Source organism: Dermacentor albipictus, chromosome 9 (assembly GCF_038994185.2).
Source record: "Dermacentor albipictus isolate Rhodes 1998 colony chromosome 9, USDA_Dalb.pri_finalv2, whole genome shotgun sequence".
NCBI lineage: Eukaryota > Metazoa > Arthropoda > Arachnida > Ixodida > Ixodidae > Dermacentor > Dermacentor albipictus.
In genome coordinates, this window is record NC_091829.1 from 88,045,866 (window position 1) to 88,265,133 (window position 219,268).

General features: G+C 47.5%; 2 protein-coding genes and 2 pseudogenes across 20 annotated transcripts; 3 read left to right on the forward strand and 1 right to left on the reverse strand.

The window, feature by feature from the left end:
* Window positions 1-9,075: 9,075 nt before the first annotated feature.
* On the reverse strand, window positions 9,076-102,689 carry Atg10 (Autophagy-related 10). Of its 4 annotated transcripts, none has more exons than XM_065440794.2 (7): window positions 102,564-102,689; window positions 102,059-102,320; window positions 33,053-33,172; window positions 25,419-25,548; window positions 23,340-23,437; window positions 15,432-15,523; window positions 9,076-9,420 (listed from the first exon to the last, which is right to left on the reverse strand). In XM_065440794.2, the coding sequence occupies exons 2-7, from the start codon at window positions 102,149-102,151 to the stop codon at window positions 9,315-9,317; spliced, it is 639 nt and encodes a 212-aa protein (XP_065296866.1). In that variant the 5' UTR covers window positions 102,152-102,320; window positions 102,564-102,689; the 3' UTR covers window positions 9,076-9,314. The 4 variants fall into 4 exon arrangements, with proteins under 4 accessions (XP_065296866.1, XP_065296867.1, XP_065296868.1 ...); XM_065440795.2 differs by having other exon boundaries at window positions 102,545-102,683; XM_065440796.2 differs by lacking the exon at window positions 102,564-102,689 and adding an exon at window positions 102,412-102,537.
* Window positions 17,657-20,124, forward strand: LOC139049785 (uncharacterized; annotated as a pseudogene).
* A 257-nt stretch (window positions 102,690-102,946) lies between the features above and the next one.
* Window positions 102,947-205,423, forward strand: Ssdp (Sequence-specific single-stranded DNA-binding protein). 16 transcript variants are annotated; one of them, XM_065440786.2, is made up of 21 exons: window positions 102,947-103,144; window positions 103,596-103,668; window positions 128,226-128,287; window positions 143,242-143,326; window positions 152,477-152,521; window positions 162,013-162,099; window positions 163,854-163,955; window positions 168,193-168,282; window positions 170,130-170,190; window positions 171,275-171,304; window positions 172,374-172,450; window positions 172,940-173,013; window positions 174,479-174,521; window positions 176,028-176,066; window positions 177,627-177,690; window positions 182,501-182,560; window positions 185,713-185,783; window positions 187,350-187,443; window positions 189,609-189,718; window positions 193,303-193,363; window positions 201,645-205,423. In XM_065440786.2, exons 1-20 carry the CDS (start codon window positions 103,089-103,091, stop codon window positions 193,351-193,353), a joined length of 1,374 nt encoding a protein of 457 aa, XP_065296858.1. In that variant the 5' UTR covers window positions 102,947-103,088; the 3' UTR covers window positions 193,354-193,363; window positions 201,645-205,423. The 16 variants fall into 16 exon arrangements, with proteins under 16 accessions (XP_065296858.1, XP_065296852.1, XP_065296849.1 ...); XM_065440780.1 differs by lacking the exon at window positions 193,303-193,363 and having other exon boundaries at window positions 102,948-103,144; window positions 201,651-205,423; XM_065440777.1 differs by lacking the exon at window positions 193,303-193,363 and having other exon boundaries at window positions 102,949-103,144.
* Window positions 107,721-107,900, forward strand: LOC135908960 (U2 spliceosomal RNA; annotated as a pseudogene).
* Window positions 205,424-219,268: the final 13,845 nt, after the last annotated feature.

Consider the following 219,268-nt stretch of genomic DNA (forward strand, 5'->3'; position numbering starts at 1 on the left):
ACGTTGTAAAGACATTCCATGACCGGGCCAAAACCATCGTGCAATCACCCCCCACACAATTTCAAAGGGTCATGAGCTGATGAAACAAGAACGGAGCATAAGCATCGATGAACTGGCAGACCATCTAAACATCAGTCACGGTTCGGTTCACGCCATAATTCATGAGCTTCTCGGTTATCGGCTCTTTGGTGCGCAATGTATCCCCAAGATTTTGATCCATCGCGAGAAGACGGAGAAGTTTCGCGCTGCCTTGACTCATCTGATCGGGTATCACAATGAGGATGACGACTTCTTGTTTGCATTTGTGATTGGGGACGAACCTTGATGTCACTACTACGAGCCTGAAACACGACGCCAAAGCTTACAGTGGAAACATACGAATTTACCACGCCCAAAGAACGCAAAGGCCATAATTTCCGCTGGAAAGGTGTTGTTGACTCTTTTTGTTCGGTCGTCAGGGTCCATTACTGATAGAATTTGCTAAATCTTGAGAGGCTATCAATTGTTTCCGATATTGTAAAACGCCAGAACGGCAGTGTGTCGCAATCAAGAACGAACAACGTGGAAAATTGACGAATGGGGTCATCTTGTTCCACGACAATGCCTGTCCCCACGTCGCTTATGTGGTTAATACAAAACTGGCAAAATTCATGTGGGAAACGCCGCAACATCCGCCATACAGCTCAGACCTGTCACCTTGCGACTTCTACATTTTGGGGCAGCCGAAAAAACAGCTCAAGGGAACCAGATACAGACTTTTTGAAGCAGCAACCCAAGGAGTTTTATAAGACGGGAATCACACGACTCGTTAGTCAATGGGACAACTGTCTAAATTCTCATGAAGACTACTTTTAAATAAAGTACCCCGTTGGTGGCTCACATTCATTTGACTTGCCCTCGTATATCCTGCAGAATTCCTGCTTTTTATACGTGCCCTCTGTTGCGACTATGATTTCGGTGCAATTACTCACGATACACGACCGGTGACAGCTGCTCCTGCGTAATACATTAAAACAAATTACAGCTTCATTGAGATTTTTCACTGGCCATTGCATATATACAAGAATGTAAGCACGGTTCTTGAATGACAAAGTTTCGTTAACATATTTGTCCTCAACTTGTTCAGTTCATTGCCTTTTAATTTTTCATATCAGTGGCATGCACTGCTTTCCTGGTTTCGAACTGATATAGTTCTAAAGTTCGTGTGATATTTTCTTTACTTAAACAGACAAAAATATGGAAGCATTGATACCAGTTATTTTGGGCAAAATTTTTGCCACATACGAGTATATTCTTTTGTGAAAAAATACGTATTTTATTGTTTTGACTGTGCGTAGCGTTCAAGAATTCGTTTGCAGCATCTTTGGCAATGATAATGCAGTTATTATTCATTGATTTGATCCCTTGAGAAATTGTTTAAGAGGAAGCTTTAGCTCGGGCCCAATCCGACGCGGCCTATTCAAATACTTTTAAAACGCAGAAACGCTTTTCTTAGATAATCCTGCTAATCGCTTTTCTTGAAATTAGTTGCATTTGAGTGAGAAAGTTAAATCCTAGTTCTGTTGGAAACACAACTTCGATTTAGGGCCTGAATTTTGTTTAAAATATTTTGAAAAATTCGAAAATTTGAAAAAATAGAAGCACGACGTTTACAAACTAATAGCTATGCATGAAGAACAGACATTGTGGTTCTGTAAACGGCATCTATTATAACAGTCAAAGCGGACAAGTTTTCTATGTCAATTTGTATCTTACATGAATTGGTTACGTTGTGTACAAGGGTTCTGCACAAGCCGTATTTCCATAATACTAAATTTTTTTTAGATTCATGTGTAACATATCCATTTTGTCCGCTGTAGATGTACTATTAGGTGCAATTCACAGAATTGTGATATCATTTTTCATTGTTGAGTCACGGAGTTTTAAACTTGATAGTTTCGTTTTCTGAAAATTTTCGATTTGGCCAATTTTTAATAAATATTTGACCACCTAAATGAAAAATTCTAAACCAGTAGTCACTAGAATTAAACTTCTTCTTTTAAATGCAACAAAACTCCTCAAATTTGGTGAAGTGCTTGCAGGGAAAAACGAATTCCCCTTCTACATGTAAATAGGAGCACCCGAGCTAAAGCTTCCTCGAACAAAATTTCTGGCTACGCCACTGGCCCCATCTCTCTCTCTCTCTCTCTCTCTCTCTCTCTCTCTATATATATATATATATATATATATATATATATATATATATATATATATATATATATATATATATATATATATATATATATATGTGGATGGGGCCAGTGGCGTAGCCCCCCCCCCCCGAACAAAATTTCTGGCTACGCCACTGATGGTGGTATATAGTTATCGGCATCTCCTGGAGTGTGCAGGTCAGTTTCCTCATCCATTCGGTGCTCACGCGATTAACTCGGGATGCATTCAGTTGTCCCCGTCTTTTTGACGGTCACGCGCATCGCTGTTGCTTCGTTAGTTCGACGTTTGTTTAGTCTTATCCATGGAGGGGCCAGGAAAGGGATTCGGTTCGCGGTCAGCTGGCTTGTATGCACGTGGAACGAGTTGCGGCGAGAGAAAACGCCAATTGCGTTTAACTTTTCCTTTTGCTTCATTATTTCCTCGAGTAACGGCTCGCCGCGACGCTGACAGGTTCTCGGAACCATGCCACCCATGGGTTAGATAAGGTGCCGGAAAATAAAATAATACGAGACAGCGTCCATCATCAAACCCTGCAATAACCCTTAAACTCATAGGCAATATGACTGTCACCCGTTAACTCGTCTGGATTTTCCATAATTGTAAGCTCTTTTCGTGCAAAATTGCCAACTGGAAACAAGAGTCGCAAGGAGTTGAGAAATGAGGAGATCTGCTAAGGAAGACAGCCGAGGCAACAGCCGAACAGGTAGGGAAAGCGAAAATTACCAGATTTAACCGTTGTTTATGAAAATATTTATGGATCAACATCTTTTCATTTAAAAAGGAAGTCTGCTCCCTCCCCCTTCACCTTACTAGGGCGGAGGAAGTTGTGCTTAGGAGGCTTCGGGCCGGGGTGGCCCTTACACCGGCTGTTGTCTCAAGGTGGAACTGGTCGCATTTACCACTGGGTGCTACGTGTCCATACTGCTCCGTTCCTGTGGTGGAATCAGATGCATACCACCTAATATAGACATGTACGGGTTTACAATCGGAACGCTCGCGTCTCCTACTGCAAGCCGGCGTCCGCTACAGTGTGACAACCAGCTATGACCGCTGGATACATGACAACAAATTTCACAAAACACTCCTTCAATTCATACACAACACAGGCCTCACAACACACATATAATACACATATACGCTTCAAGAATTATGCCTTAAGGGCAAGCCTTCATCGCAATAAAAAAAAAAGGAAGTAGAACAGAAAAAGGAAGTGGAGAACAGTTCCGTGGGTTCTGAATGATGCTTCTACAGTTATCATTCGAGCCGCCTAATGTAGTCACTTCTCTGCTGAGCTTATGTAGGTCTATTTCTAACCTTCCACGGTGGACGTAGCACATTTAGAATCACAGCGTCCTGCGCCCTACACGGTTATACGGGTCTTGCAGCCATGCATAGTCGGCTGTGGCACTTCACTTCGTAGTGCATAAACAAGGGATCCAAAAGAACTGCGATTGTTCCCCAAATATGTATTTCTCTATAATTCTTCCAGAGCTAATTCAAGAAACGCTACTATAGTCGGAAACAAATTAAGTCTGCAGTGAAGCCCCGCCCACGCCCTCGTAACCGCCAGCCGCCGTTCCTCCGCGAGGCCGCAAATAATTCGTACTTCAAACTTTTCCTATTCCCAAAATAAGGCGCTAACCACAAAAATAAAATTATTAGGTGTAATTTTATACCTTTTGCCTCATCTGTTATAGTGGAACGGCCAAAGCCTAATTCTTTATTTAACTGAAATAACATGCTTGCTTTGCTGCAACTATTTATTGACAAATTTCAGTTCAGTTGGCAGTGAAGTTTCATGACTAAAACGGGTTCAGCAGTGAAATGAACGGCACCGCAGACTTTTTCAGAGTGAAATGCTCAGACTCCATACACTTTGTCCATGTCTGTTGTACACCTCATTGCTTCCGCCGATGAAAAGACTCTTCAAGAATAGCAGACGCTCAAGAGGTATGAAGTACGACGCCATTTTGAAAGGGCCGCATGACGACGATTTTGTTTGCTTCTGTGATTAGCTGGCGAAATAACACTACTCCGCGTGAATTGTGCGCTTTGGTTGCCAACTGCTGTTATTTTGAAGTTGTAGACTACTAAAATAATCTTTATTTTACACTTTGGTTTCTTTACTTGTTCTTGGCAGTGTTCTTTCTGCGCTTCTTTCCTGCGCAAGTCCATTTGACGTAATTCCTTGTTTGCCAAGTAAAGGAGAGGTGTATCGCACAGGCGTTACCTGTGCAGTGCACCTTATTTCATTTCCCTTTTGTGGGTTTGCGCGTTTTTATAGCGAATGGGGGACGTTATGCACATTTGTACTAGTAAAGTACCCCCCCCCCTCATTTTCATAAAAGTAATTTGCATAGATCCTTGGGTTGGGCCCCTCTCCCCCGAAAAAAAAAATACTGGGTACGTGCCCGCATCCGGTCCTCGGCAGTTACACTTTCCCTGCGTGTATGGCTCCAAAAAGCAGTGACCCTGACATTGGCGTATACCTATGCCCCAGCATTCCGACGGAGAAGTGTACCTTAGTCCCTTTTACCCACGAGCCCATGACCTGGTGCCCCGTTTCTGTTGACCACCAAACAAATCCATATTCAGGCGTTATTATTGACAGAGCCCTCTCATGGAGCCCCCACATTCGACGCTTCAAGAATAGGCTTACCTCGCCGATAAGTTTCTCGCCGCTAAAACGTAGGGCACATCTGTGGCCTCTGTTCTTCAACTATACAGGACGCTGTGTCTAAGATACTTGCGATATAGCACAACAGTGCTGTCCAATGCTAACAAAACTAACACCTGTGTCCCACAGAGCATTCAAGGCCAAGCCCTTCGAACATGTCTGGGGGCTACCTCGATGTGCTTCAACCGTAGCAACAGTTGCTATCGTGAGAACCCACCAACTAACTACTTATACATAGCTGTCGACGCACTCCGGGTGCATGTTCGCCACATATCCAGAGTCCCTGACCCCGATCTCGCCCGCTTGCCTGAGAAAAGACCCAAGGCAGCGTTTTCCAAATACATACTAACCACTACTCTTTGCCATCGGGATACTCGCAGCGCAGGCAACAAGAACGCCATCTCCTCTGTGGTGCCTGAAAAAAGCCTCTTGTGTACATTGCTGTTCCTGGAATTGCGAAGAAGGCTAGCCTGACCTCCGCTGCTCTCGAGCAGATCACATTGGAGCTTTTGCATAGTTCGTATACGCTAACCGAATCCGTGTTTCCACGGACGGCTCAGTCTCGGAAAGTTCGACGGGCGCCACTGTTATACCGTCTCGATCGGTCGTCATCAAGTTTTAAGACTTCACGCGTCACGACATCTACATGTTCCGAACTCGCCGCTCTTCATGGTGCTGTGGGACACAGTGAAAAATAATCATCTAACACATGGGCAATATTCTGCGACTCGAAAGCAGCCCTCCAAAGCGCGCGAAATTTACGACGTGGAAAGTACGACCAACCCGTGCCCCAAATGAACGAAATTTGCCATTGCGTTTCTGAACGAGGACGTAATTTCTTAGTGGCTGTATCGTTGGTAATCGTTGCATCGTGGCATCGTCGGTAATCACCTCGCCGATGACGCTTCCCAACGTGCCTGAAGGTTGGAGCACCGACACTCCTTATACCTTTTATCGAGAGTAGGCTGCAGGATAGCTTCGGAATCTCACGTGTACCATCATATTGAGTTACCGGCATGCTGCGCAGAACTCTAACCTTCTATTTCACAGACTCGACATTTCACGACGTGACGCAGCACTGCTGTGTCGGCTGTGGGAGGGATCCAGCATTCACTAACTACTACAGCTATCGCATTGGAATGGCGGACTCACCCATGTGCGCAATTAACGCCCAAGTGCGATGAGACCATCGATCATCTTCGGCGCCACTATTCTCGCTTCGATAAACAACGCCAGAATCTCCAGTATGCCTGGAATAGACTGGACGATAGGCCATTTACAGAAGCAAAGGTCTTGGGAATCTGTTCTCAAAGCTAATCAGCCCGGAAAGCCATTCGAGCTCTTCTATAGTACCTGAAGGCGTCAGATTTGAGTTCAGGTATGTTGCATGCACCTGGCTTAAAGCATGTGAAAGTGCGATCAAGACTCGCATCTTCTCTCTTTCTTTCACTTCCCCACGTGTAGGATAGCAAACTGGACAAAGTTTGGCTTAGCTCCCTACCTTTCCGACCTCCCTCCTCCCTATGCGTCGGAGCTGGGCAAAGGCTGTGCACTCACATATGAGGTGGAAGACGTCGGCTCGCATTCCGATGTTGCACCTCAAACGGCAATTTGTAGGTGTGTCTCTTACGCAATAACACGCCCTTTGGAAGTGAGTGCCAGCCTCCCAGGTGTCAGAGCCGCGCCCGTATTTACTTCCCTGAAGCAAACTTCGGCCGTTCGTCAGCACTAAAATCATACAGTCCATGCCGCATCAATTAAAACCACGCTACGACAAATAATCGACGCCCTGCAGCTGGTATACTCTCTGGTTTAAATACGTCATTGGCGCTAACAGCTGCAATAAATTATGCAAGCTACAGACAGTCTCACTGCAGTAACTGCTGCCTCTGCATGCCCGCGAATCTGTCTGTGCTGTTAAGTGTGCACGTAGGCTTTGCATGCACAGAAACAGTATGCTGTGCAACTCTAATCATCATCTTTACCTTCCCACCCCCATGCACCCTCCTTCCTCTTCACGTCCTATCTCTTCCCCCAAGTTCCTTTCCCGGCGTGAACTAGAAGGCCAGAGGGACTTCACTCAGGCCGACCTCTCCACCTTTCTGCCGTTAAAAATTACTTCTCTTTCTCTCCCTTAGCCGTTCGTCTACGTTCCTGCAAAATAGGATCGGGAGCCGAATTCACAAAGCGTTTCGTTTGTAAGTGCTCTATGTCATTGGTTGGTCGCCTTCGCTAATATGTTCAGCATAACGATTGACTGAATTTTTTTTACGCCTCTGATGACCTGGACGACCAACGCAGTCTCGTCGCCCGGGCCAAGGAGGCAGCCCAACCCAGAGGGTTCTCGGAATGATGAATCCTCCCACATATAGGGTGAACCGGGTCCTGACTCGGATTACCGTTTCAGGAAATAAAATTTTAGTTCTCTCTCTCTCACGAACACTGCTATAGCTTAAGAACTTTCCGTGGATGCGGGCCTAAGACCCGTATGCACAAAGCCTCTTCGTAGCGCCAGTTAACAACAGGCAGTTGAGGAGGAGGAGGAGGAGGAGGAGGAGGAGGAGGAGGAGGAGGAATGTACGTCTATTGCGAGAAACAGCGAGAAAGTGTTCTTTCTCCGCCCTTGGTTGGCGGCTCTTAGTCCAGAAAGCCGTTGGCTAATGCAGCAGCCCGTGCCCGGTCCACCAGACTGCGCTGATCCTCCAGGCTCGATGCTGCTGCTAAGCTGCATGGTAATTTAACACATGTTGTTCTTCAGGAAACGCGTACTCAATAGCTTAAAAAGAAATTAAGCAGTGCCAACAGCATTGTTGCAATCTATGTGAAGTGAAGCCTTAGTGAGCTTAGGTTCAAGGCGGTGAATGGGCCATTTGTACAAGAACGCGAATGTAGTCATATCCCATACAGCCCAACTTCACCACCACTGCTCATTAGACCTAACTCTCTCTTATTTTCCTCCCCACTGCAGAGCAAAGTAGCAGGCTAGAGGACCTCTCCGCGTTTCCTAATTATCTCTCTGTCTCTTTCTCTCACTAAGGCCTCCCACGTTTCTTCGATCGCTTGTAAGGGTTCTGAGGCATCATCTTGACTGTTTTTTCTCGCGGTGTGGGCACACCAACACTATGTGTTGGAGGGTGTCTGGTACACCACAATATCGGCACAGGTATGAGAATTTGGTGGGGCGCAACTAGTGCATGATAATTCCATCGACGTACGTATTTGTTTGTAGTCCGTGGAGGGCAGTGGCTTCTTCCTTGCTTAATCAACAGGCAGTCCAGCAAAAAAGTAAATGTTACGGGGCCCTTGGCCAGCGATAATATTAACGCTGCCAGCCATCAAGGCTCTCAGAATTTTTAGTTAACGCCGGCTTAGATTCAAAGCGCTGAATGGGCCATTTGTACAAGAACGCGAATGCGGTCGTATCCCATAAAGCCCAACTTCGCCACCACTACTCATTAGACCTAACTCTCTTATTTTCCTCCCCACTGCAGAGCAAAGTAGCATGCTAGAGGACCTCTCCGCGTTTCCTAACTAAATTCTCCTCTCTCTCTCTTTGTCTCTTTCTCTCACTAAGGCTTTGCTTCACATAGATTGCAACAATGGTGTCGGCAATGCTTAATTTCTTTTTAAACTATTGAGTACGCGCTTCCTGAAGAACAACACGTGTTAACTTACCGTGCAGCTTAAAAAAATTATGGTGTTTCACGTGCCGAAACCACTTTCTGATTATGAGGCACGCCGTAGTGGAGGACTCCGGAAATTTCGACCACTTGGGGTTCTTTAACGTGCACCTAAATCTAAGTACACGGGTGTTTTCGCCCCCATCGAAATGCGGCCGCCATGGCCGGGATTCGATCCCGCGACCTTGTGCTCAGCAGCCTAACACCATAGCCACTGAGCAACCACGGTGGGTGACCGTGCAGCTTAGCAGCAGCATCGAGCCCTTCTTTTTTTTACAAAATAAATATGCTGTTCTAGCGTAATTATTCTTCGGTTATGCAAATGAACTTGAACTTGTTCGAACCGGTTAGAACCGTTATTTCATTTCGCTCCATGGTTGAACGGGAAGCGAACCGTTTTCGCTGAACCGGAACGACAAAAAAAAAAAAAGGTTTCGGTTCGACAGTCTGCTCGGGCATCTTTTCCATCTACCCGAACAAAGAATTCCACCGGCGTTATCTGGCTCCCTTTTATTGTTCATCCAGACGTAACGGCAAAGGAAACAGCCCCAAAGTACAGAAAGAAGTCATCATCACTATCATCTCAGTGGTGCACAGTCGCTCTTGATGTGGCATGGCGCATTACGCATGCGTACAGCAGTAACACCGCACTACAGTACAGAGAAGCTGCGCTTGGGGGGGGGGGGGGGGGCGGGGGGTGCTAACAGCACCGAGTGAAGTCGTATACAAGACGTCGCTAGACTACGTCAGGAGGACGCCGGTGCCACGATGGCCGAGTACTGGACAGGAAACTCCAGGCCAACCACGGGAGCTACCGAGCTGAGCCACGTCACCAGGTAATTGCTGTGCTTCCTGCAAAAAAGAAATATTAAAAAAATATACATGTATATGCGCAGAAAGCATCAGACCACAAGGTAACGGATAGCAATAATCCAGGACAAAAGTTACAGAGGCACATTAAGTCTCCTAACGCGCATTGAATGCGACAGCAGTAGGACTCTTCCGCGCGATACGCTTTTCACTTGGTCATGTGCTAGAATCGGGCAAAGTATATTTTGGCGGTGGCCCGGTGCACCCAAATTTTGGGGGTGGGCCAAGTCAGTTACGCGAGTGCGCCAGAACGGTTTCGAACGTGGGCCAACTCAATTTTCGAATTGGGCAGTCATTATTCTTAAAATTTTATTTTTTTTATATGGGGGGGAGGGGGGGCACGGCGTCATTCCGACGCCATGCCTGTTCACCGTGGGATTTCGCAGTGCCAGCCAAAGCAGGTCCAGCGCCTGGAACGTGACGTAATCACGTGGGTTTTGGTACCATCGGATGTTAACGCTGGACGGCGGATTTTTCTTTTTTCCGCCGCTTCGTGGGGCATACGATGCCTTCGCATTAAAACATTAAGACTTGACAACGGAGACGCGCAGATAACTTCGGCGAAGTGCGCGCCTGCACACGTCAGCCAAGACGGCAGAGCGTCATCGCCGACCACATGTTGCATCCAAATTCTAAGACGTCACGGAGCTCTCGCACGAGAGCATGCACGTGTCAAAATACCTTTTTAAAGCGCAGCTCTTTGGCGTCCGTTCCTGGGTTTCGCGTCGTCGTCGGCGTTGTCGTCGGCCTCGTAACCAGCTCCGCCCCCCTTTCATCCCCTCAGCGCTAGCAGCGACCGACTGATACCGCTGGATGCCGCTGACGCCGCTAGAGAGTCAAGATAACGTGACTGCATAGAACACCGTCGCCGCCATGCAGAAAGAGGAGGAAAGGGTCCCCCCCCCCCTGTTCTTGTGTGGCGGATAGGGTGCTCTTCAGTTGCCGACGCGCCGGTTATTTCACGTAGGCCCCGGCACGTCGACGAATACGTGACCACCTTCCCACGGCTAGACCTGGTTCTTAGCGCTGCGGAAGCGAGGGTATCATATTGTTTGTGTCGGCATCGGCGGCGTTGTCCCTGAAACCAACTCCGCAGCTGGGGTTGACTCACTATCGGCGTCAGCGGCATCAGTCAGTCGCTGCTATCTCTTCCCTCCTCCCTTTATCGTGTTGTCCGCTTGCTGCGCGCGCTTCTGCCCCCATCGTTTGCCGCTGGGTGTACACGCCGCCCCCCTCCCCCCTCTTCCTGCGTGTCTCCGGTTGTCAAAGCGCCGGCTCGAACTTAATTCCTTTCTTCGCTCCTCCTCCAATGCAACCCCTGTGCGGTGGCAATCAGAGAGCCAGATCGGTGGCGGCGGGTCTGTATATGTGCACCGCCCGAGCCGAAATTGCCGCTGCCGTTCGCCCTGTGCGGTGGCAATCAGAGAGCCAGATCGGTGGCGGCGGATCTGTATATGTGCACCGCCCGAGCCGAAATTGCCGCTGCCGTTCGCCACTGCGAAATTATCTGCCAGTTCTTTCTGAGCCATGAGCGAGACGACCGATGGAAGTCCTCCGTCTGCTGCTGCTGCTGCTGCTGCTAAACGAGCTGCCAGAGCAGAGGCCCAGCGCCGTCGCCGTCAGAATCCAGAGGTGCGTGCCGCCGAAGCAGAAGCTTACCGTCGCCGCCGTCGAGATGATCCAGGAGTACGCGTCGCCGAAGCAGAGGCTAAGCGCCGCCGCCGAGAAGACCCTGCCGTTAGCGCCGCCGAAGCGGAGGCTCATCGCAGCCGTCGAGAGCAACCAGCAGTAAGCGAGGCTGAAGCAGAAGCTCATAAAAGCTCAATAAAAAAAAATTCTGTGATAGCGCATACATGTGTTGCTCGATTTCTTTGCCTCAATCTATCGAAAAGGTGAAACAGCTTATTTGCTGCGCTCAAATTTCGCATTAGGAAGTAACGTAATCGTCGGTAATTTTTCATCCGCGATGTGGCAGCACTGCGTTCATGACCCCAGAGAAGTTCCGGTCAGCCATTTACGAGTCATGTTAGCCAAGAAAAAAGTAGTATTTTGCCGCATACTACACTGCATGCTCATATTCTTGATGTTTTCAGATAAAAGAACGTGCGCAATGTGTCGAACTCAGGTGCGGGCTTTTTTTTGTTGTTGTTGCACTTAACAATACAATTCATTGTCAAATACTCCAACTCCCCAACAAAGCTGGTGCCAGCTGGAGGGTCCTGTAAGTTTATAGGCCAATGTAACTTCTGTTGATCCTGACGGCTTAACCAGAAGTCTTCTGGGGATTCTGTTTGTAAGCAGATAGTTGACATTTGCCGACGAACGCGTCCTGCTATGCTTTCCCTCTCCACGATGATGGTTTATCCGGGCCACTTGAAACGGAACGGCGACAAATAATCACGTGTACTGCTTGATCTAATCAGGTACGCAAGGCATATGCTTTAAAAAAAATTATGGGGTTTTACGTGCCAAAACCACCTTCTGTTTATGAGGCGCGCCGTAGTGCAGGACTCCAGAAATTTCGACCACCTGGGGTTCTTTAACGTGCACCTAAATATAAGTACACGAGTGTTTTCGCAGTTCGCCCCCCATCGAAATGCGGCCGCCGTGGCTGGGATTCGATCCCGCGACCTCGTGCCAATACATGCTTTTCACTCTAGCATTTCGTCGGCATCTGCTTAATCTTTTTCCTCTTCCTTAAATCTTCTATATCTACCATGTACCGCTGTACCTACGTCTGTAACGGATCCGGTCCTGTCAGTCTCTTCCCTGCATTTTTTCCACAAGTACTCTAAACGTCTCTTGCTTATGTCTCGACTGCTGAGCAGTTAATGCTTCCATCCACTTTAAATCAGAGCGCTTCTAGAAGATGTACGTTACCTGCGAGTCTCACCCGCCGTGGTTGCTTAGCGGCTATGATGTTGCTCTGCTAAGCAGGAGGTCGCGGGATCGAATCCAAGCCACGGCGACCGCATTTCGATGGGAGCGAAAACACCCGTGTACTTAGAATTAGGCGCATGTTAAAGAACCCCAGGTGGTCGAAATTTCCGGAGTCCCTCACTACGGCGTGCCTCATAATCATATCCTGGTTTTGGCATGTAAAACCCCATAATTAATTTTTTTAACCTACGCGTCTCGCTGCTTGAGTACATTCGCATACAGTTAGGATGCGCTGAGTTAATTGTCTCCGGAATTGTGCTTCAGCAGACACACGCCCCATCTTGACGCGAATATTAGAGACGTTTAGCGTGTCCGCTATTCCGGCAAACCGGGGCGGTTTGGGCGGATTACCGGATGGTCAGGGGCGTAAACGTGAGCGGTCAGATTGGTGGCTCCAGCTGGTGGTGCAAGGCTCAACCATCTAAACTCAGAGCCAATTACTGTATTCTTCTTAGCTGGGGTGTAAGTTTTCGACAGCGGCGTAATTGTGAACACGATTACGCCGCTGCCGAAAATTTGCACCAGCAGCGAAGCAGAATAAAGTAGGTTACTGCAATTTTAGCTCTGTGTTTGTCTGATTGAGCACTACAACACCAGGCGGCTGCACCGCTCCGGTTGCTCACGTTCACGCCTCCGACCATCCGGTAATACGCCCATGCCGCCCCGGTTTGCCGGAATAGCGGACACGCTAAATGTCTCTATTTCCTCCTCTCCTCCCTCCACTGCCCTCTACCGTCTCCGACGCCCACTGTTTTCGGAGAGTGACGTCAGTCGTGACGGTGACGCTGGAGCGGGCCAATCGGCGCGCGTGCATTCGCGGGCTTCTCTCACGCTTCTAACCACACTTTTGTGTAGCACGTATATTGAGGAACAGAAAGCTGTATAGGGTGTTTTTCATGTCGCTCTACAATTTTCTCATAGACACCTTTCGCCTAATTATAATACTTAAGAAGTTAATTAATTAAGGCAGATTATGTCATTAGGCAGGATGAAAAAAATCGGAGTGTCTCGAAACGACGGCAAACGACATTACCTTGGTTCTGTCCAGCTACGTGGCTTTTGCACATTTTTAACGTTTCGCTCGAGTTAGGTGGGACACCTGGTATACAGTCAGTTTCATCCGCACAAGACGCGTCGCTTAAGTAAATAAATAAACATTCTGGAGTTCACCGGGTGTCTACGATTGTCAGCTTCGTAACCTGGACCCCTGGTCACGGGTACAAGTGACGCAACGATAATTTTATCCTTGCACAGACCTAACTATAGCAGCATAGCAGACGGAATATAGCGAGCCGGAGCGAGTGCCAAACCTCATCTCATATCTCCTTTTATTTACTTAAAGACTCCGTAGTAGGGGTATTACATAAGGGGTATTAGGGAGTTTTAGAATAGGGGCCCCAATACTTTGGGGCCCCAAAGAGCTTTGCGGGTGTTAGCGTTGGGGCACGTAGGACTGAAGAGTTTTAGAATAGGGTTTTACGTTTGCGGATACCGTCTTGCGCTGACAGCGCCACTACGGCGTCAAAGAAAAGCTATTAGAAATAATTAAATAAAATGTACCATTTTGTGATAGGAATAATAACTTTGACTTGCATGTATTCGCGTTTAATTACAATTTAGAGGTTATTCTATAAGCAGCAAGCAATTAGTTGCGCTTAGTTTTGAGCAAACCAACTTTACTAGCCTTCACCAGCCAAGCTGAGCCGTGTTAGGCCTACGAGCCATAAAATCCACAATCGAATTCAAAATCAGCGGCGTCTAATGAGTCAATCTTCACAACACACGCTCGTTGAGAGAAAGCGATAACCGCAGTCACTTCTCCTAGCTTGCGAACTTCACGCGTTACCGCGAATCGAACCCAGTTTTGTGCTAGGTTAGAGCCGTCGCTTCGATGGGTGCCGCCATGTTTGCCGACGCAAAGTTTTTGGGGCCGCTATTTGGGCTCGCGCTAAATCGGTGAAATAGCGTTCCCAACGCAAAACCCAAACGGAGTTTGCGTCTTGCGCATGCGCAGTGGCTTCGACGCTATTTCTTTGGGGCCCCAAAACGTTTGGGGCCCCTATTCTAAAACTCTCTATTATTACATAACGTAACAATATTTTCTGTTACCACGTGACTACCCTCTGCGCTGCGACAAATACACTACCCGGGAAACGAAACCCGAAATTTGTTTGTGTATACAAGCTACTGCAGCAAATTATTTAGGGTGCTATGAGCCCTACCAGTGCTCCGCGGTTTCGTTGTGTTACATTCAAAATCTCTCTCTCTCTCTCAGGACTTTTCCATCCCTCCTAGCCCCTCCCCCCTCCCTGCAGACAAGCTTGTACCCGACCGTACGCACGCTGTCAGAAATCTATACATTTCATGAAATATATTTCTCTCTCTCTTCTAGGAGGTTTCCAAGTCCCCGACGTTCATTTAACGCAAGAAAGAAAGAAAGAAAGAAAGAAAGAAAGAAAGAAAGAAAGAAAGAAAGAAAGAAAGAAAGAAAGAAAGAAAGAAAGAAAGAAAGAAAGGTAAATGCCCCGTCAGTACGCCGTTAAAAAGTGTGCATAGCATGACTCACCAACTAGCTCAAAACAAGATTGTGCTTCTGGACAAGATCTCGAATGTATAGCGGAGAGGAATACACTGGACATGGTCAAATGTTTCAATACACCTCGTGCACAGCGGAAGCGTTGCAGAAGATCTAACGGGAAGGTTAGAAGCACTATAAGCTCGGATATAGTACAGCGTATGAAAGGGCCTCGGCTACGGCGAAGTACTTCCACCAGACACAAAGAAACATTTGCAAAGACTTAAGTATAAACTTCGCATAGTTAGACCATTAACTTTGAAAGGGTGTGACAACTCCATTATACCGCTCTGCAACATTTGATGCATCAGATGTTCGAAGTTACATGCATCTGAAAATGTGTGTGTGTTTTTAAATAAGGGCTCTAATAATTTTGGTCGGTTAAAACGACGTCCGTGGAAAGCTGATTGGCGAGATAGCTTCAACGCAGTTATACAGTCAGCGCGACGGCAGTACAAAGGAGCCTAGGAGGTCTCACCCGTCTTGGTGCTTTGGCCGCGTCTGCTCCATGAGCTGGGCCGTCTTGCATGGGTGCAGCTGGAAGTAGGGGACCCCGTGGATCGGGTGCTCCTGCGCCACGTAGAACTCATTCAGAGCATGGCCTCCAAGACCTGGCGGCCCGCGCTGGCTCCTCGCGCCGCCCCCATCTCGGAGGCCATGTTCATATCATACTTTACTACGGTTAGAAGACGGGAAATCTGGCGCTATAGTGTATACGGGAGCTTCAAGCACGTGGCTGCATGCAGGCATGGCGGTCTAGTCAGCACTGGGAACACGGAGGAAGGAAACTAAGGAGAGGCCCTGACGTCACTCTTTGTGAAGCAAAAGTGAAGCCGGAAATTGGCGTTGCTCATGGCGATGCTCCGCCTTTTGTGCCACCCTCCTCTCTTGTTTACATCGTTCGCGAAACCACGCCGCGCTGCGCGTGGTTTCGCGCGCGGAGCGCGCGCGCACGCGCAACATCCGGCAGAGCACGGTGCAGGTAACACAGCGCAACAAGACATGGTGACTAACGCAAACCCGCCACCACAGCGCCTTTGCCACGGCACGAAACCTACCAGAGCAACACGTGTGAGCGCTCATAAAATCAGAGCAACGCCGCCATTGTGGCCCAAAAGGCGTGACCATGCAGCAAAAAAAATAAAAAAGTAGCAAAAGAAATGAGAACCTATACGTCATTTCCGCCACACTTTTCTCCTAGCGCGCGGAGGGGGTAGGGCCTCTCCTTAGTTTCCTTCCTCCGTGACTGGGAATGACAGGTACGTAATACGCGGATTTGCCTCACCTTCGCGCCTCTGGATTTAAATACGGCCTCTGTGAGTCTGCAATATTCATCATTTTCAGCTAAATATTATTGCGACAGCAATTATACGGACCTCCAGGCGCATTTATACCGTCGCCGTGACTTCCGCATAAAGTTCAAAGGCGATTACATCGTCGCCGCGCGCCGTATCAACACCCTCTAGATGACTTAAGGCCTTCTGGCTGTTCCTTCCTCCCTCCTAAACTACGTCACGCAGAAAAGGCCCACATATAAGTTCCATGCAGCGCGCTGCGAAGCCGCTAGCGGCGCACATGTGCTGAAAATGAAGCGCGGAAGACATACGATGGTGAAGAAATTGCGGTCGCTGACCAAGTCAAGGTGAAAATAAGACAGAGACGTTTCGGGACCCGTACGGGTTCCTTCATCACACTAAAAGTGGGCAAGAGCCGCAATGTTTCGACGTCTTGCCCATAGTTCTGTAGGAAATGTAGTCAAGCGTTCGACAAAAGTTCGTCTCCAAGGTGAAAATAACACAGAGACGCTTCGGGACCCGTACAGGTTTTTTGATCACACTAGAAGCGGGCCTTGACTTGACTTGTTTAGGGACCGGAACTTGAACCATGACTTGGTCGGTGACCGCAATTTCTTCATCATCATGTTGTTACCTGACCAGACGAACTTTCGTCGAACTCTTGACTATAGGATACACAAGGGTTAATCCCGGCTATTCGGAGAAGACCAAGGGGGCAACGGCGGTGACAACAATTCGATTAGTTCCAGGAGCCCATGCCGCTCCTTGAATAGCTTTGGGGTTAAACAAGTCCGCTGCATGCTTCCTAACGCACATTTTCCCTGGACGTGAACAGTTCATGCAGTCTCTGCACTCGTGCTGTGCTTGCGATTGTGTGGCCCGCGAGTCTTCATTGCCCCGGAATGTGGATATCGCTCGTGCCAGGATATGCCTAATGAGTGCTGCGAGCCCAATTACCGGAGCAATTACAAATCGGGGTCGAAAAATCATGTCTTCAAGTTTCCGCAACATGAAGAAGCCCAGAGTGCCTGGATTAGGGCGATACCACGTGCAAACTTCATTGTATCACCGCACTCCAGGCTAAGATGTTCGAAACTTTTTAAATAGTTACTTTTGAAAAAATGTGTGAACGTTAATTGCTCAACTACAGAAAGTGCCTTTAAATCAGGAATGTTGTTAGAACCAAATTTAGAACAAATTTTAACTTGCTTCTAGGTTTGTGAACTCCCCTTCATTGAGGCCGACATCGTGCGGGAGGTCTCTCACCTCGACGACCTTACAGGGCGCACCGTCACTGCACCACTCTCACACCTGCGTCTTCGCGCAGGCGCAATCCCATCAAAGTTTCCTCAATGTCCACCTTATCTTTACCTTATCTCAATGTCCACCTTACCTTATCCTCAAGCGCATGCGTCTCGAGGCTGCTTCCTTGAAAAAGGCATGTGAAGCGTCTGCTGAAGCATTCCGCAAAGCGAAGGAAGCGGGTGAGATTCTCAAACTAGAAGACCTGAAGCGATTTATCACAAGCAAAAAGCCCACGTTCTGGCACGCTGTTGAACGGAAGGAACAACTAATTTTACTGCACATCACTGAAGATGACGCTCCATGTATCAAACATTCAATTGCAGTAAACGCCGACCGACCTCGGCATGACAGTTTACTTCGCAAAGACGCCGATAACGATAACGTTCCAACTGTAGCAAACAGCAAGAAAGCGGTGATGGAGCTACTCGAGAGCATTGAGAATAGCAGTGCCAGTCAAAGTCCTGAATCCTCAAATGAAGACATATGCAAGCACATTCTTCTGCTGCTTGAAAAGTTATCTTCCTCGCCCACAGATGGCAGTTCCTATGTCATACAGTTTCTTAGCGAGCCGTTAAAGCTACTCTCAATGAAGAAAGTTTGGAGGCGTTACTCAGCCGACTTCACGAAATTTTGCTGTCTATACTATTCACAGTATCACCTCACGCATACAAATATATACGCCCGTATCCGGACGCATGACTCTCCCGCAGCCAGCGACCATTCGTTCAATATGCTCATCGTACGGCATGAACCCTCAAATCGAACATCAGAGTCAATCATTCCTCCGGTACATGGCGGGAAGAATCATCGACCTGAATGACCGCCAACGTTTTGTGACTGATGGTGGATGAAATTCACATCAAGCCCTATTTCGACTACAAGGGAGGCAATATTACCGGCGCTGCTCTGAACACCTCAAGTGCAGCAACCGGCGCACTTGTCTTTATCGTGCAGAGCATCTTGTGCCAATTTAAGGAAGTCGCTCACATCGTCCGTGCCCAAAGAGCCGACGCAGATGATCTGCACAACTTGCTAAGGAAAGTAATATGCAGACTGGAAGAGCTTGGGTACAGGGTGGCTTGTGTCGTAAGGTGACAACAATGCCATCAACACGAAGACTATGTCTCACTTCTCGTCACCTCCTTCTAAACAATTTGTTTACGCTCACCCATCGAACCCAAAAAGACCACTATTTTTTGTACTAGACCCGGTAGACATACTCAAGTGTATACGCAATAACTGGCTTAACCAGAAAAACGACCAACAGTGCTTCTACAACTAATGAGTTGAAACCAGAATTCACTGGCACACAGCAAATGCTCTCTGCATCATTTGTTACAATCAGAAATCTGTACAACTTTGAGTCCGAGAGGCTGTTAAGCTACGGCTACAGCCTGTCAAGAAAGGCTCTCTGTCCATCGAACATTAAAAGACAGAACGTGAAGTTGGCATTGCAGGTCTTCAATGACTGCATTCCTCAGGCCCTTCGAGCCCTTGGGATGAAGCACAGCCGTCTGTTTTTTGACGGTATTGCCACGTTCATTGATTTAATGGTAAAATGGTGGAAGATTGTGAACGTGAAAACCCCTTGGAGAGGAAAGAAGGCTACTGGACAAGTTCCAAGAATCAGTGCTTCCTTCCACAAATGACATCAAGGTTGATTTCCTGTGCAATCTTTTGGCCCGGTTGGAAGAGTGGAAAAGCAACAATTTGTACAGTGGCACGTTAAGAAGAGACCCATGCCGCTATCGATCACATAACATATGCTTTAGTGGAGTTCACAAAGTACTGCTTCGAAGAGCTCAAGTTCTCGTACGTCCTTCTAGGAAAGATCCAAAGCGAGAGTCTGAGGGAGCGCTTCGGGAAGTACAGGATGCTAGCTGGATCCCAGTATCACGTGTCGATAAGGCAAGTGCACGAATGTGAGAACTAGCTGAGGATGCAAAGCACTGTACCAGCCATCAGTAAGGATGGGCGATGACATGAATTTCACACACAAACAGACCACCCACGTCCTGCATGGCCTAAATGTGGTAGTAACGAAGGATGCACTGTCTGAAATAAAAGACATCGTCCCTGTACTGGTCTACGTGGCGAGCTATGCCGTGTACGCTACATTGAGAAAGCTCAACTGTTCGAAATGCAGGGACGCACTGACCGAGAAGGACGACATCGATCTCAGACCCGGATGGACGGTACGACTTCGTGAAACAACTTGACAGGGGAGGACTTGTCTATCCAGCTATACTTGTCGCCAACGCTGTCGCACACAACTACGTGGTTGTTAAGCAACTATCGGCGAATGAGGAATTTATTAATCTGCCTAACCAACGGCGTTCAGTCACTAACCTCGTGCTTGAACTGCTCGCCAGTGATGATTCCTCAGGGTTTGACGCCTGAGAGGATGGACACACGTGTGAATTTGTGTTAAAGCACCTTTTGTGGTGTAGCACGAATATTTCATTGAAGAACTACTGCTGCAAGATGAATGACAAAATATTGGATACCAATGCTAAGGCAAAGAAGAGAAAAGTTGAAACTCTGCGCAATAAGAAAGCTGTTTCCTTGTAAATAGCTGCACGAATGTTCTATATGCCGCTTCTAAATTTATTTGAGTAGTTACAAATAAGTGGGCTGCAATAATTAGTGCGTCGAAAGCGGAATTATTCGTTTAAGCATAATCTAGACTGGGATAAGTACATGTGTCCCCAATAAAATTATTCATACACAACTGTGAAGCTATTCGAGTGCGTTATATTCATCACAGCCACCGCCATAAAACCATAAGTACAAAAATACGGAAGGAAAAGATTTTATGGGTTCAATTTATTTCAAGTAATAGGTATGAATAATAATAATAATAATAATAATAATAATAATAATAATAATAATAATACACAAGAAACGTACATTGCAAAGACGACAAAGCGCGACGCTATAAAAAGCTGCCAGCATCAATACCTCCACAAGCCTTACAAAGCTGCTTTGTATGTGTGCCTCTAAATAAATGCTATGTAAGGTGTCTGCTGCTCATTCCGCAGCTTCGACTGAAGAAAAAGTGTGGAGTGGTCAATGGAAGGCATACTACTGCTAGGTGAACCTAGCCGCGATTCCTTCAACGCCACAGTCAGTGGTGACGACTGTGGGCCTCTTCGCGCTACGTCACAGAAGGAGTGCTGAGGCCTTAGTAGTCCAGAGGGTGTTGGCCGTATGCTGTATGTGCGGGTGAAAGCTTGCAAGGGTGAGGCGACGATGGCGGCTCACAATCTCTCGCACGCGAGGGAGGAATGCGGGGAGGAAGCGCACTGTCTTCCGTCGCGCACAAGGCACCGAACTGCGATGAGCCCAGAGTATAGGTGCGCGGAGGGGTCAAAGCTTTATGCGCACTGTGTTCTCGATGCTTAGTTCGCGTTGAAGCGATATAGGCAGCGAGAATGCCAATTCGCTCGCAGCTGCTGCCGCACTTCTTCACTCCAGCGTTTTGACAGCGAGTGTCCGCGGTCATCGAGTGAGATGTGTTGATGTTTGCTAGCGCGCGCGTGACACCATGCTTGTTAGTTTAGTTCGTAAGCCAATACGTTTACAAGTTAATACGACCGATAAAACTACTATCTTTACTTCGCATAGCTGTCTACTAATTTGCCATCGCAATTTATTATTCACCTGTAGGGCGAAACTGCGACATTTTTAGTAAATGACATGCCACTCTTTAAAGGTGTAAACAAAATGCACTTATCAGGATAAAAACCACGGAAGGAAAAAAAAACTCGCTACCCCCTTATTACAAGACGAACTTCCATCAACTAGCCCAACTTGCCGCTCTACTGAAATAAACTAGGATGGAGCATTACATCACACTGTCAGCCTTGGCAAGCGAACTTTCCGTGAATCCGTTCCCATCGTCTTTTTCCCACCTCGAAAAGCCAGAACAGTACGTGACCTTTGAAACTTAGCGTAGTGGTCGATAACGTCTAGTTCTATATAGGCAGTTTTTATTCGATGCGTAGTTTTTCAGCTGCTCGGCCTGCCAGAGCAGAAACACTATAAGCCCTACCGCACCCTCGGACGAGATGATCACGTGTTGGGCCGGATCATTCGGCTTGAGTCGTTTTGCGCAGCGCCTCCTGGTTATTGCGATAGCAATCATGTGGACAATCCAGGCGAAATTCTGCCGTCGGCTTCGCCGTGATGTTCTGCATATAGTCCAAGTGCGGCAACATCGCGGTCGCGCGCCGTACACTGTATAGGTGCGAGCGAAAGCCTGCGTGGGTGCACCGAGAAAGATGGTTGCTTGATGCGGCGGTGTCTTCTCGCGCTGAAGGCAAGGGGCGTGGGGAGGAGGAGAGATGTGCGAGCTAGGAGGAGGAGGGGGTGGAGGCGGGTTAGTGCCCATCTCCTCTTCTACTCCAGCTGCGGCGACTGAGCGCGTCCTAACTTGGAGACAATCTGCGGTGGGTCCAAAGGCTAGCGTGGCTAAGATAGCTGATGGCTTCGTGCGCGCTGTGTTCTCGTGCGCCTATAGTTCGCGTTGAAACGGGAGGCAGCACGAAGGCCATTTCGCTCGCTGCTGCTGCCGCACTTCCTCACTCCAGCATTTTGACAGCGAGTGTCCGCGGTCATTGAGTGACATGCGTTCGTGTTTGCCATGTGCGCGTGTAACAACGTGCTTGTTAGTTTGCTTAGTAAGCAAGCGTTTACAGCAGTTTGTGCAGCCGACAAAACGACTAACCTTACTTCGTATAGCTGCTTAATGATTTGCAATCGTAATTAGCCGACTTTTGTTACCGTCATCCACGACGAAAGCGAACCAAATTTTGTGCTTTCTCGAACACTCCGCGCATGCGCATTCGTCTGCCCACAGTATCTGAGGTCAGGCGACTATAAAGTCTAATACCACAGCGGCCATTATATGCTATTTCTGCCGCAAAGAAAAAGACAAAAAAAGAGAACACGCAGGGCACGTGTGTTGTAACGATGCCATTTCACCTTCCATTTTTCGTATCCGTATAGAGGCCAGTGGCCGATGCCGGCGACAAACATCGGCTCGGCGACCTCCGAGTACACAGTGACGAAGGTCGAAAACAATGAGGAACGAAATGCATCGCTACAAACGGAGAGAGCGGCAGATGGGGGCTGCGGCTTCATTGTTTACAACCCAGTAAAGACTGCATCGGATGCACTTTCATACAGATAGCGTTCTAGAGAACACACGCTAGCACTTGCGACACAAAAATTGTCTCGAGGAAATAATAGGCACCATATTATTTACGGTTCCCAGAAACTAACCTACCAAATCCCGCACCCTCTTGACACACCATACAGTAGTTGCATTAAATTATTACTATGATTGTTGAAAATATGCGAACATTCATACTTTCAAAAATAATATCGCCATGTGTCTTCTGCATGTCCCTCTCTAATGAGCCGTTCGTATGAGCCGTTCCTGCTAATGCTAAGCGTTTAATATTTGAATGTATACTGAAATGCATGGACAGTATTGCTTCTATGCTTACTACCTTGTGCTTATTTGCTTAGGTTTTTCGTATACAATATGCAGATTTCTGAAACGCACATGTAGCGCATTCTACGACGCGTCTTTTTTTTTCCTTTCTTCCTCTCAGTTTTCTTCCTTTACTTTTCCGCGATGAGTGATGAGTCACGCGGAGAGAGGGGCTTTGACCCTTTGTCAGGCGTTTCATTGCCTTTACGTCAATCCCCCTGACAACCGTACGCATTTGCTGTCGAAACAAACCTTTGCTGCGAGGGTCCACGGTTTACATACGCACCTGCTGCGTCACGGTAGACCACCGCAGCTGCTTCAGCTGCTCCTGCAGGCATTCGGGCATCAGGGACCAGACGTCGCTCAGCGGAAGCAGGCTGCCGTCTGCGACACAAAGGGCCGGGGCAATTTCATTGTCAGCGAAGGAGAGAATTCGGGAAAGAGGAGCGACAAAAAGGAGAAGTGTTATTTATTTTTTTTTACGAGTAATTAGCTTCCAAAGCTCATCAGATTTATTGGCCAATCCCCTGTTGTGGGCAGAAACCGATCATAGAGGAAACCGATCAGCCAGCCTTAATACTACACTGCTAAAGATAGTGCAGCAATCGGAATGCAACATTTTGGCGCAGCAGCAAAGTCGCGGACAGCGCAGGTGTCGTTCGCCATTGTCAGACGGGAAGCGGGCAACGTACTCGTCAAGAAATGCCAAGAGAACAACGTGACGTCACCGTCGACCTTCCAGAAGAGGTCAGCAAACGGAAATGCCTGGCGCTGCTACGGCCGACAAGCCTGACATATTAGAAGGAGGAGGAGGAAAAACATTTATTTAGGGGGGAAAAAGACAAGCAGGTGCCTTTCTGCTTGTGCGGGGAGGCGCCCCGAGTCCCTGCACTGCGGCTCTTGCTGTCTCCCGGGCTCGCCGCACCAGTTGCTGCTGGTCACGGGGGTCCGAGCTAGTGAGCACGGCGCCCCACTGCCCGGGTGTGGAGCTGGGTATATGCGGGGCGGCCTTTATGTTGGGGCACGCCCATGCGGCGTGACATAGGAAGGCGTATACTCGTTACAAAGGGGACCTTTGTACGAGTGTGGTGCATTGCGTGTTGTCTGCTTAATTGGGGTGCTACGTGTTGGTTTGTAGTTGTGGCCATGCTACGGCATCTTCGCGTGAGAGGGTCTTGTGTGGAGCTGGCTACTGTCGTCCGTTTAACCTGCGGTGTTGTAGTATGGCGTTGTATTGTAAAGGTACGGGCTCCACGGATACGGCCGTTATCCCTCTCTTGTGGCGCCCGGGAGGCATGAACTCGGGCTACAGAGTGCGCATGCTGATTTCCACGGAGGGGCTCCTGTCCTGGAGTCCGTACTATTTGAACGTATGGGAATTGGGAGGCTTGTTTGAGGAGGACGGTGAAAGATGTTCTGCCTTTCGCGTAGCTACGGCAAGATGATTGGGAGACAGTAATAATTCTGACGTGCACGTTGGCAAGACTAGAGTCGATGGCCAAGGCGATGGCTGTCTCCTCCGCTTCGAGGGTGTTGACAGTGCGGGCCGTGATCGAGACCACCTCTTGAAGGTTATGGTCGACGACGCTAGCCGTCATGGCTGCTTTTTGGGGGCACTGCGCAGCATCTGTGTGTATATTGTAGTAGGGGAGGCTGCCATATTTTGTCTGAAGGGTGTTTGCGCCAGCTTGGCGACGACCGGTATATGTTCCGGGTGCATGCTTCTGGGCATGGGGGCTACCTTGATGTGTTCCCGGATGTTGGGAGCCGGATAGATTGCTCGTTCGTGTCCTTTGCACCATGAGGGGTAGCCTATATATAGGCGCGCTATAGGACCGTTGTCCCTGTTGGTGTGAGGGCTAACCGTTCTCGTTGGCTTGTGAGGCGGGCGCCTACGATTTCTCCTGCTGCGTTACGAACTCCTAGGGCTTCCAAGTCTAACATACCGCCCTTGGAGAAGTGAGCTCCAAGGGTTCGATCAGAGTTAATCTACAGGCGGACGGACGAGAGCGAACAGTGGGTAAGATTTTGTAAGTATAACAACAGCGAAGTGACAATCGAGAACCAAGCAATTGTTCCAATTGTGCAACACGTTCTGCGTACGCAGGGCCAGCAAGTTTAAAAAAGAAGAAAAGGAAAAGAAACAATTGAAAAGTTTTTTAACGTCAGCGCTTCAACGCCTCCAATGCATGCAGCACAGGAGGCCGTCGTGCGCGATTCCTTCGAGCTTGTCTATACGCAATCGAGATTTCCAGTCAGGCTTCAGTATATATTTTTTTTCGAATGTAAGCATGATAAGCAATATAACTATAGGACGGGCGATGACTGCTTACAACGTCGACGCGAGTGTAGGCGTCCCACTCACCGCGTTTCCAAACGTTGAAGTACATGACGGGCACCCCGTAACTGGCGCTGTAGACCACGTGGTACACGAACTGCAGGACTTCCTCCTCGCGGTCGCCGACGTCGGCGCAGCCCGGGTCTGGCGCCGCCTCCTTCGAACGAGATAGTACCGCATTTACCAGCACATTAGGATCCACACTTTTTTTTAAAGCAGGCACAGGTAATCGCTGCGCTGCAAATCGCGTTGTGGAAGACTAACAGTTTTACATTTATCTACATTTACATTTAGATTTATTTTACGTTTACCAGCAACCGCATCGCGAAACATTCGCTTCACGTAGACTCCGAATTGTACGTCGGACTTGTATATATATATATATATATATATATATATATATATATATATATATATATATATATATATATATATATAACGAGGGTCTCGAATCCGGCAACATTTATGCTTTCAGGTAGCATGTGCGGGATTATTGACCAATTGCCTTCACCTAGAGAGATCACGTGCTCGTGAGGCCTGCGGCAGAAAGGATGTTCCACATCCGCCGCCACGGTCTGTGAGTGGTGGCGCTGGCTAACACTCCCAGGGTTAGATCTAGTTGTAAAACATAAATACCCAACAAAGTGCATGGGAGAACGGCGCCGGCAGTAGCTCAATTCGTTAGAGCATCGCACGCGTAATGCGAACACGTGGGATCGTTCTCCATCTGCTGCGAGTAGAAGCAAGCATGCAAGCCACCAGCAACTACCAACGGCAGCAAGATCAGGGAAGCCGAACCAACGGCAAACCACCGCCGCGACGCGTGACGCCGCCGCTGCCAGAGAATGATTACAAGGTGGTATACCGACCAAGAACCGGCATGAAACTGTCAAGCTGGCCGGACGAGAAGATCACCGAAGGACTTGCAAGGGCAAGTGGTTCCCCTTTCAAAGAATTTTGCGCGAACGTAACCATCCAAACGCAGTGGAAGCAGAACCTGATAATTGCCAGCACCGCAGACGAGGACTACGCACTGAAACTCGGTTCCATCAACGGCATCGAACTTGGGGCGGCCACATACGAGATGACGCCGTACATCAAACCGCTCCCAGGAACAGTACGTGGAGTCGTGCACGGCATCACTGCGTGTACGACGGAGAAACGACTTGCGGAACTGCTGGCAGCCAACAACTGTGGCATCCTGCATGCGAGGATGCTCGGCAAATCCACCTCAGCAGTTATCACCTTCGAAGGTCCGCACATCCCTTTCTATGTGAAGGTGGCCGGCTCGTACACACGTTGCCGCCCATACCGCAGATCGGTACAGTATTGCAAGGCCTGCGGAGAAATCGGCCACCGGCAGGACGTATGCCCCAACCCAGACAAACACATTTGCAACAGGTGCGGGGTGCAGAACCCACAAACAGATCATGATTGCCAGTTGCAATGCAAACTATGTGGGCTACCTCACGAGACGGCAAGCAAGGAGTGCGAGAAAAGGCTCAAGCCAAGACCCCCACCCCTGTACGTGAGGGAGAGAAGTAAACCAAGAGGCCGACAACCACCTATAACAAGGGAGACAAGTTCAAGCTCTTCGGAATATCGAACAAGTAAGCTACAGCAAGAACAGCAGAAGATCAGCTGGGCGGAAGTGATAGCCAGTTCCAAGTCGAAAACCGACCAATTTCCCTCACTGCCGACACAAGAGCGAAATTCGAGATACGAGGAAACCATCGCCTCCCTCAGAAGGCAAAACGCCGACCTGATAAAGCGGAATGAAGTGCTCATGAAGCGTCTAGAAGAGCAAGAAGGACGTCAGGAGGAACGGGACAAAAGAGCTCAGGCCAGGGAACAAGCCCTGGAGAGGAAGCTCCAACATCTCATTGAGCAATTGAAAAAACAGCAGACACCGACCATAACGCCAACGCCGCCGAGGGAACATACTCCCCCGATAGAGGACCTAGAATCGGGAATAGAGTACAAGGTGAACAAGGCCCGAACCGAAGACAAGACCGAACTGAGAAATGAATTCCGAGCCGAACTGGCTCAGGCCGTCGACACCATGAGCAAGTCTGTGGCAGCCACCGTCCAAGCAGTCTTACAAACGCTCCGCCAGGAGATCACCCAGATGGGCAACGAGCTCAACCAACGCATCTCCATCCTAGAAAGGGAAAAAGAGCAGGCAAGGAAAAAGCCAAAATACCCCATCAGAGAAGCCCAGATGAACGAGACTCTGGGAAGCCAAGATGGCGAATAAAATAGCAAAGAAGAAAGAGGCGACCGAAACCCTCAAAATTTGGCAGTGGAATTGCAGAGGAATAAATCGGAAACGGCAAAATTTACTTCACCTATGCACCCTACACCAACCTGACGTCATCGCGTTACAGGAAACAGAGGCAAATAATATTACTATGCGTGGCTACAAAACGCACATTGCCCAAGGAAGGACCAGGACCGCCGTCCTCATCAAGAAGCACTACACGACGCAGCACCACGAAATCAACCACAGAATCGAGCACACTCTGATTGAGCTGGTTCCTCCCAAGAAAACCCTGCAGAGCCTCTACATCCTGAATGTATACAGTCCTCCGCGCGACACGCTAAAGGACTTGGACAAGTTACTGAGAGAAGTGAAGAAAGTCACCGACGGTCAGAAACTTCTCGTGGTGGGCGACTTTAACGCTCCACACGTGGCTTGGAGCTACCGATCAACCAACAAGAAGGGTATGGACGTGCACAACGCGGCACAACACCACCAGCTGACGTTGTGGACCGATCCTCTAATACCAACTAGAATCGGCAACAGTGTCTCCAGAGACACCAGCCCAGACCTGACCTTCTCCACTGGCTTCAGGCAAGTCGAGTGGTCGAGACTGGACGAGACTCTGGGCAGCGACCATCATATCATCCAGACCGAAATCATGCACTACAAAACCCCTGTGAGATTAGGTCAAGCCAAAATTACAGACTGGCCTGCTTTCCGCAAATATGAATACCCCAGCAGCCTAGAGAACATCGAGGAGTGGACCAAGAACGTGATGGACTTGGTTACCAAGCACACAAAGACCATCCAACTCACTGCGGACAATCCCGAAGTCGACCCACACCTACTTCACCTCTGGGAGGCCAGGCGAGGACTTTTGAAGAGATGGAAGAAGCAGAAGAGAAACCGCAAACTCAAGATCCGCATTGCCGCAATCTCGCGGCAGGCGGAGGAGTATGCTGAAAAACTCGGACGTCAGAACTGGAATCAAGTGTGCGACCAGTTACAGGGAACCCTCAGCAACCGAAAGACCTGGGCCATTTTAAAGACCCTTCTGGCGAAGACGGAATCAAAAACTGTCACGGGGCAACACATACAAAGACTTATACACAACTTCCAGGGAACTGAAGAAGAAGCGCTCGAAGCCATCACTGCGAAATACATCGGAGACGAGCAACAAGTCGAGGACCAAGGACCAAGTCGAGTCGAGGACAACGAGGACCAAGTCGGAGATCGTGGCAGCCATAAGAAATCTCACAAGAAACAGGACGCCCGGCCAGGATAAAATTAACAACAAGACCCTCCGTAACCTGGACGACGGGGCGACGGAGAGTTTGCTAAAGTATATCAATGAAAGCTGGGAGACGGGCAGTATACCGGCTTCCTGGAAGCACGCGGACGTAACGATAATCCCGAAACCCGGCAAGCCCATCAACCTACAGAACCTGCGTCCGATCTCTCTTACGTCATGCGCGGGAAAACTCTTCGAGCACATGGTCCACAATCGTCTCTCGCCCTACCTGGAAGAAGGTGGGCACCTGCCGAACACTATGTTCGGTTTCCGGCCTAACCTCTCCACCCAGGACATTCTACTTCAGCTTAAAGAAGTCATCGACGGCCTCAGCACATGCCACAAGAGTGCCATCCTGGCACTCGACGTGAAGGGAGCCTTCGACAACGTCTCACACGAAGCAGTGCTAAACAGCCTACAACATACCAACTGCGGACGGCGGACATACAACTACGTCCGGGACTTCCTGACGGGTAGAACGGCGACCATAGGCCTGGGGAATCTCAGGACCAAGAAGTTCCCAGTACCGCAGAAAGGAATCCCCCAGGGGTCGGTGATCTCCCCGTTGCTGTTCAATATAGCGATGAGGGGATTGCCGAACCTCTTGGAGAACATCAGGGGCATCCGTCACGCAATGTATGCAGACGACCTGACCATGTGGACGTGCACGGGATCGGCGGGCGAACAACAAGACGCCCTGCAGGAAGCCATCGACAGGACCGAGCATTATCTACACCACTGCGGTCTTTCATGCGCGCCGGAAAAGTCGGAGCTCCTGATCCTCAAAAAGAGGACAAGAGGGCGGCCTCCGCAGGACACACCTGACCCAACGTTGACAATAAATGGAGTCAACATACCCAAGGTGGACACACTTTGTATTCTGGGCCTCACTTTCCAGAAGGACGGTGCCGGTCTCGCCGCCATTAAAAAACTGCGCAAGCGACAGTTATCCACGTCGCGCACTTGGTGCGAAGAGTGACAAACAAAAAGCACGGCCTGAAAGAGCAGGACACAATCAGATTAATACAAGCCCTGATAATCAGCAGAGTCACTTACGGCACCCCGTACCTGGGTCTCAAGAACAGCGAGAGAGACAAATTGAACACCCTAATACGAAAAACCTACAAGCTGGCACTGGGGCTTCCACCGACGACGTCGACGGAGAAGCTGCTCAGCCTGGGCATACACAATACTTGGGAGGAACTTGTAGAGGCCCACAAGACCAGCCAGATAGAGCGACTCAAGCTCACCAGCACGGGTAGGGACATGCTAATAAGACTGGGCTACGCAGTCGAATATGAGTCTACAAAACAGCGGGTTCCTCTACCCCTGAGGGAGAAGATCACGGTGGCCAGCATCCCGAGAAACATGCACCCTGAATACCACAGAGAAAGGAGGCGAGCGAGAGTGAAAGCTCTACGTAAGGCCTACGAAGGACCAAAACAAGGAGAAGTCCGATACACCGACGCGGCAAAGTACAAGAACAGAGCGGCCCACGCTATCAGCGTGATCAACGGCCAAGGACAAGAGGTAGCTGCGGCCTCGGTAAACACTACAGACATCGACTGCGCGGAAGAAACGGCGATAGCCCTGGCGGCCACTACGGGCCAGCGAGAGGAAGATCTAATCACAATCATCACCGACTCGCAAACAGCATGTAGAAATTACCAAAAAGGCCGCATTTCCAAACAAACCCTGAGCATCCTCGAAAAACGAGACAATTTTCCTGAACTGTACATTGTCTGGGCCCCGGGACACGAATCCCTGGCGGGTAATGTAGCGGCTAATGCCGCTGCCCGAGATCACATTCTCCGGGCTATCCCGCCAGGTTCACGAGCACCGGTAGACCAACAAGATAGCGTCCCGAAAAGATACGCCGATATCCTGAGCCACTACAGGCTGAGTAGGAGGATCTATCCACCCCCGCATCCCCAGCTGACAAGAGAAGAGGCGGTGATGTTCCGAAAACTACAGACCGGCACATTCCCGTACGGCACCCTGCTACACGCGATGTACCCTACGAGCTATACCCACAAATGCGCTTTCTGCTCTAGGCCCAATACCCTCTACCACATGGTATGGGAATGTCAACAAAACGCATCGACACCGCCCATCACCGGACCAACCGTCGAGCAGTGGGAGGCCCAGCTGACAAGCTCGAGCCCTGAAGACCAGCATCGCCTGGTGAGCAGGGCCAAGCTATCAGCTCAGGCCCACGGCATCCTGGACTAGGGACGCCGCCCACCTCGGACGATTTTACCGTCGGCTCATTTCTACTAATAAAGTTTACTCCTCCTCCTCTTTAATTCAATGATTAAGTACAAGTAACTTCCCCTATGTTGTCCTCGGTATCATAGTTATATATATATATATATATATATATATATATATATATATATCAGAACTACAGATCATTTCTACAGAACTACAGTTTCGTTTAACTGCCTCACTCTCGTTATCGACGTCTCTCCCAACGTCACCGGAGCTTATAACTGCCTCATCAGCTCAATCCCGCAGGATGTATTTTTCTTCATCTTCTTTAAAGCTGCACCAGATTTTTCAGCAGGATGGCAAATCGGGCATGTTGCTAAAGCTTAGTGGTTGCAACAGCACGACTGGACAGGGGACTCCGTGTGGTGTCCCCTCCTTTTACTCAGTCCGTGTCCAGCCGCGCTGTTGCAACCGCGAACCAATTTCCTTTAGGAATTCATCTGCGGTAGACAGCACAATTACAGTCACTGAACAAATTACTCGACGAGGTGGACATTACCTGCACGAGCAATGAAACGCTAATTGACTAATTAACGAAATGTACTAGTCAAGTTTCTTTACTAATTAATTTTAGCGCACGTATTGTAATTTACGAATTGTGTACAGCTACAGTGGATTTGCTAGGCACACCAACTCGGAAAGGATTCCGAGGATGGCACTCCATTCGAGATGTGGGCCGTCAGACATGCGGTAAAAATGCACTGTTCCACTCGCTTTCTTGTTAAAAGGAAACCGCTGTTAAGGGACTGGAATATCAATGTATTTCGTCGCACGCTTTGAAAGTTAAAATATCTCGAAACTGGCGCAGTCCTGAGAATTCATTCCAAGTGGGCACGCCTGGCGAACTTGGTGGCTACAATTCGTTATTTGGATATGTGCCTTAAAGTAATTATTTTTTGAAAAGGGTAGTGTAACTATGGTAATTGTTAAATTAAGCATTTTTATTCTCAGGTCATCGAGGAATTTGGTTCAAGGCTTAAAATCATGCTATCTGCCATAGGCGATGTTTAAAAATTTGGTGCGTTAAAAAAAAAAAAGAACCTGGTTTCGTCGCCCTTGATGCCTTTGACACGTGGCTGTTGGACATTCCAGCAACCAGAGAAAACTTATCAGCAGTATTATATAATGCCGAACGCAGAGGGTCCGAAAATGTAATTTTCAGTGAAACTCTGTTTCTATTTTTATTGATTGACCTAGAAAATGGGGAGCTGCGTGTCTTACACGAATATACACGCTACAGGGAACAGCAGATGACGTTCCTCCTTTCTCTGCTTTCCTGTCCAACAGTGTTTAAAGGAACACCACACAGAAGACTGAGGTGAGCTAGCTGAATTAATAAATTACGTTTCTGCAATGTCAAACGGAGCCATTTTTTACCGCGAGACGAATCTCGGTTTAAGCCAGACAACATGCAAAAGCGAAATACAGGTGGCGCCACAGCGTCTCGAAGTTCCCGCGCCGGCTCGTCGACGTCACAGATTTTCGTGGGACGTACTGCCTCGCAAATGTTTGTCGATAAACATTAACCGTGTTATATGCCAAAGCAGCCAAGATAGAGAGAACGAACTTGCTATAGGAAAGGCAGAGAGTAGTCGACCTGATCTACACTGTTATCTGGTCTGCTCTTGTAGACTGAATGCAGAGAGTTTGGAGAACTTGTTACTGCCAACACAGCGGCGCCCTAATTGCGATGAAATACTTCGAAATCCCCCCTCCCCCCGACGTCACGCTGACGTCATTGGGACCTCGGAACCACTGCCTCGTAACTCCCTGGCTCTGCCGCTGGCAGCATCCCTGGCAAACGTATAACCGCGATTGTGGTACATGTATACGTACTTCGAGGCACTGTTCGGCTTCCGCGCCCAGCGAGTCTCCAGACCAAGAAGCGCGCTGACCGGAAGTCTTGTGGAGCGAGGTGCACCGCTTCTCCAGGTACGTGGATCCCAGCTCACCTCCCTGCGGGCGCATCAGACCGGACGTGTAGTACGCAGTAAGGCACACCGTCATATGTACAGCCATTCTATAGACAGGCCGCATTAGAAGTTCTGAAAACGTTGTATTAACATTCTTCTATAGAATGTTGTACATATGATGACAATAAACCCTCTACATACCGGTTATAGAGGGTGAATGGAAAGTCAGTCTATAGACAAGCCGCATTGCAAGTGTTGAAAACTTTCTATAGACATTATTTTATAAAATTTAGTACATATGATATCAATACACCCTCTATAGAATGTTTATGGAGGAGGGCAAAAGGAGAGCCATTCTATATACACAGGTCGCGTTAGAAGTTTTAAAGGCATTCAATAAAAAATACTTTATAGAATTCAGTACATATGACGTCAATACACCTTCTATTGCATATCTACTGTGTGTGAAATGACTCGTTTCTATAGAGATGTTTCTTTAGACTTCTTATAGAGATTCTGTGCAGACGACTTTATAGATCGCGAATTCCTATAGAGTCCCTTTTGACTCCATAGGAACTCATTAGGAGTTCTAAAGTAACTCTAAATCCATTGTCATAAGGGTAACGAACCCGGGTACAGCGAATTCCGCTCTATCGAACACTCAACGAGTCTTTAGCGATGTCCACGCTAGAAATAGATATCTTATAAAACAAATCGGGACATTGGATATACTGTAACATCACAGTGAAGGCGAAGAACCAAACACTGTACCCGCCACGGTAGCTAAGTGGCTATTACTTTGCGCTGCTGAGGGAGAACGAGGTCGCGGATCCAATTGCAATTGCGGTGGCCGCATTACGAAAGGGGGCGGAATGCCGACAGGTACGTGCCCCAGTCAAGAAAAAAAAAAAGCAGGAGTCTAATGCGTTTCTTAGAGGGCCCTAATCAGACCGAATTGTGCTTGCCCGAACCTTAATGTGTAGAATTGGCTCCAATTCGAACATTACTGCGTGTCCAATCGGTATTCAAACAAGATCGATTGGTTTCGTTTGGACGTGCCTGTGGGTCTAATTGGTATTTAGACAGTTCCAATTATACATCACTGAAGCTCGATATGTGGCTGTTGGTCCCAAGTGGAGCCTGCTGGAGATCGCTAGACGAGTAACCCCATGAAACGACAAAATAGTTGATAACAATACTAATATCATAATTATAACGTTAGTCCTTAAATAAAACATCTTTGTGGTTTGGTGTGATCAAAGGAGAGAAGTACCTACCGTTTTGTAAGGTTAAAGACCTGCCATAAAACTTCACCGATTTGTCTTGAACCACTGGCATCACCACTTGGTCGGCCAAATTTTGTTCATATATATATCGCACCTGACAGTTTTCTCATAGTGAAAGAGTGAATGGCGGGTATGTCATCTAAGTGAATTGCCAAAGTGACTTAATGCGTGAGTAATCTTCGTGAATTGAGTTTCAAGTATATCTGTGTTCTAGGACACAATGTTATGGCTCGTCCAGGTTTTCTTTTCTAGTTTTTTTTCCAAGTGGTCCCAACGAGTCCAACTGAAAGGCCGACCGACCGACTGAGAAAAAAGAATGGTCCGTTTAGAAATCCCTCCCCCCCCTTTTTTTTAACTGGAGTGCCGTGCGTTGGTTGCATGTTACAGATCCCCAGGTGATTGAAATCACTATTTTAGTCCAAATTAATCTAGAGGCCTCCACTACGACGTGCCTCGTATAACGTTCTCTACACGCTGTTTCTGGACGTCGAACCCCAAAGTTTGTTTATTTATAGAGCCAAACCCTGCCAAAAACTACACGTGAGTCACGCATCTAACTCTTTATTGTGCGAATAAATACATAAAACAAGCACAAGAACGAGCCGTATAAACCCAAATCGCCCCAGCACGCGTCACCAGACACACGTGCATAGTGTATTAGTTCGAGAGAAGTGTGATTACTATATACAGCATGCATCGCAAACTTATTTATTTATTTATTTATTTATTTATTTATTTATTTATTCGGTATACCTACATCGCCTGTACGGCGTTATCGTAGGAAGGGGGGGGGTTAAAATACAGGTGGTCACAATGGAAACATATTCAGCAAACATCAAAAGAATACATCAGTAAATACAACATTGTTTAAGCACTGAAATTCGCAAAAACGGAAGACAAACTAACGAAGTACCAAACGAAGTAAGTAACAAAGTAACTAACTAACAACTTTGTCAACTAACATTGTTTTAAACGCATGGAAACATGTGCGTAGTGCGAATGGCCAAAAAAATCAATTTGTTTTCCTAAATCCGGGAGCACACAGCTGTCGAATCTGACGTCACGGTTCACGTGGGTCCGCTATTTGTATGCGTGCATCATCGCACGTTCCAGAATAACCGCTGCGATGCATGCTCGGGTGTACAGTCGATAACGTACCACACTGTTAGCGTCGTGCTCGCAGTCTCATTACAGAGGAGAGCACGGACAAGACTCTCACGCTATTAGGACCGGCAACATCCGAGTAATTTAACCCGTCGTGGTTGCTCAGTGGCTGTAGGGTTGGGCTGCTGAGCACGAGGTTGCGAGATCGAATCCCGGCCGCGGCGGCGGCATTTCGGTGGGGGCGAAAACACCCGTGTGCTTAGATTTAGGTGCACGTTAAAGAACCCCAGGTGGTCGAAATTTCCGGAGTCCTCCACTACGGCGTGCCTCATAATCAGAAAGTGGTTTTGGCACGTAAAACCCCATAATTTTAATCCGAGTAATTTCGGATATACAGTGCATGCCGCGTCGAGCGATATCTTAACAGTGACCGATAACACGGTCATAAGCACTCACCCCGCGAAACGTGTAACAATGCGTGCGGGACAATCATATCTTACAGATATCAAACGGATGTTGCGCGTTTGATAACGTTACAGAAGCGTGCGGTCCCATACGATTAAATTTTCTTTTTTTTTCAATTCTGGGGTATTGCGTGACAGAACCAGGGAGATTTGATTACGAGGCACGCCGTATAGTTGGAGAACTCCGGAATGATGTTTTGACCAGCTGCAGGGGGTTCTTTAACGTGCACCTTTAGCTGAAATGAGCACACTAGCGTTTTTTCTTTCTTTCTCTTTTTTTTTTTGCATTTCGTCCCTATTAAAATCCGGACGCTGCGGCCGGAATCGAACCCGGGAGCTTGAAATCGATTGGCAGCGCAACACATATATTTTAGAAATTGTAGAAACTCAAAAATTAAAAAATTAAATTATGGGGTTTTACGTGCCAAAACCACTTTCTGATTATGAGGCACGCCGTAGTGGAGGACTCCGGAAATTTTTGACAACCTGGGGTTCTTTAACGTGCACCTAAATCTAAGCACACGGGTGTTTTCGCATTTCGCCCCCATCGAAATGCGGCCGCCGTGGCCGGGATTCGATCCCGCGACCTCGTGCTTAGCAGCCCAACACCATAGCCACTGAGCAACCACGGCGGGTTGTAGAAACTCCATCACACGCAATTTACGCACGTAAAAGGACGGCACTCAGCGAGCACACTGTAAATTGTGCTACGCCCTTAAAATTGAATAAAGCTGTGAATCGGTTCGTATTTCGCACCCTCACACACAAATAATTTTAAAAAATTAGATTATGGGGTTTTACGTGCCAAAACCACTCTCTGATTACACCCTTATGAATGAATAACGGTGTAAATCGGTTAATAATTCATACCCTTACACCCAAACAATTTAACCCTTAAAATAGAATAAAGGTTTAAATGGGTTAATAATTCCCATCCTTACACCCAAATAATTTAACCCTTGAATGTGAATAAGGGTGTCAATCGGTTCATAATTCACAGCCTTATACTCAAATAATTTACACCTTTATAACTGAATAAGGATGTAAATCGGTTCACAATTCACATCCTTGCACCCGAATAATTTACGCCCTTAAAAGTGAATAAGTGTGTAAATCGGTCCACAATTCACACCCTTCCACCCAAATAATGTACTCCCTTAAAAAAGAACAGGGGTGTAAATCGCTTACACTCTTACACCCAAATAATTTACCCTCTTAAAAGAGAATAACGATGTAAATGATCTTACAGCGCGTTACAAACGTTAGGAAACACTTGTCACATATTTTAATGTCATGCTGAAGTTGGTCTCGAAAACGTCGGACATAACGTCATTGACGACCTTATCGAAACGTCATGACGCAGAACAAAATCCGCTGACGTCCGCTTTGGCACTAACGACGCGTGTGATAAATAAGGTTCGCCTGAGCATCGTTCATCTTTGTCCGTCGTGATCCTTCTCGTGCGTTCGAACCCATTACATGTACACCCGGCCACAAAATATTACGGACCATGAAATTTTAGAAAAAGCTGAATATCTCCACAATCTTATAACGCAACCTGGTATTTGCATTTCGGGCATCGGCTGGAATATGTTAAGAACATTTTCGCATACAGTTCTACTGACTACTGCTACAGGCTGCTTGTAAATTAAACGTTTTCTGCGATCCCGTGGTCCGTAAACTTTTGTGGCCGGGTGTGCATATATTATAAGGGCGTTCGAATAACGAAATTTTCGAAATGAACGAATACGAATATTCGAGAAAGGAACGACCTCCGAATATACGATCGAAAATTTCATTTCTAAACGCAATTGAATATAAGAAGTGCGTGTAGCGCTCCCAGTATAATATTAATGATAACGGTAGAAAGGAGGCCTATTGACGTTATTTACATGCATTATTTACACGTGCATTTTCGAGCCAACGGATGTCCATCTTTCCTATAAACAGGTGCTTTTGGTCATCTGCTGCACAATGACAGTAACGAAAAAAAAAAGTGTGTGTGGGGGGGGGGGGCACAGCACGCGTCACGTGGCGCGCGTGCATCGTGGGAGAAGTGTATATACGAGATGCACCGCACATTGTTTTAAGCGGATAGAAACATGTGCATGGCGCGAATGGCCAAATAATGAATTTGTTTACCTAAATTGAAACAAACAGTCCGCATATAGGATGCCTAAAAGTGAGGCATATTCGTAATGAATGGCTTAGTATCGTTGAGCAGTATAGTTAGCTGACCCGCGCATTCGGCTCAGCACAACTGTTACCCGGCCATGCAGCCCTGCCCCGCTCGCTTGCGCCAGAAGCGTTGGGGAACAGTTCTCACAGTTCATGCGGCTTCTCGCTTGAGAGTGCAATATGACTTGTCATTCCTAACGTACACGAAAGAAACGAACATTCGGCTTTCGATATAGAATCGAATACGAATCGGATAGTACACTCGAATTACCGGATATTCGTACGCGCGTATAATTTTCTTTGCATGCTTGCACTTCCATGTCCTCGGCATCAAGATATTAAAAGCGCAATAGTAAAAAAAAAGGAGAAAGAAAAAAGGTGCAGATCCCACGCGCTGCATGTGGGGATTCGATGTTATGCGAATCATTTTTGCGGGTGGCTGGCTACATCGAGCATCATTTGGGTTTCTGCAAAGCGCTCAGTACCAGATGGACCAATGTGGTCGTAAACGCGAGCAACTGTGTGTGTCACGTGAGAGAGAGAGTGTGTGTGTGTGTGAAGACCTACTCGCTGATCTATTGCGCTCCGGTTAATTAACTTGAGAACCTGGCCAGATCCCGCACATGTGCGATATATAACACATGGAAGGAAACTGGCGCGCTCTAGCTCTTCAGCAACTTGTTGCTACGCGACGTAGGCGAGTACAGTGGGAAGGTTGAGATTTGCGCGTTCCATCCCTTCCTCTGTGGTGCGCGCCCACGTGGTTTCTATGTGCAACGTTACCCGGACTCGTCTCAAAACGCTAGTTGCCGTTGTCACGGCAGATGTCGCACGCCTGTGTAGACCAATGGTCAGAGCATCGGGCTTCTATAGCGGGGGGTTGTTGTTGTTGTTGTTGAAAAGACACCCTAAAACGAGGTGAGACAGGAACCCACCTACTGCTAAGTGCCTGCTATGAAGCGAAGAATGTTTCGCACTGAACAGCAGTTGAAGCTTTCTTATATGGCGCTTGACTATACCGTTTCAATATAACTTTTTCCGTACGCGAGGAGGAATATGGGACTTAGAACTAAGGCCCAAACAATGAAACGTTCCTTTCCTTCGAGCGCTTCCTAACCTTACGTGAGGCCTCCTTACAGCGAAGGAGCGATGGAGGAAGCAAGCATACTCTGAAAGCTCCCTTCACCCGTCCTCACGTAAGGAGCGGTTGCCGCCATGCCTGGGTTCGAGATTATCTCTTAAAAGCTTTAGGCGAACACCAGAACACCACTATTCAATAAAAAACGTTGTATCGTCGCACAATCTCTAAGTTGATGAGCTAATATAGAGAAGCGTGGACGCTATATTTTAGTTTTGTTTACTAAATCTAAAGAAGCAGTGCATTACAGTGCGAAACTTGATGTGCTCCAGCAACGCTGGCACGCCGGCGTCGTGCAACGCCTAGCAACGCCTAGCAACGCTTCCATGCCGCACGCGTGACTGAAACGAACATGCCTGGCAAAACGTACCGTGCTCGCGCTTCTCCGAAGGTGGGCGACAGCACGCACGCGCAAGCAAACGTCACGTGGTTAAGCAGTGAGGCGAAGCGCTTGTTCAGGGCCAGGATCGGCGTAAGGACGCATGAAGGTAGCTTGGCCCAAACAATGAAACGTTCCTTTTAGGGGTGTGCGAATATTGAAATTTTCGATTACGAATCGAATACGAATAAGGCGAAGAACTCTCTTCGAATATCGAATCGAATATCGAATACATGTGTAGTATTAAAAAATTGCAAGAGAGGTAACAATAGCTTTATTACCCTTTTAAAAATAACATTGCATTTTACAAGGTTGCTTCAAATTAAAGAGGTACTCAATTATAGATAATGGACTCAGGTAATGCCCTCAGTCAGGTAAAACGCTTGTTACAGATTGTCGTGAAGGAAAATTAACTGCTCAATATGGCCAGAAAGTGAACGCTCTCTATGCACTGTCACATTTCTACCGGTAGAAAAGACTCTTTCACTAGGAACTGAAGTGGCAGGGATCGCCAAGTACTTCCGGGCGAGTGCACTTAAAAGCGGGTACCTGAAGCGGCCAATGGACTGCCACCACTCACAAGGATTCATGCCCCTTTCCAGAAGAGGCTTTTGCGCGTAGTCTGTGACTTCCCTGTCAGGGGCAGATGCCAAATGTGTCTTCTCTTTGTTCATCACTAGATCGTCAAAAGCATTCCATACATTCGATGCCACCAATGGACACGAAGTCGACGCTGGCACGGCGGTGTCCCCACGGTGTTCCACGATAGCTTCCTGGAGCTCCCTTGTCACAAGGTTTTTCAGCCAGACCATCTGACCAGATGCCTGATGAACTGTGGCCATAAAGCGCGGATCAAGAAACATGCCTAGGCTGGCCACTTCATCAAATTTCCACTCCGCACAAAGAGCCTTGATACATTTTGAATCAATGTTAGCAAACCCTGAGTTGCCTTTGCAACCTTCAAGGCAATGGGGCATTCCAAAAATAATTGGAATTATAAAGCTTGGTGAAAAAGAAACCGAAACTGATCATGTCTCAAATGCCTGAAGCAGATAGACTGAAACAGAGCATACAGATAATGAGCGGATCATGCGAAGTTCTCAGTTAATAAACATGTTCTTAGGAGAATGCGGAACAAGCATACAATTGGTTAATTGCTCAATTATTCGCAGTCTATCCGAATATTCGCCGTTTCCACCGTTATTCGGCCGTCCTCGGATATTCGTGAATTTCCGAACATGCATTTCTCGAATCGAATACGCTTCGAATATGGAAAATATTCGATTCGTATTCGAAATTCCGAATATTCGCACACCCCTAGTTCCTTTCCTTCGAGCGCTTCCTAACCTTACGTGAGGCTTCCTTACAGCGCAGGACCGATGGAGGAAGCAAGCATACTCTGAAAGCTCCCTTCACCCGTCCTCACCTAAGGAGCGGTTGCCGCGTGCCTGGGTTCGAGATTATCTCTTCAAATCTTTCCGCGAACACCATTATTCTATTAAAAAATGTTGTATCGTCGCACAATCTTTAAATTGAATAGCTAATATAGAGAACCGTGGACGCTTTCTTCTAGTTTCGTTTACTAAAGTTAAAAAAAAGTTGCGCATTACAGTGCAAAACTTGATGTGCTCCAGCAACGCTGGCACGCCGGCGTCTTGCAACGCCTAGCAACGCCTAGCAATGCTTGCATGCCGCACGCGTGACTGAAACGAACATGCCTGGCAAGACGTACCGTGCTCGCGCTTCTCCGCAGGTGGGCGACAGTGCGCATGCGCAAGCGAATGCCACGTGGTTAAGCAGTGAGGTGAAGCGCTCGTTCAGGGCCAGGAGCGGCGTAAGGACGCATGAAGGTAGCTTTGGAGCTACCTTATGCTGAGGAAGCACCAAGGAAGCCTTCAACGAGGGCCCCTCAGTAAGGAAGCTTTCAGAGTGACATAAGGTAGCCTCACCCCAATGAAGGCTTCCTTAGTGAGGTAGGGAAGATTTCATTGTTTGGCTTCTTATGCTGAGGAAGTACCAAGGAAGCACCAAGGAAGCCTTCACCGAGGGCGCCTCAGTAAGGAACCTTTCAGAGTGACATAAGGTAGCCTCACTGCAATGAAGGCTTCCTTACTGAGGTAAGGAAGATTTCATTGTCTGGCCCTAACACTCGATCGGCAAATTTGACAGTCGAAAGTGCGGTAACTGGTGCGCCGACAGCATTACTAGCAGCATAACTGTGTAATTCACCATTCACAGAAAGCATCGCACAACCACGCAGAGTATCCTTACATTTGCTTTTTTGCGCAAATCCCCAAGTGTGTTGGCTCAGTTTACGATGCGCCGATCCCATGGAGACGAGCGAAAGAGAGCGTCGTCTGCTACCCGGTTTCACATTCGAACTGAGCGTGCACTCCACAGAGGGCGCAAGCGTGCCGACACCTGGCCAATGTTCCTGACCCCGTATACGGGAATACGGGAATACTAGAACCGCGGCGGTGACTACAACTCGAAAATCGGTACACTTTACCGGCGGTTGCAGGAATGAGCAGAAAGTTCCATTAGACAAAAGAAAAAAATGAAAACGGTAATTTTGTTGCCATCGGGTGGAGTACGAAGGAAAGTACGATTGGTTCGCCATAGATGGCGCCACCAAGCAATAGCCTCCTTGCGCTGTAAATCGTTGTGTTCTATCCTGCCAATGCCTGCCAAGAGCAGGGTGCAAGGGAGCGCAACAGTCAGTTGCGAATCGCTCTTTCCTATCTTGTTACCCTCTTGCCCACTCTCTTCTTTTCGCCACGGAAAGCGGACGGAGTTTTGGGGGAAGGAGAACTACTACATGACTGCCAAGCCACCCCGAAGAAAAACAACGCGCCCCCAAGAAGACCGCGAAAGAAAGCATACGGAACGTAAAACGAGCACCCTACGCAGTGAAGCCGGACCGATCAAAACAGGCGGGAAAGAAAATGCAGCCCAGCAGACGAAAACAACCACAGAACCAGCACACACACACACACACACACACACACACACACACACACACACACACACACACACACACACACACACACACACACACCACCACCACAACAACAAAAAAAAAGGCCAAGCAGACGCCGAACAAGGGCAACGCCGAAACAGCGCACGGGATCAGGAAATAACTCGCTCCTAAGTGTGTGCGCGTAGACACACACGCACGCGCGCAGCGAACACACACAAACGCACTCGTACGCGCAAACAGACACGCACACGCACACACGGGTGTAATAAACTCCGTGAGGCCGCCAGAGAGGGCGAAAACGCGGCTACGCACGACAGATATAAAGCACACACACAAGGCGTTTATCCGGCGAGGAGGAAACAACTGTAGCCTCGCCCAGGGAGGAGGAGGAGGAGGACTTGTCCGCGCCAGATACGAACGCACGCAGAACGGCCAACGCCAAGTCGCGCGTGGCCACTCTCTCTCTCTCTCTCTCTCTCTCTTCGTACGTACGTTTTTACGCTCGGCGCATGCGCACTGCGCCTCTCGCGTATGCTGGGCGCACGTTCTTGTTTTTCATTCCGAACGCGCGACCTCGCTCTCACCATTTCTCCCGTTTTCTTTCCTTTTTTTCTCCCAGCATTTCATTTTTTTACCTGGCGAACCGCTTTCCCTCTTTGCCGTCAACCGGTGCTCCTTGGCGCTTCCTGGACACACATTCTTTCAGCACATGCGCAGCGGGCACACGCTGTGCATCAGCGGCGGCCTTTCCTTGTTACGGGTGTCGGCGCACGGCGACGGTAGCGCTCCGGGGTCGGTGGCGTCGGGAAACGGAGTCCGCCTTTTTTGACACTTCAGTCTATCATCCCGCGGGTTTCGGGCAAAATAACAGACGGGGCAGAAACTTGGGGGTTAACGAAGGAGCTTCTGTGAGTTGAGGACCACGTAACGAGTGATGGAACGATAGCGATAGGCCAATATACGTAAAGTGACAGGAAGACAGCGGCGTGCATTATGGAGGGATCAAATGGGGGCAGCCGAAATTCCACAGTTGAGTTCAAGAGGAAGAAACGAAGTTCAAGAGGCCACGCAAAGCATGGGGCAGACGATTCGGTGTTCTATCGGAGTCACAGAATGCGCGACAACGCAAGGGAAACGCAGTCGAGGACGGCATAGAGCTATGTGGTGTGATAAAATTAGAACATTTGCGGGGGGGGGGGGAGGGGGGGAGCTGGAAGGGGCTCAACTGGCGCAAGGCTGGGTTGACTGGAGATCACTAGGTCGTCGTCCTGTAGCGGTCATAAATGAGGCTGATGATTACGATGATGCACCTATCAGTGGCGGACGAAATTCGGATCCCTCGTTAGACCTCTGTGGGCTTGTTTGCTTCACGTGTGGTATACACCAGAGGGTAATTCGGATCCCTCGTTAGACCTCTGCGGGCTTGTTTGCTTCACGTGTGGTATACACCAGAGGGTATTCTGTGTCCACCTGGCGGACTGTCCGTTTCGGCCGCCGCTGATTGGCTGAAGCTGTACCAGGTAGAAGGAGACTGCGCCACCTTCGCAGTGGTATCCCAGCCCAGCCAATCAGCGCTTCATAAGCAGTCGAAATGGACAGTACATTAGGTGGAAACTTACGGAATTACCACACCTCCCTCTGCCCACAGACACAGATACAAAATTTGACTCTCTGGTGCGAGTAGCGCTGCCTGGGAGGCGGCGCTAGGGAGCCTACATACGCGGAAGTCCCGTACGTAGGCTCTCTATTGGTGCTAGAGTTATTGTATAATATACCACCAAAGTAGTCGGAGGAGAAAGTGAAAAATAGCTTTACTTGCACTAGTTGCGACGTAATTTATATGCTTCAATGTTTCTTCTGTAAGTAACAACATATCGGTGAAACGGGGCAATCAATGAACATCAGGTTAAACGGACATCGCGCGGACACAGCTAAACTTCCCAAAGCTGTCACCGAGTATTTCAATCAACCTGGTCATAACTTTGATTAACTTAATATCTACATCCTGCAGTCAAATGTCCGTTCTGCGCGAAACAGAAAATACAGAGAACCATACCTCATCCATGAGTTCATGACATTGCAACCAATAGGCATAAACGTTGCAAAGCGAGCTTCAGAATCTATTCGCTATGCTAAATTTCAGTCTATAGGCAACAACGCTTAGGCATTTTTCGTTGGACTGCTTAACTTTTTTTATTGGGTTGTCAATAATATTCTGTTACGATCGACCTGCGGGAGCTGGCGATCGACGGAGAAGCTACCTCCGAACCCTCCCAGTCCGTTGCGGCGACTCGCTTTGTAAGGACGACAATGCGCCTCGTCAACAGCCCGTCGGCGCCAGCATGTCTAGACGCGGTCGGCGGACCAAGTATTGTTAGCGGATTCGCCGTCGCCATCACGGTTTGTTCGGAGCGGGGGAACTCCTGGAAAAAGATGTTTTGCGGTGCGGTCTCACGGGCCCCAGAAGCCGTCACAGTCAATGGACAGACGCTGCGGCCACTGACTGCGGGGTCAACACTGGGCACAAGAGGCGCCTGCTCGGGGCAAGACCCCTGCCTGCGAAAACCCTCTCATCTCGGTGTGTTCAGTGAAACCTGTGCGGAAGTGAGTTGTAAACGCTCCCCCTCAAAGGCGGGTCGGCTACGATGACTTCGGACGCTCCCATAGGTCGAAGGTTGAACGGTCGCTTTCACTCGCCTAGGGATCTAGGGAGGACAGAGTGTCTATAAGCAGCCGTTGTCGACTCTTCGGTGTGCATTCTCTTTCAGTCATGCTAGACTGATGAACTGCAATGTACTCATGTAGATACTGTAAATAAATCCCTTATTCCTCGTTCTCGATGAGAACAAGTCCTTCCCTTCAACAACGTCTTCAGCGTGGATGAGTTGGGCCAACTACCATCTATTTCATGCCCGACCCTAACCCTTATAATTCCAACCTCCCCACCTCCATTTTCTTTCATTCAATCCTTTCGTTCCTTTTTATTCCTTTATTCCTTTTTATTCACTTTTTCCCACTAGCACCATTTTCTGCCGCTATACTTTTATTCGCTCAGAGAGACTTTCGCTCACTGACATCCAGTGGAGCCAGCCCATGTCCAACGGTAGTTGCTGGGTCCAAACGCGCCCAGCAGCTAGCATGTCGCTGGCTGCCTCTGGAGCGCCCCAGAGGCCGCCGTTCGCGCGCGCTCTACACAGGAGTGACGCCGACTGTACATGGAAACCAGCGCGGCACCCAACGACTGGACCCAGCAGACGATGTGGCCTTCAGCTCGGCGACCGACTCAAAAGCGCGGGAAGCGTTGCCTTACTTGCTCACTGTACAGCGCATGCGCTGCTTCAGCAGCGGGGCGGTTCCGAATTCGGAACCGCCCCAACTTGCACCCAACACTTGCACCGGTGTCGCAAACCGCGTGTGAATCGAATATGCGTTTTACGATTTTTGCGCGTTTGCCTGAAATGAGACGATTTCAGTGCACGTGATAAACGCAGATTTACGCACTGGCGCGACATTTCTCACGGACGGACAATTAGTATTGTCCCAAAACTTAGGTAGGGGCATGCGAATATTCGAAATTTCGAATGCGAATCGAACAGTCCCTGTTGTTCGGTTCGTATGCGATTAGAGATTTCGTTATTGTAAATTGTCGAATATTCGTTTCGTTCGAACATACACTAAGGGAGTCTTGAGGGAGACGGAACAATAGCTCTTCGATCCTGGCCGCATTTCTATTGGGGCGAAATGCAAGAATGCTCGTGTCCTTGCATTCAGGCGCACGTTAAAGAACCCCCGGCTGTCAAAATTAATCTGTACTCCCGCACTATACGGCGTGACTCATAATCTGATCGCGAATTACGGCACGTAAAATCCCAACATCATTATTATTATTATTATTATTATTATTATTATTATTATTATTATTATTATTATTACTATCATCACCATAATCATCATCATCATCAACAGCAGCAGCAGCAGCTTCCCAGTACGGATTTGTTCAAGGCAGCGGTACGCAGAAACACTTTGAAACTTTGTCAGATTTCTTACGCGAATCTTTTGAACGAAACCAAGCGGCCTGTGGACTCTTTTCGTATATATCAAAGGCAGTTGACTCAGTTAACCATCGTATTCTATGCAACAAACCTTACAACTATGGCTTTCGGGGAAAATTTCTAGATTTTCTTAGTAGTTATTTTTCGAATCGGTCTCAAATTGTTTGTCTGAATGATGCACACAGCACTCTGCGGTACCTCACAGCAGCAGTGCCGCAAGGTTCCAGTTCTGTCGCCGCTTTTCTTGAACTTGTACGCGTGTGGCATGGGATAGGTAATTGGCACAAGCACCGTTTTTTCAATATGCGGACGACACGCTGCATGCTTGTTTCAAGACACGTGGAATATGATACGGCGGTGTTGCTCTGCTTCAAATTGATGCAGTTAAAGTCATAGAGTGGTCTAAAAGTAATCAAAGAAAAGTTAATGCCCGAAAAACGCATTTAGTCTGTTTTAGGAACCGGCTAAAAGTTCTTGATGCCACACTGCGTGTCCTATTGCATGGCTCTGATTGTTTGAATTGCGGCTGCGCACCGATTGAATATGTAGGCAGTGTTAAATATCTAGGAGTGCACTTTGACAATGATTTATCATGGAACTTTCATATGGCTTCCATTTATGCTAAACTTCGACGAGCTGCGTGCTTACTCTACCGCGTTCGGAGTTATGCTCTTATAAATAAAGAAAATGATCGTGCATGCGTTAGCATAGTCGCATACAAGAAACAGCATCTGCTGTTCTTTTTTTTTATTATTGCAGCCGCTTATGGAAATCCAAAGTAAGCAGTTTATTAGAGAACATTTTAAAAAGTGTAGCCTACAACACAAACATTGATATAATAGCCCATTCAGGTCTCTCTGAAAATGCCAAACTTCGATTCAGTGCTTCTCTCTGTTGTTGTGCCGCGATGATTATGGAACGAAGATTTTCGCGTACCCGCATTGGAAGCACGTGAATCTACGCAATCCCTCCAGATATGCTGTTCCTCGAACAAGAACTGATTATGGCAAAGGGCAAAGACAATATCATATTCCTAATTTGTCCCACCTCAATAATCCCCACCTCAATACTTGAACAACGAAGTTTATTCGGCTTAAAGAATGCCTCAAAAAATGTCACTTGTATGAAGCTAACTGTAATTTGTGTATGTGAGCATTGCGAATGGTTTGAACATCGTATACCTGTATCCATTTGGCGGGTTTCCTTTAGCAGTGCACATTGGCCAATTCAGTGCATATTCTTGTAATAGTGTGACCAGTCTTGTTTGAAGATAGCGTGTATATAGCACCTTTGTCGCTCTGACTTTTGGAGTTCTTGGTAATCAGTTTTATATGTGCTCCTCAAAATGAAGAGGTTTAGTTTATATTTTGGAGCATTAGTTATACTTGAGACCCTGCCAATGTGATTTTGCCGTGACTGTCAGGTCCCTGCAATACAAGCCCTCCGAAGGCTTCGGCAGACCCGGCAAGAAACACATGAACATAATATCTCGCAATAATAATAATAATAATAATAATAATAATAATAATAATAATAATAATAATAATAATAATAATAATAATAATAAACATCAGCATCAACATAGAAAATATGAACTCCTGATATCAACGATGGCGCCTGTCAGCAGCAAGCTTCAGTTACGATGCCTATGGTATACAGTCTCGTTTGATGAGAAGCATATATTTACGAATGCACCCGACGTTTGAAATCATCATTGTCTTGTGGTTCAGATGACATTCCCTCGGCGGCAATTTAAAAGCTTGCGGCAATATATCTGCGCCGGTATTTACATCTATTTTTTTTTTTTTTAATAACCGCCTACGTTCTTCAACTTTTACGCGCATTTGGAAAACTGCTCGTGTTTTCCCTGTATTTAAGTCCGGTTCCGCAACAGATGTCTCGAACTACCGGCCGATTTCACTCCTCACTGCCGCACGCAAGATTCTTGAGCTTTCCCTTCGTACCACAGCGTCTTCTAGCGTAAACCGCTTGTTAACTACAAGCCGACAGGAACTTCTCTGTGGTCGCTCAACAGTCGCCAATCCTGCGAACTTCGCGATAGATAGATAGATAGATAGATAGATAGATAGATAGATAGATAGATAGATAGATAGATAGATAGATAGATAGATAGATAGATAGATAGATAGATAGATAGATAGATAGATAGACAGACAGACAGACAGACAGACAGACAGACAGACAGACAGACAGACAGACAGACAGACAGACAGACAGATAGATAGATAGATAGATAGATAGATAGATAGATAGATAGATAGATAGATAGATAGATAGATAGATAGATAGATAGATAGACAGACAGACAGACAGACAGACAGACAGACAGACAGACAGACAGACAGACAGACAGACAGACAGACAGACAGACAGACAGACAGATAGATAGATAGATAGATAGATAGATAGATAGATAGATAGATAGATAGATAGATAGATAGATAGATAGATAGATAGATAGATAGATAGATAGATAGATAGATAGATAGATAGATAGATAGATAGATAGATAGATAGATAGATAGATAGAACAACTTTATTGAAGAATAAAACGCTCAATGGTTGGAGCCCCTAGACAAGGGTCCCACTGGCTTCCGCACGCCGTCTTGCTTGTTGGATGATGGCCCTTTGGACCTCTTCCTGTGAGCTGGACAGCAGGAAGAGGCCCAGCGCCGTGAATACCGTGAATACCAGGAAGGACAGCGCCGTGAATACCGTGTACTGCGACCTCAGCTAATCTTTTGATGTGGTCAGCTATCTGATGCTACTCGTAAAGATTACGCGTCGTGGCGTGTCGTTGTTCTCCTTCGCAGCTATCTTCTGCACACGTCCCGCTATGTTAGCGCCAATGAACAATCATCTATTGTGTACAGGGCCACTAGCGGTGTCCTTCGAGGCTCTGTATTATAGGACCACTCCTGTTCTTGGTATTTGTCAGCGATGTTGCTTCCGTTGTCCCGAACTCGTCCTTCAGCGTGCCGATGATATCAAGATTGTCAGAGATATTTGCAGTATACTGATCACTGTCGATTTCTTCAGTCTGACCTGTTGTCGTTTGCAGAAAGGTGCAAAAAATAATGGACTCAGCCTCAACGTTTCCAAGACCTAAATTATGACTTTACTCGTAAAACTGAAATTATTCTGTCTTCTTATTTTATGAATTCGTTTCCGCTGAGTATTTTGCTGAGATCAATGATCTCGGGGTGATATTTAATGCCTCGTTAAGCTTTTCATCTCATACTGAACGCATTAATATGTGTTTGCTGCGCTCTCTAGGTTCAGTTTGTTACAAAAATTGACTAATTAAGTTTTTAACTGATTACCTTATGGCACGTATTGCAATTTACAAATTCTAGCGGCTGAGACTGCAATAAGGCATATCCACTTGAAAATAATTGTGCGGGTGACACCATTCACGAGATATGCGCCGTCAAACTTGCAGTAAGCATTCACTGACGCTCCCCTTAACTTCTTTTAAAGAAACGTTGTTTTATGCATTGAAGCACAAAGGTAGCTGGAACGCCAATGCATTTTCCCCCTAAGTTCGGGAATTATTATCTCGAAACTCTCGTCATACTGAGAATTCGTTCCAAGTGGATCCGCTTTTCGAACTCCCCGGCTTGAATTTGTGAATTACAATATGTGCCATAAGGTAATTAGCTAAACACTTAAATGGTGAAATTTCGTTAATTAGCCGATTATGCATTTCAATTTCTTATGCAAGTAATGTGCGTCTCTTTGAGTCGACCAGCACATGGACTAGAATTGTAGTGTCTGCCTCAGGCAATGATTTAGAAATTTTCTTGTAAGTGTTCGCTGAAACGTCCAGTACATGTTTTCCCCAACTGGAATGGAACTTCCAAATGCCACAGTGTTAAGACTAGAAATAGTTCAGGAAACGTTTGCAGCAGTTTACCGCCATCGTTCTTACGCTGGCAGTGGACACCGCCTCTTACCTTCCGACGTATGAGCGCAAATCTGTTTCTGTGTAAGCTTCTTCACGAAATTAACACAGTGTGCTGGGGAATCGGTGACTGAACGTATTCCCAGGGGTGGGCGGCGCAACCCGGACGAAGGAAAAAAAAAGGAAGTATAGGATACGAGCGCAGTAGTGTATGCGCAGTAGTCTATGCGTTCGTATCATGTATTTCCTTTTGTCCTTCGTCCAGGTTGCGCTGCCCACCCCTAGGAATATCTTCACGGAAAGCTGAACTTCGCTAAGCTACTTAAAGGGACACTGAAGAGAAAAACGATTTCTTCTGCATCAGTAAATTACCTTTCTGTGACACCAACAACACCACTATTACCACGATAAGACGCTTGGTAAGCCAGAAAAAGCGCGAGAACGAAAGACGGGTGGCGACGCCTCCTTGAAGTTCCCGCACCTGGTCGCTGTGACGTCACGGATTTTGATGGCATCTTCTAGGACCTACCTAATTATATAGCGGTACAGATTGACTACATTGTGTTGTAAAGGAACCGAATATTAGACATGGCAGGTTTCGGGAAGCCTTCACTCAGCTAACGCGGCCCTAATGCGAAAACATACGTTGGAATCCCCTGACGTCACACTGACGTACCGGCGTCGGGGTTTCGGCGCGAAATTCAAACACTGACACTCCGACCTTCATTTTCTCAGCGAATAATCAAACTATTATTTTGAAATGACTGCTAGCAGGGTCCTCAAGCAATGCTTTGTTACTCTCAACTGATTTATTGTTTCGCTTTAGCGTCCATTTAATTATGTCACGCTCCGGATCCCGCAGAAAGCCATCAGGGATGCGCCGACCGCTCTTCGCTCCTGCTTGTCGCAGCAAACACTCTGCTGTGTATAAAATTCAAAATCTGTATAATACCTATTTCGCGGGTTTTGATGTTTCAGCGGTCGCTTTCGTCGTTCAATTCACAGCTTCGCATTGTCGTGTGCTAGTTTTTCTTGGTATACGTGTTCCCTTTCGCCATGTGATTTAGTACGCTTCCAGCTTGCCTGGCGATATGTCTAATGTTTCAGCGGCTTTATTTTCGTGCACTTAATGTTCTTGGTGCATTGAACTCGCATGTACTTTACACGCATTGTTTCGCCTTTCTTTTGTGGGGATGCGCGACCCTCGCGCCTCCCCTGATGTTTTTCCCGCATAGCGCGTCTCCTGTAGTGCGGCTTCGCCGCACACGCGGCGGACCGGGTGGTACAGGCGCAGTGCGAGAGATGGCGCTAGTGTTGCGCGCCGCGAGGTTACTTGGGCACCGAAAGGAAGGCGCTTGCTCTCTTGGGTTCGAGACAGGAAGCGGGACGGTCGTGCTGCACGTGCGGCAGCAACGCTTCCCCGGCGGGTCGCCGAACAGCGCGGACATTCCGTGCGCGCGGCGACCGATGCATCTGCGAGACCGCCTCGCGTGGCCGCCTTCGAACGCGCCACGATTCGCGTGTCTATACACGCGAACGACCAGTCGTTGGGATCCAGCATGGGGCGAACATATTCGCTCGCTTCCGGTCGCGGTGAGTCGGACTTCTAGATTTGTCGCGCGCCCATCGGCATGTTTTGTGGATAGCAACTCGGCTAGCAGGCATCGATGTATGAAAGGTGCAATAAATGACCTTGGGATTGTTTGCACTACTGTGTTGTCGTTCCTTTGTCCCAAGAGTACGGTGTGAGATATCCCACATCAGACCCCACATCTGGCTGCCCAACGTGGGGCTCTTGGGGCATAATTTTAACGGTGTTGCTTCGTTCGAGGCCTTTGTTTGAACCGAAGCGTAGGCCTAGCGTGAATTTTGATCGCTAGCGTCTGCGGCATGCTTTCTTGAGCGAGGTGATGGTGGCTGTAGTGTGTTTGAACATGTCAACATGCTAAGCCTTTTCGCAAGTGTTTTTTTTTAATGGCATTCGTTGGTACGAGAGCCACGTGGTCTGCATCCTGGGAGAGCGAGGCTGAGCGCCCGCGGAGCAGTGGCAAGCCTGAAGCGAGTGAGTACGGAAGCCTCGTGGGTGGTCCGAATTTCTTATGTAAATGGCTTCTTCTATCTCTTTGACTCGGATGAAGTCGCGGCTCTGGGAGCCGGGTGGCCGCGGGCCACGGGTGCCACGACGGGCTGACTGGTATTGTGGCCTGGCACCGGGCGCTCCGACACCGTCTGGGACGGTGGACGCCGTCAACTCGGATGCTGTGTGCACCGAGCGGAGTAGGACCACCTCACAGAGCTGACGACTCCTCGCGGCTGCCTGTTTTGCGCTCATTTTGGGTGTTGTTGTTTTTGGATGCCGGTTGTTGTCAGGGTAGCGACGCTTAAGGCCTAAGGCTTTACGAAGCTGCCTGTCGCACGTGGAAGGACACAACCTGGTGGACCGTGGCGTTGAGGCGTTGCACTTTGCTTACCTCATTATAGTTAGCCTCGCACGAATTGAAATTACTCGTTCGACTCAAGGAAGCGAGCTTCGTTCACGTGAACTTAGCATCTGAGTAGCTGCCTGATCTTTTGCTAGCCGAGTTGAACATCGTACCACGTGGGCGATACGCATGCAGAATTCCTCTCCCTTGCACTACTTTAGTGTTTGCCGAGTGTGTTGAGTTTACGCAGCGTGATTGGAATCACCCCTGGTTTGCCGTCACCTGCACATCGTCTGCGCTGCTGCCCCGGACTACGATCGAGCCACCCCGGGCGATGGTGATGCTGTGGCCAGTTCGGCGCGGCGACTTCGGCGGCCTCCTGTATCCAGCTCACAACCCTCGGCGGCGGACAAAAGAGCCGGCGGTCACCGACAGCTACTGCGGCTCCCGCCAGCAGGGCGAGTCGGCGCGAGCGACGCTTGCTCGTACCGACTACTGCGTCGTCGTCTCCGGAGTCCTGGCCTGGGATCGTGCCGTCGAGGCTGCAAAGCCGCTGCTGTGACCGGCGGACGCCAGCAGTGTACCCAGGGACAATGTCGGCTCGCAGGCTATGGACGGCGTGTGGACATTTCTTCGGCGCGGCCTCTGTTGCATGTGCTACCTTGTTCGCGAAGCACGCATTGATGTTAGACCGTGTCACATGTTTCGCCGGAATAAGAAGTGATTTAAGGTTGGGGGGATGTGGGGATGCGCGACCCTCGCGCCTCCCCTGATGTTTTTCCCGCATAGCGCGTCTCCTGTAGTGCGGCGGACCGGGTGGTACAGGCGCAGTGCGAGAGATGGCGCTAGTGTTGCGCGCCGCGAGGTTACTTGGGCGCCGAAAGGAAGGCGCTTGCTCTCTTGGGTTCGAGACAGGAAGCGGGACGGTCGTGCTGCACGTGCGGCAGCAACGCTTCCCCGGCGGGTCGCCGAACAGCGCGGACATTCCGCGAGCGCGCGGCGACCGATGCATCTGCGAGACCGCCTCCCGTGGCCGCCTTCGAACGCGCCACGATTCGCGTGTCTATACACGCGAACGACCAGGCGTTAAGATCCAGCATAATTTAATTAATATTTGGGGTTTTACGTGCCAAAACCACTTTCTGATTATGAGGCACGCCGTAGTGGAGGACTCCGGAAATTTCGACCACCTGGGGTTCTTTAACGTGCACCTAAATCTAAGCACACGGGTGTTTTCGCATTTCGCCCCCATCGAAATGCGGCCGCCGTGGCCGGGATTCGATCCCGCGACCTCGTGCTCAGCAGCCCAACACCATAGCCACTGAGCAACCACGGCGGGTTAAGATCCAGCATGGGGCGAACATATTCGCTCGCTTCCGGTCGCGGCGAGTCGGACTTCTAGATTTGTCGCGCGCCCATCGGCATGTTTTAACGCGATAGCGTTAAGGAGCTCGTGTCGCAGAAAAGCCGGTGTCGTCGGCGTCGGCGGCGTTGACCGTGAGCGATAAATCACGGCAGGCGCTTCATAAATAAAAAGCAACTTCCAAGATTGGCCCGGTGGGAATCGAACCAGGGTCTCCGGAGTGTGAGACGGAGACGCTACCACTCAGCCACGAGTTCGATGCTTTCAAGCGGTGCAAACGCGCCTCTAGTGAATGCGGTGTTGCCTTCGAAACGAGCCGTGGAAAGTTATACTGCGGTGTATATCGGTAATTATGAACATGTAACGTACAGAAGTCACAATTACACGAGTTGCGAAGTGCGTTTCCGCTGCATTTTGTGGATAGCAACTCGGCTAGCAGGCATTGATGTATGAAAGGTGCAATAAATGCCCTTGTGATTGTTTGCACTACTGTGTTGTCGTTCCTTTGTCCCAAGAGTACGGTGTGAGAATCCCACATCAGACCCCACACTTTATACACAGTCACTTGCGTTTGTATGTTTAGCTGTGCAGTATTTTTTTTTCATTGTACTTGCTCATTAATCTTCTGTTCATTTTCGGCTTACCTAGTATACCGGTGTCGACAGATAAGAGCTTGTTTTAGCAACTTTCCTGGTCCTTTGTGTGTCAGTATTTTGCCCAAATGGCTTTTCTGGACATGCAACTTTTCCTTCTTCTCTTACCTCACATTCGCATGCCTTTGTATGCTTTTGTTTAAGTTGTACATTATGTTTTCTTTAGATTATTTGTGCGCCAGTATTAAAACCTCGCGACTTTTCTTGGATGCATAATCTAAAGGCTGGATCGATTAATTTTAGGGGTGTGCGAATATTGAAATTTTCGAACACGAATCGAATACGAATAAGGCGAAAAACTGTCTTCGAATATCGAATCGAATATCGAATATATGTGTAGTATTAAAAAATTGCAAAACGAGGTAACAATAGCTTCATTACTCTTTTAAAAATAATATTGCATTTTACGAGGCTGCTTCAGGTTAAAGAGGCACTTATTATAGGTAATGCAATCAGGTAATGTCAGGTAATGCTCTGTCAGGTAAACGCTTGTTACAGATTATCGCGAAGGAAAATATACTGCTCAACATGTTCAGAAAGTAAGGGCTCTCTATGCACTGTGACATTTGTCCAGGTAACATTTTCTAGGTGCATATTTTATTGCGCATACTTACAAAGCCCGAAAGTACATCATATATTGTTATGAAAGAGCCCTGGAATAAAGCTTGGTAAAAAGAAATCGAAACTGATCATGTCTCACGGGCCTGATGCAGATAGACTGGAACAGAGCGTACACATTCATAGTAAGGTTCGTTACAGCACTTAAGATCTCAGTGCTGTAACGCTGTGTCGTCGTTTTGTACCTTCTTTTGTCCCTGTTTTGTGTTGCGCTGTAACGAACCTAACTATGAGTCCCAACAAACTGGCCCAACTTGCCATCTTGATGTAGAGCATACAGATAATGAGCGGATCATGTGAAGCTCTCAGTGAATAAACATGTTTTAGGAGAATGTGGAGCAAGCATATAATTCGTTCATTGCTAAATTATTCACAGCCTGTCCGAATATTAGCCGTTTCGACCATTATTCGGCCGTCCTCGAATATTTGTGAATTTACGAATATGCATTTCTCGAATCGAATACGCTTCGAATAAGGAAAATATTCGATTCGTATTCGAAATTTCGAATATTCGCACACCCCTAATTAATTTATTTTGATTGACTCTCACGCATTCTACGTGTTTGTTTGTTTTTTCTATCTCCGTCTTTCTGTTGTGAATTCACCTTCGAGTTTGTTGAGTGTAAACTGTTTCTTCTGACAATTGCCGTTTTCTATTTCATTTTTTCCCGTCTTTGTAGTTGTGCTTCTAATTTTTTTTTCTTTTTTACCCGCCGTGGTTGCTCAGTGGCTATGGTGTTGGGCTGCTGAGCACGAGGTCGCGGGATCGAATCCCGGCCACGGCGGCCACATTTCGATGGGGGCGAAATGCGAAAACACCCGTGTGCTTAGATTTAGGTGCACGTTAAAGAACCCCAGGTAGTCGAAATTTCCGGAGTCCCCCACTACGGCGTGCCTCATAATCAGAAAGTGGTTTTGGCACGTAAAACCCCATAAAAAAAATTAGAAAATATTCCACATTCCATTCAATATTCGGGGGCTCACGTTCCTTAGAATAATCGCACTCGATTTGGTTCGGAAATTTCACACGTTCGAAGATCCCAACCTGAAACCCTCATTTTAAATTTCCGATACGAGCATTGACTTCTAGCCGCACCGAAACTAATAATTAGAAAAAAAATAATGAGAAAAATGAGCGCTATATTGATTCACAGATGGGTCAGACACAAGGGAACACACGTACACATAACCACCCTTTCGGGCCAACGGTCGAGACAGCTACAGGTTGCCCGGTATAGGAGCGCGGCGGGAGTCCACGCAACACTCCCAGCTCTCAGCACCTCTGTGAGAACCGGGCGCCGGGTCCGGGGGGGGGGGGGGGGAGGGGGTGGACCACCTGTACCCATGTCTGTCGAAGAGGTGCGGTGTTCCGCGGCAGTGGGTTTCGAGCCGGCGACCTCCCGTAGCCGCGGCGGACGCACAGAATGCGATAGCAAGGCTGAGCGTTGCGGTCGAGCCCCTCTGACGGCATTACGATACCCAGAGGGGGGAGGGGACAACGTTCTTAGACATACTTCAGTTTCGCAGCTCCCTATGCGAGCCCATTGGCCGACGTGGCCGAAACGGGTGTCACTGAAACTACCGGCGCTGCAGTCGCGTCTTTCGTCATGCGCCGCGCGTCGTCTGCTCCTGCTGCGACGCGTCGTTTGCACCAACAGGCCTGTGAACGCTTATCCGTCGGTAAATGTAGTTTAGATACGCAGTCTGAGTTTTGTGACAAACCTGCCGCGCGTATGTAACGGGGACTTCACGGTGTCTGTGCACTATCGGCGCTGCAGTGACATATCTCTCACGCAGCGCGCATCGTCTACTCCTGCGATGTCATCTCTGCGGTGGGTCGTTTTCCCCAACTTGCCTGTGCCGTTTGCTCTTTGACGACTGTGTTTCGACTGCCCGAACAATATTTTATGCCAAGGATCTTTGAATGACATGTCTAGCTAGTCTTTAGAAGCTGCAACTACACCGCAAATGAGAGGTCGTGCACTGCGATTCCGCTTTTCAACCAATTTTTTCCTTATAAAAGCGCCACGGTGCTCCCTTCAGCGGGGGATTTGTTTTTTGCTGCTTATTCTTAAGATGTGTATTGACGGCGAGCGCCTGTGCAGACGTAGGGACATTAACGCATCACGCCCAGCAGTCGCTTGAGACAACGCTGTGGTGAATTGATCCACCCCCGTCAACGCTTCTTCGCCTAATAAATTTAATTGACACATGTATTTTTTATAGTTGTCCGCGGATATTATGGGACGTGCAAATGAGTTGGAAGTGATCTGTGAGCAGGGACAAGGACGAAGTTATAAATACTATGAACATATTTATGTCAAAGCTCAATTCATTTTCTTTTTGACGAACAAAACAAACAACAAACACAGTGACACTTTTTATTTACTTTGTGCACAAAAAAGTAATCTTGAGCTACTTTTGCTTAAAGCAATTTTGCCCTCTTTCTGGCTGCTTGCACCTGCTCTGTCAGCGAGTTATCGGTGCCAATCAGCACAGGTTATATATGAAATAAACTACGCTAGCTCACCTGTCCATATCTGTGCTTGAGCAAATGGTTGCATACACACTTCAGGGCATGTGGCACATCACACAGGAAATAAACGTACGCGCGCTCAGGCAGGCCTGTATGTGGAATCTTGTGAGAAGGTGAGGTTACGCTGCCGCTGATTCCCATCTGCTGCCACACCGAGCGCTTGTTCCCAGCTCCGTCACTGACTACGGCGATCACCATAGCACCATGTTTATGCAATTGCATTACATCTTGCAACACCAGCTCTGCTAAAATCCTGCCAGGCGCAGCACCTTTCGTGGCAAAGCTAGGTGGCAATCGGTTGCACCCAGCTCTCCAGAAGTGGTACGAACATCAGCACGAGCGCATGATCTGCAAGTTGGTCAGTTCCTTCATTTGAAATACCATCGTAGTCCACAAAACCATCAAGTTTGAAGGTTGACTTGTTGAAATTGTACGCCTGGTGCAACTTAATTTCATCCAAAATCAGTGTGCTGAATTTCTTCCCATCTGCTCTGTTGCCCAGCTGTTTTCCAACAGCTTCCATGCAGATAGGATTGAAACCATACTTGCATGGTATTCCTTTCAGAATTTGTGTGAGACGGCTCACGGAGGGCAAGGGCAGCATATTCATGTCTGAAGCTTATATGATCGAGGGCTCAGAGGCCAGTCCGTATTGTACCGCGCGCCACACGGAGGAAGTTCGGCCAACGCTTCCTCGATTCTGTTATCGGGCATTTCAGAAAGCCTTCTTCAGAGGCAAAATTTCATTCTTTTGCTTTTGATGCGCGGCAGCCGCCCTAAGCAGCCTCTTCTTCTCATTGCGTAGTTTCTGATATTGCTTGAGCGTTGCGCTCGGAGCCTCAATGCTCAGTCGAAGTTTCCTCTGTAGACGGAGAAAACGCGCGCAGACTAGTTGCTTTGTAAGTACATTGCACTGCTTGTGGTACATATCCGATGTCACCGTGTCACGCTGGCCTGCTTTCACGCCCGCACACATGTTCAAGCTCTCTGCTTCTCTCAGGATTCTTTCCACATTTGCAATGCTAGTCGCAGCTCGAAATAGCCTCTTGTGAATTTTGCTGTCGCCGTTTATGCAGCAAGTTCCACCCTCTTCAAGTACAACAGTTTTCATTACTCGCAGATGCCTGGCTACCAGTTGCCTCATATAAAATATTCTGCATCGCTTCTGTGTTGCGTCGTCCTCAACAATTTCGAACTTCCAGAGCGTAGAAGGCAGTGTCACGTTCGTGAGCTCGTTGAGCACCAAGTGTGTAGCGCATATTTCTCAAGTTCATTCTTCCAAGCCCAACAGCAGGTTTGGATTAAGTTGAAGCGCTATCACTACAAGCTTCGCCCGATGTACTTGCCGGCACTTGCGCTCGTTCTTTTGGTGGAAGTCGCTTTCGCTTCACATTTTTTGGCTTTGAGATGTGCTCAGGCAGCCCAGGAAAGAGCCGAGGAAGTGCGCCGGGAGCAAGCATCCATTTCCCGCGAGGAATCATTATTTCTTAAATTTGTTACCCACAACATGCTTGTAGTATTTCAAAATGTCGTCGTCCTCAAAGTGGAGTTCACACACTTCTGATTTGTTTGTGAGGCGTTTGTCTTTTCGCTGTAGCATGCGTTCCCAACTTTTAAACACTCCAGCGTCTTGCGGCGGGTCGAAAACATGGTGACCAGCGACATCGTGTCTTAGGCTGCTGGTGCAGCCGAGGGCAAAACAGCACGGCATAGGGAACTTCTTGCTGTCATGAGACGCGGAAACGCTTCTTCAAGAAGCTTTTCGAGAGAGCAAATCACGACGCATCACACAACATCTACAAAACGGAGAAGGATAACGACAGACGATGCAGCGCAACCAACATGAAACCAGAAGTGAAAGCAGAAGTCATGTTTCAAGTTCATTACCAGAAACGCATTTACAATACCTAGCTCAGATATGACAAATTTTCACAAAGAGGTTCAAAATTAAGAACTGTGAAATAACTACTTCTCAAAATTGAAACCGGAAATCTACCAGAAATGGAGCAACTTCTATCAAAAACGAAACAAAAAGTGACGAAAGACGCGATCGCAGCGTCGCTAGTTCGCGTGACCACCACTTCGGCCATCTCCCAAGCGGAGCTGCGAAACTGAAGTATGTCTAAGAACGTTGGGAGGGGAGGGGGGGCGACGCAGCACGAGAGGCAACAGCTGCCGCGCAGCAGGGACATCGCCCCGGCAGTTACCAGGCGTCTCACAATGCCAGCAGCTGGCGTGAAAAAAAACATCGCACCTCGGTGGTGCACGAGACAATACCGGCGGGAAAGTAATCAATCAATCAATCAATCAATCAATCAATCAATCAATCAATCAATCAATCAATCAATCAATCAATCAATCAATCAATCAATCAATCAATCATTTTATTACCTTAAAAAGGAGGAGTGCGGTATTAAAAGCTCGGACGGCTTGACGAGGTCCCGACCCCTTACAAGTGGACATAACAGCAAGATGACGGCCAGTCATACAAAACAAATGAAAAAAGCATCACAAAGCAGCGGGTAATACAGAGTGAAACAAGACGGCAAGAAATAATCAACACACATAAACAACAGCGGGGAACTAAAATAGGAGAAATGAGAAGGCATGGTCTACTCTTGCAAATAAATAAGTTGACGAAAACGTTTAATGCGAGAGTTTCCGTTTCTGGAGAGATAAAAATTTTGTCGGTCTAATAAGTTTAACAGCGAAGGTAATGTATAAGATAAAGATTGCTCATCGTAGGGGGTTCTCGGGGTGGGTACGAACCACATTTGTTTATGTCGGATCTGACGAATATTTGTATTCCCTCGAAGTTTTGCCAGATGAATTGTATCATCAGTGCCAAATTTTACAGAACCTTTGTAGCGCAACAGCAACCTATAATTGTAAAAACAAAACACAGGAAGAATTTCATATTTAGAAAAAAGTGGTTCTGCGGAGTACGTATAATGGACATCAGCTATGTAACGCACAACTCTTTTTTGTAGCAAATGTAGTTTCTGCAAGTTTGTCACACCAGTTGCGCCCCACAACATGATGCAGTACTGCGTGCAGTACTATTAACATGAACGTTAACAGAGAGCTTTAAGAGTAGGGGGCTCCGACAGTTTGGCGCCACAAATAGCTTTGCGGGTGGTAGCGTTCCGGACACGCCGGAGTGAAAGAGTTTTTAGAATGGAGCTTTGCGTTTGCAGATAGCGTCCTGCGCTTTCAGCGCCACTACGGCGTCAAAGAAGAGCCATTAGAAATAATTAAACAGAACATACCGTTTTTCGAACATACCTTCCGTGTTCAGTTATAATTAAGAGGTGAAATAGCGTGCCCGATACAAAAAAAGCAAAAAAAAACCCAAAAAGAAACGTAGTTTGCGTCTCGTGCATGCGCAGTGGCTTCGACGCTATTTCAAACTCTCTAATCTGCGTACTCAACGCTCACGCCAGCAGCGGTGGGAGGCAGAACGCTGCCCTATAGCTAGCTAGTCTCCGCTGCAGAGCCGATCGAACGGAGCGGGAGGCCGGCATGCGTCCAACCATGGTTTCCGCCATTTTCTTTTTTCCTGCAGCCAAAGGCAGTCCTAGGCTGTCTCTCTCTGTCCCTCTGTGTGTCTGTCTCGCATACGACATAACTCGCTGAATGCCCGGGCCCACCCGGCCGTTGTCCACACTGGCCGAAGCAGGCCCCTCCATATTACGCACGTGCCCCCAGGCTGCACGCGCAAGAAGCGTGCCACACCGCAAAGCCTTTCGACAGCGAACCGTGAGCACACATCCCCAATCCCTCGAGAAAGAGGACCTGTGGCTCCGTTCAAAGGAGGGAGCATGCCGCCCGCATCAATGCACCCTAGCGCAAAACGAGTTAAAACGAGTGTTACAAAGGCGACACCTGGGGACTTACCCGCCGAGGCCCGGACCGCTGATCCCGGGAGAGGGGGCGGCGATGAACAACGTTTTCTCTCTTTGGAGATCTTCTAGCGCTTCAGAGAGAAGTGGTTCTTGAAGGGATAAGGAAAGGTTGACGCTGTTTTCTGCAGCCCTTGCGGGAGCACGGCTCAGCGTAGCGCTTCACTCGCGGTCAACGCGGCGTGCGCCGTCGATATGACACGACGGGGCACGACGGCTCCAGTGTTCCTCGAGCGGTTCGCGTGGCCGAACACACTTGATCTTACAGCTTACACGATCACTGTATACCCTGCGTACCACGGAAAGAGCCCGTTGTTATACGATCGGCCAGCGGCGGGGGGAAGCGATCCTGCAGCCTCCTCCTGCCCTACTGCGAGGACGAATCGGTTCCCGAAGCTAAAGGAATGCGTACCCCCCCCCCCCCCCCACCCCTCGGACAGATCAGCGGCGAACGCCAAAGCGAGACACGCTGCCGCCGTCCGTCTTCGACAATGGGAGCAAAACGGGTGAAACCGACACCTCCTATACTAGGAGGTGTTGGTGAAACTCCCGGAAAACGGGGGCGTTCTACGCGGCCTCATCGCGGCCGACCGTCATCCCAGGAACCAAGATGAGCCAGCTTGAGTCAAGCCTGACAGTGCCCGTACCGTAGTGCCCGTCTACGAAACCCCCCACTCCCCCTCCACACACACACACACACACACCTCCTTTCTGTGTGTTCAGGGAACAAAGCTGCCGGAGTGACACGCGTGCACCCTCTCCCTCAAACGCGGTTCCTTCGCCGACTTCGGACGCTCCCGATTGGACGAACGTGTCACGGCAGGTTTCCATGGCCCGGTGGACTTTTTCGGCTCCTCGGCGGTCGTGCTACGCTGTTGGGACGTGAAGTTCTCTACTCCTCGTGATGTAGATATTGTAAATTAAACCTAGCATACTCTTCGCTCTCGGCGAGGACGAGTTCCTCCCTTCAACGACGTCCCATGTTTGGATTAATTGGGCGACGACGTGGGCCAGCTACCCGTTTTGACGTGCCCGACCCCCCAACCCTTGCAACGCGGTCCACGAGCCGCTTCGACTCCCCGTTGTGAGCCACAAAGGGTATGTGATTGCGACCTTTCACTTTATGCGCTCATTTGAAAAGTTGCCGATTTGAACGGATTCCAATACGCGGTGTTGCATTGACTGAACGAAGTGAATCAGAATTTCCGCTACCGCCTTTGCTAAGAAGTTTCACGTGCCTGTTTTCGGAGCACGAGCGCGCACAATGAGAGAACATTTCATAATCGATCCGGTGTTGAAAGCTTGCATTTTTTCGAAAATTTCTCTCCGATGCTACGCTGCCGTATATGAACTTGCAAAGCGCGATTTGGTGCATCACTCTCAACAGTACTGTAACATCACGAAGGCACTGCATTATACTTGCTCAAAGCTTCGGTTATATACTTCTTTTTCGTACGCAATACAGGGTGTTGCACGTAACTTGAACTAAGGATTTTAAAAAATGTTAACCGCAGCTGAATGAAACCAACGACATATGGTCTGTCGTCATGTGGCGCTCTTTAGAGTATTTTTTTTTTCATTTTCCGCTGAATTAGTTAACTAAGATAAATTATGCAACATCTTTAATATTCACTTGAAGGCCAAATGCATTTCATTGCGTTGCAGAGGGGGTTCAGAAACGCCCTATCCATTTTTTTTCTTTTTTTATGGCGACGTACATGCTGCGTGACGATTTTTTGTTTCGGCGTTTAACGAAAGCCCGCGAAATATGAAATAAAACCACGTGACTGCACTCGTGCGCAGTCAAGTATACTATCGTATATGGGGTATGCACTGACGTCATCGAGGTCGCCATATTGTAACAGCAAGCACGGTGAAAGCCTGCGAGTTCTCTAAATCCGCTTATCTCCAGCAGCACAGTGGAAGCTGTGAATAGGACTACAGTATGGCGTACGTGACGTCACTTGAATACTCCCTATTGCAGCGCCCTCAATCGCGCGTCGAGCCTATCGCTTATCAGGGGCGACGGCGCTTCCCTTCCGTTGTGCCATCGCCCATACAGCTTCCTACAATAATCACTAGAGGCAACTCTGGCGCTGCAATCGTTGGAAAAAAAATTGGCTGAAGGCTTAGCTTGGTTAAGCCTGGAAGATTGTGAAAGCAATACCGTTGCCTGCGCCTTGGTTCGGCTGATGGTGTGGACATGTGGACACCAGCGAGTGCCCCCTCTCTCGGTAGTACCCGCCGTGGTTGCTCAGTGGCTATGGTGTTGGGCTGCTGAGCACGAGGTCGCGGGATCGAATCCCGGCCACGGCGGCCGCATTTCGATGGGGGCGAAATGCGAAAACACCCGTGTACTTAGATTTAGGTGCACGTTAAAGAACCCCAGGTGGTCAAAATTTCCGGAGTCCCCCCACTACGGCGTGCCTCGTAATCAGAAAGTGGTTTTGGCACGTAAAACCCCATATATTATTATTATATTATCTCTCGGTAGCGCCGCAGCAGCGGCGCGCAGGGCTTCGCCACCACCATCGATACCGCGAGCTGGGGCCCCGTCTCTCGGTCTGGCGTGACGTCACGCGGTCACGTGACGCGCAGCTGTGTAAGGAGGCGCCACGACCACCGATGGGCCGAAAGTACGAGCAGTATTGCTTTCGCAATAAAACTTTAAAAGATAGACGAACACCAGACAGTTGACGACAAAGTAGAATTAATTTAATTTATAAAGGCAAGGGGGAGAAAGACAGATTTCACTCGTATAGACCGTTGACCATTACGTCGGTAATATACAGGTACAACAATGCAGGCAATCAAATTAAACCTGCAAGCATGGGTAGAGAGTATTTGGAGAACTTCAGAATGGCTTCAGAATAGGTAGGCGTTTGGATGAGAACTTATTTGTCCTCACTCAGTGTATTGGAATATCAAAAGTAGAAAGGATACCGTTATGTGTGACCTTTTTTAGACATTACAGGAGCGTATGACAAGGTAGACCGCAACATATTGTGGGATATTCTGGAAGGGCCGGGAAGGCTTAGGCGACGATTGTCTACAGCTTTTGAGAGGTTTACCTAGAAAATACCGTTTTTGTTGAATGGGAAGCGATGAGGAGCGAGTAGAAAGTTGACATTAACAAGGGACTGAGGCAGGGGTGCCCTTTATCCCCACTGTTGTTTATGATGTACATGGTGAGGATAGAGAGGGCGCTAGAAGGAAGTAATATCGGGTTCAATCTCATACAAACATGCGGGTAAAGTAGTAGAACAACTGCTTCCAGGTTTATCTTATGCGGACGACATTGTGTTGCTAGCTAATACGCAAAGTGATTTGCAACGTCTGGCTAGTATCTGTGGACAGGAAGGCGAGAATTTGGGTTTGAAATTTAGCGTTAGAAAATCAGGTGTTACGGTATTCAGTGAAAACAGTGAACAGACAGTGGTAAAACTGGGCCAGGAAATACCTCGGGTAAAATAATATAAATATCTTGGTATAAGGATAACCGAAGGAAATAGATATATCTGCCCAGCGGTCGATTTAGGCACCAATGGCCTCCTGGAAGCCCTTGGGTTAAGCGAGAGCAGGGAAAAAGTAAATGTGTCCGCAATAGAGATTAGTAAGAGGGGATTGGAAGATTGGTGGAAGAAAAGTGGGGAAACGACAAAAAACGGAGACGTACAAAAACAAAGTTCACAATAGGGGGTCAGAGAATGTGGTTATGGGAATTCATCGTGTTTTTTTTTTCTTTTTTAACCTAGGTAGGACATTAGGCAGTATAATAGCTAGAGCTTGCTGGCGCAACTCACCGCCAAAGGGGACGCTCATAACAACCATCCATCGTTGAGCCACCATTGGGAATGGTGGGAAGTACATGGATTTATCCGATCTTCGTGCTTGTGGATTCAGACGTTCTTGTAAATTCGTTCATTACGCTTTGTGTGCCTTCATTATCGCAAATTTCGCAGCAATTTATATTTTTCTAAGTGCAGAAGACGCTGCGCACACGTACACTCTCTACTAATTGCAACGGTTCAGCTTGTCGAAGTGGCCAAATCGAAACGCGCCAAGCTCTCAATAAATTCATGCCCACGATAAATTCATGAGGGCGTTTTATGTCGCTTGTAGATGTGTGCGTCCGTGGCGTGATGGTCTCAATATAGGGCGTCTGTGCAAAGAGGTTCTGTTTTCGAATCATGACCTCGGAAAATTTTAATTATGTTTATTTAACTATTTATTACGCACTACATTGTCGAAAATGACGAGCTTACAAAGTCACGAAGCCGTTTGAAGCCAGAAGGACGACGAAGTTTAGCCAAATCCATGTGCTTCCCATAATTCCCATGATGGCTCATTGCGGCCCCGTTGCAGCTCTCGTCGATGCTGTAGTCAGATGCAACTCGAAGTCTGTAGTGAAGCCCCGCCCACGCCCTCATAACAGCCAGCCACTGTTCCTCCGCGAGACTGCAAATAGTTCGTACTTCAAACTTTCCGTGTTACCTAAATAAGGCGGTAAAGCCAAAAATAAAGTTATAAGCGCGTCATTTTATACATTTTAATTCGTTTATTATAATGGAACGGTGAAAGCTTAATTCTTTATTTAACTGAAATAAAACGCTTGCTTCGCTGCAACTATTTAATGCCAAGTTTCACTTCAGTCGGCAGTCAAGTTTCATGAATAAAACGGGGTCAGCAGTGAAATGAGGCGTACCGCGCACTTTTGAAGAGTGAAATGCTTCAGAGTCCATGAACTCTGTCCATGTGTATTGCACACCTCATCCCTTCCGCCGATGAAAAGACTACGAGAACAGCAGACGCTCCGGAGGCATCTAGTACGGCGCCATTTTGAAATGGTCGCACGACGACGATTTTGCTTGCGTCCCTGACTGGCTGGCGGGGTAACAACCCTGCGCGGTCCGTGTGCCTTGGTTGCCAACTGCTGTTTTTTTTTTATAGTCGTATCCCACTATAGCGCCACAGTTATCTCTAGTAATTATTGTACGAAAGTCTTTGTCATCGCCAAAGATGCTGACGCACTGCGAAGCCGATGCCTAGAGTCGCGGCTGCTCACTTCGCCACGGTCCGCGCCCACGGTTCTTTCGCACGAAGCGCGATTGAGAGCGCTGCAATACGATAGCGCGTGAGCGCAGTCACGTGGTTTTATTCCATATTTCGCGGGCTTTCTTTAAACGCCGAAAGAAAATCGCCACGCAGCATGCAGTCAACCGCAAAAGTTTACGGGACGCAGGGTCTGCCAAGAAGCTCAATTCTCGCGAAGCGTGGTCACACAGCCTCGAATTAAATGTTCCAGCATGTAGTAGCCTTCGCCACCTACGCAGTGATTCATTAAATGCGAAGTGTCATGCCTTAACAGTGCAGGAATTCACATTTGAAGGGGAAACCGCATCCCGTAAACTTTTGCTGTTGACTGTAGGTTGCCACAAAAGGTTGGATCGGTCGTTTCTGGATCCACTCTACAACGCAACGAAACGCACTTCGCCCTAAAGTAAATATTAAAAAAAAATCATAATTCGCCTTATTTAATTTACTAATTAAGCGGAATGTAAAATGCTCTAAGGAGCGCCACATGACGACGAACCGTACGCCGTTGCTTTCGTTCAGCTGCGGCTAACCACTTAAAAAAAAAAAAAAATCCTTGGTTCAAGTTGCGTGAAACACTCTGTATATAGGGTACGTGTTTCAGCTAACGTTAACCAAGCTGTTCAACAACAACAACAACAACAACAAAGATAAAAAAGCAAGGGGCAAGTTACGATCTTAGGACCTTTATGTTCGATTATCACACCTCTGACGATCGAACAACTTTGGTTTTATAATTGTATTTTGCACCGTCTATCTTAAATTATCTTTTTTTCGTTTAAAGTTTAGCCAACGTTACCCGAGACACACGGTATACAATTACATGTAAAGTCTTTTTTTTTGTTAACGAGTTAATTATTACATGTTGTGTTCTAATCGTCTCTGTAGGCTTCCTCGAGCCGCCTCTATATGCATTTTAAGGACCAGGAAATCATCGACGTTTTCTGGTATTCGCTAACAAGAAAACATCCCCGCTAATTTCCAAGCATTTAAAGTGAACTAAATTTATTTCTAGGATACTATTGATCGAGCACTGCTGCCACGTAGCCTTTCAGAAGGGCCTAGAAACACCCCGCGTGGAGTCAAGAAAACTGAATCAAGTCGTCGAACTCGTTGCGTCTTCACACATATATGTGGGCGGTTTGACGCGGGCATTGACACCGCTCGCAGACAAGACAGGTCGTCTGGATTCATCAATAATTCAGCAACGAATGTTTATAGGGGTATGCAAGGCGAAGGCCCGGAATCCTGTCATGGACGGGTTCACTTAGTAACCAAGTTGACGCGTTAGCATGTTCCAGCCTTCTATATATATATATATATATATATATATATATATATATATATATATATATATATATATATATATATATATATATATATATATATATATATATATATATATATATATATATATATATATATATATATATATATATATTGTTACGTCCAAGCGCGTCAAAGGGACGCGGGGATCAAGAAGAGAGGGGAAGAGGAGAACGAAGACTGTGCAGCGGCCATTCCTGTTCTTCGTAGCCTGCCGTTCCTGTTCTCGCACGCCTAAATAAACCCCTTTTCCCCGTGCTTGTAACAAATTGGTGGACGGTGCGGGGTACACCTCGTAACCACGGAGCCTACGCTGCTACAACTTCGCCGAAGCCGTCGACTTGCCGGACTTCCGCCACCATCGCCTGACATGACTGAATACGCCTGCCAGATTCCCGAAGGTTCTGACGCCGCTTCAAGGCCAGCACCTGGCGTTCCGTGGCAATACTACCGGGTGCCACTCACTTTCGGAGGAAAAGCCGGAGAAGATGTCGACGAGTGGCTCACAAACTACCGAAGGGTGAGCCGATCTAACGGTTGGAACTCGACCGCACAGTTGTCAAATGTTGTGTTTTCTCTTACCGACACAGCACTCGTCTGGTATGAGAATCACGAAGACACGCTCACTTCATGGGAGCTTTTCGTAGAGGAGCTCAGAGCGTGTTTTGGAGACTCCAGCGCAAAAAAGAAACGCGCCGAACAGACGCTTTCGCAAAGAGCTCAGATTCCCGGCGAGACCTGTACGACGTATATCGAAGAAGTGCTGAAACTGTGCAAAATAGTGAACTCTCAAATGTCTGAAGAGGACAAAGTTGGACATTTGTTGAAAGGGATAGCCGAAGACGTCTACAATTTTTTGATCGGCAAAGAAAGCTTGGATTCCGTGTCTGACGTCATTCGCCACTGCAGGACCTTTGAGACGCTGAAAATGCGACGGATAATACCGAAGTTTGGTCGCCTGGCTAATGTCACAACGGTGGCAAGTGTAGACCCGAGTTCGTGTGTTGACCTTCCATCAACAATACGGCAGATTGTTCGCGAAGAGTTGCTCCATCGGGAAGAGATGTACCGTTGCACACCCGGCATCGCTGGTGCGTACTTACCACACGAGATGCGAAACACAGCCGTTTCGACCGCATGGCAACCCACGGTTCACTCAGCGACCGTCGAGTATAGGTCTACCCCACAAACGAGAGGGACCCTAAGCTATCAAGATCATGACTACGACCAACGCCCTCGCCGCACGCACGCCTCCGGGCGGCAGATGCCTAGCCACGATGAATGGGACCCATCTGCTGGCTATGCAGTCGACAGCAACATGCGTGACTACGTGCAGGAACATCGAAATTTCCGGCATCTGCCGGTGTGTTTCCAATGCGGTGTCGTGGGCCACATAGCGAGATTTTGCAATCGTCGCCCAACAACGTGGAATCGTCGATCGGGGCCTTCAACAAGGACCACACCTCCTGCGAGGACAACTCAACAGTCATGCACCACCCCTTGGTCAGCTGGCGTCCCTCCTGGCAACGACTACTGGCAGAGAAGCTTCCGGAGCCGCTCGCCGGCATCTGACAGGAGTTTGACGCCACCGCCAACTTCTCGTGCACCGCGTTTACGTCAATCTCCATCGCCAGTGCGCCGCTCAGCCTCACCTTCACAACCGGAAAACTAGCTAGCGCGGCCGATGGGGGTGAGGTCGCTCGACACGTGCTATCGACAGAAATGCCCCCTGCAGTTGCTATGATTAAGAACAAAGTGCATGTACTAGTTGATGGTGTTGCTACAATGGCTTTAGTGGATACCGGGGCAACTGTATCCGTAATGAGTCTCGGTTTTAAAGGTCGGTTGGGGCGCAAAGTTGTATTTCCGTGGGACCAGGCTGCAACGTTTTGTGGAGTGAGCGGCGAGTCCTTACGCCCTGTTTGTGTGTGCACTGCTGAAGTGTCCCTGGCTGGTGGAGTTTTCGCGACGGAGTTTGTAGTTATTCCCCGATCGACGCACGAAGTGATTTTGGGCATCGACTTTTTGCGGCAGTGTGGTGCGACCGTTGATTGTCGCACGGGGGAAGTTTGCGTCGATGGTCATGTTTCGTCCGGGCTCTTAGAGGAGACTTGCAGTCAAGGTGAACTTTGTGTGTGTGCAGATACTGTTGTGCCTGCGTCCAGCTCGGTGTGCGTGCCGGTTGTATGTCGCGGTGAAGTTCGAGACAGTTTCGATGCCTCCGTAGAGCCAATGCATCTAAATTGTGTGAAGAAGAACGTTTTTGTCCCTCATTGTGTGGTATCCATCGGCAACGGGCGTGCAGGCTTGTGGACGGCCAACTGCTCGGCAGAACCCGTCCTGCTTCCAGACGGCTTGAAACTCGCCTACTTTACAGAATACACGCCTTCGTCCGTAGCCGTACTAACAGACTCGCCGTGTGAACCTGCTGACCTTCGCCAAGTCTCAGACAAAAAGCTTCTGTCTATGATAAACAAGTCGCTCAGCACAAGGGAGCGCCATACCTTGGTGGATACGCTTTCTAAGCATCTGTCAGTGTTTGACTTTGCGCAGCCGGACAAAGCGTTCTCGATTCCCGAGTCACGAACGCGCCATACCATAGATACGGGATCTGCGCGCCCGATCAGGCAAAAGCCCTATCGCGTGTCGCCTAACGAGCGCAAGATAATCGGGGAACAAGTGAGTGACATGATGAAAAATGGGATAATACAAGAATCCTCGAGTCCTTGGGCAGCTCCGGTCATACTCGTCAGAAAGAAAGACGGTAACTGGAGATTTTGCGTCGATTATCGAAGATTAAACGCCGTGACTAAGAAGGATGTCTACCCGCTGCCCCGGATTGATGATGCAATTGATTGCCTTCATTCGGCCTCTTATTTTTCTTCAGTGGACCTGCGCTCAGGATATTGGCAAATCCCGATACACCCGACAGACAGAGAGAAAACAGCCTTCATAACCCCGGATGGATTATTCGAATTCAATGTGATGCCATTTGGGTTGTGCAACGCTCCAGCAACCTTTGAAAGGTTCATGGACACCATTCTGCGTGGGTTAAAATGGAACATCTGTATGTGCTATCTTGACGACGTTGTTATATTCGGGCGCACATTCAATGAGCACAATACGCGCCTGAATATTGTCCTCGACTACATCAAAAACGCCGGCCTGGTTCTGAACTCCAAGAAATGTAAATTTGGTGACCGTCAAACCCTTGTGCTGGGTCATCTTGTTGACAAAGACGGTATCCGGCCTGATCCCCTCAAGACGGCAGCTGTCGAAGCATTCAGTGCACCGCAGTCAGTGAAGCAACTTCGTAGTTTTCTGGGTCTTTGTTCTTACTTTCGCCGATTTATTCCTGGTTTTGCTGACGTCGCTTATCCTCTGACAAATCTGCTACATAAAGACGCACGGTTTGAGTGGACACCCGAGTGCGATTCTGCATTTCGTCAGCTGAAGTTCCTGTTAACCTCTCGACCTATCCTTCGCCACTTCAATCCTACTGCGCCGACAGAAATCCACACAGATGCTAGTGGCGTTGGTCTGGGTGCCGTATTGGTCCAACGCTATGATGACCGTCAGCACGTGATTGCTTATGCAAGCCGCTCATTAAGCAAACCTGAACGGAATTACACGGTGACAGAGCAAGAATGCCTCGCTGTAATCTTTGCGGTTCAGCGATTTCGCTCGTACTTGTACGGACGCCCATTCCAAGTCGTCACAGACCACCATTCCCTGTGCTGGCTCGTGAACCTTCGCGACCCTTGTGGTCGCCTTGCGCGCTGGGCTTTGAGGTTGCAGGAATATAACTTCACTGTGGCCTACAAGAGTGGCCGAAAACATGCTGACGCAGACTGCCTTTCCCGTATGCCGCTTACTACGACGGACTGCGACGCAGACGATTTTGATCATCTCGTCGCTTCTGTGACATCCGCTTTTCCAGAAATCGATGCGTTCAAAGCAGAACAACGGACAGACACCAAATTGGAGCCACTCTTCACTTCTGCCCATTCAAGTGCAACAAGCAGCTACTGTGTACGTGACGGGCTGCTGTACAAAAGGAACTACTCAAGCACGGGTGCACGCTTCCTTCTAGTGGTGCCGAAGTGTCTCCGGCCAGCAATCCTTCAGGCTATGCACGATGACCCTACCTCCGGTCACTTAGGCACTGTGCGCACCCTTTATCGCATTCAAGAACGCTTTTACTGGCCCCGGATGCGACATTCGGTTGAGTTGTATGTCGCCAGCTGCATACAGTGCCAACGTCGGAAACGCCCAACCACTGCCCCATCTGGTCTCCTTCAACCTGTGCCGCCTCCCAGCTCACCCTTTCGGCAAGTTGGAATTGATCTGTTAGGACCTTTTCCAAAGTCATCTAAGGGGAACCGCTGGATAATTGTCTGCGCCGACTATTTCACGCGCTATTGCGAGACGGCGGCTATACCATCAGCCACCGCCACCGAAGTATCGCTCTTCTTACTTCACGCTATTGTTCTGCGACATGGACCGCCTGGTGTTATTATAAGCGACCGGGGACGTCAATTCACGGCAGATATAGTGGAAGAGCTTGTGCGTTTGTGTAACTCGCACCTCAGGCACTCGACGCCATATCATCCGCAAACGAATGGCCTCACTGAGCGCACTAATCGAACTATCACAAATATGCTTTCCATGTATGTTGCGTCCGATCACAAGAATTGGGATGAAGTTCTACCGTTTATTACTTACGCATACAACACAGCCAAGCACGAGACAACCGGCTACAGCCCCTTCTTCCTTCTATATGCTCGGCCACCCCGGTATACGCTCGACACTGTCCTCCCTTTTTACCACCACGACAATCCTACGGTCGCCGATACGCTGTGCCTCGCTGAAGAGGCTCGGAGACTTGCGCGTCTTCGGACTTTGGCATCACAAGAAAACTCCAAAGCCCGCTACGACGCACGACATCGGCCAGTTACATATAACCCTGGTGATCTCGTTTGGCTTTGGACACCCACAAGGAAGCGCGGTTTGTGTCAAAAGCTGCTGGCAAACTACGACGGACCGTATGTTGTCATCGACAAAGTCAGCGAAGTGAACTATACTCTCGCGCGCCTCACGAACACTGGTAGACGTTCTGCTAGGACACAAGTCGCGCATGTCGCACGGTTGAAATCATGCACGCCACGGCAAGCTAGTTGACTCGCCCAGGGGGCTTTGTCTGCGAGGGGAGGTATGTTACGTCCAAGCGCGTCAAAGGGACGCGGGGATCAAGAAGAGAGGGGAAGAGGAGAACGAAGACTGTGCAGCGGCCATTCCTGTTCTTCGTAGCCTGCCGTTCCTGTTCTCGCACGCCTAAATAAACCCCTTTTCCCCGTGCTTGTAACAATATATATATATATATATATATATATATATATATATATATATATATATATATATATATATATATATATATATATATATATATATACGAAGCGAAATTTCTCACGATGCAAATCTACAGAGGTTTCTCAGTGGCGAAATTTTCGAATCGTTTACAAAAATATTCGAAAATAAAAACGGAGAAATAGCTTGGACTGTGGCATAACATACTGAATGTTTCTTACTTTCAGTTCAAAAGTGCGTATAAGGCATGGAAAATATGGAGGCCACTATTGGCAAAAAGAAAATCCTATTATATTTGTTTAATCTTGTAACGCCCCATTCTGAGGCTCAAGAGTTCGAGACCTGAAAGTGAAGGCTGCGATCTGGTTTGATCATGACAACGCAAGCAAGGAAACTATAGATGGGCACATACAGTTAGGTACGTTGTAGAATATCACTGGAATATAGCAAATGGCTGCCAGTATACTATTCATAAGGAGGCATAAGTAGTACATCAGCATTCTGCTCGTCAATTATGGAAGCACGGGGAGACATGAGAAAGCAAGAAGTCCATGAAACAAACCGCCCGAATGCCAGATATCGCCGAAAGGAATCAACATTTCCAGGTACTCGCTCAGTAACTGGTGCCAGCCGAGCCTACAGCAACCAGTGTCTCTTCGCACAATGTTACTCAGAATACGTGCTAAAGGTACGACAAGCTATAAAACGAAGCTGAACGTCGGCTGTCGACGTCCGGCTACATGTAGGGGTCGACCACAAGAATGGTCTCGCTGATGCTCAAAGGGGTTACTGAAATGACATTTCAGAACGATTAGCATTCTTAGCCTACTTCAGACGATTTCTGTCTGTCTGTCTACCAGCCTCTTCACACCGCTCTTAAATAAAAGAAACCCTTTAAAATTTGTCCGGTGCCGGATGGAATCGTACCCGCGTCACACTGGTTCCTCAGACAGAGCATCCCGACGCTTCAGCGTTGCGCGCCACAAATGCCCGCATTAGAACGCACCGGCGCACCACCAGTGCAACTTCGGAGGCCACTCGATCTCAGACGGAGACTTCGGGCGCGCGCCTCTAGATGGCGAAGCGTGTCCGGGGGAAAGCGCGACAGCGCAGCCCGGCTGCTGTATACACGGATCACACATGACGCGTTCTGCCAGATTAGTGATATAGTAGATGCATTAGATCGAACTGCGCGAGTTCGCAGTGGCTACTGCTGAATTGCTTAGACTTTCTTTTTGCGATAGCACTTATATGGACACTAATAATAATAATATTTGGGGTTTTACGTGCCAAAGCCACTTTCTGATTATGAGGCACGCCGTAGTGGAGGGCTCCGGAAATTTTGACCACCTGGGGTTCTTTAACGTGCACCTAAATCTAAGCACACGGGTGTTTTCGCATTTCGCCCCCATCGAAATCTGGCGGCCGTGTCCGGGATTCGATCCCGCGACCTCGTGCTCAGCAGCCCAACACCATAGCCACTGAGCAACCACGGCGGGTTATATGGACACTCTAGGCACATTTCTGCCATCGGCGTCGCCGTCGCCGTGAGGTTCTGTACCAAAACGTCGGCGCGCGCCGAATGCTGTACGTGCGAGTGAAAGGGTGCGCGGGTGAGCCGGCGATCTCGCGCAGGAAAGGGAGGGAGGAAAGCGGGGAGGAAGCGCGCCGTCTTCCGTCGCGTGCAAGTCTCCGGGGTGAGGGTAGAGAGAGCAAGGGGGGGGGGGGCGTCCCGCGCGCTTCCGCCCGCGCTGCTGCATCTTGAAGGCCATCTGCGACGGGGGACAGAGTCCGCTGTGCGCTGTGGTTTCGCGGCTTAGTTCGCGTAGATGCGAGACGCAGCAATAATGTCAATTCGCTCACTTCTGCTGCCGCACTTCCTCACTCCAGCGTTCTGATAGTGAGTTTCCGCGGTCATCGAGCGAGATGAGTTCATGTTTGCTTGTGCGCGCGTGACACCATGCTTGTTAGGTTATTTAGTATGCCTATATGTACAAGTTTATGCGGCCGATAAAACTACTGTCTTTACATAGTATATCTGTCCACTAATTTGTTACCGCAATCGATGCTTCGCCTTTCGGGAGAAACTGCAACTTTTTTGCTTTGGATGAAGGTCGATCCTCGACATCGAAACCCTAGAAAATATGCTAACAAGCCTCAGAGAACTATAAAACATTGCTCGCTGTCCCGTAATCGAGAGTAGATGCAAGCATGAAATGGCAGCCGGAAAAGCATGATGGTTGGATACGATGCTAGCCACAATCTTAAAATGGCTGTAGTGCACGTTCGCAACGGCGCACCCCACCAGGCCACCCCGCGCCACGCCATACTGTGCACTGGTCCATATGGACGCTGCCCAGCTAGAAGAAGAAAACCGGCTGCAGGAGGCGCGACCTTGGAAAATCTCGATTCTTGCTTCGTGATCTAGACGTGACGCAAGACACGTGACGCAACACGTGACGCAAGAGGTCACGTGTTGGGCCGCCACTGAGCAAAGGGGGGCTGGTTTCACGGCGCGTTCGCTTGCCAAGGCTGGCTGCGTGACGTCATGCTCTCTCGTAACTTTTTGCTAATTCCACGAGGGTAAAGCAGCGCTTCCAGACGCGTCCGACGCCACACCTCAGAGAGCAGCAGCTCGGCGAGCGCAGTAGATCCGCAGCCAATTCCATTTCCCAGAATTGAAGGTTGCTATTGGAAATGACAAATAAAACTTCAGCGTACCAGAAGTTACAACTTGGGTGATATTGCTAACAAACATTAGGAAGAACTCGGAAGCAATATTTTTCGTAACGTCTTTGGGAAGTACGTAGCGGATGTAATGCGGTCCTCTACGAAGTGTGTGGGGGATCTCGTTTTGTTCTCGCAAAACCTGCCCGGATGTTCTCGTTTGAGTGCCCGCATAACGGATCTGGCTTTTGGCGCAAGGTCATTTGAAGGTCGCCGAGAACGCGAGCTCAAAGCATTTCGTGCTTAATAATTTACTTTATTGAGCTTTTCTACGACACTGTTTCGAGTTCGTTTCCAAGTGTAGCTCTGTCGCAGCAAAACATTGCAATTCGAAACCTCATATAGTAGAGCGTGCGTCCGAACTAAGTGCCTGACGCATTGCCCGATTAAGTGACCCCCCACTTCTCTCCTCACCATTATACCACTGCGGTGCAAGCTGCGGCTGTATTTTGATTTAGTCTTCTCACATATAAATTACTGCTATAGCTAGTATGTGGTTCAACAAAGTTAACAAACCTTCCAAAAATAAGAGAAATGTGAAAGCAATCGATAACCTTTCGTTCCGAAGTTCAAGTGAACATGCTTTTTCTAGACATGCCTTACTTAGAATCACTGAAGTCTCCAACATGAAACTTGCTACCTAGCTGTGTAAAGATAATTGAATATAAGCGCACATTTATAACTCGCTACCTCACAACCACTTCAGGGTATCATTTGAAGTGTTCACAAAATCAAGTATCTAGATCACTTAACACCAAATCAACCAGCTGCTACCAAGACCAACCAGCCGCTACCAAGACCAGCTAGCTACCAAACCAAGACAGCTGTTCAATTCTCAATGAGGAAAGTTAAAATCAGTGCCAGATGGATTGAAGCAAACAAATATATTTCAGTAAGAAAAGAATCGCTTACGTTTACATACCTTTGTAAAGGAAATTGTAGGATTCCTTTAGTACTAATAAGCCAACGAAGTTACGACGCAGCGATACAACAGGTATTATTGACGAACACAATATCGTCGATGCATCATGCGCTAACAAAAAAAAAGAAAGATTCCTTTAGTGAGCCGGGTTCTTATTCCTTTGTAAAATAATCGCGTGGAAGAGTAGAAATAGTACGGAATAATGTTCATTTGGTCAACGAACTGTAGGTGCGTGACCTTTGTAAAACTTGTGAAACCAGTAACATAGAAGGCTCATCTTTGTGCAGCTTTTTGGGGATTTTGAGAATGCGCCACTTACTGGTCAGAATAACCTTGTATATATATGCCGAAAAGGACGTGATCGACGTCGACAGAGGTAAATGGAGCATACTCGTAGTTCGGTACGTTTGATGGTTCTACGCCCTCTGAGATTCTTGAGCAAGAATTTACGACGTATATCAAGATGGCAAGTTGCACGTATACAATGAATATTGAGGTTAAATACTGAAACATTAAACTATTATAGAAATATTTCGAAGTGAAAGAGCACGCGCACAGATAGATGAGGCAGCAGCGCGTCACAACAGTTTTCGCGCTGCTGTATACTTTGTATAGTGGTTAGTTAATTAAATTATGCTGGTTAGCTCTTTACCGACAAATATCGGACTTGTGTTGCGAGAACCGCACGCTGCGTCACCTGCGTGAGCAACAAATATATATATATATATATATATATATATATATTTTCTATATATATATATATATATATATATAGAAAAGTTGACACCCTCAAGGGTGTTTTCTTGTCGCGCTGGTAACACCCTTGTAGCTATAGGGCCTCACAAAAATTTATAGAGGACGACAACTAGACGTGCGATGACGAAAGATGCAGTTGAAAACTACGTAATCGTTCTGACAGCCTTGGGTGCAAAGAAATGTCCGACAGGAGAGTTTCATCGGGTGCTATTTTTCAAACTGATAATCGGGGAGGAATCGGTTTTATTTTTGTGAAACCATTCCGAGATACGGGTTTGTTAGCATTAAATGTAAAGATTTACAGAGTAATACGCTCAGTTTATTTTATTAGAAGGTATCACGGGCTTCTTAACTCTAGCGAGTTAAAATTGGTGTTTGTTTCAAGCTTGTAAACGGGGGGAGGGGTTGCGACATCAGGGTTTTCTAGCAAATACTCTCCGAAATTTGGCGTTTGTTTGGAAATGAATCAGTAATGATGACAGTAAACAGCATTGAAAACTAAGAAATGAAACACTTTATTCACGGAAAGCTGGTCACCGATTCCTTACACACCCTCGTTTACGTACATTATCATCTGCATGCGAAACATGTCGGTCTCCATTTGAGACCTGTCCGGCCGTTGAACGTATCTCAGCTGGGAGAAAGTTCTCTCGACATAACCGTTTCCATTAGATAGGCACAACAATGACAGTGCAGCATTTTCCTGCAGCCTGGGGTAGCGAATGGTAGAGTGATGCCAATACCCAATGAGTTAGACAGCTGTGTTTGTGGGGCTTGCTTCCAGCAAGTACTGGTTGAACTTGCCGTGAAGTGAATCTACATAGGTGGTTACGGAAATGAACATAAGTCGGTAGTCAACAAATGACTGTCCCAACAGACGCTTCTGATGCGGATCCAGGACGGCTCCCAAATTCCACAAAGTTAGCTGGTTTTCGTCTTTGTCTGAGACGTTCCGTTCAACAGTGCCGTGTCACATTGTGGCGTGTTTCGTGCACAACTCTTCACAACATGTTTTTGCTGATGTGGCGCTGGTCTTTGGTAACATAGGCAAAACAGCTATGGCCTGATCGCTTTTACCGATCATCGTTGAAAGCTCGCTGACAGTCTGCTGCAGCTTGACATCTACCACACGATCAAGGCTGGGCATCAGAAGTCTTCCGCTTTCAAGACTTTTCTGGGCGTCTAAAAGGGGGCCGAGTGTGTCTCTCATCAGGATTGCCTTCGCATAAACAAACTTCTTGTTTAGAAAGTATCACTCGAATAACTTCTGCTTTGCTGCTATCATGCGAGCTTTCAGCAAGTTCCGTTAGCGAGATCCACAATTCTATGACAGCCACAAGCGCTTTGTAGAAGCTTTGCCATCTATTCGGGAGAACAGAAGGTGGCTTCTTACCATCAGGTCCAAAGAGGCCATTAGAAGCACAAATTTAGGTGTCCTTTTGCAGAGCTTGTTAGCGTGCTTAAATAATGCTCCAAACTTGATCACTACGGATCGAACTGTTGACATGCATGGTAAAGAAACAGCATGGTCAACACTCGCACGAATCAGGTGTGCTAAAGCTTTCACATGCAACATTTGGATCCATTCGGCTTGACGTATTTCTCGTACCATTTTTTCGAATGTACTCCTCTGAGTCTGTGGCTACAGCCACACCGTCTTTCCACGTCTCGCCTACAGTCAGGAGAGCCTTGCTGACTCCGCTGGCCACCGTGTTCGAAGCATTCACTCTGTTGACGTCGACCAAAACAACCTGCTTCTTCACGATTTCTTGGCTATAGTAGCACAAGAGTGTGTTGATGGTAGGAATTCCAGTGATTTCTTGGGATTCGTCGACGATGACACCACTTTCAAAGCTCGAATATTATCGCGCATTTTCACCGTGTCCTTGTCGAAGGCTTCTTTCACGTATTTCAGCCGAAGTCTTTGTCCTGTTGGCAAGGTCTTCGCGGTCTTGCAGCATTTGCGTGCCCAGTCCCCCAGAGGTCCGTCTGCCAGGTGCATGCCGATTCCATGTATACGCTAGGGCACAAACGAAGTCATGGATTCCACCGTCCGCTTCAGTTTCTTTCGCACGTTGTCTGCAGGACATAATCAAAGAGCGTCTGCTGATATGTTCCCGCCTTCTCAGGTTCCTGGGTCGATATCTTGAACTTCTTATGACGAGATGAGGCTAGATGCTCGTGAATTCGGTCGTAGGGCGTCTTCGCTGAATCGGTGACCATCTCGGTGTTGCAATATTTGTACACTAACTCGCGGCTGCCTTCACTGTCTTTCGTTGTGATCTGGAGATCTTCATGCTCTTTACGCCAGTCATGCAGTGTCTTTCGTGTTTTTCCCATCTCCACGCTGAATTTTCCCGTTCCGCGTACCTTGCGAGCCTTGTGTTTGCGACGGTGGCTTTGGGCTCACCAGTCGCCCCTGGTAATGACAAGTGACGATGGCGATCATGCGTCTCATTGCTTAGATGCGTCTCATTGCTCATTGCACTCTAAACCGATGAGATGCATGATTCACTTCATCACTAGTTCCTTCTCTCCAGGTGTCTGGTGAGTTCCATGTTAGCAGTGCTTCGAATATGTAGGAAAGCCTGAGAGATCAACCTCCTGTCGCTTTCTGGTCACATTCTCTCGTTTGTCCTTCTCTCCCCCCCCCCCCCTCACTAAAATATGACTCTTTTTTGAAGTCCTTCGAGTCGGAACGATGCCACCATTCTCGGAATCTTGCTGTTCGTGTCAGAACAGAATTTTGTGTGCAGTGGCTTCTTTCCCTTCTTTTGTGGGCAGTCGAAAGCGGATATCAAGAGCTGCGTGAAGCGCGCGGGATGCAGAACGCTACATGGCTCTCAACAAGGCCGACCGACGAGTGCGTCTACCTAAACCGTGACGGAGGCTGGCTGAAGAAAAGTCATAATAGGCGTTGGCGTCCTCGCTGGTAACACACCCCGTGCACGAAACATCTTCGTCGCTCAATCCTTCCTCCACCGACTCGTCACCCGTTCCTTTCGCGTGAAAGCCATTGAAGCAGGTGCACATGACCGACAGTAATCTGCAGTAGGCGAAGCGCCGTTTCCTTTGCTTCATTTTTTTTGTACCAAATTTGTTACTCCCTGACTGGCAACCATGTGCTCGCAGCGTGGTCAGCCCCAAACGTGTCATCCCCTTTCCTCTGCAAGCCTTTTTTTTTTGGGTGTGTGCGCGTACGAACTCACGGCGACCTGTCGAGAAAGCGGGGATAAAAAATGGCTGTGGCTTAGCTAAGGTTACGCCCAGGAGGCGAAGCATACTAGCCTTTGTTTTAGTTGTTGAACCACTGTTTAGCCTGGTGAACTGCTGTTGCTTGGCTATATTTGGTTCGGCTAGACGAAGAAAGAACTCATGCAGGCGAGCGCACGAGCTGAGACCCGGCTATGTAGCTACGCGGCCGCAAGCGAGCGCACGAGTTGAGCCTCCGCTTTTGCAGCTGCTATGACGTCATATGGTAGCTACGCGGCCGCGCGCGGCGCAGCAAGGAAGAGCGTGGTTGTGCGGCTAGTATGCTTCGCATCAAAAGTGCAGCGCTAGAAAGCAACAACTGCACTCCAAGCAACAGGGCGAGAATGCGCCCGTTTGTTTGCGGCCGAAGAAGAACGGCGGACCGTCAGCGCACGATTGTGCAGGTCGCTACTGGGAAGGTCCATTCGGGGAGAAATCGGGTTTAAACCGGTTCTCCGGAACCATGTTCGGGGCGTGAAAATCGGGTTTTACCCGGAGACGAACAACCCTATGTGCACAGCATGTACAACAGAACAGGAAGTTGAACAACATTGTTCCGGTTCTTTTGTTGCAGCAAGACGTGTGACCGCGCGTAGAGCGGCCGCATTTTACATCGCACGAAGGGCGGCTGCCTCGGTTGCGCAAAAAATTAACAATACAATTAATGAGCGTCGCGACCGAGTTGAGATTGCGTAAAGCTATTGGAGTCTTGCCTGTAGCTGTAGCGTGGGGAATCGTTTGCCGTCTTAGCCAGGCTTTGAGCCTCTTTTTTTTTCCAGCGTTCCCTAGCAGTCGTTCCCTAGGGAACTCCCTCTCTAAGGTTCCCTGGCAAACGGCCCACGGGATCTTCTGAATCGTTTCTCTATCCGGTTCGGAACAGTTGTTCCAAGAAGTTCCGGTTCAGGTGGGGTTTCGCGATGGCAGAAAAATAATGGTGCAGTTCCGCTGGTCAGCTGAAAAAAACACCCCTACTGAAATAAACCCGTATTCGTGATAACTTCCGTATCCAATTACATTATATGACACATGAGAAAAAAAAGGGTCAATTCATATGATATGCTATGTTTCATATTGGTTAATTGGATATGAGAATTATGGGGCACATATTTCCTTTTCTTTTTTTGCTGTAGGGACGATTGAGCTCTGCTTTAGATTCAACTCCGCGGTTCGGTTCGATCATCAGGGTGTCGACACCCTGATGACACGTATAAAAAATGTAAAGAAGTCTTTCTGTTGCCAAACGGACTCCAAGCAACAAATTGAATGATCCATTTTGTTTAGAAATAAAAAAAAACGTACTCAATATTCGAAGGTCATTTCTTTCTCGAATAACCGACACGATTCGAAAAAATTCGCTATTCGAACAGCAATAGTAATAACCTTCCTGTGCGACGATTATGCACAGGTGTCGGAGCATGCCGTGTGCAGGCCACATTCCTCTGCAGTTACACTGCGACGCGGCCCGACCGTTTGACACGGTGTCACCTTTCTTTTAATGGTACACCCAAAAAAACGAATATAGTGTCAAACTATATTAGTGACTAACGTATCTATAAATAATGCCGAAGATCTCGCTGTTACCGTAAGCGAAGGCGTGGTAAAAGCCAAGAAACTACGCAAAAAAAAATTCATAAAGAAATTGGCAGTTTCGCCCGAAGGTGAAGTATTGGAAGAAATGGCAATGCTAAGCGCAAGTTGCGCTAAACTTTTATGCGAAGCATATTACTAGAGCTCAACCCAGCTCCTCAGGCGCGGCGGTGTCGCCTTCAATACCACGTGACATCGTGACGTCACGACAGAGGAGAAACGGGGCTCCAACTCGCGCCGTCGCTCGCGGCGTCGCCTTCAAGGCTGACCACGTGACACCGTGACGTCACGACAGAGGAGAAACGGGGCTCCACCTCGCGCCGTCGCTCGCGGCGTCGCGGCGGTATATAAACAGCTTCGCTTGCCTCTGCTAGACACTCACGAGGTGAGATGCCTCCTGGAGACAGAGCTGCTCGTTGGAATGAGAAGCGAAGGTTGCGGCGTGCTACAGAGACTGTTTCTAGGTGGCTTTGCTACGGCGCAGCGACTACGCGCCCCGCATCGGACGCGGTGAGCGTCGAGCAACGCAGCGTTCGGCGCGACAACGAAATGTGCGCCTGAGCAAGCGCCGCACGCCTGCGCCGACGCCGACGACACCGGCTTTTCTGCGACACGAGCTCCTTAAAGCTGTCGCGTTAAAATAAAGGCTAGTATGCTTCGCATCCTGGGCTTAACCTTAGCTAAGCCACAGCCAGTTTTTCTCCTCACGAGGTGTTCGAGTAATACACGGAGGCGGCTTGGCCAACTTCCTGGCGCGACGCAGTATAACGCGAGACCGCTGTTGCTGCGCGCAGCAGAAACAGCCCCCATGGCAGGTACCAGGCGTCTCACAACGCTGGTCCGACGTTAGGAACGTCGGCACAGGCGTCGCATCTCGATGGTGCGCGAGACCGACGGGAAAGCGGCGGCGTCAGTCCAGTCGAAATGATTAGACAGATTTAGCTTGACGTTTCCCAGCCGTTACGTTGAACCCGGTGAATGCACCGTGGCGTTCTCTCGGCTGCTCAGCAAGAGCGATATGGTCGCGCACAACACTCATACCAGCAGCAGAAGAGAGAATCCTGCCCCGACTCCAGCATCACTATAAAATAACTTACACTCTTATAAGAAAAAAAAAGGATGTAAATCTGTCTATAACTCACACCCTTATAACCTTCTTGAGTGTAAGCGTCTGGGTTTTAGACATATTTAAACCTTTTTTTCGCTTTTAATGGCGTAAATTACTTTATACCGCAGAGCGTTACGGTGCGTCATTTCGCATCGCCGTTTCTTCAGCCAACCGCACCGCGCGCCTCTTGGAGCCTTCTGTAACCCGCCGGCAGGGATCGAATCAACCGGAGTGGTATGCTTTCGTGTTCGAACTAAACGAGTTTTTTTTTTTTTTGCATAGCACTAGTAAATAGCTTCTCGTCAGTATACTTTTCAGGGCGTTTGAATTAGGAAAAAAGTCGAATTAAACAAGCTCGAATTAATTGGAGTCGACTTTATTTATATCTGCGGACAAGTTTTTTTTTTTTGTCCACAGTTACAATGCGTGAGCAATAGAGCCTATGGAACACGTTTACTTTTACGCAACAAGGGCGCGTGTGCAAAGATAGTAGTGGCGGTTTAGAATCGGTGAGCCTCCACCTCTGGCCCGCGCGTACGTCTTCAATGTCAGGACAGCACGGCGACGGCACGAACGTGCCTCAAGCGTCCGCATAATTGCTCGCGCAAAGAAACTGACCGTCACTTAAGTATCCTTACGCGATTTGAATGCGAAAGCATTATGACTTCACTAATTAATTGGCTACGTCCATGATACGTGACGTCATACGCTGTCATGTGTCCTTCACAACTCTACCTTATAACGCACCTTAATCCTCCTCGCTCTAGTTTGTATCAACTTTAATCCACTTTAAGTTCTCTTTATACTGCCTTGCTCTAATCTGTACCAGTATAAATCCACCTTAATCCACTATAATTCACCTTCATTCCCTTTACTCCACCTTAAATCACCTATACTCTAACTTGTTCTAACTTTTATTCTGTGTTACTACAGACGTCACAGAAGACGCTGATGACGTCACTGACGATGATGATCTTTGTTACCACTAGTTGCGGTAAACGTCGGCTTTTCTGCCTCATGGAACGTATAATGCTTTCGCATTGATAAAATGAATCTCGGGCTCTCAGAGACCGTGCCGGCGATAAGTGCGACCCCCCGTATGACTATGAGCATGCGCTGTTTCGGGTACCATAGTAACGGATCGTAAGGCTTCCCGTGAGGAGACGCCACGAACTACTAATTGACTGAAGTGTCCGTGCATTGTGCACGCAGCGTTTATGCTGCTTCAACTGCAGCATCTACGTTCCTGTATTAGAGAGATTAAATTATGGATTGAGGTATAGGACAGACACAATGTGATATCTTTTGAACACCCGGTCCTGTGCATACATTAAGTTAAATGTTATTTGAAAGTTTGATGAAGACGTTGTGCTACGTCTGTTGCTTGAAAGGGCCGCATTAGCGACTCTGTTCGATCTTTCGATCTTTATACTTCGTATTTTGTGGTATCACAAACGTAACTTACGTGAAACATCCTTGGGAGTGAAGGTCTGGGTTAAGGCAGTGCGGCGAGTAGCCATTGCGACACGTAGGTTGAAATTATTCACGTGGCGACATTCACATGCGCTTTACATAATTATCACCCTAAGACGTTTGGACGGTTTGCAACTTGGCTTGCGCCGCTACTTTCTGCACCTACAAGGAGTGGAAAAAGAGGGCAATTCGCCGCGTCTCGTCTGCACGCTGCTCTTCAGGAGTCCTCACTATACGTGGCCGTCCCATAGCACTGTCAGAACACAAATCAGTTTCTAGGCGGGTTATTCTTTCTGCGTACGAAAGTGTAGTTACGTCACTTCCCGCTTCGCGTGCTGCAGCCAAGCTGCTATCGCCGCGGCAGCTTGCGCTACAGTGTAATCTTTACCGGGAGGCGCATGCGGGGAGTGCTATACGTGCATCGCATTGCGCATGCAGGTGCAGGAGCACCTTATCAATTATATACAACTTGCGGTTCGGATATGCGGTTCGGATGCTTGTTTCGAGCTCGTTTTTTTTTTATTATTGGAACGTACACGCTGTTCTGTGTGTTGTATGCGTGATTCCAAAGAATTTGCGCACTGTTCGATTCACTTTGCCGAGTGCTTAATTGTAGCCTCTGCCTTACGGGAAGGGAGGGGGGGGGGAGGTGTACGAGAGTCATTGCATTTCGGGGTACGAGCCGTTGAAGATGATACTTTTTCTGTCGACGTTACGCCGCGAAGAAATCCGGGGATCGTAGCCATAGACAGCTTCGCTGTGAAAGCGCATCGCTCAGCGATTTGAGAGCGATGCTCACAGCGTGTGGCTGCCGGTGCTTCTTGCGCCACCAGCGGAAAACGAGCTGATGCATTTTTGCTGTACCTTGGCCTCCGAGATCACCTCCGCGCGCGTTTCGGTGATCTCGGAGGCCATGGCTGTACGCTTAAACCGGGACCCCCCCCCCCTTTTTTTTTTTATGGCGGATCGTGACTGCATTTGGTCCCGCCAGCGATTACCCATCGCCGACCACCCATATGGGGTCCGATATCATCGTGTTTGAATCGCTGAGCGCTGAGCATAGAAAGGAGGCTAGAGCAATATGACGGCTGAGTAATATGACTGAATATAGGTGGGCGGCTAAGCCATTTAGGCAACTACATATAGGAAATGCTTCCACTGACAGTGGAGGCAGAGAAAAAGGAAACTAACTAGCAAGTATTACATTAACGATGGGGACAGTGGCAAGAAAAACAGGAGTCAAACGTAAGATTAAAGATAGAGAAACAGCGCATTGGGCATGGGCGCGATGGAGAAGAAGCGAACGATGCAAATGCCTCAAGCGGCGAAGAATTGAATGAAAAGAGAAAAAAGTTTTGCGAAGATTCAAAGGGTGTAGCGTAGCGTGTTCGTGGTCATTTCAGAATATCTGATGAAAAATAAAAGGTGTGAAAAGAGAAAAATTTGCTGATGACGACAATGCTTGCGTAGCGTACGTGCGGAGATAGTGCGGAAACCGCACAGAGCGCATTTTGTTAGAGTGTCGCAGTGTCCAGCTAGACATCAGTGAGGAAACGGGAACCCCCGCCGAATCCTAATCAATGGGTTTTTAGCGATAGAAAAAAGAAAACTTAGTGAATCTGAAACGAAAATTGATCTGACAGAATATATCTTAGGACGATGGATTTCTTTCTTGCAGGATCCATGGATTGTTAACACGAAGCGTGGATCCTAAATACTGAAAAATAGACCCAGAAAAAATGTAAAGGTGATGAGCTTGGTGGAATACGTCGCGCCACCACGTTTCAAAAGGGCACGCTCATACTATCCCTCCACCCGTCTATCCGTTCATCCCTCTATCCACATCCACACGTTGATTCCCACAGCAGTTCCAAAACATCGCCACCTGAGTGACGTGCGTAGTACTTTTTGTACCTTCGCATTTGGCATTGCTGAATCATGGTATATACTGAGGCTACGGCTGAATTTGCGTGTTGCGATTGTATAAGACAAACGGATGGAAGTTGAAAGAATTTAGTGCATAAGCAAGAAGGGATTGAAAGAGGCGCAGGTCATCAGATCGTGGAGGAAGGAAAAGAAAGAAACACTATACGAGGAAGCATGACATCAGGCAAGCTATAGCCTCGGCAAACGAATGTCCTCTGACCTCGCCCTTTCTCTGGCTCTTGGGAAATAAGCATTCCCTGGTTGCGGGACCTCTCAAATATTGTTTGCTTAGTGACAGCTTTTAGTTATGCCCTCGCCACCAGCTCTGCTCTCCCCCGAATTACTCTCCGCGTGCTTGGCGGCTAGAAAATTACTCTAAATTTGGCTGTCACGTGCTCAGGGCCTATTTCTCACTATAGTCCTCTTAAATTTTTTTTTACCTGTGCACGCTTCAAAACTGTTCAGTGGCGTTCCCTCCGGGTCTTTTTACTCAATTCATGCGTTAAATGAAATTGGGGACACGAAAAACACAAAAGAGGGTGGTAGGAGTAGTTTCCGTTTGTTCGCAAACTTCTCACCGTTTAGGTAAGGTCCCTCCATACACGTTTCCGCCGACCAGGTTAAGTACCGCCAACCTGCCCTCCTCCTCCGCGCTCCTCTCCCACTCACCCCCTTAGCTTCCGGCGGCAAGCGGAACTTACGTAGCTGCAGCTTCCTGTTACGAGTGGAAGTGACGCTTTGTTTTTTAGCGTTGTTTACTTTCGCGTCGCTGGAAAGGCTTTAATTGCACGAGCTGCGGTTGAAACTGTGAATGCGATTCGATCCAAGAACCACCGCCTACTGCAACCAGCGATCTGCTCGTGTTCGCTGCTTGGCGTCAACCTGCAACTGGTTGTGGCACGAGCGACAACGTACAGTGGAATGTAGTGCCTAGGCGCTTGGAGACCACTGCCGTTTTTCGTGCATTTGGGAAACAGCGACCGCGGCCTACTACTTCAGCGGAATACACAGCGTGTCCCCTTTGCATTCTTCTTATGGTGACTGCCACAGCTCTGCTAAGCACGCGCGGGCGTCTCACCATCGTCCAACGGCAGTCAACGCGGAAATTCCCGCAGCGCAACTCCAGGAAGCGGAAACGCCGGAACCGGAAATTTTTAAACCGGAAATGCCGGAACCGGATTTGGTGTGAGGGAAAAAGGCGGCGCACAACAAAGGTTGTCGCTACTTAAGAAAGCTGCGGTGGCGCGTGGATGTAGGGGCCTTACGTTTAGGGATCACGCGTGGTTCACCAGATGCGTAAACGTGAGCGGTCGGGTTGGTGGCGCCATCTGGTAGCGCAGGGCTGCACCACGCGTTCACGTCCCCGTGCACCATGGACTAGCAATAATAATTTCATCTGGTTGCTATCGCCGCGTTATTATGCAAAACCGCATAAATAAGAAAGATTAGTGAGGCTGAACGCGCCCCTTCGACGACGCTTTACACGTCAACCGTGTACGCAATCTTTTTCGTTTCATTCTTTCGAGAGTGGTGTGGTGTTTAAAATGTAAATAAATAAATTGTGGGCATTTTTTACGTGCCAAAAAAGCACGATATCATTCTGAGGCAAGTCGTAGTGGGAAGCGCGGGGGGGGGGGGGAGGAGCTATGGATTAATTTTTACCACCTAGGATTCTTTAACGTGCGCGCAAAACAATTGAAGTACACGAGAGCTTTTTTCTTTTTTTGCCATTTTACCTCCAACGGAATGCGGACGGAATTGAACCCGCGACCTCGAGCTCTGCAGCGCAAGGCAAAAAGCCACGCGGAAACTTCAAGGTGGCCGCTCGTGCTGCCCACATGTTTTGCCGTTTCCTTGGCCCACGAATTGTCTCCTACGTTTCAGCAAAATTGAAATGCTTCCTATCCTAGGGGTGTAAGTGAGCTGCTTATCTGCATTCAACTTAATAATAGAGACGCCTACGGACAAATAAAAGAAAAGATATTCCACATATTCAATAACCCCGCACGAACATTTGAGGATCATATATGGAAAGCAGTAGGAACGTATAGATTATGTATATCTTAGTATGCTGATACGGAGGTTATTTATTTATTTATTTATTTATTTATTTATTTATTTATTTATTTATTTATTCACACGTCAAGGAAACAAACGGATGTCCATATGGTGTATGGGGACATACGGGTCTTTGTATGGGTTCACCATATATGGTATAACTGCACATGAGGCATATGAATTTTTTTTTGTTGTTTCGATTGGTGGGGGGAGGGGGAGGTGCTGCTTTTACAAACAACGAACGCCACGCGCCCTGCGTGTACAGGACACTTTCAGCTCTGTATGCGCGCAGTGTGGCTGACCCCATACGCTCAGGTCACGCTCGCGTGCGAAATTTCTTAAACCAGGGAAATTTTTTGTTGCTGTTGCACAGAAGTACGGAAAAGCTGAGTGACAGCCACGCGCGGTGAAGGAAAAAAAATCAAATGGAAAGAAAGATACATTTTTCTCTTTCTTTTTTTTGTTAGTCTCGGAATGACTGCGCGTGGACGAAAAAAAAAAAAAGATAGGACGAGGAAAGCGCGACACCCAGACAGGTTACGCGTCGACGGGGTAAACGGCTAAACAGGAGAGGAAACGGAGCCAGCCGGCGAACGACCGACAGCTGTAACGGGAAGAAGGACGCCTGCCATGACTCGGCGGTTTAAAGGAGAGAAGCAAACCGTTGGCCCCGGTATACATACCCTTCCACGACTATACCTGCATGCACAATAAATATATTGCCCCATAAAAGTCCCATCATTAAAGTTATGGGGCTTTACGTGCCAAAACCACTTTCCGATTATGAGGCACGCCGTAGTGGGGGACTCCGGAGGTTTGGACAACCTGGGGTTCTTTGACGTGCACCTAAATCTAAGTACCACGGGTGTTTTCGCATTTCGCCCCCATCGAAATGCGGCCGCCGTGGCCGGGATTCGATCCCGCGACCTCGTTTTTTCATCATTATCTAGGAAGTGGGTACAGTTACGGTATTCGTCACTAGCTTCTAATGCTGTCAGCATTCTCTGTGAACACCTACCTTCGGGAACAAGGACTTCAAATATCGCGTGAAAAGTGTGCAGTCGTGGCATTTACCAGGAAACCGATTTCTCCATACGTGATATCCGTCGACGGACAGCTGATCTCGTATAGCACGAGTCACAGATTATCCTTGCGGGTTGGTTATTGACAGAAACCTCTCCTAGACCCCCCATGTGAATTATGTGAAAAAAAAAAGGAACGTCTGATGGGAATACGCCATATGTTTAGGTTCCTAGCAAGAAGGACCTGGGGAGTGTCGATACACTTTATGCTGCAACTGTACAGGGTCCTCTTTATTGGATTCATGCGGTACAGCCTGCCGGTCATCTCCAACACCGGCAGAGTTAACCTGAATACAATCCAAAGCATCCAAGCCCTCAAGATATGTCTTGGTGTACCGCTGAGTGCGCCAACGACTGAAGCTATTGCAGTCGCTCTAGATTATACGCTATTAGAAAGCACATTACCATGGAAACAATGCGTGTGCACATAAGACACTTCGCCTGGACCCCTATCCACCACCTCGCAAGTATTGAAAGGCTCAGCACGACACACAGTGCAATTGTTTTAACGCACTGTGCCTCTCTTACGTCAGGGTTACACACCTGCGGCCAGACTTTCGATTCCTCCATGGTATGTGCAGCCGTATATATACTCAAGCAAACCTCGCAATCCCAGGACTTCGGGTAAGGTCGGACTTACCGTCATCTGCACTCAAGCAACTTCGTTTACTCCTCTTGCGCGAGGAATACGGCATCTGCACACACGTCTATACTGATGGTTCAACAACGTCAACCAGTATCGGTGGCGCTGTAGTTACACCAACAAGGGGAATAACCCGTCGGTTCAAGACTTCCCATGTCACAGCGTCTACAGCCGCAGAGCTCGCAGCTCTCCACGGTGCGAATCATGCGATCAATACAGAGAGTCCTGGAAAATGGAGTCTTTTGCGATTCAAGGCCGGCCTTACGATTTGTATGCAGTCGTTTCTCCGGCATGGAACTCACGCTCAATCGAAGCGCAAAATCGTGGAACTTATCCATCACTTGAGAGAAAAAGGTCACGATATATCCCCCTGCAATGGATACCACGTGACTGCGGTGTCACTGGAAATGATGACGCAGATAAGGCAGCTCGGACGTCAAACCAAGAAGACCGCTGCGTCCACATTCCCCTCTCAAAGGCGGACGCTGTGAGACAGTTTAGCATTCTTGCATGCACTCTCGTTAGCTGAGTGGAATACCGCACATACAAGGTGCACGCAGCAGAAACCCTTCGCTGTAACTGGGACTTCCGGCCGGACTGCACCGACGCGAAGAGTCTCCTTTTTTGTCGGTTGTGGCGAGTCGTCTTCACGAAAGCTTACTCAGCAATAACTGGAATGGCCGACAGTCCTGCATATGATGTCCGCGGCTGCGAAGGGAACGTTGACCACCTATTGTGCCACTGTCCTCGGTTCGAAGCACCAAGACAATCCTAAGTCCAACGCATTCAGGAAACTACGCGACCGCCTTCTGAGCAAACGGACAATGCTAGAACACCACCCCCACCGACCATCGGATCAGCAATGAAGGCACATTTGTTATTTCTGAGAACGTCTCGCTTGTGCGAGCGCCTTTGGCTCGATCTGCAGTGCTGTCAATGCACATCTCGCTACCCCCCTCTCTCTTCTCTATTTTCCTTTTCCTTTCCTCCAGCGTAGGGTAGCCAACCGGACTCTTGACTGATTGATATTCCGGCCTTCCTTTTATCTCTCTCTCTTCACCCAGTTTGCGGTGTGTATCTACGTATGAATTTTCGTGCCTAACCTGTTTCCCGCCAAGGGCCACAGGGTATCATCATCTTCTTCTACTTCAGCCTATTTTTTATGTCCACTGCAGGACGAAGGCCTCTCCCTTCGATCTCGAATTACCCCTATCCTGCGCCAACCGATTCCAAGTCGCGCCTGCAAATTTCCTAATTCCACTGTTTGTGCCGCCCTTAAACATGATGATTGCATAATTGCAATAATTGCACAGACGTTTAGGTACGCATGCATGTAAACGCACATATGCGCGTTAAACGATGTGTGTATCTCTATTATAGCCTTCTAAGTTTTTTAACATATTTCTCATGTGGTTATTTTCTTGCAATTTTATGCACTGCAATACTTACGAACGTGTCGCTCCTCCTGTGAGCTCACATGAGATCGACAGTATAACGAAAAAAATTCGGGAGAACCCATCTCACGATGTCTGTCGACGGTGATACGCTTAGCGCTGAGTCAATACAGCGACACAAGACATCGCCACCGTCGAAACGAGTTATGTGTGAGGCGTCTAGTGCAGCGGGACACCTATCGCGCTTACCTAAGAACACGCGGCGCCGTCTAGCGCCGCCGCCGCGAACCTTGAGCACGGCCTCCGAAATCCACGGTGCGCCGGTGCGCGCGAACGCTGAGCAACGCGTCGTGCGGCAACCAGGCTCCTCGCGTGCAAATGATGAGAATCGTTCCCTCGCTTGCCGCGCACCCAGCGGCACGTACACAGTGACGCAAGTTGGCGAGGCGTTCGTTAAAAAGCAGCGCATGCTCAGTGCATTTGTGGCGCAGCTTGCTGAAGCCTCGGGAATCCGTGTGACGTGTGTTCGATCCCGCCCAGCATCGGAGAAATTGAAGGGATATTTTATCAATGCAGAACGCACACACCTACTGGCACATAACCAGTGACAGAAGTTGGCATCGAAGAGGTTCACTGAAGACCATGCCAAGACCGAATGGCGCATACTCAGTGCTCCCAGTCGACGTCAGAGTTCCTTGAAGAGTGGTACTGTTGCGCAAAGTTGGGGTCCGAGTGGCCATGAAGCCTACTGTGCCGCGCCGGGTGAACGAGAGGTCCAGAGCGATGCCCGGCGAGCGATGAGGAAACAAGTTTTTGTGCAAGTTTACACGATGATGGCTTACAAGAACGGCTCCATGATTCTAGGACACACTACATGTCAAATTCTTTACATGCCCGAGCACTCCAGCTCCGCCTTTTTAAGCAGTTCATTGATCCCCCCTTTCGAGCATCGAGGGAATTCAATGTCCTTATCCTCGGTCAATTGGATACGTCGCGCAGTCTGCGAAATCCCACCCATGGTGCAGCACCACTCCGCCGGACTCCGCCTCTGGTGCCCAACCTTCGACCCACCCTCGATGCACATGAAGATGCAATTTCATGTGAAACGGGGTCGACGCTGTTCCCACGAAGTCATCAGTGTAGGCTCTTTGTAGCAATTAGGAGGTTGCATATGACCGATGACCCATTACAGTTCGGGGTCCCAGAACTTATCTCGTTCGTCAGCTCCGCGGGTCGTTGAACAGGCACCTTATCGATTTGTCTATTATCTTGACGTGACGATTTTCCTCGCCAGCTCTTTGGCGTCGAAAAGTCGACGAAGCGTGAATGATATTCCGTAGCTGCACGCTCGCCGGTGTGCATCCCTTGTCCAGAAGAACCGCCGTCACACAACAGTATAGATATCCAATCCCGAATCTACAGCGACTCATGTCGGCGTGAAAGAGGTTCGTCGAACAGCGTCACACATGTACACAATGCCCCATACTCAGTGACTCAAGTTGGTCCAACGATTGGTCTCGAACCTTGTTCCTTCAGCGCAGCAGCCCGAACTCTATAACCATTCGAACATACACTGCACAGTGACTCAGATGGCCGATAAAACGGTGCCCTCCGAGATGTGTTCATCCGCGCCCCGTCATCTCTTCACCGCCACAGTAATTTGCGGTATACGGCGTACCATGTATGTCGTAACATGCATGTCACGTATCGCTGTAGCGCATCACGTACCGAGCTAGAACAAAACGATCTTATCCGCTAATAATGAGACATTTACACCAGAACTATATTTCACTGCGCAAGGATATTATCTCTGTACGCCTCGTACCTTCGGCAGTTCTCTGCAGACGACTTGTGAGATGGAATATGACATCTGTATAAGCTGAAGCAGCCTATGTCGAAATTCGTGACGTCATAGCGAGTAGGTGCGGGAACTCCAAGACGGTGTCGCCATCCGTCTTTTGTTTCTGAACCTTCTCTGGTTTATTAAGCCTCTTCTCACGGCAGGAGTGGCTTTTTTGGCATCGTATAAAGGTAATTTACTAATACAGCTCTAAGTACTTTTTTTCTTTAGTGTCCCTTTGAGAAAAAAGAAAGGAGTTTTTCAGTGCAAAAACCTGACAGTTGGCAATAAGACTAGACTTGAAAAGTAATTACGTCCCTACTAGCCCCGAGCGCGGCCCACAGAGGCGCTGCGAGCGCCGCTCGCGTGACGTCAAGGCGTCTGTCGTCTGCTACATCTGTCGTCTACAGACGACATCTGTAGATGTCTCCATGCACATCTGTCTGTCGTCTGACTCGCTTCTGTCGTCTGCTAGAGTCCGGACAGCGTACGCGTGCCCCAGACAGTGTTTCCGTTTGTTCGCTCTAGTTCCCCATACCATTGCACTTCTGACAGTCGTTCCAAATAACTCTCTCGTTTTTTTTTGTCTGTAAAAAAAAGAAAGAAAAGAAAACCCATAGAAACGGCTAATTCTCAAAGGCAGCGTTTTACAATGCCGGCCAATGGAGCTCGCTTCAGCGCGTTTCAAACCTGTCATGCGCGGTTCTGAACCCTGGAGTGGCAGTTCAGGTGGATGATCAAAGCGCAAACGTGAAAAATAGGATTGAACGTCTGATTAAAAGACCAGAGGAATATTTGCTGCGGTGCAACAAGCAGGTAACAAGTGCTTGCTACACTACTACAACTTTTACCTTTACTTTAACCCGTTAAAACTTGCTTTGTCACGACCAGTATAGTGTATAGTAAAACACCAAATTTCCGGCAGTAGCATGAGAATTAACGCTCAAATCGACGCTTTGATGGCGCCGTTTGCTACGTTGTTTGACGCTGCTTATAAGAGGCAGTAAATTAAAGTGAAACGGGTTGGCAGTGGCCAGCCCTCGTTGCCTCTTAATGCTACACATTCGACTCGGGTCAGTGATTCACAGATTTACGTTGCTTTAGGAGCAGTTATGACAACTTCGTTTCGCATAGCTGACTCACTTGCTTTGCTTGGCACATCCTTTTCAGCTGAATATTCCTCTTAAAAGGCCGCACGCTTGCAGGCAACAAGAAGTGGAGACCTCATATATAGTTTTGCGGGACATACACTGAAATTATATAGATTCATTGAGGTTTTTCAATACCATGCGCACTCGTAAGACGCTTATATGGCGTCTTCTTTGCGTGGAGGACATACTTCGTGGACTGACGAAATGAACAGTTGCATTTGTACGTAAACCAAGATGGGTCGAAACATTGCCTTCCACAAGGTGCTTTAGTGCCTTTATTTAGGGCAGCTCAAGCTAGGCTATATACTGAATAGCGTATAACGTAGACACTCCTACTGGCAAAGGTAAACCGGACGCCGACCAAGAACATTAAAAGAAAAGGAAACCAATACGTTTCGTCTCCCATACGGGGGCCTGTTCCAAGTAATAGACCAATGAAGCTCTATTGAAGGTTTTACAGGTAGTATTCGTCTTACGGGCGCACTTACAATCTTCACACCAAATGGCAAGGTTGCTGTTCCGTGCAAAATGCAGTGTCAGCCGTAGCTAAGATATAAAGGAAATATCCGCGTTTATATAGCGAAGTATCGCACAAAATTTACACGCTAAATTTGTGGACATTGTTCTTCAACAAAATGTATCGACACACACGGGGCACCTCTGCCTCGCAAGAGCACGTACACCACTTTCCACTATATAAACGTAGCTTCCAATATCCAAACCTGAAATTTTCACCAGTCATGACGTTTCGAGAAAAAAAAAAAAAAGATCAGACAGTTGCAATAGTAGCGAGTAGCCGAAACGTCTGTCAAGAAGCACGGCTTCCGCGTATTGGCGGCGAGGAGTTACGGAGTCGCCATCTATCGGAAGCGCCTCGCTGGCGTAGTATGAGGGATCACGTGGCGCGCTCCTCATAGGTTTTGCTGTCAGCGCTCACTGAAAACACTATGCGCGAGCTCTCCCAGACATTACTGTAAGTACTTTCGAAACGAGAGAAGTTTGTTACTGTCTAAATAATAATCTTGGGCAAACTGAAAGCACACAATCGTTTACAGACGCTATCTCTTTACCGAATACGTACAGTGAACGCCACTGCGCGCGGTCGCCGCGATGGAGTCTCCCCAACCCGCTTCTTGCGTGAAAGGTAGGTAAACGCTGGGAGCAAACTATGTGAAATATGTTCTTATAGTGTTTGTATAACTAAATGGAGTGTAATAGAACGAAGCCTCAATGCAGCGATCGCGCAGATTCGCAGCGACCGACTGCGCGTCTGTATGCTTGTCCGCGCACTGTTTCGATTTCTCCGCGCGCGCGTTTTCTCACCGTGCCATGAGCTTTAGGCCGCAGAATATGAGCATTTGAACAGTATACAAGCAACCATTGTTGCGTGGGCGCTATCAGAGCTGTTCAAAAATAATTTCATTGTAGAGACTTCGACGCCTACGGGGACTGTGATGTGATGTCGCGACGATTCAATCTTTTTTTTTCTTCTAAATTCTTTGATCTTTCAATACTATTTCTCGAGTTGCGTCGCACTGTATGTTTATCGGTGTTCTCAGCGTGCCATTTCCCGCTGCTCCTTTTTTGTAATCCAGTGCATTAATTCATAACACAAACATGACCATATGCCATGCTTCTTTTTAAATGTGCTTCTTACCGCTGCCTTTCTACTCCACTGAACTTGCCAGTATCTATAGCATCGACAAGTTCATAGACCAAACCGTCATGACATTAGTCGGGCAGCGGACTCGGGCGAGCGTCTCAGTGCGCGTTTTCAGAACATCGCATACCGGGCGCCGTAGCAGAAATCTTCCTCGCGTCTGTGCTTGCTGCATACCCGAGTTGTAGCCGATGACTGTTTGCCGGTTTTATGTTTCGCGAGCCAAGCTTCACGCAGCTTCTTGTCCTGCGGCTACGCGTGAATAAGGCTGACACCGGCCTCCGTCACGTGCGTCCGGCCCTGCGGCACCGAGCAGTAGCCTACCATGTTGCGCGCCTTCAAAGGCAGCCACTACCTATTTTAGTGCTTTTAAGCGTTGTAAAGGAGACACTCGAAGCGGGAAAATTTCGCCACTAAATGAGGACCGCAGCGTTCGATGGAATTTAAACTCGTTTTCAGCTCGCTTCCGCGCGCCCGAAGCAGCCGACGCGGCCGCTATGTCCACGTGATCCCTCCTAGCACGTCACGCCGACGGTGGCGCCAGCTTTTCCAGTGGTGGAGCTCGAGGCCAATACTGTTTCCTAGCATGCACGAAGTGAAGGAGCGTGCGCGGCAGCCGAGCGAGCGGCGTCCTGGCAGTGACGTCACAGGCAGAGCGGCGCTCTGACCAATGACGAGGAGCGAAGAGAAATACCAGTCGAACCAATCAACATAATCGTATCCCGTTACCTCGGTCTGGAATACCTCACCGTGTGCAACAGATGGATCGGAGCCGAAACAAGTAGGTGCACGGTGTCCAAATGCACTGACAGCTCCCGCCGAGTGAACGAAAACCGACCTCGAAGGATACATATGGTATCGCGGGCTCCATGTGCCGAAGCGATTGCGAGAGCCGCGGAGACACGTCATGGCAGCCATGTTTTGGACAATGCCTATTGCTATAGGCGAACTTACACGTTCGCGTAAGGACGTTCTCGCGGAATCCACTGACGGTGCAGTTGTGAAAAGTTGCGAAGCGCAAAACACAAAGTAGCTTAGCTTTAATTCTAATGCGAAGCACAGTAACCTGTCGCTCTACCCGTTACCTGCCACAGACGCGCGATCGCGACTGGTGTGTGTGTCATGACGTCAGTTTCTATTTGGCCACAAACACAGGAATAGAACGCGCGGATAATGTATACGCTCAACATTATGCCACTGCGCTTCGCCTGCGTCGTCTCTCACAGCATGCAAGCAACAAGTTGTTCATAAAAGCGAACACCTGGGCCACTTTCCGCCATCCTTCTCCAGTGGCAGCTAGTGCTCCAATGTGAGCCTGCACCGGTTTTCGGGATCGGCCCAGGGCGTTAACGAAAAGGGCTGTGACATTGTTTTCATCTTTTTTTTTTTCTTCAGCGGGATACAGTGAATCAGTCGTCAAGCCATCGTAGCCGCTTTGCTGCTGTCGTCGCACGCACGATTGAATCGATTTGTACAAACATTGCTCAACTGGCAAGTAACGTTTTGCAGAACCCGCAAAACAACGCTTCGCATAACATCGATTTCAACAGTGCGCTAGATGTCCTTATCTCTACGAAATAAAATTAGAAAATAAAATCTTAAGGTTGCTCCCACGGTCTCGACCGGGGTACTACCGAAGACGACCTGGCGAGCTTGAAGATATGTTTTCGGAGGAAGAGTACCAGTTCTATAACAGACGCTCAGCGAACCGAATGCGTCCGATTCAGCCGAAACTGACCAACGAAGGCGACCAGAGGGAAGGCGAAATGGTTATAAGCGTATGGTTTCGCAACCAGGAGGAGCTTGTGTGAAGCGCCGATGTAGAATGACCGTGATGACGGCAACGCGTTTCGTTCGGACTTGATGCGGCGAATATAACCAACGGTTGAGTCACATTAGTAGGGGCTCAGCGGTTCCGACGGCGAAACTTTTGCGAGACATGACGTGCCAAAAACGAAACCGCGACCGAAACATCGCAGTATGTTCGCACTCGACACGGAAAAAAAAAGGGGGGGGGGGAGAGAGCGGTGCGGACAAGAACGCGGCAAGCACCCACCGGCAGCAAACAAGAATAACGGGAGCGCGGACGAGGGAGAGGAGAAGCGAGCAGACTGTTGTTGGCGGGAAAAATCCACGTGGTTGGGTCGAGAGCAGCAAAAGAGAGAGCGACGGGGGTTGAAAAAAGTGCGGGGCGCAGCGCGTGAGCCCGTGGTCGCGTCTGGACGCCGATCCGATCGATGGGGGCGAGCGCCACCCTACGCCGGGGCTCGACCCACGGCCCGGACTCCGGGGGAGTCCGCTCGCCGGCGGCCTCCTCAAATGCGCGCCGGAGTCCGCGCGCCTTGCTGCCGCCGGGCGGCGTTTGCGCATGCGCCGGGGTCGATCGGTCTCGCCTCCTCTCCCCGCCGCCTTTACCGTTGTGCGAACGGCGTCCCCTTGCCCTCCTTCGGAAAACTCCGCGGCGAGTTTTCCGACTTGCCTCAAACTTCGCTGCCTTCCTCCTCGCCCTCTTTCTATTCTCCGCGCGCACCTCTGCGTTCTCTCGCCCTTTCTCGATCCGTCTCTCGTCCAGTCTCACTTTCTCCCTCCCTCTCTCTCGCGAGATCTCGTCAAATCGCCTCTCCGCCTCTTCGGCGAGGGTGAGAGAAAGAAAGAGGGAGGAGGTCGATGAAGGAAGTCGGCGCGCTGGAAGAGAGCTAGCGAATGAACGAAGGTAAAGCAATCAGACGCACAGCAGCAGAGGAGACGGAGGGGGAGCGGCCCTATGCAAATCCAAGAGGAGGTGCCGCTCCGAATAGGTAGAGTCAAGAGGAGGGCGAGAGGTCCAGACAAAAGCAGACGAACCGAGAGGGTACGAAGACTCTCCGCCCCGTTATTTTCTGCCCCGACGAGAGTTGGTAGAGCGCGCGACCTTCTTTGCCAGAGACTTTTTTTTTTATCTGGTTATCGTCGCAATACCCTTCTCTCGCAAGCCTTTGCTATTCCATAGTTTATGCTTTTTGGAATCTCCGCTGTATTCCTTTTTCGTTGTTTTCGTTGGGCCCCAAGTTTAGGTGTTTACGTTCCGATTCTGCCACCTCTGACCCCTCGCCATATCCTTTCTTTAACTGCCGTTTTGCTGTATTTGTCTTTATAATCTCACTAGGCTAAGACGCTGGTCATCCCGGCGTCCTAAGGAAAGGGACCGCATTACTGTCTTCGCATCCCCGAGCTTCCAACCAATCGCCGTGAAGAGGCTATCGGGGGCGGGATGGGGATATACAACATCCGCGGAAAAAATCACCATTAATGGTGCCGCCGCCAAAGAGCTGCGTCACAAAGGTTACAGCACTAATATTGTGCCACAGTGAGAAGACCTTCGTGACCCAACACCACCCGCGATCCAGTGCGGAGCGCATACGAGTGCTCATTCGTGAAAGACACTTGTGACGCAAGCACTGCCCGCAAGAGACAGCTAAGTTATGTGGGACACGGATTCAGACGGGTGCGGTGCAGGGCGATCCAGAATCAGCAACGTACACAACAGAGACTGCCAGTAAAATACACTGTTTTTGAAAGTTCTATAGAGACTCGACGCAGAGGGCTATCACCACGTTAGTTTAGAAAACTGCCCAATCAGCTGCCTCGAGCACAAGAAATAATAATAATAAAAAACACGGAGGGTCAAGGAAGTTAAGGAGGAACGCTCGAATACGGATGAAAACATCCCCCGTGCGGGCTGCAAAAACTTTTCTTTGTGCTGTACTCAATAACGTGAATTTAACTGCCAAGGGAAGACAAACGTATCTGTACGCTGTACCAACTGCGATGTAGCGGCGTGACATGCGAAGGAACAACTCACTGGAACACAACACAGCCCTGCAAGGAGCCGTTTCGCCCCTTCTTACGTCACCGCTGCGTCACACAGCCTGGCCCGAGCTGCCGTGCAAAAAAAAAAAAAAAGTTAAACAATGAAGCCGGCATATCAAATAATTAGTGCCCCATCAAATTCGTTGGTTTGTCTCACTAAGTGGAGCAAATAAGTAGCGCAAGTAAGAAGAAAAATCGGTAGTAGCACGCACTAAATCTTTTTTTCTGGACTTTATGCGAGAAAAATAAATTATTGTTTATAATTGGTGCACTAAGAGTGTACGTAACGCGCGCGCGATCATCAAATTGAAAGTTTGAGTTAAAAAGAAAGGGTGCGGGGAGTGGGCGATGAGAGCGGCGCACAGACGAGCCGACAGCGTGGGTCTGAAATAGAGAGGCTTCGCGGATTTCGTAAAAATAACCAGTCTTGCTCGCGAGATTTCCCAATCACGCACTCGGGCTGCCAATCTCCATAGCAGCACGCCGAATGGCTTGGCCAAAGAAACACACCTTTCCCCTCAACGAGAGCGGCTCGCCAGCGCCGCCGATACGCCCCAGAGAGCACGCGAGCAGACGACGGAAGTGGACGTTTTCTTCATCATCTGCTTAAAAACGCTCCTCCAGGGTCTTGCGGTGCGCGCGCATTGCCGCGGCTTCAACTCGCGTAAACGAGCCGCTCGCGACGTAGCGTTATGCGGAAAACTGCCACCAACCTTGTCGACCACGCAACGCCAGCCGTCGTCTAACGTGGCCGAGACGGCTTCAATCTCTTTGCAACAGCGCAGAAATTCGTCCCATTCCAGCATTTTTGTGCTCCTTTTTTCATTCAGGCAGACGAACAGGACGTGACGTCACGGGCTCGACCACTCTTCGCAAGGGGGAAGAGTGGGGTTTCTTTCAGTGGTGTTGGTGAGAGGCGTTCGCTCCACTGCTGGCTGCGTTGTTTATTGCGTTCCTACTAGCGAACGATGCCACCTACACGTGAAACGAGAGAAAAATGAATTCACGAGAATTATTAATTGCCATCCACAGTGCACATGAAACGCCGCATTTCAAACTCTCGTACCGCAGATGCAAGGCCGAACGGACCGAATGTAGTGATAATGCTCATTAATGTGTTTTTCTGTTACACCGGTTCATAAAGAGGCGCTTTCATGCAATGAGAATGACGCGCCGCGACTAAGAAGGCCTTTTTGTACCGTAATGGCACATGGTTACCTGCTCAGCCCAAGAAAAACAAATGCAACAGCGAAAGCAGCGCTGCTAGGGCCGCGATACAAGCCTGGAATCGCCCAAGCACTGAGTGCAACCAGCTACGTCGCTGCCCCAACTTTTCTCTCGCCGCTGTTCCGCCATGCGGGCGCACACCCCGCAAGCCAATAAAGTTCACGGCCGCGTTTTGTTTTCGTGACACTTTTCTAGCAAGACGTCAAATAAATTTAATTTTTACTTGTTTGAAATTAAAAAATAATGCGTTGACAGTGAGAAAATGCAAGAATGCTTGCGTTTAGTGCTGCCCTCAAATACGTTTTTGCAAGATGGCGTTCGGTAATGACGCCGCAACGACCAATGGCAGCACACACGCGCGTGACGTCACATACATGCCCAGGGGGAGCCCGTGCATGCTGGGGGGTGAGCCCAATCACAAGGCAGTCTTTGACAGATCAATTGATGTTTCTATGGTAACATGGTCGGTGTCGTCCTGAATGTCGTGACAGGTGTGTGACTGTTCAAATCCACAGTATGTACGCGAAAGGAAAAGGCTCAACAGTACCTTCGGATGCTCAAGCACGGGAAAAGTAAGTGAGACGAGTACACCGTAGCCGCCGCGGCGGCAACCATGTTCGATTCCGAGCCCGTGCCGGCAAAACTCGCCGCGACCCGGCGGCACGTTTGCCGCGTCTCGGCATCTTCTCTTGTGCTGCTCGGCGAAAACGATCGCGTTTTCGCTACGCCGCGCGCGTTCACCTGCGGGCTCGTGCTGTTGGGGCCCGCAGATCGGGACGCGAGAACCCGAGTCCCGTGTTTTGAACGAGAGTCCGCGGATAATCAAAAAAAGAGAAAGAGTACGCCGCGTTTTCCCGACGCGGGCTGCCCGTAGGCCTCGGGCATATGGGCGGACCGACTCCATTCCCGGGAGGGGGAGAGGGGGGGGAGGCTGGATGGCGGCGGACGCGATGATCGGCTGCCCGGAATGCCGTCTGCTTCAACCACGGCTAACCGATCGTTGTGCTCTGTCCCCTTTCGCAGGCTAGCGCTGTACGTCTACGAATACTTACTACACGTCGGCGCCCAGAAAGCTGCACAGACGTTCCTATCAGAGGTGAGATGCGTGCTTCCGTTTCTCTTCTTTTTCCTCTTTTGCGTTTTTTTGTCTTGTTTTCGCCGCGGCCCGCTTGGCTCGCGGCTTCATGGGTGATCGCTTGGTCGCGCCTGGAGCGTGGCGCGAGCAGCGTCCGTCGTCGTCGACGGTGCGCGTAGCGCGCGCGCCTGCTTTTCGCGAGCGGCTCAGCGTCGACCGCTCGGGGAAAACGGTTTTGCTCGGCTGCATCTGCGACGCCGGTTTCCACTGCCACCGTGGTGATGTGCACCCCCGAACGCGGACTGTTTGTGCGCGCGTGTGTGTGTGTTCATCGGACAGTGCGCGCGATCGGCTCCATCGGCGATCTTCATCGGCGGCGAGAGCGTCCGGAGAAGCGAAATTCCTCCGGTTGCACAAGAATAAACACCGAAATGCTAAGATCAGCGGGGGGGGATGATGCCTTTGCAAACGTAGCTGCCGCCACACCGGCGCTGAAAACTGCTAGGTGCAGCTGCCGTAGGAGCGTGCACGCGTTGAAATAAACAAGGATAATAAAAAGCGATGTAGAGAATCAAGAGCGCAGGAGACGACGCGGTCTTGTAGTAACCGGCCACGCCGCGGCTTCGGCGGTCGTGGCTCGGCAGGTTGCGTCGGGCGTGCAGACGACGAAAAGAACCTTGGCTCTACAGCTGCACGCTGAGCCCTGGAAGGTCGCCTCTGTTGTTGACTGTGGGGCACCTCCTCTGTCCTCGGGTGCTTTTATTCATTTATTTCCGGTTCCGTAAGACACGCGACTGCCTCCTGGTGCGCGACACTTCACATTGGCAGCGAGGCCGACTCGTTGGCTCGGAGGACAGCGCGAAGCTACGCCTCGCCACATACATTGCCTCATTCGCCTCGTATCGTAACACACACGCACACACACACACCTCCCCCGATATGTGTGGTACGTCCCGCCGCCAGGTGTGCGCCGTCTGCGTCCTCTCGCGTGGCGAGGTTTTGACCCTTGGCGACGGCGAGAGACCTCTGTGTACGCCACCGGAATGGTGGCGATTCGTTTTCGAGTCCGTAAGCAGCTTTTGATTGTGAGGCGCGCGATTCTGCTTCCCGTTGTTATCGGACGGCGTTATCACGTTCTGCTTTGCTAACGTTTCCACCTGCCTCCTTTTTAACGGCCGACCAAAGCGGCTCGGAGGGCCCCTGTAAAGTTCGCATGGAACCTCCGCTACAGTTGTGCCTGCATATTTGCACTGCTGACTGCCGTTACCTATTTTTACTCGTGGGGTTTAGGTTTTGTGGCACCAGAAGGGATAATCTAGCTATTTCTGATGCATCATCTGACTGCATAGTGAGGACATTGTCGGAAACGACCTCATCAAGAAACCTTGCACATCTGTTTTGTGACGATAACTGCCTTTGGTCAACCAGACATGTTTAGCAGTCTCTGTCCAGAATTTCACCTTCAATGGGCACCATGTGAAAGTTTTTGCATATTAACTGCAGGGTGTACCGGTTACAATTGAATATTTCATCGCGCACACAATGAATCGCTGTTTACAGAATGTCTACATAATTTTCACCTTGCTCTTGTCTCTGGCTCGGAAGACTTTTTATTGGCCACAGCAGTTCACTGTCCGACTGTTTTTGAGGCTGTGGGCTGAATAACTCGTGCTAGATAAGCCTCGTAGTGTATCAGAAGTGGCATGACTACTGCATGCCAGAGCCAGTGGGTGTTTGACCAATGTTGCTATGATTTGTAGCAGTGATCCTGCATACATCCTGTTGAAATCGCTATGAAGAAATTCAATGAGGACGGTCAATTTTAATATAAGCGGGCACTATGAGGGCCTGCAAGCACCTGTTATCGTAGAACTGATGCTGCAAGTACAGGGGCGGCAGTTCTGAGACACTTGTTTGCATTGGCAGAAAATTGTGCCGGCTACATGTATTTGGAAGGTGGCAGATTTACATGCTAGAAATCTCTTTTTGGTCAGGTATCGAATAAGGCTTATGTTGATGTTGGGTTCGGTATCGGTGATAGCTGGCATCTTGGTTCATTTGCTTCCTGTATGCTGGTACCTTGACGAGAGCTGCATCCGAAAGGAGGTCAATTTTGGTTGTGAAAGCATTGTTCAGCGTATAGAAGGACAATAGTTCTGTGTGACTGAAGGCACCATTTGAGGTCGGTCTTAAGGGAAGAAATCTCGTCTTACGCATCGAAATGTGTTAGTGCATTTGGATATGAGAGTATATCAGACTCCATGGACAGTCCAGAGGGCTGCTGTCTGTGAAGGGAGTTATTAAATGTGCCTGCCGAAGGGCAGCAGAATAAGCAGTGAAGAAGTACATTGTGAGGCAATGGGGTATGTTATGAAAGCGTCAGTAAAAGGTTCAATCGGGTGCATCGGGATCCCTGAAACACTTCAATATCAAAATGCCAGCTCAGTGCCTTAAGGACTCGACAACCTAAGCTCTTCACGAGCACTTGGCACTTTTGGTTCATGATGTCCTGAGTATTTTGGCACTTTCTGAAATGGCTATTGAACAAGGTAGTCCGTTAAAGGGTGTTTTCCTTTTCGCAACATAGGTAGCAATAGCGGTTTGATCGTCTGTGTTTTCAGTACCATTTTTCACACTCGATGGCAGCTGGTGATTGCGTCCTAGGCTACCTGAAATGGCACAGCAGAGGGAAGAATGTTCGTAAGGAAACCACTGTCAAGCATAAGCAGTGAGAGAAGGCACGGTTAGGATTACTACTGGTACTTAGTAGTACCAGACCACTGCAAAGTACCACTGTAACTTGCACAGCATCTCTGGAGGAATGCTACTATCCAAACAACCTTTTCCACCAAGTTCCAAGGAGTGAAGTAGGCGGTTCATAACAGTAAATGTTTAAAATAAAGGGCCCTTAAGGAATTAAATGAGTGCTTACACGACATTTTCATTTTCCTTTTATGGTAAATGAAGGCTCATCCTCTCTAACACCTACACTATTGTCGCATGGTGCATTTAGAATTGCGATCGAGCACAACCAGGATCGAATTCTTTGGCTGTTTGAATTCCTCCTTTCCGCAGCTTGCATAAATGAGTCCATCACAATTGAGAAATTCAATCCCGATTGGGCTTCATAAAAATCTAAAATGCACAATGTGACACCAGTATTTAAAGAATACTGCCAAGTGGAGCGTGTCCTACATAATTTACTGTAATACTTGTTTCTATGAAGCAGTTCGTTATGGTACATTGTACGGTAGGTCGTGTTGGGATGTCGCACTACACTAACCCACTCTGTTCCTGTGGTCACTGCGATCACCGCACAGGACAGAGCTAGAAGAGACACATGCACCACTCTTGTTTATTTTATTATGGGCAACACTGTCACAGCTAATCTTATTGCTACCCAAACATTAGCAAATTCTACTGTCGCGGTAATGTCAATGCCAGATTTGGCGTACTGAGACAACTTCAATTTCAGATTAAGATATCATCAAGTGCTTCCCCAGCCTTTGCACTTGCTAAATGTTGACCCTTATGCGTGCAAGAAGTGTGTGTTAAGTTTCTGCAACTTCAAAGTTATCTTTTGGTGCTCCTTTGAAGGCCTTCAAAAACCATTCAATTTAATCGCCTTGAATTCTACTCCTGCTATGGACAGTGTGTGAAAACGTGAATAAAGGTACTCAAAGGGAGTTGAAGTGCTTAGAGAAAAACATTAAGCCGAGCTAGATGACAAATTATTCGCCTAGAAGTGTGTCATTATTTTCTGTGTGCCGATATGTCACTTCATTGCATAAAAAATCGTGAGCCATTCCACTCTGTTAAGGTGGATGACAGGCGAAGCTGTTTAGCATATGACACAGAAGTGACACAGAATTTTGAACATGGGTATGGACTTGTTTGCGGTTATTTTTATATACATTCGCGTGGACAATGAGACCACCACCTTGAGGAGCCAAAGGAAACTAGACATGCGTGACGTTTCGACTGGACCACCACCACGGGAGAGCGGAAGGAAAGGAAAGGATATACGCAAGTGTTTGGAACGCTGACAAAGGTGGGGCGATGCGAATGTAGACATGGCCGATGGTGGGTCAAAGTGTAGTATCCGTTCTTATCAGCTTAATATCTGATACGGGTTGTATTTAGACCCAAGATACTAAACTTATTTTTGCAAGTTGGCAGAGTGCTTGAAGCCTGCTTCGCCTCCGCTGCAGGTTGCTTGGTATTAAACTGTCTTCGGGATTGGCCCACAGTTTTGGGCTACGGACATCGAGCTGCTGGGAACTAGCCATATACAGCTTTGCTGTAAAAATTGTTTCCAGAGGTCCTGTTGCTCCTCCACAATTCGAACCTCCCACGCCAATACGAACAAGTTGGCTTAATCTCCATGTGACCTCCCTCGGTGGTGACCTCTGTGAATCATCCAGTGGTGACCTCGCATATGAGAGGTACCATAGCCTACAACAGGTGGCACCACTCTGATTTTCCATTTTCATAATTTTCTTGCTACGGATGATCAAATTGTTATTACAGAAAGCTAATCCTTCAATGTGACTTGACCTAATATTTTCTTTTAGCGTCCCTTTAACCTCATAGAGTCAGAACTATTTTGGGGGGGGGGGGGGATAAAAACGTTCGAGTTGCAGTTATAAATACTTGTATGTGAAACTCGCTGTCGTGGTGGCTTAGTGGCTATGGCGTTACGAGACCAATCCCTTCTGGGGCGGCTGCATTTCGATGAAGGTAAATTAAAAAAAAAAAATTTCGTGTACAGCATTTCTAGCTGATGAAGGTAAAATTAAAAAAATTTTGTGTACACTGCTTCTAGTTCATGGTAAATAACCCCCTCAGAATTCATCCAGAACCCTTCACTATGGTGTATCTTAAATTTGTTGTACACAGGAACTAAATCGCCCAAAGACAGAAGTGGTCATGTAGCATGGAACAGTGATTTTATTCCGCACACCTTCACAGTGCATCTTTAATTGGCAGGTGAACCATATCACAATTTATGGCAACCTGTGGAACTGTCAACATAGTTTGGGTGTGCGAATAGTAATGCAGACGAGATCTAATATGAATCAAATAGTGTCAGAAGCAAATCAAGTAACTTTTGAATTGCTTTCAGAATAATCAACAGTCGCTTTCACAAATAATATAAAATTATGTTCACATACTAGTATTCATTAAGTTTGAAATTTCTGTCATTACAATTCATGCTACAGAATGTTTTTTAAGAGCACGAACATGAAAGATTAGGAACGAATAAGCTGTTTGTTAGCATATGCAGGAATGTTTGATGAAAGATTATTTGTTGTATAGCCGGCAAAGTCTGGCTTTCTCACAGATGTAGCCTACTCAGCTATGCAAATTCTCGTGTTTTACGACCATGCTATGCCTGCGGGGATGAAGAGAATTGGACAGTTGCTCCAACTTGTTGCTTTACTGCGTGCAGTTGATGTCTGGAAATATTTGAAAATATTCATAGTAATGAATAGTCGACTATTTGTTCTGAAGACTGAATCAAACAGACCACTATTCTACTCTTTAGTCGAGAGTTTCGAATATTTGCGCACCCCTACATTTTAGAGATGACAACTGCAATGTTTGCACCTGCATGGATTTAGCTGCAAAAGTTTTTTGTAGTGTTCACTCTTATTACAAACTGCATGCAGAACATGTTTTTGTCAGATGGCTACACACAAAAAAAGCTTTCTTTCGCTTTCAGGGACACTAAAGATAAACATTATTTCGAGCTGTACTAGTAAATTACCTCATTACAATGCCAAAAAAGCCACTCCTACCACGAGTGAAAACTTGATAAGGGAGAAAATACGAAAAAAAAAAACTGCTGGTGAGATGACCTAGAAGCTCCCACACTATATTGCGGTGACAGATTAGGGTGTTTGCTTAGGCCTGGTTGAGAGAGGCTAAAAGAAAATGTTAACTTGAGCTAGATTGATACATTCAGCTTCTGTATAATTACATATCCATCAGTCGTTGCGAGGACAGAGGTTTTCTAGGCTAGAAAATTAAGAAAATGAACAATTGGAGAGGCGCCACCATTTTTTTTTTTGGCTATGGTACATCTTGCGTTACATCAGTATTGGCTGATTCACATATGGTCAGGTCATGTGGGGGATACGTCTTGTCCGCTTTAATGCGGGCTAACCAAATTGAGCTGAACTTTACATAACAAAGTCATGTACTGGCGCACAAAAAGAGCCATGATAGACTTCTAGACATATAATCTATCAATGTAACTTAGCCTAATATATTTCTTTAGTGTCACTTGAGTTTTTATTTGTAAAGATTGACTGCATTGTATTTAAAAGCTGCAGGCTTAACTTAGCAAGTTCCGAAAACTTTTAATGTGGTGCTACAGCACAAATAGAAGAATACTTTGAAATGCTTAATGTCAGAGTGACATATCAGCACTAGGGTTTCTGTGTGAAATTTGGAAAAAGGTGAAAAAAGGAACTTCGGCCTTTGTTTTTTTTTCTTTTAATAATCGACCTACTACTGTGAAATTATTAAAACTAGTTGAAGAAAAATATAGTGTCAGCTTTGACTGTTTAGTGTTTCTCCTTAGTATCCTTTTAAGCATCCTATTCGAATTCAGGATCTCCAATTCGTTATGTGGCTAAATCGTGATATCAGGCCAGAAGAGGTTAAAATATCCTCGAATTTAGTTGTTGGCAAAGCTTAGTTGCTATTGTTTAAACACGTGACTCCAAAGTTTTGGTGCAGGCTTATCCAGTCCATTTGGCAGTTTGCGGCAGGGGGGGGCCAGGGAGCAAGGGGTTTTTGATTGTTGGTGGTGGTTTGCTCGTTAAACCTACATCTTATGCCATTTTTTTCCATTGCTTATTAGATAATGTTTTCGAGATGGTCTAATGGATAGTTGGTTTAGTCCTCAGAAATGCTTTCTCCGATCCTTGAAAGTCATTGAGAACCTTAGCGGTTGCTTCACAAAAGCTGCTATGAATGCCATATATAAATTTCAAGCGTGAGTTATGGAACACGTCCTCACACGAACTTCAGCGTGGATAGATGTTGTGAGCATGGAATTTGAAACGGGCGGGTGGCAGGTGCCACTAGGGCTCGTAGTAGAAAGAACCTTTTTGTTTTAACGCAATGGCCTTAAGGAACTTGTCACAGAAAATCCTTTGTCATACATCGTTGTGGCAAAACAGATTTTCGAACCACGCATACCCAGGCCTTTCATATGACGCAAGCAATTGACTGAACTAATTCAATTTCTCAAGCTAGGATACCTGCAAAACTCCTAAACTACGACTTACACACAACCTACAGAATGATAGCTCTTGGATTGTAATTCGAATATATGAGAAAACATGATTCTGTTAGGTGAAAACTCAAAGAAACCCGTTTTCCGGCATTTCTACAATGCATAGACCGGAAACAGTGCCCGCCATTTGTGCACGCCGGCATGTAAATATCTCAGAGTCCACGGAGTGGCACGCCCGCCTCCTTAAAGGGACACTAAAGTGAAAAATGATTTCTTCTGCATCAGTAAATTACCTTTCTACAACACCAAAAACACCACTCTTACAACGATAAGACGTTTGGTAAACCAGAAAAAGTGCAAGAACGAAATACAGGTGGCGACGTCCTACTTAAGTTCCCGCACTTGGTGGCTGTGACGTCATGGATTTTTATGGCGTCTCCTAGGGCCTACTAATTATATATAACTGTACAGATTGACTACATTGTGTTCTAAAGGAACCAAATATTAAACATGGCAAGTTTCGAGGACGTTTACTCAGCCAACCCGGCCCAAATGCAAAAACATACTTTGCAATCCCTGATGTCACGCTGACGTTCCGGCGCTGGGGTTTTGGCGCTAAATTCAAATACTGATACTTAGACCTTCATTTTCTCGTCTAATAATCAAACTATTTTTTTGAAATGACTGCCTGCAGTGTTCTGAAACAATCATTCATTAATCTAAACTGATTTATTGTTGCGCTTTAGTGTCCCTTTAAAACACCTCCAGATGGCGATCACCTCCGCTGCATTGCGGCCCATGCAAGGGGCCGCATTTCTGCCGCAAAGCATGGTACATAGCTTCATGCATAGCGCATAGCTTCATGCATAGCGTTTACCGGAAGCGTTTCCCAGTAAACAGTTTCCCAGTAACATTACGGCTAGATACACTGCAGTTGCCGGGAAGCATGTGAAGCAGTCGGGGATCTTTGAATACTATTGCATGCCACTCTTAAAGGCAAAGCTTAAGAATCCTCAAAATTTTTCACATTCGTTCTGCCTTTGTTCAATAATTGCACAAAGCCACATATCCCCACTGTCGCTGTCATTAGTCAGTTACCTATACAAATGATATTAAAATTATGCAGTTTCTATGTGCTGTGGGCATCAATGTTAGGCAAAGCGTTTTGCAGGTAGCAGGCTATTGTGTATTTTGACTCGTGCAAAACGTTGCCAGGTGGTCTAACATGTTTCTCGAACGCGGCACCTCCGAGTCCACTCCATGCATGCAACCAATACTGTTATGGACAAGGCTTTAGCTCGTTTCATTCCTGCGGACTAATGGACACTGAATTTGTGCCCACTCACGCATGCTATGGGATGGGGTTGCACGTGCCATTCGTCTCAACGATGTAGTTCGCATCAGTGCAAGAGAAGTACACATATTAGTGGCCTAATGGGCAGACGATGGGGACTTGCAGGGAGACTATAAAGTCTGATCCAACCACGGGACACATTTCATTTTTTTATTGAAGAGGCTCAAAACGATCCGAGACAGAAACCTACCTATTTTCACCGCAGTTTCCACTGCAAAGTGCCTGTAATGAGGCAAAGAATGTTTTGCCTTAAAATAAAGTAGTAGGAAAAGAATGCTTTCGGAATATGACCCCAGGCTCGTTCTTTCAACTTTGTTGCATGTTATCTTGGCCTGGTGGTCTGTCTTGGTGCGTGATTTTTAGGATATCCACTGTGGAATATATGTAGGATATCCAGTTTCATATGTGCTATGATAAATTGGAGGACATTTATTCCATGCCCTCCCCACCCTTGCGTGGTAATCCTCCAATCATACCTAGTCATTCACCGCTAATTGTCAGTTCCACTGCTGTCTCCAAAAGCAATTGCCTTGGTTTTGCCAGCAGAGTTCTGTATCTGGCTTCATCTGCAGTATGCCTCTGTAAAACTTGTGACGTCTGTTGACTTTTCTTGCAAATACAATGCTATTTTTTCTTGTTTCTGAGGCCGTACGGGCATACTGAAATGAGTCTTACTGTGTGAAATGAATCTGTGTAAGCCGCGCAATCTTTGTTTATTTACTTTCAAGTTGACAAGTAACTTTAGGATTTTCATTGTGGTGACGGTCGGTTGATGTTGCTTACAAGTAAACCAGTTTGCAGAAATTTATTGTGAGATAAAATGACATTGTAGTATTTCTTAGTTTCTCTTCCATGAAGTGGCTGAAACGTAACATAACTTGCACAATGCCTAGCTAGTAAAAAGCAGAATAACTGGCTGTATTCTATGCTTGCATACTTGGATATGGAGGCAAAGCTTATGGAATTGGAGCCTCTTCACTTTCTTGAGGCAGTCTGGATATGCGGATCCCCTTTAAGACGAGAGTGCCGGTATAGGTGTCACCAGGCTCATGTTTTCAAAAATTTTCTGGTGCATTTAAATCCTTAAATATCTTGATACACTAAGCTTCATCATTAACAGTTAAAAGTCTGCTTCATTGGAAGTTATCCCTTTGGTTGTGCCACCACTCTTTCAGTCAACCATATTTGACTAGTCTCCTTGTCAGTTTTGTTTGCTTTTGTAGTTTCTAAAGCCTTATGCCTCATTCAAGCCTACTGCTTCTACATTTTTGGCTGGATGGATACTCCAACGTCATTCTAGCCAAGTATGCTTAATGGTTTCTGTACCATTTCTACACATTATGCATGAGTTGCCTTTGTCTGAAAATTTTCTCCTATAACTACACATTCTCAGACATCCTTAATCCAGCTGCAAACAGCAGAGCAGTGGTTTGAATGAAACATTCTCCTTACGATGTGATTTCTTGCTGTAAGCAAAGAAAATCTGCCTACAGTACCACACTGACTGGAAAGCAAAGTACCTAAGGAAAAGCTTTAGTCGTAGGTTTGCCTGTCTCGCATTGTGAGAAGTGAAAATGAACAAACAGCACCATTTGTTTCGTACTACTTTCTGATCTAGATTGTTTTTCGATGGGATGTGATCCTCACAAGTTCTGCTATGCTTGGGGTTTCGTGTCACATCCGTGGACAGTAGCATGTTTTATTGCCTATAGTTTGTGGTTGAGGCTAGGTGAGAAAGTGTGAATATTCGTGGTATCATTAATTTGTTTTGAGTTTAATACACAACTAAGGAATGACGGCAAATGGTCCTGCCTGCTTCTGGAGGACTCTCCTTTCCGAATGTTCACATTTCTATATCTTTGTGTTTCGGCCGAGGACAAATTTCAAACACTAGTGTATAGTTTCGTCGCAATCATTTTAAGAGGACAATTCAGTTTTTTTAATACATCCAGCTGAGGTGTCACATGTGCACTTTTGTTTTTCTGTAACTTTGCCTGCATTGTCATGAAAATTTATCCTCGTGTATAGCTACTGTGGCCTCACTGCTTTCTTTAAGTTGGCAAGGTCATGTACAGATGTCTCACTGTTGCTTAGAATGCTTGAGTAGTTCACTGCTAGACAGTAAAAATAACTACTTTTGCTTTGCAACTTGGCTTAAATGACTGAGCGACGGTGGCCATCTGAACACTCGAGTCAGGCACAGTCTTGTGTGCAGTGTCATGAACCTAGTAGTGGCTTTGGTTATTCCTCTTTACGTAGATCACATGTGCTGCGTGAGTCATATTGAATAAAGCTTTAATTGGTGTTTGTTTGCAAGGAACGGACTTGCTTTTAGGGACCATTCGCAGTTGCATAGCACATGACGAAGTTGTGCTATGCAACACATGACTTCTGACTGAATGCAAACTTGTGGCACGTCAATATGTGGATCCTACAAATCGCAAGAAAGGAATGGTAATGACAGGGTGACAGTGGTATAACAACGACAGCGTGACGATGGAAGCACAATGCTGGCATGATGTCGATGGATAGATGAGTAACAATGATGGAATCGTGACAACTGCATAAATGCGATGCCAAGATGAAGGTGGAATAGCAAGGACTGCACGACGACACTGCGACGTTGACAGTGTGATGGCGTGACGACAGCATAATGATGAAGGCATGCTGACAATGGATTGATGACAGAGTGACAACAATGGAACGATGACAATGGCATGCCAACAAAGGAGTGAAAGTGATGTAATGGTAACATAATTTTGAAGGCATGACGATGACAAAGTGATGGAACCATGACAATAACATGGCAGTGAAGAAATGGCGACAAAGGAATGAAGGCGAGGAAATGATGACGCAGTGATGTCGACCTTATGACAGCAGAAAGATGACGAGGGAATCGTGAAGGCATGATTATGACTGTGGTGACAGCGGCAAGAGGACAATGAAACGACTACAATGGAGAGATGGAATGACGACGATGGCATAGTGATGGTGGTTCGGCGATGACTTGGTGATGAATGTCTGTGACTGTGATGATGGCATGGCAAGGAAGAAATGACTATGGGATGGAGATGATGAAATGATGGTGTGTTTCTGTTCAAGCTTATCTCTGTGCTTGCACCTGCTGTGTCAAGCCACCTTGGTTTGTATGACAGGGGGACTGGCTAATTGTGCAAGGCAGCAGCACCCAGCAGCCAAGCCACCCAAGTGGAAAGTAGAGGCATAAAAGCTTCGCTTTAAAAGTAAAAGAAGTTCAAGAGTCCTGCTAGTTACGAGCTGGAAACTTCAGCTTTCTTTTTACAGTAACTGCCTGGCTTGGCTGTACGTTCTTCCAGGCGTGTCTTCCACCAGTCTGCTTGCCCCAGGTAATGAGAAATGAGAGCCACCACCTTTACAGTCGGCATGACGTGCATGGGAACAGGGGTAGGAAGATTGCAGGAGTTGACAGCATGAAGAAGGCTCCAAGTGATGCAAAGTGCTTTGTTGTGGTACTCTGAGCGACTGTGCGACAGTGCTGAAAATTCCATTGTGTTTTTGAGTGTGCCCACAGTATTCATCGAGACACCAGAAGGCCCATGGATAAGATGAGGGGGGTGGAGAGGGAAGCAAGATATACATGCTTGTTTTTTGCTAACGGAAAATGACAGCAAGACCAGCTCTGGTCTCGTACTGTGGCTCCACGGAAACATGGCTGTAAAACCTGAATGAGAAGTGCTGCCATATGTCTTCATGGACATGTTGGTCAGCAGAGAGAAATGAGCAGTGGCATGACTAGCCACCTCATTGTGTGAAAGTGATGGTGATTCTAGCCCGGTATCAGATTGCAGAGCTTACAGGGCTGTGTTGATAGGTATTAAATCCCCCATGTTGGCCATCATCCGGTTATCCACAGGGTTGCCTGCTTCTGCCTGTAGAACAGGCACAAATCCACAGGCATCTCGTTTTCTTCCCAGCACCAGTTATCAGTTAGTTACTTTGTGTTTTTCACTTGGGCTGGATGTGAATGATGTTGCTGTTGATTTGTGAATCTTTAGTGCTGCATCATTCTTTTTTTTTTGTTAATGCTTTGGACTGCTCTTTGTTACTCTTTGTGAATGGGTCTGCATTGAACTTAAGGGGACAGGGTAAGCAAAAAAATCTGAAAAAGATCAATTTTTAGTTTTTTTCTATGAAAATACAGTCTTTTCTGCATGATTTGATGTATTACATGCCATTCTGTGCAATTTATACCAACCTGAAAAAGCTATCTGAATGCAACGCGGTCAGCGACACACCCCCTTTACAGTTTGAACGCTTGTCTAATGGTGTTTTTCACTGGTCGATCTGGAGCAGCCGCCTGAATCCTCGAGCGAGCGCTCGGCTTTCACCAATCAGAGTCTGCCAGTGGAGCGCACGAACGCTCCGCGGGAGATCACACAGGAAGTCTGCGTGCACGTGACACAAACCGGTTCCGCAAACTATGCCCAACACAATGTTGTGTGTACTGACCGGGAACCGATTTCGCTTGAAGACTGAAATGACGCCATGTGACGCGTTCTATTTCCGCCCAAATCTGCGTCTCGGCGGCGGAGCAAGTGAGAGCGATCCGTCGCGGAGCGAGTTGATCCGAAACGCCCAGTGGAACGCGCGAACCCGCTCCAGATTGACCAGTGAAATTCGGATTCGTTGCCGCGGAGCAAAAAATCCTGCTCCGAATCGACCAGTGAAAAACGCCATAAGTATAACAGCACAGCTCCTATCATAGAATAGAAGAATGGTACCCACACTGTTACGATCGTCGCATATGTTTCATGACTCCTAAACCGTAGCTTAGAACCACAGAAGAATACCGCTAGAAAGTGACATTAATGAATGGAACATTCAGAAATTTACAATTGATCTCCAAGGCTGATTGTAGGCTCAAATATGCGCGCACACATCGCGCTGCGTGCTTTGGCCATGCTTACTTAAACCACTTCAGCACGTCTAGGGAACTGTTTACCACATAGAAGACGCACGTCATACTAAATAGACTGCAGGAGGAAAAAAACAAACGCCAGAAACTATACCGCCGAGCATGTACTTGCCATGCAACACGAAGCGCTCACCCAAGCCAGCATGCCGACTGCCCATAGATAGCGCCATTGCGTAGCAACATGGTGGCGCCCATGAAAAAACGGTGTATACGTAGCATCTGTGACGGAAACTTGGCACTTGTGTTTACCACCACAGACTGAAGCAAAGTTACATTACGCAGCATACATCTGAAACTCTGGCCATGTTATGGCCCAAGCAAACTGATAAAATGGCCACATGTTAGCGATCATGTTCCCAATGCTTAAATACCAGCAGTTAAGTAGAATATAGCAAGTCAATGCAGTCTAAGCTTTGCGTGCTCTCACAAGATGTCACTGACAACGTTGTCGCTGCTGTACACCCAGGGTTCATACCACTCTTTGAAATCCTTGAAAACTTTTGAATTTGGAAGAAGATTCAAAGGGCCTTAAAGCCCCTTGAAAATAAATGTGCTTTTTGAATTTCTTGTAAACTGCGGTTGGGGGTGACTTTTGAACATTCATGGAACTCTGCATCTGGGTTATGCTATGGACACGGGAAACTGTATTGTCGCAACGGTAGCAGGTCACCAAGCGGCACAGCAGCAGGTTGCCCTTTTAATTAAGAGCGCAACCACGACATCTTCTTCACTGCGCTTTTGCAAATGCGCTCATGCACACTCGCATTCTCCTCTTCAACGGAGTACAGGCACAGCTATATTAGATATTTTCTTTTCCAAGGGTTGCCACACGATGCAATATGGCATTTCTACAGCCATCAACGACAGGCTTGTATAAATTGCCATTGCATTGTGGAGCTAGACCAAACCAAATAAAGCATCCAAGCATTCTCATTGTTAGGGGCTTCAAAACAGCATGCTCTGTTCATGCCATACTTTTGGACAATAACCCTCCTTCAGAGTACCATTTTCATCGCACCACACAGATACACGAGGACACAATTGAACAGAAATTCGTACCACCTGTTAGCAACTTGTACGGTAGGCACAGGATAGCCTACGTTGGCACGGAAATATGGAATAATCTTCCGAAGAGGATAAAAGAGAGTCCAAGATTTTTGTATGTTCTTAAGCAAGTTATAATTCATAATGAATATATTTCTATAGTGTAATAGTAACGGATTTTGCTATTGTTGGTTTTCCTCTTGTGCTATACCAAATTTATTAATATCATGTTAGCAACAGTGTTAGCAGAATCTGTACTTACAAATCACATTAGCTGTTAACCTGAGTTGCAGTGGCGTTTTGTATTCATTTGCATGGGCCAAGAACTAGCAGTATTGCGAAGGACCCAGGTGATTTTCAGCAATGTCTGTAATCATAAATAGAAATAAACTGAAGCCAGACTGCAATTCTTGTTGTTTTGCTAGTTGGTTCACATCACAATCGTGGCTCCATTTACGGGCCCTTTTGGAGAAAATTTTCATAGAAACAAGCAGGCAAGTGCCCAAAATTATCCATTCAGTCTCCAAATTGCAGTTGTTGCCGCTTGACACACATGGCTTACCATAGTCATAAGTGTTAGTTACCATTGTTGCATCAGTTGAAGGTGGTACCATTGCCCGTCGTGACTGCCCGATTTGCATTAATAGCTTAGCTACGAGGACATCTGCCTCGACACCGTGTTTCGCAAATGGCAACTGCTCTCTGTTCTGAAGTGAGGTTTTAGCCGCTCGAAAAGGTGCTCCAAAAGTGACTTGTACCAATCGCATCACTGAAGGACATGTCACTGTTTTCCAATGAATGTGCGCAAATAAGGTTTGTTTCCCTCTTCTTAAATTTTGGCCTTTGGCATCCTGGTATTTTGAATTGATTATGTTATGTGCGAACCCTATGTACACCTGTTGATACCCTGGTATTCTGGTACCGGTTAAACATGTACAGACAAGCTAGACTGCCTTCTCATCTGCACCATCATCCTTGCCATGTGGCGAAAAACAAACCTTTGCTCAGCACCATTGCTGAGGATCGAACTCATTCTCCTGTGACAGTCTGCTGTTGGGAGCCATGCTTGTTTAACACTGCACTTTCATATTTTTTTTTCTCACATGGTTTCCATTGCAGTGAGTGCAACATCGTTTGCAGTCGTTACATAAGCAATGGCTTTAGAGTGACCCGAAAAGCACAATTTGTATAAATAGCAGCAGACAGAGAAGATGGGAATATTTGCCTTTAAAAGGGAGGCAATAGCAAACAACTAATAAGAGAGGGTACCAGCCTGGTTGAATATTTGTCGGGTAAAAGCAACGCAGGTAGTGCAGTCATATAAGTCTTGGTTTCAGCATATGACAGTGCAGTTGTACTTATCTGTGGTGCTTTCATGCTTTCTACAGAATAGCCACTTCATATGTTATAACGACATTTCGTCGATGTAGGGTTGCATCAAATAGTGTATTTGTGCACTTTTGTGCAGCTTGTATGTGACACACTATGTTGTGATCACGAGTGCAATTGGCTTGCTGAGGTCGTCTGGCTTTAGAAATGTCACTCTGCTTGTGTGGTGCTAAATAGATTGAGGCATTCCATGTGAAGCTTCTGATATCATAATCGCATCATATTTTCCTACATAAAAGTATGAGACTTCATGTTGCAACAAATTACGTGAGATAGTGCACTATTCTTGGGTTGGCAATGCAAGCAGGGAGAGAAGTTTGTCTAGCTTTCGAAGCATTACCTTCTATCTAGAAATGGAGTCTACGTTTAACTTTACCGACCTTTGATCTCTTGTCAATAGATGCATTTCACTTGGGCTCCAGCTGCAGGACTTTTTCTGTTAGCGTAACTCATCCTGCTGAAAGGTTGTGGTGCACCGGGATCGTGGCATGCTCTTTTACAGCAAAGCTGTGTGTGCCTAGGTTCTAATGAAATATGTGTCTGTAGGCAAGATCCATGTAGAATGGAAAAAAAGCATGCAGCTCTCTATGTATAAAGTGCATTACCATTTCCGCATGATGTTATCAGTCGTGGCAGTTGTTCCGAATCTCATCATCTTATCAAGCATGTTATGACACATGACCTTGATGGCCATGTATAAAACGTCGGATGGCGGCGCTCCTTCGCTCCCATTGGAGGGTTGAAAAGCATAATAAAACGCAATAGTGTGCCCACCGATCGTCGACATTAACGTCGACCTAGCGCGCCCCAGTGGCAAGTCGGTTGTATCCTTCCTGTTGGAATAGTTTGGAATTGAGTGCTATGTGGACGTCAATGTGCCAACCACGTGTCACAGGCCATGTATAGATTTAACCTTTGGCTAGAATGTGTCTAGCATAACAGTACAACTGATCATGGTGTACCACAGCGACCACAAAGCTATGGTCACTGTAGTAACAAATGAGGCAAAATTAAGACGATAATAACCACTAAGTTGCATGTACGTATCTTTATTCAATCAGTATAGCAATAACCATACACATCAACATAGTTGTCAATATAGTCATCCCAAATGCAGCTTCGCTGGTTATCCTTATTCACAGTGTGGAAAGGCATTAAATTTTTTTTGTGCTATGGATTTGCATTCTACATTCATTGTTTCCGGGTGCCTTTTTTATTTCTTGTAGGAAGTCTTTTGTGTGGCTAATCTCCCTTATTGATATGAACGATCTCTTGATGTCACTAGAATAACAATGATAGTATCTACTATGGGATCCTGATGTACACGTTTGTGCTAGCATTTCGTGAAACCGTGTGTTTTGTATGTTTGTTATGATAGGCCCTCTTTATGCCCCAGTAGTAAGACTACCCTGCGTTGTAGGAATTTCGCGTTGCATTGAATGTCCTGTTAACACCCATGGCTGGACACTACACTACCTTGAGAGCAATGCAATGCAGGCAATGCAGTCATTCAACCAGCGCAAGCAATGCATTGTAGGACCAGTGTGTTCCTTTGTAAATACAAGTAGCATGGATCAACGTGCATTTTCCTTCGTTTGAAGCTGGGGCCAAGGCACACACCTTTTAATGGATAGTCGAAGTGGAATGCAAAAAAAAAAAATATATATTCGCAGATACAAGCATGAAACCAGGGCCAGTTTCAGCCTACTTGAAATTTAGCCTTAATCATACTCGCTTGAAGTCTTCAGTTTGTTTAAATATTTTGAGTTAAGTGTTCTGCACAGACTTGTGCAAGGCTTGCATCGCAGCTGCCCTGTCGACAGCATGAGGAGTTAAATTACTTGTGTGCCTGGTGCTCTTGTCCTAAAAAGCAGCAGCACAAAGAATGCAGTATTGCACGAGCGGCAGACATTTAGAGGGGCACTACGTAGAAGCACAAAGTCTGTTTATTGCACCGGTAGGGTGTCCTTTTAATACTCAATTTGCATATATTAGGTGAAAAAAAGAAAACTAAATTTTTATGAAGAAAACGGAAACCAGTTTCCTTTTATCATATTTTACAGCCAAACTGCAGTGCCGATTACATCAACGTAATGTCTCGTACTGGATTGCGTGCCAGGTTATGTCTGCTTATTTTCGAAACACAAAACAAATTTTATTTGTTTAGAATATGTTGATCCAGTTGTGACTCCTGTCAAATTAGACGGATGTCATGAAAAGCTTTCTGCAACGCCATCTTAAGGAGGAAGCCTTAGCTCGGGGCCTCCTATCTAAATACATGGGAAAGGAGAAATCTGTTTTCTCGGCAATCACTGCATTGAATTCGATGAGGTTTGTTGCATTAAAAAAAAAAAACGAGGAAGCTGAAATCTAGTGACTGTTGATTGCAAATTTTTTATTTAGATCGTCAACTGTTTGTTAAAAATGGATGAAAATGTTAAATATTTAGAAACTGAAACCGTCAAGGGAGGTATTCCGCAAGAGTCCACCTAGTAAACATGTTTGTTTCGTCTGCTGCTGAAGCGCTGACTGGCTGTGGCGCATGTCTGCTGCAGACGCGCAGTGCAGCACACCCAATCAGAACTTCAGCAGCAGAAGAAACAGACATGTCCACTAGGTGGACTCTTGCAGCATAACTCCTCAAGTTTACAACTCTGTAACTTGGCAATGAAAAATGATATTGCAGTTCTCTAAGTTGCACCTAATAGTACATCTAAAACGGACAAAATTGATGTAATATGCATGGCTCTCATATCGACCACAAATTTGTGAGTAGAACTTTTGCGAAACCCCTGTAAGCAATGTAACAAATTCACTTAGGATGTAAATTTGCATATCAAATTTGCCCACTTTGGATGCTGTAATGGGTGCAGTTTACAGAACTGCAATATCTGTTGTAGGTGCAGAGCTACGAATTTGTAAACTTTTTTTTTGTGCTTCTATTTCTTTCAAACTTCCATATTTTTGAAAATTCTATTAAAAGAGTGCAAATTGAAGTTATGCTTGCAACAGTCACTAGAATTTAACTTTCTCTCTCAAATGCAACAAATTTCATTAAAATTGGCCGAGTAGTCATCCCAGAAAACCGTTTTTGCGTGTTGCATGCATTTGAAAAGGTGGCATTGGAGTTGGTTCCGAGCTAAAGCTTCCCCTTAAGTTTGCGTTTTCTTCCTAAGCCTCAGATTATGGCAAGACTCTCATAATTTCAGCCGCTGCATATGTGTAAGACAGCAAGATAGTTTAATTTGCAGTGTTTCTCTCTGTGTCCCCTAGAACAGAGTGTTGCTTGTGAGAGTATGCAAAGACTTAATGAACACCAAAATTAGCTTTTTCCACTATCTTAGGAATATTTTGGTGAGGGCAGCAGCGGACTCATTATATTAATAACAGATCTGTTGACCAGTTATGCAAGTCCGGTTAAATACATACACAAAAGTGGCAAGATTGTCAGTGGCAAATGCAGCTACGAAATGTACTTTTACATGGGTAATCAGTTGGGCAGAAGTACTTATAAATTTCTTTTCTCTTTTTATCAATATTTTATGTGGCAGCTCATGCCTGGCAGGCAGCCCATGATTGGCTATGGCGCGTGGCACGATCTGAACCCTCATGAAGCTCTTGGGACACCCAGGAGTAGGAGCTAGCTTGATTTTGTGACAAGATGATAAAAGTTTGCATCTTGTAGTTAGTTTGTCCTTCCTGAGGGCTGTGGCCGAATCTGAGAACCCATGTTTCCACAGCATGCAGGAGTCTTCAAATGCCTACAACATTACGAGGCAGTCTGGGACCTTTTCTCTTTTATTCATCCCACTATCATGCCATCTTATATAATCGGTGAGCAGGCGACTGTAACTTATGGAACTCTGTTGGCACTAATGCCGTGATGAGTGGCTGGTATCGGCTAATCTGGGAACATGCACGAGAAATAGAATGCAACGTTCCGAATGCCTCGTGGACATTGCTATGCAGGGTGCCTGGGGGCAGTTTCAAACCCGCTTGCTACTCGTAATGAACAATTTTTGTGGTTGGTTCAGCTCGAAGCGAGTCCAGTGGCCTTGCTACGAATGCATCTCAAGCTGTTTTAAGCCTGTCGTAAATGCATGTGCAGATGCCACAGCTGTGTGGAGCAGCATTCCATTGTACCGTGTTGAGGCCATCTGCGTCACATTTGATACGCAGGCCAGCTGTGGGGCAGGTGGCCTTTGCTGTGTGGCAGCGCTTTGCAACAAACAACTGCTGCTGCTGCGCACATGCCGCGTTGCTTTGCGAACTGTGCACGTCTGGAAGCATGGAAGCTTCCTGATAACATGCCTAGGTGACAGTAATGGCAGTGTCTGGATACTTGTGTTGCTTCAATGAATGAAGATAGAACGCTACCGAAGGGAATGAGCTTCCTTGGCCTGCTGTATCTGCACATGTGCCTTTTATTATAAGTTGTTCTTTTCAGTTATGAATTGGGAAGCTTTAGCTTGGGGCCAATTCCGATTTCCATGTTCAAAATACATGTAAAATGCAGAAATGCCTTTGTGAGACAACCATTCAACCGATTTGAATGAGACTTTTTACATTTGACAAAGAAAGTTACAATTGTACTGACTCTAGGGAGAATTTCGGTTTACTCGGATTACCCAATTTGTGGTCGTTCCAGTCGGGAGCAATTTAGACGTCATACAGAAAAAGCACTCTGGTAAGTGAACATATGTTAAAGGGGCACTAAAGGCAAATAGCAAGTCAAGCTATAGTGATAGCCTAAGGTGTAAGTACTATCACAAACACAGTTTTAGTAATCGAGAAATTGAAGTAAAGGTAGGACACGACTTGCGACTCATCCGTGACATACTAGCCCGATAACAAAGGCACTCCTCATTTTATTTCTTTCACCAGTACTCAACCTCTCGCAATGTGATTATCTTTTTATTGCATTATAAGACAGACGAAAGTGCTCTTTTTCCAGTTCTATTTGATGTTTAGAAAAATAATTGATGTTGCTCCTGACAACGACGCAGGCGGTCGAAAGGTTTCGTTTTTGCTCGACTCTGCGTTGCGCTTGGTTTTGCATTTCAGTAGTTTCGTTATCGTGTAGTGCTGCACCGGTTTTGTAGGCTCGCGAAACTACTAGAAACTGCAAGTAGCAGAGATTTTACTTGTCCATGTTATGTCGCAAGATGCCTGAACAGTCCCTGCCACTTTACAAAGAGCGGTTGCATTTTGCGAAAAAAAAAAACAAAAAAAACCAGCACCGACCGTTTTGCTCACAAACAGCTGTAAAGGGTTGGGATGGTGTATGTAATCTCACCACTCCCACGCTCGGGGGCAAGTGGTTTGAAGTGCGCTAAAGGTATGTGGGCCCTTCAGATGCAATTTTCTTTACAACAAAGTCTTTTCTTGGCACAAAACAGGCCTTGCGAGGTTTCTGAAATGGTATGTTAACAGTCCACATTGACTCAATATTTGCCTTCAGTGTCCCTTGAAGGAATTTAGTTAAGAAAATTTACTTATTCCTGAGACTCTCAACAATACATTAGCACTGTGTGATGGTGCTCGAAGCACTCGGCAGGGTGGAGACCAGGATCTGCACTGTGGACAAATTCAATTTGTTTTTCAGTCATAATATGGTTAATGTGTAGTTCCTGTATGTTGTTTTTGTTATTCGGGGGAACTTGGCGAATTCAGTGATGCATTTCTGACATTTTTTTGAAAAGGTGGATGTAAGGCGGATATTCACCATTTTCTGCCAAACGTGAATAGAAGTGCAAAAAATGCAATAACAGTATTTTATGTTCAACGGGTGCATGAATGAATAGTGCTGATGATTCTCAGAATTTCCCCTGGTATTCTGGGAACCACAAGCAGAGTGCCTTGGCCATGGTGTCTACGATTAGGGAAGACCTGAAATCTTTAGGGAATCTTGTAGTTGTGGGAAACAGAATGCAGGAGCTGGAAATTTTTGCCTTGTTTCTTTGAAATGGGGAAATTGGTGCCTATATATAGACTGTCTTATTGAGGGCGCCACCATTTTGCGATCACAGCGCCGTCTATCATGCAGTACTATGCTGGTACGTGGGATCGCGATGGCGGGTGCACGGCGAACATGCTGTTGATGACGAGTATCAAGTTGTTTGGATTGGGAAACTTCTTAGCATGTTGTCACTAAGCTTTTTGCTTCGACATAGCCGCAATATCGAACGGCGGGGGGCCCAGAGGCGCTCCTGCAGCTCTGCCCATGATCGAAATAGGAGGCGAGTCGAGTCTGAACATTGTCGATATGTAATGTATACATGTAACGTATGATTGAATGTTTAGCTTTGAACTCTTATATATTTGAAGTACCTTACAGGCTCGTTGGGCATAGTGTAAGGGGGGGAGGGGCGAAAAATCCCGACATTGCATACGCAACCAGAAAAAAAAGTACAGTACATGGTAAATCAAATTTGTGCAAATAATAGTAGTAAAAAAGAGGGGACTAAGCAATGTGGAAATAACAAGAAATATGGTACGTAGTTTAAAAGCACATGGTTACATAAAAAGCGCATGGCGCATGAATTAGTGCATAATTAATCAAGCTTGTTATAGCAAATGTAAAAAAGAAAAGAAAAGGGGGAAACGACATGCTTTACTTAAAAATATGAACTGAAACATGAATATGAAACATGCTAAACCACTGCTTCAGTGAAATGTGTAATAAGTTAATGATGGAATGTATCGGGAATATACCTGTTAAGGTATCACTCAGGTGACAACAATCGGACGTGTCTCCATGTGCCATGCGGTGTGCTGCACTAGCGAACATCCTCATCCAGGCAACTGCGAAGCTCCGAGGAAACTCGTTTTGCTAGGTTTCGTACTCCTAAAATTTTTGCGGTATGATTTTCTAAACATTGTTTATCTGGTACCCGGGCATCAAGCTTTACAAAATAAAGAACTCGATTGAATGGGCTGTTAAGAGGGATAAAATGAGCTTACGATAGTATATGGCTGCGGATATGCCGCACCCAATCAGTCGCATGTGACGTGTTGAAAAATTATGCGCACTCTTAGGTCTGAAATGGCGCCTGTGCGTGCAAGAGCACCTCACCTGCTTGAGAGAGCTGAAAACGAACTATTTTTTGCAACAGCAACTTTATTTTCTGCAGTAATTGAGACTGCGATGAGTGGCTTTGACAGCCTGCCGGCGAAATTCGGTAGCACGGGAGAGCCCATGTGAAATGGGGCCGGCCGACAAACGGTAGGCATGGCTTTGGGTACAGGGTGGAAAAGAACACACTTTCATTTTTTAGTCGGCACGTACTGTTTCCATAATACATCCTTGGTCAGCTTCCACCGGAACGTTAGTTTCCAAGCATGATCTTGAAACGCATTCGGACCGAAAGTTTAATATGCTTGCACGAAGAAATAGTTAACTTCGTCCATTTGCAATAGTTGACTGACTCGAATACGCACCTTTCTTTCATATCCCAGTTTGATCGTGGCTGTTGAATTCCGATTGTTGACGGGCTCTAAATGGGAACTAAACCTTCCGAAAATACACGCAATGGTATCAAGTCCTTTTTGTTAATGCTGGCAATACAAAGTGGACGCTTCTCTGCTATTGCAGCCGTGGTTTCCACGAAGTCGCCGCGGCTGAAGGTGCACTTCATGCTTGCTTCCGAAAGTTATTTTTGCAGCCAAATACAGCAGAGTGGTATCCCGTCGACCTTGAGTCATCTGACACTGCAGAAATCCCAGACAGAACACGTTAGAATCCACACTAATTCGCAATTAAACCACTACCTTTCCAAGCTGCTGCTGGGAGAAAATGGAATCTGCACATACCTGTGCGAGGAGGAGAGCGGCGCAGCGTGCTGGTTTGAGGCTACGTTCCTCTTTGCCGATAAAACGGTCTCTGCAGGGGGTAATGGCGAAGCTAATGGTGAAGAAAGGAGGGAAGTTTAACAGAACCTTTAAATTGAACTAAACGTTTTACAAAGTGGAAACTTCACAAGTGAATCGAGAGTACTACCATAGTACTACAAGAAGCATGGATCACCAGAAGGCTTCCTAATAGAATTCAATGAATAAACCAAACCCTCACCATATGATATCAGCTTGATGGTACATAAACATCAAGGTCACAAAAGCATTAATCAGCAGCATCACCCCGAGACAAATACTAAGCTCACAGCAGGTTTGAGTAGTCCAAAAATGGGACAAGAAAAATGAACTCTACGCTATTTTAGCTTTTTCTTTTTCGAGTGTTTGCTTGGTGGTGCTGATTATTAGAAAACAAATTGACAAATATTCGGTGTTTTGAATACCAATAATTCAATTTTGCAATGAACAGGGATATGTTCAATTCATTGTTCAATATTGAGAATCTTTGCACACCTATACTTTTCTGTTACCCCTCAAGGCACTGTACTTTAGTGCCATGTTAGCTTTAACACTTCAGCGTGTGTGACCATTACACTGGTTTGTACTGTTGCATAAACTCTGTGACGACAATGCCCGGAAATTTTCTGGAAATCCAAAAAACTTTTGATGTACCTCAAACATGCCATTTCGTCATCATAAGCTGACTGGTGCACTTTTTTTTTGTTGCTGTTTTACAGATTCGATGGGAGAAGAATATAACGCTAGGAGAGCCTCCTGGGTTTTTGCATTCCTGGTGGTGGTAAGTACCTGCTACTTGCTTTGCTTTTAAGGCCCCGTCGATGGAATGGTCATAAGAGAGTTTTAGGTTGTCATAATTGTATTAGTTTTTTCGGAATACCAGTTTACTGGAGAGATGTATTGCAGCGACAATGCTGGTAGCAATATCTGATGACGCAGAGTAACCATAGAGCATGCATAGCTAATACTGAAGTGACTTGCATGTTCTGCTTGACTGCCGGTGTAAACCGTTAGTAGTGAAATAAGTCCCTTGCAGTACTTTTATGATTTTCCTCTAAAATAACACTGACGTGACAGCTTTTTCAAATGCGCTGTTGTTAGACAAATCTTCACAAAAGGTCACGTCGCTACCAGCTTTGCTTCTACTGTCAACGGCTTCAGTAACCCAGTAATCTATATACGGCAAGAAGATTGTGGACAAGCTAAATCTCTCAAGTTGTTGCTTGTCCGTAAATGTATTAGTGTTTTCTGAATGCCAGGTTACCGGAGAAGTGTACTGCAGCAATAACACTAGTGCTGACATATTGTGGTCGCTACCACGGGTAATAAATAGTTGATATTGCGGTGACCTACCACATCTTACATATTACTGCTGGTGTAAAGTGCTGGTAGTGATATAATTGTTAATGGGAAGTCCTTTTATGATTTTCTTGCAACAAAAACGCCCATGCAACACAAAAATGTTTCAAACGCATTAGTAGTTTGACAAAACATCGCAACACATTTACTAGGGATGTAAAGACAGGGAAGAAACCCAAGAAGATTGGGGGATAAAACTTTTATTTTTGTTTTAACTGTGTAAGCATTTCTACGCATACCCAATGAGAAATTTGCCCGTCATGTAAGACAATGAATGTCTCATACCTCCTTAAGCAGTAGCTCATAGCCACGTAAGGCACAGGCTACAAGCTTTCAGCAAAGTGAAGTGAACAGTGCATACATTCATTGAAATCTCCCAAACAATACAGAACAGCATACGTTTCAATAAAGAACAAGCTCAAAACAAACATCCGAACCATCAGTAAAGCATAGCATACCCCCTCAGCAAATGTAGGGGTGATTTTCCAACACCTTCGCTCAATCAACCTTAATTAACACCTAAGGATGAAGGTTTGAGGGCCTTATTTGCTCTATATTAACTGTGGCTAACTAACTTTGCTTTAATTAACACCAATGGCTGTGGATTTGAGGGCCGTAATGAATTATATCTTAATTAAACCTGTCTTTGCTATTGAACATAAGCGAAGAACCGATGAAGGTTGATAAGGGCTTATACTGGCTGGATAAGTTCTATAACATTGATAATAACACCTAGCTGCATGGAGATTAGCAAGTGGCACAATGCTTATGCATACAACTACCAGAGGAGTTCCTGCGTGAATTTTTTTCAGCACAGAAAAATGAAAAAAAATAAACATCAAAATTTCCTCATACAGCAAAGCTGCCATTATCTGTACCATACATTTCTAGTGACAACCGGAAAATAGCAGCACATTCTTCATTATATGCTTTCAGCTTGTTTTTGAAAACATAGCAGAGCTTTCAAATGTAGCAGAATACAGAGTGCCGTCTGGTTGTGAGTTCTGGACGGGTGTCTGAGACTTCGCGAAGCACTTGGAACCATCAACCTGGTGGCAAGGCATTGCACTATCAGCTGCCTACAGTTTCTAGGCTGCTGCAGATGCCTTTGCCATCTGCCGTTTGTGAACAAAACCGGTCTTTGTGTAAGAATGTTCATAATTAAGCTTCGCAACAAACTCGCGAGTGAATGTGTTCAAAAACTCATCTAATGCAATAAAATTTGAATGTGGAAGCATACATGACTGATTCTAATGACAGCGGGTCCAGTAACAGATACTCTTACACTGGCTGACATTTTCTCAGTTATCATATTAGCAATGTTCATAAGATGAGAACAAGGCATTAATACCATTGCTTTCAAGTTCTCTGCCTAATTATTACATGTATTTAGGGGTAATTATGTTCGTTGCTGGAATAATAAAATGCTTTTTTACTGCAGGTTCAATTTTTCTCGATGTTTCCGAAAATTCCTTGAAAAAGAAATGTTTCCTTACCTCCCGTACAAAACTTCTCGAAAATTTGCATCCCTAGTCTCTACCAGCTTTGCTTCATTAGAGTTACTGTATATGAGCACTTGCTGCTTGCACCTCCATTTGTCAAATGTAGTCATGTGAGTTCAAAAGCAACCATGCAATGCGGAAAAGCCCACACTATGGCACATATAAACAAAGTTGGCGATGGCAGCGCCATCACGTCACCACAGTGTCATTTTCTTTGATGACCAATGTCCAGATCGACTGCTTCTGAAATTAGCTTGTTTCTCTTTTTTCTAGTGGAGCATTCACACGATAAACACTTCCTTTTGTGTTTCACATGGTCAGGGTTGCTAGTTAGCATGTGTTTTGACAGATGGTGGCCCCAGGCTGTGTGCAGTGAACAATCCAGTGTTAGGCAACGTATCGGTGTATGCAAGAGGACATTTCTATTCCTTAGGAAGAAATTGAGCTACCCTAGCTCACGAGGTTACTGGTTTGGGTAGTCTGTCGTTCCCCTGTCCTCGTTCCAAGTGGTGCACAAATAACATTGACCATAGCTCATTTGTGCAAGTTTGTAATATTGTGTTCCACGATTGTCCCAGATAAAGCGGGTAGACCTAGGGGGTAGTGCTGGTCGACCATGATCATTCATGCCGCAATGAGCTTGGTTAAGATGACTGATCCTTGCGCAGCTCTCTGCTCCAGTTCGGAGCACATACAGTAACTCCATGCTGCGCCTCCCATGGCTCCACTGACTCGGTGAAAAGCACCGTGCAGGCTGCTCACGTATGCGCTTCTGCCCATCTGGCAAAATGCCTTGCTCACCCACGTTTACTGAAGTACCAGACGCACTAAAACTCTAGCGCTAGTGTGGGAACATGGATGAATGCCGTTGAGTGCTAGAGGGCGTGAGTGTGAATGTCAGTGCCTGAGTTCAAGTGGGAACGCTGATAAATGCCGTTGAGTGCAAGCGGGCTTGAGTGAATGTGAGTGCTAGTGTGTTAACGCGAATAAAAACAGTTGAGGACGAGTGGGCATGAGAGAACATGAGTGCTAGTGTGTGAACGCGAATGAAGATGACTGAGAGCGAGCGGGCGTGAGTGCTAGAGTGAATGTGGATGAAGACAGCTGAAGGCGAGGAGGCATGAAGGAACGTGAGTACTAGTATGCAGACGCCAAAGATCGTTAAGTGCGAGTGAATCTTAGTGCTAGTTTGTGAAAGCGAATAGCGTTGAGAGCGAGTGGGTGTGAATGTTAGCATGAACGCGTATGAATACCGTTGAGTGCGAGAAGGCATGAGTGAGGATGTCAGTGCCTGTGTTGGATTGTGAATGTGAGTGCTAATATCTGAACGCGAATGAAGACAGTTGAGGGCGAGTGAACGTGAGTGCTAGAGCGTGGACGCGGATGAATAACCGTTATATGCAAGTGGCCATCAGAGAATGCGAGTGCTGGAGTGTTAACGCGGAAGACCATTGAGTGCGAGTGGGCGTGAGTGAACGTGAGTGCTAGTTGAACGCGGATGAATACCATTGAGTGCAAGTAGGCATGAGTGAATGGTAAAGCGAGTGGGAATAAGTGGCCAGGAGTGCAAGCTTGTGAACGAAAATTGAGACCATTAAGTGCGAAGGGGCTTTAGTTCTAGAGTGTGAACGCGGATTGATTACAAGTGGGCATGAGTGAAAGTTCAACATACATGAATAACATTGAGTGCAAGTAGGCGTCAGTTCAATTGTGAACGCAGATGAATACCGTTGAGTGCATGTGGGTGTGAGCGAACGTGTCCATGTGGACGCGGCTGAAGACCGTTCAGTACGAGCGGGCCTCAGTGAACGTGAGTGCCAGAGTGTGACCGCGGATGAAGACCATTGAATGCAAGTGGGCGTGAGTGAATACGAGTGCTAGTTGAACGGGAACGAATACCGTTGACTGCAAGTGGGCATCAGAGAACGTGAGTGCTAGAGTGTGAACGCGGATGAATACCGTTGAGTGCGAGCGGGCGTGAGTGAACGTGAGTGCTACTTGAACGCGAATGAAAACCGTTGAGTGCAAGTGGTCGTCGGGAACGTGAGTGCTAGAGTGTGAACGCGGATAAATACCGTTGAGTGCGAGCGGGCGTGAGTGAACGTGAGTGCTAGTTGAACGCGAATGAAAACCGTTGAGTGCAAGTGGTCGTCAGGAACGTGAGTGCTAGAGTGTGAACGCGGATAAATACCGTTGAGTGCGAGCGGGCGTGAGTGAACGTGAGTGCTAGTTGAATGCGAATACCGTTGAGTGCAAGCGGGCATGAGTAACGTGCTAGAGTAAACGTGGATGAATACCGTTGAAAGCAAGTGGGCGTGAGTGAACGCGACCGGTAGAGTAAACACCGATGAAGACCGTTACGTGCTAGTGGGCGTGAGTGAACGAGAGTGCTAGTTGAACGCGAACGAAAACCGTTGAGTGCAAGTGGTCGTCAGGAACGTGAGTGCTAGAGTGTGAACGCGGATAAATACCGTTGAGTGCGAGCGGGCGTGAGTGAACGTGAGTGCTAGTTGAATGCGAATACCGTTGAGTGCAAGCGGGCATGGGTAACGTGCTAGAGTAAACGTGGATGAATACCGTTGAAAGCAAGTGGGCGTGAGTGAACGCGACCGGTAGAGTGTAAACACCGATGAAGACCGTTACGTGCTAGTGGGCGTGAGTGAACGAGAGTGCTAGTTGAACGCGAATGAAAACCGTTGAGTGCAAGTGGCCGTCAGGAACGTGAGTGCTAGAGTGTGAACGCGGATAAATACCGTTGAGTGCGAGCGGGCGTGAGTGAACGTGAGTGCTAGTTGAACGCGAGTGCTAGTTGAACGCGAATGAAAACCGTTGAGTGCAAGTGGCCGTCAGGAACGTGAGTGCTAGAGTGTGAACGCGGATAAATACCGTTGAGTGCGAGCGGGCGTGAGTGAACGTGAGTGCTAGTTGAACGCGAATGAAAACCGTTGAGTGCAAGTGGCCGTCAGGAACGTGAGTGCTAGAGTGAACGCGGATAAATACCGTTGAGTGCGAGCGGGCGTGAGTGAACGTGAGTGCTAGTTGAACGCGAATGAAAACCGTTGAGTGCAAGTGGCCGTCAGGAACGTGAGTGCTAGAGTGTGAACGCGGATAAATACCGTTGAAAGCAAGTGGGCGTGAGTGAACGCGACCGGTAGAGTGTAAACACCGATGAAGACCGTTACGTGCTAGTGGGCGTGAGTGAACGAGAGTGCTAGTTGAACGCGAATGAAAACCGTTGAGTGCAAGTGGCCGTCAGGAACGTGAGTGCTAGAGTGAACGCGGATAAATACCGTTGAGTGCGAGCGGGCGTGAGTGAACGTGAGTGCTAGTTGAATGCGAATACCGTTGAGTGCAAGCGGGCATGAGTAACGTGCTAGAGTAAACGTGGATGAATACCGTTGAAAGCAAGTGGGCGTGAGTGAACGCGACCGGTAGAGTGTAAACACCGATGAAGACCGTTACGTGCTAGTGGGCGTGAGTGAACGTGAGTGCTAGTTGAACGCGAATGAAAACCGTTGAGTGCAAGTGGTCGCCAGGAACGTGAGTGCTAGAGTGTGAACGCGGATAAATACCGTTGAGTGCGAGCGGGCGTGAGTGAACGTGAGTGCTAGTTGAATGCGAATACCGTTGAGTGCAAGCGGGCATGAGTAACGTGCTAGAGTAAACGTGGATGAATACCGTTGAAAGCAAGTGGGCGTGAGTGAACGCGACCGGTAGAGTGTAAACACCGATGAAGACCGTTACGTGCTAGTGGGCGTGAGTGAACGAGAGTGCTAGTTGAACGCGAATGAAAACCGTTGAGTGCAAGTGGCCGTCAGGAACGTGAGTGCTAGAGTGTGAACGCGGATAAATACCGTTGAGCGCGAGCGGGCGTGAGTGAACGTGAGTGCTAGTTGAATGCGAATACCGTTGAGTGCAAGCGGGCATGAGTAACGTGCTAGAGTAAACGTGGATGAATACCGTTGAAAGCAAGTGGGCGTGAGTGAACGCGACCGGTAGAGTGTAAACACCGATGAAGACCGTTACGTGCTAGTGGGCGTGAGTGAACGTGAGTGCTAGTTGAACGCGAATGAAAACCGTTGAGTGCAAGTGGTCGCCAGGAACGTGAGTGCTAGAGTGTGAACGCGGATAAATACCGTTGAGTGCGAGCGGGCGTGAGTGAACGTGAGTGCTAGTTGAATGCGAATACCGTTGAGTGCAAGCGGGCATGAGTAACGTGCTAGAGTAAACGTGGATGAATACCGTTGAAAGCAAGTGGGCGTGAGTGAACGCGACCGGTAGAGTGTAAACACCGATGAAGACCGTTACGTGCTAGTGGGCGTGAGTGAACGAGAGTGCTAGTTGAACGCGAATGAAAACCGTTGAGTGCAAGTGGCCGTCAGGAACGTGAGTGCTAGAGTGTGAACGCGGATAAATACCGTTGAGTGCGAGCGGGCGTGAGTGAACGTGAGTGCTAGTTGAACGCGAGTGCTAGTTGAACGCGAATGAAAACCGTTGAGTGCAAGTGGCCGTCAGGAACGTGAGTGCTAGAGTGTGAACGCGGATAAATACCGTTGAGTACGAGCGGGCGTGAGTGAACGTGAGTGCTAGTTGAACGCGAATGAAAACCGTTGAGTGCAAGTGGCCGTCAGGAACGTGAGTGCTAGAGTGAACGCGGATAAATACCGTTGAGTGCGAGCGGGCGTGAGTGAACGTGAGTGCTAGTTGAACGCGAATGAAAACCGTTGAGTGCAAGTGGCCGTCAGGAACGTGAGTGCTAGAGTGTGAACGCGGATAAATACCGTTGAGTGCGAGCGGGCGTGAGTGAACGTGAGTGCTAGTTGAACGCGAATGAAAACCGTTGAGTGCAAGTGGTCGTCAGGAACGTGAGTGCTAGAGTGTGAACGCGGATAAATACCGTTGAGTGCGAGCGGGCGTGAGAACGTGAGTGCTAGCTGAACGCGAATGAAAACCGTTGAGTGCAAGTGGCCGTCAGGAACGTGAGTGCTAGAGTGTGAACGCGGATAAATACCGTTGAGTGCGAGCGGGCGTGAGTGAACGTGAGTGCTAGTTGAACGCGAATGAAAACCGTTGAGTGCAAGTGGTCGTCAGGAACGTGAGTGCTAGAGTGTGAACGCGGATAAATACCGTTGAGTGCGAGCGGGCGTGAGTGAACGTGAGTGCTAGTTGAACGCGAATGAAAACCGTTGAGTGCAAGTGGTCGTCAGGAACGTGAGTGCTAGAGTGTGAACGCGGATAAGTACCGTTGAGTGCGAGCGGGCGTGAGAACGTGAGTGCTAGTTGAACGCGAATGAAAACCGTTGAGTGCAAGTGGTCGTCAGGAAGGTGAGTGCTAGAGTGTGAACGCGGATAAATACCGTTGAGTGCGAGCGGGCGTGAGTGAACGTGAGTGCTAGTTGAATGCGAATACCGTTGAGTGCAAGCAGGCATGAGTAACGTGCTAGAGTAAACGTGGATGAATACCGTTGAAAGCAAGTGGGCGTGAGTGAACGCGACCGGTAGAGTGTAAACACCGATGAAGACCGTTACGTGCTAGTGGGCGTGAGTGAACGAGAGTGCTAGGTGAACGCAAACGAATACCATTTAGTGCAAGTGGGCGTCAGTGAACGTGAAGTGCGAGTGTGAACGCGGATGAATACCGTTGAATGCAAGTGGGCATCAGTGAACGGGAGTGCAAGTGTGAATGGCGGGTGAGCATCGTTGAGTGCAAGTGGGCGTGAGCGAACGGGAGTACTAGCTTGTGAACGAAAATTAAGAGCGCGAAGTACCAGTGGGCTTTATGCACAATAAGAGGAAATGAACATAATTTTCGCTTTATAGATATAGCATTGGAAATCAACTGATGCCTGTAGAGTTACTTCGAAATGGACACGGCTGCTCAAGCATGGTGGCACGTTCCTCCGCGGAATGTCGCCCCCGTCATTATTTCGTTTCACTGCCAATTTCAGAATAATTCCTTATTTAAGGGGCAAAATTGTGGTCGTTTCTATCATTTCCATCGTCGCCATAATCTCAAAACATTCCGAGCTGTTGTCGGTCCCTTTAAGCGCATCTCTTGGTGCTGCGGAAGGCACTGGATATATATCTGGTCGGGGTGTGCGAATGTGCTGTGTAAATGCTTCTTTCTACCGAAGCGTTCTACGTTCGTTCCTTAGAGACCGTGTTTCTTAAATTTGAACCGCTGTATATGTATATGCGTTGCCGGGGCTAAGACCAACCGCGGCTGTATGTCCCGAGCGGATTAAATCGTCGATTGAGCAATTTTATGCTGATGAATCGCGAGTAATTGGAAAAATGCGAATGCAGATAACTGCCTTTCCCAGTGTCCTTATAGCCGAATAGGGCTTCTGTTTGTGACGAAGATTCCATCCGATTCAAGTTTCACTGGCAAAAAAATATTATAATAATGAAAGACCAATCACCCTGCTGCTTTCTGCGCGCCGCCGCGCATTTTTTGTCTTTTTTTTGTGTGTGATGCACGCTACGGTGACAAACGTAACCCGGCGTTGCTCCTTCGTCCTGGTCTAGTTACGACGTGATGGTTTTCGCGGAACGGGCGTCCCCAGTTTTCCTTACATTCTGGCGACCCTCTTTCGTTTTTGTTTTGCCCCGTAATTGTTCTCTGGTTTGCGTTGGCGCCGCTTTTTTCGGCGGCCAGGCATGAGCGGTGGTACATGCGCGGCTGCTGGCAGACGAAACGGGCACACGCAGTGCGCATGCGCTGACGACCTCCGTCGACGCCTTCGCTTCTCGCCTTCGATACGCGTGGAAAAGAAAAAAAAAAGGCGTGACCTGCCTGCGTGAGAGATCTACGTACCCTCGTGTTTGGCTTTGCTAGCTTGCTTGCACTTTGGGAGCGATCATTCTTGGCTCAGGTGCCTTTGTTTTCCGGGGAATACGGCAGTGGGCTAGTCGGTTGAGTATAATTTGCATTTGCGTTGGTCAAACGGGGTGGTGTTTAAAGGGACACTAAAGCGAAACAATAAATTAGTTTAGACGAATGAAGCATTGTTTGAGGACCCTGCAGCCAGTCATTTAAAAAAAATTGTTTGGTTATTAGATGAGAAAATGAAAGTGCAAGTTTCAGTATTTGAAATTCGCGCCGAAATCCCAGCGCCGGTACGTCAGCGTGACGTCAGGGATTCCAAAGTATGTTTTCGCATTTGGGCCGCGTTGGCTGAATAAAAGTTCCCGAAACTTGCCATGTTTAATATTTGGTTCGTTTAGAACACAATGCAGTCAATCTGTACCGCTATATCTAATTAGTAGGCCCTAGAAGATGCCATCAAAATCCAAAACGTCACAGCCCCCAGGTGCGGGAACTTAGGTAGGCGTCGCCACCCGTATTTCGTTCTTGCGCTTTTTCTGGCTTACCAAACGTCTTATCGTTGTAAGAGTGGTGTTTTTGGTGTTCTAGAACGGTAATTTACTGATGCAGAAGAAATCATTTTTTAGTGTCCCTTTAACGACGGGCTGGGTGAATTCCGATGCCACTGTGGCCTGCAGCGGGCGCTGGGACATCTCGCGCTCTCTACGATATGCGAGTGCGAGCTCAATTTTTGAGCGGACGGATGTGCGTAAGTCGTGCAATCGAAGAAACGGGGAGGTCGAAGCTTGTGCTACGCGTTAACGTTGCACCGTGAGGGCGCATGTGTCGGCGCACGACCCTTAGCTCTGAGCAGAAAAGGGATTAGCTTTAATTATTCGGCGATAATCGATTGGCGTCGGTGGGCTCGCAAAGCCGCCTTTGCGCAAGCGATGGAGCCACGTGTAATCAAGTTTCTGAAAAAGCAGCAGCCGTGCTTGGTGTCCTGTTTTCGTGTGCTTTTCACGTACGGTCTTGACCTCTCGTTTATTATTTTTTTTTCGTGTGCTAATTTAAGCTTGTTTTGGGGAATTGGGGGCATTCAGAGATACGGGGAGACGGGAAAGAAAGGAGAAGGGCAATGGGACTAATATAACAGAAATGTGGTTTGCTACATTTGTGGCGCTCCTCCCTACATTCTGTGGCGGAGGAGCGCGAAAGATAAAATATTAGAGAAGGAGAGAGAGAGAGAGAGGTGATTGCAGTCGTTCGCAGCACGGGATAAATAGTTAAATGGGCCCTGAAATACTTCTCTCACTACTCAGAATGAAAGTACGTCGCCTCACAAAATCTGCCGCAAAAAAAAAATTTTTTTTATCTTTCATGTATGAGCGGAGCTAGACGTAGTTATCGTACCAACGAGTGGCCTTCTCTCTCTATCTCTCCCTCCCCGTTCGTCTCTACTAGCGCGCTGAGTCTACACACGCGAGGTGGCAAGGGGGCAGGCATCCTAAACCGCGCAGGAGGGCAGGCAAGGTCCCGCCCAAACGTTGAGCGTCTCGGGGGCGAGAGGACTCGTCGCGGCACACCGTGGCCACCGAGTACACTAGGTTTGTTCGATTCAGAAAAAGGCGCACGGCACCACAAACGAAAAGGTGCAGGGGGTGCCGGGCTGCACCCACCCGCTGCACGGTTCAAGGGTGCAGTGCACCGCGGCGGCACCTTGCCTTGCACCCAGTTCAATCGAGCACGGGGGTGCTGGGTGCACTGCTGCACCTCGGGTAATCGAGGGTCTAGGTGCAGTGCACCGTGAATAGGTGCAGAAGGTGCAGAGAAACTTGGCTGAATCGAATAGACCTACTGTACCGTGGCGGCCGCGGTATGTACAGTCGACCAAAAAAGTTTACGGACCAAGAGACCTGACAAAAAGCGGAATATCTCCGCAGCCTCCAAATGCAGCCTGGTATTCCCGTTTCCAGCCTTTACTGGTATATGCGAACAACATTGTGATGTACGGTTTTACTGGCTACTTTTAAAGGCTGCTCGTATATTTAGCATTTTCTGAGACCCCGTGGTCCGTAAACTTTTTTGGTCGACTGTACGTCACGCAGCACGCCGCTGCCATCTCGGAGGCCACGCACGTCAGACGCAGCTACGGCGCAACCATAGCGCAGCTGTCGTGTGTAGAACGCCAGGGCAAAGATGAAACGGCTGCTTTTTTTTTTTCGATTTCGCAGACGTATACAGGTTTTTCATTGATTTAACTCGTAATTAGTAATAGCATTACTGAGAATGTTCAAGCGACCCACGAAATCAGCCAATAGCTGTTGGTTGGCATCGCAGCTTGCGATGGCGCTGCCTGACGACATCGTGGAGGCGAGAGCAAGCGATCTTTTAATGCTTTTGGACACGAGATTATAAGCTCCCTGCTGCATGTAGTGCAATATTTGGCTCGCAAGTTCACAGGAGCCTCGCTAACAGATGCAAAAAAAATACAAAAACTTACAACGAATTTTCATGGTACCCATTTTTTTAGTGCAATGGAAAACTTACCGGTTAGAGTGTGTAATCATGAAGTGGTAACGCGGAAAACACCGTAGCAAGTTTATCTTAATTTTTGAATCTGCAGCGAGGATGTAGTCGTTCGTGTAAGCATGCTGAAAATGGTGATAGGTGAGCGCGATAGCAATTATATGCCGGCATTAGTGCGATGCAGGTAAGTGTGGCCGTAGCTGTGAGAAAGTATTATTTTTTTTTTTGGTCAAGTCGATGTTCCCGCGATTCATGTTTTCCGAATCGTTAAAGCGTTTCTGCGATAATAGCTACGTGTTTTCGTGGTTTCCTGTTCAACTGCTTTGGTATTTAACCAGTCAAAACGAAACCAATCAGATCGAAAACGAAACGACGCCTTTACACGTGATACGGAGCTCAGCGTGTTGCCGTAGCCATGCGTGCGCTTTTGATTTCGGAAGCATAGAATAAAGAGCGAGTCTCTAATAATATACGAAGTGCAGTTATGAAGGAATAATTGCGCTGTACTTAACAGTCGACTTACGTACAGTGCTCTCATAGAACACATCCGAAGTACCGATATTTCACCGCCAGGACTCGCCACTTACTGGTTTTTTAGACCTTCTTTGCCAATTTAAAATTATAATTCCTACTTAAATCGCGAACAGCCTGCTGGGTTCTATCGCTATAAATAAAGGTCGTTTCATTTGCATCAACGTCTCACAACAAGACATTCTGACCAGTTGTCAGTCCCTTTGAAAGAATACTGCCAAAACTTTCAGAAACGTAGGAAATTATTAACACAAAGCTCAAACCTTCCGAAGGTAATCCGGAGCGGATCATATTTCATATATGAAATCCTAATTGATAACCCTTTCTTGGGGAGATTCGTTTTTTTAAACTGCGGTGCCCATTCAGTGACACATGGCCTCCGAAATTGTTGGTGTGTTCAGTTTCGGAGGCCATTTGTTACATAGGATCGAGCGCACGCCCACAGAAAGAGCGCGCTGGGCGTCTCGCGCCACATTTCTCGGTACACGGTTAGCCTCGTGTTCGAACATAAGTTGTTCATTGGCAAGAAACCGTTCGTAAAAATAATTCTAAAATAATAAAAAATAATTAGTTCGTAAAATAATCCACAACGGGAGTTGGTTCCATGGTTCCACAGACAAAGACACTACAGCCAGCAGCCACAATCAGTCTGTACGAAATGCGCGGATGCAGCAATATCGTAACTTGGAATAGCACCTTATTTGGAGGTTGCATTTAGGAAATACTATTTTAATGGGATGGCAATAGGCCGACCTCACTGACGCTGTAAGTATCCGTCTGTCGAAAATATGGGCCGCTCGAGAGGGCAGTGCTATTAGTTGTACTTTGCGGATCGCTTTGGACGTGTACTATAAGCAAACATATTGCTCTGAGGCCCATTGGAAATCTTGTTTATACCCTGGGGTTGTTGCAAAGTGCCGTCCAGGGAATGTTTTACCGCAAGAATTTTAAGAATGGCTTTAATAGCAAGCGATACAGACGCAAAAGAAATGTTGAGGCCATGTTGCGAGAAGTCAAGTTGAGTTACTCCCCTCGCTGCAGAATCTCTCTCCCCGTCGCGTCGCCCAGCGTCCGGAAGCAATATTCCTGCCCTGCTTTCTCATTGGAGGCGACGGCGCACGTGACGCGTACGTCATGATCCCCGGCATCCTGTTTTCTATCTTTGGCTCCCTCCGCCGTTCCGCAGTAGGCGGCCGGACTTTATCCGCCGATCGTGTTAATAGAGACCTTTAGCTTGTACGCTATTTCGGTAAACGGGAGCGGTTTGGGCGGATTACCTGATGGCCGGGGCGTAAACGTGAGTGGTGAAGCCGCCTGGCGTTGTAGAGCTCAACCAGACAAACGCATAGCTAAAACTGCAGTAACTCACCATATCCTGCTTCGCCACTCGTGCAAATTTTTGGCAGCGGCGTAATTGTGAACACGATTACGCCACTGTCGAAAATTTACGCCAGCAGCTAAGCAGAATGTAGTAATTAGCTCTGTGTTTGTGGTTGAGCTTTGCGCCACCAATCTGGCCGCTCACCTTGACGCCCCCGCTAAACCGGAAAACCGCCCGCGCTTGCCCGAATACCGGACACGCTAAAAGTCTAATGAGAGGGTAGCGTCGTAGGGAGGAGAACAGAAAGCCTGCCACGGAGGCGCAGCCAGTTGACAAAGTAGGTCGGTTGGAAGAGAGGGAGAAGCGCCGGTTTCTACGGACCTCGCTGGTTGGTCGGAGAGGCGCTGACGTGACGCCGTGGCATGACTGCTGCAGGAAATGGAACAGAAGTCTTGGAAACGTCACCAGAGACCCGGCATCAACGGCGTGACCGCCGAGGAGCGAAAAATGCCGCGCCAATGATTTTCGCAAATAATTCAGTGGACTGTTATCGGCGATGATCTCTGCATATTTTATTTATCTTTTCTCTTGCGCATAAACCTCAAAACCTCGGCTAGTCGACGCTGCTGGGCCTCTATTAAGAAGCGCTCCAATGTTAAAAAGTTCTTTGCGGTGGCGTCGCCTCAGAGATTCGCAGACCACAGATATCATTTCCGGGGAATACTCGTATTTCCCCCCTAAATTGCTGCTAAAGCATTCTGTTGCTTTTACTGCATTTGCGCACTGCCCACTTAATTAACCACGACACTGTTTCTCATCAGCTGGTCCTGTAGCTCGCTTCTTCCCGAGTTGAGCCAGCGTTGAGTGGACGCGCCCGTACGTACGAAGCTCACCGAACTTTATCGCTGTGTGCGTAAGGAGCCACTCGATTTATCACGTGACACACATCAAAAGAAAGCACGCGAGTAGAAAAATGCGCGATTTAAATTGCGTACAGTGCGGCGCCGGTCTGATGCGTGACTTTCTCCTGAAATGAGCAGTTTCACGGGCTGGTGGTTTCCGTGTTTCTTGTTTTCGAGGCTGTTGTCACTGAGCGACACAAAAATACTGAGTGCCAAGCTTCCCGGGATGGCGAGGTCACGCTTGCCGAAGTGCTAACACAAACGCCGGTAGCACGTGCGCGCTCCAACGCAAACGGAGAAAGGAAGCGACCGGCGACCTTGTAGTTTGTCCGCTAGGGCAGCAATCGGCGCTGGTGTCGCGGGTGGGAACTTGAGGTTCTCTCATTTTAGTCAGTTTTGCACGCTGTTTGTTTCAGAGGGAAAGACCCGTTGACCTTTCGATATTGATTTGCGGAAAAACTACAGAACTCCCTGTTGCGCTGTTTGATGCCTACAGCCGAAGTTCCTTGCAAGAATGTGATGCAAATTCGAATGTTCTGCTCCTTGGATACCAAAGAGCTGTTGGAGTGACGTTCTCTTGGTCGGTGGTGCCACTTGGCCTCTAGGCAGTGTCGTAAGAAACTCGGCGCAAGCACACAGTACAGGATAACGCATACCGCATGAAAAATGAACCCGTTTATTGCCTGCAGTGACTTTTGGCGAGGGTTGTGTGTGTGTGTGTCTGTGCCTGCTGAGAGAGCAGCAGGCTTTGTAATGACGCACTGCCTTCTCCCCCTTCCGCAGCGTGTTTTGGGACCTGTACTGCGCGGCGCCTGAGCGGAGGGACACGTGCGAGCACTCAAGCGAAGCCAAGGCCTTCCACGACTATGTGAGTACCTCTCTGCGGGTGCCCGCGTATTTCTAAGCGTTACGCTTCCCAAGTTAGTCGTAGTAATTTTCGACTCGTAGTCATGCAAGTTCGCGGAAAAGATCAAGTCCCAAAGAAGTTTTTTACGCCCTTACGGATGCTGGTTTGTGTCGTGGCTAACACCGCCCTTACTCTTTTAAAGTTGTAAAAAAATGTTTTATTTTATACCGCGGCGGACTCAAAGCTACAGCTGCGATGAGAGAAGTGGTAGTTGAAAACTATGAATTCTTACCGCCTGGTGTGCAGCGTGACGCGAGAGTTTGACGGCAATAGCTATTTACTTCACGCAGTTTTCGCGCCGTCTGTCGCAGGTATAATTTCACTTGGCACGAAAGGCCACAGAAAGCTTAAGTTCGTTTCCGTCAACGACTAGTTACCACGTAAAAAGGTGACGTGTTAGCCACGAGACAAGCCAAGCACCCGTTATACACCCGTAAGAGCGCTAAAATTCTTAGTGTTGTGGCGCCGGCTTGTGTCGTACAGTTTCACCACTCGGGAGGCAGCTGCAGTGACGAGCCGCACTCTACCTGGTTGCTGGCGTATAAAGCGTCGGCTGTGGCGTAATCTTTAACATGAAACTTTTTTTGTTAAGCCTTGAGGGGTTCGAAAAAATCCGATTGATGGGAGTCGAATTCGCGGCCATTAATGTTAATTAGGGCGAATCAGGCCATTTCTTCGTAAGAAAGCGTGAAGCCGAGGCGAAGAAGCGTCAGCACGACCTGTGGTGTTAAGGCTAAGTTATAGTGAAGGAACAGTTAATAAGGTAGAGTTAAGGCTCTCGAACCCACCATCTATGGTGAGAGGTGAACCTACGACGTTTTGTGGGCGAAAACAAGCAATAGGAAGTAACAACGCATTCAAATGAAAATGTCAACTAATGTGGCGAACGTCTCGTGAGTGCGTAGGCTTTCGCATTCGTCCTCTTTAGCGTAAGCTAAAGTAACTGCAACTCTTTTTTCGCGGTGACAACCGTCTTGCATTAAAAAAAAAACGTTTTCTAAGACGCGTGGTTGAGCAAAGCGCCATGAGACGTCGCTACTGCCGCTCACATCTGCGGCAGGCTGGCATTCGTTGAAGGATAATACCAACTAAAACTCCGCTGAGAAATGGCGGGCTTGGAAGTTTCTGAACGATCTCGTGGCACTGCGTCACAATAGCCCAGAAGCCGAGTTTGGGCACTACGCATGCGTCGACGCAGTTTCTTCGGTGCACGAAGGTTTAGCGCACGCAAACCTCTTGCGCCCAGATTAACTACAACGAAATTTTAAACACGAAAAGCCTAGTTTCTGACATCGTATATAAAGAGCAGCCTCCGTGCAAGATTTTACGCCTGAAATGCCAGTGAATACGCAACGAAAAGCCAGCTAAAAGGAAAATTACCAACCCTTCCGCCACCAGAATATGGCGATAACCGAAGCTTGTCCTGCGTGACCTTACCTTCACGGTAAGGTAACGCGCAGGTAACGGTGCCGAATTGCTCGGTATCTTTTTTTACTGTCGGATTGCCTGGGCTCGGGTGGCTCTAACGACTGGATTGGCGCGACGACGGCGAGCCCTTTCACACTTTCAGCCCTCTCGCCGCCACTTGTCGAAGACTGCCCTCCCTGGGGGAACGCACAACGCGGGGCCGTCCTATCTGTTTTCCGAGACTGAACAGAACAGAAACGAAGCCGGCGCAGCGCGCGCGGTACCCTTTCCCGCCCTTTCCCTCGGGGGAAGCAAAACGGGTCCGATTGGTCGCGCGCGTGGCGTGAGCGCGCGCCTATGCAGCTGGAATCCTCGCTAATGACTCACGCACCGACGCCGGCGCAGCTGTCAGCTCATCAAACCGCCCTTTGCGGCAGCTTCTCTGCTCTGGGAGCAACTGGGTTATTTTTTTTTTCGTGACCACGACAACGCCACTTGCGAGCCAATACAAGCTTCGCTTGAAAAATCGACGTTCTTGATTACAAGACTTACCGCTCGCTGTAAATGACGCGCAATCCGAAACTTTGAGAACCAGTCCAGCTTCCCTACACGACCTCCGATATTAAACAGTGCATGTGGCGCTCGCGCGCGCTAAGGTTCTGCGATGCCATGGCCTGGGATTTGCGTCATATCCTCTAACCGCCAGATGCATGCGTGGTCTTAGGCACCATTTGAAGGTAGTCTGTAGTAGTAATTTAGGTAACTACCAACCATACAGCTTTCCAAAGTTTGCATCCTTTGGGGCTTATCTTGGCCGACAACGATAATCGTCATCTGCGTTGCTATCGTTTCCTCTGCGCTCGCTACTTTCTTGCCAAGAGTGCTGTGTCACGCTGATAACGCGCACGCCGTTGGTGACCTGGATGTAACGGGAGCGCAGCGTTGAAGGAAAATGTGGGCAAGATGACGGTTGTTGTTGTGGGACATGTACCTCAACGGGCGCAAGCCTTTTTAAAAATGTAAGGGAAATTTCATTGCTGTTAACTAAGCTCGTAACTGAAGGCTTTAGTGGAACACTGCGAAGAAAAATTATTTTGAGCTGTAAGCAAATTAGCCTTCTACAATGTAAATAAAAAACGAAAAAAGAAAATCCACTCGCACCACGAAAAGCTCAGCCATAAAAAGCGCGAAACCGAAATAAGGGTGTCGACGCCGCCTTGGAAGTACCCGCACTAGTTTGCTGTGACGTCATGAATTCTTCAGAAGGACCGTCTGTTGGGCTAGTTGGTCAAACATTTTAAGTCCCAAATACAGCGGAAGAAAATACACATAAAGATACGAAAGACGCTTGTCCGCGTCTTTTGTGTCTTTGTGTGTATTTTTGCGGTGTATTTGGAATATTAAGAAAAATTCATTAATTCTATGTCCATTCGGGCCTAGTATAATTTTAGTAGTAAAGATGGACTACAGTGTACAGAGTCTGAAAACGAAGCTAGCAAGTTCCGACAACATTCACGCAGCCACAAAGCGCCAAACACGATGAAATACTTCCAAATCCGTGACGTCACACTCGTGCATCAGCACTGCGAGTCTCGGCGCGATATTTCGAAAAATGGTACCTTGGTCGTCATCTCCTCTTCTAATAATGGACAAGTCGCCGAGGAATTAACGAAATGAGTCTTCGAAGTACTAGTTTGTCGGTCGAAATGGATGTAGTGTTTGGTCTTGGTGACCCTTTCGGGGGTGAAGTGGTGATAAGCGGAAGACCCGTGTTATTTTGCGACATTGCATGTCGCCTTTGCGAGTACGGTGTGCGATTTACGCCAGCGGCGCCGTTGGGCGATGCATGTGCCCTCGGTGCCATTCTCTCCCTTGTTGCATTGATTTTTCTTCTTCCCCCGTCCGTGATAATCCTGGGCGTCTTTCGGTTACGCTTTTCTCTTTATTTCGGTGTTGACATCCTCCTCTCCCTCGTCTCTCTCCCTCACTCTCTGTACGCTTATTATTTGCCTATCTATTTCCTCGGGATTCTCGGCGTCGATCTGTCCGTCTCCTTATTTATTTATTTTTTTGTCTTCTACGCCGAGGATGTCGTCATCTCGTTCCTCCGTATTGTCTCTTGATTTGTCGTCTTTGCCTTTTTTTTGGCGCTTCTTATTCCCCCCCCCTTTTCTTTCCCCACTGCCGACCTCTGCACTGTTCTCTTCATTTTGTGCTTCTTTCCGTCTCTCCCGCTATCTCGTTCTATTTTTATTCTCGCGTCGATCCTCAGTGGTCGACCCGCCGGGCCTCGCACTGCCCGTTTCCCAACCCGCGTGATTCCATATCGGCTCTCTCTCTCTCTCTCGTCGACTGTACTACGCATTTGCCCTTTGGCGTCGTGATGTTTTTATTTTTGGGAAGGCGGCGCCCTTTTGTGTGTGTGCGCGCGTGCCTTTTGTTGTTTTTGTTCCCTATGTGCTTGCGTGCCCTCTCCCCATTTGTCTGAATATATTTAGGCTGCTTTTCTGGCGCGCAGCTATCGGCTTACCGTTTCTTTTTTGTTTTTTGTTTTGTTTCTCCGTGTCTCCCCCGTCCTTGTTATACTGTTCCCTTCTTGCTTGCTTCCTGGAGCTCTTGTTTTCATTCTTTCACGGCGGCGCCCTTTGCTCCTCTTGTACCTATCTATTTTTCCTTTTGCTGCTCTGCTCCCCAAACCGCATCTCTTTTTGCGTGCCTGTGTGCGCGCGTGTGTGTTCATCTGTGTGTGTGTGTGTGTCATCCCCGTCTCCTTCGCACCCTTCTCCGAAACCGAGGTCTCCCTATCGCCCGCTGACCCTTCCTTTCTCCTGCGGCCGGATTTTTATTTGTTCGTTCCTCACGTAGCGCCGAGGCTGGGCCTCTCGCACCCTGTTTTTCCCGACTCTCTCTCTAGCTGTTTCCTTCTTTCCCCTCTACCTTCCTTCCCTAATGTCTCCGCTGTGGTACCTCGCGGGCTGCGCTACTCCCGCCGCCCTCTCCCCATCCCGCTCCCTTTCCCTCCTGTTCGCTCGCTGCCTTCCAACCGCCTTGTGTTCCGTCGGTCTCGTAGCGGTCGCTGCTTTTCTTTCTTTTCTCCTTTGCGAGTTTTTGTTATTTCGTTCCCTTGGCAACCGCGCTTCCTTGGGGCAGCCGCGTGCGTGCGCTCTCTCTCTCCCTTCGCCTGACTGATGTGTGTGTGTGTGTGCGTGCGCGCGCGCCTTCCTTCCGTTGCCTCTCGTTGTAACCGTTAAGTGCGACGCTACCTGTACCCAGGGCGGGTACGTTTGAGCCGCGGCGACGGCGAGGCTTTCTCGAGTCGGTGACGACTTCGACGGTGGCATACCAAATCAGATTGGGCTGATCGAGTACTCTGTCGAAAGTCGTTATATTTTCGTTGACTTCGCGGTAAGGGGTTGATTATTACGAGGTCAAGTGAGGGTCGAACGGCTGTTCTTCTTTAACGTTATGCCCCTGAGCCTCAGCGCCGGCGATGTCGTGTGACGCCGGGGATATCAATGTACGTTCTTGTACTGCGGTGTCTCCTTACGCCATTGCAGAGTAGGGTAAGCAATTGCGCAATCAAAGTTTGATATAATAAAAGTCGATTTCGCGAAATGTGTTGTTGAACCAGCGCTTTCGATTACTCGACACAGGCTCGCAAATCTTGTGTCTCTTGCACCACATGTCGCATTGGAAACCTCGACACAACGAAGTCGACACCAGATCTCGCCCGATGTAGCGAAATGTGTGTTGAGAGAGAGCGAAAGAGAGAGAGAGAAAATGTGGGTAAACAAATATGTGTCCCCGAAAACCTGTTGCATTCGAAATGCCCAGAAATTTACTTTTCGTATTGCTCCGGTAAACACATTAACTGCCCATTGCGGTATTTGAATGTTGTCGCAGCCGTGCGACGAAAACGACGTCGAGCAGCGCTTTTACGTTGCAAGCTCGTCGCCGGCTTTACCAGATGGCGCCACCTGCTGCGCCTCTTGTCTTTGTGCATCTTCTCTAGTGTGTGAAAGCCTGCGCCGACAAGAACTTATATATATTTTTCCGTCTTTAATAAGGATTGTTTTTCGCACGCATGTTTTACGTTTTTTTTCTCTCTCGATTTAGCGAACTTATCGACTTAACGAATAACTCGTGTGCACTAGGAGAGGATTTCAATTCACTTTTCAGTTACATCGCTGTCACGTATGTGTATGATAGCTTGGGTAAATAATTAACCTAGAGCCTGACAGAATGCGACGAAGGTTTGGCGCTGCAGCTTGTGGAACTTGATTCTCCCGGTAGCTATTGCACGGACTTTGACTGAGCCAGGCTGCCGAATTCACAAAAGAAACAAAGAAGCCGTTTTCCCCCTTCCCCTTCAACTTAAGATTGCTTTCAGTGAACAGAGGTTTCGACACAACTATTGCGCCTGGTTTTGGCGCTGTGAATGGTCACGATTCTTATAACGAACCGTCGTGTATAACGAAACATTTGTGCTGTCGACCATTAGGTTAGAACTACGTTCGAGCGTTCTAAGCGGAGGTAGATTACGCTACTTGGATCATGTTCTAGGGGAAGGTTGGGCGCGCTAGGGAAAAAAAAATGTTAGCTGTAGACGAGCGGCGACGCTTTAGAAATTTTCAATGACGTCATCGATTTTGGCGGCGTTGTGGCGAAAGTCCGCGGGGAGAAACCGACGCCGTCGGAGCGTGTCATAATCTCACGAGTTTGCTTAGCCCAAAAGTCGGTGTTGCGCAGACTTTTCTTTCTTCCTTTTTTCTTTGCTTACGACAAGGTCGACGACAGTGCCGTCGCACTTCACGAAGTTGAATTTTGAAGTTTGTTGTCGTTCTTTGAAAGACGAGACGATATATTATGATGAAACGATCCAAGACGGGTGAGAGTGTTATCTTACCGTGCCAACTCTGCGGACTATACAGTTCCGTGCCTTGCGAAGTTCGGGCTCGTCTGAGTATTTTACGAATGTCTCGTCCCGTTTTACGAAAAAGTAAATTCGGTCCGTAAAAAAGTTTCGCTCTCGCATACCCTTGGAAGTCTTCCGATATTGAAAGGACACCAGAGGGGGGGGGGGGAGGGGGGGGTACCTGCATCTAGCAGGTTTATTCAGGCAACCTCCCGAAAGTCGGCAAAGGCAGAGTCGAGCAAAAGAAAAAAGTTAGTTCTAAAAACGATCGGTTGCTGTTCAGTTTGTGCTATTCCAAGTTTGCTTGAGTGCTGCGTCGAAAGGTCAACAAAGTGCGTACGCATCGCACAAGAGGTGTGTACGCGGGGCAAAGGTATATGCGTGCTATATGCAAATATACATGCCCTCCCCCCCCTCCGCCTCTCGGTGGGATTTGCTTAAATTGCAGTGTTAAAAGAGAGAATGAGAGGAATACAGGAAGGCGGGGATGTTAACCAGTCAATAGGCTGGTTGGCTACCCGACGCGGTTTATGAATACCGTCTGACGTCTCTCGCGCGGTAACGTATGTTTGAACCAACTGGACCAGCCACAGGTTGATGCGTTTGAAAGCCCGTTACACGGGAAGGCGATAGCAGCGCCACTGTTCCCGCTGGCGGAGGATTTCAGCGTGCACGCCTTGCCACCTCATGCCCGCCGCTTCTTTTTTCCCCCCTCTTCATAATCGTGCTGGCAGCGTTGTTTTGCGTCAGCGCCTGTGCCCTTTCGCATGCCGTTTGTGAGTCGCTCGTAACTGCTTTCCGTTTTTTTTTTTCTCGGAACAGCGACGCCGAAGTTGTGACGTCACCGCCGGCGTCATTCGGCCATCGTTCACGTCAAAGCGATCTTTGGCTCGCGTTCGGCTTTGGGGATTCGGCTGTGCGGCTTCGCGCGGTCCTTCATTTTTTTTCCCTACCCCCTGTTTTTTCTTCCGCCCGTTTTCAGAGGCTTCCCTCCTGTTTTTTTTTTGTCCGCGCCTGCGCGCCTTTTTTCTCTTTTCTTTTCTTTGCTTTTTGGGGTTGCACGGGTCAAGGCCAGGGCTATGTTTAGAGCGCTGCCAGCCCCCGGGGTTCGCGTCGAACTGCACCGAAACGGGACCCGTCGACGTCAGCACTCCGCTCTCTGTCCGCGCGTTGTTTGCAACCGCAGTCTCTCTCTCTCTCTCTGTTGCCGCTGTGGCAACGGTGCCATTGCGCAGTCCTGACAGTGTGGCGTTACACACGTGGCGGCGCAGGAAATCGAAACAAGGTTCAGGGTGAGGGGATCCATCGCTAAATTCGCGCGTTGGGCTCGACGACTCCTCCGAGCACCGGTACTGTACAACTCTGTGCGGCATTTTTTTTTTGTCAGAAGCAAGGCAGCTCGCTGTGATCGCGGCCGCAGACGAGGTGGGGGTGGGGTGGGGGTACACGGCGTCGTCTTCCCGATATAGGGAAACTATATAGGGAGGGCCAGCTCCCGCCACCCTGATCGCAAGAGTACGCTTTGTCGGCGTATCGTTTCCAGCGTTCTCCAATGTTCGTGATCGAAAACTGGAGTGTTTCCGTGGCGCATGCACATGCGGAGCCTGCGGTGGTTCTACGCATTGGTTGCACGAAGGTGCGCCGTCGAATAGCTGGTGAAACTGGTGTCATCCTCTAGGGAGAGAGAGGGGGAAGTAAAGAAGGAGATGAAAGGCAGGGAGTCGTCCTCTGAATTCTTTCCGAGTGGATACACCTTGCAACGCCCCTTTGCAAGAGGCTACCTTTTTCATTCGTAAATTGATTTCGTACTGTAAATTTATTTGTTGAAAATTTTTAAACGTTTCCTAATTCTTAAAACGTTTTGCGGACCGAGCATTGTTTTCTAGTTCGCTATCGCCTTCACGGACCAGTGGGAGCAAGAAAAACTAATGGAAAAGCGTGTTCTAAGGTGTTTTCCCGCTGACCCTGGTAATCGCCATGGTCGTTTGACAGACGCTGCAGCTGCCTGCGGGGGTCATTTCAGAAACCAGGAAGCACCAGCTTGAGTCACATGTGACAAAAACCCCCGTCTACGAGGCCCCACTCCTTTCTGTGTGTTCAGTGAAACAAAGGTGCGGGAGTGAGTGTGTGGTGAACCCTTGCCCTCAAAGGCGAGTCCTTCGACAACTTCGGACCCTCCTATTGGGCGAAGGCTGAACGGCAGTTTTCCCTAGCCTAGGGATCTAGGGAGGACAGAGGGAGGTTTTTTAAGCAGCCGTTTTCGGCTCCTCGGCGTGCTTCGTTTCCAGTCACGCTAGATTGATGAAATGTAACGTTCTCCACTTTTCACGTAGACATATCGTAAATAAACCCAGTACTCCTCGTTCTCGATGAGCAACACGTTCCTCCTTTCAACAGCGCCCACAGCGTGGATGAGTTGGACGACGGCAGGGGCCAGCTACCAATTTTGACATGCCCGACCCCAACTCTTAACACGCTGCAGACGACGAACTTAGCACGGCCGCGCGGTGTGGCAAGAAACGATCGCTTGCCATCACGTGCTTGCTTGGGTGATTTCCCCATGATGCCTCTTCATATATTCTTTATGAGACAGTTTCAAGATTTCCACGTGACGCTCCCTCCTAGTTCTTTTTTTGTTTTGTTTTGTTTCTTCCTTCCCTCCATTTGGGCAGTTGCTCTTACTGACAGGCAAATCCTACTCCTTCCCCCTCCCCCCCCCCCCCAAAAAAAAAACAATTTGTCCCGCTTTTCTCTCTGGCCTCATGCGTGTGTGTTTTTACCCTTCGCAGGGCTTCGTCAATTCCGGTTACGCCGTCAACGGCATCGCAGCGCACGTGAGTAACTTCACTTCTGCTGTCTCCCCTTGTCGGTGCCTACCAATGAGTTTCATGTAAAAGCCACTAGAGGAAAGTGTGGCGCTAGTTGGGATCGTGAACTCCTTCGAACACGGCAGTTCCGCCGGAATCTGTACGATCGGTATACACATATTCAGCACACGGATGTGCTCAGAATCATCGACCTTCTGTCGTCAAACGACTTTGTAACTCTGAAAATTGATCATTTTGAACGAAACAACGCGTTCCAAGTCCAACAATGCGCAATGATTACGCGTGTGCGTAGGGTTTTATTGCCTCCGTGCGTTTGGAAAAGGTATATTTCTGGTGGCTCGATGTTTTTGGACCCGTCTATTATGCCCACCTACTCTCGAGCAGCGAGAACAGCGTATAGAACCATAGTATGGCGGCAAACGAAATTTTGGCTGTTATTGCCTGAATATTTCGTGAATTTATTTATTTATTTATTTATTTATAGATACTGCGATCTGAAATCAGATTATAGCTTGATCAATGAAATCTTCATGAGAATTTCCGTTTGATTGTGGCGCAGATGTCCATCTCTAGGCCGAAATAACTGTTCACGACGTCCATGGGAAAAAATGCTGCAAACTTAATAAACATTCAGCACCTTTAGTAATCGGGCACCTTTAGGATTTTGCGGCAGCATTTAGTATTTCTTGGTGTTGACCGAGCTACGCCGAGAATATAAGAGGTCCTGCTGGGGGGAATCGGGATTTCAGTTTCTCATCCGAAAGGTAAATGACGCCGATTGAACAGTCACAGTTCCGGACCTGTCCTCGTTCCAAAGGTGGTGGTGGGTAGTCGAACACGCGAGCTCGTGCGCAGAAAACTACAACTGCAAACTGAGCTACCACAGCGGTCGCACACGAAGCCGGATTGGATTGGATAATCTTGGATGTGCTTCGATTACAGGACGAGAAAGAAAAAGATTCCGTTGCCTACTAGGTGAGAGAGCGTAGGCCAGGCATTCCTTCCCATCAGAATATTTCAAAGCATCTACACGTATTCGGGCCGATGTGCCGAAACGTCAGAGTTTGACAGGTTTAGTTCTGCCGGGGGGGGGGGGGGGGGTTCACAGTCTGAGGCAGACACACAACGCTGCTTAAATGGACACTGGCGAGAAACGCAGTTAGATTAAACTGATAAAATATTCCTTCACAACCTTTTTTTTATTTATTAAGCGCTGAAAGGTTGATTAGAAGAGAAAAAGGACAAAGTTCAATTTTCGAAGTTAGCGCCTAACAGCCAGCGCAGGTACGTCAGTGTGACGCATTTCTGGTATCTGGGCCACTGCGGCCGACAGTATACGTTCTCAGAACTCGCTTGCTTCAGTCTTCGCCTTGTTTAGAATAAACTCTAACCCCTTTAAAACCAATTAAATTCTGGGGGTTTCGGGCGCCTAGACCACGATCTGATAAGGGCACGCGGGATTCCCCACCCCTTTTAGTTGTCACGCATGGGGGACCCCAAAAACGCCGTTGTAGGGGAGAGACTACGAATTAATCTTGACCACCTGGGCTTCTTTAACGTGTGCAATGTTACCAATCTTTACATATAAAAATTTAATTAGGCCGGGCGACGAATTGATGGGTCGCCAACCGCCTTTAGTTTTTTTTTTTTGCTTACCAAGCTTCCCATGAAGACAAGATCGGCGTTTATGACATTGTGGGAAGGTAATATAGTAATCCTGTTCAAGCTATTTTTGATACGCGAGAGCAATAAGGTATCGCTAGCGTGGGAATAGCTGACTGCTGACGTTTCACAGAGGCTCGCGTCAAGGTTGGCCGTAAATGAGGACGTGGTTACCCTGCTGGTGCCTCTGAATTCAAAGACAGCGGAAAGGTGAATTAATCTGCGGTGAAAAGTGAAATACTGCAGGAGTATTTGCGCATTATTGTACGGTAGGGAACGCACAGAACAAAAAAAAAATGTTTTGAAGGACAGTAAAAGCACCGTTAATAGTCGATGTTAAGAGTCGAATAACCGCAACAGAAATGTTACTAGCTTGATGGCACGAACCTACCGGTCGTTTTTTTCCCCCCAAAATCCATTCGATTCATGATAGGTTTTCGCGTCTTTCTTGCTTTATACCGAAGCTGCGCTGACAGTATAAAACTGACGTTCGCGGTGTTTCAGGAAGGGTATAATTTTCCCAGTTGTATCTCTAATGAGCATTAAAAGAATGAAAGGTTGACAGCCCGTTATGGGCCGATTCTCACACGGCGTGGTTTCTGTTGGCAGTCTCTGGACGTGGCTGCGAGCACCGCAGGGCGTTGAGCCGAATCTCTCCCATACGAACCAGCGAAAAAATAAAAGAAAGGAAGAAAAGAGAGAGAGAGAAAAGCAAGAAAGACAGCGGCCCCGCCGCCGGGAGGCGAGAAAACGGGGCACGCCGCCGCCGACTAGCGCGCGCGCGCGGCCGGACTGGTTTCGACGCCCGCCATTCGCCCGTGTCGCCCTCTCCTCGCCTCCTCTCCTCCTCCTCTCGTTATTTTTTATTCTGTCTCCCTGCGCGCGCGCTCTCTCTCTCTCTCCTTCCATCGGCGGGCGACTCGCGGTGGCTGCGCGATTGTTCTTCCGCGCCCGCTACTACTCTTGTCCGCTTCTCTCTCTCTCTCTTTCTCTCTCTCTTTTTGTATCTCTTTCTCTCCGTTTCTCCCCTGGTTCCTTTTTCTCTCTCATTTGCTGCTGTTTTTCTATCCTCTTTTTTTGTTCGGTCTCTCTCTCTCGTTCCCTCTGCAACCCGCTTCTTTATTTCTATCCTCTAACGGGAGTGACTGCGGGGGGAGGGGGTTTGCCTATTTGTTCATGCGTGGCCTCCCCTCTTTCGATTTCTTCTCTCGTTTGCTTTTCTCCTGCACACCTCCCTCCTCTCCAGCGCTTCCTCTCGCCCTCGTACTACAACGTCTCTCCCCCCCCGAATCTCTGCGTCGCCCGGCGCTATTGTTTCTTTTTCGCCCCGTCTTCGTCGTCGTCTTCCTTTCCCCGTTTCTTCTTTCTTGTCTTCTCTGCCGTCGTTATTTTTTTTTCTTTCACCCTCTCTCACCCTCCTCGGCTTCTTTTGCTAGCTCGTTCTTTTCTGTTCGCGACGCTTGTTGCTTGAGTGCTCGCGCGCGCCGCCTTTTTTTTTTCCCCGTACTCCGTATTTCTGGCGTTTCCTCGCTGTTTGGCCACTGCTTGCTTCCTCTCCGCTCTTTCCGGCCATCGCGATTGGATCGCCTGTTGCGCGTGTCTGCCCGCCCCCTTGTGTTCTCTCTCACTCACTCTCTCTCTCTATCTCCCTTTTTAAATCCCTCTTGGTCATTCGCGAATTTGTTGATCCCTATAAGCTTTCTCTGCCGTTTCTCACTTTCCCGTGGAGTGTATTCGATAAGACGGATAAGATGAGCCGTACTGAGCCGGACAGGTGCGGTCCAGTGATGCGCCCGGTTCCTAAACTGCCCCGGGATTGGGCATTGCATTTGCCTGCAGGCCTGGCCCGCAGATCACGCTGTAGTCATCGTGTCTGCAAGCTATTGCAATAGTGTGTCCTGTAAAAAAAAGAAAAGAAACAGCCGAAAGTTCTCGGGAAAGTTTCCCATGCCTAAATCGTTGGAGCAGAGAGTCTTGCTTTCCAGGCAAGGAGCACGTCACGGCTCTCGTTATCACGTCGTAGGCATACCAGCCAAGTCTCCCAAGTGTTTTGTCATGTTTACGAATTTGGGCTCGTTTTACATTTTTGCAAACATTGCGTCAAGGCTTGTGCACTTGCACTTTCGCAAAAATATGTTTCTTCAGTTCCAGACTGTATCCTAGGGAATCTTGGGGTAGTAAAAAGGCGCCAGAACAGTAGCTGCTTTGAGCATGCTTATACAGAGAAGTTCCTCAAGCAAGCAAAAATCAGTAACTGAAAATATCACTGCTGTCTAGAAGCAGTGTGTCCCTCGGCAGTCTCTGCTGTTTCAATGATAAAGCTCACAGTTCGGCAGCTATGCATATGTTCTGCCTACAATATTGGAGATCGGGATGCATCCGTTGAAGTTCCCCGTGAAACATGGAAGGTGTGGAACTGCCGCATCAGAAATGCACCGCTTAGGAAAGGGAAGAGAGAGAGAGAAAGGTGATGTCGGGATGTAAGGTCACAAGCCGTCTCATTCGGATTACAGGACAGACATGCCACTTTTGAATGCTGGTCAAAACGATAAAGGAGGGTAGCTTGTTCAATGGCACAGTAGCCTTGCAGTCTTTCATTGCCTTCTATCTTGAATCTTACTATAGGCTCTTCAAAAATTCTTGCTTTGAACATGAAAGCTCGCTGCAGGCTGCTTTTCAGCCAGTGTACAACAAAATTTTCTGCAGGTTTTCTGGCAAGGTGCCCTTTAGATGGACGCTAAAAAGAAAAATAATTCTAATAGCATGCTAGTAAATTACCCTTCTACAGTACTAAAAAGAAGAGAAAAAGAAAGCCACTTTTATCATCAAAGGAAGCTTGGTAATCAAAGATGCAAAACCAAAAATACAAATGCCGCCGCTGCTCTGAGGTTTTCTCATCAGCTCGCTATGGCCTCATGTATTTTGACATTGTCTAGTCGGGCCTAGTCAAGCTTTCTGTCAGTAAATATGAACTACAGTGTATTCTTAAGAGTTGGACTAAACTGAGTACGTTTCGAGAACTTTCACTGAACTACGATAGTCCAAATACAAGAAAGTACTTTGAAATTCGTGACGTCACACTTGACGATGTACCGGTGCCGTGGTTCTGGCACAAAATTCAAGGAACTAAAATTTTACCTTCACATCACATTCTTTTCAAGCAGTCAACCAACCTATTACCACGAAATTCACAAAAATTAAGCTTTGAGACTTTATAAAGGATAGGTGGCAAAGACAGTGTGAGAAGGACGATCACCACCTAAAATCCAGGGAGTTTGGAAGAGCTGTATGGGCATGTGAGGGGTTCCGTACTCAACAAACAGAAGTCAAAATGAAAGGCCATTTACAGAGCTTTGATGGTTTGACCAGCACTGTTACAGTGTATGAGTGGCTCTGAGGTTCAGCTGCAAGGGTGTGTTGTTACGGATTCAAACGCCATTTGTGGAGGCTGCGTTCTGATAGGTGCAGAATGCACGAACGCTCTGTGCACGTTAATGAATGCCAAGGTGTTTGGAATTAGCCTGGTGCCCTCCACTACGTCGTCTCGTACCTGTGTATCCTTGGGACAAACCCTACGGCCAGTCAAACATTTGCAAGGCCTTATGCAGCCAAGGGTGATGTGTCATTGCACTTTGAACGCTTGGCGGTATTCAGTGCAAGTGGTCCACCACATTGAGTACGAGTCTGGTAACACCTGATTTCCATCATTCCCTTCCCGCTCCTTCTTTTCGTACATGTTCAACAATTCATGGAACCCTGAAGTGCCCACAGCAGGCTGGTTCTTGCAGCTGTTTGGTCAGTGCTAATGGGAACTTGCCTCACGATGTGCAGAGAAGTGACTGCGAGGGCAGATTTAATGGCGGCATGAGGGGTGGCACTACCTTATTTCACTGCACGGACTTTCTGGGAAGGACTTCCATATAAGCATAGCACTTTCGGGGTCTAAAAAGAACACCCAAGAAACCGCTTTTGTAGTCGGACATGACGGGGAATGACAGGGAATAGGTATTTTGAGCTGATCTCAATCTCGGTGGATGGATTGTTGCAAAAGAGAAATGCCAGGTTTACCTTTGTGTAGTCATGCTGTTCTTCTCTATGTAGATGGTGTTTCTTTAATTCAAGAACTAGACCTTGTGCGTGCATATTTTTTCCCCCTGTCGTGGTGTTTCGTGGGTGTAGTTGGATGTCTAGTCACGGCTTTGCACAAACATTTTTCTCTTTGTCACCTGCCTGTTTGTGGTGTTGCTGATAAGTTTTATTTCTGCTATTGCATAATCATGAAAACAGAAACGTGTAGGGTTTTTTTTCCCCTAGGTGCAATGTCATCAAACCTCCGAAGAGGTGTACGTGGAACATTTCCCATGCTCACGGATCCAGTACTTATGAGCAAGTGGGAAGGATATGATAAGCTCTATAGGTCTCTGTTGCCTGAGAACAGAACACTGTAGTTACTCAAATCGAGGTTTACCTATTCTTGAAAATACCAATTGGGTAACTATGGGTGTCACTCTTGGTATTTTCTTTTTTAGTGGGGTCTTACATGCCAAGACCACGATCTGATTGTGAGGCACGCCGTAGTGGGGGCTCCGAAATAATTTTGACCACCTGGGGTTCTTCTAATGTGTCCCCAATCCAAGGGTCACTGGCATTTTTGAATTTCGCCCCCATCGACATGCAGCCGCGGCGGGCTATATTCGATGCTGTGACCTCATGCTTAGCAACGCACTCTAGATAGAGGGAACTGGCTTTGCTGCAATTCTCTGGGTGGCCTCAGTGTACAGTCAACTGGCAACAAACAATGAACATGTTGGTCTGAGAAAGCTTATCGCATCGTGCAATGAAGACGTATGCACGGAAGGGAAAAAAAAAGGTTATGTGGCTGGTGCTGGCACTTATTCTGAATCAGTTTACATACGGAGGGAAAAAAGAACTTTCTGACTCTCTGTTTTGCTGGTGTGGACTTGCGTTCAACACTGCCGTAGATTCCTGTGCATAGAGTGAGCTAAAGCACATGTTGGTGTATCTGCTTGCACCATTGTGTGCGTGGCACTGGCATGGTTTGGCCTCGGACACAGTGTTTTGTGGTTACTGCGCATTAAGTGACCGGTCTTGTCAAATGACAGGTATTCCCATTAACTTTTGCAGGGTCCATTCCTCACTTTAAACCTTCTGCTGTCGTGTTAGGCTCATCCTGACATGCAAAGAGTGTTTGACGCGCACGTCAAAAGGGGACAGGCAGGTAACAGGTAACAGCAGGTTTGTTGAAGGATGGTGGGCAGATTGTCCTAGAGAAACTGGCCACCCTGTATACGCAATGCCTCATGACCTCGAGCGTACCGGAATCTTGGAAGAACGCTAACATAATCCTAATCCATAAGAAAGGGGACGCCAAGGACTTGAAAAATTATAGACCGATCAGCTTACTGTCCGTTGCTACAAAGTATTTACTAAGGTAATCGCAAATAGAATCAGGAACACCTTAGACTTCCGTCAACCAAAGGACCAAGCAGGATTCCATAAAGGCTACTCAACAATAGACCATATTCACACTATCAATCAGGTGATAGAGAAATGTGCGGAATATAACCAACCCTTGTATATAGCCTTCATTGATTATGAAAAAGCGTTTGATTCTGTCGAAACCACAGCAGTCATGGAGGCATTACGGAATCAGGGTGTAGACGAGCGGTATGTAAAAATACTGAAAGATATCTACAGCGGCTCCAGAGCCACCGTAGTCCTCCGTAAAGAAAGCAACAAAATCCCAATAAAGAAAGGCGCCAGGCAGGGAGATATGATCTCTCCAATGCTATTCACAGCGTGTTTACAGGAGGTATTCACAGACCTGGACTGGAAAGAATTAGGAATAAGAGTTAATGGAGAATACCTTAGTAACTCCGGGGACCGATTGCAATGCATGCTCACTGACCTGGAGAGGCAAAGCAGAAGAGTGGTTCAAAAATTAATCTGCAGAAAACTAAAGTAATGTTTAACAGTCTCGGAAGAGAACAGCAATTTGCAATAGGTAGCGAGGCACTGGATGTGGTTAGGGAATACATCCACTTAGGGCAGGTAGTGACAGTGGATCCGGATCATGAGAAGGAAATAATCAGAAGAATAAGAATGGGCTGGGGAGCATTTGGCAGGCATTCTCAGATCATGAACAGCAGGTTGCCATTATCCCTCAAGAGAAAAGTATATAATAGTCTTACCAGTACTCACCTACAGGGCAGAAACCTGGAGGCTTACGAAAGGGTTCTACTCAAATTGAGGACGACGCAACGAGCTATGGAAAGAAGAATGATAGGTGTAACGTTAAGGGATAAGAAAAGAGCAGATTGGGTGTGGGAACAAACGAGAGTGAATGACATCTTAGTTGAAATCAAGAAAAAGAAATGGGCATGGGCAGGACATGTAATGAGGAGGGAAGATAACCGATGGTCATTAAGGGTTACGGTCTGGATTCCAAGGGAAGGGAAGTGTAGCAAGGGGCAGCAGAAAGTTAGGTGGGCGGATGAGATTAAGAAGTTTGCAGGGACGACATGGCCACAATTAGTACATGACCGGGGTAGTTGAAGTATTGTAGAGGCCTTTGCCCTGCAGTGGGCGTAACCAGGCCGCTGCTGCTGCTGATGATGTTAGTGCGTGCCAATTTTTTCTTTGCGCTTGTCGCGACACCTATTGGGAACTTTTTGAACTATTATTAATGGAACTTCGCAGAGCCTGTGTAGAAAGGCACCAGTTCTTTAGTGGCACAGTTAAGGAATTCAAACATCCTTTTAGTAGCATTAGGCATTGGGATAATGGAAATGTTTCTTACGTCTGCGTTTAGCAAAAAAACTCTCCTGAGTTCAGTGAATATGAAAATGACCTTAGTGCAGAAGAAAAATGCATTCCGCCTTCGAACGACTATCAAATATCACTATACGCGACAAGAACTTTTCTGCAATAAAAAGAAATTTCTATTAGCTTACAAGTGGTGTAGCCTGCAGAAACATTGTTTTTAATATGAATGTCCACTTTAAACATCACAATTCCATGGACTTTCCAAGCAAAACAACTGCTGTATGCTATTACCTCTGTCTTTTTTAGACTTCCTCTAGCACTGTGTGCCAGACAGTCTAAAGATAGAGACATAAAAGTCGTAAATAATAAATACTTAAAGTTTACCACTGCACAGGTGTGTACAAGTGCAGAACATATTTAAGAAAAAAGTGCCCAATTACAGTTACTTTATTCGAAAATGAAATTGATTACAGTTACTGCCCCACAAAAGTAACTTGGCAATTACTAAAAAATAATATATTACATTAACATTACTTTCCTTCCAGCCTTTATGAATGTTGTATGAATACAGTAAATATAGAAAATTAACTGTCTTGGCTCTTTCAGTGAGTCATTGCGGCCGTTCACACATTGTTCAACTTCACTGATAATTCTTCAAAATTTTCGTTGCTCATCTCCCTTCTAGTCATTAGCAGCGACACTGAAAACTCGCTTGATGTGGGCACTCTTAGTAGTAGTAGTAGTAGTAGTAGTAGTAGTAGTAGTAGTAGTAGTAGTAGTAGTAGTAATAGTAGCACACTGCTGCAGTGCTTGCTACTGGATCCTCTGTGAATCATAGCGCTTCATTGTTGTTGGAGCTCATAGGATACGCTCCTGGTAGGAAAAAGCTAAAAAAAAAAAAAAAACGTCCGCAAGTGATGTGATAGCAACAACTTTCAAAGTGGCCACCTGTGTGGAGTAATAGCAATGCCAGTTCGGGGAAACGGACATTGACTCACTCTACAAGTGTTTACAAGCGGGGAATTTTTTTTTTTTTTCTATTCTTCCAGAATCCTTCGGCACCAAGCCCGCTGGGTCAGATGCCACCCAATGAGGGCATGCCCGGTGGACCCATGCCACCGGGTGGATTCTTTCCCGTGAGTACTCCTATCCTTGGTCTTGTGGCTAGTGGGGCTTCTAGATAGGCGCAGGGGACATAATGTTGGCTGATGATGGCGACAATAATTTGACCAGAATCATTTGAGGTTTCGAGATACCACGATTTTTTTTTTTTAAGCTAGAGCAATGCTCTGTGAGACTTGTGACTTGTTCCACTTACTTTGCTACAGTGCCTCAAGATAACGTTTCATCTAACTTCATTTTTATGGGAGAAGCATAACTGCCTGTTCGTGTGACAGGTGTATAACTTTGAGACCTTCATGTGATCAAATATTATTATTACTATTGTGCATTATTTCTTGCACGTGTATGGTGGTGGCCATCGTGGCTGTACTTTTTGTTGCTGCATTTGCAAGCAGTGCTTGCTTCATCACAGCCTGTCATGCTCTATAATAGTGTTTGCCCCTGAACTGTCTTGGCGTATGCACGCTTTTAAATTGCAATGTCAATGAGTTAAACGTCATGATTAATCATTTAAAGTTCAAAAGCAAGAATTGCCGTAACTGTGTGGTGTGAGGCGTAACTAGCAAAATGTAGCTGCACTTCATTCACTGAGCGCATAATGTGGAGCTCATTTGGGCCGTGTTTTGCAAAATGTTTGCCGGATGCCCTACCCCACTGGGTGTTTAAAAAAGTTTACTGGCGCTGTGCATGCATGCCTAAGGCATTGTTGCAGATCTGTGCGCTTGTGTCTCCTGTGGTATGCATAGCCGTGCAGTGTGTAGTGTTTTGAGGGCACCGTTCGAGGTGCCGCATTGCCACGTGTTGTTGTTGTTGTTGTTGTTGTGACCGGAGAGAAACGAAGGAAATGTCTGAGGCACCCCTTCTTTTTCTCTCTCTCTCTCTTTCTCTCTCTCTTCCCCCTTTGTGTGCTATTGTTTCGTTTTCTTTGTTTCTTTCTCATTTTTTTCGACTTTCTTTTGTTTCTCTTCCCTTCCCACTCCTTTCACCTGCTGTCCTCTCCTACTACACACCACACACTCTCTCTCTCTCTCACATTGCAACATTTAACCAATGGTTGCCTCATGCGTTCCATCACGCAACTCGTTCGTCTCTCTTAACCCCCTCGGCTCACTCCGCACCTCCTCTCACCCTACCTCACTCTCACAACAACTGCCTTGGGACATAAACGGTGCTGGTCACACGTATCCGCTTCCCTCGCTTCTCGCTTGCTGCCTTTGTTTCTCTTGCTGGGCTGCTTTGGGTTGGGTGCATATCTGTGCTGCTTCTATCTGTGGCTGCCCCTAACATTGTGTTATGTGCTCCCCCTGCCTCCCTTCCCCCCCCCCCTCCCAATGTGCTTTTACCTTCTGTGGCATAAATATCAAAATTTTAAACTTGTGTTCTTAAACTTTTTCTTCATCATTCCTGTGTGGCTGCTAACATCTACCCTGAACCTCAATTTCTACCTTTATTCTTTCTTTTTCTGTATCTTTTTTCCTCGTATGGCATATCCTGCTTCCCATTCCCGAATTGACCCACCTCCATGAATGTTGTTCTGGCCACTTCTGTTGGTTGCCTTGCTCCCCCCCACCTCTGTGTTATTGTGTGTCCACTTCTGTTCTTTTGCCGTGTCTCTTTGTTCTCTTTGCTCCATTCTGTGCTGTCTGTAAACTTTCGTTGTCCCCACTTCGTTTTCTTCCACCTGTTTTTTTCACCTCCACTGCTGCTGCCGCCGCTGTGGTGTTCCCACCCCCTCCTCCGTCTGTGACCCTCCTGTCCCCCCCACCAGCAGAACTCGCACATGAGGCCCTCGCCGCCACAGCAGCCCGCCAATCAACCGTCCCCTCACCCCCAGCCCCCTCCCCCTCACAGTCAGATGATGCAGAACCAGGTGAGGAACAAACACCCCTCTCTCACGTTGCATCTCTCCTTCTACCCCCCTACTTCACAGATATTATTTGTGCCGTCTTTTTTTTTTTTTTTCTGCGCCTTTGATGCCTTCGACATGCTCTTTGTGTTCCTTATTGTTTGCCGCCCTTCTAGATTGCTTTTCTCTCTTTTTTTTTTCTTCTGCTGTCACTTATTTTGTTTGGTGTTGTTTACCCCTGGGCGCTGTGTGGGTGAGCCAAGTAATGGCTTGTATGTGGAATGGGCTATGCGAGAAGGGCAGCAGCAGTGTTAACGGGCTTGTTCTAGCTTACGCTGTGAAGAAATCTGTGGATCTTAAGGAAACACTGCATGCAGTAGGTCAGAGCCACAGCCATGCTCTTGTTGGTTTGCAGCTGAGCCACGTTATGCACCAAGCCCGCCACTAGCTTTCGTGCACAAATACACGCTGGCCTTTTGTTACTGTGTGATTCCATGTATCACGGTCATTTCACAGCATGTGCTGTCATTTTGTTGACTCATTGTTGAGGTTGCCTGCTGAACTTGATGGAGGGCCTACTCGAAATTTGCCCATGGTACCTCTGTATTAGGAAAAAGAACTGCTCTGTGATTGACCCCTGAGCGATAGATTATGGCCTGGCCACATGCCAGTTGAATTTAGCGTTTCACAATGTGCATCTTTAGGAAACGTAAAGCCAAGTGGTAGGCTTACACCAAGCAAAGTGCTATGATCAAACTGGATTATTTGCTTGATGCATTCCTATGCATCCCAAGAAGGTTGAGAGAAGGAACTGCTTAAGAAAAAGCAGAAGAAAAAGCTAAAAGAACAGCACTTCCTAATTTAGCATGCTTACGTGGCTCACCCGGCATCCTCTGTGTGCAGAAGCGATGTGTTTGCCCTCCTCTTCGATAACCATGCATGAATTTATGGCCCTGTAAGAGTACAGCTTCATTCAGTGATCCACCATGGCGAATTCGGCTGTTGAGCACAGCATCACACATTCTATTTTTTGGTTTGTAGCCACATTTCGATAGGGTTTCAGGCGGTTGAATTTTTGGGTGCATGGAAGACCCTGAAGTGCTTTGAATTAACCCTTATTGTGGCGTCTCTTGTAATTCTGTAAGGGAAATTTTGTGACAGCAAACGCTGTCAGGTGGGCTGTATCAGATAAGGTTGGTCAAGTGTTAGTGTCAAAAAGTTGCATATTGCATGCTGAGATAACATCAAGTTTTTAATTATTTCTTCATCTGAGAGTCGGTGTCTCGTTTTCTTCATGGGCATAGCAGTGCTCTCGACAGCCACACTTCAACCATCACTCCTTCCTTGCTTCCTTTTGCCATTTGTTGGGGCTTCATTGAATTGCCCATATTTTAGCTGTGTTGTTTGTTTGCACGTTGTGATTTTTTTGCACATTTTATTTAGCATTGTTTTTGTTTATCTTATAATATTTTTCATGTCCTGCCTTGTCTCCTTTCTCTTCCTCTCCAATTTCTAGTCTGAGCAGGAATCCCTAAGAGGGACAGCGGGGCAAACATTACGTCGCCAATATTACGTGATAGATAATTGCTCCAAACGTGGTTTTTTTTTTTTGCAAGGAATCGAGCTGCTGTAAGTGGCAAAAGGACATAAACATAACATAGGCATGGCACCTTTATGATGCTCAACTAGGTAAAGCAACCTAACGTGGGCTGTGTGTAATTGACAAATTGGTAACCGACTGCTGCCGACAAAATGAAAGGCAATTACGTTGCACTTCATTGAGACACAGATGGCAGTTTGGCCCATCTTATCAGGTTTATCTAGGAATTAGCTTGCTGCTGTAATATCTTCGTTCCGCTCTTTGAGCGATATTTGCTAGAGTGCGGCACCCTCTCAGTGTCGGCCTCTACAGCATGCAGCAGTGCTTGGCAAGTAGTGGCCTCCGAGATCCAGGGTGCAGCTTTGTAAGGCCACACTCCATTTATCACGGGTGATGGGTAATTGCTGAGTTATCGTGCAGGCCATTTCTGCAAATGAATGAATCATTTCTCAGCTGAATATGGGCTTTGTGAGGTACCCTGTCGCATTCTAGATCGATTTCCGCAATAGCCTCGTTAAACCGTTTGCATTGTGTTCTGGCCAGATGTTGGATTGTCAGGCCTCAGTGTGTGCCTTGGGTTAAGAGAGGGGTCATTGTTGGAGCCTCACTGCTGCCTTTGTTGTGAAGTTGTGAACTCTGACTGAGCATAGTTTTCACGTCCTGGCTAACTACTCGCAGCTGCCTTTGATGTTGCCTGTCCTGCCTTGGTTCAGTTCACAGAATGTGATGTTAGCTGCTGTGCTGTATTAGTGCCATGCATGGAGGCTAGGAAAGTTGGCATGCGTTCTGCTTGGTCATTGTGAAAGTCGAGTGACGCAACAACTCTGCGACTCTCCTGCCTCGGAGCGAGCGCAAGGTCACAGGTTGGATGCCCAGCTGGGACAGCCACGTTCTGTGGGCTTTGATTTAGATACATAATTAACTCAAAGCAGTCAGAATTGATCTGAGGAATGCCGACAACATTGCAAAACACTAGTAGTTGGTCGGTTCTGCTTGGTTCAGTGCTTGCATTCTTGCAGTTTTTCTGCTAATCTTTCTTGGGGTATTGGCACAAGGGGTGTGCCAATCAGTCAGCCCTGTGTGACCAATGAAAACTCGGTGCCTACTTCTGTTGTCAAGAGTACATGTTTGTACATGTTTCTGGAATGTACAGTTTATAAACAGTCGGTGTATGATCAGTGGGAAAGAAAATTGTATGTGTAGCAATAATACCTTCAACCGGATAGTCTGTTCTAACATTTGTGGTGGTAATAGACAAGGGCTAGAGCAATACGCAGAGTTGTAACTTTGTAAACAGAAACATTCCTTGGCAACTTCTATGTACAGTGACCACTAAGACAAGACACAAGGGAAAGAAAATAACACACAGACTGCCATACATACATTCCTGAGGCTGAGACAGTTATGTGCAAAGTATTGAAAAAGATTAGGCACCATATTGTAAGAAACATGGGAAGTGTGATCCGTACCAAAGGGAGTTCACTTCAAGAATTTTTTTAGGAGCAAGAAGTTTTTGAATGTGCCTCTAACAAGTGGTGCAGCCAGTAGTGAAATGCTGCAGCTACTGAACTTTCACGGCCCTATTTCACTTTGCCCTCCCTACGGCACTTGAAGTTGTGCCACTGTATTGACACAAATCTTAGCATGTGTTGCTTTGCCCACCACTGAATTGAGCTTTTGGTATGAGCACGGCCTCCAAGATTGGCCCGCCCTGCAACCCTGACCTCGGAGGCATAGTATCAGCCCCTAGCCACTAGGTGGCGCCACTACCTTGTTAGCCGTACGAATTGTCCAATAAGTGGCGTCCACATTGGGACCTCTCCCCAGTGAAAATTCCCTCAGAGTAACAGAAACTAAACTTGAAGGCCACGCTTTTGTGCCCAGCACTCACTGGAAAACGGTCATAGCCACCATGTTTTGAGCACCGCCCATTTTATTCTTATCAGAGGCACTCCTCTGAAATGTGGCCGGTTGTCATAGTGTTTAGTGATACATAAAAATACACACAAGAAGTGGCAGGGTTTCTAAGATGCCAAAAGAAAGAACAGGAAGTCTTATCAGCAAGATTGGGATTACTCCGTGCTAGATATATGGGAATACTACGCCTAAGGGTTCGCGAGAGCATACTGGTTACGAGGCAGGTCTTCAGTACGATGTGATGGACTAGCTGGTTCAGAATGTTATTGTAGTGTGAAACATTGCTGGATTCTCTTAGTGGCTTGATTAGTTGTCTTTGTGCAGTGTAATGCACTACAAATAAATTTTGTAACAATTGAAACCAGTTATGCTTGGTGGCAAGGACTGTGTCCTTGCCACCAAGCATAACTGGTTTATCGTTTATCGTAGCACTTATCGTTTCTAAATGCTGCTTTGAAGCCATTTGCAAGTATTTCGTAAGTGCCAAGCCCCGTTATTGCAGCATTTCCGGTCATCTATTGAAGTTCCGCTGCTAATAATTCTTATTATAATTTCGTAAATGCTTAAAAAAAATAGCTTAAGCGCTGTTTGCAGTTTGCTATTGCACAAAGTCTGCTTCTGCTCTCACTTATGTTAACAGTGGGAGTACTGCTTACATCAAATTCGTTTGGTGCTCTGCTCTTGTGGGGCGAATGCCATTTGTGTCAATTTCCCAAACGACCAGTGCTGGAAGTGTCCTTTTAGAGGGCTGTTTTTTCGCAGCCATTCATGTCGCCACGGTACCCTGGTGGACCGAGGCCGGGCGTCCGGATGCCACAGCAGGTGGACTTCAACGTGAGTGTGGTTTCAGTGCCTCGAGGAGTATTAAGTGGCTTCCCGTATGTTGTGCATTTTCATCGCTTTCTTGTCTTTTTGAGTTCATGTCAGGAGTACAGGGACTTGTTGTGTAGTGTTAGGCTTTCCTTGAAACAGCTCGAGTTCCTTGAAGGTTTCATGGCAGATAGTGTGCCATATTAAGTGGTTAGCAGTGGTAAAATAAGCAGAAACTGTCAAGTGGATGCAGTATTCATGTAATGGCTTTCACCGATTCGATTGTCGTTGTAGTGCATTGGTTCTATCAGTTGATGTCGCTGCCGAGCAGGTACACCGGTATGCTCAATGGGTCTAAAAAATTGGGCCAGAAAATGTCACTTGGCGACTGTATTTGTCTCCTGTTCTGGAATTGTTTTCGTACTAGACTATGCACAAATGAAAAAAAAAAAAATCATGGAATTTTTGTGTCAGTACGACAGTAGCAAACAAACGCTAGAAAGTAGGGCATTTTTACGATAGTCATAAAACTTGGCAGGCATGGATATGCCACCTTAACAAGTTCCTGCACCAGCTTGCCATGGTGCCATGGATCTTGACCTGCTCGGGCCTAGTTCATTTTGCTATTGCTTAAAGTGGACTACACTGTATACCGAAAAAGCCAAAGAAGTGCAAGCGAAATAATGTCTGCCGCCTCGACGATGAGCAGTGTTGGCTTGAACTGCCGCGGCTAATCTTAATAATGGTTAAATGGTAATAATCTTAATAATAATCTTAAATAATGGTTCCTGTGGTTAATCTAGACGTCACAAGTTTGTGACCAAGCTGGACTGCCCAGCTCCGCACACAAGCAACTTTTCGGAAGCTGAAGCAGGCTAGTTCGTATGAACATATTTTTATACTTGAATAAAGGCCGTGTTATGATTTATTAAGTAAAGATTAAAAAAAGAAGGCCCAGGAAAGTTGTTCGAGGGATGGTTCCACAATAGCTTAAATTGTAAAGCACCATGTGTTTTGATGCGAGGGATGTGCGTTCAGTCCCCACTTGTGGCAAGTTTTTCTCTTTCTTTTTTTTTTTTTTTTTGTCTCCTGTAGTTCACCTTTACCTGATTATTTCTACATTTCAATTAAGCACCACGATTAGCTTCCCCTATGCTTTTTCTAGCTTCATATTTTGTTACTTGGTATGGTTGTGTTTAACGAATTATAGAGCCCCTCAGATGCCCTCATTCTTCTCACTGATGGCATACCTGGCAGCTTTTACGAATTTATACAAAGATTCCCGATTTATCTATTGTTGTAATGACCCTAGCATTTGTAGGATTTCTCATTTACGTCAGATTTATGGCAAAACTGATTTCAAAATACTACCACAAATAGTTGTCGATTTTCCAGGGCCATATATTTTTGGACCCACTGGCCGCTCTGCTCCATGGAACCCGCTCCATGGAACAAATGTACAATGCCAACAGAAAATTTTACTGTCTGTTACACGAATATTGCATAAATACATTTCGTATTGTTTACCGAAGTCCACCCCCCTGCCGCTTCCCTTTGTTTTTTATTTGATTAGCATTCTTGCTAATGTTTAGCTTGGCAGGTTTGCGAGAGGCAAAATAAAAATGGCTTGTGTGTGTGGCTCAAGTTGTAAGGATATCAGATGGTCAGAATTCGTGCAGAGGTTTGCACAATGGCATCATGATGATTCCCTCATTTGTAGTTATTTCACTAGCATTGTTCATTTACAAGAACAAATTCAACTTATTTTGTGTTGTTGACATCTTTCTTTGCTGCTTTAGCATGACTACATTAAATATGCATACCATTGTTTGCCTATGGGGCTCACTAGGCGTGCCGGCCTCTTTTTGCAGCCACCCGGCGGTGTTCCTGGTCAACCCATGATGCCAAACAGTATAGACCCAACCCGGCAAGGCAGGTTTATTTTCAGCACTCTGAAATATTTGTGCTATGAGCAGATTTCCCCTCCCCTCTTTCTTTTTTCGAAAACATGTTTGTTCTTACATTCTTTGCTGCTGAGGCTCAAAATTGGTTTAATCTATTAAAATTGTTTAAACTGGTAATAGTGTAAAAAAAAAGACTATTGATATTTGTTTGTATCTCGCCATGAAGCTACCCATAGTGTGCTCAACGAAATCTGTGCTCAAATGCTTCGTTGCCTTGTAAGATGCCAGAATAGTGCGAACCTCATCAGTTGTCATTGCTGTATGAATTGCCATGTTCATTGGACAAGCTACCTGCTGCTTTATTCCCCCCACCCGGGAAGCGTCCACTTATGTAAGTGGCACAGCACGGGCCTGACATTTCTGTCGGCAATGTTACAACACTAGCCAATACAGCCATGGATAGGATGCTTATTGAGGCCATTTGCCTTGGTGAAAGTTGTGAATGGAAACGCTTAGGTTTTTAGCACAGAACACAGCAGATGCTTCACAAAAAACTGCAGGCACAAGCGCCAACTTGCAAGTGATGTTCTGGGGACACGAATAGCCTTCTCTTTCACATTCAAAGTTGCACTGCACTTGGCACTCATTGTAAACTCGGTCGCATTAAAGGGCGATGTAATTATTTCTTGCACTCTCGAGGAAGCGAGTCTTCACGGTGTAATTACTGGGTTGACACCTATAAAAGTGAGACATATTTTGTGTCAGCGCTTCTTTGAACACCATGAATCAATCAGGAGTGGTGTAGTTTGAAAGATGTTGCCGGGCTTCTGAACACAATGCTTTTGGAACAAGTTTTGCAGAGGGCCGCAGTATTTACGAAACTGATTGCCAAGTTCAAGCGCAGTGCCAGCAACTCTGTGGATTCCTTTTGTGCCCTGAAATGTTGAGGGCCCGCTGTTCTGAAACTAGCTATTCGCCAGATGATGCTTAAAAGCTGGCTGTCATCCAGCAATTTGAGCTTTTCACTTTGAAAATAGTACTAGTAGCCGCTTTTCAGTCCAGCGTTGTCAGCCGCTTCAGCTAAAAAATCTTGTTTCTCCCATTTGTTGCAGGTGACGGAGGAGAGTTTGCTGGATGGCAAGGTACGTACCTTTAGCAATAGTTTTCACACCTGGTCGATGTAATGTATTGGGGCATATCATTGGAACGTCTGCGACCACAGAGTGGTGCATGCATTTTGCTTGTACATCGGACGAAAATGTTGCGAAAGCCTTTGGCTAAGAGACCGCCGTCTTCGACTAATTGTGGTGCTGCCTGGTTGAGAATTGCTGTGCCTTTCCTAGGAGGCACCCTTAGCCATGTTCGCCTTGCGACGGTGCACTCTCATCAGTGTTCGATGCAGTATTAACTCTGGGCTGTATAGTTATTCAGTATACAGGACTTTGCTGACAGAGCGCCAGTTCACTATGAGATGTGCGAAATTACGCACTTCTATGACCGCACTACTTAAGCAGCTTCCATGGAATTTCCTGCCAAGCACAAAAGGGAGGGTAGAAGCACTCTGCAACCTCCGAGATGGAAGTTTTGCGATGTCTCGGCATTAAGTTATCTCCTGCAGCCTTTAAAATTCACCCGCAAGACATTTAGGGCCGTAGCCCTGGAAACATTGCAAGTTTCAGCAAAACTTTGTACGACAGAGAGTGGGTAACGCAGCCTGGAACGAAACTTCCACTGCAGAGAGAGTCCTCACTGTGTGTGGCTGCCGAGGCATTAAGCTGTGTCGGGAAGCTGCATCGGCGATTGCCTGCGGGAGCACGCAAACTTGCAAAACTCTAGAATATGCAGCAATATCACGGCGCATTGCACCACATTTCGATCCAAGCGTTGGTTTAACCTCACGTGCATGTTAGACATTTGCCGAGACCATTAACCATAATAGATTCGAGAGGCACTTGAGGAGTTGTCGTGCGTAGGTGTATTGTTAATTTTTTTCTCTTTCTTTTTAAATGACATTTTATATCCTAGAAAGGAATGCAGGCGGTTCTTGTTGTTTTTTCTGCGCTATCGCTACTTTTTCTTGCATGTTGACTTGGTGTACATATCGTGGTCTCCACATTAGAATGTCGGCCAGTGGCGCTAGCATTGTGTCCCGTGTGTGTTTTAGGCGTCGTGCCGTGTTAGCGCTGTCTTTTGACCATGCACATCTTTCAGGGCCCCCGTCGATGAACCCCATGAACCCTCGAATGAACCCTCCACGAGGTCAGCCCCTCGGTCCCATGAACCCCGGGGTAAGTAGCACACATCTTTCTATGCTGTGTACATTGCTCGAGTGTGTGGCAGGGTCCAGCGTGGGTTTTGCACTGGGACCTTGCTTGGCTGCTATGCAACTGCGTTTGGTTGAGTTCACGATCCAAAAGGCATTGGGGGGCTCGGGCACAAAAATGTTGTGGTTTAGGCACAAATTTCAAAAGGCAGGCTGTCTCTATCACTTCTAGTAATGAGCATTTTACCATGATATTACTGACAATAGTGTTGAAAGAACAATTTAAAAATTTGCACCGATTTGGTGTTTCCCATCAGCTGTACATTTAATGTATGCCGATTAAGGATAAGTGCAGTGGTGCAGGGAGAGAGGAAGAAAAAGTTTGAGAGAGGTGCTCGTTATCTCTTGCGAAGTGCAGTGCTTCGAAGAGTGTGAATGCTGGGAAAGTAGTGCAGAGTGGTTGTTTTAATGCGTTGCGTCTTGGCTGAAGTGTTCCTCTGGTGCTTCCCCGCAGAACTACGGAGGCATGAGGCCACCGCCCAACAGCACGATGGGTCCTGGAGGTCCCAACATGCCGCCCATGTCCATGTGAGCCGCTTTGCCATTTTGCCAGTCTCCTCGCATCTGTGGTTCGTGGCGGACGGGGGAACCTTGCAGCAGTGAGGTGTTGGCGTAACTCAAACCACAAGAGTCTCTTGTAAAAAACTGCTATGGGGAAGTCTGGGGCTAGTGTCGGGTAATCGAGGCATGACAGTGATGGGCAGTACATTGACTTGCCCGGGTGTTGTCCTTCGGGCTTCTAACGGCATTATGACTCATGCATAAAAAATGCCTTTCATGCATAAAAAATGGATTGCAGTGAACTTTAAGCAAATGAAGCATAATGAATAAAGCCCTCAAGAACGCCTAAAGTCACAAGTGCGAATATTAGACTAGCTCACATACTAACTGTCATTGCCATACTAGCTGAATAATCGCAGCGCCCGAGTTTCCCCTGGTAACCCGTTTCTTATGTAATGCTCCGCTGGGGCCCTTGAGATAAAATAAGTTTTGGTAGGAAACTTGCTAAAGCTCTCAAGCCTACCTAACCTGTTTACATCAAACTTGCGGGAGGCTGCCAGTCAGCTTGATGCAACATTTTTTCTAAACTTTGACTTCTAAGGTTTCAGGCTTTCAGCCAGCAGAAGTGTGGCCTTCAACTGTGTATTGCTTGAACAGAAGGCCCAGGTGCTTGCAACTGTTCCAGCGACTTTGCTCGCTGATTTTAGCTCGAATTTTTGTGGACAGGTTGCATTTTGCTGGAAGTTTTAGTTAAATTCCATGTTTTTAGACATTGCTTAGCAGTTTTGTTTGCAAGAAATCCAAGGTCATTTGTGCTGATGCCACTCTATACATGTTGATTCCACTGCAACAGAATTCAGTGCCTTTTGCCCGTGTTCTGTTGCAATGAAATAAAAAAAAAATGTTTAGTGGCATCACTGCAGTTGACACCCACTTCACATTTATGGTGGATGAAGCTGGGTGAGCAGTGTCTCAAAACGTGGTGTGTATTAAACCAAACTTGCTGCGAAATGCAACCCCTGTGCGAAATTGGAGCACAAATGAACTAGCAGTTTAGTAGGAGGAGTTTTATACTCCTTGCGTTTCTCTTTATGCAGCGGTCAGTCGATTACTCGTCGCTGGGATCTGCGATGCGAACACCTCACATGTGTTTTTTGGGGGTTTCTTAGCTTGGGAGGGGGGCACAACTTGGTGTTTAGCAGAAGCGGGACAAGTCAATGTGCTGTACACGTCTTGGTGGACAGAAAGGCTTTTCGTTAGTTTTTTTGTGCTGCTATTGTGGTGGTGGCCATCCATGCTGGAGAGCCAAGCTTTAGCTGTTTTACGCAGCGTGGCATTCAATCTCTTGAGCAGAGTACGATTCTCAGTCTGCGTAGTCGCAACTCTTGCTGTGTACTTCTCGCTGTTCTGACTATGGGCTTATTTGCTGCAGCTGATGCCGTGTGCTTCTTCTAGTGTGGTGACCAGTTACCCGCTCACTTTTCTCTTCCAGGCCTGGCCCTGGTGGAAGACCTTGGCAACCTAACGCCTCATCGGTGAGTACCCTTCTCTTCACTCAAATCCTCACTTGAGCCGGTAAAGTTCACATGGCAAGCTACCACCATTTACAGATACAGCTGAACCTTTATACAGTGGAGAGCTCTAGTTTAGTGGTACCGTCTTACTGTTACCGATACAGACTAAGTGACTGCTTGTGCACCGAGTTTACCGGGCTCTGATAAGTTCGCCAGTTAAGCAAGGCAGTGTCCGGGCTGCCCACTTCAACGCTAATTCGCATGCCTTGCTTGCTTTCCATTGCGACAGCAAGAAAAAAAATGGCAAAATCGTCCATTGCTTAGGCTCGTCTCGCGCAGAAGGCAAAGTAAGAGTGTTGTTTTGTAGTTAGTTTTGATGCTTAGGCCTAAAGGAATGGCACCGAGGTGGGAAAACGTGCAGATTTACATCTAAGAGATGGCACCACCACATTTAGCGTTGGTCCACGTACTTCTTGTTCTTGTATAGGTGCGATTTCTTTTAAAGGGCCTCACCAGGCTTGGACATTGCAGAGAGACGAGAAGCAGGGTGTGTAGATCACATGCTGACAATCGTGTTGGCAAAGTATCGAACTGCTGCTTGTCGCGAAAAGAGCTCAAATTTCACACAAAAGCCCACATGCTCTTCCTCTCGAAGGAGTCTTGGTTCCAGCCGAGGTATCAAGGTCACATGCACGAACGCCTCTACGTTGGGCACATTGTCTGCACCACTGCCAAGTATGGCACATGACTTCCATGAATTATCTAATACAGAACATGCATAACCACACACATTGCACAGCAAGCACAGCACAGCAAGAAGAGGGGAAAAAAAAAAAGGCTGGGCTCGGTATGTAAACATGACACAGTCACTTGGTTTGGTTATGGGAGGAGGAGGAAAAAGGGATGACTCTACTGAGCACTGGTCGAGGCAAAGGGAGAGAGTGTACATCGCCAGTGAAGCTCGCCTCGTGGCAACAAGGGCTACACCACATTTAAATTCCGCCTACTTCCTCTAATACGGAACCAATTCGACGAACTTTTCTTGTAAAATGCTATTCTGTATGACTCTTTCATACTTCTAGTGTATAACTAAAATTCTCCGATTAGGTCTGGTGAGGGGCCCTTCGAGCCATGCAGATAGACTGTGTGTTTGCATGCACAGGGTATCTGGTAAAATCTGTGCTTACTGGCAAGCAGTGGCTTGATGGCCACGGGTGACCTGCTGCCAAGCACGGCCTAGCAGCCTGTCGTTTACACAGAACTGCCAAGCACCCCGTAGTCTACAAGAATTGAAAGTTGGGCAAGATTGTACGAATGCATGATTGGCCCAACAGTGCAAGGAAGACAGAAGACAGATAATGGGACAAGCTCTGGAGTCCTGTCATCTTCTCCGCTCTCTTTGCCTTTGCGCTGTTAGGCCAGTCGTGCACCCTGCGGTTGTAGTGTTGCTTTTAGACGATTGGCTCGGCTGTGCCACGATGCGCAGCTGTATTGACGCGGTGCTCTCGTTTCTCTCTTTCTGTGCAGATGAACTACTCTTCAGCGTCACCTGGCAGCCACTATGGGGTGAGTGCTGCCGGTTAACCCAGTCTATCCTCCGCTGGCTACCTTTGCACGGCAAGCAGAAGTGCTCCCCATGCTCATTGCCGGTTGCACAAACGTGGCGTGCGTGCGAACCTTTCAAGTCCATTGGAAAGATTTCTTGCGGAACCCTTGTTCAAGGCAGAGCCGGTGTCAAAGTCGCGTGCTCGTGGCATACGAAAAGGATGATGCCTATACCAACAGTCTGCTTTTCTGACACTTGGATTGCAGTTTGCTGCTTTCTGTGTTTGTTTCTTTCATCTGTGCTTTTTAAATTCTTTACCATTACCAACCTATATCAGCTTAAAAGATTGCAGGAAAGGAGGCAGGACACAGAGGACTCTGGCAATTGTGCAAGCTCTAGCACTTATTGCTCTGTCTGCAAAAAAAAAAAAAGAGAGAGAGAGAGAGAGGAAAGACTCTTACCTGTGCCAGTGGTTGTATGCTACACGGGAGTGACTACTGGTCTGATGCAGGCGACATGCTTCGAGCAAAAGATTGCTCACTTGGGACAGCTGGTGCATATCGACACTAAGTAAAGTAACTGCACATGGGACAGAACGGAAGAGAACGAATGAGCCGCTACTTGTTCAGTGCTTTGTTCTTCTCTTTTATCTTGTTCCATGCGTTGTTACTTTATTTAGCGTTATGATGCATTGTGCATTTCACAGTATTGCCACATGACTTTTGGGAGTGTATTTTTCAACCCAGTAAAACCAGTCGATGCAGCAACCTTCCTGTCTTCTATTTTTTGTGTCCTTCTAAGCGGGTTTCTTCCCCCACCTAAGTGCTGGAAGTGGCTCAGATGCACGTATTGTTGCTAGCCTCATCGAGGAGCAGAGGAAGGACGGTGACCAAGGAAACTCTACATATTTTGAAAGAAAACTGCAGAATCATTATTACGCATGGAGATCTTAATGAAATTCGTGGACGAATTTCATTTCTTATAAATTTAGAAAGATGAGGTGTAATGAGTATGGCAGATAAGTTTCGTGGAAGCCCGCAAGATGGAGCAAGGTCCATGAAAGGGGGGGGAACATAGTCGTTCACTTGACTGTAGCGGGAAGCTACAAAGGAAACCCTATAAAGGTGTCTGTGAAAATGGAAGTTTTGCAGTTGAAGAAAAGTCCTTTGTAGCTTCCAGCTACAGACTGGCGGACGACAGTTTTTCCATTTTAGGTGCGATAAATAATGTCGCATGAATATCTGAAGGCATCGCAAGGGCCTTACAACGTCAGCAGATGGAGATGCAGAAAGGAAAGAGAAAGGATGCAGCGCTGACTAACAACTACTGTTAGTTATCTGATCAGTTATTAGTCGGCACTCTCATGCTGTACACACTTGCCATGTCACTCAAACACGCCCAAGAGAACGTTCTGGATGTGTTATCTGAAAACGCAAGCGCGACAGTTGAGAATGAGCGCAGTGCCAGAGCCCCCTCCTGGGAATTTTTCGTAGGAGACACTGGCCGAATCGGGTGACCGGTCGGGGCGCTGTGCCATTCTGACCGATTCCGTAACTCGGGTCTGTCTGTTCTCCAAACAGGGTCCGCCAGTGTCGGCGTCGGGACCTCCAGGCCCCGGCACGCCCATCATGCCAAGTCCGCAAGGTGCGTGATCGGCTGGTTGCCTCTCGCGAGGAGAGCGCCCCCTTTTCGCCCGCACATTCCGGCGCAATCTGTTTCGCTCGTCCGCATGCACGCCTTCTGCTGTGACGGCCCTGGCCCGTTGTCGTCTCTGTGCGCTGTAGGGGGCCGACAGGGTTGCAAGAACGGAAACCTAATTCCGAAGAACGTTGCGAAAGCATTAAAAGGAGCACTGACCCGTACATCGTAGAAGTTGTAGAAGCTATGCAAGACGTTTATTGCACCTGAAAGGATAATGCACGGCAAGTATGAAAGTTGGGAAGCACTTAGTGTATGAATTTAACTAGATACGAAAGTTAGTTTCGAATGCTGGCGTCATCTGTGTTGTTGTGACCCAGATCAATATTTTCTCGCATCTTGTAGCAGTGAGGGTAGGTATGGCGGCGTTACTCGTAAAAGAAAAAAAAAATGTTGCTAATATTGCAAGTGGCAGCCGCAGCAAACGGCAGGAACAGAGCGAACCAGTTTATCGTGATGTCATGACTTATCCACATCCTGTGAACTTGGAACAGAAAGTGTTTAACCGAAACGGGTGTTATAATAAATCACTTAGGCCAAGCTGGAGCTTACCAGTATTCTTTCTACGGTTTTGAGGGTTTGGCCTTTGCCTACTGCAAAAAAAAAAAAAAAAAGAAGTAAACAACCATTTCTCGCATCAGTACTTTTTTGAAAATTTCTATTGGATAAACCTCGATAAAATCACGAAGATGCGGGAAAACCTGCTGTAAGGTTAGGCAAAGAGGGACTGATTCGTCAATATTGGAAAAAAAATAACCTTCAGTGAAATAGCCACTGTTAGTTATAGTACTTCGCATTTCATAGCTTCAGCTGCAGCTTTCGAGTGCAAATTGAAAGTTGAAACAAAATTTGCATTTATATGCGTTGCTCGAGAACACGCACAGTTGTTTCAGCTTGACTTGCCTCATTCGTGGGAACTGAGTACTACCGCTGCCAGTTTTTAAAACCTGATTAAGACGAAAATGAAAAGTACAAATTTAATTTAGAATTGCCTGTAATAAAAAGAAAAGAAAGAAAACGTAGGGCTATTGAATATTGAACCCTGTGTGGCCCACTGATCAATTGCTCCAAACATGCCTGCGTACATTGAATTCTCAGTTATGTTATTAGTGCATTAGGGGGTGCCTAGGTTAAGAACGTATAAGCAGTACTATACACTATGATGGCTCTCTAGCAAAGGAGTCATTGACATTGGGCAAGCAAGGGAAGGTCGAGCCTGGAGTGAACATTTATACAAGGGGACTTTTTCATTGTCGTCGAGGCAACACGTTGAAATCACTTGTAGTCTTGACAAAGGCAAACCCCTTGTTGAAACATTGGCTTTGTACTGATGCTTGCCTTGTTTGCCTGCTGTTAATGATTTAGCTTCTCAGATGTCATGTTTGCCAAAAAATGAAAACGGGCATTGAGCAAAAATTCTGCATTGTGTATTGTGAATAATGTGCAGAAGTGGTTAAAACTGTCGTGGGGCTAGTCAATAAAGGCTTGACCCCCTTCCTTACCCCTGCCATGTTTTTTTTTTTCTTCCCCGATGCTTTTTGCCTCAGCGCATGCATTGTCGTCATTTCTCGGTGGAGTTTACTCTTCTGTGAGCACACGTAGCGGCAACTTGAAGCGTGTACAATTTACGAAGTCTAGCGTAACAATCTGACCTGACCTTTGCACCTCCTCTGTTTGACTGCACTTTTGTATACCTAGTTAAGGAAGGGCCAAGCATTAGGCTAGTGCACGAGATAAACTTGGGAGATGTTCAGGCCTCTCTAAGGCCAGTGCACTGGGGCCGAGGAAAGCATGATGCAACGCATCATGCCGCGTGACCAAATCATTCTCGCGCTGCTGGCAGTCTGGATTTAGCTGTTCTTATCACACGAGAGCACGACGAAAACGGAACGTGGACGCCGACCAAGATGAAGAAATTATTCATGACAATGCTTCGGCCCTCTCACAACCTTCATTCACCATGACAGAATTGGATTGTCTCGTCAAAATATCAGACTCTAGCACAGCCTTGTGCGGAGCAGATTGCAGAAGCTTCCACGTGGCATTGCCACCCACTAGGTTCTTTTTGCCCTGTAATCTTTACGGCGAGTCCGTGTTCAAGATGGGACCGGTGTATTTGTCATCCTGGAAGTGTAAGCTGCCAGTCCAGCTCAGCTTCATAATGCTCTCTGGTTCACTCCTTGAAGGGTCTTAAATGCTACAAAATTTTGGACTTTGTAAGAAAACCTAGTTCAAGGTAGTGCAGATAAAGGGGTGCCTCTGCGCAATATTTGAAGCTTGGAATATGAGCGGAAGCGTTGTGAAAAGCTAGCTAATATAATCGTTTTCGATGTAGAAACTGGAAAAAAAAAATGAAAGAAATGACGCCATTGCTGCTTGCCGTAAGTGACACATGAATTAAGTTCTGTTTTATACATAGCAGGACAAGCTATGAAGGCTAAAGTCACATCTCTTACTCTGAAGTCTGTGACCAAAAATATAGTGTGCCATGTATGAAGGATATTAGGTACGTGCCACGTGATTCGACGTAGAATTAGGTCTGGTACTTTTACGTTACAAAATGGGACATTACAGGAAAGGGCTTTGGTAGATGTGAACTTATTTGCCACCAGACGAGTGGAGTAACATGCTTCTGCAATGAACGGCCACAGTGCACCGCTCGCGCTTGCATCCAAATCATAGTATGTCACAACTACAAGCACAAATATGCATAAGTAATGTGTGATTTGACAATTGCGTCCATAAGTAACAGTTAGTATACGAATTAGTTATCTTGTATGCAGATCAAAATCAACTCTATGGCTGCATTTCTTGAGTATCTTCTCCAGCGTTGCCTCTTATGTGTGAAACGAAGTATAGAATGTACGGCTCCACTGCGTGTACTCTGAGATGAGATGTCTGCAGCGCGGTGAAAAAAAAAACTGAAAAGAAAAAAAAACGGGCTGAGACTTGCATTAGACCGAGAGCCACATGTCACCTACTTGGGTGCTGTCTAAAAGCCGATTACAAGAAAGTTATACAATTGCCAGCCCTGCAGCCGTAATTGCTCCAGTGGTGTTCACTACATAGCCAAAGTGAAATTTCGTTAGCAATGCGGCCCATATGTCGCGACGTTTCACTTCTTGGTCACACCATAACTCGGTGACAGCGCTTGATCACACGTATAGCTTCGTTCGTGGAACTGCCCTGAGCAAGCGCAGAAAGTGCTGCCAAATGGAGGAGGCCTTTCGGATGTCGCACGTCAACAAAGTGACTAGTACAGTAGAACCTTGTTTAGCAACTCCTGGTTTTGTAGAACTCTTGCTTGCAGAAAACAAAAAAAGCTGCTCCAGATGAGGGCACGTGCCTTCTTTTCACAAAAAACCCGATGTAGCTGAACTACCAGGTCTAAGAAAGTTGTTAAAGCCGAGACCATTGGGCTTGATGACACTGTTTCCGCCCAGGCATTGGATCCGAAAGCCAAGCCAAGCATTTTGGGTGAAAATGCGCCCCAATAACTGCGGTAGTTTTCTGCCGAACTTTCCGCTCGGCTGTCATCACCGGTGAAGTTTTATTTTGCACCATTCCGATTGCTATGAATGCAACGACTAATTTTTAAATTTTATTTTATTTCTGGCTTTCTTATTGGTTGAGATAAAGGTCCGGAAACTCGGCTTATCAGCCTCGACTGGTTTGCTATAACATGGTGCTACCGCATACAGAATCGTTGTGCTCACATGTTGAGTGAACTCTCATTGAGACGCGTCTGGCAGCATGTTTGTGTGTGCTGTTGTGTACATAGTTTTAGCAAGGTGCTTGCCCGCTTCGTAGCTTGTGTCACTTTTTTTTCTTGTTTCACGAGCACCTTCCTTGTTTTGTTCTATACCTTTCTGGGAGGTCACCGGGTGGTAGAGCTGCGCGTGCTCCGAACTAAATCGCGAATTTCATGAATTTCCCTCTGCAGTTCCCTGAGATGTGGAATGCTTTTGGGAAAGAGCTTTATTCCGCCTTGAGGCAAATGCAGCCCTTTACAGGCACACATAGAAACGTTGCCTGCTGAATGTGCATGGTGCACCCGTCACCAGATTTTGCCACTTGCTTGGCGAGAGTAGCTCAGGACATATTGAGCGTGCACGCAGAGGTGGCACAGGCGAACAGGGGATTGCTTCTGAATGGCCTAGGACATCCAGACAAAACAAACAGGAGAAAAGATAGGGCAAGTTGCTCACCCACAACCTGTTTTCATTCGAAACGGAAATGCGTGCACGTAAAGGAACGTAAAGACGTCAGCGCTGGGAGAATGTAACCATTCTATTCCAATCCTTTTCTGTTTGTGTTTTTATTAGTGGTCTGGACAGCACTCAGCAATCGTCCGGTCACAAGCGGTGGGTGATAGGAAAGGAAGAGAATCGAGCTAAAGGAATCATTGCATAATTACTGGTCCGGATATCTGACGAAGCTAAGGCCAGCGAATGAATATGGGAGTGTAAACACCGTTTATCGGCCTCAATTGCTTCCTTTTGAAACGCGTTTGATTGCCAGATTCATTTCCACATAAGCTTCTGTTTTTAATTTAATGAAGGCATCTGCTATTGGCCAACTGTTATCGTCTGCCGCATTTTTGCCTTTGCCTGAGGCTGCGCGATGGCGGGCAGAGCCACCTGGTGACCTCCCACCACCACCACCCGCACCCATATTCGTTGTTGTCATTGTGCTCTGTTGCTACGCTGCCCCCCCTTCCCCTACATGTGTTGTCCCCCGTGGCGTGTGTTTGTAGGTACCCCTGGCCCCTTCTCCCCCGCCAGCCATCGAATGAGTGCCCCCAACGCTAGACGAGGTGATGATGACCTTTGACCCTGCCGCTGCTCTCCGCCTGACTCTCCTGCACGCTTTTGTTGCGTTTGGCCCTTTCCCCCTCTCCTCTCGCAACAGGGCGCCCGAGTTGGCGCCTTGTTTGCACCGCCCATAGGTCTGTGTTTTGCCCGTTGCCTTTGTGCAGCAGAACCTCATTTGCAGTTAGTCTGGCCACAAGCGGGCCGTTTTGTGTCGGGAGCGTTGTTGTAAGCCAAGTCAGCTCTGGTCGCTAACTTGTGGCACGTTGCAGCGTAACAGAGAAAGACGCACACGTACGTGCACCACGGACGCTCGGCTGAACGTTCATTCAAATGTCGGTCTTTTATGAAACAGTGACAAAGCTTTCTTGCATTTCTTTTAACTTGTGTATCTGGTAATCCTGCCCTTCAATGTGCGTATCTCCGGGAAAAAAAGAAAGTGAGTGCCTTTATGCGCACTGTAATGGGTGATAAAAGCCTGGTCACCGTTGTATAAAAGGCTGATAGTTGCGAAGATTCAGTCGAAAGTCAGTGCTGTTTGTACGAGTTTTGCTCCTTGTCTTCTAGAGTGCAAGCTAATTGAGCTTGGAAGTTTGTTCTTGTAAGCTCATCGAACTGCTTTACATGGATATGGAACAGAAGATGGCAGATGTCATAACTGATATTAACTGCTGAGGATAATCCAGTCGTGACGCTTCAATTATCAATAACACCTGAAGTGAGGATATCGCAGTGAAGCAGTGCCACCATAGGTGTAGCTTTGTAGTTTACGTGTATGCCCCCCAAGTTACACCCCGATGGGCTACATTTATTGCATAGGTAGTTACAAAGCTAATGTCATGGAGATTTACGTCTTGCTACTTACAGGGTATGTCAAGTTTGTTTGCCGTAGAAATTGCATCATTTCAGTAAGGACCTATGTCTACATTTAATGTCGGAAGAGATTGTGTATTGCGGGAGGGTGCCAGGTAAAGGGAGGGACCTTCAGTAACGTACGCTATGTCAGGTGAGGAACTTTTTTTTCTTTTTTTTTTCTTTCATTCGCACGAGGGGTGTAGAATGGCAGCAGTTTGGGAAAAGTCCCAGAGCCTTGAAACGTAGCTTGCAATTACTCATTCTCTGCTTTTCTAACACCGTGTCGTGCCTTTCTGTGTGTGTGTGCGCGCGTGCATGCATTTGACAGTAGTGTACACATAAAGGACACCGAAGGCAAACAGGGAAGTAGGCCAGGCATGTGTACATCTTCGGATCCGCTTTTAAGCAAGCTTGGCACTGGGCTAGCTCGTAATAGAGTGTCGAGTGGGTCTCTTCTTGCAGAAGGCACCTTGCCGTAAGCAAGGGAGGTACTCCCATCTTGCAAGTAAACGTGTCAGCAGTTGGGTGCCCTTAACCAAGCAGGCATTGCCAGTTTGCAATGAGGAAGCTGATTGGGCAGCACCACCAACAGTCGTCTATCACGCTTAAATTACTTTCTCACTTACTAAACCTCTGGTTGCCATAAAAGTGATCTGGGTCTCCGTTTAGCAGATTCTTTTTGCAGAGAGTGTCCGTTCAAAACTTAGCAGAAGAATGTGATCAAAAGAAGTGCCAGTGCAAACGAGGTTGTCGGCAGACCAAAACCATTTTTTTTTTTCCGGCCACAGCATGCTTCAAGTACAACCGCACAAGACTATCAAGAGCACGCTTGCGTGTTCCCTATCGTAATGTTCATGATATAATACGGCAAGGTTGGGTTGTATAGCTGAGCTTCCCAGGTTGCCGAGTGCATTGCGTCGGACGCTTTGCTGTGTTGTGCGAGACCACCATTTATCCAGCAAAGCCGATTGCAACGCCCGTTGAAGGGACTAACATAATAATATGAAAATTTAGATTTGCAGATATTTCTCTGAAGAGTAGTTCGCCTTGCACCTTTGGCAACAATAGCTCCAGCGAGTTAGGTTAGGTTAACAATAAGTGCAGGTGTCGACCAACCATCGGTTATTTAGCACCGTGAATGATGGTGTGAATCGCAGATCTTGCCAATCTGCAAACAGATTGTGATAATTTGTCATTCAGTTCCAAGATTTTAAGTAACTCAAACTAGGTTTTTCTTTTCTGGCAGGCATTTCAATTCATTTTGTAGCTGTTTAATTGAAACCAGGGCAATTTGGTGGAACGTTGCCAATTATAAGATATTCATGATGAAAGTTGCCATCACTGGCCAAGTCAAAAATGAAAGATGGCTTCGTAAAGATGATTTCGGTACTGTGCGGTCACGGTGTGACAAAGGAGCCTGAATGCGCTCCAAAGCATCTCTACTTTCATCTTTAACTTTGTGATGCTATGTTACTAGACCAGACCCTTAACTGTATAGCTATAATGTGGTGTCTAGCCAACCAGGCAACTGAAGCTGGATTCACTGAGCAAGGTACATGAGAGAAACCTGCCTCTTCGGCAGACATAGCAATTATGCAACGATTTATCTGCGAATTCCTGTTGACGCCTTCCACTAACATGGGAGGAAAGCCATTGCTGACCATCTCTCTGTGCTGTGTAACCCGTACCTGAGAGATATTGGGGGGTAACGAAATCACAAGAACAAACACTCGCTGGAACATTGAGAGTTGGGTTCACAGCACTGCTATGTAATGTCGGTAGCTTGGTTTTTACATGTTGCTTTACAACCAGGGCTGCGTGCGTAGTTTAATGGTTCTGCTCATTTTTACTCTTTTTTTTTTTAGCCAGGTCCTATGTGCTGTCTGCATTTTAATGTTTTTCCATCATTGCTTGCAACCTTGCATTGGGCAAATGGCTGCCTAAATAGTTTGCAGCAGCATGCTATGGCGGCGGGTTGACAGCAAGCAGCTTCGCGAGTGTTTGTCAGATTGAGCGTCGTTTGCCACGCACCACCCTGTCTGCTTTCTCCATTGCATCAATGGGAGACCACAGGATGTGGAAATAAGGCGTGGACCACATTGCGGGGCACGTAGGTGCCATGTGATGCCGAGTCCACCCCCTCATGTAATGTCCCAATCCTTTGAGGCATTACAAATAAATTAACCGTACAGCCTCGAGTGAATCCAGCTTTGGAACCCAAATGAGCGTGCCGATATCTGTTAGGTGTTCCCTGTTGTGCGCCCTTCTGTGACCCCTTCCTGGGCCGTGTGTGTGTGCGCAGATTCTTCAAATTCAGGAGGTGATGGAATGTACGCCATGATGAAGCCCGTTCCAGGCGGTGGAATGCCCGGCGTAAGTTTTTTTGCACGGCCCATTTACTCCTTGCGTGCATGCAACTCTGCAGCGTTGCAGTAGCTGCAGTGTGCTTAGGCAGAAAGATGATGGCAAAGTGTGGAGGGTCAAAGGAGCTGGCTACCCAGCACTGTACTTAGTTTCATGTATAGCAGGCAACGCTACACGAGTTGAAGAGGTCGTCGCTCGGATTTATCATGAAAAAAAAAAACGAAAAAGAAATGTTGGTCACACATCATCATCATTTATTAACCTTCAAGGGCCATTGCTGGGCTATCAAACAAAGGGGGGAGCATACATAAGAGAAAGCCAAAATTGTAATTGTGTGATGTGAAGTTATTAAAAAAAAAATATGCAACGCTTAACTGGATGCAACTTGTACAAGGAACTGAAATACAACCACAAGGACTACAAGTGTTGCAAACAATATAAGGAAAACAGACAAAGTAAATCAACCGAAATGCATTAAGCAGCAAGTCCTAAGTTGTTTAAGTAATTGCCAAAACTTGGAAGGATTGCGTTCCACTATGCGATCATGTGTATGTCAAAGAGGGATATGATATGCTTAATGTAATTTGATGTCACACTGTCTCATACCTTTATGTTGCAATATATACGAAATAGTAGGTACCAAGGATCCGAACCTGTTTACAACCAAACAAGCTGAGGGACATGTTTCTCGTGCAGTAGCACACTGCTTGCACTCATGTCCCAGACATAGTACCGTACTTACTTGCATAATGAATGCATTTTTCAATCAAAATGTGTGTTTTTACCTCACATAATGACCACACCCTGAACTTGCTGCTGTGAAGTAGGAGACATACAATATGATTCGGCGTTCGACACAGCATCTGATGCGCCGGAATGGCAGCCGGATCCAAGACCAGATTGAATGCACGGCGTGCTGCAAGAGTAGAAGACATGCAATACGATTCTACGTCTGGTACAGTATCCAATGCACTGCAACTGTGACTTTTTCACCAGGCGTCCAATTTGGTGCTACGGCACGGCAAAACACTTCGGAATCCAGCTGCCGTTTGAGGGCACCAGACACCATGTCTGGACGCCTAATCGTAACCGTGCGTCTCCTACTGCACTTTAGAGGTGGCTGTGGAAACAAAAGTTGCTGAAAACTTTACCCTGTTTAACAAAGTGTACCCGCCAACTCTGTGCTAAATTTTCAGGAAAGAAAGTGCTATCATTATGCAAGTAAATATGGTTTGTTGCATACTGGAGCTCAAAAGGTATGGAACTAATACACCATTTAATGTAATCTTGTGCCCACAAGTTTTAGTTGTAATATGTGAAGTGTTCTGTAGAAGGCATTGCATATAAAAAACAATTGCACTTCTAAACACACGGAGCGATGCATTTCTATGACTAGACTACTTGCATTGTTTCCACCCATTGCCTGCCAACTACCGATGTGTACATGTCAGTGTGTCCCTTGTTCCGTGTTGCATGCAATGCCGGTGTGCTATCTTTGTGGCGCCGTGCATTTGCGTGTTAAGAGGAGCTGGACATTGTCCCTCATGGCTTGCCATCTGTCCCTCTGTCTTTCAGCAGTTCCAGATGGGACCCGGGGGACCGGAAGGCCCCATGGGGTCAATGGGGCCTGACATGGGCCCACCCGTCATGAATGGCATGTCCTCTGGAGGTGAGCACAGCGGGTCGCATTAAATTTCAGGCCAATTCCTTATTGCGACTTGCAAAACTAGAATGCCTCACCGGTGGGGAAAGCTGCTTCATCCGCATAAACCACTTGTTGCAACCAGTACCCGTTATCTGTGCGTTTAATGTCCATTCACAATAAGTCCAGGTATAGGGAAATGCTGACATACCAACTGCTTTTCACGGAACTCGTGTGTAATGCGCCTGCTGTCATGAAGCAGACATTGTTTTGCCTTGGCACAACAGGAATAAAAAAAATCTGTAAATCAGTTTTCTGTACCGCTAGAGCTGAAAGAAAACGGTGTAATTTATTTTTTTTTTCCCTCAAACCTTGTTTCTTTCAGTGTCTCTGAAGGAATTCTGACATGGTTCAGTTATTCACAGCCCTTTCCACGTCTGAAAACATTGTTTGCAACTTATAATTTGTTAATGTTATACCTGTGTCACACGGGCACATTTGGAAGGCCTTCCAGTCGACGGCCTTCGAAACGCCACAACTCTATCGACTCAAAGGAGTTGTCGCGCTGCTACACGGCACTTTTGAAAGGCCGTTGAGCGGTTCAGGCGTTACTCGCAAAATTGTGTGGCGCTGCGGATCTTTATTTTCGTTTTCATGTCACGAAAAGTTAAACAACATTAAAACCTCTTAAAAGCCCTACAATTTCTTTTGTTTGTTTATACACAAACATTTGTTTATACATCGCCATACATATATGTTTAGTTTTCAAGTTGTTGAGTAGCGAAACTGCGGCAACGCTTTCGCCGCTCGATGCGGCCGCCGTTTTGGTGTGTGTTCGCACATGTCAAGTGGCAAAAATACTTTATTGAATAATTAATAACACTCATATATAGTATTTTTAGTGCATTTTGGTTTGATGCTTTTTTCTAACCGTGAGTACGAGCACACTGTGAACAAGAGGGCATGTACGCGCTGTTTCCGCTTCCGTTGCTCAAAGGCCGTCGAGATTTCGATAGAGTTGTAAGGTGCTCCGTTGACTCGATAGACTATTGACTCGACGGCCTTCGAAACGGCCCGTGTGGCAGCTCGAACTTGACCTTTGAGTCAACTGACTATCGGTTGGAAGGCCTTCCAAACGCCCGTGTGACACGGGTATTAATCTGGCGACAAGCATCTGCAGTTTAACTTGCTCGCAGTGCATGTAACAAAGGTGGGTGGCTCATGTTCTTAGCATAGTGGCCACAAGTGAGAGAGTGCAGTGTTTCAACCTGTTTGTGCCATTGCCGTGCTGAATGCGAGCTGCCAAATAATCTGATGCCGAATGTCCGTTGTATCAAACCAGCTCAGTCAGTAGTATGTGCGACCTTTATTTTTTATTCAGATACCTACAGTGCTCTAATATGGGAATTATTGTGTGTATGTTGGGGGGGGGGGGGGGGTCGATGCCAGCTCAAGATGTAGACATTTTTAGTAGCAACATCATAGCATTGTCTGTCATTGTTCTAACATGCCGCGTTTCACGCTAGCAATGGCAGGTAGTTTTGCAGAGACGGCTCAACTTAGTCATCACTGCAGATGTGTAGTTGCGATATATTCTATGTGAAACGGGCAAGTGGTGCACACAAATGTGCCATCCAACATAGTGCTGTCACCTGTATGTTTTACTTTTTTTGCCAGTGTTCGTTTTTGACCGGATTATCGCTCCTATCACTTGGCACAAAGTTCACCGACTACATTCGAAACTTCCGACGTCTCCTATTCCACAGCGACAAAGATTTGCCTAATCAGGTTGCACCTGCAGCAGAAATAGTTGTGCACATTCCTGAATGCACGTGGACACCAGTGATATTACTCTTGAGTGTATAAACAGCAGACAGATATGACCTGCGGTTTCCTATTCATTGTCCGACAACTGTGCCAACCACTCCCGTCGTGATTTTAGTGTTGCTTGTCTTCCTGAGCACAAGTTTGCCCAGTAATGAGTTGTATCCTTAACTCGAAGTCTCGGCGACGTATAATTTTTTTAATGAAACAAGGTGACAGTACTACCTCCGACCGTGATGTGAAAGCAGGGTTCAGCAATAGCTTGATCTAGAAAAGCCGCTTACACACCCGTGTCTTTTACTCCCGCAACACTCGGTGCGAACGCACCTGTACAACAGCAACTCTTGTCTTGTGTGTGCCTGGTGCAGGTGACGGCCTGGACGGCATGAAGAACTCGCCGGCCAACGGGCCCGGCACGCCGCGGGAGGACGGGCCTCCCATGGGCGATTACGGGATTCCTGGATACGGACAGGAAAATGTGAGTGAAACACGCGCAGCGCCACATTTTCGTGCGGTGCGCAGCGTTGCCCTCAGTGCCGTGTGACTGTGCTTCCCTGCACAGCAGCTACCGCCGGGCAAGTTCTGACCTGCCCAGGCACTGTAAGACGTGGGAGGAAGGCACGAGTTTATAGAGGCCAACTGCAGTGAAATTTCGCTTTGGCCAAACCGGTTATGGCCGAGCAGTGTTCTCTCTCGAAGCGACCTTGGCAAAACTGCGGGGCAGGCAATTGTCTCGTAATTGTCGCAGCCTTTTAAGTAGCGTGTAAGCAGACAAATGTGTGCACCTGGTGGACGGCACCACGGAGGACCCAAATTCCTGCGCATTACCTCGGAGGTTCGTTAGCGTACTGCGAGCTTCGCTTAATCTGGCAGGGAGGGGGCACGCCAAGGAGACAGGCAGGTCCGCAAAATCCTGGGGTTCTGCATCGTTTCCTGCGAGAAGTAATGGCGGCATTTCTTTTGTTTCACTGTTTAAAAACTTCGCTGATGATTGCGATACTCCCTAATGCAAAATTTGAGCACAGCTCTGTGTGTTTTTATTTCGTGATATATTGGCCGTCTGCGAGGCGCCACTGCCTCGCTAATCTGAAGACCGCGTGAGGCAGCGCGTGGGTGACCCGTGGGTGACACATGGGCGCAATTCACAGCAGCCGCCGTCGACAGGCCTCTCAGGCGATGCGCACTATTCTGGCACCATCTCGTAGCAATATTCAACACATTATGCTTTTCTTCTCGCACTTTCACCATGCCCTCCTGCGCTTTCCTCCTCACATCTTTCATTCCCCACTGCGCTTTGCATTCGCGTCCATCTTTTGTTGTGCTTGTTTGCCCCGTTTCGCCGCCTCTTGCCGCAGGGACGGGCACCCAAGAGCTGCGTTCTAAAAAGTTAGTTTTTTTCAAGCTTTTGGTGAAGCATCCACTTGTGTTCTAAATGTGAAATTTTGCTCAGTGCCTTCTCTATATCTGTGTCATCTGAAACTAGGCTTCTTTTGCACATTCAAAAATTTTGCTGCAGTTGGCCTTTAGTGCGTGCATGACAGAGAGTGTGACAAGCCGTAGAGGTGCAGCCTCGGCCTTCTCAAGCGGGCGCGGAAAATGTTCAAAGGCAGCTCAGCCTGCTAGCAGGACACGCCAATACCGGGGCTGAGGTCTCTAGTTAGAACCTTTTGTTTTGTAAGAGACGCTGAAAAGACATAAGCAGGGCAGCGGGAGCACAACACGCCACATTGCGATGGGGCTACCTACCACACAGTACACAGCATTCTGAAGTAGCAGTAGAAAATGCAATGTACCAGCTCACGTGCCAGTCCGTGCAAATTGCACATGCTTTTTATTTTTCCCCATAGGGGGGCTACGGGTTGTACTTAGTGGCAAATTGTGTGCCCGAACATGCGGAGTGTGGGTGCCTGATGGAAGGAAGCGACTGTGCCAATGGATCTGATGCTCGTGCTGTTCTCGGCAAGCTGGACTGGCCCATAGATGAGACTTGTGCAGACGTAGCTACAGTAAAGTAAGTTGAGACACGGAACCGTACGCCATGGTGCTTTTGTGTTAAGATGATTTCTGTCCCGAGCAATGACCACCAGTGAGCATAGCACAGTCCTCGGCTTTCGCCATGAGATCACTCTCTGTTGGGGTTCACTGCATGCAGGCTTTCATGCATGCAGTTGGCACAGTGCTTGTTGCGAGCCTGTACTTCCAAAATCAAACCGCGCTTCGTGCCCATGCGTCCATGAAAAGGCTACCAATGAGTAGAATACTAGACTGGTCAGTTTGGGGAAATATTATCTAAAAGCATCAATTACTGAGTGTTACACAAATAAGGGCACTAGGTGTATGACTTTTTCGTCTAAACTGCTTGGCGATTTCCACTTGTGTTTCACACAGAGGCAGCATTTTACAGTGGGTTCACTTTAATGTCATGTTTACGAGCATTGCCTGCTTGTTTCGTTTGCAGGCTGTGTTTGTAATCGGTTGCAGCAGATTAGAACAATGTTCTGCAAGTTCTAGCAGTCATCTTTCAGATCTGTTGCACATCATCCGACGGATCCAAAACAATGTTGAAAGATGGCGGCTATAACTTTTGGAATTTGTTGTAGTCTGTTGGAACCTGTTGGAAGCTGATGAAGCCTGTCGGATACCTGGGCGCTGTTGTTAGTACAGCAGGTCATGCCGACGCATTGTACCACACGTCTCCTGCTTAATGCATCAGTGGGCGGTTAAATATGGTCAGCGGCGTACTCTACTCGTGCAGTGAAATGCAACAGGGAAACTTTGAAAACAACCTGTTACGCATAATTTTTTTAGAGTGCGATGTCGTGCTGCTACACATCTGGTCACCAAAGGCCATATGAAACATGATCTAAGCATAAGAGACGAAATTATGCGAATATCACGAATCAGCTAGAGTCGGGTGGAAATGAAGGTATGCTTAATACTCAGCCCTGAATTGGTGCATTCTTATTTTATGATGATCATGTGCTGCTTTGCTATGCCTGCTTCTGTAGGCTGTGAATGGCAGTCCCCTGTAGAGTGGGCCACTGATTTTGTGTGGAAGAGAACCAGAGTAGACAGTGTATGTTAGCTATTCATAGTACACACACACGCATACAGACACACAAAAATGAAGAGTACCATTAACTTTTCTGGTATAGAGTGAGCCCTCCTTCAACTCATGCTTGGACTGTTGGCAAATTGGGAAAGGAAGGGTATGAAATTGCGTATCTCTCTTGCACCATTCTACCGGGTCTCGCGTTTTTGCTGTCACCATGTTTTGGTTTAGGCACACAGACACAAATTGCTTCAAACTCTGGGTTGCCTTGTCCAGAATTGAACCATGCTCTGGGAACCTGAGTAAAACTGCAACAAAATAGATGCCGGAGTGCTAGGCGACCTTTCTTTACTAAGGAGAGAGGGGATGGCCTGCCATACTTCTCGAAAGTATTTGGGCCCAATAGAGGGCATGTGGGACTTGTAGTACTTGGTGGCAGCAGTAGTAGTAGTAGTAGTAGTAGTAGTAGTAGTAGTTTGTACAGGATAGCATTGTTGGGTTGTATATGCAGATAGAGGTTTCAGAGTGAAGTGCTGAAAGCTTGCAAGCAGTGAAACTGGATGACACGTCACGGGTGTAAGCGCCGCATTGAAGATTGCGGGAAACTGGGCTAGTCAGTGTTGGTGTTGGACAGTGGACACGTCGAGTGCTGTTTGGATGAACAGCGCGCGAGGAACAAAGGTGGCACCATGGATGCGACTACAGCTGATAATGATGCCTCCTATGTTGTCCTGCTTGTCCATTGTTCAGGGCCTGCCTAGGTTTGTGTCAAGCATTTGCGTCAGCCTGCAAACATGAATACTTGATTGAAGTAAGGCATTAATTACCTGCATTGACTGACACGACTGAAGGAAACAGTTTTATATAAAAGTTTGAGGAAGCGCATGCACTCTGTGGCTTGGTGTGTGGGCTTGCAATGTTTGGGGGAGGGGTTCATTGGGGGAGAGGGGGTGCTCATGGGAAAGGTCTGTGCTGATCTTGTTGTTGTGGTGGTTGTGTGTCGCTCGTAGGTGTTTCACCAGTGGATTGATAGTCAGGTTCAGGCGAGCTGCCGATGCTGAACGCTGCTGCGTAAGAATAACCATCTATCTCTCTCTCACTCACTCACTGGTGTGTGTGTGTGTGTGCGTGTGCCTGCCGCTCTTCGCTGCACCTGGCCGCTGTTGCTTCCTGCCGCACCCTTTCTTCTCTGCTCGAGGGCTGTGCCGGCGTGTCGATGACTTGTCTGCCTGAACACCTCGGAGGACGACTCACTGGTGGAGGTGGTGGTGGCGGCGGTAGTGGTGGATGGGGGGGCTTGAAGAGCGCACTGCGGGAGGCATGGCAGAGTTTGCTTTCGCGATGAACGTCTTGTAACTGGGGCGTGCTTCCTTACGGTGTAGGTGGCATTACACTTTGAGATGTTGTGGCCGGGGTAGAGAGGCATGTCCCGCCGAGGGTGGTGCTATGTCGCCTTGCCTCGCTCGAGGAGGACGGTATAACTGTGCTGCAGAAATGGAAGGGCATAATGTAGAGACTTTAAGGTGAAGACTGAGAAGTTCAACCTTAGCAAGCCTTTGTGTGGCATTTGGAAAAGTTGGGACAACAGCTGGCCTGCCTCTTGTGGACATTCTAATGCAGTCAAGCCACTTGTAGCAGTGTCACTTCGAGTAAACTCTCCCTCGCAGTGAAGTTTCTCTAAGCAAGCTTAAGGGAATGCACTGCAGTGGTCTCAAGGACGGGTTATGTGTAGGGCACACATAAATGATTTCCGGAATCGCACACACAGGCCTGTCGACGTGTTTCAGTTCCTAGTGTAGATGGCTAAAATAGACACCGAAGCAAACAGATCACTAGACAGGCGCTGGCTTCAAAGCAGCGTTTATTCTGGAACAAAATCACTTCGTAACAGCCATCACTAAACAAAACAAGCCATTGTATGTACGCCCATACTGAGTCCTGTTATCAAGGTGATATGAGACACAACCATTAGAGAAATGACTCACAGTTTAATGAGACTAATAAAGGACTTCTAACAACCTTATTTTTTTACGTAGAAGGCCTCCACTACCGTAAAGACTTGCATGCAATAATCCCTTCCTCGTATTTTATTTGTGCATCAAAACTTTATATTTTATTTTGTGCACATAGCCTTAGTTTCAATTTTGAAACACTGAAAAGAAGCAGCAGCAGCCTATCACCATAGTCATTGGATGCTGCAATGGAAGGGGAAAATGAAACCATGAACGGCCGTGCCCGACATGCTGAAATGCACGCTGTTTGCCACCCACAAACCACGCCAGTGACCATGCTAACCAAATCCAACCATTGTCCCGTTTCCCCAATACCAGTGGCAGCAAGTGGGGAGAGCGGTTTCGGGCACCAGCCACCGAAATGCCCAGCAACAATTCAGAGTGGTTTGGACCGATCAAACAAAGTAGCCGGGGCTGCTAGAAACAAAAATAAGCTCTTTTCGCCTATGGTGGCAAAAGATGAAGCTTCAAAGGTCTTTCAAAAGAACCCTTTCTAGTAGCCAAGGATATTTGCAACTTGTGTAAAACAGCAATGCTATTTGCATCTTGCAGTGAATGCTGAGCTACTGCAGCAAGAGGCAGTGGAGAATGTTACAGTAAAGCCTCATTGATTCAGATTTCACTGAAATGAAAAAAAAATACATATGTATGCAAATTAAACGAATGTCAAATTATCCAGGATATCAAGAAAGCAATAAACAAATGCTAATTATGTCAACACGCTTTTTTTTTTTTCTGAATGAATAAGCAAATCTTGTTTCTGTTTTTCACAAAAGCAACGTGGAGGTTGCAATTCTCGTCGCCTTGCGACTCATTGGTGCTCACAGTGGCAAAGGCCTCACGAGTTCCTTGGCAGTGGGGCTGCGTTGCCCGTCTTCATGCAGTAGACACTCTTCACTATGCTCGCATATCCCGATTATTTTGTAACCAGTGAGCCGGTTGCCAAACACATTGTCCGTCCATCACAACGTAGCTGGCGCACTTCATCCTCGACGCTTCCTTTGTCTTCTGACTTTGCAAGCGTAGCTATTGCGCTGATGCGGAATGAACCTTCGGTTCAGTGCAACTGCTGCAGAAACCACAGTCAGCGACAACGCGATCACGAATGGCAACCATGCATTTGGGAAGGCACCCGGCCAATGTGGTGTTATGCAAGGCTGTAAACGCAAAAATAAAAAAGGCCATCGCTTACGTTTCACTTCCACTGACGATTACGGAGATATAACGACCCTGCCGCTTCGCTTTGCACCACTTTTGCTCTTTTGTGTAGCACCTTTGCAGCACTCGACGCCCGTGGAGAGTTGTCCGACTTAACCGGCGTGCGGTGAAATATGTTCGAATTGACGAGAGCTTGATTCCATCAAATATTGCACATGCCTGCCAGGACCATAGGATGAGTCGTATTCTCCAAATTAATGAGGTTTTTGTATTCCAAAAGAGTAATAACCATAATGATGTGGAATTACACATAAATACCATTTCTTATGGTGTTATCGCCCCACTTAGCACGAAGTCACATGCACTGACTCAGTGATGACCATGTTGATCTCTGCCAGTGGCCTATATATTTGTTGTTATAAATTTACTCCTTCAGGTTTGTATTATAGTCGAGTGGCTTGCATCCGCATTTGAGGCAATGTACATTTGGACAACGTGAAAGCGAGGGAGGCCCCTTTGAGTGAGCGTTACGTCCAGGCACCACCCCATCTGCCCGACATGCTTACACCCACATGAAAAACGAACTTGACAGACTGCGCCACGTTCACGCAAACGTGCATGGCAACACAAAAGCTGCGCTCACTTCTGGAATTACAAGCATAACAAGCACATTACAGGAGGCTGCCATTTTACATCAGCATGAGTGTCACATTTGTGGCTGAAATAAAGGACCAGAACAATTAGGCATTCATTTATTTTAGACTTGACAATGGACGGGTAGTTCTTATCTCAAGTGAGGAATTCTAGTGACGCTTGGAAATCGACATTTGCTTCGCCTTCGAGTGAGCCATTCTGATGGGGGCAAAGCTTTTAAAATAATCGTGCTTTGAGCGAGCGTTGAAGACATTGAGACAGTCACAAATAATGCAAGCATCTCCCATAGTCCCCGTTTCTTTGGTATCTGAAACTGACTCGGTCATCTTTGAAAAAATGACACCATCAAGTGTTTTTCGGTCAGGATCTTTACACCCAGCTGGCCTTTGCCTATAGGAACAGTCCTTTCATCCAAATGGAAAGTGTTGCATGGTGTTGGGCATAATATAGGACGCATGGTCAAGCTCTGTCAACGATTGCTGTAAAGGCTGCTGTGATTGCTACGGGATTACATTAAAAATGCCAACACCTGCCTATTGGTGTTCAGGACGTGTGCGCAAATCAAGGAAAATCGGTTCTGACAAAGGCTTGACATGATCAAATGCACCTGACAAGCTGAATGCGCTTTATATGTATGTACGCATGCTATTGAGCTTTAGCTTGTCCGCAGATGTCTTGGGGAGTTTTAGAATAGCATTTACAACCTAACATAAGCCCATTACATAAATAAAGAAATAGTGTTGTCCTCACTGCGTATGCTCCATACGTTTCTGAGGTTTCTGTGGTTTTTGCTTTGATAATGTACATTATTTGGCGAGTTTAACGGCCTTAATGTTTACACACACAAAGGAAGCATTGTAGAACCCATGGCTCCCGCTCCAACGTGAATTAACGTGATGGGTGTGCTTTCACTCTCATTGATCACCAGTAAATATTGAAATGAGCTTTTGCTTCCTCTAAACTTATCTAAGATGTTAGTTATGAGCCTATAGAGCATACAATTTCCGAGATCGTTTTGCGGGTTCTGTGTCCACGGGCCTAACGAGACGCGTCTGCACAGAAACGACATGATGGTTGCCAATGAATTGTCCTGTCTTGGATACATTTGGCATGAGGCACGAGGCGCCTTCTTGTTTAACTTCTTCCTTACCTTTTCATTCCCGTTCGTTGCCGAACTAAACGTCTTGGAGGGACAGGCACTGTAACATTTCGCAAAGGTGCTTGTGTCTAACTTACGTAAGGCGACAAATGCTATTCTAAAACTGTCTACGTTTATGGAATACTGTGTTGCTGGAGAGGTGTACATCAGCAACAATGCTGGTAGCATTCTGTAAACTGTGAAGAGGTTACAGAAAAACAACTCTTTATTGCCTTCTAATCCTATATAAAAAGGTGCAAGGAATAAATAGCACCGTGTTCAACATGATCAAATGCCGATGAGTAAAGGCAATGAAAGCTTGTTATACAAGCTTCACGAGATCAGTAAGTGAAGTAGATAAACTGTTGGGGGGGGGTGAAGCTGCCTGACGATTTTTTTGTTTTTTGCTCTCCAGCAGAGATATACATGACTGCGTTACGAATCTTGATTGTACTATTCTCCTCTGTTTCCATTTGGGGCAGCGAAGGTTCTTCCACCAGTTCTGGTACATTTCCAAGACTGTTAGGATGTGGTTTCGTGTTCTGCTTTGCAGTATTTGCGCATAGTTCGTTCTTAGCGAGATTTACACGCTCGTTTGAAGCATTAATTGATGTTCAAATTTCTCGGATTTTTTTTCCCGTTTGGATATCTGCCTTGGAAAGTTTCATGACATTTCCTCACCATCTCTGTGTTCAAAGCAGCCGAAGCTTGTTATAACGAGGCCACATCCAACACAGAAATAGCCCTGTTATAGCCAATATTCACTGTAAGCACCTGTGCCCTTACACTCTGTTATCGGCAAGAAACTCTAGATTTACTTTATATTTGACAATTCGTTCGGAATGTCCACAACTTCGGAGATTTCAGAGGCAAAGGCGAGAGACGTGGGAAGTGCTGCTCGGAAAAATTCCTTGCGCCTGTGTACTCCACGTAGTGAGGTAGTGAACTGGACCATAGTGGCACGGGTTGAAATTCCGGCCATGCCGATAATCTGGCCTTTCCAGAAGTGCAGGATCTCTGGCTAGCAGCATGGCACTCGGAATTCATAGTAAGAGAAGCGACCGGAAGGAGCGGTCTCTCCTGTCACTTCTACTTCCCATGTATATTGTCGCACTGCTAAGCAAAGATGCAACATTACCAACATGCCCGTTCATCCACCCATGCAGCATCTCAAACACGCTACACCAAAGTGAATACAGTGCACGTGCGATACAAAAAAATAAGCCCAGTGATGCCAGTGAAGACAAGTAAATGTTTAATGACGCACATGCCTGTGGGTGAGCATCGAAAACAATAATAATAAAATGCACATGCTTTTCACAATGAATGCCCTGTTTTTTTTGTTCAGCTTCCATTTTAGGAATTGCCCACCGAACTTTCCCGAATTTTCAGGGTTCGCCTAGATTTGAGTGGGCACGGTATTGCGACTTATCCATCCTTTTTGCACCAAAACTGTACGGGCAGCGGTTACATGTGAAAAGGCTCTCGTGTGGCTCGCTGTGCCTCGACTTGGTGTGTGCTGTGTGGCAGTGGGCTAGACGCTGGCAGAAGCATCGACTGAAGTCCTCCTGCTCACATTGGCAAGACCGAAAGCACTTGCTTATCTCCTTTCATTCTCTCTGTCTCTCTTTTACTGTTTTGTTGGAAATTTGGTGCAAGGTGGCAGCTTGGCTGTGCACTGTCTTACTTGGCGCCGTGCAGAGTGCTTGACTTGCCTTTGTTGCCCCCCCCCCCGATGAAGTGCCCCCCCCCCCCTTTCCCTCAACCAGCTGGGTCAGCAGCGAAACTGGGTCTACAAATGCATTGGCACTGGTTGGCGTCTACTGCAACTCCGTCACAGATGCATGCGTTTTCTCTCACTTTCCAACACACATGTACACTTCCACAACAGCTCTTTTCACTGGCGTGTGTGCCGGGTTACTCTGGTGCTGTCACACACGTAGCACCACTTTGTTGCATCAATTGTGTGTGCCGTGCTTGATCTTTGCTCTAACACGTTCGAGGCCGTTGCTGCCAACAGTTGAATATGGGGACAAATAGCGGGCAGTCTGCAGCCTTAGCTGTCGCGGGGAATTGCATAGCATGTTCCGGCAGAGCCCCCGGATATTGCATAATCTCATTAGCTGTGTGAAACCTTGTAATTGGGGAAAACATGCACAACGATGTGAAGGAACGGCGCGACAGGACAGAACGTGTGCCGCATCTTCCCAATATCCATATGGTCAGCAAAAGCAAGGAACGGTACATTGGTGTGCAAGTTGCTGGAGGCATACTGGGTCAAAAAGAAACGAGACATGTGCATCGACTGTACGTCAAGTGGCCCTGCGCAGCAGGGATTCTTCTTTAGTGTTAAAATAAGCATGCAGTTTGGCAAATTCGTGCCATTTGTTATCCGGTCTGATCTCATTGTACAGTGCAGTTCGCTGTTAGTGGGAATGCTTCAGTGTGAAGCTCTCGCATTGCTGGCACTAGAGCTGCATGTGCCAACTGAAACTACATCAATGCATCACACATATGTGTAGAAAGGAGCCAGGGCTGCCGACCGCTAGTCAACTGGTGCAAAGCCGGGCGATTGTACGAGCTTGCCAAAGGCGAAGATTCACGCGTGCTATACACCCATCTTCTCCCTTTAGCAGTGAATCATGCTCTACCGCTGTGTTGCATACAGTTCCACCTTCCTTTAAAGGGACACTAAAGTGAAAAATGATTTCTTCTGCATCAGTAAATTACCGTTCTACAACACCGAAAACACCACTCTTACAACGATAAGACGTTTGGCAAGCCAGAAAAAGCGCAAAAACGAAATACAGGTGGCGACACCTACTCAAGTTCCTGCACTTGGGGGGCTGTGATGTCTTGTATTTTGATGGCATCTTCTAGGGCCTACTAATTATATATAGCGGTACAGATTGATTACATTGTGTTCTCAAGGAACCAAATATTAAACATGGCAAGTTTTGGGAACCTTTACCCAGCCAATGCAGCCCAAATGCGAAAACATAATTTGGAATCCCTGACGTCCCGCTGACATACCTGCACTGGGGTTTCGGCGCAAAATTCAACTACTGATACTTGGACCTTCATTTTCTCATCTAATAATCAAACTATTTTTTTTAAATGACTGCCTGCAGGGTTCTCAAACAATGCTTCATTAGTCTAAACTGATTTATTGTTTTGCTTTAGTGTCCCTTTAAGAAAGTGAACCACTCGCTCTGAACAAACCCCGTTGCATGTGACGCTCTTTCTCCCGTTTTTGTCGTTCCTTCACATCGGTTAGTGTTTTTTTCAACCATAAAAAGTATGAACCGAGTAGGCCAGCAACAAATAGTGATGTGTGAAACCTGACTGGTTTCCCCAGCCCAGCAGGGCCTTGCCAAATGCCGTTCACAAATGGTCATCCAGAGAAAAATCAGTTCGTTGCTTTGGTGAAGCCAATCGCATCTTGATCCTGAGACCAGCACCACCCAGCTGACTAGGCTATGAGCTTATCTGGGCCAGCATGAGCACGTCGCGTTTGTCAGAGGAGAAGTAAATGCCGTGGTGAGGGCAATGAAGGGTCTGCTGACGTCCTATTAGCATCTGCACAGTGAAACGACATGAAAGGCAGTAAGAAAAATTTGGGCAGAAGTGACCCCGCGATACAAAGACAGCACTCAAGTCCTTTCTTATAGCAAGAAAAGCAACAGTGAACATCATCAGAAATATTTCTAAATATGAATTTTATGTTTACGTATTCCTGTGGTTGGGGACATAGAGGGTAACTTTTTTTATTATTACTTATGCTCTGGATAATCATTTGTGGTTTTACATTAGCTTTCTTAAGCATGAAAGATTAATGCAATATTAGGAGGTAAGGGTGCTGTTATCTTAATATACGTAATGCCCATTCTATGTTTTGGGGGAATTCATGCTACGTTTATTGGCATTGCATAAAAAGCAAGAGCTAGCTCACGAGTACCTGGTGCATTCTCGCAGTAGTGTCTCCCTGATCCATCCCTAGGTGTTAGTCTGTGAAACATTAGTCTGCTAAGCATGACGTTGCAGAATTAAATCCCGGCTACGGCAGCCGCATTTCGATGGGGGCGAAATGCAAAAACGCCCGTTTACATTTAGATTTAGGTGCACATTAAACAACTCCAGGTGGTCCAAACTATTCTCACTATGGCATGCTTCATAATCAGATCGAGCTTTTGGCACGTAAAACCTCGTAATTGAACAAATGTTTTTTAATTTAGTCTGCGAAACGTTTTCCTAAAGGTTTCATCCCGAAGTTGTACCTTTGCTTCTTTGACATTGATGCCTTTTGTGTGGTCACTGATCTTGTCGCGCTCTTTTTTTCTCTTGCCTTCTGCTCTGCATGGGGCGTCTGCTGCACCCGCGGCTGTCTCAGGATCAGACGGAATCGGCAGCAATACTGAAGATCAAGGAGAGCATGCAGGAGGAAGCCAAGAGGTTTGAGAAGGACACGCCCGCCGAGCCCCCGGACTACTTCATGCAATAACCGGGGGCCCCCCCGCCACCCCCGCCGCCGCCACAGCCGCCAGTGCGCGCGCGTGGCAGAGCAAAGTCAAAGCCGCAGCCGAAGAAGAAGGCCGCCACCAGGGGGCGCGGGAGGCGGCGCCAACCACCGTAGTGGCCACCCCCCCGCTCCCAACTCGAGGACTGCCACACCGCACGACCGGAAAAGGCCCGCAACGCGCCGCAGGGGCAGTGACTTGGCCCCGGACGTGGCCTTGCGGCCTCTGGATCCCTTGGTTGTGCCCTCCCTGGAGACTTTGGTTCCCGTGACTCTTTCCGTCGCAAGATGGGCTGCTGGCACTGCCTGCGGTGACTCAAACTTGCGTGCGCGTCGTCAGTCACGTGACGGAGGCAGTGTCAGCTGCGTGCTGTCTCCTTTCAGTTTGGAGCTCGTGATCTGCCCTGGCTCGGCTTGGGGCTGCTGTGCGCGCAGGTGCAACGGGAGGGAAGCTGCCACAAACTCTGCCTGCTGCTGCGTGTGCCCTAGCAGGCAGTTGGCATTGCGACTCAAAGTTAGTCATTCCTAGCCCCGGTTGTGCCCCCCACCCACTGTTCTCTGTAGTGCCCCCCTTCCCCTAATTCTTAATGTTCTTCCTCAACAAAGCGCAAGGTGGTGGCAGTACCGTGTTGCCTGCTGCGCAGCGGTGCAAGCTGAGCCAAGGTGGAGCGTCCCTCGCTCTGGGCAGAGCTTCCCCACCAGAGTGTGCGCGTCGTTTTCATTAGACCATGCCATGGGAACTGGGCGTGCGGTCGTGTGCGTGCGGTGACTGTGCGCGGCTGGAGGAACTGGCGGATGTTGGGCCTTCATCCCGGAGAGACACTTCGTCCTGCTTTTCCTACTTTTGCTGCAGTGTGCCCCGTGGAGTTTTCATTTGCTGGCCGGTGCATTCCTCGTATCTGAGGAACTTTCTTCTCTTGTGTTTTCTCTCTTTCTCTCTTCCTAAAAGTGAGGGGTATTATTTTTTAATTGGTTCGGGGTCAGCATGTGGAGAATTTCGCTTTTTCTTTTTAGTGACTGGCAACTTGTCTTTTTTTTTTTTCTCCTGTTGCCAGGTCGACGCACAATGTTGCAGGCTGCCTTTTGTGTGAACGATGCGAGGGCTGTCTGTAGATCTATGCTGTCGTCATCCTTTCCAGCACAAGGCCAGGCATGGTTGAGGGGGTCAGGGCGGCTGGACTCGGGAATTCCTGACGGACACAGCGGTGTCCTGAACTTCCTTTGTCTCGTTCTCGGGCCGGTGCTCGTGAGGCTCGCGACTCCCCTGAGAACGGAAATGGAAGGGAAAAAAAGAAAGGATATGAAATTCAGCCATGGTAACACTATGAAGTGTGCAGTTGGTAGCAGGGTCAGCCAGGATACGATGGTTCTCCCCAACGTTTGTAAACTTTCGGCAGGGACCAGCTTGCCATGGCAGACTGTGGCGGCTGCCATTGTACGTTGTCTGACCTCGTGCGCTATGCCTCCGTGCAGCTTGTGAGGGGTGTCTGGTGAGGACACAAACGGGGCGGATTTGCCACTGGGTTCCAGGCTGCAGCATTTCACCATCAAGCTGTGGGTGGACTTGTTGGCAAGGGTGCACCTCGGTGCATAGTGTCAGTGTGTGTAAGGACTAGGTGTGAGCTTGGGCTTGTTGGTGGAGGCATACGTACGTTATGCAGGATGTGTAGGATTTCTTTTTTTTTTTTTCCTTATTAGGAGTTTTGGGCGTCTTTCGTGCTTCTTTCTTGCGACATCTTTCTGTGTATGGGCGCTCAGATTTGGGCTCTGTTTTTTTCCTGCTCATTCTTCACTTCCTGTAAAACAAACTGAAATGGTGTGTCTGTTACTCAAGGAGTTCGGTAACACTGTGGCAGGATTGTCCACGAGCATCTGCAAGTGGCGATACGGGAGCTTTTGGTTGTATCTAGCTGTCGATGCTGACAGCTGTATTACTACAAACATCTTGACATAGGGTCGATTGCAGACAGTGGCACACTGGTATTTCCCTTGGAAGCAGTTTGGGTGCTTTGTTTCATGGTTTTTCTGGACTGGCTATTTCTTCCAAGCTGTAAGGGAAAACTGTCGGTGAGCGAAGTTTCTTTCCCGTAGTTTTTTTTTTTCTCTTGCATTGCATGCCTGAGGTGTTTATCCATAGCGCGGCATCAGTTTATCGCCAGTGCTGCGTTTTTTTTATCACATGCAGGCTTCATTAACGAGCAGTGTAAAGAGTGGACGAGCATGGCGTATGTGGCACACAAACTTCGCAGAGAGTTCTTGCTCCGGCATCATTCATGCGATGCACATCTTTCTTGCCGACACTTAAAAAAAGTCGCGAGACAGTGCACAAAAAAAAAAAGAAAAAGCACACTGTGTGCGCAGACCACTGGGACTCTTGCAGAGAAAATTGTTGAGGAGAAATGCTTTTTTTTTTTTCCTTTTCTCCTCTGTAGGAGCAACTTGTAGATGGGAGAAAGTGAGTGAATGAGCAACTGTGCTGTGAGTGAATGTTGTGTGGCGTGACTGGTGAGTGTGTGTGTGTGCATACGTGTGTGCGTGGTTGGGTTTTCATGCACGAGTCTGTGTGAATGCAACCTGATGTGGTTTTGGGGGATATAGATTGTGCATGTGTACATAATATCTGTATATGTAGGGGTACAAGGATTACAGAAGGTGTGAGGATTAAAAAAGAATACAAACAAAACAAAGATGTTTAGAAGAGAGTTCTACACTGTTGCATTTTTTGAGGCTTCTTCCTCATTCTGTTGGTTCTTCTCTTTTTTTGTCTTTTTTTTTTACCCCGTCTCCACAACACAAGCGCTCCTTATATGCTTATTTACAAGCAGTGCTTAATTCCTCGTCTCTGGCTGCATGTTGCATTTGCATCGGCTGTGTCCATATCGAAGCAGCGGCAAGGTGGTGATTGACGCTTCTTTGCATGAGCTGCGTTTCCTGACACACTCGGCAGTCGTCGATGCTGTCGCTTTTCTCTGGCTCGCTCCACGAAGTGGAGGAGCAGTGTTGCAGCAGACTACCAGGAGGCGTCGCTGCAGTGGAATTGGGCAGGTGGCGATTGGCATTGCTTGGCAGCGCTTGTCTGAATCGGCTGCTCCTGTGGCGCCCCCACGTTTCTTGCCGCCTCCCCCCCTCCCCTTTGTGTGTCACCTCTTGCCGCTGTTTGAAGCAGTAGCGCTGCGTCGGGTTCTGTCTTTGGGGCCGCACCATTGGGGTTGGGGGGGTTGCGCTGCAACTTATTTGGTTTGCAGGAGGGGGAGGGGGGTGGGCGTTTCTTTAATCGAGGCGGGAAAAAACAGCGAGCAGCAGCACTACATGCTTTGTATATATATGCATATGTACACACACGACACATATATGTAAACTGGCGGGTGAGTTTAACGAGGTGAGAAGAACGGCTGTGTGCAAGGTGCCCGTGTATGTTTTTTTTTTTTTTCCTCCTTTCAGCTCTCCAGCTTTGCCTTCCGCGCGCGGTTGACGCTTCGTCGTGCGGGGGCGAAGCCAAACAACAACTACAGAGGGGTCCTGTTGGTTTAATTTATAATACGCGGCGCTCTCCTCCTATCTCTCCTTTGCCTGTGTATCACCTTGTGCATGTGTACTCTCTCTCCTCCCTCCCCCGGAAAAAAAATCGTATGAAACAAAGTGTTTCTGTTTAATGAGTCTCCGTGTCACTCACTCGCTCACCGTTGGCTGCGATTGGATGCCGAGCCCAGGTGGCTTCCTGCAAGGATATTGCACTCGAACGTAGCTGTAGACTGAAGCAGGCATGCACGGGTTTGCACTTTCAGCTTGTTTTGCAAAGGTGTCGACGCATAGTTTGAAGGACCTCGGATGCACCGCTGGCCGCAAAAGTTCGTGGGACGGATATTTCTCGAGAGATGCAATTTTTTGCTGTTAAGGCATGTTGTCTCTAGTGTACCATTGTGTGAGTCGCAAAAACTGCCTTCTGCAGATTGAAATCTGTGCAGGCTTCGTGTTCTTTTTTTTCTTTTCAAATCTTACGTTTCATAAAACTTTCTGGCCAGTACATAAAACCAGCACGACTGTTTGACCTCCAGAAAACATAACGGCGAGCATGGGGCATTGGGGTGTGGTATGTCGAAATCGCCTATAAGGGAAAGTCTTTTTGCAGCACAGGAATTCCTGCTGACAAGTGCAAGCTTTGGATTGCCACCGTCCGATTGGCACCTTTCACTGAAGTGCTGCGATACATCTTTCCAATTGCATTGATGACGTAACAAAAGAAAGCTGACAATCACTTTAGCATACGCTGAAGAAGATGAAGACGAAGGCCTGCCCTCTCACAAGACATTCATCACGTCACTTGACATTTTCATTCTAATGCATTGTTACTTCCTAATGTTTTCTCCCACTAAAGGTTGTTGGTTCGAGTACTGCAATTAACTGTGCCTTAATTAGCTTTACCCTAACTGACACCAAAGGTCGTGGATTGGGCTCTCGACCTTCACAATGTCGATGAGATATTGGCCTCGAGCTCCACCACTGGAAAAGCTGGCGCCACCGTCGGCGTGACGTGCTAGGAGGGATCACGTGGACTTAGCGGCCGCGTCGGCTGCTTCGGGTGCGCCGAAGCGAGATGAAAACGACTTTAAATTCCCTCGTACGCTGCGGTCCTCATTTAGCGGCGAAATTTTCCCGCTTCGAGTGTCTACTTTACAACGCTTGAAAGCACTACAATAGGTAGTGGCTGCCTTTAAAGGCGCGCAACATGGTAGGCTACTGCTCGATGCCGCAGTGCCGGACTTGCGCAACGGAGCCCGGTGTCATTCACACGTAGCCGCAGGACAAGAAGCTGCGTGAAGCTTGGCTCGCGTAACATAAAACCGGCAAACGGTCATCGGCTACAACTCGGGTATGCAGCAAGCACAGACGCGAGGAAGATTTCTGCTACGGTGCCGGTTCTGCGATGTTCGGAAAACGCGCACCGAGACGCTCGCCCGAGTCCGTTGCCCGACTAATGTCATGACGGTTTGGTCTATGAACTTGTCGATGCTATAGATGCTATCAAGTTCAGTGGAGTGGAAAGGCAGCGGTAAGACGCACATTTTAAAAAGAGCATGGCATATGGTCATGTTTGTGTTATGAATTAATGCACTGGATTACAAAAAAGGAGCAGCGAAAAATTGCACGCTGAGAACACCGATAAACATACAGTGCGACGCAACTCGAGAAATAATATTGGAAGGTCAAAGAATTTAGAAGAAAAAAAAAAGATTGAATCTTCGTGACGGCATATCACAGTCCCCGTAGGCGTCGAAATCTCTACAATGAAGTTATTTTTGAGCAGCTCTGATAGCACCCACGCAACAATGGTTGCTTGTTTGCTGTCAAATGCTCATATTCTGCGGCCTAAAGCTCATGGCACGGTGCGAAAACGCGCGCGCGGAGAAAGCGAAACAGTGCGCGGACAAGCATGCAGACGCGCAGTCGGTCGCTGCGAATCTGCGCGATCGCTGCATTGAGGCTTCGTTCTATTACGCTTCATTAAGTTATACAAACACTATAAGGACATATTTCACATAGTTTGCTCTCAGCGTTTGCCTACCTTGCACGCAAGAAGCCGGTTCGGGAGACCATCGCGGCTACCGCACGCAGTGGCGTTCACTCTACGTATTCGGTGAAGAGATAGCGTCTGTAAACGATTTAGTGCTTTCAGTTTCTCTCGTTTCGAAAGTACTTCGAAAATTCTCTCGTTTCGAAAGTACTTACAGAAACGTCCGGGAGAGCTCGCGCGTGGTGTTTTCAGAGCGCTGACAGCAAAACCTATGAGGAGCGCACCGCGTGATCCCTCATACTACGCCAGCGAGGCGCTTCCGATAGATGGCGACTGCGTAACTCCTCGCCGCCATATTCCCATATCTCCAAGTGGATTGACTCCCACCAAAGGTCATGGGTAGGAATGCCTTAACCCCACAGCTCATGGGTTCGACTCCAACAATACGTACGTCAGGGGTTCTACTGGCTTGAGTGCCTTCGCCTTAACAAGCAATGATTGTGGGTCTTAATTAAACACCACATGTAGTGCGTTTGACTCCCTATGAATTTAGGGTGTCATAACGCCGGACATCGGATTTTCTATCCCATGAACCGTTAAGGGCGCAAGTGGTTGGAGAAAAAAAAGGCAAACAAATGAGTCAGTGCGTACGTTTTTTTTTTAAGATTTGTGTAGCTAGACTGGTTATTTCCCTATATATGGTTATTTCCCTATAGTGTAGGCTTGGAGCATTAGCCGTCAGCTTGATAATTCCACATGGCAGCTTTGGAATTCCTGTTGACAGGAAAGACCAAGGAGATACGAAATGAGAAGAGCGCAGTGCCTGCGTCAAGTGTAGAATGTGGCGCACCAAAAAAAAGTGTCGCCCGACGTATCGGCGTACGTACCCTGCAGCACCAAAAAGAGCAATCTAGAGCGCTCGTTGTGCCGGTAGCGAAGAGGGGGGGGGGGGGGGGGGGAGAGTGCGCTCCGAGACCCCACTTCCTCTGTCTTCAATCCCCGCTCCCCCTTGCCTGTCATGACTCTTACCGCTTGTTGCCGGCATGTCGAATAAACAAAAGGTTGGGTCATCAATTATTCTCTCCCCGTGTCTCTCGTGTTAACTGTCCCTGTTATCTGATGATGCCGGCGGGTCAAATGGGCAGGAAACGGTGTTTCGTCTACCGTCAGACGACATGTCGATGATGAAATTTGGCCATGACCCAACATGCAGTGCTGCCCAACTGTAGAAGGCCAAAACTTTCAGTGAGCAGCACCTGTCGGTTGGTTGCATTTCTTCAAACGACTTTCTTCTCGCTGTGCCTGGGCCATCGACAACACCTGCAACACGGTCGTAGGGGTAGCGCTAGGAGACGCAAACATGGTAAGCAACGAGCCGAGCAATTTGTGCAACCATCGCATCGCAGCAAAACCCACAAAGTTCGCTCGAGTACGATACTGTCATGCAAAGTGTCTTAGGGCCCGCATGTGGCATGTATCGCCGACGACGCATGCAAGTAACTAGAGTTTATAGACGTGTAGAAAGAGTTCGTCTGCTCGCCGCGGTATGTAACACCCCACTGGACCACATATCTCCAGTGAATGTCCAAAGGACGTCCTATACAAAAGATATTTTGATGTCCGTCGGACATCCCTAGAAGTCCCGATGATGTACTACGGATGTCCATAGGATCGTCCGACGCAAGAGAACTGCACATCCCACGAACGTCCATCGTACATCAAAATCAAATATTCGGACGTCCGCAGGACCTTTGAAGATAACGCGGAGCACCAGCGTCCTACAGATGCCCAGCAGAGATCGAAAACGGGACATTCGGACGTCTCTGGGATTGACGTTCATAGAAACGTCCCCCGAACGTCATAATGGGATATTCGGACGTCCAACAGATGTTTAAATACGGATTATTCTTATTGCATAACCCCGAGTACATCTTAAGGACATTTTTGTCAGGATGTAGGACGCTTCTGGGACATTTTACCAATCGTCCAAAGGACGTTTGTGGCACATTTGGTTGGGGATTTAGGATATGCACAGGGCGTCCATATTGATTATAAATTACCCTAATTGGGACGTTCCTCAGAATGGGCCCTACAGTGCAGCAAGCCTGCTGCAGTTTACATACCATTAACAAAGTAAGCTGGTATTGTGATGACTTGTGGGCAATGATGAAAAGTAACTGCATGGCTCTTGAAATTCCATCCCAGCGGTCCAATAAGGCGACCAAATATTTTTGTCATGCAAAAGCTGAAGTACCAGGAGACAAGCCAGGAATGCAGCCCACCGCATCTCACAGCATGTTAAATGAAGGCTGCAGTGCAACTAAGCATTGTGCACATGGTTCCCTGCCATGCTAAGCAAATGAATTACATACAACCTGATAAAAAAGCTATAATTCAAAACATATAGACATGCAACCTATACTTTTTTGTGCTAACAGGGACGAAGCTACAGAACTAAGTTCTGCAGGCTGCTGAATCATTTGACAATCTCATTAAAAATACAGCATTTATTTCAATAAAACAGTTGCAGGAAGATCACTCGTTGAACTCTAAAATGCAGTAAGCAGTTTTTAGTAAAACCCATCAATGCAAACAAATAAAACTCGATAATTTCATCATACAAGGTCAGCTATTAGAAGTTATTTATACCGCACCATGGTTAGTAAAAGTGCACATTAGTCAAACTCTTTACAAATGCACTTTGGGTAGCAAGAAAATTTAAGGATTCGCAGTGGGGCCACTATGGAACTTATCACGAGGCTTGCTGTGGGCTCATTTCCATGGTAGCGGGCAAATCAATGCAAAATTTGCTGAAAGTTTAGATATGTTAGTTACCTTAAGTTGCCAGAGCCTTTCCCTAGACCATATTCAATAGTTACACACACGAACACGAGTTATGCTAAATTAATATGTCACAACTACATTAGGCATTAACAAAATTACTCAAGGCTAGTTCAGTGGTCATATATAGACAAACAGCTGCTGTATGAACATCCATTTACACACTAAAAACAGTTGCACCCTTTGGGGTGTATATTTGCCACAGAACAATAATCGTCATCTGTCTTGCCCGCATTTCCTTTCTTTAGCGCTGCAAGCCCGGTACTTCCATGTCACCGAATCATTGTCATCATTGGATTGTCACCGAATAAGCCCGACCATTTGTGGTCGTTTGCACACACCTGGTCACTTCACCACTTCGCACCGGTCGAATTGTTAATTGTCACTGTGGCTGGGCCTCGAATCGTGAATCACCAGTCATGCCTGCTGCTATGTCGATCTGCTGTCGGGACTGTAGGTGCAAAAGACCGAATTTTAGCAACGCAGATAATCAAGCAAGCTTCAAGACAGGCGAAGCAGTCAGCATGGCGCGAAGTTTCGCTTACCCAGCGCGACGAACTGCAGCTATATCCAGCGCGCCCGACGCTCCGCTTCGCGAGGCCTTGAAGGAAAACGGTAGAATCTGATGTTGGGATTCTAGGCCTTCTTGTTCATGGCAGCCCACGACGCAGCAGTAACGACGGTGACGCTTTTTTGAGGCTGAGCTAGATCTCTCCGGATCGGCGTCGCCGATTCCTTCTGCTTCCAGCATTACGTTCCACGGAGAGTCCGTTTTTGTTAAACTATGGGCTGCGGCTAGCTCGCAGCGTGGTCGGCGTGGTCTGTGAGAAGTGGCGAGCCTTTTCGTACTCGCAACAGGGCAGAAAAAAGTGCGAATCGACGCAAGACTCGGGCTAGAAACGTGCTTCGCCACGGCCAGGCCTCAATGTACTACCCAAGCTGGTACTACCCAGATAACGTTTCGCGCGCCGCCACCAGGCGCCGCTACTGTACATCGAACTCCAGCGCAAGACGCCCATCGCGTCAAGTTTGACCGCGCATTCGTAGCACGCCAAAAAAAAAAAAAACGCCGAGCGGTTAAGATACGCCGGCGAAAAGAGTCTTGCGCAATAGAGCACTGCAGTGACCCGGGCCGACCCAAAAGCGGGTCGGGCTGTCTGGAGCGTTTTTCGGCGGGGCAGACACCACAGATCACGCCGTTCAAGCTGGTTTACGGCAGGAACCCGACGACGACTCTCGACGCCATGCTGCCGCACGTCACCGTAGAAGAACATCCGGGGGTCGGGCATGAGGCCGCGGGCCCGGGCCGGACTTGGAGCACACGCGAACGTCATGCATTGCATGGTCTGAGGCATTCTGTGACAATTGAGCTGAAGCGACACGTGTACATAGCATTTCCTGTCGGCAATGCTAATGCTGATAACGCGCGTGCCGTTCGTTACTGGAAAGTACCGGGCTCGCAGCGTTAAAGAAAGGAAACGCATCAAGGCAGATGACGATTATTGTTGTGTGGCAGAAGGGGCACTCCAAAGGGTGTAAACTGTGCGTTCCCAGCCGGATCGAGAGTCGACGCATATAGCACAAGTGCGCCTACGTACATGGCGGCGCTATGACGTCGCTCATAATGGCACGTGATTCCGAGAATTATTCAGGGCGACATCTGTTATTTGTGTAATTTGTTGCATCAATATACGAATTAAAGTTCAGAGAAATAAACACACAAACCTAATGACTGCGTGTTTTTCTTTTACTTCGTACGTAGCAAGATATATACATACTTCTGTTTCGTCTGCTTGTTCCCACGTCGTGCAGTCGCTCTTGCAGACAGCGAAACGTTGTCATTTGCTACAGCGTATACCAGCGCGCGTTCATGCTCTGTGATCCGCTCGTGTATGCCTCAGTGTTCGTGTAGCACTGACTTATACCGCTGGTCAGGTGCTCTCGTGCAAAGCGCGCAAAACCGTGCGCTGCCCGAAACCAGACGAACGCAACAGCTCGCACCTGAGCCCTCAGCAGAAGTGTGCCGCATAGCAAACAAAGCGCGCAAATAATTTTAAAAAAATAATGAGGGTGGGGCCCGTGACGTATGCGCCATGCGATCCTCGAGCTCTGGTATGGGAGAACGCAGGGAAGGAGTTTCACTCGCGGAGGCTATACGGGGCCAGTGTAGAGAGGCAGTGGCGCTCGCCTCCTGAAATCATGGGTTTGCCGCACTGAAATATTTCTATCTCGGCTATTGACGAACCAATCTGAAAAATCTTCGCGGCAGAACGCCCCCTTGAGGGCACGTAACAGGCACGTACCCAGGATTTTTTTTCGGGGGGGGGCCCGCCACCTCCATCATCATCATCATCATCATCATCATCATCATCATCATCATCATCATGTCTTATGTCCACTGCAGGACCAAGGCCTCCCCCTACGATCTCCAGTTACCTCTGTCCCGCGCCAACCGATTCCAACGAGCGCCCGCGAATTTCCTAATTTCATCACTCCACCTAGTGTTTTGTCGCCCTCGATGCGTCTCCCTTATCTTGGTGCCTATTCTGTAACCCTAATGGTCCAATGGTTATCTAACCGGCGCATTACATGACCTGCCCAGCTACATTTTTTCCTCTTGATGTCAATTAGAATATCGTCTATACCCGTTCGCTCTCTGACGCAAACCGCTCTCTTTCTCCCTCTTAACGTTATGCCTAGCAATCTTCGTTCGATCGCTCTTTGCACGGACCTTAACTTGCTCTCAAGTCTCTGCCCCATATGTCAGCACTGGCAAAATGCACTGATTGCATGCACACCTTACTTTTCAATAATAATGGTAAGCTTCCAGTCAGAAGCTGGCAATGTCTGCCGTATGCGATCCAACTTATTTTTATTCTTTTGTGAATTTCCTCCTCATGATCAGCGTTCCCTCTGATTAGTTGACCTAGGTAAACGGACTCCTTCACAGTCTCTAGTGGCCGACTGGCGATCCTGATCTCTTGTTCCTTTGCCCGGCTATTTATCATTATCTTCATCTTCTGCATATTAATATTCAACCCCACTCTTACACTTTCACTGTTAAGGTCTCCAATCATTTGTTGTAACTCGTCTGCATTGTTCTTGAATAGAACAATGTCATCGGCAAACCGAAGGTTGCTGAGATATTTGCCGTCGATCTTTACTCCTAAGCCTTCTCAGTTTAATAGCTTGAATTCTTCTAAGCACGCAGTGAATAGCTTTGGAGAAATTGTGTCTCCCGTTTGACCCCTTTCTCGATAGGTATCTCCCTGCTTTTCTTGTGTAGAATTAAGGTAGCTGTAGAACCTCTGTAGATATTCTTACGCGAAGGACGAGTGAGTAAGACGAGAAACTATTTACATATTATATTTACAACAACGGTAGCAGCGAAGACCGGTCAGATTCATAGCGCGAGCCCAGTACGTTCTTCCTCCTCCTATCTGGAGTGATGGCGCCAACGCACCTCGTTCAAACAAATACCACACGCATGTAGCAATATTTTCCAAGCTTTTTACGTAAGCGTTCTGTACTCCTTGAATACGTAGTGCCTCTATGACTGCTGGTATCTCTACTGAATCAAATGCAGTTTCGTAATCTATATAAGCCACATAGAGAGGCTTATTGTACTCTGCAGATTTCACGACAACCTGATTAATTACATGGATGTGATCCATTGCAAAGTATCTCTTCCTGAAGCCAGCCTGTTCCCTTGGTTGACAAAATCGAGTGTTGCCCTTATTCTATTGGATATTGGTAAATATTTTATATAATACTGAGAGCAAGCTAATGGTCCTATAATTTTTCACTTCTTTAACGTCTCCTTTTTTGGATTAGTATAATGTCTGCATTCTTCCAGTTTTCTGGGGCCCTTGCAGTCGATAGACACTTCGTATAAAGAGCCACCAGTTTTCCAAGCATTATGTCGCCTCCATCATTGATTAAATAGACTGTTATTCCACCTTCTCCTCCCGCTCTTCATCGTTTCATGCCTTGCAGGGCCCTTCTGACCTCATCGCTAGTTATAGGAGAGTTTCTGTATCCTTTTCATCACTGTTTCTAAGTGAGGTATCGTGACTCCTGTGGGTACTATATACAGGTCAGCTTAGAATTTTTCCGCTGCTTTTACTATATCTTCGAGATTGCTGATGATATTATCCTTCTTATCTTTTAGTGCATACATCATGGTTTGTCCTATGCCAGGTTTATTTTTTACTGATTTCAGGCTGGGTTCATTTTTTACGCCTTCTTCAGTCTTTCTCATGTAATAGTTTCGAATATCAGTTATTTTCGCCTTGTTGATCACTTTTGACAGTTCCGCGAATTGCGTAACGCTGTTCGGCCGCCAGTCCCATACAACCGCGTAGAGCGCAGGACTCTGCGATTCTACACGTTCTGCGCTCACCGCGAAAGGTTAGAAAAACACCCACATAAGCACAGCAGAGAAGTGGCTACGTGAGGCGGTTCGACGGATAACTGTAGAAGCGTCATTCAAAACAAGTAATTGTTCTCTACTTCCGGCGGCGTTTTCTCTACTTCCTTTCTTAATAAAAAGATGTTGATCCATAAATATTCTCATAAACAACGGTGAACTTTTTTATTATTCGCTTTTGCTTGCAGTTTGGTTGTGGCCTTGGCTCTCTGCCTTAGTAGATCGCTTAATTTCTCAACTCCTTGCGATTTTCGCTTCCAGTTCCCAATTTGGCACGAAAAGTGCTATAGAATTAGGGGAAAACAGACGAGGTAACGGGCGACAGTCATCTTGCTTATGGGTTTAAGGGTTATTGCAGGGCTTCATGATGGACGATCTTTCAGATTATTTTATTTCCCACCTTATCTAACCCATATCACGTGTATATGGTTCCGGGCATCTGCCAGCGTCGCGCCGAGCCGTAACTCAAGGAAAGAATGAAGCAAAGGGAAAAGATAAACGCAATTGGCGTTTTCTCCGGCCATAACTCTTTCCATGAGAGTACAGACCAGCTGAGTAACAGCCGCAACCCTCTCCTGGTCCCAGGATCAGCCTAAACAAAGAAGGTTGAACTAACAAAAGCAACAGCAATGCGCGTGACGGTTGAATAGATGGTGACAACTGAACGCATCTCGAGTTAATCGCGCGGGTGCGGAATCTATGAGAAAACTGTCCTTCACATTACAAGAGATGCCGATTACTACCGCCACCTGAAAGGAGTGAAAAAGGCAGCATAATGCTGACCGATGAACAGCTGCCAAGTCTCAACATTGATCTGGCGGTGCTTTAGGAATGTGTGAGGAGTGGTGGCTTGGGTGGGGAGGGGGGGGGGGGGGGTATGCCACATGATTTCGGGGGGGGCCCGGGCCCCCCCGGCCCCCCCCCCCCCCCCCCTGGGTACGTGCCTGGCACGTAATAACTTCCAGCGTATAACCGAAATTTGCTATGTGGCCTAGTGAGGAAAGCACATCGCTTTCAGATTATGCGCACTGACAGTTCTCATTTTTTTTTGCGCTGTTTAATAGCGCGGGGAGATTTAAGATAAAAGGCACGCGCTATGAATAAATTATTTCATAACTATTATCGCGCGCTCAAGTTATAAAAAAATATAAGAATTGATCAGTCAAGAAGATTAAACCTTGTTTGAGAAACTATGGTGGTTGAACGGTATGGCATCTACCTTGCATATGGGTAAGTGTGGGGCATGCCGTATATACTCATGATCATTTTCTGGAATGTGACAATATATGTGTAAGTGTGCGTCTCCTTCGGTCATTGTGGTTATATGTTAGTGAGTGAGGACTCGGAGACTTCTTTCAAAACGTGCCATGCATACAATGCTTCGTACTTTGTATATGTTATACTCATCATCATTTTCTGGAATGTGACAATATATGTGTAAGTGTGCGTCTCCTTCGGTCATTGTGGTTATATGTTAGTGACTGAGGACTCGGAGACTTCTTTCAAAACGTGCCATGCATACAATGCTTCGTACTTTGTATATGTTATCGTCCTGGAGCAGCGACTACTGTCCACTGTGGATTACTTTGAACGTGGGACGAAAGCGTGCGGCCGGGCGCACGGTCAGATGGTAAGAAGAGCATTTGCGGAGCAACCCAAGACTGCATCCGTGCGGGAGTGGGCGTCACGCGCCCCTGCGCAAGGCCACTACTGAGACTGAGGCGAGAGCTGATGCTCCGGCGCCGGACATACATATGCTAAACCTTTGGGATGCGCGCAAGCGAGCGCAGTTGACGTACGAAGCCAATGGCCGACGACACCGCGACCGTGTGCGACTTCGACGTCGCAGTGCCATCGCTAAGATGCGCCAAGCGCCAGTATCGGGAGCGTTGGAGCCAGCACTGATCATTCATTCAACGAAAGAACTTGCGTTCATAAGGTGTGACACAGCTTCGAGGCTATGACAGGTCAGCGTAAAACACGCAGCGCTATTTGTCTTGCTCAAAACTAGCCAGTCAGACAGCCAACTCCAAGACGATGCCGCGAACACGTCTTTTCCCCAACCGTCGACGCCCGACGACATTTACCGGAAAACGCCGCCTGTGTCCGATGAGGGCCTCCAGGCCCCATTCTCACTCTTCGAGCTCGAACAGGCACTTTCTTCCATCAACGCGCGCAGCGCGCCAGGCTATGACGGCGTGACGTGGGCGGCTCTGAGGAATCTGGAAGAATACGCAAAAAAGCAACTTCTCGAGGAGATTAACGCAGTGTGGATCAACGGTCAAATCCCAGCAGGATGGAAGCATTCGATAGTCGCACCCATACCGAAACCAAAGAAACAGCCAGATGTACTGTCGAACATGTGCCCTGTATCTCTCACACTTACTACATGTAAGCTTGCGGAGCGAATGGCCCTGACACGCATATCTCACTTTCTAGAAACAGAGGGTCGCTTTCATCCAGCTCAGACAGGGTTTAGACCAAACCTTGGTACTCATGACAGCCTCCTACTTGTGAGGGAAGGTGTACTGTGTCGAAAGGCAGTCGGTCGCACTAAGCGACACCCGAGCATCCTCGTGGCGGTGGACCTCCGTAAAGCTTTTGACACTGTGACGCATGAGGCAGTCATCGAGGCAGCTGAGAGGCACAGAATCACGGGCCGCCCCCTCAACTTTGTGCGTTCTTTCCTTCAAGATCGCATGGAGACATCGGGAAGGTTTACCCAAACATGGTGGGGGTCCTACAAGGCTCCATACTGTCACCCCTCCTCTTTAATTTGTCTATGATAGGCCTGGCTGAGGTGGGCGACTGGAGGCTATTTCCGAACTGGGCTTCGCAATTTGCGCAGATGACATCACGTTATCGACTGCATCACGACCAATCGACGACCAGCAGGAGACCCTGCAGGTGGCACTTGACGTTATTGACCACTACCTGCCACAAACTGGCATGCGGTCATCTCCAGAGAAGACAACCTATGTGGTGATCCGAGGTTCAACGCAGGACGAAGCAGCCCTCACGCTCACTCTCGCAGGCGAAACGCTGCAGCGAGCGGAAAAATCAGTGTGCGTTCTCGGGATGCCTATTGACCGCACAGACACAGTGGAGTCGTGGCTGTGCAGACCTTCGTCGGACATGGCACAACACTATGCACCTCATAAAACGAATCTGTTTCCGCATGCGCGGTGCTGGTACCGACGTATGCCGAAAGCTTGTTAGTGCTTTGCTGGCATCCCGATCGATATACGGAGCACGCTGCTATGACCTGCTTGCTCGGCACTGGACGCAGCTAGAGGCACTCCACAGATCAGCTCTCCGTGTCATCACAGGGCTCCCGAAACACACACGTGTCGAGGAGCTACATCGCTATGCGAAGTTGCCTACCCTCCGTGCAACCATCGAAGCATCGAATGCAGGATACGAGGAACGCCTGAAGCACACCAGAGAAAGAGAGATAGAGAGAAGGAGATTCTTGATGATGGGAAGGAAAGGTTGGGGTAAAGTGCAGCGCAGTAACTGTCTCTCAGCAGAGGACACCTCAACCACGCTGCACAGGGGGTAGGGAATGAAAGTAGGGGGAGAGAAAGAGCACCAGAAAAGCACACCAGAAAAGCACACCAGACAGGGCAGGACTCTACTAGCCTACATGGGAAAGGATATATCAACTTTGCTACAACTGCCATCCGACATTTCACCGTGGAATGACATCGCTGTCGTCGACACTACGCCAACGCCCCGAAACATGGGCGCCCAACATGCGCACCGCCGGGCACCATTCGCTGCGCGTCATGCGCAGACATTGGCAGACGCACCGCCAAGCCATGAACAAGTGTACACTGACGCAGCTTTCGACCCACGCACCAGCGAAGGAGCAGTCGCCTACCACGTAGTGGGTTCTTGTGCGACGCATTCTACCTTTACAACTGCTGATGCCGACGACCCAACGGAACTTGAACTCCGCGCAATAGTCTGGGCAATAGGTAGAGTTTCATGCACCACGCAAGCAAAACACATCGATATATACACCGACTCTCAGTATGCGCTGCATGCCTGCAAGTCGCGCGACACAGCATAATCGTAAGTACTCCTAGTCAAGCAGGCCTTCAGGCGTGCGGAGGCCCACGGGGTCACTGTAGCACATCATTGGATCCTTGGTCACCAGGGCATCGAGGGAAATGAAAGAGCCCACGAGGTGGCGCGCGCCCTTCTTTCCAACCGCGTCGTCTCCCATGATCCTTCAGAAACTTTCACAACCAGCACAAGCAGCACGACAAATGGGGCGCCGTATGACCCAGACAAAGCTCTGAGAGCAGCAGCCAAGCGATGCAAGAGGGAACTCCGTGCGAGTGTGCCCTCAGACCCAGACCCACTTCCCGCGGGTCTTGCCAGATCGGGGCAGCTGCTGCTGCACCGGCCTCGTCCTCACACCGGATGTGCTGGAGCGGTGGCGGCAGTACCGGCCACGCCGGTAAAGACACCCTCCATGTCCATCTCCCAACTTCCATCGCAGGAACCCTGCCCTCCTACAGCCTCCGCGGACCAAGAAGCACCCCAGGCGCCACACAGGTGCCCTGACTCTGACATGGCCACGCGGCCATCCGCAGCCCTTCTGTTTTGGGAGTTCCAGCGGCACGCTCAGCAGCGGGATCACCACCTGAGGGCGGTGCCAGTGCCGTCCTACGAGGAGTGGATTAGACCGGCAAATGGCTAGATGGA

Coding starts and splice junctions, on each gene's coding strand:
- Ssdp (XM_065440777.1), top strand. CDS start 103,089: ATGTACGCGAAAGGAAAAGGCTCAACAGTACCTTCGGATGCTCAAGCA. Junction 176,067..177,626: donor CACCTGGCAGCCACTATGGG/GTGAGTGCTGCC, acceptor TTCTCCAAACAG/GGTCCGCCAGTGTCGGCGTC. Junction 177,691..182,500: donor CATCATGCCAAGTCCGCAAG/GTGCGTGATCGG, acceptor GTGTGTTTGTAG/GTACCCCTGGCCCCTTCTCC.
- Atg10 (XM_065440794.2), bottom strand. CDS start 102,151: ATGCTGGAATGGGACGAATTTCTGCGCTGTTGCAAAGAGATTGAAGCC. Junction 25,549..33,052: donor AAGCCGAACAGTGCCTCGAA/GTACGTATACAT, acceptor TCTCGTTCGAAG/GAGGCGGCGCCAGACCCGGG. Junction 15,524..23,339: donor GGTCTACCGTGACGCAGCAG/GTGCGTATGTAA, acceptor TACGTGGCGCAG/GAGCACCCGATCCACGGGGT.